Genomic DNA, 288,358 nt, shown 5'->3' on the forward strand with positions numbered 1-288,358 from the left:
AGGTCAGCTCTCGGGCCCTTTCAGCTTGAAATCATTGGGAAATACTATGATGACCCAGAGAGAAAACAGAGGAATGGACACGTCCTACCAGAACTGAAAGGTGGGTGGCTGAGAGCTAGTCCCAGGCAGAAACTACATGCCTCCTCTGGCTTAGCTTTCCCCTTGTTAAGCCAAGTAAAATCTGCACGTAAGAATCAAAGAGGACACAGGATAGGTGAGGTTTTGCATTTCAAACTAGTTTTAAAATACTGGGAATGCACCAGAGAAATGGATGATGTGAGTTATGGAAATCCTGTCAGCCAGGCTCTTTTAAATGAAGAAAAAGCTGAGGATATACACAAGAAATAAAAAGCACTCCAAAAAATCCTTGAGAGGTGATCAATCAAATTTTTTGTTGTTGTTAAAACAAAATTGATTTTTGGTATGAGGTTGGGGCACATGTGCTCCAAGGTGAGCATTTGGAGGTTAGAACACCTCGTATGAGTTGGTTCTCTACTTCCACCACGTGGGTGCTGGGGCTTGGCAGGAAACAAGTGCCTTAACCTGATGAATTGTCTTAATGGTCCTTCCATAAAGTTTTAATTTTAAATTATCCACTTATAAGATTGGGTTTTGAAAATCTTTTATGGGGGGGGGGGGCTGATGAGACGTTCAGCTGGTAAAAGCTCTAGCCGCCCAAGCCAGATGACCTGAGTTTGATTTCTGAACTCATGGCAGAAGGTAAGAACTGACTTCTGAAAGTTGTCCTTTGGAGCATTTATTGAACTGTTAATCCAAAGAGCAGGTTGTACATAGTTTATGTTTAAAAAATATAAAACAGGTGGGGTGTGGTGGCAGATGCCTATAATCACATCACTTGAGAGGTTGAGGCAAGTGGATCATAAACTGAAGGATGTCTCAAGCTGCAAGACTTGTCACAAACAAGACAATTATGATGAAACAGGCTCGTCCCCAAACACAATTTTATTTCCGCCCATATTCCCAAACTGGTTCTTTCTCCAGGGCTGCTCACATGCAATGCCAAAAATTGCCAGCAGGTGGCGCCATGAAGGCTCAAGCAGGCCAGTAAGTAGATAAGGAAGCCAAGCAAGTGGTGTTCCTGCTATTACCATGATACATACAGTAAAGACACCTACGAAAGGCAAACTACGTTCTCCTTATTTCTTTCTATTTAAATATATTTGACATTCCGTCTTTGATTAACATGTTTGTATCTGAGACATTTCTTTGTACACCGCCACACTGCCTCAGCATAGGGTATCAATCACAGGCTAAGAAGATCCTATAGACGCATTATGTATGTCTTAATTGTCTTGGGAGCTTGGCAGGATAATTGAAGAATTCAAAGGTCAAAAAAAATCTACTTTGTCTTTCTTATTTTTCGAAAAACAGGAGTCCAGCAACACAAAGATTGATAGGAATACATTTTTCTTGTCTCTTCCACATGTTGTAATACGCAGTAGAGATGTCAAGCTGACATGACTTCGTTATGTCTTCTGTCTGATGGAAAACATGCCTTAGTATGCCTACTAATAGAGATGCTAACTTATAAAGAAAAACCATGACTGGAGAAGCTATGAGAGAGACAAAAAGTCAACACTGGAGAAAGCATTTCTCCCGAATGGTAAAATCCAATCCCAAGATGCCATGCCACACTGAAATAATCATCCACCTGAGTGCCTGCAGAGGGTCGTGTGAGAGAAGACCACTGGGACACTTTCTCTAGAGGAGAAAAGTGTCTAGAAGCTGAGGTCCTAGAGCATCAATACTGTTCATCGCTGTGGATTCATTATACCTTTTTTGAATCTAACCGTAGGAACACAAGTGTAAAATCTAGAGACACAGGGACAGTTGTTTACCACTGGCAGTGGTAGGTAGCCCAGGTTGGCCAAACCTCATTCCTCTGCTTCCTGAGTGCTAGGATTACATGTGTGAATCAGTAAGCTCAGCTAGCCCAACTGTAACATAGTTCTTTTAAGACAGGGTCTCACTGTGTAGCACCCCCCCACCCACACACACACCAGAAGACATCCATGTATATTTGGAATGTATATTTGGTAAGTCAGATAAAGCCTCCGCCTTTCCTTGGAGGTATGCATCTGGGAGTACACAGGCAAGTTGTCTCCACATCTGAGTTCAGGAGGTTTCCATGCTGTTCTCCTACTTAGCTGGGTTAACTACTTCTAGGCATTGCATATGTTTGTTTTAGTAATAAAAACCACCAGGAAACTTCATTTAAGCCTGGTTTACATAGTCAGTTCCAGGCCAGGGCCACATAGTGAGACCCTGTCTTAAAAGAAAAGAAACATGTGATTGGCTTGATCAGTTTGGGAGGCAACTAGGCAGTGGGACCAGGTCCTGTGCTCATTGCGTGAGTTGGCTGTTTGAAACCTGGAGCTTATGCAGGGACGCTTGGCTCAGTCTGGGAGGAAGGGACTGGACCTGCCTGGACTGAGTCTATCAGGTTGATCGTAGTCCTCAGGGGAGGATTTGCCCTGGAGCAGGTGGGAATGGGGGGTAGGCTGGGGGTAAGGGGAGGGGGTGGGAGGGGGAGAATAGGGGAACCTGTGGCTGATATGTAGAACTGAATGGTATTGTAAAATAAAATAAAATTAAATTAAATTAAAAAAAAAGAAAAGAAACATGTTCAGCTGGGCTTGGTGCTTACACCTGTAATCCCAGCACTTGGGAGGCAGATGAAGGAGGGGACCAGTAGTTTGGCCAACCTGGGCTATATAGTGAGTTCTAGGTTAGTCTGAGTTATAACATGAAAGCTGATCTCAAAGAATTTTACTGAGGGGCTGGAGAAATGACTCAGGTTTAGAGCACTATCTGCTCTTCCAAAGGACTTGGCTTCTATTTCCAGCATCCACATGGCAGCTCACAGCCGTCTGTCACTCCAGTTCCAGGAGATCCTGACACCTTCTCTGGCCTACAGGGGCACCAGGTACTTATGTGGTACATAGACAAATACATAAAAAATTTACTGAGTGTTTGACGCATGTGTGGTAATATATTGTGTACCCTAATAAAGCTCGCCTGAGGATCAGAGGACAGAGTCAGTCATGATTCGACATAGAAGCCAGACAGTGGTGGCACACATCCTTAATCCTATCACTGGGGAGGCAGAGATCCATCTGGATCTCTGTGAGTTCAAGGTTACACTGGAAACAGAGCCAGGCAGTGGTGGCACACACCTTTAATCCCAGTACTGGGAAGCACACATGACAGCAAATGACAGCAGAGTGAAGAAAGGTACATAAGGCATGAGGAAACAGGAACTAAAGGAGTTCAGCTGAGACCCTTTTGGGTGAGGACTCAGAGGCTTTCAACCTGAGGATTTGTGGAAACAGGATAGGCTGAGGAGTTGGCGAGGTGAGGTTGACTGTGGCTTGTTCTGCTTCTCTGATCTTTCAGCGTTCACCCTGGTATCTGGTTCCAGGTTTTTTTTTTTATATATTTTAATACCAATTAGATTTTGTGCTACACATGTGCTCATTGATTTTTGCCAACTTGACACAAACTTAAACATATCTGAGAAGAGGAAATCTTAATCGAGGAAATGCTTCCATGAGACTGGACTGTAGGCAAGTCTGGAGGGCATTTTCCTGATTGATGATTTATGTAGAAGGACCCAGCTCACTGGGCGGTGCCACCCCTGGGTAGATGGTCCTTGATGGTACAAGTGATCTGAGAAAGTCCTGGTAACAATCGAGTAAACAGCATTCCTCCATGGTCTCTCCTTAGTTCCTGCTTCCAGGTTCCTGCCTTGAGTTCCTGGCTTCCCTCCGTGATGGAGCGGGTGTAACCTGAGAGTTGTAAACTGAGAACCCTTTCCTCCCCTAGTTGCTTTTGGCCATGGTGTTTTATCGCAGCCACACAAACCCTACAAAAGACAACTGTTGTGGGATAATCGTTTTGTACACTGCGAAGATGTGTCTTGGCCAAGACACCTTCTGATTGGTTTAATAAAGAGCTAAATGTGTTAGCTGATGAGTGATGCTATTCTCTATTCTGTACACTGTGACTATGTGTTGCTCTGATTGGTTGATAAATAAAGCTATTTGGCCAATGGTGAGGCAGAATAAGGCTAGGTGGGACATTTTAATGAGAGGGAGAGGGAAGGAGGGAGAGAGAGAGAGAGAGAGAGACAGACAGACAGACAGACACACACACACACACACACACACACACACACACACACACACACAGAGAGAGAGAGAGAGAGAGAGAGAGAGAGAGAGAGGAAAACAGAACAGAGGAGATGCTGCCAGCGCCGCCAAGAGAAGCAAGATGTAAAGTCCCAGTTAGCCACAAGCCACATGGCAAAGTATAGATTTACAGAAATGGGTTAATTTAAGATGTAAAAGCTGGCTAGCAAGAGGCCTACCATGGGCATAGTTTAAAAATAAGATAAGCCTTTTTGTGTTTACTTGGGTCTGAACAGCTGCAACACTGAGGGGCTGTGGACCAGGTGGGACACAGGAAAACTTTCAGCTACAGTTAGCATTCAGGTGTTTACACAGGCCTGCTGTTGGGGACCTAGCAGGACATAGCAGCAGCAGCACCCAGGACACATCATTAGCTACAGCCACTCCCAGTTTGCACGCACTACATCTCCTTATAAAAGGCAAGCCCCTCGTGTGTGTGTGTGTGTGTGTGTGTGTGTGTGTCTGTCTGTCTGTCTGTCTGTCTGTCTCTGTGTGTCTGTCTGTATCTGTCTGTTTGTTTCTCTCTCCCCACTCCTGCTGCTCTTACCCCCAGAGGCTGGTCTTTGTGCCTCTGTACCTCCCCCCAATAAACCTCCCACACGAGCTCTGCTGCGTGGTGTGACTTTCTGGTGCCTCTTGGCTCCAACCTGCCAAGGTCGCTTTCCATTGCTAAACTAAACAACAAAATGGCCAATAGCTAGACAGGAGAGAACAGGCAGGACTTCTGAGGAGAGAGAGGAGCTGGGGATGAATTTAAGCTCGTGAGAGATGCCAGCAAGACACGGAGTAAGTTGGACATACAAAATGGAAGAGAGGTAAAAAGCCACATGACAGAATATAGATTAGTAGAAACAGGTTAATTTAAGTTATAAGAGCTGTTGGGAACAAGCCTAAGCTAAAGGCCGAGTTTTCATAATTAATGATACATTTCCGTGTCATTATTTGGGGGCTTGTGGTCCCACGAGAAAGTACTACTACACACAACCATGTAGCTATAATAAGAGACTAAATGTATAAAAGGAAGATAAGCATTTTATATACAATATGAGCAAAATTAAATAAAATGATACATGTACTGGCTAGTTTTGTATGTCAACTTGACACATGCTAGAATCATCAGAGAGGAAGGAGCCTCAGTTGAGGAAATGTCTACATGAGATCTAGCAGTAAGGCATTTTCTCAATTAGTGATCAATGTGGGGAGGACCCAGCCCATTGTGGGTAGTGCCATCCCTGGGCTGGTGGTCCTGGGTTTTATAAGAAAGTAGGCTGAGCAAACCAGGGGAAGCAAGACAGTAAGCAGTTCCCCTCTATGGCCTCTGCATCAATTCCTGCCTCCAAATTCCAGCCCTGCTTGAATTCCTGTCCTGGCTTCCCCCAGTGATGGACTATGATCTGGAAGTGTAAGCCAAATAAACCATTTCCCTCCCAACTTTCTTTTTGGTCATGGTGTTCTATCACAGCAATAGAAACCATAACTAAGACAACACACATCAATAAAGGAGATGTCTAGGTCACAGGTAACTGAATTTCTGGGCAGTGGCTTCTGTGGTTTGAATGTATTCCCTCCTAAATTCAGGTGTTCAAAAGGAATGGACAATGTGGAAGGATGAAGAGGCATGCCTTAATAGAGATTAGGTCTCAAGGGCTCCTCCCTTTGTGAATGGGCCTGTCCTTCTCCTCACGAGAGGACAGAATATTCCCTCCCTCCCAGGGATGCAGCCACACAGTACCACCTGGAAGTGTGGTCCTCATCAGACCCTGAACCTATTGGTGCTTTTATCTTGGACTTTGGGCTTCCAGTGCTATAAGAAATAAATTTCTGCTCTTTATAAATTAGCCAATCAATGGTACTTGGTTACAGTAGCATAAAGGGACCAAGATAAAGGTTAGTTTTATTCTTCTTACTATTTTATATTTTCTACAATGAGCCTGCATTACCTTCAGTATCAGAAAACAATATTTTCAGTGAAAAAAATGAACTAGGACTCTTGTTATAATCAAAATGAACTCAAAGTGGATTAACGACTTAGATGTAAAAACTAAATTATAAAATTTATAGAAGAAATCTTTGCCTGTGTTAACCAAAGATTACTTAGCAGACCAAAAATACAAGTCAAGGGGGGAAACTGATAGACACACTTCATCTTCACTGCAGACTTATTCTCTCTTTGAAAGATGGTTACAAATTTGAAGAGAAGTTGGGCATGGTGGCGCATGCTATTAATCCCAGCATTCCAGAGGCAGAGGCAGAGGCAGGTGGATCTCTGAGCTTGAGGCTAGCCTGGTCTATAGAGCAAGTTTCATAACAGCCAGAGCTACACTGAGATATCCTGTCTTGAAAAAAGTGAATATGTGCATGTGTGTAAATGTGTGCACATATGCACGCACGCACACAATGAAGAGCTATTTCTGTTGTGGAATATTTAACTACTCAAAGATGTGTTCAATTTGTTTATGCTGCATTTGTTTAATTATGTAAAGATGTGTTGCTGTTTCACCTTGCCTGCCTAAGGCACCTGATTGGTCTAATAAAAAGCTGAACAGCCAATAGCTAGGCAGTACAGGGATAGGCAGGGCTGGTGGGGTGGACAGAGAGAATAAGTAGGAAAAGAAATCTAGGCTCAGGAATGAGAGAGAAGAGAGAACGAGGGAGAAAGCGAGGGAGACACCTGGGGCCAGGCAGCCAGGCAGCCACCAGGCATGCACAGAGGAAATGGGAAAGTAAGACATACAGAATGAAAGGAAGGTAAAAAGCCCCAAGGCAAAACTTACATGAAGAGAAACAGGTTAAGTTACAAGAGCTAGCAAGGGATGAGCCTCAGCTAAGGCGGAGCATTCATAACTAATAATAGGTCTCCATGTTATGATTTTGGGACTGGTGGTCTGAGAAAGCCTACTACACATGTCACCAACTGGAGAAAGCATTTTCAAAACACAAGCCTGTGTCCATCACATAAAAAGATTCTCAGAACTTGGTAGGAGAAGAAAATCCACCTAAGAATGGGCAAAGGGTTTGAACAGGTGTTACCAACAAAGGTATGTAGAAAGCAGAGCAGAGCAGAACACCCCGTGTCCTTAATTGTCACTAGGAGAATTCAAGTTAAAGCCACAGTGCGACACCAACCACTACACATCTGTTTCAATGGCCAAAATCAATTGTTTTGACAGACCAAACTGCAAGTTCCAAGTGCTGATGAGGACTGGGGCACTAGTGTCTCCCATGAGCTGCTCGTGCCATGGTGGATACAGCCTCACTTTGAAAACCAGCAGGCAGTTCCTTGTGGGTAAACCCAGGTTTCTCATGTTACCCAACATCACTTCTAAGTGGCTGCTTATCTGCTTGAGAGAAACAAAAACACGACTATGTCTAAGACTATTTGTCTTTCTCCCCCCTCCCTCCCTCCCTCTCTCCCTCCCTTCTCTCTCTCTCTCTCCCTCCTCTCTCTCTCTCTCTCTCTCTCTCTCTCTCTCTCTCTCTCTCTCTCTCTCTCTCTCTCTCCCTCCCTCCCTCTTTCCCTCCTCCTCTGCTTCATTTTTTAAAAAGACAGGGTCTCACACCATATCCCACACTGGCCTTGAATTCACTATGTAGCTCAGGCTGGCTCACACTCGAGCCAATCCTGTTCTAGCCTGCTGAGTGCTGGGATGACAGGCATGGGCTTCCATGCCTTTGGTATACCACTTTCTTATCTCCCAAAGGGAGAAACAGCCCCAGCCAGCTGGCGAGCAGATAAGGAGAGCAGGGTTCATGGCTGCAAAGGAACACTGCTTGGCAAGAAGGGGCGAACACAGACACACCCCAGCGGAGACATCCCAGATACACTGGACTGAGGAAGAGCGCACCGGGCAAGATCACTTGTAAGACTTTTCTAGAAAAGGCAACCAAAAGGCACACAGCGGACCAGAAGGGGTGAGCACTGAGGAACAGGAAGGAATAGACCGCAGCTATTGGTACATCCTAGCTGAGGTGGGTTGTGCCACTTACACTTTCACAGGACTTAGACCCAAACTTAAGCAATGCTGGGTTCCTCTTCCATTGAGTTTCACAGTGGTTGAAAAGATGAAGGGATTCTGGAGCTGGGGTGTGGATTGACTGTTCACCAATACAGCTGTTCTGGAGGCCACTGCTCTACACACTTAGAAAGGGCCGAATGATGCATTTCATGCTGTGTGTGTCCCACCTCAAGGACACAACTCCTTGACTGCTATTCTGGGATTTAGGTGTGCAGAGCAGTTGCTGGTAAAGCTGGTTTGTCTGACACACCATGTGTACCCTCCCAGCCTGACTCACTTTCTTGTCAATCATCAGGAGGCCCAGGAGGGAAACCCTGCTCCATGCCCTTGGCCTGACTCATCTCTTACTGCTTCTGCTGTTGCTGTAAAAGGAGGCACCTAGTCATCGCTGTAGAAGTTGTGTCTTCTTGTCGGAGACACTGACCTAAGGGACTGTGGACACAGTGCTGTGGTTAAATGACACAAAACAGAGATTTTTCATTAGCCAAATCTATGACACTTTGAACATAATAAACCATGAGAAGAGGAAAAGTTAGAACCCATAGAATTGAAAAAAGAAGCCGTGGTTCCATGCTGACCAAAAGCAATTACTGAAGACATGAATTAATAGGCAAGAGAAACCCCCCTCCCAGCAGCATCGTTAGCCATAAACACAGGATCATGGGCCTAGGCAGCACTGTTTGATGCTTGTTATAGTAACTCTCGATTCAGACAGGAATCACTAGTGTCAACAAAGCTCTTCAGGGTACTCTGTCAGACGCAGGACATTCATGTGGTCTCAGTGACTCTCCACAAGATGTGTTAACACACATAGAGAGTGAGAACTTCCAGGTGAGAAACAGGCCAATGTCACCTCACCTCGGCATCTAAGCCACTGTCCCTATGAATGTGCTCCTCCCCCCATTGGTGATCAATAAGGACACAGCTCAGCCTGTGGAGTCGCTACCAGCCTGAAGCTGGACCAAGCCAGATACACTGAGGAAAACCCTGCCAAGTCCTTTGTCAGTATTCTCTGAAGGAGTCGGGGATGCAAACAACAGACTGGATGGAAGATGTCTTAGCTTAAATGAGATGCAGGCAGTTGACTTTTTATTTTTGGTCTTGAACGGCTGAGCCATCTCTCCAGCCCAGGAACTGACTTTAAATGCAGCTTGTGACCTTGGACCAGAAAAGCACGTGGATTTTCCCACATTGGTATGTTGGGTTTTAGTCCGCCACTTTCATTTCTGTGAACATATCGCAGTCTGTTTCTCCCTCTTTCTCCTCTCCCCTCTTCCTTCCTGCTTTCCCTCCCTTCTTCCCTCTCCTCCCCCTCGTGTTTTTGTTCCTTCTCCTCTTCCTCCTTCCTCTTTCTCTCCCCTTCCTCCTCTTCTTTCTCCTTCTAATTTGGTTTTATACGTGCTTTTGTTTGGAAATTTTGTTGATTTTGCTCCTGTGACCGATGCTGCAAAAATAACTGGTTCGTATCTTGCTCATGTGCACAACTAACTCTCTGGGTGATAATGGTTGTATGGAGAGTCCTCATTTGATGTTACCAAGCTGCCCTCCACAATGGTTCCTCTCCAGTGTTTCCAGCACCAGGAACGCCCTCACTGGCGCTAGTTGAATGTCTCTACTCTGGCCAGTGTGAAATGTGATTAATTTTACCTCTTCTGTAGTATGGGCCTCAGCAGCTTCTCACATTGCTGCTAGCCACTGAGTTTCTTCATTTGTAATCTGTGTCTTTCTTTGCCTATTGTCCTGTTGGCGTGTGTGTGTGTGTGTGTGTGTGTGTGTGTGTGTGTGTGTGTGTGTGTTTGTTTGTTTGTTTTTGAGACAGGGTTTCTCTGTGTAGCTTTGCGCCTTTCCTGGATCTTGCTCTGTAGCCCAGGCTGGCCTCAAACTCACAAAGATCCGCCTGGCTCTGCCTCCGGAGTGCTGGGATTAAAGGCGTGCGCCACCACCGCCCGGCTATTTGTGTGTTTTTAGTGAGAGATTTGTAATGTGCGGGGCACAAATTATTTGTTGAGTGAGCTGCAAATATCTTTTCTTGGTTCGTGGCTTGTATTTTCACATTTAAAAAATATATGTATATGTGTAGGTCTTTGTGTGCCTGTGAGTACAGGTGTCCAAAGAAGCCCGAAGTGTCAGATCCCTGAGGAGCTGGAGTTACAGACAGTTGTGAGCCACCCAGCATGGGTGCTGGGGACAAAACCATGTCCCCTGTGAGAACAGCACATGTTCTTGGTTGTGAGCCATCTCTCCAGCCTCATGTTTTCACACTCTAAATGTCTACAGGGTACAGAGCAATTTCTGTGTGTGCTTGTGTAGCCATGTATGGGTACATGTGGAGGCCAGAGGACAACCTCCAGGATGTCCAGTATCATTCCTTGGGAGCGATCCACATTGTGTTTTGAGACAGGGTCTCTCCCTGAGACCTGGGACTCGCAAAGTAGGCGAGGCCAGCTGGCCAGCAAGTCCCAATACCTGTCTTCTTTCTCGTCACTGCTGGGATTACACGAACATGCCACCAAACCCAGTCTTTCTACATTAGTTCCCCACACTTGCAAGGCAAGCACTTTACTGAGTGAACTATCTCCCCAGCCCTCTCCCCACTTTTAATTTTAACCCATTAGGGTTTGTTTTGAGAGAGTATCATGTCAGGCTGACCTCAAACTCACTATGGAGCTAAGGGTATCCCTGAACTGCTGCTCTTCTCATCTTCAAGTCCAGTGTTAGTTACAGTTGTGAACCAGGATGCCTGTTTTATGCAGCCCTGAGGGTAGAACCCAGGGCTTCACTCACGTGTGTTCACGTACTCTACAAAGCACCACATCCCAGGCCAGATTCAACTTCAAATCAACTCAATCATTCCACCACTCTCTCTGCCTTTGTTCTGGCTTTATTTGTTTGTTTGTTTGTTTGTTTGTTTACTTACTTACTTACTTTTCTTGCTGGGCATGGTGGTGTGGCACATACTTTTAATTCCAGCACTTGGGAGGCAGAGGCTGGCAGATCTCTGTGACTTTGAAACTGGCCTGGTCTACATAGTGAGTTCCAGAACAGCCAGGGCTATAGAGAGACCCCATCTCAAAAAGCCAAAATAAATAAAATTTAAAAAACTTTTCCTTCCTTCCTTCTTTGAAATAGGGTCTCCCTTGTGTCACTGGTTACAAGGAATTTGCTTTGTCGATCAAGCTGGCCCCAAACTTCCAGCTACCCTTCTGTCTTAACCTCAAGTGCTGTGATTACAGGCATGTGCCGTCACACTAAGTTTTTCATATCTTGGTTTTTATTTGATATTTATTTTACATTTATTTATTTTGCATGTGATGGGGTTCACAGGCAAGGATAACTTGCAGGTATGGTTATCTTCTTCCACCATGGAGGTCCAGGACATAAAACTTAGGTCACCAGTTTCAGCGGCAAGTGCCTTCACAAGCTGAGCCATTTCTTCAACCCCCTCATCTTGATTTAGAATAACCCTTCCCTATCCACTGAACTGATATAATTCTACTAATAGGTAGCTGTTTATTTATTGATATTTCCCCCTATGTTCCAAAGATCAGCAGCATGTTACCTTTGATTAACAAAGTCTGCTCCTTGTCTAAAACGTTGTCACTGGCATCTCTTACTGTGTCTCACTTATAAAATAAACTTTATCATAGGCATTTATACCAAGGAAGAGCATAAGACATAGAAAGGTCATTGGTCTGCCATTTCATTTACCCACTGGGTGTCAGAAAATGAGGGAACTACTGGATATATTATCTTCAAAGATAGTGGATAGATCTACAATAGAGTTAAAAATTGACAAAGCAAAAACCCAGCCAGACATGGTAGTGCATGCCTGTAATCTAACAACCAAGTGGGAGAATCAGGAGTTCAAGGTCATCCTCAACTACATAGTTTGGGGCCAGCCTGAGTTACATAAGATCCTGTCTCAAAAAAAGAAAACAAGTCGGGTGGTGGTGGTGGCGGCGGCGGCGGCGCGCGCCTTCAATCCCAGCACTGGGGAGGCAGAGGCAGGTGGATCTCGTGAGTTCGAGGCCAGCCTGGTCTACAAATTGAGTTCCAGGACAGGCTCCAAAGCTACACAGAGAAACTCTGTCTCGAAAAACCAAGAAAACAACCACAAGAAACAAAATCGCGCACTGACGTAGGCCATGTGCCCTCTGAGCCTGGCTCAGTGTGCGTGCACAGCCCCACCTCTTCAGTCCCCCTGCTGTCCACAGTGCTGGCTGAGGTGTTTGTGCTCTCCCACCACCGCGCTCCAACTCCTTCTAGGCAGAGATAACTCCAGCTGCCGTTAACCATGCTGAGGAGAATGCTATAAACCGGCAGCTGGCAAGTGGGATGCAAACAAGAGTTGGCAAATGATTTTTGCACAGGGCTGTTTAGACTTCATGCCATGGGCAAATATTTATCCACAGCTCAGAAGCCAGAAGTCTGCCGTCCTTCCTTTTCTGCTGGTGGAAATCCCACTGCTGGGCTTGTACTTTAGGAAACTGACTTTGAGGTTGCAAGATGTCTCTGGCCCCAGATCTCATTTCTGGCTGCTGCTTCTCTTCCTTTGAGCCCGGTGGTGCTCTGAGGGGAGGTCACAGCCACTGGCAGTGCTCGGGCATTGCCTTCCCAACTCCAGTCTGTGAGAAGACGGACTCTCACCACAGCTGTGGAGGCGAGGGTTCTGTGAAGGGTCCTCACTGGATCCATGCCACCTTTGAAGACACTGGAGAGGTGAAGACAGGATTCTACCCGGGCTTCAGCTGCCGGAATTCTGCCCATTCTTCAATGGGCAGAATTTTGGCTCGAGACACAGCCTCCCAGCTGTCCCTGCCAGTCACAAATTGGGTGAGGAGTTAAGGAGATAGCAATTACCCCGAAGAAGGGGGTGAGCTCTCTTCACAGAGAGAATGATAACTATAGGATAGATTGAATATTTTCTTTAACTTTGCCAAATACAAGTAGACTAGATATTATAACTCTAATTCCTGCTTGATAACTGTTCTATTATAGGTAATTTTACTATGTTAAAGTCAAAACTTTCCTTTTAGATTAGACAGAAAATAGGATGTCTTTCTGTATGCTGTGAATATGTATTGTTCTGATTGATTGATAGATAAAGCTGCATTGGCCCATGGCAGGTCAGCTTACAGGCAGGTGGGAAATCTAAGCAGATATACGGAGAGAAGAAAGGAGAGGGGAGGGAGATGCCAGCCGCCACCAAAGGAGCAGCAAGATGCCAGCAGACCGGTAATTCCACGGCCATGTGGCAACTTATAGATTATAAGAATAGGTTGTAATCTTATAGAATTGGGTTAAGTTTTAAGAGCTAGCTAGCAAGAAGCCTGACATAGGCCATACAATAAGCCTCTGAATGATTATTTTATAAGTGCCTCAGGACCACAGGGCTGGGTGGGACCAGAGAAACCTTCCGGCTACAGATAACATGGTCACCACATAGAACGATACACAGTCACCACACAGGATATGGATCCTGGTCTAGATAGCTTATGGGGCCTTGGCCAAACCCTTTATCCTCTATGATGTCAATTTACTTTTAAGCTACTAGGTTACAAAAATCTCATTATTTCATAACAAATGGAGGTCATGTATTTCTTCCATTCCTAAAACCTTTGCCAGTATATTCATCTGTCCTAAACTTTGGAAGCTACCAGAACTCTACACACACTCTTTGTGCAGCTGTGTATGATTGCACCTTAGGAAATTTCAGTCACTTTCTCTAGACTTGTTGAATGACCCCTGTGAGGTCATTTAGTGATTCCGGGATTCTTGGGGGTCCTCTCTCTACTGTTGTTCTTGGTCCAAAGATCTAGGGTTTCAGGTGCTCATAGTCACCAAAGATGTAACTGGGTCAGGGCTCCAGTTCATTGTCTTACACCAATGGATATTAAAGTTGAACTCTTATGGGACTAAACAAAGTGAAATACAAGCTCTACTAAGGTATATTAAGGAACATTGAGAAATTAAGGAAAAATGAAACTCTGGAAAGTGAGAGGAATTCCCAAGAGAGAGAAAAGTCACTGAGCTTCCCTGTCTAGGGGTTTTTATAGAACCATTAGCAAGAGGTGGACTAAGGCTGAGGTAATCTTTATTCAGTTTGACTGGTTCTCTGGGCTCTCATGGGCCAAGCCAATCGAGAGCACACACCCTCTATGCATGACCTCCTGGACTAACCAGAAATGATTATCATGCTCTGTTCCGACACTACCCACACGGTTAAGGGTGGTGGAAGCACTCTTGTGCTTTGTTAGCTATTGACCTTGCTACCTAAGACCTGGAGGGTGTCTCAAGTCCTTTTTTCTTACAGCTACAAGTAGTTATAGTCATTCTTTGTCAACTTCATGTCTGTGGGATGGTCTGGTCTCTTACCTGAGTAGGTGGAGACCTCTTGTTAGCAGCCAGTCTTACTTAGAATTTAATCTGTCACAGTTAGCTGCATTAGAAACAGGGATATATAAAAGAGCAACGGTGCCTAGTTCCCTACGTGTGTGTGTGTTCCCCGAGTGTGGTGGTTTGAACGAAAACGGCCCCCAGAGGCTCATAGGGAGAGGCATTATTAGGAAATGTAGCCTTGTTGGAGGTATGTCACTGGGGGTGGGTTTTGGGGTTTCAAATGCTCAAGCAATGTCAAATGTCTCTCTCTTCCTGCTGTCTGCAGATCCAGATGTAGAAACTCTCAGCTACCTCTCCAGCACCATGTCTCCCTGCATGCTGCAATGCTTCCTGCCGTGATGATAATGGATTAAACTTCTGAACTGTAAGCCAGCCCCAACTAAATGTTTTCCTTTATGAGTTGCTGTGGTCAGGGTGTCTCTTCACAGCAATAGAACTCTAACTAAGACACTGAGAGTAAGGAGTATCTCACAGAAGCTAGCCAGCCGTTCCCTGAGCATTGGCCTTGCTCCGTAAGAGTTTTCGCCTGCCTCTCATGAGGCCCACTTGGCTATCTTATAACTATCTTCAAGCTTCTCTCCTTTTCCTGTCTAGTGCTCCTGGCCTCACCATTTTAACCCTAAGTTCCTTTTTAATCTTGATGTCTGTTCTCACTGTAATGTGTGAGCAATTTGTGGTTTTCACCATGGACTCTGTTCTCTGACTGCCTACTGACAACTGGCTCCTACCTCATCAGCATCATAAAACGCACCTAAGGAAAGCTCAGGGACGTCATGGGAAGTGACTTCATTAACAAAATTGCAGCCTAATTTTTTTCTCTTGAGACAGGTCTTAATATACCATGCCTGGCTTAATCTAACTTTTTAGTTGGAGTAATCAATGGCCAGGCTTATGTATCTAGCCAGTATCTGAGATGATCAAGTTATAGCTATTAGAAGAAGGTGCCAATTTTTGAGTGGAGCATATCGATTTTTTTTTTAATCATTAGCTTCTTTCAGTAAGAATGTTTCAAAACATGACCTTGCGGTTCACCAAGGACCCAGCTGTTTTGGTATCAGCCCAGATCTTCAGGCAGATGCAAGGCTGGGACTCCCGTGTGGAGAGAGGCAATCTTTTTTTCTTCTATGGGTGGGTCTACTGCACAGTTGCAGACCTAGGCTGTCTCAGGGTCAGAAGAGACATTTCATTTGTTTTTACACAATCCCTAACGTTAGTGTTAATGTCATTCAGTAATTTTATACTGCTTTCCACAATATGAAAAAATATCAGATCTAGCTGGGCAGTGGTGGCAGTATGTGCCTTTAATCCCTGCACTTGGGAGGCAGAGGCAGGTAGATCTGAGTTTGAGGCCAGTCTGGCCTATAGAGCAAGTTCCAGGACAGTCAGGGCTATGCAGAGAAACCTTGTTTCAAAAACAAACAAACAAACAAACAAAAAAACCCCAAAAACAAACAAACAAAACAAATCAGACCTAAGAGCAGAGGGTGAACTGATGTCATTGTCCCCAGCACCTCTATGGAACTTTGGCTCCTGGATCTCCCATGTGAGTAGCAACAGAGGAATAGTAAAGGCTTGGGCGGGGAGTAGCCAGGCTGTGCACAGTGCCCACAATATACCATATCCAGATTAATGCTCTGTTCTTTCACGCTAGAAAAAAAAATCTTACCAGAATAGTGCCAGATAACGTGTCACATGGTAAGTCATCACTGACAGAGAAACTCGTTTCTGTTTTACAAACAAATACCATTTGATTAGTGTTCTTGTCTTGGTTGTACTTTATCTCCTGTCACCTGGATGGGACTCTGGTGAGGTATGCTGTTTGTGTGCTAGAAGAACGGGAATTGGGGTCTGGAGAGGTGGTACAGTGGTTAAGAGCACTTGCTGCTTTTGCAGAGGGCCCAGGTTCCGTTCCCAGCACCCACATGGTGGCTCACAACTCTCTATGACTCCGTTCCAGGGGATTCAACATTATCTTCAGGTCATTTTGGGAACTGGACAACTGTAGTGCACAGATATACATGCAGGTAAAAAGCTTATACCCACACAATAGAAATAAATATCTCTTTTTAAAAAAGAACTAGAATTGTCATTTCTCTGTAATTAATGTACCCATTCTCATACTCTGCTTACAATTAGACGCACTGCTGTGTCAGGAGCTATGAAGCTCATGACCTTGGGCTTGTATTAGCTTTCACAGTGGACTGAATTTAGCAGGTGGTTCAGAAGTGAGTCTGTCATTTCTGTGAGGATTTCAGTTTCCATTTCTAAATGCATTATTTAACTGACATGTTTTAGGAATCATCCAATTCATATGGAGTATTTCAGTCTTATCAGTACACATTAGGATGATGTGGTTTTAATGGCTTTATAATGACTTGTTCTTAAAGTGAGAGGACAAAACCAAGCTAAGAAAAAAGCAGCATAATAAGAGAATTCATTATGATTGAAAGTAATAACTGAGAAGTAAAAAGGAAAATAGATGGTGTATTAGGTAGGGTTTTCTACAGAACCAATAAGTATGAGTGTGTGTGTGTTTGTGTGTGTGTGTGTGTGTGTGTGTGCATGTGTGTGATCCTCCTTTCCATCTCCTTACAGACATGTGCCACCATGCTCAGGTGAATGGATTTTATTAGATCAATTTACACAGTGGGCTGGGTACTCCGACAATGACTGCATTCTGGAATGCCTGAGAACCCAGTAGCTTCTTGCACAAAGATGGATTCTTCAGCAGTCTCAATCCATCTCTGAAGGCCTGGATGCTCCCTGAGAATGTCTGGCACTGAGTCTACAGTGGAAGGCTGAATGAACTGGAGCATCATGTCAGCAGCAGTGACAGGCGTGATTTTTGAGGAAGAAGCCAGACTCCTGAAATACTATAGAGACCCACAGAGGTTTCCTAGTGAGAACTTCCTCAGGGTTCAAGAATCTGAACTTGCTTTACCCAGCAGGGCTGCATAAGGGGATGATTTGACCATGGGCATGGTTACCAGGTGTTTGGAAGGGTCTACACTTGGCTGTGTGGTATGCTTTGATCTAGTAAGGGGAGGTCTTTTGCCCTGACCCTGGACATTGTCATAAAATGCCCTTTTGAATACACAGAAAAGGCCATTGGGTATTGACCCAGATCCTCCTAATCTACCCAAGTCTTCCTGAAACTACCCTATATTTCTGTCTTTTTCTTCTTTGCTATCTTTCTATCTAATATTTTCTTATCCCTCTGTCCTCCTCAAAGGAACCCTTGAAGAAGAGCGAGCTAGTTTCCCACAAAATACTACTTTTCCTCATTGTATATGCACTATCCTCTGGACAGTGTTACCCACTTTGAGGGCAGGTCTCTCTCTCTCAGTTAATACTCTCTGATCTGCCCCAAGGAATGCCTCCTAGGTAATTCCAAATCCTGTCAAGTTGTGCCAGCAAGATGGCTCAGTGGATAAAAGCCTTTGCTGCCCAAGCCTGGCAACCTCTGTTCTGTCTTCTAGAACCCACAGTGGAAGGAAAGAATTGACTCCCCTAATTGTCCTTCTTCTGGCTTCCATATTTGTCCCACCAATAATAATAAATACTACTACTACTAATACTACATTAACCATCGAGGATGAACGAACATGAGATTCTTTGCAATAACTGCCTTTGGGAGGATTGTGCATCTGGTGCCTTATATATACAAGAACACAGTTGGGGAAAGTACTTGTGAGGGTTTCTCAGGCCACTTTTAGGAACAGGGATCATATTAGGGTTTCCCACGACCCCTTGGGTTTGATAATTTCCTGGAATAACTCCTGGAACTCAAGAGAGCACTATACTTATTATTGGAGTTTAAGTACAGCAGGAAAAACAACAACAAAAAGCTAGGCTAGCCAGAGGAGAGATCTAGGAAACCACCAGCTACCTGGATACAAAGCCTCTGTGCTTTCTCTGAGGAAGCCTCATTCTCCTTCCTTGATGGATACAACCAAAGGGCTTTGTGACCACTGCACCTGCTTTGTGATCTGCTCTCTTTTATTCATCCCTGCTTTGGGCTTTGTCATCTCCTTCTGCTTTTCCATGTTAATTCAGTTGTGCTGGTTACACACAGGTATGCACAGATATCCTCCATCTATGTGGTTCTGGGGCTTTGTGCGTATTTAGGCAAGCAATCTATCTACCAACTGAATTACATCTCTAGCCCCTAATTACCATTGTTGTTGTTGTTAGTGACAGAGTCTTCCTGTGTAGCCTTAGCAGGCTTGCTGCTCATGGTCATTCTCCTGCCTCAGAGTTTCTAATGCTGGAATTATAGGCTTGTGCCACCACAACTGGCTTTGAAAGTGGGTTTCAAATAACAACTTGGTAGCAATCTTTTTATTAGAAGGCAATTTACATATGACTGTTAATAACCTGTTAATAGCTAGTTTCTATCATTTTAGTATTAATCCAGTTTCTTTCTTTTCATAGTGTTTCCCTTTCATTGAGTTCTACTTTTGGTGGCTGTCACGTTTTTGTTGTTCAATTTTCCTCCCTCCCCCACTTCGATGAGAAAAATTCGAAGTGTGTTCAGCCTAACTCTTATTTTTCTCTTGTTTATCACATTTAATTGTGCATATGAAAGAAGAGGCGAAAGTGTTTATGCTGAATTCACCTATGAGCAACATAAGGTCTTTAGTAGAATTACTCTGTCACAGCCTCCTACCTTCCACTCGCTGTTTACTTGGTACTTTATACTTAGCCGTTCCACAAATGGGACAAAAACAAAACTCCACACTAGCTGTGACCTGGTTTTGTGCAGGAATACCACGCACATTTGCTTCCCTTGGCATTCATGCTCCCGGGTCTTGTCCTGGGGCCACTTTCCTCCTTCGGAAGTACTTCCTTTGGAGCCTCTTCTTCCGGGCTTGTGGTTGGAACACTAGTTTTGTTCCTCAGAGTGTGTCTTTATTGTTCCCTCATGATTGAAGACTGCACTGGGTGTTTGCAGTTCTCATCAAGAGCTCTAAAGATCCTCCTTCTGTTCTGGTTTCTATATTTGTTACTAAAAGATCTTTTCTTAGCTTGTCTTCACTGGGTAGATGACCAGATTGTTCTTCCTAACTACTGAAAATTTGTTATACTTAAATCTGTTGAGGAACAATTCATATAGAATGAGATGTGCATTTATGTGTATGTGATCAGGGTTTCACCATGTAGCTCAGGCTAGCCTTGAAATTGAAACACTCCTGCCATAGGCTCCTAAGTGTGAGGTTACAGTCATGTGCCACTACATCTGGCTGAACATTTCCATTATAATCATGAATGGGTGAGCTTGATAGTTTTATATGTACTTGTGACTGATGACACCTCCCCCTTTATTCCTTTGCATCGACCTTCCACACTTGTAACCCTAGCAACCAGAGATCTGCTTCCTGTTTGTGATGATACTTTGTTTGCGATCTAACAAATAAAGCTTGCCTGAAGATCAGAGTGGGGAGCTAAGCCACTAATTAGCAGTGATAGCACACACTTTATTTATTTATTTATTTTTTGGTTTTTCGAGACAGGGTTTCTCTGTGTAGCTTTGCGTCTTTCCTGGAACTCACTTGGTAGCCCAGGCTGTCCTTGAACTCACAGAGATCCGCCTGCCTCTGCCTCCCAAGTGCCGGGATTAAAGGTGTGCACCACCACCACCCGGTGGTAGCACACACTTTTAATCCCGGGACTTGGGAGGCAGAGGTAGACAGATCTCTGTGAGTTCAAGACCACCCTCAGCTACACAAGATTGATCCAGTCTAAAAGAGAGAGTCAGGCAGTGGTGGTATACACCTTTAATCCCAGCACTTGGGATCTCATGCCGTTGCTCCCAGTTCTTGGGAGGTACACACTCCTTTAATCCCAGCACTAGGGAGGTTGAGATGGAAAGTGATATGGCTGGGCAGAGAAAAGGAATATAAAGCAGGAGGAGACAGGAGCTCAGACCCTTTTTCAGCTGAGGAGTTGGTGGGGTGAGAGGTGGCTGTAGCTTGTTCCTTTGTCTCTCTAATCTTTCAGCATTTACCAGATATCTGGCTCTGGGTTTTTATTAAGACCAATTATGATTCATGCTACACCTGTCACCATGGGATAACTTAAATAAATGGATGTGTGGTATGTACTCTTTTTTGATATTTGGCTGCCTCTGTTGTAACTGTGAGCTGTGCCTATGCTGTGTACATTGGTTATTTCGTCTGCTGATTGCTAAGTGATGCTCTATTATACATATAGATCACTGTTGATGCACTGGTACTGGATAGAAGCCATTGCACATGGCAGTGTTGAAATTGTCAAAAACTATTTCTTGTGCATCTTTTCATTTCTCTTGTTTAAAGAATTGGTAAATCACGAGTTTAGTCCTCTCATCACCTTACTGGAAATGTAACCTAGTGTCACATACATGCCAAGCAACTGTTTTACAACTGAGCTGTGTATCTCTAAGCAGGTCTCTTTTTACTTTAGAAAAATGCTAAACTCTTTCACAAAGTAGCCATACTACTTTAAAATCCTGCTAGCAATTCATGAGTTACAGCTGGCTACACTCAAAAAGCTTATTTTGTCTTCCTAGTGTTACACATCCTTGTGGATGCATATGTGAATTTAAATATGATATTAATTGGTCACAGTGACTAATGATGCATTTCATGTGCTTATTGGCCATAGATACCTTCTTCTGTGAGGCTCCTATATATTTTTTTTCTTTCTCTGTGTAGACCAGGCTGGCCTTAAATTTAGAGTTCCCTCTGCCTTGATTCCTGAGTGCTGGAATAAAAGGTGTCCACTATCACGCCCTGCTGTTTATCTTTTGTCCATCTGAAAAAGAGTGCATTGTTTGTGTTCTTGTAACATTCTTTCTTCTTGTAAAATATTTTAAGGCGGGCAGTGGTGGCACATGTTTTTAATCCCAGCACTTGGGAGGCAGAACCAGGCGGATCTCTGTGAGTTTGAGGCCAGCCTGGTCTACAGAGAGAGATCCAGGGCAGCCACCAAAGCTACACAGAGAAACTGTCTTGAAACCCCTCCCCCCTGAAAAAATTTAAATGTGTGTGTGTGTGTGTGTGTGTGTGTGTGTGTGTATCTCTGTGTGGGTATGTGCATGAGTACAGATGTCTGCAGAGGCCAAAAGAGGGTGTCAAATATCCTGAAACTGGAGTTACAGGCAGTTGTAGGCCACCGACGTGGGTGCTGGTAACCAAACTGGGGTCCTTTGCAAGAGTGGTCAGTCTCTGCTCAAAACTGTTTAGTTTCTCTCCAGCTCCCAGCTTCTTGTCTTCATTCCTGTGCTTTGTAGCAGGTTCTTAGTTATGTGTGTGTGTGACATATATTTCTTCCTTCGTTTGCCTTGCTTTTTCTTTAGTTCATGGTGCTCTTTTCAGAGCCGAAGTTAAAGATTTTAGGAAACCTACTTTTCAATTTTATTCTATAGTTTACTTTCTATTCCATTAAAAAAACTTTGTCAAACCAAATGCCATGAATATTTATTTTCTCCTAGAACAGTGATCCTCAACCTTCCTAATGCTGCAACCCTTTAATATAAATTCTTCATGTTTTGGTGACTCCCAACCATAAAATTATTTTTGTTGCTACTTCATAGCTGTAATTTTGCTATTATGAATCATGACATAATTATCTGTGTTTTTCTGATTGTCTTAGGCAACCCCTGTGAAAAGGCTATTTGACCTTTTAAAGGGGTCCCGACCCCCAGGCTGAGAGACTGTTCTAGAATATTATCACCTCAGTTTTCATGCACAGGTATATGATACATAGGTTGTTGATTTCTGCGTGGGGGTATAGTCAGGGTTGAGATGGGACTTTTCAGGATGGCTATGCAGTCATTTCAGATCATCTGCTAGATGAGACTAAACTATTTTTCTGTTGACAAGAGGATTGAACCCAGGTTCTTACATACTCTGATTAAGTGATCTTCTGCTGAGCTATGTCCCTGACCTTTACCCAGTTGCACAGGCTTTGAGAAGTGCACAGTCATGTATGGGATGCCACAGAGCTATATCGGATAGGCAATCATCCTCATCCCCATGTGCCAGTTCTTTATAATCTGCTCCTCATCACCTCACCACCTGACAACCACTGACTGCCATCCTAGTTCTACAGTTTTACCTTTTCCAGAACATATATGAACTATGAAGTGCTCAGCCTTCTGAACGTATAGCAAAATGTATTTAAAATCCATCCACGTTGCTGTGTGAATCAACAGCTCATTAATTATTCAGGAGTTGTAGTCTATTACATGAGCATACCAATTTATCCAGTCACCTACTGGATGATGATTATTATTTCTGATACAGATAAGCATGCTACAAGTACTCACATGCAAGTTATAAACACTCACAGGCTTTTCTGTGAACACAAGTCTTTAGTTCACTTGGGTAAATACCTAAGAGAGGCATTGCTGGATTGTATAATGAGTGTACTTCAAAATATTATGTTGTGTGTATGTCCTGGCAGTGTATGAAGGTCAGAGAATAAGCTGTGGACGTCAGTTCTTTCTTTCTTTTTACTATATGGGTTATGGGAATTAAACTCAGGTTGTCAGGTTCAGTGCATTTACCTGCTGGGCCATCTCACTGGTCAGATAAATATACTTTTATTTTTTAAAGAAACTGCTAAGCTTTCCCAAAAAGAACTTGACATATTTTGCATATTCATTAGCAACTTTAAGGACGGTTTATTTTGGATTCAGGTTTCCGGGGGTGCAGTCCAACCTAGTGGAGGGGCATCATGGCCAGAGTGGGTCAGCGGAAGCTTGCTGCATAGCTTACTCAGACCTTGGCTGATTAGAAAGTAGAGATTGTTCTGAATGAGGGTGGGCTATAACCTTCAAAGGCCTTCCCCTAGTGTCCTACTTCTGCCAGCCAGGCTTCAACTTTAAAGGTTTCACAGCCTTGAAATAGCACCTTCAAAGCAGAGGAGATCAAGTGTTCAGACACATGGAGCGATGGGGCACATTTCAGGTGCCAGGTGGTTCCCAGTTCCTCTAGTGGTGCCCTATCTGTAACATGTGCTGTGGTCCATTGGTAGTTATTTCCACTGTCCACTCTTTACCTGGGTTTTGGCTTCTCTTCCTGCTGCATTCTCGACAGAATCAGCCTCTCATGACTCCCACCTGAATCCACCAGGTACTTGGACTGGACTTTTAATTGTCTTTCTATTTTCTCGAGGCAGGGTTTAATTGTGAATTCCTGGCTGGCCTGGAACTTGCTATATAGACCAGGCTGGCCATTCACTTGAAGCAATCAGCAATCCTCCTGTCTTTGCCTCTCAAGTGCTGGTGTTCTACGTATGTGTCATCCTGCCCACATGCACAGTCTTTGAGACTTGTTTAAAAATTGTTTCTGAGCCAGGCAGCGGTGGTGCACGCCTTTAATCCCAGCACTCAGGAGGCAGAGGCAGATGGATCTCTTTGAGTTCAAGGCCAGCCTAGTCTACAGAGTGAGATCCAGGACAGACACCAAAACTATACAGAGAAAACCTGTCTCGAAAAACAAAGGAAAAAAATCGTTTCTTTCTCCTTTTTGGTGGTAGGGACGAAGCCATGGCCTTATACATTCCAGATCAGTACTTTATCACTGAGCCACACCCCCTAGCTTTTTAACACGGTAGGAGAGGGGAGAAGGGAAGTCTACTGATAATGATCAGGGCTCTATGTTAGGAGGCAGCCCCTGAATCTTGGGGTGTGGTGGGCTTTCTAGTACTCCTACTTCAGTCATTGTGCTAGACAAGCATGTGCTTCTGTTTGTCTCTTCTCTGTGTCTTCCCACAGTGGAACTGGTTTTCCTTGCTGCCCTGTGGCTTGATTTTTTTTGTTCTTGTCGCACATCTGCTTTTATTGAAAACAGCAGGTGGGAAACTTGTAGCAATGGTAAAAATTTAATTTACAAATGCAGGGACTTGGTGAAGCTGCCTGGTGGGTACCCTTGGGGACTCATATGTAGATACCAACCCAGAGCAGGAGGAAGAGGACTCTGAAGCCTGTGAAGAGTGAGGCCACAAAGGAGATGAGGAGCTCTTTCTAAGTATCATGTGTGTACTTGGTAGAGGTGACCTCGTAAACCAAGAATCAGGAGGGGAAGAACATGCCGATGGCAAGAAGTACCACAGCCAGGTGTGGGAAGACCGCCCAGTGGACTGGACTGGTGTACCTACTCATGGCCTCGAGCTCCATTTTGCTCCACACACGATAAACCACTGACCGGTCCACCACCATAAGATGTGGCTTCGCTTTTTGTTGCTCCTCTGCATGAAGATTCAGAATCTCTTCATAAGGATAAGAAGGGAGATCTGTGTGGGTGGAATTTCTTAAGTGGCCATGGTGCCCTTCTTCAGCCACCACAGTGATGGGCAGTCTCAGGATTCTCCCTACCTTTCATGAGTACATGATATAGTTCATGGAGAAACCTGCAAGGGAGGCAGTGCTTCTACTCTATGGCTAGTCCACACCTGGCATTTACAAGTTCATTAACTATTTTGGTTGACTGTTATTTCCAGTTTATATGGAGTTGGCTGCATCTGTCACAGGCAAGAGAATACCCTCAACAAAGTCTTAACCCTTTACAGGTGTCTGTCTACCTCAGACTTTCAGTTACTTGGTTGCTTTGAAAGCTTGATTTTCTTGGATCAAGGGAACTGCACTTTTTCCGAATTGTAAGCTTGGAGTGATGCTCTTCTGAGCTCTGTACATCTCTGAGATAGAACTAGGAATTTCTGATCTTTTATTCCTATCCACTAAGTACTTTATTTCAAGCATAGCTCTAGAAATTTTACTTCATATCATGTAGAAGGATTCTTAAAAGTTCTTATTAATAAAATCAAACCTGAGCCAGGTATTGGGGTGAACACTGGAAGATCAGAGAGACAGAACAAGCCACAGCTATCTCACCTCACCAGTTCCTCAGCTGGTTTTGTTTCCTCAGACTGGAAGCCTCTGAGTCCTCATCCAGAATGAATCCCAGGTGAACTGTGCTGCTTCAAAGCCTGAAAGCTTAACCAGCCTCATGCTTAACCAGCCAAATGCTTCTTGTTTCTGGTCCTCATACCTTATATACCTTTCTGCTTTCTACCATTACTCCCTAGGATTAAAGGCTTGCTTCCTGGGATTAAAGGCGTGAGTCACCATGCCTGGCTGTTTTATTTCCTTATTTGGACCTTATTTCCCTCTTATTCTTTGAAGATACTTATAATTGTTTGAAATTCTTTGTAATTCCATTGATTATCTTTCTTTTAGAATTGATCATATATGCTGCTTCTCTTTTTAATAAAGGTTCTCTTTTTTCATTTTCTTTTCTTTCTTTCTTTTTTTTTTTTGGTTTTTTCCAGACAGGGTTTCTCTTTCTCTGTGTAGCTTTGCGCCTTTCCTGGAACTCACTTGGTAGCCCAGGCTGGCCTCGAACTCACAGAGATCCACCTGGCTCTGCCTCCCGAGTGCTGGGATTAAAGGCGTGAACTTATGTGTATATGTGTGTATTGTTTTTTTAACTGTCTCTATCATTCTATTTTATTAATAACGACTCAGGAGCCAGATGCTAGAGTGAAAACCTGCTAGCTCAGAGAGGCAGAGAAAACACCCAGCTGCTTTCTCCTCTGCCACTGTTCCAGAAAGAGGTTTTTCCTATACCATCTCAATCGAAAACTCCTCCAACCAGATGTCCCACCCTTCTGCTTCCTCTGCATCTCTCTATCAATCCTCCTGACTCCCTCTTTCTCTCTATGGTTTTTTCCTGTCCACTGGTTGCTTGCTCTGCCTCTTGAGCTATGGTTGACTTTATTTAATCCTGTTTACAATATTCAAGAAGAAAGCTTTTGGATTAAAGGCGTGTGCTAGGGCTGAGCCACACCACAGCTAGAACAGGTTTCTCCAGTAAATAAGGCAATCTCGGGGTTCACAGTGTGATCAAATATCCTGCACCGTGTGTGGGACACACAAGTGTACAGGTACACTTGGGAGTCCAGGAAAGGGTGTCAGATCCCCTGGAGCTGGAGTTATAGGTGGTTGTGGGCTGCCTGACAGGGGTACTAGGAACTGAACACTGGTCCTCTGCAAATGCGGTATATGCCTTTAACCACTGAGCCGTCTCTCCAGCTCCATGTTTGGCTTCTTCACTAACCACTTTGGGTTAAATGCATGACTTTGTGAATTCTGAGTAGATACCCATCCCCACCCCTGTGTATATTATGCAAAAGCACTTCTTACATATCAATCACAACAATCAAAACCAGGAAATTAACTGTCATATTCCACCTCTCTAACCTTGAGGCCTTCCTATTTTCACGAGTTGTCCCACTAAATGCACTTCACTCTGGGAGACCCATTTCAGAGTCATGTGCTGCACTTGGTTGTCATGACTTCTTTATCCTGCGACTCCACCTCAGTTTTTCCCTGACCTTCATAAATTTGATGCTTTTGAAGATTACAAACCTGCATAGAAGAACATCTTTCAGTAGGACCTTGTCATGGTTTCTCAACAATTGACTCAGGTAGACATCTTTAATGAGATTACCACTAAAGACATACTGTTCTCCTGCTGCATTCTGTAGGTACACATCGTTTTTATTCATTCATGATTGAAGTGTTTAATCAATTCAGGTGGCTGGTCTCCTCTAGGCTCTCATTGTAGACTTCTGAAGTAGATTCACACACACACACACACACACAGAGAGAGAGAGAGAGAGAGAGAGAGAGAGAGAGAGAGAGAGAGAGAGAAAGAGAGACAGAGACAGACAGACAGACAGAGAGAGACTTACATAGCCATCTTTCACGAAAGCACGATGTCTCAAAAGTCCACTTAGGTACTCACTGAGGGTAGGAAGCCTTCTTGGCTTAGAAGCTTCTGACATATACGAGCCAGCATATCTCATAACAGCTCTGAGGGTCTATTGTTAAACCCTCACATTTAGGTAGTATCCTCAAGTAGGAGAGCATAAAGGAATGGCTTCCTGCTAGGTGTTTAAGGGTTGTTCAGTGCTCTGAAGCCAGAAGCACTGAACTACTCAGGGATCACTTTCACAAGCAATGCAGTTTGGTAGCCTAATCGACGCCGAACCTCAACAGGTTTCTAGAGAGTTGGCCGGAAGTGGTATGTGGTGATGAGGAAAAGGGAGTTTAAATCTGTACACAGTAAGTGATCAAATCTCTAAATATTGAATGCTCATATTTGAATGTTTTTCTAGTAAATGGTTGAGTAAAAAAAAGTTTAGAGCTTCCTGTCCTGGAGAATTTCAGTTTTAGGTGTTTCACAATTGAGATACATGTCCTTTTTCATATGTAATATGGCTATAAAGTATTATGAGGTAATTTTATCATTGAGAATCTTTTTAAAATGTTTTTCTCAAGATCACCACTGCAATCATCTTGAAAAAACTCTGAGTTGGGCATTCCATCTTCCACAGTGCAATTAGTGAAAGCTAACATGAGGTTCAAGCAGTTTAGATATAAATTTATTAATGTGCCAGGCTTACTTTTATTGTGCAATGACTTCATGAGTTGAAAGTGTTTTTTTTTTTTTTTTTTTTTTTTTTTTTTAAGAAATAGTTTTTTTTCTGTTTCTTTTTTTTTTTTCTTCTTTTTTTTTGTTTTTTCGAGACAGGGTTTCTCTGTGTAGCTTTGCACCTTTCCTAGAACTCGCTTTGGAGACCAGGCTGGCCTCGAACTCACAGAGATCCGCCTGCTTCTGCCTCCCGAGTGCTGGGATTAAAGGCGTGCGCCACCACCGCCTGGCTTTTTTTCTGTTTCTTAACTGAACATTATTTATTCATTACTTATACAATCAGAAATGTTTATCTTCTTCAACATTTTATGAAGAAAAACTTCAATGAAACAAAAGTTGAAGTTCATAGGGGACATTCTCTCAGCCCCCATGACTTCCCGTGAAGGTCGACTAATACTTGCCTCTCTGTCTGGAAGGCTCACTGCGGAGTGACCAGCCTCCATGCTGGCCTCTCCGGGAGCCCACCTGCGCTGCCCCTTGGCCTTCCCAGCTCACTTCTGCCCTGACACCTCCCTTCTAAGGCGTCAGGCCTGGACGCTTCTTGGGATGCTCAGGAGTGGGTCTGCGAGGCTGCGGTTCCCAGTCCCGCCTCGTCCCAGCGCCCAGGACCGCGGCCACACACACAACTCAGCTCCTCTCGCTGAGCGCCACAGGTTTACGGTCTCAGCCTGCGGGCGCTGACGCGAGCGTGCGCGTGCGCGAGCGCGGCGTTCCCGCGCGCCGTCCCTGGTCGCGCGGAAGCCCGACTGGGCCGTTACCACCGCGGGCCGCGCTCCAGCTCCTCCGCCGGCGACGGCGGGGGAGGCCGTCGTAAAGCGCAGCCGTTGCCGACTGCTGCAAGGCGACTTATGACAGCCTCCGGTGTGACTTACGGCGGGCGGCCGGCCACGTTCCTCCCGTGTGGATCCTCGGCCTTCTCGCCCGGCGGAAACCGTGTCTGGGCGCCGGTCCCCGTAGCGCGCGCCGCCGGGCCCGGTCGGGCTCCGGGGATCTCGGGCGCCCGCCTGCCGCCGGCCAGCTCTTCCGCCCGCCTTCCTCCCGGCGTGCACTGCGGCGCGGCCATGTTGCCGTAGTGTTGTTTTCGTCCTGCGGAGGCGAGAGGCCGCTGCGGACCGCGACGCGCGGGCCTCGCCTCTGCTCGCTCGCGGGCTCCGGCCCTCGCCGCTCCCCCGCCTCCCCGGCCCGCACCAGCGCCGTCGGCCGCCAGAGGCTCGGGGGACGGCTGAAGGCCGGGCCCGGGGACCACCATGGCGGCGGCTCTGGGCGCGGGCGGAGGAGCAGGCGCTGGAGGTACGTGGGCCGCGCTTGGCGCCGTGGGCCGGGCAGCCTTTGTGTCGGGCCTTCGTGTCGCCCCGCCACAGCCGGAGCCGTCCTGGGCCTGCCTGTGCCGACCAGGCCGGGAGCGCGGAGCGTTAGGCTCGTGGCGGCGGCGCCGCGAGGTGTGCGGCGAGCCCGTGACGGGGTCGGGGGTCGGGCGATTTCTAGCCTCCCTGGAAGAGTCTCCCTGGGTAGCGGCGAGCCGCCCAGTCAGAATGCAAGAGAAATTCCGCGGCTTATTAGAGTGCTCTGAATAAACCCATTGTCATCTGAGGAAAACCTGTGAGTGGCTACATGCTTGCCAGGGATGAAGACAGGGTACAAAGGTTTAGCGACGGAACCGGTTTCGTGGGTGTTTGTTTTACCATTGTCAACGGTAGGGAAAGACTAGCCAGTTTTAAATAAAACCACGTTTTGTTGAATGAGAGTGTTTTTGAAAAAGGTGAAGCAGTACTGTAAAATGACGTTTCAGGACTTGGATAAAAGGAGACCCCCGGGTAAAGTGTGGACAACAAAAGCATTTGCCACCAGCTTGCTATAGACAGTTGAACTTGGACACTGCATCTTCCAGAGGCGGTTTGTGATGCTTCCAGATGGGCGGGCATATTAAAGCAACCCCGCTTAGGGATTCTGGCCCAAATATCGAAGTATTTGTATGACAAACGCAAAAATAAAACGGCAGAGGCTACATGCCAGAATGTCGTTTCTGGAGAGGATGTGGTATGGTCTATGTCATTGCCAGCTTACATAGATGATTTATTTTTTAAACATACGAATCTGAGGCTTTCTAGTTAAATGTTTAAAATACGTTTTATCTGCCTTGAATAGAGAAGGTAAAAATTGAAGTTTTATATGTGAGTCCCGATGTTATGGAAACCCTTAGATCAAAGCTGTCTTAAGTGAAAGATGAAGATATTTTAATTTTCCATTTGTTTTTCACTAGTGTGCATTGTAGGCCTTCCAGAGTCTTGGTGGCATTTGAAGACATGACATTGATGGCTTAGGGACTGTGTGCTTGTGTGTCCTTTTAAGTTTCTCATTATGTTTTAAAATAGTAAATACTTGTAAATAGCCACATAAACAAGATTTGGAAGCTATGTATTAATTTTTAGGCCCGAAAGTTTGAGGGTTGTAGTTTTAGAGGGCTAGATAGGTTTTCTGGAAGTTTGGAATTTTTCTTTCATTTTATTTACCCTGCCAGCGTTCACATTTCTTAGACTCAACCCCAACAGTTCTGCATGAATTGGTCCCTGGTACTCACCATCCCTGCAGCCTCAGAACTGCCTGCGCTCCTCACTCCCACTTGCTCCTCACTCCCACTTGCGAGCACTCTTCCTGCCCTCTTTCTTGTAGGGCTGTCTCCTGATTCAGCAGGTTCAGCCTCCTGAGTGAGGAGGCCTCACCAGAGAAATCATTGGCTTATATGTGTTTCCCTTCTGTGCTTCCCTTTCCATCTAGTAGCACTCCTGTTTTCCCTTGAACGTTTATCTGTTAATCTTAATCTGTAATTTTCTGCCATTTTTTTTTTTTTTTTTTTTTTTGCCCTCTGAGTAACTTGTAAGACCTGTGAGAACAAGCATGTCTGCCTGCATTACCATGCACCCCAAGTTCCTGGTCCATAGCATGTGTTCAACAAATATTTGACAAATGAATTAGAGATTGAAATGTTTCCGTAGTAAATCTGGACAAAAAAAAAATACTGTGTTTTTACTTTTGTGCACTAGATGCGTATGTTTGCTGTATAACCAACAAAACCATTACATTGGGAATATTTACATTGTAGGTAATACCTTCTTTGTATCTAGGTTACTTCCTTGGTACCTCAGTTTAGAGTATTACCCAGCACAGTGGCTTTCAGACTTTATAGTTACAGCTCCCGTTCACATTGGCATCGTGATGAAGGATTTGCACAGATTTCATGTCTGGTTCTAGGGTGCTGTGTGCCAAGCTTTCAGATTTCTGTTCCAGAAGAAACATTCCAGAAGGCTGTGTTACCTGGTATGAGCTTGTAATACCAGCATTTGGGAAATCGAGGTGGAAGGGTTGTGAGTTGGGGCCACCCTGGGTTGCATAGTGAGCCCCTGTCTTTACTCCCTCCCTCACCAAAACGTGATTGTGGCCTAATCTAACTTGGTTATTGAACTAAATCCATTAAATATCCCAGAGTTGTCAGTTTAAAATCATCTCATGTATTGTAAGCAGTTCATGTTTTCAAGGGTCAGGTGGGATGGTGATGATGGTGGTATTTCAGTGTCTAGAATGGAGCCGAAACTAATAGAATCTCTAGGTGGCCAAAATAGATAATTACAGAAGTGCAGTTATGTCAGTGTGAAACTTAGGCGCTTATAGGAATGCAGCATGCCTTTAACTTTAGATGGCAGTTCTGTAAAGATATTTGCTGTTGCAAGTAAGGGTCGGAGAAGCATGAGGGTCTTGATGGTTAAGAGAATATTGGACATTGGTGAGTATCATAAATGTAGAAGAAGGCTTTTAAGGACACATTGTAGAGTAAATAATAAATTTCAAGATCTAGTGCTTGCTTTGTAATATAAAATACAAAGTCAAAATGAAAAGTTGGAACATAAATTTTAACAAAAATCCTCCAAGCTGATTTGTACATGAAGACTTAACAGTTCATAAAACAGTTCATGAGCTGGGTTAGGATGAGTGCCTTGTCTCATAATTAAACAGTATTCTTGGACTTTAAATACACTGATTTTTATAGGCGAGGAAAATAAAATGTACTTGTAAAATTTTGCTTCTTGGGTAGATCTTACTGAAGAAAAAGATTGAATCAAGAATTTCCAGATATACCTAATATAATAAGCCCAGCATCAACATTTATCCACATTTTGATGTTCCTTGAGTCACACAACTTACTTTTATTGTTTTTTGAGGCAGTGTCTCTCTGTGTAGCCCTGGCTGTCCTGGAACTCATTATGTAGAGCAAGCTGACCTTGAATTTAGAGAGAGTCTGTCTACCTCTGCCTTTAAGTGCTGGGGTTAAAGGGGTATACCACTATACACAGCCAGTTTATGACTTACATATGTCCCAGTACCAAATGCAACTCAAAAATGAATTTAATGGGTTATCAAGATGGTTCATTGGGCAAAGGCACTTGATGCCAGCTCTGACAACATGAGTTCCATCCCTGAAACTCAACTGGTGGAAGGAGAGAACTGACTCCAAGTTGTTCTGTGACCTCATGTGAGTGGTGACATGTACCCACAATAAATAAGTAAACTTAAAAAATGAATTTAAGCATTTAAACTCTGAAACAGCCTAGCTAACTGTAAATGTGCTCAGAAAGCAGTGTTGACAGTGCATGTTGTCTGAGAGGCGCTGAGCATTCATAGTTCTGATCATGCTCCCTTTGGGTAGGAAGTCTGGAATACATTGATTTCTGTGTGCCGATTGTTAGGTGGTGAGTGACAGCTTAATCCTCAACTTTTTTTTTCCTTTTTTTTTTTTTTTCCGAGACAGGGTTTCTCTGTGTAGCTTTGCGCCTTTCCTGGATCTCACTTGGTAGCCCAGGCTGGCCTTGAATTCACAGAGATCCACTTGGCTCTGCCTCCTGAGTGCTGGGATTAAAGGCGTGCACCGCCGCCCGGCTTTTTTTTTTTTTTTTTTTTTTTTGGGGGGGGGTTTCGAGACGGGGTTTCTCTATGTAGCTTTGGAGCCTGTCCTGGATCTCACTCTGTAGATCAGGCTGGACTCGAACTCACAGAGATCCGCCTACCTCTGCCTCCCAAGTACTGGGATTAAAGGCGTGCACCACCACCACTGCCTGGCTAATCCTCAACATTTTTTTAAACCTTTTTTTTTAAAGATTTTTGTTTTATGTGTATGGATGTTTTGCCTACATTGGTGAGGAGTCTAGAAGGCCCAGGATATCAGACTCCCTAGAACTGGAGTTATGGACAGATTTATGTGAGCCACCATGCAAGTCATGGGAACCGAATCAGGGTCTTCTGGAAGAGCAGCCTTTAACTGCTGAGCAATCTCTAGCTCCTCCTTTAAAATTTTAGTTTCATCAAAAAGGAATTGGGGAGTGGAAAGGACTTTAAAATAGCATATTGTGAAGCTTTGGCTAGCCTCTTGAATTCAGAGGTCTGTCTGCCTCTGTCTTCTAGTACTGGGATTAAAGGCATGTGTGTCACCATGCCTAGTTATTTTTAAGATTGATTTTTTTTAATTATGTGTGTGTGTGTGTGTGTGTGTGTATGTATATATATATATATGCGTACATGTAACTGAAGGTACCTGTGAAGGCCAGAGGCATTTGATGCCCCTGAAACAAGAGTGGTTGCAGACTGCCCAGTGTGGGTGCTGAGAATCAAACTCCAATCCTCTGCAAGAGCAATAAACTCTTAACTGCTGAAGCCATTTCTCCAGCCTCTCCAGCCTCATTAATTTTTGAAGGGTAGTTTATCAGATACAGAATTTTTGGCTTAGTCTTTCCTTTTCTTTCTGCATGTTAAGTATTTCATTTTACTGCATTCTGGCCTCTGATTAGAAATAGAATTAAGGCAGGGCGGTGGTGGCGCACGCCTTTAATCCCCAGCACTCGGGAGGCAGAGGCAGGTGGATCTCTGTGAGTTTGAGGCCAGCCTGGGCTACAGAGTGAGTTCCAGGAAAAAGGTGCAAAGTTACACAGAGAAACCCTGTCTTGAAAAACCAAAAAAAAAAAAAAAAAAAAAAAAGAAATAGAATTAAATATAACCAAGGTCCCTTTGTATGTGAGAGGTCACTTGGGGATTTCAAAACCTTCTTTGGCTTTGGTTTTGAGAGCGTTTGGTCTTATATGTCTACCATTGTTGGTCTGGATCTTTTGAGTTCGTCCTGCTGGAGTTGATGGAGTTCCTATGTAGGCTCATCTAATTTGGAAATTTGGGGCCATTTCTTCCAGTCTTGCTCGCTTTGTCTTCTCAATCACTCTTCAGTGCATGTTCTGATACTCTGGATGGTGGTGTTAGCTTCCCTAAGTCTTTGTTCATTTTTTTTTTTTTTTAATATTTTTCCTTTAGCTACTTCGAGTGTATAATGTCAGTACTTTTTAAAAAAATGACTCAGTTTGGGGACTGAAAACAGGTCATTTTGAATGTTATAGTGAAGTAATTTGGGAAATTTTATGATGTATCTACTCCCCTGGCTGCTTATTACTTGTGATTTGTCTGTTTTTTTAGAATAACTTTTCCAAACTGATTTCACAGAGACTGATCTTTTTGTGTAGTTACTTATGTCTCCACCTGTCATCTTAGTGCTCAGCTAGTGAACTGACATATTTTCTTACATTTCTGGAACCAAATAATAAAAAGCACACTCTGCTTTTGAAAATTGGCAGTAGATGAAATACTTCAGTGTTCACTAGGCCATCTGTAACTCTGCCTTACTCTACCTCCTGCTTACCAGAACCCCACCAGCAGCCAGAGACGTAAATCTTCTAAGAGTATATCTAGACCTGGACATACAGAAGGTGCTCTTCATTCCCAATTATACATCAGTGCTCTTCAAAATCTTTTCCTCACCCGCAGCCTCCTCTTTTCCAGGCTTTTTGGTAGGTGTATTGTTTCCTATGTCTACAGTTTTCCTTGGTCACAGTTGCTTTGGACCACTACTGCCTGGATTGCTACTTTAGCTCTGAGCTCCAAGAGAGTAAGATAAAGGCAGCCTCTCAGTTTACCTCAGAGATCCAAGGGCAGGTCTCAGTGCATAGTCAGGTGCTTTGAGGATGTGAACAGCACTGTTAGTCTCTGGAAGCCCTTGGAACATTGCATGCATACCCTGTTGCTGCTGGGCTGGGGAATGGGTTTGTGGTTCTGGTAAGGGAATTCACAGCACTGCATGCTGCAGTTTAGTAGCTTTTTTCTTTTTGAAGTTCCAATTTTTTTTTTTTTAAAGATTCCAGGGTTCAAGGAAAGTTGATTCTGGCAGTTGGTAGTTATTGTCAATTTAATGTTGCTTCAGTGACCAGACAGGTTCTGTTCCACTGTCTCTAGCAAGTGAAAAGAATTTGACAGTGACAGTAAGGGTGTTTGTCACTCCCCCATGTGTGTTATGTATGTGTTCATGTGAGTGTGTACACCTGTGTGCATGTGCGTGGAGGACAGTGGTTTATGTATCACTTTGCCACCTTTTTTGGGAAATGATCTCACTGAACATGGAACTCATCCATTTGATTGAGCTAGGCTGGCCGGCCAGTGAACTCGAGGGATTTACCCTTCTCTGACCCCTCCCATCCCCTAGCACTGGGGTTACAGATTCAAAACCTTCTGGTCCAATTTTGTGTGGGTGTTGGGGATCTGAACAGTCTTTATGCTTATGTGGCAGACACTTCATCAACTAAGACATCTTCCCAGTCCTTGAGTATAGTTTTTCATATGTGGAAATATCTTGTTTACATGACCACCTTGGAAGGTAATCCTTTCAATATGTAAGTTACTTTAAAGGGCACTTTCTGGATTGTGTGATTACAGATTAAGGCCCTGGCCTTATAACCGGACTGCTGTCCTGGACAGTAGTGCTTTATTCCAGTAAATGTTTGCTTACATGAATGGGCTCTTGCTAAATTTAAATAAACATATATCACTGCTACTTGTCCCATGGCCAAAGTTTGCTGACTCATAGATTGACAATTACTAGACCTCGGCCTTAAGGTAACCCCAAGGTCTGGAAGATGATTTGATGAGAAAAGTAAGTTAAAGTTGTTTGTGCTCATTGTAGGTGCCATTTATCATGTGCTAGAAACCTGCATCACCCAGCAAAAGGCCTTTAGGTTTGCTTGTTAGAATGAGCTAGCTAGTGTGGGATTTAGACTTACAGCATCGAAGCAGGGATGTCCCAGTTGTTTTATTGGGCACTCCCTGTTCTTGTAACATCTGGACTAAGGCAAATTATCTTCCCTTATTTGTGTTCTTCATGACTGGTATAAACTGGCATACAAACTGGAATTTTAAAAATAATTTATCTCTAACCTGAAGACATGGAAGATGAGTGGAGAAAATATAAGAACAGAAACAGGTTTCAGGGCACTTAGTTTGCTTCTAAAGATTTTGAGCTAGAACTATTCCACTGAATACAATGCCTTGAAGGTATCCATGTTATAGCACACGACAGAGTTGCTCCCACCCTCCAATGTGTACATGTATATGTGTGTGGAGGCTAGAGGTCGATATTGATACCTTAGTCACTCCCCACTTTATTTGTTTGTTTGTTTGGGACAGAGCCTCTCACTGAACTCGGAGCTCTTTGATTGGCTAGATTGGCTGACTGTCAAGCTCTAGGCATCTAACAGGATGGATGCTGCTGGGCCTAGCTTTTATGTTGGAAGCTGGGGATCCAAAATCAGATCCTCATGCTTGCATGGCAAGTACGTTAGCCACCGAGCCATCTCTGCAGTTGCAGACTTTCCTTCCTTTTAAACAATTACACGATCCTCTCTTGTGTGTATAAAACACGTTTTCTCTGACTGTACTTGAATGTCCACCTTTTGTTTACTAGAGAGACACTGTTGGGAGCACTGGTACACAAATAACTTCAAGCTCTGTATTGTTTGTTTCAGGTGTATAAGAATGGGTTGTCTAGCCGGGTGGTGGTGGCGCACGCCTTTAATCCCAGCACTCGGGAGGCAGAGGCAGGCGGATGAGTTCAAGGCCAGCCTGGGCTACCAAGTGAGTTCCAGGAAAGGCGCAAAGCTACACAGAGAAACCCTGTCTCGAAAAACCAAAAAAAAAAAAAAAAGAATGGGTTGTCTGGTTTTGGAGCCCACTCTAATAAAAATGATTTTATCTGAATGAATTATATTTGCAAATTCTTTGCTATTTCTAAATAAGGGCACATTCTGAGGTTCTAGTAGTCAAAATTTTTGATGGGCACTAATTGTAGTATGATGAAAGGAAGTCTTGGGCTTTTGTTTATGGTTCCTATGCACAGAGTTCTTAAAATTCTTCGAATTTATTATATTTTTATGCTAATGAAATGAGTGGAGAGGGGTTTCCATAGCTGTGGGAATGGAGGCTGGTTATTGGAAAAACCAACCATGTGTGTTTAAGGAGTCAGAACTTTCAACTTCAACTTCTAACCTCCTAGGAATGCAGGCACAGTCATGCACTTATGGTGGACACATCGGTGAGCTGAGAGGATGGCATACATACCCTGGCTCTTCACTAGCTCCTCACTCTTGTCTTTGTAAAATTCAAAGATAGTTCGACTTGTAGATTGTACTGATTTAAATAGTCACTCTGTAACATCAGTACTTCCTTTTAATTCTGACAACCCCAGAGTTAGGGCTCCATTCCACACACAGTACTGTTCCTGCTGAACATGGTGAATGAGGTCCGGGCTACCCACTGTTATGCTTGGGCATACTCAGGTTCTACAGTTTAGTGGAATAGTGCACAGGGAAAAAAAGAGCTCTGTCTGGCTTGTTTTCATTTGCTGTATTGTGCCTTTAGGGGAGTAGATGCTGTATAGGTTCTGATGGTGTCCAGCTTGTCAGATCTTCCATTGGTTTTGCTTTTGCTGTTACATGAAAGAATGTTTGCCTAGCCCAGGAATAAAGACTTTCTTTTTGTGCTTTTGTGGAGTATTGATTCAGATTCACTTTATTTCATTTTTATCATGGCCATGCAGTGTTGGTGAATTTTCCCTTCCCTTGTATTGAGGTATTTAAAGATAACTCTGTTGGGTCACTGAGTGGGTAGGGATTTCAATACACACATTAAAAAGGGATAGAATAGTCTTTGCAGAAATAAATGGTTTGGAAGTCATTTAGTGGATGACAGCCTTCATGAGTAATAGCAGCAACCATGGCCATGGGAGAGATTAATTGTTACTCTTTTGCAGTATTTAAGATACATAGTTTTAAATGAAAAAAATCAGTTTGCACAAAGAACCCAGGAAAGTATGACCTATTTCCAGGAGGAAAAGAAATAGAAACCACCCACTAGAAGGCCCAGAAACACTTTGAAGTAACTGTCTTAAACACTCAAATTGCTTTAAGAAATCCTAGGCCACAAAAGAAGAAACCAAAACAAATGAACAAGCATACACTGAAAGAATTCTGGAGAACAGCGTGCTCAGAAATGGGACAGAGCAATAAAGATAAATTACAAAGAGGAAGCAAGGGATAGTTCTAGAGCTAAAAAGTACAATCTCTGAAATAATCTCTGGGCAGTTCAGTAGGAGATTGAACAAATGTCGAGGTCTGTGAGAGTATCCATTTAATAGAGAAAGGGGAAAAAGCCTGTAGGATCTGTGGGATACCATGAAGTGTATGTACCTAACCACGTGCACATCCAGGAAGAGAGTACAGGGAATGGCAGACAAAGGATAAGCACCCCCCTGATTCAGGTGAAAGGCATAAATCTGCATATTTAAGTAGCACAAGTGAGTAGCCTGATGGAAACAGATTTACAGTGAGGAGACTGGAAGGTCCCTACTCTGGATACCATACTCTTCCAGTTCTGGTAGTACTTGTCTAGAAGCCTCACTGTTTGGCCTTACATGGTCCTTTCTCCTGTGTATGTCTTATGTCCAAATCTCCTTTTCCTCACAAGGACACCAGGCATTGATTTAGTGTCCTCTTAATGTCCAGTATTACCTCAACTTGAAATCATTTCCATCTTATTTCAAAAAACGGTAACAGGGAGTTATTTTCACATATTGTTTTGTAGTACATAATTCAATTACTGTGGATCTGCTAGCCACAGAGATTTTGTTTGTGGTTTTTTTGTGCATGTTGTTTTCATCTCTGTGAAGGATAGTTTTCCAGGATAAAAGGCACTTCGAGTTCTGTTATCCTACTGCAACCCCAGCTCCTGGTTCTGATGATGAGCCACATTGTCTGTGGTTACCTTGTAGTGATGAGGCCTCCTCTGCTTTCCAGATTTTCTCTTTGCCTTTGGGGCATTTTAATTGGTATGTGTGTTTCTTTTTATTGTGTTGTAAATTAGTTGTACTTTTCTAGATAGGAAGGCCAATTTTAAAAAATTGGGAAATTTTTAGCTATGTCTTCAGGTATTTTTCTTGCTCCTTTGTACCCTCTTTCTGTTATTTCTTTTCTTTTCTTTTTTTTTTGTTTTGGTTTTTCGAGACAGGGTTTCTCTGTGTAGCTTTGCACCTTTCCTGGGACTCACTTGGTAGCCCAGGCTGGCCTTGAACTCAGAGACCCGCCTGCGTCTGCCTCCCAAGTGCTGGGACTAAAGGCGTGCACCACCACCGCCCGGCCCCTTTCTGTTATTTCTTTTGTGTTTATATTCATGGGATAGTGATGGTCCAAATTTTCTCCAGTAGTGGTCATTTGATGTTACTTTCTATTTTACCAGCTTGAATCTGCTTTTATGACCCCTGTAAATGAATTTTGTTTGTTTGAGATAGAGTCTCACACTGTAACCCTGGCTGTCCTAGAACTTCGTATCTTTGGCTGGCCGCAAACTTTGGCAATTGACCTGCCCCTCCGCCTCTCTGTGGCTTCTGGGGATTGAACTCTGATCTTCAGGGCCAGAGACACGCACCTTTATCCCTGCTGAGCCATCTTTCCATCCTCCTGTTAGTTTTAATTTCAAGATTTATTTGGTTTTGTGCTGATTTGCTTCTTTATCTGTCCTTTGCTGTGGCATTTTTTTTTTGTTTTTTTTGTTTTTTGTTTTTTGTTTTGGTTTTTCGAGACAGGGTTTCTCTGTGCAGTTTTGCGCCTTTGCTGGAACTCACTTGGTAGCCCAGGCTGGCCTCGAACTCACAGAGATCCGCCTGGCTCTGCCTCCCGAGTGCTGGGATCAAAGGCGTGCGCCACCACCGCCCGGCTGCTGTGGCATTTTTGATTCTTCTGGTTTCATTTAGTTTTTTGAACATAAACTGTGATGGCTACTTAAATGTTTTTATGAGTTTCTCACAAGTAGTTTCTGCTGCCTGCTTCCTCCCATCCCATTTCATCCATGTATGAAGGATTATACCTTTCTGTTTCTTTGTCTGCTGTGTCATAAGACTTTTCCTGGGGAGAGGGAAAACTATCTCTCTCTCTCTCTCTCTCTCTCTCTCTCTCTCTCTCTCTCTCTCTCTCACTCTCACTCTCACTCTCACTCTCACTCACTCACTCACTCACTCACTCACAACAGACCAAAGTCCAGCTTGGCGAACCATTGAGTTCTATGGGGGTTACTTAACAGGAATATGGGTAAGAGGTTTCTTACAGGAGCAGAAATAATTCAAAGACAGCTGCATCACTAAAACCCACCCCAGCCTGGGTGACAGCCCACAAAAGCTGAGAACCTGGAGCTCACTACAGTTTGCAGGCAGCTCAATATGTTGTAAAGTGTCTTCCAAGTGACTCAGTTGATCCATATCTTTTCAGGGTAACTGGTCTGGTCTAATTTTAAGATTTGCAGTTTGACTTGTCTGAATGACTCTCAGCAGTCTTTATTGTTTACTCTTGGGGGGGGGTTAGTGAATTTGGTCAGTTTTAGGGACTTTCTGAAGCTATTTTGAGTTGTATACTTAAGAATTTTCCCCACAGGATGGACTATTTCAATCTCAAGGAAACTTCTCCCCACCCCCCTTTTCCCCTGGAAATGGGCATTTGTGATGCCAAGAATACCTTGGAGTGGCTTTGGGTGCTGGCTTGCCTACTCCTTCTCCCTGGGTTTCTCACTGTTCTTTGCTTGTTGGTTCCTTTGCTGACTGCTTGTCACCTACAAGTTGGGAAGCTTCTGTTTCCCTCTTCAGCAGGGACATCTGGGTTGAGTGTCCCACTGGTGGGTCTTGGTGTGGGAGAAGGGTTCCTTCCCCACTGATATCCCCCTATAGCTGAGCCTCAGTAGCAGGTAGGTTGGTGGTGGGATGAAAGATACCAGAGGTTCTAGCCCTCATTGAGGGAACAAGGAGCTCTGTGATTTTGGAGGAACAGGAGGACCCTTGCTGCCACAGCTTTGAACAGACATGTAGTCAATTTCTGTAATATGTGCCTTTCATTTGGCACTTGTCCTTAGAATCATCTCAGAGACTTTACATAGTCATTTTTTAAAAACAGGTTTTATTTGTTTTGGTTTTTTTGAGACAATGTCTCACTATGTAGCCTTGGCTGTCCTGGAACTCACACTATGTAGATGGGGCTGACCTCACAGAGATCCACCTGCTTCTGCCTCCCAAATGCTGGGATTAAAAGTGTGCACCACTACACTAAAAACAGTTTTTATTAGGTTCTCTCAGAAGTCTAATTTGGGTAAGGGTTGATATGATTGATGGTTTTGTTAGAACCTTAGTGGTTAATTTTCCAATCTGAGCTAGAGAGATGCCCTAGGCAATAGGAATTTGTGTCACCCAAGTGTTCTGGGCCCCTTTCTTTGCAACAACTGCTGCCTCTTTCTTTGCAATTGCCCCTCCTCCCCAGCATGTCTCACATGAAAACTTTAATTTCAGTTCTTACTGTTTCCTAACATTAAAAATAACCATCAAGTGCCTTTCCTATTATAAAAATATAGTCAAATTTAAACTTCCAGCAAATTTATGAGGTAAATAATAGATTGATTTTTTTTTAAATAAAATAAAAATAAGGGCTCTGTTTCTGATGTTCTGAGCTATCTTAGTGGCCTCTTGCCACGTTGAGATGTGAGCGGTGCTTGGAGTGTAAATGCACTTAGGACTTCATATGAAGCAAAACACTCACTGCTGCCTTCGGTTCTGATTCCGTGCCTTAGTGGTCAAACTTTGGATATACCAAGTTAATACAGTTAAAATTTTGTCCCTTAAAGTTTGACAGTTTTTACTTTTTATAAAATGTGGCCAATAAATAGAAAACTTTTACATAGCTTGCATTCTATTTCTGTTATTTAGAAAAATGTGAAAGCTGAAAAATTAATATTATAGGAGTCTCTAATTTTTAAAAAATCACTTAACCCCTTTGTGCAGAAAAAAGTTATAATTTAAAAAATGCTGTTTTTACTGAATTTTCATACCTAGTATTCAATAAATTTTTGGATTGCTTTTATTTTATTAAATAAAATATTTTACTAATGCTTCAGGATGGTTTAAGATTTCTTATTGCCATATGGGGAACTTTGTATCTGGAGGGTGAAACTGGACTCCTAAGGAAGCTGGTATCCTAGTTGATTAATTGCTTTTTGTCTGCCTTGATTTAACAAAACTGACTTGAGTGGACTCTTCTTCACAGATGATGACTTTGACCAGTTTGACAAGCCTGGTGCAGAGCGGTCCTGGAGAAGAAGAGCTGCTGATGAGGACTGGGACAGGTGTGTGCACACTTGGGCTTCCCTAGGGTGTCAGTGTGATGTCTGTGATCATCTGATGGATACAGAGATCTTTACCAAAGATAGTGTGCTGGCCCTTTGCTGCCCTGTCCTACATCAGCCTCACTGCTGGGCTGATGGGAGGTCTCTTTAGGCCTCACCAGGGCCCAGTCCAAGCTTGTGTTGTAGGTAGCTGTGCGGAGCATGAACTTGCTTTCTCTCTGTTTATAGAACACCACCACAACCATTTGGATGCCACAGTACCTTTTGCTGTGTATCCTGCCCAGTTGTTGAGATTTGAAATTTTTGTAATTTTAATATGTATTGATTTTTAACTTCGTTTCCCTAACTAGTAATGGAGGTAAACATAACTGCTTAATAGTCCACGCTTGCACACACATTGGAAAACAGTTGGTGATGGCTGATGTCAGCTCAGAGTGCCTTTGGGGGATCTCTACTTTTAGAGGAGGAGTGCTGGAGGTGTACAGGCTGTCTGTGTTAGGTGCTGAAGCAAGTGAACAAAAAATATGCTATGATTATGTACTGATTTTGTCTAAGAACAAGTGCCTATAGAAGTTTACAGAATGATTTACAGTAGAATCTTGGATGATCAACATAAGGTTGACTATCCTTTCTGACTCATTCAGTGCATCAGTCAGGATTCTAGAGAAAGGACTGTTAGGTTGTGGAAGAAATGTATCTTATTTGTGTGGGTGAATGGGAGAGGTATGTATGTATGTATTATATGGTTCTGACAGAGTTAAGTTTTTAACAGGGTATAGTTGCCTGAAATTGATTATACCAATTGATATTTAACTTATTCAGACTTTTAGGCACATGTGAATGTATGGTATAGCACATTGAACCCAATGTACTGTCACCCAACTTGAGTGATGATCAGTTTTTATCTGTATAGTCTGCAAACCCCTGAAATCAGACATTGTTTCACCTGGAAGCATTTGAGACTATTTCTTAAAATACAGTGTTTACACATACAGCCACATTCAGTCCAAGAGAAATCCCTGACTATTTATACATTTCTAGCTAGTGTTCATTTTTGTTCTTTTACCTCTTAGGTTTGCATTTGTGCCTGTGTCAGTGTGTTCTCATACATTGCAGGTACATGACTGCTTTTCTATGGTTTGAAATTATATCCAGATAAAGGTCCTTCCCGTTGGTGTTTTCTATTACTACAGTGAAGTGCTTGGACAGTCAACATAGGAAGTTGTGGTTTTTTGACTCATAGTTTTAGAGGCTCCATTTCCTTATGGAGTGGCCCATTAGCTTTGGGCCTCTGATGAGGAAGCACATCATCTTAGAGGCACATCCAAGTAAAACCACTGGTATTATGAGCCAGGATTGTTCTCATGTCCCACTATCCCCTGTGAACCTTCCTGGGACTTCTCACTAGGCCCTGTCTCCTCAGAGTCTCATTACTTTCACCACCACCACCTTGGAGACCATGTTTTTAACTGAATCCTGACATTCGGAGGCCATTTATCAAAACTGAAGCCTTGAATTCTTTTTGAGAGGAACAAAACGATATATTTTCTAGGATTTCTGCTTGACTGCTTAGTTTTAGATAATCTAACCCCTTGTGTTTTATGTAAATGAATATAGGTGTAGAGGTTGTTCACATTGAAGTCTTAGTATAGGGAGTAAAGGTATGTGGAAGTCTCTTGTGTCTGTCTTGTACTTCCACTTCTGGAGAACTTAAAGTAGTCACAGAGGTTTGTTTCCTGTAATGTGTCTATTAACTAGGAAGTTTTCCAAGGCACAGATTAGACAGGAGATTTTCATCTGCCCATTTCCAAAGTAATTATCTGCAGCAACTTCCGCTCCTGAGCATTGTTTTAGAATAATTTTAAGTCATAGACTCTTTAAGTCAGTTGTGTTTAATCTGACATAGTTATTCTCTTAGTGGTGGTCAGATTGTCCTAATAGTCCCTCAGTTGGAATTTATCTTGGTTGGCTCCCAAGTCTGTCTGATGTTAGGATTTGTAGTTTTGGGCAGCTTCCTTCCTTCCTGCTATGCTGGTGTGAGGCAGCCTGGTTTTATTACTCTCCTCAGTATGGGTAGCAGTTGTCTCTGTGAACCAGCTTCTGTTCCCACATGATCTTCAGTAAGATGTTTGCACATTCAAGTTTCAGTGTTATGCATGTTTTTCATATTGTTTAAGCATAAAATACCTTCTGCCTGCTTGCATAATGGAGAAGTTTAAAAGTTTGGAAGAGTGATTGCTATGAAAACCTGCTCTGGTGTTGTGTCAGTGGAGATTTGCAAGAGAATACCATGATGCTGGCTCAGCATCTGAAAAAATGTAAATTCAAGCAAGACAGAAGCACATTGAGAAGGTCTTAACTGAAAATCATTTAATGAATGCTTTTTTAGGGAGCAGGCTTAAATAATGAGGAGGATACCCAGAACATAGTAGTTCCTACCCAGGCCCCATGGGAAGGCAGGTCTGGGGAGCCAGGAAAGTTGTGATGGTGGTGGTGGTGGTGGTGGTGGTGGTGGTGGTGGTGGTGGTGGTGGTGCTATCCTTACACTGCCTTAGATTGGTGGTGATGGGGCGAGGGCTGATTTCTATCTTCCTCCTTGGTGACATTTCCCTAGATGCTTTTCATTAGTCTGATTGAAGCCAGAGGTGGGACAGCTCTTGTGAACCATTCCTAGAGGACATAGTCTTAAGTCCAGAATGGGTTGAAAGGGTCTAGAATGGACAGGAGCCAGGAGGGCAGGAGATTGGGCTTTCAAGCACTGGCCATGCTGTCATACATAGACCAGTGACTGACAACTAAACACACAGTCATTAAGAATTGGTTTCCTGCCGGGCGTTGGTGACGCACGCCTTTAGTCCCAGCACTCGGGAGGCAGAGCCAGACGGATCTCGGTGAGTTCGAGGCCAGCCTGGGCTACCAAGTGAGCTCCAGGAAAGACGCAAAGCTACACAGAGAAACCCTGTCTCGAAAAAAAAAAAAAAAAAAAAACCCAAAAAAAAAGAAGAATTGGTTTCCTATTTTTAAATGCTTTTGCTTATTAGCAAAAGTTGCATATTCTTTGTGGGTTTTTTGGGGGTAATTTTGAACACCTCTCTTATTACTATCCCAATTAGTGTTTCCTGGGAACATGGTATCACTTTCTATTTTCCTTTACTTAAGGCTGTGGCATGGAGGTATGCTTATTTTCAAAGAGGTATTAGCATATTTTTGGTCATGTAGAATCAGGTTCTTAAATAGGGCATTGGCTAGCAGCCTATATTCCTGTCTTCATAGGAGGAGTGTAACATAGAAAATAATCAAATGCCAGATGTTACTGGCTTTAAAATATTGGAAGGAACTGTGAAGAAGTCAGAAAGGTGGGTTTTTGTTTGTTTCTTTGTTTTTGAGACAGTGTTTCTCTGTGTGGTTCTGGCCACCCTGGAACACTTTGTAGACCAGGCTGGTCTTGAATTCACAGAGATCTACCTGCCTCTGCTTCCCGAGTGCTGGGATTAAAACTGTGTGCCACCACTGCCAGAAAGGTGGTTTTTAAAGTCTTTGCCTTGCATCTCTTTCTTTTGTGTGACCTTTGGCAGGTTATTTAAGGTCTTGTCCATATTTCTATTTGTGAAATGAGGGTATGAGATTAACTACAGGGTAATTTACAGTAACCAGAGCCTACCATGTTAACTGAATGATTTGCCAGGTTGTTTCTAGTTCTGAAAGGCCTTTTATGGGAGTGTGCTTTTCTCTTAAAACTCCATCTCTACACTCTTAGAGCTCCTAGTGTTGTGTTCAGCAACATGCTAAAATAATTAGTGCTGGTGTTAATCCCAAAACCTATAGAATTTGTTAACCAGAGCCCAATTTAGTGGTAGCCATTTTCACTTATCAAAAATATTGTTTTGATGTGTTTTCTCTGCTTTGGGGGCCAAAATGTTACACACTATTACAATATGTACTGGGGCTAAGAATGGAGAAACAACTGGTTTGGGAACAAAGGAAACAAAATGGGAATGGGGAGAAGAGGGAATACCTTATATAGATGAATGGAAATGGCCTTACCTAACCCTGAATAATAAAGACAGATTTTAAAAAAGCAGTAGAAGGTATTTCAAGCTTCTTGATGTGTTAAAGATTCCCTCTGGAGCCTGGAGAAAACCTGCTCCTAGTCACCTCAGCACAAAAGCATGCTGGGAGACCTGGCAGGTGACCACTGTGATTTCCACACCACACTCCTTAGTTACTGCATATAGTTTTATAGCATAATTTTAAATTTCGTTCTGTAAAATATTTTTTTAAAAATTTATGCGCTTGTGTGTGTGTGTGTGTGTGTGTGTGTGCGCGCGCGCGCGCGCAATGTGAGTGTAGTGCCCTTGGAGGCCAGAAGGGAGTGTTTGATATCCTAGAGCTAGAATTGAAGGTGATTATGAGTTGCCTGACATGGGTGCAGGGAACTGAACTCTGCAAAAGCAGGAAGTGCTCTTAACTGCTGAGCTACTGCTTCACTCAATTATTTTAAATTCCTTTGGTTTCTGCTAGTTTAATAAGTATCAGATGATTTCTTATGGATTTTTTCTTCTGATTAATGATATTGAGCAACTTTTCATTTACATCCTAAGTTTTTAAAGATAGGAGAAAGCTTAGGTTGTTCCTTTGTATATATTTCATATTTTGCTGATTTTTAATCAGGTGCAAAGGGATTAAAGTACTCTACTGTGTTGCTAAGTTTCAACTTAAGTCTAATAAGCCACCTTCTGTATTGAGCCTGACTTTAGCTGACAAAGACTTGCCCCAAATATCTTTATTCTTCATGTAGAGGAACGAAAATGTGGTATAGCTACCTGAAAGTTCCCACACCCTGGAACCCCCACTGGATTTCTGAGTGACTTCTCATTTTCTATTCTAATAGGAGTGACACTTTGCATTTCTCTTTCCCCAGTGAACTGGAAGATGACTTGCTTGGAGAAGATTTACTGTCTGGCAAAAAGGTAAGAAGTAGGGTCACTTAGAAGAATTATTTAATTGTACCTAAAACACTTGCACATAGGATGAAATGATAGAACGCTGAGCATAGACCAGAAGTTTGTAAATGGAGTGATTGTTAAGTTGCTCTAGCGCCTCCCAGATGCTCAGCATGTGTTTGGTCCTGTAGTTACTCCTCCAGCTCAGCAGAATGGCTCCTTACTAGTAGATGCTGTCGAAATTATTGTGGCGAGCAAGCATTTTAGTTCCTACTGTGTCCAGTGCACCCTAGCAGGTATCAGAATTGGGATAGCAGTCGTATAAAACATGTGCTTAAAGGAATGTAACATTTAGAGTTTTAATACTTTACATTGTAATTCTAGAATGCACTTCCCGGGAATATTCACTGATAACTTTAACGTAAATTTGCCAATTTATAGTATATACTACATATATATATAGTATATAGTATATATCTGCATATAAATACGGCTAGACATTCTCAAAGAAACTTTTCTGGACCTTTTTGGTTAAATACTTTGAAGCATTATCTTTAATATGTGTGAATGCCTAAAATACACATCTAATCTGTTTCATAAATCATGTGGAAAGTAGAAACGTGAAGCAAGAGATGAAAGTGAGAATTTTATTTTCCTTTTTTTGTGTGGGTGCTTGCATGTTTGGGTATGTTCGTATGTGCATGTCTGTGTGGAGATCAGAGGTTGACATTCTGCATCTCTCGCAGTCACTCTTCTCCTTAGTTATTGAAGCAAGGTCTCTTTCTGAACCTGAAGTTAGCTGATTCAGCTAGTCTAGCTAGTCAGCTTGCCCCATCTGCAAGCCCTTGGGTTACAGTTGGCCATTGTGCCCACCCAGTTTTTGCTTGGTTGCTGGGAATCTGAACTATAGCCCTTACACTTGATTGGCAAGTGCTTTATTCACCAAGGCACCTCCCCAGGTCCTCTAAAGTGAATTAACATTGTTTGGTTCACTAAATAGTTTAGAAACATTTTCTATTTTCACTTAGTATTAACATAATTATTTTAAAATGGTATTTGTGAGTGTATACAAGTGTTTGTAAGAAAGAGATTATGCATATACATGTATGTACTTCTGTATGTTCATGTGTGCATGTGGAGGCCAAAGGTTGCTGCTATTTATCTTGTTCAATTGTTTGCCACCTTGTTTTTTGAGATAGGTTTCCTCACTGAACCTGGAGCTTACCATTTTGGCTAGACTGGCTGGCTAGTCAGGGAGCCCAGGGGATCTTCTGTCTTGACCTCTCTAGTGGTAGAATTCTAGGTTCATGCTGCTGCTACTACACTACACCCAACCTTCACATGGTGCTGGGAATTAAACTCAGGTCTTTATGCCTGTGTGGAAAGCACTTTATTAAGTTTTCTCCCGAGGGCACCCAGGCAGGAGGATCGGGATCTATCCCTGGTCTACTTCTGGAATCCGGTGCCTGTGGTGTGACACCTTGCACAGCCTTGGTGCAGTGGGAAGGGGCTTGGACCTGCCTAGGCTCAGTGTGCTGGGCTTTGCTGACTCCCCATGGGAGACCTCGATGTGGGGGATGTTGGGATGTGGGGTGGCTTGGGAAAGAGGGCTGGGAGGAGGGGGGTTGGGGGGGGGTCTGTGGATAGTATGTGGAGTGAGTAGAAAATTTCTTAATAAAGAAAAAAAAGCTTTCTCTCGAGGTCCTCAACATAATTCTCTATACTTCATTTTCAAATCTTAAAATTACTAGGTCATGTATTGTCAAGAACTATACTAGAGCTCATTACTCTTGGAGTTAAGACTATTTCAGAAAGTATAGTAGACTTGGGCTGTGGGTCTATCCCCATCCTGCTCTCTGGCTATCTGTTAACTCTTAGGCCTCATCAACATTTCCTCTAGTAATTGAATGTGATTTAAGGTTCTTCCTGCTTCTATTGATCATTAGCCTGTGTCCCCCATGGTTTTGGGCTGATGCAGTCTTCCCCATTTTAACACATGAATCCTGGGGAATAGTTAAGCAGTGTCTAAATCATAGAAACTTTAAAAACACCAGCAAATGTTCTTTTAAATTTTTTTGAGATTTTTATAGATGAGTACTATATATATAGTATTTCCACTCCACCCTTTTCCCCTTCCAGCTTCTCTGGTATCTCCCTCACTGAGATCCTTTCTTTATTATTGATAAATACAAACACACATATGTACGATCTGCTGAGTCCATATAGTTTATATGTATATGTGTTTAAAGCTGACCACTTGGGATTAGATAACCTGTCAGGAGAGCTTGTCCTGTGCTTCTTTCTCTAGCAGCCATTGCACTTCTTTGTTTTTCTAGGATGGGGCCTTGTGAGAGTTCCCTCATCCACGTTGGAATGTCAGCTGGTTATCATTGTGCGGGTCTTATTTAGATGACCATATTGTTCATGGGTGCATCTCCCTGACATATATAGAAGACACTGTCTGGTTGGTAATGTCCTGGTCCTCTGGCTCTTACAGTCTTTTTACTTTTTCTTCCCAGATGTTCCCTGAGCCTTCAGTCTAGGGGGATCAATTGGGGATGGGTAATCCACCGTCAGTTGTTTTCTGAATTTTGACCAGTTGTAGGTTTTTGTATTGGTCTTTGTCAGCTGCTAAAAGAATCATTCTTAACGAGGAGTCAGAGCTACATTTACTTGTGAATATCAGGATAGGTTTTGAGAATGAAGTTGGGAATTCCACTGTGTGCTGGCTGGTCTTGTGTCAACTTGACACAAGCTAGTTATCTGAAAGGAGGGAAACCCAGTTGAGACTATGCCTCCATAAGATCCAGTTGTAAGACATTTTCTTAATTAGTGATTGATGGGGGAGGGCCCAGCTCATTGTGGGTGTATCCCTGGTGGTCCTCGGTTCTATAAGAAAGCAGACTAGCAAGCCATGGAGAGCAAACCAGTAAGCAGCTCGCCTCCATGGCCTCTGCATCTACTACTGCCTCCAGGTTCCTGCCCTGTGTGAGTTCCTGTGATTCCCTTTGATGATGGACTATGATGTGAAAATGTAAACCAAATTAAACCCTTTCCTCTCCAACTTGCTTTTTGGTCATGGTGTTTTCATTACATCAATAGAAGCCCTAACTAAGACACACTGGTTTGGGAAAGTGGAAGTAGTAGGTCCTCCTCTAGGGCTCATGACCTCACCAGGTACAGAGTAGTTGTCTAGTTGTCCAGTTTTTATGCTTGAGTTTCCTCCTATTGAGTAGGCCTTAAGTCTAATTAGGTAGTTGTTGGTTACCCTTGAGGTATAAGTGCCACTATTGTACCCTTGGTATATTTTGCCATGCTGGTCATTGTTGTAATTTGTAGGTTTTACAGCTGGGTAGAATTTTTAACTACTTTTCTCCATTGACAGTTTATATGACACCTATAGATACCGGGAGAGCTATTCCTCAGGGAGGGGGCTTCCTGGTCAGTCCTAACTTGATTCTTTCAAGTTTTCTCTTGGAAGTATGTGATGTTTTCAGCAATAGGGTCTTACCTTTAAGTCTCTTTGGATTCCACTGCCCAACAGATTGAAGGGAGGTTTCCCATGACTGACACACTGTTAGATAGTGTGTTTTTAGGTAAGCATAAAATAATGTTTCTCTTTGGCTTTTTCAGTCATCGCTCTCTTTCCTTGTCTTTAGTATCGTCCTCTTTTCCCCCTTCCTCGATAAAGTTGTCTCCCCATTCATAGCACCTGTGCTGCACTATCTATCCCTCTCTCTGGCACTCTCGCCTCACCTGACCCTGTTACTTTGCTGGTTTCTGTGATTACTCCAGGTTGTCTGCTCGTGTTAAACTCTTCAGTGGAAACTCAAGTGTATAAGGAAGAAGAGAGAATGGTATATCATTCTGATGGGGCTTTTCCCAGTGTCATCAGTGTTTAGTTAGAGGTGCTCTTGCTTCAACATTACTCTCTCACTCCTTCCTGAGTTATTTTGAAGGGTACTTCAGATATGCTGTTTTAATGCATAAATCTTAATGTGCTTTAGAGGTCTTCTTTGGAATTCAGTCAGGGAGTAGTACTGGTCTCAGGGTGTGGGCATTTCAAGATTTTTTTTTTTTAATTGCCAAATTGCTGCCTACTAGAAATGTTTGATTTGCTTTTGTTCCTAATGACAGTATGTGGCTTGGCATGTCTCACCTTCCTTTCCCACCGCTCTGATGCTGCTTTTAAAAAAGAATCTTTGTCAGTGTGACTGATCTTAATGATTGCTGGTTGTTTAATTCATAATTATTTGATTTCTAGTAAGATTAGCAAGTTTATTGCTCTTGTCTGTGACTGCACTGGGTGCCAGCACTCTGCTTTCCACGGGAACAGGTGGAAAGAGGTATGTATGCTTTTGTAGTGGCATGTAGGCCCTCATGACAGTGCAGACCATCTAGGGCTGTGTTTTAATTGTGTTGAAAAGGCAAGGCTGCAAACTGAGGAAGAGAATGGCTGAGGTGGAGTTAGGTCGCTGGTTTGTAAGTCCTTTCATTTGTTTTACTCTGGCATCACCTCATGTCTGGACAGATATTCTGATACACCAAGGAGTCTGTCTTAAGTACCAATGTCGGAAGAATGTTAGAGGACCTTTTTGTCTCCTTCTTTAAACCCCTGGTACCCTGTGGAAAGTTCTCATTCTTAGGCGTTTTGGAGGGAACTTTTTTCTGTCTTGGGAAGATGAGGCAAAGGATATCACAAGCACTCACTGCCTGCCACTCTGTATACCTTGCTTGGAACTGCAAGCTTTGTTTGAGTAGAGTTCTCCCAACCTTTCTGCTTGCCTGAAAAATAGTTCACTCCAGTTCAGTGGGATGTGCTGAAAACCATCTCTGGCTTCTCTGCTTTAGTCTAGTTTCCCTTTGAGGAGTAAAGCTTTTCCAGAGGAGTGGGTGTTGGTTCACTGCCTCCACTGCTTTTGTGTAGTAGGCTCACAATTGACAGAAAGAATCCTGAGAACTGAGATTTGACGAACACTGGGATCTACCCCAACATATATTTCATTTAATTTTTTTTGTCGTTTGTTTGATAAATTACTACTGGGATGATTTCGGAACTGGTAGTTGGGAGTTTAAACACACAAGTGCATGCATACCCACAGAATCCCCTTGAAGTTTAAATACATGTGCTCCTTCATGCACGTGCACACATGCATGTATAGAAGTGGCCCCTGAAGTTTAAACATACAGTGCACACAAGGCATGCACACACGTGTTTCACACACGGTGAAGTAGCCCTCCTTGAAGTTCATTGAATTACCAATTTTTAAGCATTTCCTGAAGTTTTATTTGCTGAATTGGAGAGTAAGCTTAGGCTTGTCCATAGCAGGCATGGCTACTGGGTAGTGTCTGCTTCACTCTCAGAACTGGCCTTTTTGGAGAGCTGGTTGTGTCACTAAAAGCAAGTTTATTTGGGGTCTGTGAATTGCTGTGCTTTGTTCTCATACAGATCCATCCTGCTGTGTTGGAAGCATGGCTTTAGGTAGCTTATTTGATTTCAGAGATAGATGAGGTCTCATGAGCAAATAAATTTTCCTAGAATTATTTTTTACTATCAGCAGTACTGTAATAAAAAATACACAGTGAAGTTTAACCTATTTTGCAAGCTGTAGATGTCAGACTGATTGTTCATTTAAGGAGTAGAAAATCAAGTCAGTTTTTCTTTCAGAGAGAGAGAGAGAGAGAGAGAGATAGATAGATTGAGAGATTGAGAGATTGACTACCCTTTGGAAGGGTATGCCCCATTTAGACTTGGAATGCCTTTAGTAGAAGAGGAACACTGAACCACTTCTCAGTCTGTACTATTGAGACATGTTTAGCCAAACCTAGAATTTAGAACTCTAGCAAATCACTCTGTTGCCTTTGTGTACTAATTAGGTGGTGACAACACTGACAGAGCTGAGCTGTTATTTGTATTTTCCTGTCATCTATATGGGGAAGCCAAAGGTATTTCCCTAATTGGTCTAATTTCCGATCCAGCGACCTTACAAACAGCTTGTACTGGATTTGTATCTCTTGCATTTTTTTTTTTTTTTTTAAACTTCAGGTTTTTGTTTCTGTCACTATTAGTCCTTTTAAGGCCGTTCTTCTTTGAGTATTTCAGTGGAGAAATTGTTCAGCAGATTCCCTTCCAAGGATGTTTTACCTAATTCTTTTATCCTAGAATTAGAATAAATTTGACCATTGTACTTGTTGCTTGATACTTACTTGCCTGTGACATTTAAAAATTTCTCAGGGGTTAGCCAGTAGGCTGTCGATGGGCTCACTGGATTCTCTGTGGCAATGCCAGACTGAACAAACTTGAATGACAAGAGGTCAAGCAACAAGAGGGTTAGAAACAGCCCTCTCAGGGTAACCTTGTGCTTGGAAACAAGTCTTTTTATGGGAGTGACATACATTAATTAGATTTCTTGTTTTAATTAGAATCAGTCGGATTTGTCAGATGAAGAACTGAATGATGATCTTCTACAGAGTGATAATGAAGATGAAAATTTCAGGTACTCAATATTAAATCATTAAAACTAGGCCATAGCCGGGTGGTGGTGGCTCACGCCTTTAATCCCAGCACTGGGAGGCAGAGCCAGGGGGGATCTCTGTGAGTTTGAGGCCAGCCTGGTCTACAAAGCGAGTTCCAGGAAAGGCGAAGAGCTACACAGACAAACCCTGTCTCGCAAAACAAAAACAAAAAAACTAGGCCATATTTAAATCAGTGGGAACTGTTTATATACTTTGTAATTATAATTAGTAATTGAATAATGTGGTATGGGATTTCTAACATACATTACATTCTGAGTGAGATATTGGTATATTCTGATCTGGAAGCCATATAGAGTGTTCCTATAAATAGATCAGTGGCTTAAACTTAGGTTTATTCAGAGCAGGCTTAGTGTTTTGTCTGTTTGGAGTTAGTGGTCTCTGACATAATGCAGGTGACTGCAGTTTGATGTTGCTCTCCTTGTTTTCCTTTCAGACAGTTTTTATTGATGCCACTCTGGAGAGGTACTTTGGAGATACTCAAAAAAATTTCCAGATTTAGGAAGAACCATGGGGAAAATACCCACATATCTCTGGGTTATAAATATGATTGCAAATACATCATATAAAGGCCATAGATTTGAAACTTGTTTTCCCACATAGTTTGTGGCTAAAAGTATAGTTTTAAATTATTTTATCAGTGAGATTCTCTTGTTTGATATAATGAATTTTATTTTGATCTTTTGAATGAAGTTGGCCTTGAAATACATCTTTGGAGTTTGGCCAGATGCTTGAAGTCTATGGTGTGCTCAGTTTTGCTGTGAGCACAGATTTACTCTGTGGTCTTTGATTTAAACTTTTTTTTTAATTAAAAAAATTTATATATATTTTGCCTGAATGCATGTCTGTGTGCCACTTGTGTGTCCTCTGAAGTCAGAAGAGGCCATCAGATCCTCTGAAACTGGAGGTACAGATGGTTGTGAGTGACATGTGGGTGCTGGGAATAGAACCTGGATCCTCTGGAAGAACAAGCCAGTATTCTTAACAGCTGAGCCATATCTCCAGCCCCTGTAGTTGAACTCTTACCTTGAAATGTTTGCCCTTTAGGACTTAGTGATATAATAGGTATAATAGGGGTTTTGTGACGTTAACGCCTTTTGCTGTCTAATGAAATTGCCAGTTTACTTGGTTTAGTTTTTGAGACGGATTGTATTGTAGTGTAGACTGTTCTGTAACTCATGCCAATACTCTTTCCTCAGCATCCTGAGTGCTGGGATTATGGACATGAGCCACCACAGCTGGTGGTGTATCAATTATTTTTTGTTAATTTATTTGTGATTAGCATACATTTATTTGAACATTGAGATGTACTTTGACACAGATTTTTGTTTTGATTTTCTTAGAGAAGAGCTTACAATTTGCATCATACATTTTATAAAAGAAACCAAATTGTTCTCAACATTCTAATTGTGGGGGCTAGAGAAATGGCTCCGCAGTTAAGAGCACTTACTGATCCCGCAGAGGACTCTTGATTTATTTATTTTCCAGCACCTATATCAGGCTACTCACAATCATCTGTAATTCCAGTTCCAGGGCATCCTATGTTCTCTTCTGGCCTGTGGGCACCAGGCTACATGTAATGCACATACTACATGCAGGCAATCAAAATTTAAATAAGTCTTAAAAAACAATCCTAACTATTATTTTCTCATTGAGTAGTACTCTTGCTTTCTGTAAACAGTCATACTATACAGGTTCCATCTGTTTCATTGTATAAAAGTAGGTGCTGGACATGGTGGCACACGCCTTTAATACCAGCACTCGAATGGCAGAGGCAGGCAGATCTCTGAGTTTGAGGCCAACCTGATCTACAGAGTGAGTTCCTGGATAGCCAGGGCTACACAAGGAAACCCTTTCTCAAAAAATAGAAAACTAAACAAACAAAATAGTAGATGAAGATTCAAAGTGTTTAGGTTCAAGTCTTGGATGTTTGACAGCTAGACCAGCTACTTCATTGGGCTGACTTCATTCTTTTGGTCAGATAACAGAGCTGACAAGTGGAGATACTGTCTGCATTGTGGGTCAGTGGCCTTGGGCCATTTGGAATCTATTGCAGCTATATTTTCATGGATTGTTAAGAGTGTACTCACCCAGTGGGATGGCTTGTATGTAACCAGTGGTTACAACTCAATTATGTAATGATGCAGCTTTGTGCTTCCTCTCAGTATATCTTTTATTTGTTTTTTCATCTAGTTCTCAGGGTGTCACCATCAGTCTGAATACCACTTCTGGCATAGTTACATCATTTGAGCTGTCTGACAATACCAACGACCAATCTGGGGAACAAGAATCTGAGTATGAACAAGGAGAAGATGAGTTAGCCTACCACAAACCCGAGGAACAAGAACTGTATACTCAAGAGTACCCAGAGGAAGGACAGTATGAAGGCCATGATGCAGAGTTGACAGAAGACCAAATAGAATATGGGGATGAGCCAGAGGAGGAGCAGCTGTACAATGATGAAGTGCTAGACATCGAAATCAATGAACCTTTAGATGAATTTACAGTGAGTCTTTTCTCTTTTGAATGGCCAAAGATAACATGGCTTCCTGTGCATAGGTTTCTAGACTGATTTGAAGTCTGTTTACCTCCCATGGGAAGGAGAGAAATTAGACCTTATTATCACTGTCTGCCAGTTTCTTTATCAGAGCTATGACAAAGTTTGTGTTGACAGCTTGTTTGGCCAGAGTTAATGCTCCTTTGTCATTCTGGAAGGCTGCAAAGAATCGTGACCTTGAGGATTGCACCCTAAGGAAGAAAACAGCTTTGTGTGGTGGAGGCATACTGTCAATGTTAGAAGTACTTAATGCAGAGCTTTTATCCAGGCTTTAGACAAGATCTGATAAAGTCCTTCTAAGGTGAAAAGATTATTGACCTGCTAAAGACATCTTTAAGGTGCTAATATTCCACAGTGATTGATGTCCTGTTTTCATTCATCCCTTTCTTACTGAGAACTGTCTAAACCTGAATAAAGAGGTTGAGGTTAGTTTAGAAAATGTCACACATAATTTGTTATCTATAATCAGCAAGCTAAGATGGTGGTGGTCTTTATTTCAGAAAGATGGCTTTGGTAGGTAGTGTTTATTTTTATTAAACACCAGGAAAGAAAGAGGTATTGGTGTAAGATTGGTTATCTATCATAATGGTAGATTATCAGAAGAGGTTTGTGTTTTATAAAAAGCACCCAATGACATTTATGCTGGAAAGACGTTGCTGCATTGTTTAATGCCTAAGGGTTTCATTTCATTGGGGTCCCATGAAAGCAAAGTGGAGGTGGGGCTGCTGAGATGGGCTGGAGGTATGTAGTAGCATCAGGACTTGTAGAACCTTGTTGGTAGGAGTAGCATTCTCACTTGTGGTGTCATCGTTAGTGTGTGCCTGCATTTGAGGGCAGCAGCCAACAGTTGATAAATCTTGGTCACTTATGTGTGAAGCAGCCTGCTTCACAAGGGGTTGGTGATAAAGAGCCTGAAAATATGTAGTTCAGTCATGACTGTGCTTTGATGTCTCAGGAGGTAGAGGCTTATTCTTCAGAAAGTATGTGTAGTTTGTGGTCAGTAGAGTCATGAAGCAGCATTATGGAGCCTGCTATCTGTGGTCCTATAATGATGTATTTTAGTAATCAGCCCTTCAGTAGATGGGCAGTGTCTTCTGATCAGGGTGTGCTTGCTTATGTGAGACACTGTAATTTAAAAAGTTTGTTGATTTAACCCAAGGTCTTTTGAGAATGTGCCTGTTTTCTTGTAGTATTTGACTGTTAGTATTCATTTGTAACATTCGCTGTTTACTTCTTGGATCCTTTACTCTTTAAATAGTCAGCACATCTTTACTAACAGATAGCCATATTAATATTGTTGAACCATAAGAAGATTGGAAAGTGTGTGCAGGGTGAGTTTCCTCAGCCACTTACTTGGTTCTTGTGGTCTTGTGAAGAGAGAACTTACAATTAGTGAGAAATTTTTCTCTTAAATATTTTGTTGTCCAATTTAGGGCCACATAAAGTCCCAGGAGTAATACAAAATCCATATAAATAATTCATCCTGTAGTCCAAGATTAAGGTACTGAAAAGAATAAAATATTTCAATTGAAACATTTATAGAACTCTTTTACATTAAAATGAATTTTTTTTCAGAATTTAAAAAAAACTCAAAAACTTTGAAATTTTATTTAGAAATTCTGAGTGTGCTAGTATTTCACAGCTGAATGTTCTGTGAACAGTGGCTGCCTACCTTACTATTTGGTGTTAGAGCCACAGCTATCATTTTCTTTCTTCATGGATACCACAGTGATAGTGTCTGAAGTGACTGCCCTGGGTGGGAAAAGATCAGAATTAAGCTGTGGAATGCTTTGCTCTTGTCCAGTAGTCAGGCCTTGTCTCAGACTACTGTCCCTGATGTGCATATTGTCATTATACTAGTAAACATATGAATAGATGGTGTCCATGTACCCTAGGGGTGTGTAGTTTGAGTGATTTAAACTGGTTCCTTGTCCTAGTCAGAATTTGTTAACCTGCTCTCTAAAGCCAGACTTAACTCTGAAATGTGAACCCACAAGCATGGGCTTTCTTTTGAGAGCCCACCTATAAAAACATACATTTGGTGCATAACTGGCCATAGAATCTTTAAGACCACAGAGTTTGTAACCAGAAGGGTTTCTGTTACCTGTGAAGAAGGGGAGATCCGAGGAAGTGTTGAGACACTGGTCAGCAGAGCTCTGGAGGTCTGTTCTATTGTGTTAAGTGAATTTTGCAAGCATCGTTGTTGATGAGCATGATTTCATTTTATATCGACTCTGGTAGCCCCAAGAACTGTATTGCTCAGTAGCCAACAGAAGAGTGTTTGTTGGTGACATTAGAGTGTATTCACTGTGAAGTTAGCACCAAATGAGATTTTTTTTTTGTAAAGCATTGTTTTGTAAAATTGAGTTCAAATTTACCATTTGTGTAGAGAATAGCAGACTATTCCATTGTGTTATTGTTATTCCATTGCCTATGTTAATTAGCATCTCTACTTCTCTTTGATGGGATGCTAATGATTTTTGTGCAAAGTGGAATGCAGTGTTAGGATCATCTTGGGAAACAGGTGGGTCAGCTCTCCCTACCTCATTACTTGTTAGTAATGCCAGCAGCAGTCTGCTTTCTTTGCCAGTGTGGTGATCTCCAGTTGCCTTGCCTGCTACCTTGTCTAAGCCCAGAAGAGACAAGCTTGCCTACTCATAAGCCCTTTCCACTTACAAAAAACTGGGAATCATCCTTTCACCCAAGAGAAAGAAAGGACTGATGAAGAATCCACTGTAGTGTAGTATCTGAAAAGCACTTTGCTGTGTTAAATTGTCCCACTCCTAGTGTCTCTGATGGCCTTAGGTTGTTGAGGGGCATGAAAGTCCAGCTTCTGCTGCTTCCAAGCTCCTCAGTGAGGACACAAGCCTGGCTTTTGAAAGGCCTTTTTCCTTTGGGTGTGGATGTAAAGGCTGCTCACCAAGGGCTTGGTTCTGAAGCTGAGCCATTGTCACTGTCCTCATTTCTGGACCACCATGTACACTTGGTTTGTATGACCATGCAGAGGAAGCTCCTATGCTGGCTGTGTGCTCAGTCAGGGCATCACCACGGTAGAATGTATATATGTATTACAATAACTCCGCATGAATCGTACATGAAAAGTGGTTGAAAACACCCAAAAGCTTTGTGAGAAAAATGTTTCTTCTCTTTAACGGCTGTTAGGATGAAGAATACTTGCAGGCTTATGGTGGGCAACAAGGGCTGCAAGTGCGGGAAGACTGTGAGGCTGAAGATGACTTAGATGAGATTACTGATTCCCAGGTTGCTTCTGAGACCCACGAGGTACTTGTTCAACTTCTACAGTTTCCTGAGTTTCTTTCCTTCCAGATTTAAAATGAGCACTTTTTTATTTTTTAAAGTATTAGTGAAAAGTTGATGAGTCTGTGAACTGCGCATTATGGTAGAAACCCAAGCCTGTGCCTAGAGAAGTGAGATGTGGTGCCTAGTGCCTGGTGCCTGTATGTGCCTTGGATCGGTAATGCTTGTTTTTTTTTAAATGTTTCTTTTTATTATTGCATGTTTATGGTGTGTGTGTGTGTGTGTATGTGTGTGTATGTGTGTGTGTGCATGTATTTGTCTACGAGTGTCTCTGCATGCCACACTCATTGTCAGTCAGGGCAGCCTGTAGTCTCTTCTCTCCTTCTACCATTTTGTGGGTTCTGAATGGTCAAACTCAATTCACCAGGCTTGTATAAGTGCTTTGCCTGCTGATCATAGCAGCTGGCCCCGAGTGGTAGTGTTGAGAGTGATTTTTAGAGCTGACTTTCAAAAAAGTGTGATTTCAGTGCCTTGAAATCAGTGCTGTAATTATCTTAATTAGTTAATATTAGCTAATTTGGACCATTATTCAAGAAACACTGCAAGGTTTTCTGTTTTAGGTTCTGTCTTAGGTGTTGGAGAAACAGTGATGACCTGGGTTTCGGCCCCCAAGGGACTTCCAGTCTAACAGAGGAGGAAGTTGCTAAAAACTACCGTTACACACAGCAGAAAGTGACAGCTCCCATGTTGGGGAGGGTCCATGTCTAAGGCTATATGGAAGAAATGAACTAGGAATTCCTCTTGAAAGAACAGTGGGCCTCTGCTAATTCTCTCACTGAGAACTTGTAGGCACTGTGGCTAGGTCTATAATAGCAATAAAATCTTCTTAGCCCTGGGAACTTTCTTAAAACTTAACATTTTTTTCCTCCAATAATTTCCTTAATGTTCTTTGCTGCATGCCAGAGAAGAGTTACACAAAAGCCAGTATTTCCTGGCTTAAGCCATTTTATTACATTGGGTGTTAATATCAGGACTTTAGAACTAGGCTACATTTTCTTTTCTCTGTGAGTAGTGGGTGTAAAACAGGAGCCTTTCCCTTAAGCTGAATTTGGACTTTTTCTTTTGTACTTTGTGTCTCACTTTCACTCTGAAAAATAAATGGAAACTTAGAGGAAAAAAAATTAGTATAAGAGACTTATTCACTCTGATTGTGCAGTTGTAGAAGAAGGTGTCTAATTCAGGGATCATGGCAAAGTTGAAGGAGACCCAGGACAGGCAGCCTGGTTGCTCATAGCTTTCAGTATCATTCTGCCAAGGACACTGCTCACCCAACTTGCTTGAGCCTGCAAGGATGCTTGAGATAGAAATCAAGAAGACCTGAAAGTAGGGAGTAGAGCAGCTGGAAGGCTACCAAGGAAGTCTTTGGGTGGTCGAAGATTGGAAAGGAAAAATTTGGTGCATATGTCACATGTCCTCATGGGATAAACAAATGAGCTATAAATAGCACATGAAAATATATTCAATAAGGTAAAGATTAAACCTATTTTAATACTGGCAAAATCTGAGCTCATTGGAAGATGTAGTCTTACTTTGTTGGGGAATATGTACTAGAAATGTTACAAAACCACTTCTGGGTTCTGCATATTTTGTGAGCACATAACTACTTGTTCTTTGTTGTAGAATTTCTGTCCAGGTGTGCTTGTGTACCCAGTAACCTTGTTGAAAGAAAGGGTCTGCTTCAGGGCAGGTCTGTTTAGATTAGAACAGAGGTCCCACAGGTAAGGATCCATCCTTAAGCACAGATCCCTCTGGACATGATCACGGCCTGGGTGAGTGGGGCCTCCGGGAAGTACCGCTGCTGGGGAGGTGACTCATGACTCAGCCCACTTCCACCAAGTCCTAGTCTTCTCACATCTTCCATGAGTCTGTGTCAGACCACTTTGCTAGCTTTCAACACCCTCACTGTCCTTTACAGGCTCAACAACCCTGAAGCACGTTATTTTTTGATCCAATACTTCTACTTTAATGAGTTTATTTAAAGGGAAACTCTAAGATGGATTCAAAGCCCTAGTGCTTGTGTGTGTTGACAGTGTAAACATTCCATTAAGTCGCCGTAGTGGCCCCATAGGAGAGAAACCCATGTCTTTCTTTTGCTGTCCAGCATGGGAAGTTATGTCTAATTAAGTGAAAAGTGCTAGGTGATATGTTTTGCTCTCAGCTCCTCTATGCTCTGTATCTAAATTGCTTGTAAATCTAAAAACAAACAATCAAAAGTCTAAAGTAGCTATAGTGATTGCTTTTAGACTGTGGGGTTGTTTAGTCATGACTAGAGTTTTATGTTAATCCCAGTATTGGAGTGTTATAGACCAGTGGATCCTGGGAGTTCACCAGCCAGATAGTCTAGCAGAAATAGTGATTTTTGGATTTGGTGAAAGACCCTGTCGAAGCCTGCACACAGTGTAATAGTTTATATTCAGTGAATCAATCATTTAGATATCAAATGATTAAATTTTTATTCATGCATAACTCAACTTACCATCTTGTCAGCAGCTGTGGGGTGCAAGCCAGAGACACAGCTATGCACAGCCACCTACAACAGCCTGAATTCTTTTCAGAGACCTCCAGTCAGGTGAAGTTGGGATTCTTGACTTTACCACAAGAAAGAATTTCAGGATAAGCCAGTATGAAGCAGAGTTGGAGATCATTGAGAGACAAGATTGCACAGTTAAAAGAAAGACTCCCAGGGAAAAGATTAAGAACCCCTCCCAGCATTAGTCACACTGTATTATATGTCTTTATAGGAGCCACATACCCTTACATTGGGGTTCTTCAGGGTTTCAAATGGTGAAGTCATAGGAATTGCTGATTGAGTTAGAATGTTTTCATTGTAAACTAAAATTAATTTTTTTAAAATGAGATTCTCGTAAAATATCTGGGAAAGGAATAGGACAAACTCAGGGCCTTCAGAGTGATTTATGTTATTTTAACATTCCTTTTTGAAAATACCTCTATATAAAAGGAATATTGTGATTCTGTTGGTAGCCTTCACAGTAAATCTTGGTAATTATGCTAGAATCCTTGATTTGCCACTAGTGAGGTATTTCTCCCAAACTCCAGAATGGGGCTCCTTTCCTGTCTCAATGTTTCCATAATTTCCCCTGCCTTCTGTCCTACCTTTACTGTCGTTGATGAGGAACAATCCCATTACCCTCCAGAAAAGTCAAATTCAGCTTAAGGGAAAGTCTCCTGTTTGACATCCAGCACTCACAGAAAAAAGATTGGAGTAGTCTTTTAAAGCCCTGGTACTAACTCCCAATTAGACACCTTCTTCTAAATTGCACCATTGAGAAGAGTCTCTTACACTGACTTATTTTCCTCTAAGTTTTTATTTATTTCATAGAGTGAGAGTGAGACACAAAGGACAAAAAGTCACATTCAGCTTAGAGGAAAGGCTCCTGCTTTACACCCAGCACTCACAACGGTAAGATTGGAGTAGTCTTTTAAAGGCCTGATATTAGCACCCAATGCAGATAAATGGCTTAAGCAAGGAAAGACCGGCTTTTCCCTTAAAGTCCTGGCTTTACAGAGACTAACACAATTGTTTCTCCCACCCTACTTGATCAGACTATACTAGAAGTTCATCTTAGTGACCAGCTGCTCTCCCTTTGTTGGTTTTTGTGGTGTTGGAGATTGAAAGTAGAATCTCAAGCGTGTTAAACAAGTTTGAGCTACTACACCCATAATCTTAGGTTCACCTATTTTTGCTTAACATAATTTTGAATTAATTCAAGTACTTACATGTAGCAAGTTATTCTGTTTATTGATATACCTTACTGTTTTTTTTCCCCTCTTGTTAAATATTGGGTTGTTTCTAGTGTTTTTTTGTTGTTGCTGTTGTGTTATGGATGAATGTTCACCATTTTGTGGATATACAGTTTTATTGTTAGACTTTGGTAGAATTACTGAACTAGAATAGCATGGTGCTGATTTATTCATTCATTCATTTATTTATTTTTTATTTTAAGGTAATTGCCAAATGTTTTTCCAGAAGTGATTACCATTTTATACCCTTCATCTAGTTGAGAGTCCTCATTGTTCCCCCTTGTTTGGTATCAGTTTTTTTCTTCAGCCCTTCAATTGCTGTATCATTGTGGGTTTTGTTTGCATTTCTTTGATGGGTATGATACTGAGTACTGTTAATATATTCTTTTGGATTTTATATAGTCCATGGGTTTCATTTTAGCTGCCTTTTCTTTAAAGTGAGTTGTCTTGTTCATATAAGCTATAGAATGTATAAGGTCTTCATTGAGATTATTGTTTATACATTTGTACTCTACATAGTATAGTTGGTGTGTATGTTCTTAGTTTCTGCAATAGAGAGAGGTTGCTGGATAAGTGTTTATATAGTCTAGATATCAAGTCCATTGGTAGATACATGGTTTGTGAAAATTTTTTCTGAACCTCTGAATTATATCTTCATTTTCTTATATTTAAGTTTTTAAAATGAGATCAGGCGTGTTCAGGGTGTAAACAAATTTAAATTTTTAATAATGTCTTTATTATATAGGAGTTTTGCCTACATAGGTGCTGGTGTACCATATGTGTACAGTGCCTTTGAAGGTCAGAAGAGAGGGCATCAGACCTCCTGGGTCTTCTGTTGAGCCGTCTTCCCAGCTCCCAAATTTAATTTTTTTAAGTAGAACATAATTTGGATGAAGACCAAGTAGTTCTGTGACCTAAGAAAATTTTGACTATCCCATGATTATAAAATTAGCTCCCTCTTTTCTTGTGGAAGCTTTGTGTCATATTAGCTCTGTGAGTTTCGAGTTAGAGGCTGCTTTGTCTAACAGTATCTGAGATATGAGAGTAATCCATTGTTTTTAAATAAGAATGATTCCCAGCTGTTCCACTGGTTTGCTGTGAAGGCTTTCCTGCCCGTCAAATCAATGTAGTTCTTGTGTTGTCAGCTGACTTTTTCTTTTACCCTCAGGCTCTTCTCCATTAATTTGTTTTTATAAAGTCTGTATGTTAGCACTACAGCAGTTGGAATAATGGAACATGAAACCAGGTAGTGTAAACCCACCAAGTTTATTCTTTTCTATGATTCTATTGCGTGATGGATTTGCTGATATCTACTAGAAGTCTGGCTAGGGTTTTAATAGAGATGACCATGTATCTCTAGATCAAAATGGACAAGTGTATTATTTTAAGTTTTAAAGGTTTTATTTTTATATTGCTTTGCTTTGCACACATGTGTGTGTTGTTATGTACACGAGTATGTGTGTTATGTACATGAGAGTGAGTGTGTGTGTTTAGTTACGTACACGAGAATGTGTGTGTTTAGTTATATGTATGTGTGTGTGTGTGTGTGTGTGTGTGTGTGTGTGTGTGTGGTTATGTACAGGAGTGCGGGTGCCCATGCATACCTGAAGAGGTATATAATCTGCCAAAGCTGGAATTTCTGGTGGTTGTAAATCACCTGATTTGAGTGCTGAAAACTCTGTTTAGATCCTTTGATAGAACAGTCTGTACTTTTAACCACTGTGTCATTTCTCCAGCACCCAGGGTAACATTTTAAAAAATTATCTGTTAATGAAAGCATTTTCTTTCTTTCTCTGTAATCAGAATCCTTTTATTTCCATTGCCTTACTGACTTCCAGTGCAAGTGCTTTGTACAGCAGAAGACTAGCTCCAGAGTAGACTTTCTTGCCTTACTTGTGCTAGGAGCAAGGCACTAAGTGCTAGCTAAAGTTTTGCTTTCAGATTGAAGATGTTCTTTTTGATTCTAGTTTGCTGGTGGTGATTTTCTAATGAATACCAAATTTTACTAACCCTTCTTTGTATCTGTTGTAGTTTTATGGTTGTTAGAACTGCTGCAGTAAAGTTTTTGCTTTGGTGGACATGATTGCTTCTCTGTGGCCATATTACTGAATGTGGTCTGTGGATCCAAGAGTTGGCTTCCCTGGGAGCTTGTGAGGAATGTGGACTCTCAGGTGCCACTCTAGACCTCCCGGGTCAGAATCTGCTTCTGAACAGGATTTCCAGTCACTGGTGTAGATGTTAACACAGAGCAGTCCGGCCTGCGCATGTAGAGATATAGTAGGGACATTGTGGCATTAGTACCTTTGAGGACTCATCATAGATACCACTCACTCTGTTTTCAGGTTTGTATACAATGATACAGAAAAGGTAATGTTACACTAACAAAAATGAAATTCTAGGGCTGCAGAATTCTCGAGCATGCTGAACCTCACAGCACTGAAAAGCCATAGTCATTAGACTGAAAGTGAACTGTTAATCTCAGTTCCATGTTCAGCATTTGGATTCCTGGAGCTGTGCTCTGTTTGTACTACTTGTTATAGATTCTGACTTACAATTAGCTTTTCACATTGAAGATGTTTAGGAAGGAAATTCACAGTGATTGTCTGTGGGTATAGCTTCTTGTGTATTTTCTAACAGTGTGTTTGTTCCTTTTAAGAATAAAGAATCGTTCATGATAATGGAGAGGCAAGCTGCATTTTTTTTATTACACTGGTAAAAAGTGTTTAGATGAACCCTATACTCAGTGCATGCCAGTCTTCATCTGCCAGTGTGCTACTGAGACTGACCTAAGATGGCCATAGGAGCTCAAAAGGAAGAATTGTATGAAAAAACGTGCTTTAGTTTGGGTTGGCACTAGAGGGAATTTTGTAAGGGACTCTGCTAAAATAAAACTTGGTTTTATTTGGTATGAAGAAGTGGCAGAAGAAATGGTTTGTCTTTTACTGGTCTCAGCACTAAGTATGTGGTAAGTTATCAGTAGACAACAAGAGTGAAGTAAATAGGAAGGGGAGGGATAGTGATGAAGAAGTGTTGTGAAGACTAGAACAGGAGCAAGCAGCCACAAATCTCAGAACTGACAGGGACAGCTGACAGAAGGTCAAAGTATGTGGTTAGGGACTGTGAACTCTTCAGCTTACATGGTTGAAGTAACCATCACAGCTTACCAGATGGATTCTGCACTGTTAACTCTAGTGTTACCTCACTGGTGTGGATTTACAGATGTTAGCTTACATTGTAGTCATATACAAGTTAAGTTGTGTGGGAACTTTGTTGTTGTGTTCTGGATTAGATGTAAGGCAGCAGGGATGTTTAGCTGATGTCTGTGTTCTAGCAAGTGTGAGTACCAGCGGTGTGGAGGTCCTCATATGTTAACTACAGGTAGGAATTTGAGGGTTTCTTATTAGTATTTGAAGTTTTCCTCCACTGGAGTTGGCTTCATATTTCCTATGGCCTTTTCTTAGGATCTAGACGTCTCCTCACATTTTAAGTGACTATAGACTGACCTCTCCCTGTTTGTCTCTGTCTGCTTGTAGGGAGGGATGGAAACCCTGGAACTCCAGAAAGACATGAAAGAAGAATCAGATGAAGAAGATGACGATGACGAAGAATCTGGAAGATTGCGTTTCAAAACTGAAAGGAAAGAAGGAACAATTATTAGGCTCTCAGATGTAACTAGAGAGAGAAGGAACATTCCAGAAACTTTGGGTAATTTTTGGTTTTGGCCTGTGGGTAATTTTTTTGGGGGGGGGGCTTGTTTCCCCAGTCTTCATTTTGTCTTCAGATCTTTCCAGATCTTACTATGATTGGCTGTTGGTGAGGGTGTGTGATACATGGGAGGCTGTGCTTAGCTGTGCTGTGCTCATCATTCTGCCAAACAGCCACTTCTGGGTTACAGGAATTTGAGTGAAGTATTGAAAAGTATTTTAGTTTCTTAGTAGTGTTCTTTGGGAGTATATGGCCTAAAGCTACTCTCCTTGATACCCTATGTTCCTGACTATACTGAGGTGGTGGCATGGGGATGCTTGGCAAGGATACTGGCTCTTCTACTAGACTGCACCTCGGGAAGCCAGTATTAAATCTAGGCCAAACTGGTTTTATTTTACACTTGTAACATCTTTGTAGTCATCCTTTTGGGTTCTCTGTTCCTAAGTGTTCAGTGACTAGCTTATAGAGATCATTAACTGGATGTCAAGAGTCTACTGTTGAAGACCTTCCTCAGACTGTTGCTGGGTGACAGCAGTGACCCTACCCCTGTCTACAGTTTATGTCCCTTTCCACTGTTTATTGGGTTTAATTGGAATGTCACAATCATCCCAGGGGCTGGGAGTATTGCTTAATGGCAGAGGCATTTGTCCAGAACAACCCTGGGGCTTTTGAAAATAATGTTGGGGCCACTCCTAGCCATTCTGAGTTATTAGACCTAGGCAGCACCCAGGAAGATTATATTTTCAGTGTGCTACTTGGACTTTAGAAGAACAGGACCACCAGGGTATGCCTTTCTAAGAAGGAAGGCAAGGCTCACATGACGTCAGGGTCTGTCTGCCTTTCTGTTTGGGTCAAGATAAAAATCAAGATCAAGGCCTCATCATTACCTTGGTGAGTGTGTGTGTGTGTGTGTGTGTGTGTGTGTGTGTGTGTGTGTGTGTGTGTGTACACGTGTGTACTCAAGTTGGCAGCCACATTCTTAGCCTCTTTATTTTTAAACAACATTATTTGTGGTTTGTATTATTTTCTATTGCTGTGCCACAATGCCATGGCCAAAACAACTTACAAAAAAGTGTTGTTGAGCTTTTAGTCTTAGAGGCTTTGAGTCCATGATGGTAAAGCAAAGATATGGTGACAGGTATAGCTGAGGGCTCAAGTCTTGATCCACAGATAGGAGTCAGAGAGAGCAACATAGACACAGTGTGAGTCATCTGAAACCTCCAATCATGCCCCCAGTGCATACTTTCCAATAAGGTCGTATCTCCTAATCCTTCCCAAACAGTTCCACTAACTTGGACCAAGCATTCAAATATATGATCCTATGTACCTTGTCATTCAAAGCTTGGGACCTGAAACCCTGGCTAGGAACAGTGAGGGAATGAAGAAAAGAGAGACATACATACAGTGGAGCTGGAATCAGGTGAGGTTCTCTAACCTTGAGCTACTTCCAGCTATTTGGAACCTCAGGTTTTTCATTATGTATAGCACAGGGGAAGGGGCTAGCTAATCGTGGTAGGAAGTCTGAATAGGGAAGCAGTCTCAGGCTATAAACATCCGGGAGGAGGAAGCTGATAGTCTTTGCCCATGTAGATCAGTTGTTCATACTTGGACTCTGACTCCAAGGAAAGCTTTGCCATTCCTCTGGAGCCTAGCCCACATGGGTCAGTGAGTCCTCAGAATGGTTGTATACATCTCAAAATACATTTCTCTCAGGACTTCACTTACTTGGGGCTTCACCACCTCTCCTCTACCCCACCCCCCACCCCTGCTCCCTAATCTATAAGGGCCATTTTCATTCAAACCACAACATGGTTGTTTTTACTATTAAACAGGAGCAAGCAGCATGCAGCATGTATATTTCAGGGGCACATACAAGTTCTCTGGGTGAACACTAAGCTGCCCTTATCCACTAACTCCCAATTCAGCTCATTATCATTGTTGTTAATAATTATTTTATCTGCCTCCGAGGATGTGAGGATGGTTGTTTTTGAATGTTCCACTTGTCTGTATTCGTACTTTCATTTTTGGTACATCCCTTTTTCAGGATCTTTGCCTTCTTCCCTTCTTTTCTGAGTCATTTATACTTTCCTTTATCCCGAAAGCTGTCAAGTCTGCTTTCTTTTCAAGGTACCTGACAGCTGAAATCAGTGTCTCCAGAGACAAAAGGAGTGTTGTTTTGTTGTAGATGAGTTGTCCCTCCAACTGGAGAAGGGAGAGGGCTTGGAACCCTTAGAAACAGTACTACAAGGGTAAACAATTTGATTATTTACTGTTCTTCTAAAAAGGACTAAGAGTGTTTTTGTAGAATATGGTAATTTGGCTAGGTAATTGGACAAAGGAAAATGTTAAAAGCTTTGTCTCCCTGAGCAGTGGTGGCTCACGCTTTTAATTCCAGCACTTCAGAGGCAGAGGCAGGTGGACCTCTGTGAGTTTGAGGCCAGCCTGGTCTACAGAGTGAGTTCCAGGACAGCCAGGGCTAACACAGTCTCAAAAAACAACCCCCCCCCCCAAGTTCCTTTGTCTCTATTTCGAGTTCTAATTTAAGGAAGTTTAATGTTTGCAAAGTTTACCAGTAACTTCAAAGTTAGGGTCATTCTCAGTATGTAAAGGATGTCACCACCCATCAGAAGACTGATTTCCTGAGAGAAGGAGCTTCCTGCTAGGGCCATACCTTCCCAGACAGAGTGGGTGTATAAAGGCTTGGTGAGGAAGAGAGGAGGGTGCCATAGCCTCTGAGAGCTGGAAATTTACATGAGTGTCACTATTAGCTTGTGTCCCCAGTCCCAAGATGGAATTTATTGGATTATAAAGCAGTTTGCATGCTTTTATACTGAGATAAAAGTGTTTCTACTAGAGTCCCTGTGGTTATTGGACAGTTTTTTTTTGTTTTGTTTTGTTTTTTGGTCATTTTGTTTACCAATAAAAACTTTTAAAAATCAGATTTATTAATTTTATTTTGTGTGTTTTCAGTGTTTGCCTGAATGTATGTATGTGTATCATGTGTATGTGTTGGTGCCTGTGGAGCTTAGAAAAGGGAACAGGATCCCTTGGAACTGGAATTAGGGGTGATTATGAGTGGCCATGTGGGTGCTGGGAATTGAACCCAGGTCCTCTTGAAAAGCAGCCAGTGCTCTTAACTCCTGAGCCATCTCTCCAGCCCACAACTAACCGCTTACTACCTTAGTGATAGATAGCCTTAATTAATGTTGAGAATCCTTTGTCCTTTAAAGAATAATCAAATGCTGCTGTGGTACTTCCCGTTCCTGACTCTGAAAGCATGTGTGTGAAGTGATGAGTTCTTTTTGAAAGCATCTGTGTATGAAGTGATGAGTTCTTTTTTGAGATCTAGAAGAGTTTGGTCGCTTTCAAACACATAATGTTGCCTTGTGTGAAGAGCACTAATTCACACACATGACCCTCTCCACTGTTAGAGAGCTAAATCTCAGTTGTTAATTGGGGCTTCATATCAGTCGGGGTTATAATTGGGGGTTATAATTTGGGGCTTTAATTTAAGTTAGTCTTACTTAATTAGTTAGCCTTTTTCTCAGTCAGGATTCTACAAGTTAGCCTTACAGAAAACTAGTTAAGTGATGGTTTTCTCTATTTCCCCAAGGATGACACACAACTGTGAATTCAGAACAAAATCATTCTGTGCAGATGATGTCACTGGTGTAGGTAGTAATGCTCTGGTAGAGCCCAGTAGAGCAAGATTGCTAGACCATGTGTGTAAAGGGTTGTTTCATTGTGTATGAAAAGGCCAGAGTGTGCTTTACACATGGACACTGACCATTTTTTTCTAGGCTGAGCCTGGAAGTGAAGAGCAGTGGCTTCTCTTGCCCTAGGAAGCAGACTTGGACTTGGGTGGTCTTTGAAAGCAGCATGGGCTATGAGGGAAAGTGCTTTTTATTTTCTGAAGCTAAGATTTTTGTTCACTCTCTGAATTTTTGTTCAGTCTCACTGGCACATGCATCATGTTAAGCTACTTTTTATTGCTTTGACTTAACTGCCCAGCAATTCTTACATCTTGTTTTGTTGAAGTAGCTACTTGCATAGAAGACCAAAGACCTATGGGAAGAACCTTTCACCTAGTGACAATGGGCAGTTGTTAATGCTTGTTGTCACATACACACTTGTTTATACTACAATCCTTGTTTTTGTTTTAAAATTTTTTAGGTTCAGTTAACCTTTTGCGGCTTGGCATTTTTATTTTTGCCAAACTGTATTCCATAAGTATGTATTTATTTCTAACTACTCTATAATTATTTGGAAGCAAATATGTTGTTACTAGTTAAGAAGGAATAGGGTAGTATAATTATAGTTGCTTTATGATATATCTCTTTACTTTAGGATCTGGACATAGTTCAGAAAACACTTATGGGGAAATTAACATTTCAGTTGAAGTTACAAATGTAATTTCTATCCTGTCATATTTTGGTGACCTTTTGTGACAGCTTGTCTCAATTGGAGGAGAGCATTTTTTCTTGCTGATTAAAGTTGTCATTTGAAACCATTTTATTACTGAGGATAGTAAAATTAATCTTGACACTCAGAACCACTAGAAAAATAATTGCTGATTCACTGCATAAAATGTGTGTGTGAAGCAATCATGTAGTCAAGATTAAAATAAAAATCTGTGCTGGTTAAAAGGAGATTATTACGTTTTCTTTCCAGTGGGTCCATATTCATTTGAAGGAGAGGGGATACCTTATCAACATTTTCAAGAAAATGAATCATAGCTTACAGATGATTAGTCTGAGGTAGCAAAGTAGACTGGTGATACTTAAAATCTAGCCCCAGTGGAGAAGAAAGGCTTCCAGTAGTGTTTAGTGATGTTTTAACAAAATACATGTTTACTAATAAAAGATGTATTACCACATTTAGACTCTACTGTAAAAGAAAGGGAACCTATTTGGATGAAGGTACTCTTTTCCCTTAGGGGCTTAAATAATGTGCCCATGTTCATTGTACCCTGAAGCATGGGAGAGATAAGTGGCTATGTGAAGTTCCTGCAGTGTTTAAAGTAGCTAACTTTTCTTTGCATGGTTTTTCCTTTCTTTTGACAAGGTGTCTGTATTTGGCTGCGTGGACACACAATGCCTTTTTATAGCATGGCATGTATACTAATGAATGTAAAAGTTTCAAGTGAAATGCAATTAATGAGTGTTCCATTTTTTAAGAATTATCCTTAATAATTTTACTTGAGAAGGAAGTCAGTAGTGGCGTTGATTTACATCAGAACACTTAGGGTTTTTTTGTTTTTTTTTTGATTCTGTGCCACTGTTAATTAGTGGCATTTTCTTTTCTCTTTTGTTGTTGTTTTTGTAGACAGAGTTTCTCCGTGTAGTCTTGGCTGTCCTGGAACTCACTCTGTAGACCAGGCTGTCCTTGAACTCATGTAGATCTGCCTGCCTCTGCCTCCCAAGTACTGAGACTAAAGAACGGTATGTGCTACTATGCCAGGGTAGTGACATTTTCTTACTGGCCTAATTGGATCCCAGCGGCAGAGGAGGAGAGTTTCCAACTCTAATGGTCTGTAATCATTGATTGCTTTTTAGATTCACTTGGCACACTCTGTGAAAGTGAAAGCATTTCAGATTGATAGATGATACTTGTATAAAGAGATTGCTACTTGGTTCTTACTGTTCTCTGTCCACAGATGTATGTAGTATGGGCTGTATTTAACACCTGTACATCTTTTTATGTAGAGCTTTCGGCAGAAGCCAAAGCTGCATTGCTTGAATTTGAAGAAAGAGAACGACAGCATAAGCAGGGACGCTATGGTTCCCGGCGGGGAGGAAGGCGAGGAGGCTCTCTGATGTGCCGTGGAATGGGAGACCAGAGACGAGAGAACAGTGAGAGGGGAAGGATGAAGGAGCACAGGCCCGCCTTGCTTCCTACACAGCCTCCTGTCGTGGTGAGTGTGGTGTTTCATTGCTGTACCTAACGGTTTGGGGAGTCACGTAGTTCACAGTTACCTTTTCTGAAATGACACTGAAGCAGTAGAAGCAATGACTGGAGTTCCTTTGGTCTGTGGTACAATTCATTTGTAGTCTGAGAATTGGGTCCTTGCATTATTGGGTGGTTAAAAAATCCACCTCAACTTCCATTGAACAAGCTGGTGGCTTGTGTGGCTACAACTGAGCCCTGCTTTTCTCTCTTACCTACATCAATGAAGCTTTCTCAAGTGCACTACTTTTGATATGCTGGTGTTAATATGGATGAAGTTTAGGCCATAGTTGATTATTTCCTATAGTATTTTTCTATAAGTTTCCCCTTCAATATCAGTTTTTCTTAATTATTATATCTTATAAAGCTGTTCATGACTTGAGACTGAATTATGTGGATAAGCCTGGGTAAGTTTCTCCGGGATGTCTTGGAAGGAAAGATAGGAGTCATGCTGTTTATTGTCCTATTGTCAGCTAGAGGTAAACCTCATGGCTTTCTCCTTTGGAAGTCAGTGTTAGGAAACATAATGCAAGATGTGTCCCTAGTGTATACCACAAACCCCTCTAAGGCTTGCAGCCTACACTTGGCCTTTGTTAATAATGTTTCAGGTAGCATCCATTGTTGAGATGGTGAAGTAGAAAGGGTGATTGTTGGTCTTGTGTATGAATCTAGTTTTAATGTACCCCAAGGAAAGAAGAAAATGATAGCATATGAAAGTTTGGTGACATCAATGAATAGCTCTTTTACACACAATTAATGGTTCTCCATCAGGGTAAACAAGTTATGCCCCAGCTTGGTTTTGCATCATCATGAGTGCCACAGAACTCCTTTATTTATTTACAGGTGAGGAAGGTGAATGGAGAGAGGGTTGGGGATACCATTAATAGCCAGTCAGAAAGCAAAGGTAACCTGCATCCTGACAGAGTAGCTATGTCTTTGGATCCTGGTGTGACTGACCACCTGGTGGATTGCATTGCCACCAAACAGCTGGTAGACTGACTGATCAGCAGCCATGCATTTAAATCAGGCTCACAGCATCCAGCAGAAACCAACTGAGGCAGTTGAGACAATTACCTGGTATTGCTGATTTAGCTTTTTCTTCATTGATAAGCTTCCTGTGGCTAAAATTCCTGTCTGTCTTTCACACTATAGGTATTTTAGGCATTTTTGTATCATGGGATAACAATAAGATCCATTAGAAATGGTTTACCTGATAGCTATTCTCAGTGACATTATACTCTTGGCCAGTTTGTTACTCTCTTCCTTCCTTGTCAGAAAGTTAGGGGGCACTCCATCCCGAGACAAACATGCTAAAGTCTGAAGTGGGGAGGGGACACCCCCCAATTTCAGTGCTAGCCTCTTTCAGTGAGCTCAGACAACACATGACAATTTCCCAATTTTGTATATTACATACTTGGGTGCATAAAGGCAATGAGCAGAAGGGCATGCCCTGGATTCTGGGAATAGGGAAGTTTAGGTTTATTGGTTCTTGAATCTTTGGGAATTCTTTTCTGAGGAAAGCCAGCCAGCCAATGCCATATACAATTTAACTTTATAATCTTCTTGTTCCTCCCAATCTCTCATTGTCCTTCATCAGACTGGATGTTTCTCGTATTTGCCTTTTGCTGTGACCTGTCTGCCAGGCCTGTGTTCATCTCTTTCATCTTCCATGATGAGCAGTCACTTTCCTAGAGAAGGCTGATATCATTGGGGGTTCCTCGCCATGTGTGCTGTATCTTTCACTTGAAATGCAGAGGCCCTCTGTAATTGGGCAGACTAATTAGAAAGCTGAGTGTTTTGACTACTAATTGGCAGTATAGCTGATTTGATTTGTGCATAAAAGCAAAACTTGTGGAATCAGATCGTCTGAATTCAACTCACTTTCTGGCATTGTCAGGAGTAGGCTTGCTGCTTCCTGTACAGCCTTCCAATGGGGACTGAGATAAGGGCTGTAGTGGGTTTCAGGGCCACTTTGGGTTGTGTTTTCATTTATTTGTTTTTGTTTATTTTTGGTCCCTGTCCTCTTACCTTCTCTTTTTATATTCTGTACCTCTCCTCCTTCTTGACCAAACAGGAAGTCCTTTCTCCTGGTTTTCTCCATTCATGGTCTGTTTTTCTCTTCTATGTGATGTATACCTTTTCTGCATTGGAGGCTTGGCCCAGATACCACTTTCTCAAAGCAACTTCTTAGAACAGCTCTCTGTAGCCCTGACCCTTTCTTAATGGCAGGCTTCTAGTGTTTTCTCCTGTCTCCTGTCTCCTCGAGGAGAGGCAGGGTTAGCTGTGCTTAGAAGCTGTGGGTAGCTTTGCTTGTTAATGGGCAGTTTTGTTTCTTGGGCTGAAGTTCATTTTTCAGAATCCATGCTTTGTGGTTTGGGCTGTCATTTTTTTCTCCTTGCCATGGACTGGTTGGGTTATGTGCCATTTTGTGAGTCTGTGGTACAGCTTATTTATCCTGTATACAAAATTTATGTACAAGTTGTGACTATAAGCTTATATCTAATAAGTTAAATGGTATAAGCTTGGTAGCACATCAACATTACTTGACTTTTCTTCTAAATGTTGATTTGTTAATTTTTCTCTTTTGGTGATTTTCAGGCTCACTCTCCAAGATTAATCCCTCCTCCACAGCCGCAGCCTCCTCCACCACCGCCACCACCTCAGCAGCAGCCAATCAGAAGTCTTTTCCAGCAGCAGCAGCTGCAGCCTCTACTCCCCTTACAGCACCCACATCACCCCTCCCCACCTCAGGGAGTGCACATGCCCCCCCAGATTGAGACTCCAAGGATGATGCTGACTCCTCCCCCAGTGACTCCTCAGCAGCCTAAGAACATCCACATCAATCCACACTTCAAGGGGACTGTGGTGACCCCTGTTCAAGGTGCGTGTTCTTACCTGGTATGTGTTTAAGGATTCTGGTGGCAGATTCACAAAGCTACCACAGTAGTAGCTAGACTCACCTTCAGTTCTGTGAGGATTCACAGAAACAATTTAGCTTGGCTTATAAGTTCCTTTCTTCAAAATATCTCTCTCTTACTTCGTGATTGAACAGAAAGTACTGTGCCATTGTCACACAGTATTTTGTCACTGTCAGTGTGAGGCACAACTGGAGGTGTTAAAATGTCTGAGTGCTTACTTTATATGTCTCATGGCAAGAATGTTGGAAGTGATGAGTATTCTTATGTGTATGTCTCTTTAATTTATGTTACCTGGCAAGGAAGGACCAGCCTATCTTTCATTGTTAACTGTGTTGCTATGGCAGAAGAGGTCCTGGAGCCGGGAGCTGCTCTGAGCAGCTTTGAAACACTTGATCATCCTGTGTTTGTCTCACTTGCCTCAGGCAGCTTTGCTCTTTTGGAGAGCAGAACAGACAAGAGTTCTGTTTGTGCTCTTGCTCCTTCATAGGCAGAGGCAGTCCATCAGCACAGAGGATTGGGAAATGGGTCTTGTGTGGCATGCTAGGTCCAGATGAAGAGTAGAGCAGAGCTCCCAAAGGGAGTGAATACTGCTGTCTGGGGGCTCACTGAGCAGGTTAGTTCTAAGGGTGTTTGTTGAGAAAGAGAAGTGGCTCATCTGGGAAGATGCTCACAAGTCTTGGAGAGAGATACAGCTAGCGGGCTGTTGATACTGAGCCCAAGTCTTGTGTTGGAAATAATTAAGAGATGACCAACACTTTGTGAGGTGACAAAAGGAGAGAAGTGACGTAGGATCCTGCTTGTCTGGGCCATTGTAAGGACTTAGTTTTTTACTGGGAGGAGTGTCTAGGTTATAGTATATTAAGATGGAGCAAAAAAGAATTGCGGTTCGCCACTGTAGAGACAATTGTAAACAACACATTTGGCTCAGAAAGCCACTAGTGACTACAAAGTATAGTGGTGATCAAGAAAGGGCAAGGCATCAGACATCAGAAGTTACAGTGACGACAGAGCAATTGTTGAAGTGCAGACTCTTAGAGCTCATGTGGCTGCTCAACAGTCATTGCTATTTGACTCAATTGGAAAGGTGAAAAGGTTCGATAGGTGGGTGCCTCATGAGCTGACTGAAAATCAAAAAAAGCATCACTGTCTCAACTCTATTCAACAACAACAAACTTTTTTGGTTTTTCGAAAGAGGGTTTCTCTGTGTAGCTTTGTGCCTTTCCTGGAACTCACTTTGTAACCCAGGCTGGCCTCAAACTTACAGAGATCTGTCCGCTTCTGCCTCCTGAGTGCTGGGATTAAAGGCATGCGCCACCACTGCCCAGCAACAAACTGTTTCTTTTCTTTTCTTTTCTTTTTTTTTTTTTTTTTTTGGTTTTTCGAGACAGGGTTTCTCTGTGTAGCTTTGCGCCTTTCCTGGAAGTTGCTTTGGAGACCAGGCTGGCCTTGAACTCACAGAGATCCGCCTGCCTCTGCCTCCCGAGTGCTGGGATTAAAGGCGTGCGCCACCACCGCCCGGCAACAAACTGTTTCTTGATTAGAGTATGATGTGGTGAAATGATAGCTCGTGAAGACCAGCTCAGTGGTTGAACCAGGAAGGCAGCAAAGGTTATAATCACTGTTGCTCTCTCTGTGGCCATCTGCTCCATTACAGTTTTGGAGCCTCAGTGAAGCCATTTCACCTGAGACATGTGCCAGCAAATGATGAGATACACAGATACAGTGTATCTCCAGTGGGAAAGGCCCAGTTCTTACCATATGATTTTATTTTATACTGCATAGCCAGTGGTTCCAAAGTTGAAAAAGTAACCTATGAAGTTTTGAGTCCTCTGCCATGTTCTCCTGACTTCACCCCAACTGAGTTGAAGCATCTCAATGACTTTTTGCAGGGAAATTTTTTTCTATAATCTGCAAGATGCAGAAAGTGTTTCTGAAAGTTTTTGAATCCTGAAGCATGGATAGAGACATGTAAAAGTGTGTTGGTTATGATAGTCCCTATTTCGATTAATTTAAGGATATGTGTGAGCCTATTTATGATTACTTAAAATTCATGGTCAAGATCTATGGGACCTTTGGTCCAATATGGTCAAGGATTATCTTGCTGCTGTGTCTGGGGGAAGGCTGTGGGACATGATGCTGGAGATGATGCAGGTGGATTGGATGAACAGAGGAGAGAGGCTGGGTGTCTGGAGCAATTGAGCAAGTTCAAATGATCTGGGCTAATGGTTCAAGTTGGGCATTGCTGGTGTATAGAGGGTCATGAACAGTGGTTCTCAACCTATGGGTCCAGACACCTTTGAGGGTGCAAACAGCCCTTTCCCAGGGGTTGCCTAAGACCAGATATTTACATTAAGATTCATAACAGTAGCAAAATTATAGTTAGGAAGTAGTAACAAAAATAATTTTATGGTTGGGGGGGGGTCACCACAGCATGAGGAGCTGTGTTATAGGATCGCATTAGGAAAGTCTAGAGCATTAGCAGAGGTATAGGTAGAGAGAGAAGACCTGGGGTACTGGAGTTGTGAATGGGCGCCAGAGAATTTGGTAGAGCTGCTAGGGGCAGATTGGGGAGCTGAGGAAGCACTGCTGGGTAGGTTGTTGATTGCCATGGGCTGAGGGAAGACCTCAGTTCTGTTAGTGGCTTGTGAAATGGAAGTGGTAGGAAGGAGCCTGACTAAATTGTGCTCAGAAGGGGTGGTCCTGATGTGTGTAGACAGGCTTTCTTTCCATAGAGTTCTCTGAAGTTAAGTTGTTGTTGTTGTTGGGGAAGGGGAAGCAGGCTTGAGAAAGGTTAAAGCAGGGAGAGTCACATCCCACACTTAGAGGGAAGAGCTAGCTGCACAGGGAGGAACATCATTGATCTAGGTGAGAGGGAACCTTATCCTGCAGAACCCTGTGTGCCAGGGGTAGGGATGGGGAACTCAGAGGCATGGGGCCAGGGACAGCAGTGTGAGTGCAGAAGGTGGCCCTGCATGTATGGGGGTAAGAAGCAGAATCTTGGATAAGTTCTTGTGATGGCCAAAATTTTCTTAGCAAGTTAGGGGTAGAATATGTGGGAAAGTGAGGAGAGAAGTCTTGAAGCCATGTTCTGGGAACAGAACAGGGATAAGACCCAAATTTGGAAGAAATGACTGGAGATGAGAGTTAGCACAATGTTGTGAATAAACTGCCTATGCTTGCTTCTTATTCTGGGTGTAGCATGGACAGCTGTGTTCAGAGTAGTGGATAAGCCAGGCCTGAAACTGATGAGTCCTGTGGAGAGAAAACACCAGAGGAGGAGATAATTATTGAAATTGGTCCTGGAGGGAGAGTGATGATGGAGTGCTGAGTGCTACATGGAAAGGAAGATGCCTTCTTGCAGAAGTGGCAATGGGATTGGGACAGCGAGTTATGAAGATGGTGGCAATGACTCGGTAACTGATTTTACAAAGTAGAGAAGGAGCTTTAGGTGGCCTGAGGTTTCGGTCTGGGTTTGGGACAATAGTAAGATTGGGAAGGAGCCTACCTGTCAGGAAGAATGGGAGGAATCCTTGTAACGTTGGGGCTCCTGAGAAAGGAACAGAGTTAGTGATTCTTTATGGTGAGCTCAGGAGGTAGAGAAAATTTACAAGTTGAGAAAGAAAGTGCAGGGTCCCTTGCCACACCTGGTCAGTTGCTAGCTTATTCTGGGCATTCCCCATCTTTGCCTTCCAGTGCTGCCATTGCAGCTGCGTTTTCATACCCATGTGACATTCTGCAGGTGCTAGGGGTCTAAACTCTAGTTCCCACACTTTAACCTCTGAGACATCCCTCCAGCCCTAATGTAAGTCGTCTCCGTTTCCCTAAATTGAATTTCTCAATAGTTGTCCTATACCAGCAACAGTTAATTAGGTATTTTATTGTAAATTTCAATGACAAACTGGCGGCTGGTAAGATACATAATTTTCTTCAGCCTAACAGAAATGAGATAGTATTGAAAAATAATAAAGCTGTAAAGAGGTCCTTTAATATTCTCTAGGCCAAATGGTGTCACTTGCTAGAAGTCATCAGACTGGGAAAGTACTAAATGCAGATCCTGCATCCAGGAGCTTGAGTGACTCAGTGAATGTTGAGTCCATTTGAAGCTCCTTAAGGTCACCATGAATCCAGGAGCTTTGCTGCTACTTGCTCCCTGCCTTTCATGCACCTGATGCTGGAGAGAAGAAAACCTTATTCTTGCTGGGCACATATGAGGTCCTGCAGTATTTGATCATTTAGTACTTTGTAAATAAGCTTAAATTGAAGCCCTATTGAGAGAGGCTGAGTGCCTGTACATGCAAAGTACAGATTAAACTAGCACTTCTGAGTCTTAACAGCTAAGTGCACTTAAAAGTCTATTTTAAAGTGTATGCCTTTAATCCCAGCACTTGGGAGGTAGAGGTAGGCAAATCTCTATGAGTTTGGGGCCAGCCTGGTCTATATAGTTTTAGGACAGCCAGAGCTACATAGTAATACCCCGTTTTAAGACAAACAATAAAAAATATTATATCCATCCATCCATCCATCCATGCAGAGTCTCAGTATGTAGCCTTGATTGGCCTGGAACTAACTATGTAGACTAGGCTAGCCTCAAATTCACAGAGATCTGCTTGCCTCTACTTTATGGGTGCTAGAATTAAAGGCATTTATCTCTATGCCTAGATAAATTTATTTTTAGTTATATATGGATCTGTGTAGGGGTGTGTGCATGTGTATGTAGGTGCCCATGGAAGCCAGAAGGTGTTGATCCCTTGAGCCAGAATTATAGGTGGTTGTGAGCTGTTCAACGTGGGGCTATGAATTTGAGTCCTCTGTAAGAGCAGAATGTACTCTTAACCACTGAATTATCTCTACATTCCCCCTGAAAATCTTCATAATTAGCATGTAAACAATTTAAAGAGTAATTGTATGAATATGTTTGCATGGTGCTGGAACTCAGAGCTAGGTTCTAGGTAAATGCTTTTCTACTGAGAGTCCCCAGCCCTTACATGTCTTTTTTAGATTAGTCTCTTTTCTTTCTGAGGGTGAAAGACTACTCCATTGTAATATAATTAAATGAGTTTGATGGAAGCTTAAGTTGTTCTCCAGATGTCCATCTTTACAATTGTAATAAATTGAAAATGTCTTCTGTTAGATAGATATACAGGATGCTAAGAGTCTGCATAAATAGTAAATACCAAATTTTCAGCTTCAAGGTTTAACTAGACTGGTGGGAACATCCAAAGTTTTAAGTTTCCTTCTGCTCCATGTGATGCATTCAAGGGGTTGGGTCTTGATCCTACTGCTCTCTGGATTGGGCTGGAACACACCTGCTCCCATGCTCTGCTCTGCCACTGTGAGCTCTGTACATCATTTATTTCTTGAAGAAAGAGGGCCGAGACTTTGTCAATGTTGCCAGTTCCTCAGAGGTCATGTTAGCAAACCCATTCATTAGAATCAGCTCTCATCATCATGGGCTGTGTTGGAATTGTTTAGTTCCTATAAATGGTTGGTTTGGTATAGGAGCTAGGTGTTTTATATTTGGTACTTGATTTAAAAATATTGTCCATCTGTTGTTAAATGTGCTATTCTTTTCTTTACCTTCATTATAATCTTCTGAGATGAGAATTACCGCCCCCCCCCCCCCCCCAGATATAGCTTGTTCTTTCCCTTTAGATGCCTGGTTGTTGTGTCTTCTTACAAGGAGTCTTATGTTGGAATAGACTCAGAGGGGCTTGGACTTCTGCTAGTTTGACATTCTGTGAGAGAAAGTTTCAGTTACATTTGCTTTCGATCAAATAGTGAGATCACACGATCAGTTAACATTGAGTCTGTAAAGTGTGATGTTAATTATACTAACCATGATACTGTTTAATGTATGGGATTCATTTTGTAACATATAGAAAATAAAAGTTTAGTTAGTCACTATTTTAAAGTGATTGGATTGTTTCTTCAGGTGCATTTTTTTTTTTTGTCTATATTTCTCATATCCCAGAGTCCTCTAAAAGTTGTGCTGTATTAAAACTTTGATTATTAGTTTGCTGAGGCTGCTGTGACAAGCACTGCTCATTTCTGGGCTCATTTCTTGGATTGCAGATGGCTTCCCCATGTTCTCACATGGTCTCTCTGTGAGCATGTGTTTGCATTTCTCCTTTTCTCCAGGATGCTGGTTAGGTTGGATTAGTGCTCACCATTGGGACATCTTTAAAGACCTCTCCAAATGCATCACATTTAAGGTGCTCCATATGGGAGTTTTCCTGGGTGCATCTAGCACCATGTTTGACTGCAAGCTCCCACAACACAACAGTGATGTGTTTTTCCAAATCCAGGTCAGTGAGATCAATATATAATGTGTGGCACATTTCAAAGGGAGCAGCACGTGCTTTAGCCCTAAGGGCTTAGCCCTCACTTCTTTGCTACCGTGAGATAGCCTCTTAAAACAAATGGACTTCTTGATATAGTAGACTGGTGAGAATTTGACCTCTTTGAAAACAAAACCAATCTGCGAGTGTCAGCACAGTAGTTTGCTTCCTTGTCATTCTCTGTAAGGCTACATGAGCATCATTCCACCCTTCCTCTTCCTGCTTCTTTTTCTCCCTCTTTTCCTCTCTCTCCCTCTTGTGATTCTGTAGGATTCACATTTCAATTTGTGTGTAATTGGGCAGGGTCAAACTATATAATCTAGACTGGTCTTAGGCTCACTGTGTAGCCTAGACTGACTTCAAACTTGCAACAGTCTTCCTTCTTCAGACTTCCTGAACGGTGGGGCTAGAAGTGTACCTTACCATGTCACATCCCACTGAAACTAGGTCTTTTTATTTCGAATGAAAATTACCTTCTTTTGTTGTAAAAATATTTTAATTCTAAATAATAATTCTCTGTTAGAACTTAAGCTTCATATTATACAGTTTTATTTTGAGGCCAAAAATACCTTCCCCTCTCCTTTTATGAGATTCTTAAAAGTACCAAGTGTGTATAGGTAAAGTCTAAACTTAATGTTGCTGTGTGCTCAGTATATGTACTGTATGCTTTGTGTGAGATCTCATGTGTTGTCTTCCTCCCAGGCGGTCTAATGCCAGTGATTGTAATGCAAGGTGTTTTCTTACAGTGCCCTTGCTGCCAGTTCCGAGCCAGCCGAGGCCTGCTGTGGGACCCCAGAGATTCCCAGTGAGTAGCAGCTGTTCTTCTTTTGGGCAGGAGGAAGCACATGTTGACTGAGAGATATTGGTACTGCACTTGCCTGGCCAGATACAGAGTGGGCATTAGTAAATGTTGACTGCAGTCTCTGTGGTGAAAAAATGTTTATTAAAACCTTTAGGTCAGTGGATATTTGAGCAAAAATAATTTTAACTATAAAATAGCTGAATCAAGACCATCAGCAGAATTTCTTTCATCTTAAAGAATATGAATTCTGATTTTGTCATGGTTGTTGTGTTGAGGTCACATCTTATAGGCATGTGATATCTGTGAGTCTGTATGTCAAATTCCAGGCAATAAGAATGAAGTGCTTGGTTATCAAAGAGCTGCGAGTATTCCTGAGTAACCCTAAAGGGGGCGGGGGGGGGGGGGCCGCGTCAAACTCTCCTTTTAAGCAGAAGTAAGGGAATTCCAGGGAGGAGGGATTAATCTGGTGCCGATTGGATGAAAGATTAGTCTGGGAGCTGATTGGTGGGAGGCTGTAGTGGTTAGGGGCCCATTGGTGGTGGTGGTGGTCTAGTGTCTAGGGGCTTGTTGATGAGAGGGTAGGGAAAGCTATCTTTAGCTAGCAGAAGTCTGGGGGCATCTGCTGAGCCAGGAAAAGGGGCTTTGGGGTGTCTGCTGAGCCAACAAGAGGCTGGGGCGGGGGGGGGGGCACCTGCTGATTGGTTGCCCCTAAATTGTGGTTTTCCTGAGAATTGCTTGCTCAGTTCCAGCCGGTTCTATTGAACCGAAGCTAAGGCCTGGTTCATGTCAGGGCTGCCAGGGGAGCCTGTTATGGCCCTGGTTTGGCCCTCCGGTCCTCTCATTTATCTGATGTTAGAAGGAAAAAAAAAAACCTAATGATGTTTTAAGGATATTATTACTAGAGGAAATGAAAGCTTAGCACCTGGAGATCAGAGGACAACTTGAAGAAAAATTGGTTCTCTCCTACCATGTGGGTTCCAGGAATGGAACTCAGTTTGCAAGGCTTGGTAAGGCCAGCGTCTTCACTCTCTACCTTAGTTACTGTTCTACTGCTGTGAAGAGACACCATGACCAAGGAAACTCTTACAAAAGAAAACATAATTTGGGGCTTGACCACAGTTTTAGAGGATAAGTTCCTGATCATCATGATGGGAAACATACAGGTATGGCACTGGAGCTGTAGCTGAGAGCTTTACATCCTGATGAGAGAGAGAGAGAGAGAGACAGACAGACAGACAGACAGACAGACAGAGACTTGGCCTGGCCTAGGGTGGGCTTCTGAAACCTCAAAGTCCACCCAAAAGACATGCTTCCACCAACAAGGCTACACCTCCTAATCCTTTTCATACAGTTCCACTCACTGGTGACTAAGCATTCAAATATATGAGCCTATGGGGTCAATTCTCATATAAACCATCACATCCTCTGAACCTTCTCCCTGGCCCCTTAATTAATTAATTAGTTAATTAAATAGTGTTAACTATTCACTCTTTTTAAATTTATTTATTTATATTTTTTATGGGCAATTTGCCTGTGTGTATGTCTGTGTGAGGGTATTGGATCCTGGAGTTAAAGACAGTTGTGAGCTGCCATGTGCTGGTAATTGAATCCAGGTCCTCTGGAAAAACAGTCCCTGAGCCATCTCTCCACCACCACAACCCCAAATTTATTCCTTAAGGTCTAAAGACTACTCTGAAGATGGCATTAATATTCCTGAACCTTCCACTGGAGAAGCTCTTTCAGGTCACAAAACTATGTTTATAGGTGGCAGCCTGTTCTGGGAAGTAGTTGGGCTAGATGTTGGCTGTGTGTATAACTGAACAAATCCTGCAGGTCTTTGTTGGCCACTGTCTAATAATGTTGCTTTATGTGACATGTCCTAGCTTCTAGATAAAAAAAGCTAAGTCATGGTGAGCTCACTGAAAATATGCAGGGCTTCATCTACTCCCATAGTCTTTCAGAGAAATCAATGTGGGGCTTGTTTTTTTAAGTACAGTAGAGATATTGGGTGTGCATTTTTTTTTTTTTAATCCTTCAGAATATGTTTGGGAGATAAACTCAAGGCTGTCTTTTGACATTTATTTAAGCTGGGACTTTAAAACAACAACCACAAAAGGCCTTTTTTTCTACTACTATTTTAAGCATGGCTGCCATGAACATAAACTTGATATTATAAATGTTTAACAAGGATCTGTATTATGGCAGTTCACAACTACTACACGGACCAAGCAGAATTAAATGATGCCCAAGTTGGATCTTTACTTAATACCTGAGTATTAAAAGCAGCAAAAACAATATTGTGGTCTAATTAAGCCTTTGACCAAAATTTATCTCTGCTGGTCATATGCACTACAGACCCTATCTCAGCCCTTCTCAACAGTTGAGAGACAGTTATTTATTACACAGACTTTTGCTTTATAAATTGACCCATAATCCCTACACAGTGGCATATACCTGTAATCCTAGCACTTGGGAGGCTGAGGCAAGAGGATCCTGAGGTAGATACCAGCCTGGGCTGGATAGCAAGACCTTGCCTCAGAAAAAGGGAGGAGTTGGGTCTGGAGATAACAGTTTAGTGGTAGAATGCTTGACAAGCATGTTCAAAGTTCTGACTTCCATCTTTAGCATCTAGTCACGCACACATGCACACAAAGACTATACACAGAAATGAAGTATTTAGTTAAGAAACCCAACTTCAGATTTTCTAGGTGTAGTGGATTCATTGTATTTCTTTGGTGCATAAAATTAGATTTGAATCTGAAAATCTTTGTACCAGTTTAAATAGAATTGGAAATTGAGCAAAGTGAAGTTTGTTTTGTTCATCTTGTGGAGCTCCTTTAAATATGCATTCTCATTGCCCTGAGCATAGATATTGACAAATTTTGGACTTCTAGTTATTGGGTCTCCTCCACTGCCAATGTAATAAGCCAGTCAAGGCAAATTAATAAATCCAGGTTTAATCTGAGCAGAGCAAAGCATCTCCCAGATGGCTCTTAGGAAGGCAGGGGAGCGCACAGCAATTATAGTGGCCAGGTCTTAAGTAGCCAGTAGGTGTGGTCTTGAGCAGCCCCAAGGAGGGGCTGACACTTGGGTGGGCTTTCAGAGGGGAGGGGCCACTGCTTGGTGGGCTTTGGGGGGGGGCAGGGTCTGAATTGGGAGGAATGAGACTGGAACATGGAACCACCAGCCACGCGCCCCCCCCCCCCCCCCCAGCTCCCTAGCATCTCAACTTTTGGGGTATATATGGACGCTGGTTGGGTTTTCACCGAAACAGATACTATTCTGGGCAGTGCTGCACAGGCAGTGCACAGCAGGTTCTCCCGTTAGTAGAAGTTGTGTGACAAAATGTTGCCTGGGGAGATGCAGTATATCCATCTATTCACCCCAAATAGGAATTCCACAACAGACGAAGGTACAGATACCACTATAAAGTCCAGCTTTGGTGAACCAATGAATTTATTGGGGTTACTTACAGAATATGGGTGAGGGGTTACTTACAGGAGCAGAAATGACTCAAAGCTGCATGACCAAAGGCTACCTCATCATGGGTGTCAGATCACAAAAATCTGGGAACTTGGAGCTCACTGCATAGCCTGCAGGCAGCTCAACAGATTGAAGAGTGCCTTTTCCAGGTGCCTCAGTTAGTCTAAACCTCTTTTAGGCAACTCTGCTGCTATATGCTTCTTCCAGGTAGCTGGTCTGGTCCAGAGTCATCTTTGAAGCTTTTCTCTTCTGAGTCTTTCTTGCAGCTGAGCTCCTTGTGAGGCGGACTCTCAGTGTTTATTGTTTACTCTGGCAGGGAGAGGCCTACTGAATCTGGTCAGTTTCAGGGACTTCCTGAAGCTATTTTGAGTTGTTTACCTTTGGCTTGAGCTTCCTACAGGATGGAATGTTTCAACTTGAGGAAGCTGTTGCACAATATTTGAGTTGAGATTACTGGTACTTGTGAAAGTGAGTAGTGTAGAGAAGAAAGAATGTTTAAATTTTTATATTTCTTGCTTTGTAAACTTCAAGGATACATTGAACTTGTATCAGAGGATTCCGATTTGCTTCCCTCACTGGGAAGCAGATGAGGCAGACATGGCTAAGGATGGCCCTAGCTCCAGGTCTGTAAAGGGCCATGGTGCATTTGCCCACTCAGCCTGAGCAGGTTTTCTGGTCCCAACCAGAGGTAACTTGAAAGTCCATTTTATTGGCTATTTTATGAAAACTTCAGAAATAATTAGTTTAGTGGTAGAATGCTTGACAAGCATGTTCAAAGTTCTGACTTCCATCGTTAGTATCAAGTCACGCACACATGCACACAAAGACTATACACAGAAATGAAGTATTTAGTTAAGAAACCCAACTTCAGATTTTCTAGGTGTAGTGGATTCATTGTATTTCTTTGGTGCATAAAATTAGATTTGAATCTGAAAGTATGTTGTAGGAGATTTGATTACACTGTGAACCCCTAGATTTCGTTATTTACTGGAAAAACCTGTTTCTAGTTGTGTGGCTCAGCTCTAACACACATTTTTAATCCAAGAGTGTTCTGCTTGAATATTTTTAAAGGGGTTAAATAAAGTCAACCACAGGTCAAGAGGCAGGGCAAGCAACCAGTTGACAGGAAGTGAACATAAAATTATTATTAAGAAAAAAATCATGGAAAGGAGGACAGATAGAGAAATACACAGGAAGTAGAAGGGGGGAACATTGGGTTTGAGGAGATTTGTTTGAGATGGTAGAAGAGAGGCTTCTGGGACAAGGGCAGAGGAGGAAAATCAGCTGGGTGCTTTCTCTTCCTCTCTAAGCTAGCAGACTTTCACCCCACAGCATCTGGCTCCAGTCCTTATTGGTAAAATTGAATGATTGAGCTTTTGGTTACAAACAACACTGGTATGTGAAAAATTCTTTTAGTAACAGTTTCCTCTAGATTTGTTGGTGTGATAAAGTTTTTGTTGTGTTTTGAATGGTGCTGGGACTTGAGCCCAGAGTCCTCCCAGCCTCGTCTCCATTACATTAATACAGAGACTGCTAGTCATCTTAACAGCAAACAGTTTGCCATGTGATGACTTAGCATTATTTTAGATATTGACTCTTAATGTATTTTAGACTGTTGGTGTAAAACTGACAGTGACTATTAGATGATTGAATATCACCTTTCAGAACAAAGACTTAAATATCAAGTTGAGAAAATGCTCTAAGAAGGGCCTGTGTTAAGTACTCTGTTTTTGAAGAAACTGCTGTAGAGGCACCTGGGTCATGGTCTTTGTGTCATGTTAGTCTTCTCACATGGATGTGGTTTCTAACCCTTTTCACCCATGTGCAGCATTCCTTAGTACTTTGTGATTTAAGATTCAGGCTAAAAATTAAGTCTGTGCACTGGATTTCCTTTAATTTAATGAAATAGCTCTTTTATATTTTCAGACCAGACTTATGAATTTCTTGCAAATATAAATTATATCTCAGTTGATACTGATCAGAGAATGACTATGTTTCCCCTTTACCTTGAGTCACTGTTAGTCTTCTGAATGGAAAGTACACCTGTTATTTAAGTAATAGATGCCCACAGGAGCTAATAGAAAAACAAGCAACATCCAAGGTCGGGGTTATAGGGTCTCCCTTCTGGCCCCTTGCCTATTAGTAACCAACACTGCACTCACTGCTTACTGTGTGGGCCAGAGCTTGCCAATGCCAGTTCACAGCACATTTATGTCTTGTTTTTATGAGAGGAAGAGCTAGTTACCTTATAGACGGGTATTGTCTGTTTCTGTTTGAATTCTTTCAACTTAAGTGTTCCTGTTTTCATGTTGAAAATCTTTTTGGTTTCATTGCACAGAGACAGTCTCTACTTTGTGTGCCATATCCATGGCTGGTTGTGAGTCTTTTTCTTCAAGTATATTTTTTAGTTGTTTGTTCAAGAAAAGACATTGCTTACTCACAGCAGTGCTAAAATATCACTTGTTGCAATAAACTTACTTTGAAGTTTTGTCAAGATAGTTTCCATTTCAGTCCCATTGATGTTTTATATATAAAATTTCGATTTAAAGTAGTTATTCTCAACCTGTGGCTCACAAGCCCTGGGGGGTGTCAAATGAGCCTTTCACAGGGGTCGCCTAAAACCATCAGAAAGCACAGATATTTACATTGTGATTCATAACAGTAACAAAACTACAGTTATGAAGTAGCAACAAGATAATTTTATGGTTGGGGGTCACCACATCATAAGAACCTATATTAAAGGGTCACAGCATTAGGAAGGTTGAGAACCACTGATTTAAAGCTTCTGACATAGGATAATAAAGCTGTTTCAGTCTTTTGATTTCACACCATTGTATTAGGCTGATGATGTTTCTGATGACCAACAGCATATGGGTAGACTGTGGAAATGTTTTTCTTTAATTTTTTTTGCATACAATATATTTAGATAGTCTTTCCCTTCCCCTAGATCCTCCCCACTTCTCTACCCACCCAACTTCATGTTCTCTCTCAGACCACACACACACACACACACACACACACACACACACACACACACACACACCAATAAAACCAGATGCCAAATAAAAACCCAGTAAGACAAAACCAAAAACCCAGTAAAACACCCACCCCCCAAGAAAAAGCACAGCTCCCCCCCCCCCCCCCCAAACCCATAGAGTCTTCCTGGGCATGAGGCCTGACCTGGAATGTGGTTGATATACCCAGTTACACTTCATTGGAGAAAATTGATTTTTCCCTTTCCCAGCAGGTATCAATTGCAAATAGCTTCTTGGTTAGGGGTGAGACTTTGTGTCTACTTTCTTTTCTCTATACTGGTATGGAATGATTTCTTGTTCTTTGTTTAAATTAAAGATGAAAATGTGTGTACTTTTAAGTTGGAATTAGTCTTTAGCAGTGGCTGTATTGTTTGGCTTGACCTGGTGAATGAGCCTGATGATGTGCAGCAGGGCTCTGGGCATGCTGTGGTTTGTGGTATCAGGTGCTGATGATTGGGGCTTGCTGGCTGGGTCCTGAGTGCTATTTCATGCAAATCATGTCTGAGGGACTGTGCAGCAAATCCCATTTCTTTTTGATTATAGCCTCACTGATGAGAATCAAGACTCTGCTCTCCAGGAAGGAAAGCCTTGCTTTTGAGTGCTTACAGTTTTTACAACATGGCTGCAATGCCTTATAATTATTACCACTTAAGATTGGGAAGAGATGATGGACATTTCCTCTTATCAGATCTTTGAGTAGTAGCAGGAGAATATGGTAGGAGATCCTTACAGCTGTCAGATATTGTCAGGCTTGCAAGCAGAGAATGCAGTTTAAAATGCAGGTGACATAATACCCAGCATCCTCCACTTGCTTCTGGGTTTCTGATTAATCATGATTACCATACATTATCATACCATCAAATTTAATCATATCAATGAATGCCCATCTGCAGCAGTAACAGGAACAGCTAAACACAGTGGAAACAGCCATTAAAGGAAGAGGTGGTTTATCAGACTCAGTAACCCATTAACTTGACTCTGCTATGTCAGTATGCCTTATGCACAGGACTGGAGGAGGGACTGGGTTAAAGGCCACACTAATAACCCGAAGTCCAGGAAATAGCCATTGAAATTGTTTTATTGATTTTTTTGTGCAGTATTCAGAATCATTGCACTATTCTGTAAAAACTACATTATAAAATAAGCTGTTTGTCTGCTTTTTGGGTAAAAGTATTAAATTGGCAACAGCATATCATCCTGAGATGTGCAGTGCCATGTACATAGATTTGTATCTTTTTTACATTGGGGTGTGTGTGTATGTATGTATGTATGTATGTATGTGTGCTCGTGCTTCTGTGTGTACATCTATGCGTACTTTGGCATTCTTACAGAGTTCAGAGGACAGCTTTTGAGAGTTGGTTCTCTCCTACCATGTGGATTGTAAGGTATTCAGGCTTGGCAGCAAGAGCCTTTACACAGGGAGCTGCTTTCCTGTCCCTAGACCTAACTCATGGGTACAATTTTCCCATCTACAATATAGTAATGCAGCCACCAGTGTTGTAGTTTATTCATGCAGCCACCCATGTTGGACAGTGATAAAGTTAAAACCATGGAATTACTCTCTACACTACAAAAATCTGCGTGTTTTGTTTTGTTTGTTTTGATTGTGATATGCTCTGTAGATAATACAACACACCAGTTATTTTCTTTTATTAGGTTTTCGAGAGAGAGCATATATACACACATACCTATGTTATTAGCGATTATTCCTCAGGATCACTTTATTTGTTTTGCAGGATTAATTACTAGGACCTGGGGTTTGTGGTTTTTCACGCTAGGATGGCTGTCCAGTGAGCCATTGGATCTATTCCTGTATTCACTTCCCCGGGACTAGGATTACACATGTGCTGCCATACCTGGTTTTTTACCTGGGTGCCCAAGATCAAGCTCTGGTCCTCATCCTTGCTTAGCAGGCACTTTCCAAGTGACCCTTCTCCCCATTTATTTTCCCAGGAGTTTTTAAGAACCTCATAAATCAGTTTCGATACATTTTTTTTAAAAGAAATTATCAGTGTGAGGGGTGGGGCACAAGTGCCACAACGTGTGTAGAGGTCAGAAGAAAAGTAGATGATTTCCTCTTATATGGGTTCTGGAGGTGGAACTTTCCCCCTTGAGCCATCCTGCCAATCCTAGATACATCTTAAAGATAAACTTTGAAAGACATCCTAGACACATTGAAATGCATTTCTTCCCAATGGTTAGACTGTCGTCCCCCCCCCCCCCCAGTTAAAATAGTATTTTTGTTATAATGGTCTGTGAGCTCTTCATCTTGGTGATAGTAAAGGACAGTGCCTGCCATCACACAGGGTCTGTGTTGTCCGTCCCTGCCAGCCCTTAATGTCGGTTTGAGGTATAAGGCACTTGAGCTTCTCTGGTGTTGTTGAATCTCTAGTAACTTGTCCTTGCTTGTTACTATGTAGTGTTCCAGTACTGCAGTTTTTTTATTCACTACAGTATTGCTGGATGCTTGTGCTCATCTTTAGGTTATCAGGGGGTCATGTGGAAAATGTGTTCACAGGTGGGAATTTACAGGCTATTTGTTTTTCCTTCATATAACTTGAACGTGGCCTTGGGGTTTGTCATTGTTGTTTGTTTTTTTGTTGTTGTCGTTTTTTGAGACAGGGTTTCTTTGTTAGCCTGGCTGCCCTGGAACAGAGTATCCTCACTACAGACTGTCCTCGCTCTGTAGACCAGGCTGGCCTTGAATTCAGAGATCTGCTTGCCTCTGTCTCCCAAGTGCTGGGATTAAAGGTATGTGATACTGCCACTTGGCTATGACTTTGCTTTTTAATTGCTTCTTTTTTCTTGAAAAAGTTTTACAGTAATGTTGTTAAAGAAAAAAAGTTTTACAGTAATGTTAAAGATCAAACGTGTACTAAAACATTACTGATGGATTACTGCATGTTAGATTTTTCTCATAGCTTATGTCCAGCAACCTTAGGAAGCAGAGGTGTTACTATTTTGTCTATTTTACAAACTGGGAAGCTGAGTCTTGGAAGAATTAATGCTTAAGCTTACAAAACTTACAAAACTGTGCAGATGTAGCATTTAAACCAAGGGTAGTTCATGTCTGGCAACCCATCTTTTCGTTTTTATCCTGTACTTGTCCTTAAATATCAACATGCACTTTAAAATTATTATTACTTGTATTCATTTAATTATGGTGCGTGTGTGTTCTTGTATGTGTATACATGCACATGTATGGAGGTCAGGGGACAACTTGTGAGACTCAGTTCTGTCTTTCTACCCTGTGGGTCCAGGGGCTCAAACTCAGGTCATTGGGCGTGGCAGCAAAAATGCCTGCACCCCCTCAGCTGTCACACCAGCTCTCACTATGCATTGTAATAAACTCTGCTTTTGAAAAAGAGAGCCTGAAACCCAAGGAGCTAAACCAGTTCTACAAGATTGTCTGCAGACTGTTGTCCTTGGTGTGCTCTTAGAGGATTTGCTAGAGGGGCCTGTTGGTGGGCGTGGCTGTGGTGGGCGTGGGTGTAGGAGTAGTGCACTGCTTCATTCAGTGCACTACAGAATGCAGGATTGTCCCCCCCCACCCCCCCACCCCAAAGGTGGTATTTTAGACAGGTTTTTAGCTTACAGTCACTATTCCCGTTACTTGAACCAAAAGTGCCTTGTATAAATTCACTCAGTGTTCCTGAATATAGAACCAATACTTCCTTCTTTGGAATAGTCAACTTGAATCTATAAATATAAAAATACCTTTTAGGAAAATCAATATATTTAGACAAGGCACAACCTTAAAGAAAAAAAAAAAAAGCTATGGAGAATGCTCAGATAAGAGGATTAACACATTGTGATAGAAGGCTGTAATTTTAATTATGTCAGAGGTCACTGGTGGTCTTTATTCTTTGCTTTTAACCTATTTAATCAGAATTAACTGAGAGGTGTTCTTAAGTGTCAATTGGTTTCTTATTCAGTTCTTTGCATTTTAAGTGAGATTAATAAATGAAAACATGTTACACTGGAAGGTTGTAATTTGTTGAAAGATTCATGAAATTTCAATGACATTGTTAAAGTATTTAATTAGTCTTATTAAAACATACCAACTGACCCTTTTAGAGAAGCTGATAAGTGGCATAATAGCGGTTGAAACCTTTTTATTCTTGCCTTTATACGATTAAGTTTTTGCTAAGCAATTTATGCAAAGTTTCCATCTATTCTTTTTGTAACTGAAGTTATCAGTTCTTTCTGAATAGGATTAATATAGATAATGTCATGTAATTAACAAGAGATGCAAAAAAAGTGAAAATACAATCTGTATAGGAATTATGAGAGGATGATAATCTCTTATCTTGGATTTTTAAAGGGATATAAAGAAAAGCAAAACAGCAGTTTGAACGGATTAGATTAGTCTTTCTTTCCAGTGGTAGAAGCACTTTAGCACTGAAAGTTCCATGACAACACAGTTGTAAAAGAATTCTGAATTTGGTTGCAGGAACTAGTAATTTGCTAACCTTTATACCCCTGCAGTGGTAGGAGTCACTGCAGGAATGACATGATGAGTCAGAACTCAGAACTGTCTTCTGTGGCTTAAGCATTGAGCTGAGATCAGTGGGAAGAATTTCAAGTGTGGGTCTTGTTCTGAGCTGCCATTCATCTATAGTAGAACTCTGACCCTGAGTTTTTTCATCCTATTAAGGAGTAGTGGCTTCTTTCCTTGGATTGTCTGTATGCTAGGTGCAATATTGTACCTGACTTGTGTGGGTCAGGATGTGAGCAAGGATCGTACAGCAGAACTCGATTAGTAATTATTTTTTCAATTAATAATTCTAAGGGGTAAGAAAGGGAGAAAAGGTTTGGGTTAATGGCAGTACTATGATGTTTTGGGGACCTATATTACTTTTCTGCTCTGAATATGTGTGCATGCTTTCTAGACTAAGGCTTGGTAGATCGTGCATACCAGGTGAAGCACCCCAGGATTAAAGGTAACAAATAGCATTGTTGCTGTGTTCTTCTGGGATCTTGGGCTGGAGTGATGGCAATGGGGCCTGAATCTGAGGGTAACAGCAACATAGCCTGGCTGGGCAGAGGGAAACAGGAAAGAAAGGCTATGAATCAAGGTTGAGTCTTGAGCCCCAACCTGTTACTTAGTTCAGGATCCTGACTCCTAGCTGTAACCAGCATGTGTGGGTAAGATTCTCCCTCTTACTGTTAGGTAGGTCTCAGAAAAGCTGTGACTGTGGTTTGGATATCTAGATGGCTTCAGAGTGCTCATCTCAGGACTACACACTGGAGTGGACTGATATCACAGGTGGAACTATAACATGTGCTTACCGTGTGGTTTGTCCAGCTCCATGTATATTGACTCTCTGCCTCTGATCCTGATGTGGCCTCTATATTTGCAGGCATCTGGGGAAAGAATGTTGATAATTCAGGGGAAGTTTAAGCTTTGCAGGTTAGATTTCACTCACTGTGTATGTTCTCTGGCCACATGGCCTTTAAGGAAGGTTTCATGCCAGAGCCTTGCTGGTTCTCAAAAGATGACAGACACACTTGGGGAACTCTAGCAGCTAGCTGTCTTTAGAGGAGTGAGACTCAGATTTGTATAAAGCAAATGGCACTGGAATGCACTGGTATTTTATTAGCACCCATGTTCTTGCATTTTTTTCTGTTAACTGCCATCTACAGACAAAAATTGTTGTCTAGCACTTGGACAAATTCAGGAAATTATTTATACAAACACTGTAATGGATGGGTAATTCTGCCATGGAGCAGACTCCTTCCTTCTATCTTCTTATTCTTTGATAAATTTCTGTCTTAGGGTATTTCTAGTTTATTGATCTGCTTTTGTGTTTGGATCTAACCCTGAAAAACACTTGTTAATACTTACATGGTGAATGATTGGGGCTGGACTTTGTATATCTTATAGGTGTTTTAAGTCTCAATTCAATCTATAACAGAACAAGGGAGGCTGGCAGGAGTCTTGGAAGTAGACACCAGACTGTTCAAATAGCTCTGACTCTTCAAAGAAAAAATGTTGCCTCTAAGACAACAACTGGGGAGACAGATTCCATGCTCATCTCAGAGAATCTTAGTGTACTATTCTTAATGGTCTTTTGTCTTTAAACCTGTGGTCACCTGCTCTTGGCAGCAGCTGGGAAGTGGCTGGGGAGAAGGGCATAGTCAAGGCAACTGCCAGTCAGCACTGGATTCTTCTACTCTATACCCTGGAACAAGTGCTGCAGTCAGTTTGATTGTGAACATCCAATCTCAGCTGGGTAGTTATAGGTTCATCTTGAAGCCAGAATACTTAAGCTTTACTCTGAGTCTTAAAAAGTTCTTATGTTCTGCTGAACCAGAGAACTATCGTGTGAAAATCTGGAGACTTTGCTGCATACCCCACACATTGTAATGCTTGTGAATATGCATTTAAACAGCATATGGGTGCCTAGAAAAGAAAACTTAACAGTGTTAACATTCCAGAGGGGCAAGATTTGAGATTCTAGTATATTTTCAGTTTAATATAAAAAGACATCTTTTGAAGTAACAAAGATTTAAAAGATTCTTCTGTGGACTCTTGATAGTGCTTAGAGATACCTGGGACCAAGAACATAGCTCAGTTGGCAAAATTCTTGTCATGCAAGGATAAAGACCTGAGTTCAATACCAAGCACACAGAACAAAGCTGGATGTGGTAGTTTATGTTTGTAATCCCAACTTTGGTGAAGCAGAGTCAAGAGGATCCCTGGGACTTGCTGAGCAACCAGCCTGACCTGCTTGGTGAGAGACTTGTCTCAGAGAATAGGTGGACACTACCTGAAGAGGGGAACAAGAGCTGGAGTTGGACTCCAGCCACCACATGCACCTTCTCACACATGCATGGTCACTGAGAAGCAATGTACCTAGTTTGTCATAGCTTGAAGTTCTGATTGGAAACAGTATGTTTGTCTCCTTGGAGTCCTGACTCTGACCACTAGTTGGGACAAGGATATGGGTTAAGGAGGCCCTGGTCTCTTCATGACAGCAGAACTCAGCATACCTTCACTCCTGGCAATGTGGGAGCCAGTCTGCTCTCCCAGTTACTTTGGTCTTACCTATAAGAAAACCTCTCCTTGGGTGACTCAAAATTAAATGTTTGGTGGAGAGGGGGGAAGGAAGAGGGGTTATGAAAAGCCCTTGCTGCCATATGACTTATCCTATTGAACCTAGACGCAGTGCATGTGTGACTGCAGATTCCACATGGAAGCAACACAATTTCTATTCTGTGAATCCAGTAACAGAAACAGACAGGAATGCTGGGCTTAATTATGCTCAGTTGTAAAGTCTGTATGAAGAAATCAGAATGAAGGGAAACTGGAGCTTGCTTGTCTTCCTGAGATCTGAACAGAAAGAGCAACTGCAGAGGGTCTTATGTCTTACACTTCCTGATACTGTAGGAGGTATGTCTAGAAAGCCAGGTGCACCCTGCAGCAAGTCACTCAGGTTTTGGAAGGAGATGGTTGAGGCTGCGTGGGGTGGGGAGAGCAGCAGTGCATTGGTGGCAGCTCCAGCATGTGATGATGAATGGTAAATTAGGCTTGCTGCACTCTTCATTGAAAGTTGTAAGTTGATAAAAGTTTTCACGCTGAGTGTTGCTGATTTCCAACTATCAGTACAAGTGTTGTGTTATTAAGTGGTAAATTCTCCCTTCGGTTCTTCCTGCGTCTGCTTTTTGTCAGCTTGTTAACATAGCTAAACATTTATGCTTTTGGTGTTTGTTGTAATTTGGTATACTGTTTGTTTTTATGAAAAATATGACTAAGTGCAGTAATAGAATGAAAACTTGGATTATCTTAAATAGGCTGCTGCTAAAAATTAGCACACATGTTGCTGATGGCTGTAGATAATACTTGGATGTGGCGAGGCTGCTCAGACTGTTGCAGACATAGGAGCAGCTGTGTTGTAAATCAGAACCAGAAGATGATCAGATGGAAAGTGACCAGGGTAGTGGGGGAAGGAGCTGACTAGGGATAGGAGAAAGACTACCAGTGATGATGGACCTGTTAAAATTAAATACACACTTGGTGATTCTAATCTGCTGTAACGAGCTTTCCTGTTGCAGTCCTCAGTAGGCTGGGAAGTGGGAATGTGGGCCATCTGTGGTCTGCACCAGGGCAAGTCTCTGAAACAAGTCAAAGAACAGAGTTAGTCAGGGACTGTCTGGATTGAGGAGGGATGGCAGAAAACTCCATTTCTACCAGAGAAGCTGTTCCCAGGGGAATTTTGTATTTTTGTCTAAAACAAAAACATGAAAGTTTCTAGAAAATTAGATGCAGTGTAGAGGTTTATATACAGTGTGGTATAGTTCCCAGAGTTCATAGTGGCCATGCAGGATACAGGCACTGACGTTCTCAGGGGAAAGTTGATTGTTGTTTGGATCTCCAATTCAGCAATCTTTGTAGGGTTTTTCATGGCTGGACTTAAACTCTGTTCTGCCTTTTCAATTTTTCCTGACTATGATGACTTGTGGGAGCTCCCACTGAGTTTTTTAAGTGAAATCTTTTGGTGTGGTTTCCTGACTATGGTATGGTTTAAAATGACCAAGACAGGGGTATGGCTTTGAATTTAAGCAATGATTTGACACCATTTTTTCCAGGCTGTGATTGATGAGGTAATATGATTGATGATGCCTTGTTTGGGCAGTAGTAATGGCACTGTCTTTGAACTAGAGCACCTTTGGCCCTCTGCAGATGATTATGAAATAGATGATAATGAAGTATGGATTCTGACTGGTTTCGTTGGATTCACATGGTAGTTATTAAAATCTTGTGAGACTCACAGTAAGGTAGTGAGTGTGATCCTTCATTCAGACCCATTTTCTCAGCTTCCCCAACCTCAAGACTAACCATATAACCAAAGACTATCAACAGTGGATTCATGTAACCTCTTGTAAGCATGCCCAGTGCCTGATGTTGGAGTTGGGGCTACACCTTATCCACACATACTGAGTTGTATCTTCTAAGCTGTTACACAAGATGGCCCACTGTTTCTGATTTTCTGTTTCAGACTGCCCCTGAGGTGGCAGTTCTACACAACTTTTGAGGACAATTGGAAGGGGTCAGGATTGATTGCTAGATGTGCTGGCTAGTTTTATGTCAGCTTGGCACAAGCTAGAATCATTTTGAAACAGTCAGCCCTAACTGAGAAAATGTTCCTACCAGATTGGCCTGTGGATAAGCCTCCAGGGCATTTTCTTCATTGATGATTGGTGTGAAAGGGCCCAGCACATTGTGGGGTGGTGCTACTCTGGTGATGATCCTGGATGGTATACGAAAGCAGGCTGAGATGAAATGAGCCCATTCCTCCCCAAAGTTTCTTTTGGTCATGTTGTTTTATCACAGCAATACAAACCCTACGACACTTCTGTTAGAAGCCACATGATCAGTTAGACTTATTCATATACCAGAGGTATGTAAATTGGTTCCCATTCATTCATTCCTTCTTCCTCCCTTCTCTTCCCCCCTTTTTCTTCTCTACCCCCTATCAGATGCTACATAAACATGATTGCTAGTTTATCATCCAGGGAGTTTTGAAGATCACTTAGAAACGTGTTTGGATATGCTTATAGATGTTGAGTCTGTCTGAAACGGTTAGGTCCAGAGTATTTCAGGTTTCAGAGTTGTCTAGTTTGGGGTATGCATACCCTGGATTTTACCCATTGAGTATCCTTAAGCCAAAATTTGAAATCTGCAGTATGAAACTTTGAGTGAGTGACTTAGAGAGTTACTGATTTTTCACACTATGGATGCTCAAGTTGTATATGCCAGAATGTGCTGACATGTGAGACCAAAGCTAGAGTGCTCATACCACGCTTTTACACATAAAGAACGTGAGGTACAGTGCACATGATATGTGTCATTGACTTCATGGCAGAATAGGCATGCCCATTAAAACTCCTCTTGCAGGTTTATTAAGTATAAGCATGGTAACCTGTTTTGATAGAAAAAGGTTTTCTGCATGTTATCAAAGTGAAGATGTTAAAGACTCCTCTCAAAGCATCAGAGTAGTGATGTCTCTAGCCAGTATCTTGCATGCTTGTTCAGTCAGGGAGAAAGCCTTTCTGAGGATAGGCAGATGTGCTACATGTTCTCAGGATCCTCCTTGTTGGCTGTGCTTTGAGGGGGAGGGATCTTACTTGACATGTTTAAAGGTAGCAAGAAGCAGTGCTCTTTAGACTTCAGTATGGTGAGGGTTGCCTCAGTATCACTTGAAGTAGCAAGAAACAGCTAAAAGAATGTAAGTTTTAGGATTTCTGTTCTTTCTGTTCAAATAAATTCGAATAAATCATAATGCTTTGTTTTTAGAAAGATGTAATATTTGCATTTCAAACCTCATTTTATTGCCATTTTTAGCTAACAGGTAAATGGGAGCATTTCTTTGGCAGTTTTGTTTTGTTTTGTTTTTTCAAGGCAGGGTTTCTCTGTGTAGCTCTGCCTGTCCTGTAACTCACACTCTAGACCAGGCTGCTTTAAATTCTCAGAGATCCACCTGCTTCTGCTTCTGCTTCTGCCTTCCAAGTGCTGGGATTAAAGGTGTGCGCCACCACTGCCCAGCTGGCAGTATTCTTATTGTGCTCCTAGGTTTGTCTGTCCGTCCCCCCCCACTCTGTCTCTCATACACACTCACTCTGTGTCTGGATGTGTTTGTGTAGGTGTGTGGGTATGTGTCTTATGTGTGGGTGAATATGTAGAGGCCAGAGATTGTTGTTGGATGTCTTCCTCAGTCAGTTTTCCACCTTATTTTCTGAGTTTGTCACTAAATCTGGAGCCATTTTAGCTAGGCTGACTGGCCAATGAGCCCTAGGAATCTTCCAGCTGCTTTTCCCCAGTGCTGGGCTACGAGGTCTGTGCTGCCACGTCCTGTGTTTATATGAATGCAGAGGATCAGAACTCAGGTCTTGTTGCTTATACAAGTACCATTGAGACATCTCTCCAGCTCTAAAGTAGACTTTTATTTGTTTATTGTTTCTGTGTGCTTGTGTGTATGGGTGCATGTGTAGAGAGAGGTCAGAGGACAGATTGCAGGAGTCAGTTTTTTTCTCCATGATGTGGGTTCTAGGAATCAAACTCAGGTCACCAGATTTGGTGTGAGGCACTTTTCATTCACTGTGTTATCTTGCTGGCCCCGGAACAGACTTAAAGGCAACAGAAAAAGTATTTCTGATGTTATAAAATGAGGTCACATTTAGGGAGAAGAGCTAAAATTAGTATTAAAACAATAAACAAGGCATTAGAGTTTCGTGTTTATGAGGAAGAAGATTCCATTTTTCTAAATTTTATTTTTAATTATATATCCCTGTGTTGGAATGTACATGGGAGTGCTGTGTTGGCATGGGTCAGATGGGGATTTTGGATCTGCTGGAGCTGGAGTTACAAGCGGTTATGAGCTGCCTTCAGTGGTGCTGTTAACCAAATTCAAGTCCTCTATGAAAACAGCAAGCATTCTTAATTGCTGTACCATCCCTCTAGCCCTAGAAGCTCCATTTTTAAGAGTTGAGAATACTGGGTCAGTTCCCATGGATGAGGGAATACTAAAAGAAAAGAATTTGGTATTTATTATTTCATCTTAGAACACTTGGTGGCCTCGTCTCTTTTGAGTAACAGTTTCTTCGATATTAGCGTAGTAGTTTAACTATCTCAGTGAGCACACTAAGGGACAATGAAATGAAGCTTTTTTCCTTGACCTTTTTCAGCTCTACTAGTAAAATATAGTTACTGAGAAATGCTTGAATGTTGCTTAGTTTGGTTTTTTTGTGGTGCTGGATATTGAACCTGGGGCCTCACATTGGTTGGCAGAGGAACACTCAACCACTAGCTGTAACCTATCTCAAATTTAAGTTGTTTTTAGTCCAAGAAAGTCAGCTGTATATTATTTCTTTTTTAGTAGTTTGATTTCTTTTTTTTTTTAAACATTTTATTTTCTTTATTTTATGAGCTTTGGTGTTTTACCTGCATGTATGTACTTGTGAGAGTATCAGGTCCCCTGAAACTGAGGTTACAGACAGCTGTGAGCTGCCATGTGGGTGCTGGGGATTGAACCCTGGTCCTCTGGAAGATGAGCCAGTGTTCCTAACCACAGAACCATCTCTATAGCTCCATAATTTGATTTCTTAAAAAGTCACATTTTTCTGTTATCTCAGAGTATGCTAATTTTTGTTAAGGTACAAATTCAAAATTTTCTTCTTTTGAAGTAAATTTGCTTCCTGGCTTTAGCCTAGGGTTATATTGAGTAAATAACAAAGAATAGCATCTTTGACAAACAATTGCAATGAATGTCCAAAATAGACGTCTAGTTTTTTGGATTCCTGGAAATGAGGGTCAACAGTTGTGCAGTTTCATAGTTTTGAGTAAGCTCGAGGCAATGCTGTGGCTCTCTGTAACATATTTTCTTCTGGGCCACCAACCAGCTCCCAAATCAAGACACAGAGACATTTTATTAGTTATGAAATGCTTGCCCTTATCTTATGTTTGTCCCACTAGTTCTTTTAACTTAACCTGTTTCTCTTCATTTATGTTTTGCCTCAGGGCTTTTTAACTTCCTTTCTCTCTGTTTCTATCTGTCTCTTTTCTACTTTGCTGCTTCTTGTATCTGGCTGGCTGGTGTCTTCTGCTCTCTCTTTCTCCCTTGCCTAGATTTCTCCTCCTACATATTCTCTCTTCCCGCCAGCCCTGCCTGTCCCTCTCCTGCCTTAGCTGTTGGCTGTTGAGCTTTTTATTATTAGATCAATCAGGTGCCTTAGGAGGGAAGGTAAAACAAATGTAACACACCTTTACACAGTTAAAGTAATATTTCACGACAGCTTTCTAGTAATGTTAAAATCCTGAATTAATTTCTTGATGTTGTATTTTGATTTTTGATTGTTTCTTGCCTGTTTTTTTTTTTTTTAAGATTTATTTATTTATTATGTAGACAGGAGAGGGTGCCAGATCTCATTAGAGATGGTTGTGAGCCACCATGTGGCTACTGGGAATTGAACTCAGGACCTCTAGAAGAGCAGTCAGTGCTCTTAACCTCTGAGCCATCTCTCCAGCCCCCTCCTGTTTTATTATGGCAAAATCAGTTTTTATGTAACGTCATTTACATTTGCACATAGGTATTTGTCTTCATTTATGTGTATATGTAGAGAGATAACAGAAAGAAGTAGGCTGACCATAAGAAATGAGTTATGATATTGTTAAGCTTGGGATTATGTGTATATTCTGAAAACTACATAGTATTTTTTTCATCTTGTTTTTCATTGTTTTTTAGGGCCCTCCAGAATTTCCACAACATACACCTGGACCCGTTCCCAACAGTTTTAACCAACCACCTCGACTTCCTCTCCAGGACCAGTGGAGAGCCCCCCCACCACCTCAGGAACGAGACCCTTTCTTCTTGGGAGGTACATGAAGGGGTGTGATGGGCACAAGAAGTGACAGAAGCTGCATTGAATGGTGGACCTGTGTGGTTACTGCTGAAACAGAATTTACCTAGGAGATGTGTCATAATAATTCTACCCATCATTTCAGTGGCTAAAATTAGACAATCATTGGATCTGAAATGACATTCTTGTACAAAGAAGGAAATGTTTATAGAAAATGACTCATAACATTATTCCAAGATAGCTAAAATTTAGGATTCTTTATAAAATACAATCCTAACATTTGAGAATAGTGAGGTGGCTCTTAAAAAGGCTTGTCTGCAAAGTGTGCGGTCTTTCTATCTTGAAGATAATGTTGTGTTACTATTCAGTTTCAGGTGAACCAAGGTTCCCCAGTCATCTTTTCTTGGAACAGCGAAGTCCTCCACCGCCTCCTCCTCCCACACTCCTGAACAGCAGCCATCCTGTTCCCACTCAGAGTCCCTTACCATTCACTCAGCCTGGACCAGCATTTAATCAGCAAGGACAGCAGCCGGTGTTCCCTAGAGAGAGGCCTGTAAGACCAGCCCTGCAGCCCCCAGGCCCAGTGGGGATCCTGCACTTTAGCCAGCCAGGGTCAGCAACTGCCAGGCCTTTCATTCCTCCTAGACAGCCGTTCCTACCCAGCCCAGGACAGCCGTTCCTGCCTTCACATGCACAGCCTAACCTTCAGGTATGCACATGAACCAGCCTTGAGGGAAACTTATCTGTGTGGTGCTGATCCTTTGAGTTTCGTGAAAGGGAAGCTTCGGCTTTTAATGGTTTCTGTTAATTATGGTTATGTGAAGGTTATGAGTAATAGTCTTAATATACTGATTGTTACAGCCAGCTTTCTTGATAGTATTGTTTATTTCCTAAATACTAGGGAATATGAAAAAAGTGGTTCTCATTTTCCTGGAGCTGAACTTTGTCACATTTGGAATTTTAAAGGGTAACTTTAACACTAGAGTACTGCACCTAACACTAAAGTAAGTCCTGATGGTGTATTTGCTCGTCTTGTGTAGTGCTATCCGCCACATCATGTTCCTGCTAGGGAGGGGAAAGGCCTTAGTGGGGAGGAACACTACAGCCTCTCACTCTGTATGTGACAGGCTTGTGCGCCCTCTGCTGGTAGGTGTGTACTGGCCAGTGCAAGCATTTGTGACATTTTTTCCTACCTGGTATATTTTCTTCGTTTTTTAACTTTACTATCAAGTGTCAAGGTATATAGCAATCCAGCAAGGTGCAGTGTCATTCCTTAATCCCAGCATTTGGGAGATGTTGTTTACCGGAAAAGGGGGAGAGAGAGAGAGTTGGTAATAGTACACTTTGACTCACCTGTTGAGATACATAGGGCATGTAAGAATGCATACCTAGGGGCTGGAGAGATGGCTCAGTCGTAAAGAGCACTTGCAATTTTTCCAGAGGATGGGATTCAATCCTCAGCACCCACTTGGTGCCTCACAACCATCTGTAACTCCAGTCCCAGGAGATCCAAAGTCTTCCTTTGGCCGTGGTAGACACCGGACATGCCCATGGTGCATAGACATTCATTCACCTGAAATAGCCATACACACAATCAATTACTAAATAGCATATCTAGGCTTGCAAACATAACTTAGCAGGTAACAGCTCTTGCTACCAAGCCTGAGTACCCTAGTTTGACCCCTGGAACTCACATGATGGAAGGTAAGAACTGACTCTAGTAAGTTGTCCTCTGACCTCCAGTGTGTATTGTGGCACATGTTTGTGTTGGTACACGTGTACTCACATATACACACAGCCAGTCCAGCAATAAGTAAATGAAATAAAAGTTTTAAGAGTATGTATTTAAGTTAAAAAGAGAAGATAACTATTTTCAGTGTTCAAAAAGGGATAAATATTTTGAATTTTTTCTAAAAATAGAAATACTTTCCTCTCTGTTGTGTAAATAAATAGAATATAGGTGAGTTTAAAGAAAGTAAATAATTCTATTACCAAGCAGCAGTTGCCATAACCATGTAGTTGTATCTTTTTTAGTAGGAAAGAGTCCTTGTCTCCATACTTTTTTCCTCAGGTAATATAGTCACCATGGTCTTTCTAGCCTAGTGGACTGTCTTCACTGTACCATCTGAGCATGCTGTAGGAGGTTACCTATTATGATGGTGCATAGTTTTAGGCATACAAAGCTAGTGCCACCAACCAATTGCTACATTTATGATTCTATTCTCCACATGAAACTGCTTCTCAATGCTGGGAATTTTTAAGGAAACAGTTGGGATGAAATCTGCCTAGCACGTCTGTTTGTAAGCTATTGTTTCTCTTTCTTTTGGAATGGAAGGGACCCTTGCATCCTCCGTTGCCGCCACCTCATCAACCACAGCCCCAGCCTCAGCAGCCCCAGCAGCAGCCCCAGCATCACCAGCACCAGCCACCCCTTCAGCCTCCCCTTCAGCCTCCACACCAGCCTCCCCCACAGCATCAGCCGCCCCCTCAGCATCAGCCACAGCAGCACCAGCATCACCACCATCTTTCCGCTCCTCCCCCTCCTCTGATGCCCATGTCTCAGCCACAGTTCAGGCCGCATGTGCAGACTGCTCAGCCTCAGCCCAACAGCAGTCGGATGCAGTGCACCCCACGTCAGGGGCTACGACATGTGAGTACCACATGTGGCTTAACTTACAATTCCCGAGGTAAATCATTTTCCAGCGGTTTTTTTTTTTTTTTTTTTTTTTTTAATTAATACGCAATATAGTTTCCAAAGTAAAACTATAATTGGTTTTTAAAGCACTTTGGAAAACATTTTAAACTATAGATATTAACTTGTCCTTTTTGAGCCTTAAAGGCTATGCTAACATTTACTTCCTTCGTGTATTTGGGTTTTCTGTAGTGATTAGACAGTACTGTTGGTTGATGGTCGTTCCACCAGCGCACGCAGCTTAGCCTTTGATCCAGGGTATCTGCCTCTGGGTTCTGAATAAGAGCTTACCTTCAGTTATGGAAGTTAACTTGCATTTGTTTGTGGTGGGCCATTTGACATACTGTCAGCAGATGTGGGTCTTGGCATGCATTGAACTGGGAGGTGATAGGTCGCTGTGAGAGTAAAATGTAGCTGCCATTGCCTTTTCCTCTATTAGAAACTGACATATTACTTTCTCTTTCAGGACAAAACATAATACTGCTAACAGTTCCTGTCTATAAGTCTTCTTTTCAGTCCTGTACTTTTATTCTCATTGTTTGAACAGGTCATTCTTAATATGCTTTGAACCTGTCTTCCTTACCCTACCTCTTTATATCTTAATATGACTTGGATGAAAGCATTAAGGGGATTTCTAGGGCTGGAGAGATGGCTCAGAGGTTAAGAGCACTGACTGATCTTCCAGAGGTCTTGAGTTCAATTCCCAGCAACAACATGGTGGCTCACAACCATCTGTAATGAGATCTGGTGCCCTCTTCTGGCGTGCAGACATATATACAAACAGAACACTGTATACATAATAATAAATAAATAAATCTTTAGAAAAAAAAAAGCATTAAGGGGATTTCTAGGTAGAGGAGAGGCATGTGTGACTAGGCTTCCTTGTTAGGGTAATGGCAGCAACTCAGTCCCTCCGGACTCAGCCACCTCTATCCCTTGATGTATGGGTTCTTTCCCAGCCACATCTAGGGAAAAGTAGCTGAGACTCTTCTTGTGATAGGTCGTGGCAGCACCGTTCTCCTCCAGAAAGCTTTTCATAAGATTGAAACATGGTATTAGGGTCTCCTGTTCCATTTTAAACTTAGATGAAGTAGAAACAGTATGCAATTGATACATTTGGGTCCTTGAGGTTTTGTTGTTGTTTTGGCCCAAAGTTCTGTTAAAAATGTTGGTCCATACACTGAAAAATCACTGGATTTGACTTTTATATGAAAGCTATGTCTTTATGGAACCAAGTTCTAAACATCAGGGCATCCAGCAACATTTGTATTTGCCAGAGTAAGGGATCTCCCTCTCAGAAGAGAAGGCAATTTTGATGACAGTGATCCTTCGTGTTTTGACTCACTAATAAACTTGTGTTTCCTTTTCTGACAGAATTCAGCATCTCAGAGTATAAACAAACGGCCCATGCAGCAGATGCAACCCACTGCTCCCAGAAACAGTAATCTGCGTGAACTCCCCATAGCACCTTCACATGTATTGGAAATGAGTGGTAATCGTTGCTCCTCCACACCTGCAGCTCAGGTGAAGCCCATTGTCAACACATCCCCACCCTGCAGGGCTGTGGTGGCTTCTAGGAGCTCACAGGGAAAAACTGATGCAAAAATCAAGCCGCTTAGCCCTGGGGCTCAACCTAAGGAAGACACAAAAGCAGAGCCAGAGGTAGGACCTCTTTCCTGGGACGTGTTTGTTCTGGAATAGGGAGTCTGACTGTCACTATGTTCTGCTTAATTCAGTCATCCAAAAACTCTGCCCACTTATTCCTCCCAAGTAGATTCTTCTTTTAGCCTAGACATATTCATAAAAGATACTCTTACTGCTGGGGGGATGTGGCTCTGTGGCAGAGCACCTTAAGCAGCTTGTATTTTCATTCCCTGGAGTATGCATGGGTACTCTGACATTCTCACTGGTTTATGATATTAAACTTTTATATTTGTACAGTTATTCCTGTATATATAGAATCCATGTATACCCAGGTTTAGCAGATATTTTCTTTAAAGGACTCCAAATTTTAAAAATGTTCCAGACCAGCATAATCACTTACCCCTGTCATTGTGGCTCAAGGCGGTTTATAAATAATAGTTCTTACAGGAACAGATGTGTTCTATACCAGTAAACCTTACTCACAAAACTAGGTGGTTCTGTGGCCTTGCTTATATTTGGTAATTTAAAATAGGTGTAGAATAATAATCATGGATCAGTATTTTAGGTGGTTTTCAATTTTGAGATCCTTGGCCTCTCACAAGTCTCAACTGTCTTACCTGTAAAATGAGGATGAAATAAGATAGGGTATATCTGGGAGCTGGGCACAGACAAGTACAGGGAGTCACGTGAGCACCAGTAAAATCCATACTGAATGTAACAAAACCCTTGACCAGTTAGCTGATTATTATAGTGTTCCGTGTAATGATAGCCTGGAGCATTTCCTTAAGTAAGAATTTAAGGAATTCATTTTTTCTTTCTAAAAACCAGTTATACTATTTTAATCTTTTAATTGGTTTTTCATCATTCAGGTTTTCTTCTGATAAATGATTGTGATGGTTTTAATTGTATCACATCAAAATTATGAAGTCAGACTGTTGGATGTCATTTAATAAACTCATTAAAAGGGTGATTGTGGGTTTCGTAATCAGTGTATGAAGGAAAACTGGAACTACAGACTGGAATGGAGTGGTTTATAAAGAGTTCTTTGTGAGCTGGGTCTTAGATTATACTCTTGTAATCTTAGCTACTCCAAGGGCTGAGGCAGGAAAGTCGCTAGTTCAAGGCCAGTCTGGGCAACTTAGATCCTTCTCAAACTTATAAAAAGACAAAAGTAATAAAAAGATATATAATTTCAGTGGTAGAGCATTTGCCCAGCATTCTCAAGGCCCTATGTTCAATCTTGGCGTTGGCGTGACACACACACACACACACACACACACACACACACACACACACACACACACACCCCAAATAATAAAAAAATGGTTCTTTGCCAAAAATTTGATAGTACCTTTGGTTTATATAGCTAGCTTAGAACTTGTATATATGTTCAGTTTGGTTCACATACAAATTTCTTACATAATAACAGTGACTAAATAACACAAGGAGAGGAACAATCAGCCGTGTTTATTCATTTCGTTTTAGACTTACCATGAATTCTCCTGTAAATTTACCACATGCAGAAAAAATTTCAAAGTAAAATAAAAAGTTGACAGGTTGCAGTGGGATAGATTGAACGTCTTAATTTGTTTTAGTTTAGTTTTTTGTATACAGTAAGTGGAACCAGGCTTATATTTTTTTCTTTTAGAGAAATACATATATTTTTCTTAGCTAAAGGTGGCTAAATGATTTGGATTCATTTAGTTGGTATTGGTTCAGAAAGGAATAAATCTCAAGTATTTTTATTTTTATCTATATCTTTGAACCGACTTTAACCCCCCCCCCCCCCCTTTTTTTTTTTTGGTTTTTCGAGACAGGGTTTCTCTGTGTAGCTTTGTACCTTTCCTGGGACTCACTTGGTAGCCCAGGCTGGCCTCGAACTCACAGAGATCCGCCTGCCTCTGCCTCCCGAGTGCTGGGATTAAAGGCGTGAGTCACCACCGCCCGGCAACCCTTTCTTGACTGGTTGGGAAACAAATGCTGACAAATTACACCTGTGTTAGGAAATGATGCATCTGGATCCTGCTACTGCATTCTTTGCTGTTGAATTGCAGGGTTTCTTACTCAGGCCTGCTGAGTAAGAGTCTCTCACTCACCTACCTTTAGTTTTTATTTGAAATGTACCCAAGACTTTGACCTTAGACAATAAGCAGGTCAGCCCATGCCAAGAAGTCCATGGGGTGGGTACCCACTCAACTCTCCAGCTCTGTGCTTGTCTTACATTTCTAATTCTTGAGATTTATGCAAGATAGGCAAGATTTGTAATTAGGTGAATTCCAGATAGATTGAATCTTATTCTTCTGTAAAGACTATGGATAGGTGATTTTAAAGAACATTATTTTTAAGTTACAAGCTTTCTTCATTGGATTCTTTAGTAAAAAATTTACTGGACTTTTGAAAGGAATTCTCTGGATAGACTTTTAGTGTAGTTTGGGTCTGGGATATTCAGGGCATCCACTGACCATTAATATTCCAATACTGCGATTGGCAGCATTTTGATTCTGAGGAGGGTGTGGGAGTTCAAGGTCAGAAAGATTGACTTGTGCTGTTCATTATAACCAATTATTCTGTGACAAATGAGTTTGAGATCAGGCTGAAAATTCTGTACGAAAAATCAATAGTTGTAATCAGGGCCTTTCAGGTCATTTACACCCCACCTTTTGTTGGTATGTCAGGGAAGAGCCAGATAAAAACCCCTCTGACAGCAGGGACTCGTGGCTGTTGCCATTCCCATTCAAAATATATTTTGATATCTTAAATGAATAGTTTAATTGGTTTCAAACTTGTAAATGAGTGGAAATTTACATTATTTCATTTTTAATATTCTGATAAGATTTTTTTCCAAATTAGGTTTAGCTGTATAATTTTCCTCCTTCCCTAGAGGAAAGAGTTATACTTCTTGTTAAGCAGATTTTCATATGCCTTCTTTCAAATACTGAATTGAAAGGTTTAGGGGAAATTGATTGTTTAAAGTGGCCACCCTGCACTGTAAAGTGAGGTGAACTGTGTTTCCATTTTAGTTCCCTGATGAAGATGAAGAGACAAGGTTATATCGACTAAAGATAGAGGAACAGAAGCGTCTGAGAGAAGAAATCCTCAAGCAGAAGGAGTTACGAAGGCAACAGCAGGCTGGTGCCAGGAAGAAGGAGTTACTGGAAAGACTTGCGCAGCAGCAGCAGCAACAGCAACAGCAGCAGCAACAGCAGCAACAGCAGCAGCAACAGCAGATCTATGGCCCACAGACCCCTGTCGAGCAAGAGGAGCTGGCAGCTACACCATCACCCACAAATGGTAACCCACTGTTGCCCTTTCCAGGGGCACAGTGCCGGCAGAATGTGAAAACCAGACTTCTTGTTAAAAACCAAGATGTTACCATTGCTAATGTTCAACCCAAGGCAGTAAACTTTGTCCCGCCTGGTGCTAACATGCAGCATCAAGGGCAGCATGTGAGACCACTGAAGCATCTGAGACAGCTGCCACACAAAGTCCTCCAGGTCAAGCCTATGGACATGGAGGAGCCCCCCAACTCCCCACAGGCAGCCAGAGTGACGTCCCTCCAGGGCCGGCCTCAGGACACCAAGCCAGGGGTGAAGAGGACTGTCATGCACAGGGCCAACAGTGGAGGTGGTGGAGATGGGCCACATGTCAGCTCCAAGGTCAGGGTGATTAAGTTGTCTGGAGGGGTAAGTTGATACATTTTATACATTCTTTGTAAATTTGTCTGCCTTAGAGGGTTTTAGTTTCCACAAAAGAATTGAACCTGGCCTCTGGTAGAGTCATATAGATTAGCTAAACCTTAAGGTTGGTAAGAGGATTGTCATTCAAAATCTGCTTCTGTCCGGACCTGTATTGTCTCAACTATCTTGAGTCTAGTGATTGACCATGGTGACATCCTGCAGCTATACTTTTCTCAGTTTTTAGCTTCTTTTGTAAATAACAGTGTAATCAATTTCTCATAATCCAACAAATGTGAACTTCAAGTTTGTTGTAGAAGTAAACTTTCCTGTACACATGATCATTGTTTATAGCTGTGGAGTCAATGAGCATGTGTGGTCAGGGGAATGGACCCACTTTCAAGCAGCATGGACTGTTGAACCTGTTCTCAAGACCCTTTTCTCTGTTGTGTTTTAAAGAGAAGTTCTACTTTGAAAGCATGTCATCTTACCATGTCATTTTACAAGTGGAGCACTCCTTTATGATGATTCTCAGTGAGACACAGGAAGTGCAGTTTACACTGTAGTCAGGATAAGTTCAGCACTCTAGAATAGCAAGTTCTTGCACCCAGTCTTCATGAAGAGGTGCTGGATACTTGCTTTCTTCTAGTTGTATGAGCTTTGTAACAGTGCATAATTCATATCTGTTGCCTTAATTACAATGAATTCTAAAGCAAATGCCATTGTCCATATGTTTGCTGTGCTTTGTGGCAGTGATACCTGTTATATGTATTTACATTGTAAATTGGGGAAATGGGAACCCTGTGAGCACGAGAATAAACCAATATAGTGATTGACTAAAGACACAAAATGTGTACACCAGAAAGGAAAAACACCTCAAACTTCACCCGTGGAGGAAAGCAGTGCCCTGAGGAATGCCATGTGGCTTGCTTGTCAGTTAGCTGAGTGCTTGGAGACAGAAAACAGAATTTCTTCCGTGTGGTAGAAGGACACTTATAGAATAATATCGAGTAAAATTACATATGTAGAATACTCAGTGAGCATCTATAATTCTATTTTATCTGATTGTTTTCCACATGTTTTTCTGATTCAGATGCTGATCAGCAGATGAGCTATCACATTTAACATACACAGCTACTGTGTTCAGTGGCACAGTAAATGCTTATGTGTTTGTACAATGGCTTCTTAGCTTTGGGCGTTATTTAATACTTGAGGTGTTAGTCTGTCTAATTGAGTTAAAAGCTCAAGAGAAGATGGCCACTGGTAGAAATAGAACTTTCCCCACTGGTGGGAAGAGCTGTGTAGACCCTCTGCATCTTGAAGGTTGGCAGTAGAGGTTAAGTATCTACCCACAAAGAGCAGCATTTAAAGTAGAAAATGTACTTCTTTTCAAAGAAAAACTGTATTTACTTAAAATTATCTGTCTGCTCAGATGTAAAACAAAAACCAAAAAAAACCCAAATCATATTTAATATGAAATTTGATATATGATCTTACTCTAATCATGCTGCCTAATTTTACAACAAATTAAAAAAAAATAGTCTTTGGAAATTTCCACTTACTAGCCACCAGCCAAGTGCTTTGGAACAGATTCTAACCTGTCTTTTTGACTCTTTTGGTTTTTCGAGGCAGGGTTTCTCTGTGTAGCTTTGTGCCTTTCTTGATCTCGTTCTGTAGACCAGGCTGGCCTCGAACTCACAAAGATCCTCCTGGCTCTGCCTCCCAAGTGCTGGGATTAAAGGCGTGCGCCACCACCGCCCAGCTTGTCTTTTTGCCTCTTAAGTACTAACAAACACCTCTAATAGTGTAGATGGGGTTTTCCTGTCCTGACTGCCGTTTCCAAATAACTGACTCAGGCTGAATATGAATTATAAATGCTTGGCTGGTTGCTCAGGCTTGTTACTAGCTAACTCTTGTGTTTGTGTTTTTTTTTTTTTCCCCCCGCCTGAGACAGGGTTTCTCTGTGTAGCTTTGGAGCCTGTCCTGGATTTCACACTGTAAACCAGGCTGTCCTTGAACTCACAGAGATCCACCTGGCTCTGCCTCCCGAGTGCTGGGATTAAAGGCTTGTGCCACTACCACCCGGCATACTAGCTGACTCTTACACTTAAATTACTCCATATTTCTTATCTATGCTTTGCCATGTGGCTTGGTATCTCAGTACAGCATGCCCATCTTGTTCTCTCTGCCTCTGCTGGGGACTCCTGACTCCGCCCTTCTTCATCCCAGCATCCTTAGTTTGGGTACCCTGCCTATACTTCCTGCCTGGCTCTCGGCCAATCAGCTTTTTATTAAATCAGTCCAAGTGACAAATATTCACACAGTGTACAGAAGGAGTATTCCACAGCACAGCAGATCTTCTAATTCTGTGTTGTCTAACCTGATGAATCTCTGATGGGGTTCGCTTTTATCTTGGGTAAATAGTGTTTTTCTAATGCCATAAGCACGTGCACGCGCGCGCGCACACACACACACACACATACACAGGCTAGGAACCATTTTTAAAAGAACACATAATTGTGAGTTAGTTGGAAAAACGTGCCTAATTAGGATAGTACAAAAAGTAAGCAGCCACGTTTCCCAGCATCAAGTGTGGTCACATTTATTTGACTTTTATCATTGTCCTTAGTTGCTACTAGGTATCAGTCACAGTTGTCTTCTTTTCTACACTGGCATTATCCTATGGCTCAGGCCTATGCTTGTGCCCTCCTGCTAAGAATCTTGTTACGAGTCTGCACAGAGCCAGGTAGTTGGGCTACCTGGGAATATGGGGAGGACAAGCTTGTGATATGGCATCTGTTGTAGTTAGGGTTTCTATTGCTGTGAAGAGACACCGTGACCATGGTAACACCTATAAAGGGAAACATTTAATTGTGGTGGCTTGCTTACTGCTCAGGTTTAGTCCATTATCCTCATGGTGGGAAGCAAGGCAGAATTCAGGAAGACTGGTGCTAGAAAAGGAGCTGAGAGTTCTTATATCTTATGACTAACAGGAAACAGGAAGTGGTCTGAAACACAGGGTGTGACAGTGACACTTCCTCCAACAAGGCCATACCTTCTCCAACAAAGCACCACTTTCTTTAGGGTCCATTTTCTTTCAAGCCACCACAGCATCTCTGTGGAATGTTGGCTGTATGTTTTAGTTTTCCAGTTCACTGTTTGAATTATGACATTTCATTGTTGGTTGAATTCCATTTTGATAGGAGCTATTGACTTCTAATAGGGTAAAAGTATAATATATAACTTAGGAGACCCTAAGTATATTCCTTTTTGATTCCTTTTTTGTTGTTGTTGTTTAAGATGGTTTCTTACTGTTGCCCAGGGTGGCCCCAAACTTGTTATTCTTTTGCCTCTGCCTCCTTCATTCTTGGATTACAGACATGCACCACATATCCTGTTGGAAAGATATATCTATATCTCTACATGCATACTATATATGTGTATGTATATTTCAGTATATATATATATATTTCATGGTTTGAGATTAATATAATTATATAATTTCCCCCTTCCATTTGCTCCTTCCAAACTCTCCCCTGTAGTACCCCCAACTTGCTGTCTTTCAAATTTATGGCCTCTTTCTTTAGTTCAGTGTTTCTCTACCTTCCTAATGCTGTGGGCCTTTAGTGCAGTTCCTAGTGTTGTGGTGACCATGCCCCCCCCAACATTATTTTGTTGCTACTTCATAACCATAATTTTATGGATCATAATGTCTCTGTGTTTTCTTTTAGTCTTAGGCAACTCCTATGAAAAGGTCTTTTGGCTCCCACCAAGGAGTCGGGACACACAGGTTGAGAACCACTGCTTTAGTTTTTGTGTATATTCTTAAATAACTGCAATCTGCTCAGCCTGTATAATGTTACTTGTATTTTTAGGGTTGACCATTGGAAAAAATTATATTATAGGGCAGAAGTGAGCACAGGCTTCCTTCAAGCTACCTCCTTTACTACTGTCTAACCCAGAATTTACATAACTAAATCTAAGGTGTCCAGTAGTCTCTTCCTTCTGGTTATTCTCTAGCCAGGATATGGGCTCCCTGAGCAGCTGGGCTGAAGAACTTGTCTCTGTGCTTGGCTATAGCCAGCTGTTCTTGTACCTCATTCCAACTGGGAATGTCTCAACTTCCTTGGGCTTCTGTGAGTGACTTATCACCTGTGAGGCTTCTGTGAATCACAGTAGGTGTCTGTTGTCTTCCATAGCTCATTTAAAAATCAAATCATTGATCTTCACATGTTTTATTTTGTCTTTTGAGACAGTCTCGTGTATCCCTGAACTTGCTATGTAGTTTGAATTCCTGATGTTCTTGCTTGGACCACCAGATGTTAGAATTAAAGGGGGATGCCACCATACCTGGCTTTCTTCTTTTTTTTTTTTTAAAAATGGATTTTGTGAAAGATGGAGAGCCCACGTCTAAGATAGTAGGTTTTAGGTTTGACTTTTCTTTAATTGTGTTACTTTTAAGGCCTGTCTTCATTCATCTTAAGATAATTTCTAGTTGTTATACATTGGTCATCTTTATTGAAACTATTTGGGTCCTCTTTATTAGAACTATTGCATTGTGGTGGCAGGAAACAGTGCTAAAGATTTCATAAGAATGATTTCTTGATACTATTTCTTGTGTAGTTTTGATGTCTGGATCACTGTTTAGTTATTTCTGGAGGAAGATGGTGCATTTTGTACAGGGCTTGTCGTTGGCAATGTATCTGGCATTGGCTGCTCTCAAACTCATTTTCATAGCACACAGAGCTTGACGCGCTCCTTCTTTGGGGTCACAGGCTAACTTTCTTGTGTGGCCATGTGACACATAAAGCTTTCCAGCTTTGGGTGCAGAAAACCCATATTTGGGTAGTTGTCCATCTTGGCTGCTTCTGAGACACTAAACAATCTTTTTCCCCCTCTGAATCTCAATTTCCTACCTATAAATGGGCTGAATCCAGTTGCTGGGAAGAGTTCTAGATGAGAACTGCTGGCAGATGGAGGTGTTCTTGAGGCCCTGAAGAGGTCTGTGCTTCCTCCTGGCATTTGCAATGGCTACTGTTTGTCCAGGGTTGAACATGTGCCACAGCTCATGAGACAGGTAGAGTTGCATTCCCATTTCACAGGGAAGCAAACTGAGTCTCAGGGATGTCATGTGACCCACCTGGTGACACACAACAAAGCAACAGGGCCAGACATCTAGCCGGGTTTAATTCTGAGTCTTGGCCTATTTAATAATAAAAGCTAAGGTAGAAGATATAAAAAGTTTATTTACTGTGAACTACTGGAGTCATCAATCATTCTCTCTGATTAACCACAGAAACAAATAATTAAAACAAGTATGTGCCTGGGAAAAAGTCCTGTAGCCTCGTCTGGCTCGTGGGAGATAGCATCCAGTTCACCTCTGAGTGACCTTGGTGACTTGGGTTGATTGAGCTCCTTTGCCAAACAGTAAAAGGAGGGCATGGTCTACTTCCGGGATCTTGGAAGAGAATGAAGTGCGTTCCTTAGGACATGGTCATTGCTCAGGAAACGTCACAACACCGTCCTTTGGTTGAAGAAAGAAAGAACAGTTTAGTGTCAAGAAGCAGGCAGATTTTATCCTGACCCAGGTTATAAGAATTTTAGAAATTTGGCAGCAAGTGAAGTAAACAGTTGTTGGTTTTGTGGGCACACAGAGGTGTGGGAGAAATGCAGGACCCCCAGCAGGAAAGCTAGCTGTTTGGCTGTGGTTCTTTTGTATTTATGTTTAAAGGATGTCAGAAACTGCTTTTGGAAGGTCCTAGTTTATCTGTGGACGCTTGCTTTGGAAAGTTGGGTGAATTTGTCCATCTCTTTCCTCAATCCTTGTTTGTCATCACTAGCCTCCTTTAGAGAGGCATTACATGGGTCCCTCTCTCTGTGGGCCATTGGATGAACTTTGTTTTGTTACATCTTCCATGAAAGAGAAGTTCTGAGGTCTTGCCCCTTTACCACATTCACCAAGTACTTATATCATACTGCATATGCTCCCGCACTCCACCCTGTCTCTCTGTCTTTTAATGTCCGTTCATCATCAATCACTTTCTCCTCCTCAGATGGTTTAGGAGAAGGTTGGAGGCCCAGTGTGTTGACTTAGGCCAGAGACACTAGAGACTGCAGCTGTGTGCTGTAGTACATCAGTCTGACCTGGGTTCTCACCCAGAGTCATGCGTTTGGTTTCTGAAGCAGTCCCTTGACCCTTGTGTTCCTTGTCCTTGACATTTAAAGAGCAAAGCCAGTGATTTTGTGGCCTGTGCTGTAATTTACATTTATCTTTTGCTTCCTCCTTATAAGCTTCAGGTTGTATTTGGCAGGCTGCCCACAGAAGGTAACCTGTCTTTGGTGTGACTGCAGAAGACTTGTGCTTTATTGCTGAGCTTAGCTTTGATGACTTGGGTGAGATAATGTTTACCAGGTCTTTCCTTCGGCTGGCCTCCCCCACTGTGTCTGTAAGTTACAGTTGGGAAGGAGCTCTGTGTGAGTGCTCCATTTCTCACACTTGCTGCTCCCCACCAGCCAGCATTGATGTGGCCAATTCCAGCAGCATTATGTGTCTCTCAGCTGTCACAGTCTCACAGTGGCTGCTTTGTCTTTACCTTCATTTACTTGTTCACTTACCTAACATTAGTTTAGGGGTGTGGCGTTTTGATTTTTCAATGAACTGTTAATGGGTAAAGATAATGCTAGCAATCCAGAGTGCTTAAAGGGCAGAGGAATTCATTAGAGAAAGAAAACTCACTATACAGAACAGAGGAATTATTTCAGGGTCCTGGAAGGCTGAGGCACAGTCCCATGCTGCTTTTTCTCTTGGTCTGTCTCCAGCATGCAAAACCATGTGGGAGCGAAGAGCACGCCATAAGTGCATCCCAAGTCTTAAGGGTCCCCAGTGGCCACACCCCAGGGGCATGTACTTCAAGGTCATAGGCAGGTGTAACGGTTACCTGCTACCTCACTAGGGGCGGTGCTTCCAGGTCATAGCTAGAACAGCTACCCACTATAAACTGTCACTACTGTTATTTACTTTGATGCTAGGTCTGGCCCTGATTCACCAGAGAGAGCCTCTTTCTGCAGACTTCTGTGTCCATTGAGAACTTTCCATTCTTTAAATGTATGCTTACTTCCTGTACTCGAGCTTGTTTGATGTGTCTTGGCCTTTTTCTGTGTGATTTTGGGGTGGGTCCTATCTTTATAGGGCTTCAGCTCCTTGGAGCACAAGTGTCAGAGGCTGCTGTGATCATCAGCTTCCGATTGCTGCGATAAGGTGAGGTAATTGGTTTGAAAGAGGAAAATGTTTACATTGTCTCACCAGGTGAGAGGTTTTTGTCCACAGTTTCTAAGCTTCACCTCTTCAAGGTTATTTGACACAGTACATCATGGCAGAAAAGGCCTGCTTGTCTCCTAGCAGCTGGACAGAGAGGCAGACAGAAAGGAGCAGAGGTCCCTAAAATCTCTTAGACTGTTGCATTGACTTTTCCTGGGGAGGCATGAAAAAATATTTGTTTCATGGATCCCAGTGGCAGACCAAAGTAGCTTTCCAACAGAGTCCAGCTTGGTGAACCAGTGAATTTACAGAGCACAGAGGAAGGATAACTTACAAGGATGTGAGTGACCCCCAAATGGTTGTATCACTGCTAAGTCCCACTATGTCATAGACAGTGACCTTATGGAATATGCATCATGGAGTCCCATTTTCAGTGAACCTTCCATGTTTTGTTCTCTAGCATCTCCCCAAATCACTTGCAACTGCAGGAGAACAGGAATGATTCATGACAAGAATCCCAGATGAGCCTCTTGTGACTCTCTCCTCCATTACCATTGTGTTGACCTAGTTACCACTGTGTTGTTTTGCTTTTAGTGGCCCTAACTACTGGGCCACAGTATTCTCTACTCCTAAGATAGCTTCATATTATACTTGGAAGGAAAAGTGCTATATAACTGGGGCACTTTCCAGTGACCTGTCACCTTACAGGAACACCACAGATTGGGAACTAAGCATTCCTTTAGCCATGGCCTTTGGAGGACATTTAAGATCGCAGTCTTCAGTGGTTAGTACATCATTGCCCTTAATACATATCTGGGCTTTCCTCTGGGAGCTGCAAAGAGAACAGTCATCAAGGCACTGCTGCACCTGCTGGGTTTTACTAAGGGTGCATATTTCTTGAAAGATTATTTGCAGGCAATATATAGCTATGCATGTTTTGGTTATTACATTTTGTTATAGTTATTTGGTAGTCAGAAGAGAAATTGAATATATTCGAGGGTTTTTGTTTATTTGGTTTTTCGAGACAGGGTTTTTGTGTGTAGCCCTGGCTGTCCTAGAACTCACTCTGTAAACCAGACTGGGCTGGAATTCAGAGATCTGCCTGGCTCTGCCTCCCAAGTGTTGGGATTAAAGGCACACACCACCATCGTCTAGCATATTTAAAGTGAGTCCCTTCTGTACCTCAGGGGGCTGGCCAAGACATGCCCTTGTGGTACTAGCCAGGACACTTGATGGGAGGGAGGCTATCTGGGGTTTGCCTTTCATGGCAAGGTCTCTGAATTTTGGTGTTCGTGTGTATTGGTGAGGCCTCTGGCTTCCCCAGTTACTCAGGGAGGACGGACATGGTATTGGTGTCAGCAGTGAGGTCTGATCAGAGTCTGCAGAGCAGCTGTAGTCTCAGTTGTCACAACAGATGTGATATGAACTAGGGCACTAGACATGAGTGGTATTTGAGCTTCCTACAGAAGCAGGCCTGCCTTTGTGGAGCTTTACTGTGGACTGAACACTCTGGACTCTGTGTATATTGTCAGGGACAGCAGAAGTGAAGTGGGATAGAACCATAGCAGGGAACCTGAAGCAATGGCTTCTGAGGGGAGAAGAAAGCAGTGTAAAGGTATGTGTGTGGGGAGGGGGCAGTTTGTGTAACAGTGGCGGTTCCCAGCTGAAGGAAGGGCCTTCACTAGGTTGAGTTTGGAGATGGGCCATGCATAGGCTCTTTGGGTCTTAATTTATAGAGCAGCGGGAGCCACTTGAAAGTTCTGGTGAGCTGATATTCTCACTTTGTTTTGCTGGCTTAAGAGGAAAAAAACCTAGAAAACTATGAAACTGGCAGTTTCATTCATTCATTCATTCATTCATTCATTCATTCATCTCTATTTATTTATTTTTTACAGATTTAGGGTTGAGTTCTGTCTTAAAGTTAATACACAGACGGACATAAGACATAATTAATCACCTGAGTGTTAGGACTGAGATGAACAGAGACATTCGTTTTATCCCTCCAATCTTCTGTCACTTTGGGAAGTACCAGTCTGACAGAAAGTTGAACACATATCCTTAGTCACAGGCTCATGTCGAATTTGCCACATCCCCTTCTTGTTCTCTGGAGGTGCCATGTCTCAACCCTCTGACTCCATTGCTCAGAACTTCTGCTGTTCTGGGACCCTGCCAATGCTTCTGCATGTGCTCTGTCCTGCCTGCTACCCAGAGCTTCCCATGCCTTGGAGCTCTAGCTCCAGCTGCTGGTCCCTCCTCCTCCTCGAGCGGCTTTCTTCATTCTGTTCCATGTTTGTCCCTAGAACCTAGGACAGTTTCAAGGGTGTCTTAGGGTTTCTGTCACTGCAACGAAACATGACCCAAAAAAAAGCACATTGGGGAGGAAGAGGTTTATTTGGTTTACACTTCAGCATTGCTGTTCATCACTGAAGGAAGTCAGGACAGGAACTCAAATAGGGCAGGATTCCAGAGGCAGGAGCTGATGCAGAGACCATGGAGGGGAGCTGCTTACTGCATTGCTTCCCATATTAGCTCAGCCCATGTTTTTATAGAACCCAGGACCAGCAGCCCAGGGATGGCACCACCCACCATGGGCTGGGCCTTCCCCTATTGATCACTAAATGAGAAAATGTCTTAAAGTTGGATCTCAAGGGGGCTTTCCTCAACTGAGACTCTTCTCTGAGGACTCTAGCTTGTGTCACGTTGACACACAAAACCAGCCAATACTGAGGGTATTAAAAATACTTAAGAAACTTAAATATGAAGCTGAAGACATCTGCATAGTTGAGTTTCTTGTTTCAAAGCAGAAGTGGAGTGGGTGTAGTATCTCTCTAGAATGTCTGAGAATGAGCAGGGCAGTTGTTCCTTAGCTTTGTTGGTAATACCAGGAAGTGAGCAAAACAGGAGCAGCCCCAGGATAACATTGATCTTTACTGTTAATCCTTTCCCCCACCTTCTGCTTTTTCCCCCAAATCCCTTTTTCATTTGGTTTGCAGAACAGGATTGTGTTGTAAGGTTTATTTGCTGCTTTTGAACTTTAAAAATGCTCACAATTATTTATTCTGGTGATAAGGTGTGCTACTGTTTATGTGTGAAGATCAGAAGACTTGTGGGAGTTGGCTCTTTCCATCTTGTGGTTCCCAGGCTTAGGATTTAGGTAGTCAGGCTTGGCATCAAACACCCTACCCACTGAACCATCTTGTCGGCCTGCTGTTTTGAACTTTGAAGTGGTAGGTCTGTCACACTTGCTAGTTTGACATTGTTATTCAGTGGACACAGCTCTGCCCTACCTGGTTCTGGCAGAAGCTACCTTTGTAGTGCATAGGTCACTCAGGTGGAGGGAGGTCCAGGTCCAGGTAGAACTCACTGAGACAGTGGTCTTTGCAGGTATAAAGGACAGGACCATGGATAGAGTTCTGGGGAGATTGTTGTTGACATGGGTGGGACAGTGGGTAACAGTTTTGTATTAGGAAGGCACCTGCAGGGACAGAGCTGCCTGGTGGAGGCCTCTGAAGCCTCACCTCTGAGTTGGAAAAGCCAGTTCACAGCTCCACTGCCTAGGAAGCTTCCGTATTGGAGAGGGCCCAGAGCCTTCTTCTGGTACATTTCCATCTTCACCTGGTAGATTTGTTCATCTGCCCTGGACCTTGTTGTTTCTCCTCAGAGGCTCAAGGCTTTGGTGGTAGTTTTTGTTTTGTTTTGTTTTGTTTTGTTTTCCTTTAAAGACAAACTAATTCTTCTCTTTAAAGATTTCTTCATACATAACTAGTCTCAGAATGGAAGACTATTACACAGGTAAGCACTTATAAATAACTGACACATTCTCATATGGTAAAGTGGAACACATTCACTCCCTCATGAAGTGGTGAAGCCCAGTAGTTAGGTCTGGCTACTCAAGTGGCTTTAGCCTTTTAGATTTGGTTTGTAGTTGCTCTCTGGACCCATATTCCAGATTTCTGTCCCCAGTCTGCTTGCTTGCTGGTGTGTAAGCATGCCTGATGACAGAAAAGAACACTGTAAATATAAGGTGTTCTCACACCCTACACAGCACCCGGTGCCAGGGTTAGGGCTGGCCTGTTTCTGGCCTGTCTGTCCTATAGCCCAGCAGTCTACAGAAAGAAAATAGAGTTCTGTACATATTTGTACTTGGCAACTTCACCTAGCTTGCATATCATTTATTGTGCTGATCCTGAGCAAGCCTCCCAGAGATTGCTGGGATAGGCTTGTATTGTTGTCCTTAATAGAAACCTGTGCAGCAAGGGCTGTGGCTGCATCATCATCTACATTGCTGGTGACAGTGAAGTGTGGCCTTATCAGAAGGAGAATTCATAAGAGGCTGCCCTGGGACACCACGCCACTGTCCTTCTGTGTGTCCTGACAATGTTATCTGTCCTTTCAGTGCCGAGTATCAAATGTCTGTCATGAGTACAGAAATTAATTTAATGTCACCTGAAGACATGCAATTAATCTTTTAGAGGTTTTCATAATACCTTTACAGAAAGAGTTGCCAGTTTGGCGGATTTGGATTTTGGGGTTTAGAAGAAGATAAGGAAAATTAATTTTTCATCAGGGTTAATACAAGCTAGCAGGGCCACAAAGGCTGAGGAAAATGATTGGGGAATTTGTCAAGTGTTGTCACTCCAGAATAATGCTGCTTAACGCCTGATAGGTATAATCAAGGGCTGAGGTTCTATGGAGAGGGATTAATCAATTTGCCTGCTAGTGAATGCAACTCAGCGATACCACTTCTTCATGGGCTTTAAAGAATGAAAATAAGATTTGATCTGTCAAATTGCAAGAAGCCCTGACAGTATCAGTGGGCATTTTTATCTGTACATTTAAACCATTTGTTATAAATAAATTTGTCCTGCTAATGTTCATGGCCACAAACCTCGGTTGTTGTTTTTTTTTTTTTTTTTTTTTTTGTAAGATTAAGCTGATAAAAAGTATTTCCTGGGCTTACTTAATTCAGATAGGTATTTTAAAAACCAAACACTAGTCTAAAGAGACATTTTTATTGTACTCCTTAAAGGGCAATCGTTTTAGAGCAATTCTACAGTATGTTTCTACATGGGGTTAAGATGGGCACAACTTCTTGCTCCTCATCTGCTTTAGAGAAACTACTGTGCCAGAAGTTACAGCATGCCCCATGCTGCTTGGGGAGACTGCTCTTCTTGCAGGCTTGCTTTTACATGGGAATGCAATCTGCTAACCACTCCAGGATACTGGTTTGCTTACATCTCACCAACAGATTTCTGAGATGCCTAATTTGAAGCAGCAATATTTTAAACCTTGTGTAACTTTGGACTAATAATTACAGGTCTGTTTTCAGTGCTAGAACTGGGTGTACAGGTCACAGCAAGCTTATGGATATAGGGCTGATTTAGTTTGGCTTGACACTCACCATGTTTATGTGCATTACTGTGGATATAAAAATGTATTCCTGGCAATGGCCTGTTAGCATGCCTAGTGGCCATTTTCTAAAGTTAATCCAGAGTAAAAAAAAAAAAAAAAAACTCCCTAGAATTAGCTTTTCATTGTAGAAATATAGTATTTGTTCTCTCAATTGGAAAAAAAGTGTTTGTTTCTTTTCAAAAGGAAATAACTCGTTTGTTTATATTTAAGCCTTGAGTGCTTAGAATGAGTTTCATAAAAAGTTAAAGCACAGCATTATGATAGCTTAATTAAAACAATCTAGTTGAGATCAAACTATGTGATCTTAGCAGTGGGAAGGCTGACACAGGAGGATCACCACAGGTTCCAGGCCAGCCTGAGCCACAAAAAGAGATGTCACAAGCAGTGAGGTGGAACTACATGAGGCTTGGTCACCTCTGGGTGGTGCTTTGGTGGTGTGCATGTGTGGCCAAAGGCTTCTGTCCTATGTGCAAAACAAAGATTTTACTATCCAGCTTATGGGAAGGGCTGAAAGAAAACTTGCCACAGACCCTGGCACGTTCCTGGTCACAGTCACAGGTTGAAGGATAGGTAGAAAGTGTGGAGTGGTGTGCAGTGCTCTTGATGGTTAAGACCCTGCCGTGCCTCAAACTTAGGTGGTACTCACAGTTGGAGAGGGCACACAAGCTTGTCCAGAATTAACCTTCCACTCAGTGGGAGCTTGTGGAAAGCTTGCAGACTCCTTATAGGACCATGATCCTCAGAAAGTCTGACTGTTGCCCTCTGCCTGTCAAGAGCCCTGAGAAGCTTTTGTCCGTAGGGTTAGGAGATGCGTCCAGGCAGGAAAGGCCTGTTCTAAGTGCTTCTATTTTTCAAAATATTTAAAAAGTGACTGGGTTATCTCCTTTTGTACATACTGAAGAATTTCCATGGTAAAATGTTTGAAATGACCTGCCTGCCCCTACTAGGGGGAAAGAGTAGACTGTTGTAAGGCCAGTGCCCCTCAGGCTGGGGTCTAGCTGTCCACAGCTAGATCATGTTATGGTACACTAGTTATTTAAGAGTTGAATTATACTTAGCCATCATGTGAGATGCCTTTTCTGCCTTGCTAGAGTGAATCAGCTAACATCTTGATGAAAGTGTTTTTGGTTTGTTTGTTTTTTATGTGTATGTTTCTGAGGGATGTTCTTTAGTTGGTGCCTTTTCTTTTTGATATTGGTGGCTTTGTGGTCAGCTTAGAGAATGAGACAGAACATGGGCCTCCCACCCTTTTACTTTAGCTCTGTGGTAAAAATCCCCTGGGAGGAGATTGGAGTCTTTCTTTGTGAGAAACGTCTCTTCGTTAATTCTGTGTCCTTGCTCCTTAGAGCTCTAGTCAGTTTGGGTTTTGTATGATGGGCCCACTTTATTGATTAATGTGGTGACATAGTATTCATACATCCCTTTCACAGCTTTGGGGGTCCATTGTTATGGTCCCTCTTTGTTTTCTAATTTGGAGCATTTGTGCTCTGCCCATTCTTCTTCTTCAGGATGGCTAAAGGATTGTGGTGTTTGTTCTTAGACTAGCCTGTGGGACTGATGGAGAAGAGGCTTCTCTGTCTCCACTCTTGAGTGTGGTCTTCATTGTCTCCTTGCTTTGTTTGGAAGTGGGGCTGGTTCCTCTTAAGATCTCAATTTGATGTTAGGTCTTTTCCCCTCCTATTTGCTTTAAATGTTTTCTCTTCTTTTTAATCATTAGTTCTTAATATGACTTTCTTAGTGCTGGACAGGTACTGCATAGCTTAGCACAGCCCTTCAGGTCATATTTCTCCCCTAGCCTGAAGGCACCTGAAAGGGCCTGGACTCTGTGGCTCTTTCAGTCTTCAGACAGGGCTACAGCCCCAGAAACTTGTGGGTCCATGGGTCGATCCAGTTCTGTACAGTGTATACATACTCAGTCCTGGCAAGCAGTATTCAGTCACCTGTTTTTTCACTGTGTGTGTGCTGATATATTGTGTACCCTATTTAACTTTGCCTGAAGTTCAGACAAAGGAACAAGCAACCTCTTACCTCTAGGACTCCTCAGCCTGAAAAGCCTCAACCAAAAAGTCTTTAGTTCCTGTCTCCTCATGCCTTATATATCTTTCTCCACCCTCACTTCCTTCTTAGTGCTGGGATTAAAGGCATGTGACTTCCCAAGCAATGGCATGAGATTTCAAGTGCTGGGATTAAAGGCATGTGACTCCCAAGTATTGGGATTAAAAGTGTGTGCCACCACTGCTCTGGCTCTGTTTATCTCCTAGAGTGAGTCAATCTAATGTAGTCCAGGATGGCTTTGAACTAACAGAGATCCATATGAATCTCTGCCTCCCGAGTGCTAGGATTAAAGGTGTGTGCCACCACTGTCTGGCCTCTATGTTTATTCTAGTGACTTATTCTTGTCCTCTGATAGTCAGGTAAATTTTATTAGGGTACACAATATATCACCACAACTGTGTTGATTGCACTGTCCCGAAATGGTTGTTTAGCAAGTCTGTAAAGGTTTGGAGAGACAGCTGCAGTGGGTCAAAGCTCTGTCTCCTTGTAACAGTTTTAAGCTTATCTTTTCTTGGGTCATAGTTACATTGGTTGCTTTTCCTTGAAGGGCCATTTGTTCCACTAAGGGGTTTTTAAAAGATAATTTAGGAGGTTTTCTAAGTCTTTTTTTCTATTGATATAACAAAATACCAGAAGCTGGATGAAAAAAAGAGGTTAATTTTGGTTCTTGATTCTCCAGGCTGGGAAATTTCAGAGTATGGTACCAGGATCCAAATTCTGATGAGGGCTTCATGGAGTAAAGTCAGACAGATGCTTGCAGAAGAGAGGGGGACATAAGAGGCCAGGTGCTTTTTGATAGCTAGTGGCCTAACTAACCCATTCTCCCAGAACCACATTAATCACTTCCTGAGGGTACAGCCCCTCTAACCAAAACACCTCTAAGGGTTTCATGGCCTTTCATACGGTTGCATTAACAGTTAAACTTCAGCATTGCTTCGGTGGGGATAAACTGCAATCCAGCTACAGCAGAGTTGGAATTGGGGAGGTGCTTATGAACACGTACCTCTTTGGAAATCATTTGCTAAGTCGTCACCCATTACTCTCAAGTTGGTGCAGCCTGTGTGGAAAAGTTACTAACCGTCACCTGATGTATGCTTCTTCAGGTCAGAAGGAGTACAAGTTTAGTGCCACTTCTCAAGGCCCTGCATTCATTTCTGCTAAGATTACATGATGTAGCAGAGCAGAGTTCTTCTTATCTGATCTTTTGGTCCCACTCCCCAGTCATTCTTTGAGACACTGTGCTGAAAACTGCAGATTGCCCATAGGCCTCACCCACAGACTGTCTTTATGCTGCTGCTTGGTAGTACAGTCGACTCAGATGCCTGCTTGACGTGGGCATGCCTCATGGGCATGCCTCATGGTCCTTGTGGTCAGGAGCAATTGAGATGGAGAACAGAAGGACCAGAAAACAGGTTATGGATGTTTCCAAAGCTCTTTGCCAAGCATATATACTCTGGCATTCACTCAGTGTGAAACCTTTCAGTGGTACATATCCTCAGATGGGGGGAAGTTGCCTGGCTCCGGTTGACTCCTAACAGACACCGGAGCCAGGCAGCTTCCCCGCTTGTGGTGGGTTTGAGCAGCAACTGCAAAGTTTTATGACTACCACTTGTGTACACTGTCAGTTCTCAACAAAAGTGTTGTTGACAATAGCAATGAAGTCGTTTACAGTTTAACCATACAAATGAAACAGTGCTTGTGTTCATTGCAGCTCTTTAAATGGATATGTTCATTCAAAGAAATTTCATGATTTAAATTTCAAAAATACTGTATTTAAAACCTTAACCACTGCACAATGAGAAGTTTCCCTACTGGCTCCAGGAAAGAGGCAGATTTGGTATTATTTATGTCTGAAAGGTTCTGCCTCGAGGTCAGCACTGGCCATGGGTGCCAGTGCTTGGCCAGAATGGTGGGCAGACACTGATCCACCTGCTCCCTTGTTGATTTCAGCAGGGAGGAGAGAGTGATGGCTTTTCTCACTCAGAGAGCCAGCCCCAGCGGCTTCCCCAGCCTCCGGACATGAGACAGCAGTCTACTCGCAAGGTGACGCTGACCAAGGGGGGCCCTCAGCAGCCCCAGCACCTGCCTGTGGGGCCCCACATGTACCCGGCTATTCCTCCAGGGATCAAAAGCATCCAAGGGATTCACCCAGCCAAGAAGGTACTGAGGTGGAAGGGCCCTGTCCCCTGTAGTTTCCTGGCCACTGATGGAGAGAAGTTGGCATTAAGTGTTTTTTCTGGTGCTTGTTAATATTCACATTAGTAAACGAGCCATTGTTTTCTTAGTCCTGGTGTAGAAAGCCTTTCCCTCTAGTCGTTTACTGGGTGGTACAACTGAAGAGTGTGGCTGTCTTGTACCTCTGAACACCACTGCACTGCACTGCACTGCACTGCACAGGTAGCACTGGCACCTGTGTTCCTTCCCACTTGACACCAGGGCTGTCCCTAATGGAGAACTAGGACTCTGTTCTTCCTGTCAGTGACTGCTCCTCAGCTCAAGGAATGGAGAGAGACAAAGCCCTGTGGAGGTGTAGAAGTGAATGAAGGTCGTCTCTCAGCCCAGCCTGCCAGGTCGGAGGGCCTGGAGCCCACAGGCTCCCTGTTGCTTCTCAAGGAAGCCAGTCTAGTCATGTTGTGGACAGAGAAGTGACAGTACTATTCCTCAGCTTCGGGGGGAAAGGCAGCCTTCTAGATGAACAGACATGTGATGTAGCATTAGCACATGACTGAAGTGTGGGTGAGGCCAGGCAGAAGGAGACTGGTGCTGGCTCTTCAGATGTGGGGTCTGCTCACGCAGTGTTCCATTTACCTTGCGGGTGCTGTCTCTCTTAATGTCTATCTCTTAATGAGATAGGAGCTAATAGATGACTGCTGCTGCAGCACCAGATGTGCACACTTTAGTGATAAATACAGCTGTAAAGTGGTTGGTCTCACAGACTGTTCCAGGCTGCATTTCCTTTCAGACCTCACCCTTGGCTGTATGAAGAACATAACTTTAGAAAAGTACATGCAGGCATGCTAGAAGAGCTTCGCCCACCCCAACCCCCTTAGCTCTCCTTCAAGAGGCCGATGGAATTTCTCACTTGTTAGAGCTATTGTGCGGCTTTTATAAGACAGTTATGGTAAAACCTAGTATCTGGCTGAAATTCGCACTCGAGTGTGTGTATTGTGACTTTCTGTAATGAAAGCGAAGACGGGTAGATTCACTTTTGACTTGTCTCTGGTGTGAATCCTGGAACTGCTGTCCCTCCACTTCTCCATAACTTGTCTCACAGCAGTAGTTAGTGGTGGCCCTTCAGAGAGGGACCTCTAGTTGTGTTCCTCTAGGCTTCCATACCTGTGGTGCCCACGCATATCCTAGGCACCACCTCTGGCTTTCTGCCTTTTCTTATGAGGTGGCAGGGTATAGTGGATTGCTCATTTTAACCAAACGCTGGGACAGAGTTAGGGTAGGACATGGGGTGAGGTCCAGCGTACCTCTAGCTGACTGCATGGCTGAGGTCCAGTGTGCTTCTCTTCCAGTGTCTCTACACTCCTAGCTAGAGAACTGCAGACTTAGGCAGTCTCTTTTTAATTGTCTTACTAGTTGAAAATGCTGGAAATGCCAACTATCGCTTCTTTTTTAAAGGCTCTTCATTGTAGTTCTGACACTTGGGTAACTTTGAAAGTGGTGTTTTGGGGGTCCTTTTACTGACAAATTGGTGTGTGATTGTATAAAAGTTCTGGAGGTGATTGTCACACATGGCTATGAAGTCCTGTTTCAGAGGCTTGAGGAGGGTGAATATAAGCCTTGCCCGCTTGAGTTGGATCTCAGAAGCTGTATGTGACTCATTGTTCATGTTGGAGATTTAGCACTATGTATACCATGTGTTTACTGGCTTATGCCATGGTGGAAGAAGTGTGTGTTTGGGGCAGTTGGAATGGGTCCTGATCCCTCCCTGTGCTAACTGCAGGCAGTGTCTGTGTCCTTGCAGTGTTTGTATCATAAATAAACTTAACACCAGAATCCTTCCTAATGATAGCTGCAGAACTCTGGGACTTCCATCTCAGCCCTGTTCCACTTGCTGATGTTCACCAGATAGCTGTTAGGTCACCCTCTAATGGTAGATTAACACACAGAAGGTTCTATGGCTCACAGCATGTCCTCATGGGCTCTGGGCACATGCTTACTTTGTACTTTATTAGCTACTACAGGAAAAATCCACTCAGGTATCAGAATGCATCTTCTTTGTCATTGCCAGGCCATCATGCATGGACGAGGCCGAGGAGTGGCAGGTCCCATGGGCCGGGGGCGCCTAATGCCAAATAAGCAGAACCTTCGAGTGGTGGAATGCAAGCCACAGCCCTGTGTGGTGTCTGTGGAAGGGCTGTCCTCATCCACCACTGATGCCCAGCTGAAGAGCCTGCTGATGTCTGTGGGGCCAATCCAGGTGAGTTACCTGACGGTGGTGACGATGCCAGTGAGTCATCTCTTGAGATAAAATTACTGTGTCATACAGCACAGTGGATATTGTGGGTTACATTGTATTAAGATGGTATTTGAGAAGAAAGGTGCTAATGCTTGCCTCAGACAGTTCAGATTCTTACTCACAAAGTTTAAGAAGTAAATACTCTAGTAGAACATATTATCCCTTGAGATCTGTCCTGAAGTTCACATGTGTACACATACCTATATGTTTTGTATCGAATCACATTTTATTTGTGATAATTTCTCAAAATTTCAAGTAGTTAGCCACCTTGTCTGATTTTGTGAAGCTGTCTCACGTATTCGCAACTCTGGTACTCATTTTCACAGTACAGATGCAGCAGTAACTTGCACTTTGCCATCATGTCCTTTAAAGTGGCAGAGTCTAATGCCTAAGGTCTGAGCCTGTTACCAGTGACATGAAGGGTGGGGACAGACATCATTCCATGGCTGCTATAAGCAAGTTTGCCCTGCATTCTGCCCTTGCAGGTGGTCTTCAGAGTCAGGCATGGCCAGTGGAAAATGCAGGTTACCCAGACAATGTTACATTTCTGAGCAGAACAAAGGGCTGCCTTTTACTTTCGTTCTTGACTGAGGTGTTTCAGATCTCCATTTACAGCTGGATGTAGTGGCTCAGACCTTTAATTCCAGCATTGGAAGGCAAATACAGAAGGACCCCTATGAGTTTGAGGCCAGCCTAGGCTACGTAGCAAGTTCTGGGCCAGCCAGGGTTATACAGCAAGAAAGATTCTGCCTCAAACAGACAAATGTCTATTTACTATTAAGAGGTCCTAAAGTGAGTAGAAGAGAAAGCCTTCTAAAACTGAGCCTAGTGTTTAGGTATTTGAGTTTAGTGATAGCCACCTTCATTATGGGATTCTTAGAGAGGCTGTAAAATTTAATTTAGTGTTTATTATTGAGAGATTAACCTCCAGACTTTGGCTCCCACTTTTGCCAGCTGTTGATAACATTCTGTCTTTAAGAATAGATAGTTTAAGCTACTGTTATGGTGCACACCTATAATCTCTGTACTAAGAAGCTCACACAGAAGGAGCACAAGTTTGAGCCCAACTGGGATACATATTGAGGCTGTCTAAAAAGGGGATCGATGCTTTCTGAGTAGTTGATTGTAGTATGGGTTATTTGTAGGAACAGAATAATAATAATAGAGGATTATAGATGCATTAACACATAGTAACCAGAGAGTCAAAATAACTAATAGTTGAAATTTTTGGGTCACATAATGGCCCAATAGGCCAGATTCCAACACCAGAGCCTGGTCTACCGTTATGTACCATGGCCTCAGGTGCCTGCTGAATGAAGGCTCTTGTTTATAATGGGGTCTTGTGAGGATTCTCACTATCTAGGATTTCTGCACTGCTGGACAGAATGAGGGCAGCTGTAGCTCTTGCCGTGTGCCCTGGCTTCAGCATAAGCAATCCCAGGTATTCTCTTGACTCCGAAGATCCCCAGCAGACATGTTGAGTGGGACTCACAGACTACCGGGAGATAATTAGTTGAGACAATGTTACCTCTGTCTTACCTGTCTCATACACTGAATTTTGTACTTTGTGATTAATACAGACCTCTTCAGTGGCTTTCCTCTCCTTTTGCTACTTTTTTGTGTTCTGAAAATAATCAGAATAATTGTGTTTTAAATAAAGTTTATTGTGGCCATCTAAAATCCCCAGCAGAAGAAATGTTGCTGTTGATAAATGGTATGTGTTGGAGAGGAAGATCTGAAAGCCAATGGAGAATTTCCTAGGTTATGCCAGTAATATGGCTATCCTTTAGATGAATTAGAAGATTCAGTGCTGTTTGTGCCACCCTGGGAGTCCCTGAGGGACTGATGGGCCAAGGCCTATTCACCTTAGAAGAGAGCAGTTGGTTCCTACTGGTCTTAGGTCAGTGAGATGGTTTTGAGTAGGATTGTGTGGATTTTTAAGCTCAGCATTTATGAAATTCCTCCATTTCTTTTTCTTTCGTTCTCTGTCTCTCTGTCTCTGTCTGTCTCTCTCTTTTGTTTGTTTGTTTGTTTTTAGGACAGGGTTTCCCTGTGTAGCCCTGGCTGTCCTAGAACTCACTCTGTAGACCAGCCTGGTCTTGAATTCAGAGATCACCTGCCTCTGCACCCTGAGTGCTGGGATTAAAGGCGTGCGCCAAACAAAACAAGGTCTGGTAGTATTTGATAGGTAAAGAAGTGACTCAGGGCTGGAGGTGATGGCTCAGCAGCTAAGAGTGTGTATTGCTCTCCAGGAGGACTAGAGTTCAATTCCCAGCACCCACATGAGGTGACTCACAGCTGTCTGTAAACATTTGACACATCTGGCCTTCTTGGCGCGCGCATGCACGCGCGCACACATACACACACACACTTCAATTTTTAATTTTTTTTTAAGTGATAGAAATGTGGTTTCAAGAGGCTTTGCTTACTTTGACTGGTTTAAATACAGATATCAAAGAAATGGTGTTTAAGTAGACGAACTAGCTCTCCAGCACTGTTGTCCTGCTTTGAGAAGAAACTGTGTTTGGGGAATTATACCTTGGTGTTTCCGAATGAAATGTAGGGTTGATGTGCTTTGGGTATGGCACCACCTAGTGCTCACTCACTTAGTACTGGTGTTGGCCAAGAGGATACCTGTTCTTTCAAGCCTTTCACTTGAGAGAGTAGGTTGGTGGTAAACCGTACTTGAGTACCTCAGACCTGAAAATTGTGTGTGGTGGGGCAGTGAGCCCATAGAAACTGCTGGTCTCAATTAGCATGCTACTGCCTAACACTCTGCAAGCTCTTCTAGACCAAAGGAGACTGGTGAAAGGTGGAGCAAGAGAGAGATGAGGTGTATGTCTCCTGGTGTCTAAGTTTCAAATGGTGAGCGCCAGCTAGTTGAGACCCTTGAGTCAGAAAGTCACTGTGCTGAGAGCAGAGCTAGGTTAAAGCTTAGAGTGGAGAAAGGAAGGTCAGTGTAACTTCAAGCCCCCTCTCTTGAACAAATCTGTTTGCTAGGCTTTGCCTGAAATTCAGTTTTTACCCCAGGAACCTCCAGTATCTGAGAACAAAAAGCCACTCCTTCCCTTGTGGCTCAGTGACTCTGACTTCAAGGCCAGTACTGGGTGTGAGCCATAATGTAGTAATAACTAGCACCTGATTCCTGCCTCCGGCCAGGTTTTCATTTTCTGTGTTAGCATACTTGTTTGTTTAGTAATTCTGTGGACTAGATTGAAATGCCACGTTGACTCTTGGAAAGGCAGCTGGCCAACGCAGTGAGATAACAGGCCATGGGGCCTGCCTTGAATTAAGATCCCTGCTTTGCCATTTCTCAGTGTGCAGCTTTTGTCAGAGTTCTCACCTGAGAACCAGGTTTGCTTCGTTTGTAGAAATGTAGAACTGAAAAAAAAAAACCCAAAGCTCTAAGGGCTCAATGTGCCATCCATGCATAGGGCCCCTCACCCAGAGTGGACACTTGGTGGATGTGTTATGTGTCCCATGCCACCCCCACCCCATCATGTCATGTGACCATAACCCATTTACCCAGTGGTAAACCAAGGATGAGTGCCATTTTTTAGATGGGTGAGGACACCATCAAAAAGCATAGGGAAAGAGTTACCATGGGTACCCGTGTTAGTCTCAGAGTGTGGGAGGCTGGTGTGGCCAGGTTGGGGAGGGCTGAGTATCATACTAGAGGGTAGACCCATTACTTCCCAGCGAATCAGCAGCATGACTTTGCCCAGGTGCCCAGGGAGGCAAAGGACATGTGGCTTGTTTTCATGTTCCAAGTGACAGCCTCGTCTACTATTCTGTATAGAAGCTTGTAACATGTAATTGCTCATATTTTATGTCACAGTAGGCATTAATTAAATGTCTTTGTTTTCTTCCCCTAGAGTTTACAGATGCTTCCCCAGCAACGGAAAGCCATAGCAAAGTTCAAGGAGCCAGCCCACGCGCTAGCATTTCAGCAGAAATTCCACAGGTAGCCTCTGTTTTCTGTAGTTGGTGACTGGGGCAAAGGGGAGGAGGGTGCTGTGCTGTGCTGTACAGAGGTGCAGAACACGGCTCCACATCTTTTCTATAATCTTTTGCTGTCAGGAGAAGGCCTCTTCTGCTTCCATACAACTTAGGTTTTGCTCATCAAGTTCTACTTCACTTCTGTGCACCTTGGTGAATTGCTATCATAAAGAGTTTGTGTTAACTGTCTGTTCAACTTTCCACAGGCACATGATTGATCTGTCCCACATAAATGTGGCCCTGATAGTGGAGTGATCTTGAATGGGAAAATCTGACCTCATGCTGCCCACACTGTGGAATTTCTTCAAGGAAGCTATAGGTCGGCGCAGGATCCCCAGAAGTGTAGGTCTCTCCGGTCTGCGGTTTGCCAACTTGTCTGCGCGCCAGCCAGCCACAGGGTGATTCCAGAAGAGAGTTAAACTGGTGGACATGGGATTGGAGTCTGGTGTTAGATTGCTTTGAATTTGTTGTCCACAAGAACTCTGTTCTCGTGTTCTTTTGTTTCCAAGTGCTTACAGTGCATGTAGACCTTGTTCTTTGTGATCCTACTATGTGATTGGTCACAGTCTTAGATTCAGGAAAGAATGTTACCAGCTCAAATTCCAAGGATTTTTCCACAGCAAAGAATATTTGATAATGGTTGCACTTATCTTCAGTACAGGCTAGAAAAGAATTCTCAACCAGGCTTAACTGGAGTGGTCTCAGAAAGCCCTCACAGGCTCTGGTAAAGCATAGGTAAAAATTCGGGTGATTATGATTGACACTCACCTGCCCTGGAAAGCCAGGGTGTGAGATGGGTGACTGGGATTGGTGCCATGGAAGTGGCGATTCTGCTTCTTGTAAACGCCTCCAAAGTGCTGCCTGTTTCAGCAGAAACTCTCAGGTGGGCACAGTGCTAGCTAAGCAAGCCCAGGGAGCTCCAGGGCCAGTGGTTCTGTCACTCCACAGGCAGCCTCTTGGCCTAGTTTCCTGGCACAGGTTGAGGCACTGCTTGAAGGGTAGTCAGACCTACTCGGGCCTCTGCTTTTTAGATGCCCTAGCTCTGTGGTGTGCACGGTCATTGCTTTGATTACCTCACTGTCCTTTAGGGCTCTGAGTTTCCTTGGGTTGCCCTTCTGTCTCACATGTGTGAGGGATGGATTTATTTCTCAGCAGGGCTGCTGCTGCTCAAGATAAGTGTATCTGTCCACGTTTTGGTCAATTCTAACAGGTGAGACTCGCTTTCTACAAAGTATCCCATGGAAGTCCATGCTGTGCAGACACTGAACACAGTGCCTTATTATGTTCCCCCCATGAGCGCTTCAGTGTTTGGGGCACACTTTAAACTGGGCAATGACACTAGGACGCACTCAGGACTTTTTAGTTGTATTTATACCTGTAATTTTATTTTACATATCTTAATAGGACTGAGAGAGATAGAAGTCTGTTGTCACTTACTGTCACTGGGTAATGAGTAGGTGCAGGATTTGAAGCAGCTGGATTCCACAGCTGATGTTTTACATTGCGTTTTCAATTAAGTTGCCAATGTTAACAACTGGAGAATGGTATTCCAGGCCCTGTGAAACTGCATGGGACCAATTCAGAGATGATATTATGTGCTGGCAAGGAGCACCGGGGCAGTATAGTGGTTGTTTGGGTTCCAGGCAATTGAGGCGAGGCATTCATAGGATATCTTAGAAGACCTTGTGGCTATGGTACCACCTCTGACCACAAAGCCTCTGCCTCGCCCCTGGCAGGTGCACTGAGAGTCAGCCTTTACCAAGCTTGGCCCTACCCCCCAAGTGCTACCAGCTGGTCGCCCCACTGTCACTCCCACTCATTTCTCTTAGACACGGGGGTGTTGACAGATAGTTCACTAAATTGGTGAGTTTGGTAATGTGTTAGCTCTAGTTGGACGAGATAGAGGCCATGTAGGAAGTTGAGGATTAGGACACAGTAAAAGGAGTTTAACAGGTGCTTCTTAAAGAGTTTTGAGTTCTGGGCCTTTAAACCCCAAATCTGCATTTTTGTCTGAAAAGTAGGCACTGGCGCATTGAAGTCACTTAAGGAAACAGCCTCATCAACACCACTGTTCACCTCAGGCCTTAGGGCCACTTTGAGTGTGATGAGGTACCCAGGAGCATGTGTGTCCCTTAACAGTCTGCACACATGAGCTAGCTTTCCCTTAATGCAGTGTCCAAAGAGACCAGCTCCAAACACTGCTTAGAACAGCCACTCGCTCTGGCCTTGGTGCGTGTCCACCTGGAGTGGACTGTCAGAGCAGGCAGGCCAGTCTTCAAGGCTTAGCTTCTGTGAAGGAAACCACAGAAAGATAAAGAAGCAGAATTAGAAAGAACGCTCCCCACTTGCAGTGCACTTCTCACAGTGACGTCACACCACCACCCGAACTCCAACCGTGGAAGATCTGCTGCAACCATTATCTCTGTTCTTTCTTTATCATGCATTTCAAATGAGAAGAAAAGCATTAGCATACTGTGTAAATATGGACCTTTTGAGATTAAAACGTTATTGGAAATGCTTTCAACTCAAACAGCAACATCTTAGCTATTTGTTAGTTCTTTTTTTTTGTTGTTGTCTTATCAAAGTTTAATGGAGACACTTTCGTAATTGTTGTTGTGTGTACATTCGATTTTCATAAAGATGGTAGTAAGTCAATACATTAACCCTCATCTGTGTATTATTTGTTCACAAGTTCCAGAAGGTTGAAGGAATGACTCTCGTATCTGTCCTGAGGTGGAGAGTAGGGGGAGGGGACAGATAACTTTCCCTCTCTTTGCCTTGTTTATTTTGTGCTGTAATGATTGTGAGTTCACTTAGCTGCTTACCTCAACATAATCTTGTGTTGCCCTTGGCTTGGCCACATTTGTTAAATCCTTATATTGATACTCTTCTTGAGGGGGAAGTCTCATCTTTTCTTTTCCAAAAGAGATTCTGAGGTAAACTCCCACCTTGGCCCCCATCCAACCCAAATAGGCAGCTTCTCATGCAGGTCCTGCGCCCATGCCTTGTGGAGGAGGAGTGTGGCTGGATGGGGTGGGAGGTGGGTTTTCCATAACCATTTTCATCTGGGTAGTTCTCATATGATGTGCAAAGGTCCGGGATGGTTGTCTGAATCAGGATGGAGCTTAGGTCCTGCACCTAGGGGTTATTTTTCCCCCAAGCAGCATTCTGCCTGAGGCAGGTAGAAGAGGGCTTTGCTACTCACAGAAGCTGGCAGGGAACCTAAAAGGCATGGGAGGGAGGACTGGATAGTGGTCCGGTGGGTGAGGAGAGAGAGAGTCTTAAGAATGGGAATGTCAGTGATATACACCTCTGATGGGTCCCCAAGGGTGGTCTTTCACTCAAGTGTAGAGCCCCACAGATGGGTACATAAGGGAATTCTTAGACATAGGCTAGGTGAAGGGTCTTTCTTGGAGGACTAGGCTTAAGGACTATACCTGTCTTCTGTCTTGGTTTTTGTTTTGTTTGTCTTCTATTTCCTTGTAGCAATATTGGGAAGGTAAGCTTGAAGTAGACCATTGGCTGATGCTAGTCAAAGATAGTGATGTAAAGGCACTAGCCCAAGAGGTCTGTGTAGTAGCTAAGTATTATTCTTGGTCATCATTGGGTGCTCTGAGGCTCTTCTCTGTGTCCTCTGACCCAAGACCAAACGAACAAATCAGGAAGCATGTCCCTGTGCCAGAGCTCTGGGCTACAAGGGGTGGCTCTGTTGCTTGCTGTTTCCCTTGCCGGGAATCAGCTTGAATTCCTGCCTCCTCCTTGTCGGCCCCAGCTTTGGCTTTGCATCCTCACTCTCACGCCCATTTGTTTTTGTTTCTCAGAGAGGGAGAAGAGGCCTGGGAGAGCTAGTGGGAAGGGTGTTGGCCATGCGAGACTACCTTGAGGTACTCTGCAAAGGAGCTGACTAATGGGCACAGGGTGGGCAAGAACAAGACCCCTCCCCACAGAGGAAGCCGTGAGAAGCTTAGCTCAGTTATGGGAGAGCCTTAGATACTGGACCATGTCTAATAATACTGCAATGGTGGCTTGGGAATTTTCAATTTTGTGAAGTGTTATTTTTACATTAAATATAAAACTTAGAAAGGCAGTTAGCCTTGACTTATTAAATCCTAAGGATTTTCTGTAAGGTTTTTTGCAACCTATTTAGTTTTTGTCATTTAAAATGCCTAACTTCTTAGGTACACAAACCCATGGCTTTGTGTACTGGAACCAGAGTAATCCACTGATTCATATTGGATCCCAGGTATACCTCCTGCTGGTATCAGGGGTCAGGAAAGGGCACTTGTTAACGTACCTCACCTGACTTTCCTAGAAACTGCTGCTCATCTAACTCTTTCTGTTAGTGTGTTGGTAAGATAAGCTGAAAGGACAGGCACTTTCACTGAGAAGCTCTCTCCTTGTCCCTTAGACCTACAGTAGGGTAGTGTTCTTCCTGGTTCAGTTTACTGATTTGAAAAGGTTTGTGGGGAAATGCAGATAATTTAGAGAGAACTTTGTGTAATTTTTGTCTCACAAGTCTCACAGGTGGGATGGGCAGGTGCATGTTACTGTGTTCTGTGTTTGGAAGTTTAATGTGCTCTAGACAGTAGACCTCTTGACCTTCTTAGATGACTCTCTGCTAAACTACTTTTCATTTTAAGGACACGTGCAGCGGAGGCTGGTTTGGGGACTAACACCTTTTGCATTCTGCACTGTTATCTTAGAACACACACTTTGTAGACAGCATGTTGCACCCAGCCTCACTGACTGGCCCTGAGGAGCAGATAACCGCTTGTTCTTTACATTTCACAGGTGTGGGATCCAGAGCTGTGTCCTCTGTGAGGATTTCCCTCCTAGGCATTAATGTCACTGTTTAATTTGCAGGTGCTGCAGCGATGATGGAGTGTGGTTTCCTTTATGAGTCTCTGATGTTCTGTTCTCTTCTCCCACTCTTGGGTCCACTCCCCAGGCCTGGCTGGGCTCTGGCCGGCTCTGGCTCCCTCCTTCCCTTCTGCTTCCTTCCCTCCTGTTCACACCTGAGCTATTGTCACTGTCCCCTCCTGGTGATTCTCCTGTGTGCATGCTCTCTGCCTCCACTTCCATGGTCTCCACACTTGCAGTGGCCACTGATACCCTTGAGTCAGGCTCCCTCTGGCAGGAGGGACATTGTGGATGTCTGCACCAGGGCCACATCTCCAGTCTCTCTAACCCTTTTGCCTTGACAGGTCTTTCCTGGATTTGCTCCTCCAGAACCTGAATTGGAGAGCCTGACCTTTTGCTTGTTATTTTGCAGTTTGACTCTGGGCCTAAAGATGCCAGTGCCTCTCAGCTGTGGTCTGCATGTCATTAACCACCCCTCTCTGTTTTTACCCCTCTGCCTTTGCAGGACCCAGGGCGTGGGTCAGTGTTAGTGGTAGCGTGCTTTCATTCGCTTGGAAGTGGTGGCCGTGTGGCCGTTATACTGCCCCTGCTGATATGGCCTCGTCGTCGTGTATGTGTGTGCGCCTCCTTGCTGTGCAGGCAGCTGGGAGTGCGACTATGTTGCTGGAAGTGCGCTGGCTGCTTAGAAACCACGAGACACCGCCTTGCTTTCTTCTGGCCTCACTGTTCTGCCGGTCTTCGTGTTTCTGCCAGTCACGTGCTCTTCCCATATGAGTGACACTTCCGTGCTTTACTCCAGTTTTCCTTGGCATTAACCACTTGGGAACTCTTGCAGGCTGTATATGTGAAAAATAGTAGTGACGTAGGAGCAAAGAAAATGTATTGTGTGTATCATTTGTGTGGTTTCATAGCAAATAATGTGTTTGAGCTGTACTGTAACTAAAAATTCTGTCAATAAAATATTAGAGGTTCTTTTGGCTCCAAGAGTTCACTTCCTCTTGCGTCTGTCCGCCCCATACAGTGCTCTGGGCAATGGCTGGTCCTGGATGGGTGGGATTGGGGAGAGCTGTCTCGCCCCCCCCCCCCACCACCCAGCACAGCCCAAAGCTTCAGCACAGGTGTTTCCTTAGTGGAACCGTGGAGTCAGGTAACTATTTCCCGCTGTCTTTGGGTTGTAGGACTTGGAAGAGACCAAACAATGACACGGGGTTGCTGGAGTCAGGGAGTTCTCTCGTTAGAACTACAAATGCATTCACAAGTAATGGTTACAACTTGCAAGAAAAGCATATTCTGCCACTGTGCTCTCAAGGGCCTAGACATGGAGGTATCAGCCATAGCACCATCTTGTCCCACCCCTCTTTGCAGCTGCTGGTTTTGTTCCAGATCTTGTATTCTCGGTCTGCTTTGGGAATGAGGCATCATACAGCTGCCCTATTTCTGGGTACTGTTTAAAGAGAGAAGCCAGACAGTGTTGTGCCCCATGAGCCAGGCTTCATCCTGGGCTGGGTCATCTCTCTTCTCCCACCCATTACCCTGTGTAGCTCTCCCCTTGCCTGGGCCAACTACTATTCTGCACAGTAGTGCTCTTACCTGCTTCCTAGCTTTCTTGAGAAGGGAGTGCATGTCACACCTGACCCAGACCTTTATCATCCAGTGTCTGAGTGAGGATAAGGCAGGTACATATGCAGCTATGCCTCGTCAGCCCTGCACCTTGTCCATCATGTCAATGCTCTGTGTTGACAGTCAATAGGAAGGGACTTGGGGAAGCTCTAGTTACTTGGGCAGGAAAGAGACACTGTCCAGCCTTGCATTCCACACAGCCCAGTTGTAAGTCATTCTTTACATTTTGGCCCTTGGCCCAGCCTAGGGCACCTAAAGGGCTGTATAGGGATAGGGAACTAGAGACCCATTCCAAATGTGTTCTTGGAGTGTGGCCATTCTAGTCCCGCGGGTGGGTCAGCTGTACAAACATGGCTCCTTTTGCCTGCAAGGTAGACCACTCAAAGGAGGTAATGAGTGGAGATCCACCCTGCTCTGGGGAGAACCTGGGTGGTCTCAGCTTCTAGTCATGGCTAGCTAAGGAGTGGGACTTCACTTTTACCACGTTTTTTCAACTCCTAGCAAGTGCAGAAACCGTTGGACTTAAGAAAATACTTTAATAAAGTAAAATTAAAATCTTGTTTTTCAAAAATCAAAATAGACCATATGCTGCTTAAGTAAAAAAAAAAAAAAAGAGGAAGCACACATGCACGACAGGAGGTTACTGATGGAGCAGTGGAGAATCTCAGGTTTGGGTGTGGTCCTGTTCTCTGAGGTATTGCTTCACACTCTGTGCAGCCCTTACATGGTGCAGAACCCTCTTCATCCTGGGCAACTTGGACTCTGTCCCCATTGAGCAACTGACTCCTAGCAGCTGCCATTCTGCTCCGTGTGGCTTTCATGACTAAGGAATCATGCAGGAGTTTGCTTTTGTGACATTTTTTTCTTCAAGGTCTTCATGCAACTCATTTCAGAAATTCCTTTGTAGTCTGCTGGTGGGCCACACTTGGCTTCTCTGTCCATGTGTTGAGCATCTGGTAACTTATACCTTGTTACTGTGAAGACGTATTCCTGCATTCGGTGATTTTGGCTGTGTATCCAGAAATGAATACTGAATCTCATCATAACTCTGTTTAGTTTTGAGGAGCCACCATCTTGGTCTTTAGAGGCTGCACCGTTTTACAGTCTCATCAGTTGAGTCCAGGGCTCCCACCTTCTGGTTCTCGCGACAGCACGGGTTATATATTTTTGTGACAACTGTCCTATCAGGTATGCAGGGATGTTGGTAGTTTTAATTTGCATTCTGATGAAGCTGAATGCCCTTTTGTTCTCATGGCCATTTGTGTTATCTTCGGAATAAAGTCACCAAAGCCAAGCTTTGAAGATCTGTGCAAATAATATGGATGATACAGACAATTTCGTTTATAAGAGACCACAGTGGGCATCTAGCTTAACCTGTTCTGTGGGAGCAACAACACAATGAACTCGTTGCAACTGAGATGCAGTCACGCTATATTTTGTGTCCACACAAAGCAACGTCATCATTACTATTCTGATTATCAGTGCAACAGATAAAGAAAAATACCTGAGATCAAATACTACACTGAGAAATACGAAATAGGGCAGGAGAGATGTCTGAGTTCGTAAAGTACTTTTTGTGCAAGCATGAGGACCTGAGTTTGGGTCCTCAGCATATACATATGAAGCTGAATGTGAAGGCGTACATCTGTAATCCCAGTGGTGGAGGAGGTAGAGATAGGTGAGTTTGTGGGGCGCTCTGGCTGGCTAGACTGAGACATTCTCAAAACAAAGTGAGAAAGACATCTGATGTTGACCTCTCGGAGGCTCCCAAATGCACCATTAACAACTGTACCTATCAGCACTACAGGAAAGAAATATGACATTCCAGGTTTATACCATAAATGCCAGGTGTTTCTATATTAGGAAGTCTATTAAATACTCACAAAATAGTTGAAAAACTGCCATCTTTCAGTATCCATTTCTTCATTGCACTCAGAGAGACAGGAGTGGAGAAACCCTTAACAGTAAAATGTGTGTCTTCAGTCCTAAAGGTCAGACGTGTCTTGTCCCTGAGTGGATGTCTGCCAAGCCAGAACAGCCAGGACAGTTGTTGCTCTGCTACTTAATAGTCCTGGATACATTAGCACAAGAAGTAACTTTCAGAACACTGAGCGTAATAAAAGCTTCTATTTGCAAGTCACATGATAATGTACCAAGATCCCCTAGAAATCAATCACAAATTTATTTTGGAAAACAATCCAAGGTAGCTACAGATCAAACTACGATGAAAAAAATAAATAAATAAAGATCTGTGGCCCATACCTGTAAAAAAAATTTCAAGTTGCTAATGGTAGCATGAAAGAGAAAATTATCACTTAAAAGACAAAAAGAAGAAAATTAGTATGAAATTTTCAGAACAGCCAAAAACTTGAAACAGGTAAGGGCAAATGAGTAGAGTAGATACTCCAGGTACCCGATTAGTGTTCTAATGACCTTGTCAGTTCTCAAGTTGGTATATGACATAAATGTGACATAATTACCCAAAAGTTGGGCTTTGATGCCAGACAGATGTATTCTCTCCTCCTCCATATCTGTGATCACAAGACTTGGAAGCAACTGTTATTCCTGGCTAGAGGTTTCCTGGGTCCCTCTGTCCTGGCAGGAGGGAGTCAAAGCTCGTTAGCACATGGCAGCCAAGTAGCAGCGAAAGGATTACAGGGAGCAACCAGGACAAGAAGAGCCTCATGGACATGCTTCCAGTGACTTGCTTCTTGCTAGGTTATTCCTCCTGCTTGTTAGCCTCTTACAGTTGTGCCATCATATCATGAGTCCAGCAGGACAGGTCAGGTCAGTGTCTGAACAAGCAAGGATCTGAAACATGGACACACTCCAGAGTGTGCTTTGCTAAAGCTGGGCAACTCTCCATCCAGTCACAAGTCCACACCCTATCAACTAGATACCCAAACACATCTTAAACTATAACCTTCCACCTCTGGCACCTTGAGAGGCCCACATCACCTAAGGCAAAATTTATGCAGTCTATCACCTTGAGTCCCCATGTTATAGCTCCAACATTGAAAGCCCAAGTTCAAAGTCTCTTGGGTCTCTTCTGAGACCCAAGGCAAAGTCAGCTGTGAACCTCTGTAAAGAAAAAAAAAAGTTACATACTCGCAACATACAAGAACAGGAAACAGAACCAGAGCAAAACTAAATGGACCCAACATTCAAGCACCAATGCTCAGTGTTGAACATGCAGGGCAGGTAGTGTCATGATAGCTGGGGCAGCCCCTGCCCCTGTGGCTTTAATACTCACAGCCTAGTTGGTCACTCAGGCCATTTCTGCTCAATGCCTGTTTTCAAAGCAGATCTTACACAGTTCTGGAATCTTCTGATATTCTGGATTGGGCACGACAGCCTCACAGTTTCATGCATTAGTCCACAAAGGAGCTTTCGGTAGGGACACTGACCTTCCACACTTTGCCTGGCCTCCAAGACCTTCCTCTGGAGACTAGTTGAAGCCTCCAACAGATAAACTGGCATGCCTGCACAAGTGACAGCGTGTGGGTGTCACCAAACTCTGCCATCTGGAGCAGTAGCCACTTCCTTGGCACCCTAGCTATAGTGACTCTGAGTGGCTACGTGGCTAAGCTCAGGAAAATCCTGTGCAGACCTCAAATGTTTTATGTCCTTGAACCATTGGTGGTGAAGCTGTTCGAGTTTCTGCTGGTTCCTGAGATATTGTCAGGATTAAATATTAAAGACTAGACTTCATGTTGAAAACAAAACTCAAGGATATGGGGGAAAATGTGATGAGGAGGTGCTAAGAGAGGACCCTAGACTCTGGTTATCAGAATTCACAGAAATGCTTGTGGGTAGGACCTTGTGTTGAGTGCAGGGAGAGGCATTTCTGCAAGAGAAAGTTGGGGCAGACCCAGCCATGTGTGGAGGCCTCCATGAATAAGGATAGCAGCTTTCAGATCCCTGGGCCCCATCACCAACCCATGTGTCAGAGTAACTAACCGTGCAGGAATCATGATAGGAAGTTCATCGCTCACACTGGGGAAACAACACATTTGGAGACCAGAGATCGGAGAACCTTGGTCCTCGTGGGCCTGTGAGTGCTGGTGATCAAACACTCAAAGAAGGTCCTTTGTAGCTCCTGAAGCCACTTAGATTACTCCTATAGTTTCTTCCTGGTGTGTGTGTGGGGTCCACTCTGAGGTCACAGAATGCCCTTGTGGTAGCAGATGGCATAACAGTTATAGCCAAAGCCCAGAGAGGGCAGTGCATGCCATGCAGGGTGGGGCATGCTAGGGAGGGGCATCGACTGCACGGGTGGTGAGGGCCAGCTGTGTTTTCCTTGTGTTGTCTTCCTCACTGCTGTGGTGCAGTAGCTGATAAGAAAAGTCACAAGGCAAGAAGAGGCTCCCAGTTAGAGAGTGTGGTCCATTAGGAGGACCATGCTGGCAAGAGCTGAGCTAGCTGGGCAATGGGAACACGAGGCCATTCACAGGCTACCTCCCTCCTGCATTCGGGAAGCCGAGAGAAAGCTTCTGCCCTTACTGTCTGGGGTTGGTGTCCAGGGACAGTGCTACCCACCTTTAGGGTGGGCCTTCTCTCCTCAGTTAAGCTTGTCTGGGGACATCTCACAGACATGACTCTAGATGTATCTCAATCCAGTCAAGTTGACAGTGCATATGAATCACCACAGCATCCTAGAGTTGTTAAAATGAAGCACAGTAGCCTGTGGCTTAACCGGAAACTAACTGTCTTCTAATCCTGAGGACTGGACATCTGAGATCAAGGTGTCAGCAGAGTTAGCTCTTAGGACTATGAGAGAGGGTGTTGAGTGACACTGTTCCAGAGAGACAAGAATAAACATCTACTCTCCCCAGATAGGTTAGCAAAAACAGAGCAAAATACTGATTACACCTGTCCTGGCTAGTGGGTATTTTGTTTTGTTTTGTTTTTTTGTTTTTGTTTTTTTAATCAACACAAGCTAGAGTTATCTGGGAAGAGGAACCTCAATCGAGAAAATGCCTGCATCAGCTTGTCTGTAGGCAAGTCTGTGGGACATTTTCTTGATTAATGGTTGATGAAGGAGAGCCCAGCCACTGGGTGGTGCTACCCCTGGGCTGGTAGTCCTGAGTTGTATAAGAAAGCAAGCTGGTAAGCAGCACTTTGCCATGGTCTCTGCTTCAATTCCTGCCCCCAGGTTCCTGCTGTGGGATGGTCTGTGTGTCAAATGTGATGCTCTGATTGGTCAATAAATAAAACACTGATTGGCCAGTGGCCAAGCAGGAAGTATAGGTGAGACTAACAGGAGAATTGAGAGAACAGGAAGTGGGAGGGAGAGATTGCCAGCCGCCACCATGACAAGCAGCATGTGAAGATGCTGGTAAGCCACGAGCTACGTGGCAAGGTATAGATTTATAAAAATGGATTAATTTAAGATGTAAAAACTAGATAGCTAGAAGCCTGAGCCATTAGGCCAAACAGTTTAAATAATATAAGCGTCTGTGTGTTTATTTTATAAGTGGACTGCCGGGGCTTGGAAGGACCCAGAGAGAAAACTCTCCAGCTACAGGTTCCTGTCCTGGCTTCCCCTGATGATGGATCTGAAAGCCAAATAAACCCTTTGCTTCTCAAGTTGCTTTGGATTGTGGCGTTTTTTTCAATGCAATAGAAAGCAAACAAGGATACTACCAAAGTCCAGCTGACAAACCAGTGAGTTTTATTGGGTTACTTACAGGAATATGGGTGGGTGAAGGTTTACACACAGGGGCAGAAATGACTCAAAGCTGCATCAGCAGAAGCCCACCCCAGCATGGGTGGGTAACAGCTCACAAAACCTGGGGACCTCGGGTTCACTGAACACCCTGCAGGTAGGTAGCTCGACAGCCTTCCAGGTGACTCAGTTGGTTTGAGCGTCTTCCAGTCAGCTCACCTGGCCTCTGCTTCTCCCAAGGGAGCTCAGCTGATCTGAGTCTCACTCTCGTTACTGCTTATATATACTTGGGGAGGGAGGGAGAAAGAGAAGATGGGGTAGCAGGGATGGGAAATACCCTTCCCAGGCGCTTCCTTAGTGACGTATTTCCTGAAAGCATTTCCCACCTCCTGCTCAGTATTCATTCATTATTGGAGTAACTCACTAAAAAAGTCAGTGCCCTTAGCTCATCTGTCTCTTCCGTTGTGACAAATACCCAGAATAAGCCATCTAAAGGAGGTGGGGTTGATTTGGGCTCATGGTCTCAGAGTTTTAGCCCATGACTGGCAGCCTGTGAGGCAGAGCATCATGGCTGAAGGCGTGGTCAGGGAAAGAGCCACCTCCCTTGTGACAGCCAGGAAGTGGCAGAGAGGAGGTCTGGAAAATATATGGCTCCAAGGACAGCACCCCGTAAACCTCTCCCTTCATCTAGGCCCCATATCCTCGTTCCTACCACTCCTCAAGAATGCTGTCAGATTAGGATAATCCATTGTGGAAGGCAGCTCTCTCCAGAGGGCAAGTACTTACCGAAGGTGTAAGGTAGCAGCCACACACTTAACATATGAGCCTTAGATGGGGGGCTTTCAAAGTCAAAGCATAGTGGCCTCAGATCTGATCTGTCAGCATCAACCCCAGCTGACCACCCAGCCTTCACTGCTTTGGGGAGATACTTTATATCCAGATCATGCCATTCTAGAGCAGTGGTTCTTAACCTTCCTAGTGCTATGACCCTTTAATACAGCTCCTCGTGTTGTGGGGACCCCCAACCCTAACATTATTTCATTGCTACTTCAGAACTGTAATTTGCTGCTGTTATAAATCATAATGTAAATATCTGATACTTGGGATATCTGATATGTGACCCCTGTGAAAGCGCCAAGAGGGATGTGACCCAAAGGTTGAGAACCACTGCCCTAGAACATTCATATCCAGGCTCCTTTCTGCCTGTGCCCACTCCTGGGTCACTCTGGCCAAGGGCTTTGGTGATTCCTTGTAGAACCAGCAGCTCGTACAAGGCCTTTTCCTAGTGATGGGGCTGAAAGGCCCAAAGGAGAAATGGCCTCTTTCCTGCTCACTGTGTGACCACCTGGGAAACATTAAGAAGCTGGAGGGGAGAGTGTGAACTACTGAAGGGCCCTTCTGGCAGAGGGGAGAGGGAATGCTCCCTGCAGCTGGTATTATGTGTTATCGATTCGCCCCCGTGACTGACTAGACTTCACACCCTCTGGGGTCCCCGTGCTGTGCAGAACAGCGACCCTCCATGGAAAGCACCACACAGAGTCACTCCCTAGTGGTAGCTTCTGCTGGCACACTCATCCCTTGCTCCACCTCTGTCTAGTATATCCTGGTGAGCTCACAGTGGCACATAGCAATACACAGAGCCACATACAAATAGCACATATTCGAAGGCACACACACACACACACACACACACGCACACTTATACACACACATCCACATGCAAGCACTCTCCCACACCAGGGGATAGGTATGCACATACTTACACAGCCCTCCCCTCTCACATCGCCCCGAGCCCATGTGCTCACCGTCTCTGTAATAGGGAGAAGGCAGCCTAGCTGAGGTCACTGCTGGAGAACCTCCAAGGGCTTGCTGGCCCTCACGAGTATAGAGGTCATAGGCCACAGGAGGTACCAAAAGACTTCCGGGGCCTCTGCCCCAGACTATAGGAGCTGTGGTTTTGACAACAGTGGCAAGCCAGTAGATACACTGTGGTAGGGACGGTCTGGCTTGCCTGCAGGTGCCAGGGGCTGGCTCTGGCAAGTCCACATAGGTGAAATCACCAGAGCCGCTCCTGACGAGTCTCCCTCGTCCCTACCTCCATCTAACATATTTGTAGACAGGGCCAAAGTATTTTAAAACTCATTTCCCTGACCTAAAAAGGGTCTTTTTTGATTGAATAGGTTGTCTTAGAAGACTGACTAGGGACCATTGTCTATAAATATCTCAGGATGGAAATGGAGAAATCCCAAGGCTGCTGCAGCCTGACGGACCAGAGTCACCACCTGCCTTGAACTTCAGAACTGGGCAAAGTGAGACAGATGGGTCTGCGTCATTAGGAACTGGCATTCTGTTGAGCAAGCCCAGAGGTGTATCCAAGACACACTTCACAGTGCAGGGACTTTCACGGAGTCTGGGGGCTTCAAAATGGAGTGTGGTCAGGACCCAGAGCTACCATGATGTGAGATGATTTGGGTGCTGAACTCTGCGGACTTTAAAGCAAGTCGTGTGTGTGTGTGTGTGTGTGTGTGTGTGTGTGTGTGTGTGTGTGTGAATGCCCATGCCATGCCATGCCTGTGGAGGTCAGAGGGCAACTTGGAGGAGCCTATTACCTCCTTCTACCATGTGGTTCCTGGTAGTTGAATTCAGACCATCTAGCTTGGTGGGAAAGCTAAGCTATCTCTCTTGCCTTGACCTTCTGAGACAACAATATTGAAATTTAACCAATTAATAACTGTGTGTTTATTAGCTTCTAATGTCCAAGTGCAAGGATGAGCTTTGCAGGTTAAATAGAAAGTTGAAATGATTGGGCTTAGCCAAGGAGGCTAAGGTCAGCCTAAAGCCAGGCCTCTTGCACTGAGTGGATCACCAAGTTCTGAGTGCCGAGGAAACCTTCTGGAAGGAAATTGAAAGTCCCACTCCATTGAGCACACTAGCGATAAGAAAGTGAAACAGCCATGTTGCCGACGTGGAGTCACATCGGAGAGATCAAACCAGCCTCAGCTTTCCCTCCGGGCCACTGCCTGACCCAGAGAGGGTTTCTGCACTCCCTTTCTAGATCATAGGGGCCGTGAAGAGGTGACACTCGGTGACATGCTTCCAGTGTAGAGTAAACCATCTCTCCTTGGATGAAGACTCTCCTGAGGACATTCATAGCTGGAGATCTCCAGCCAATGTCTGGAGAAGGAGAGATGGACACTTGTCAGGAGCCACCATGGATCTTAGGAATCATGGATCTGCTACAGCAAAAGAACAGCAAACCCCAGAGGACCACACCCACCTCTGCTTACCATGTGACTAATATGGCTCCTGCTCAGACAAAAGGTCCCCTCGGACCTTTTGTATACAGTGTTCTGCCTGCAGGCTAGAAGGGGATGCCAGATGGGACTGCCAGATCTCATTACAGAAGTCCTTCAAAAAGTTGCTGTGGCATGTTTGATATTTGTTGCAATACCACTCACAACAGCTAAACTGCAGAATAAAGTAATGTGTCCAACAACAGAGAAATGGAAATGTGTTACTGTAAGGACCAGCTAGATGGCTCTGCAGGCAAGGTGCCAATAGACAAGTCTGATGATCTGAATTTAATCCCCAGGCCCCACACGGTGGAACGAGAGAACCAACTCCCAAAAAGTCACCTCTGCTTTTCACACATGCACCCTGGCAAGCAGGTGCCCCCAAAACAAACTATATGAATAAGTAAATAAAATTTACAATATATAAAAAGAATGTCACACACACACACAGTGGATTTTTCTTTTTTCTTTTTACGAAGAAGAATGAAGGCATGGCATCTCCAGGAAAATGGACACAACTGGAGACTATCAAATTAAGTGAATTAAGTCAGCCACAGAAAGACAAATACCATGTCTCACTCCTAGATGATCTATACATCATGTATGTCTCTATGACAGGAAATAGAAGTAAACCTGTCTACGGGGACAAACGGGAGGGGTGACAGAGGAGAGGGTGGAGGAGAATGGGGGGGAATATGTTTAACCTACAATATATTCCTGAGGAAGTGTCTTCAGGTAAAACAAAATTCAAAATCGATAAATAATAAAATACCGACAATACCGTAGTTGGAGGCTCACGAGGTCATGTTTCCATGTCTGTGGCTACAGTGCAGCCCTCGGAGCAGGGAGGAATCCCCACTCTTTGGTCTGATGAAAAAGTCTATTTGTAGGGCTGTCACTGCGGTGGGCAGAGGCCCCTCTGGTAGAACTGAGCAGAGTGAGTTGACAATGGTCTGGAAAGGACCTGCCATTGTAGATGCCATTCAGAACATTTCCGATTCACAGGAAGGCCAGAGTCCGCACTAGCCGACATTTGGAAGGCAGTTACAGCCCACAGGGGAGGGGGAGGCTGCACTTACTGAAACAGCAGGTCACTGCTGTCCGGATTGCCTGTGGACAGCTGAGGAGCTGGGGTTAGGATGACCACAGGAGGGCATTTCTTCCTTTTAAAAATTTAAATCCTGCATATAGTTTACTTTTAAAAAGATTTTCTAAAAAGTATGTGTTGGGGCTGGAGAGATGGCTCAGCAGTTAGGAGTACTGACTGCTCTTCTTAGAGGTCCTGAGTTCAATTCCCAGCAACCACATGGTGGCTCACAACCATCTGTAATGAGATCTGGCATCCCCTTCTGGCCTGCAGGCAGAACACTGTATATATAATAAATTAATTAATTAATTAAAAAATTATGTGTGCCTGTTTATGTGTTCATACAGATGTGTGTGGGTGCCCACTGGGTCTCATTATGATATCATGAGATGCATCAGACTACTTGGAGCTATAGTTACAGGTGGCTCTGAGTTGCTGAACATGGGTCCTGGGCCACTCCACGTAGTTAAGGGGAAGATTTATTTAGCGGGTAACTTACAAATGAAGGGATAGGTAGGTTGCGGGGTCTGGGGAAGGTGTATCACAGTCCAGCGGTGTTCTCTGGAGTTCTGCTCGGCCAACCTCCACTGTCCACAGGCACAGAGAGTGACCTGGCCCATCCAGATCTCAGTTCTCCAGGCTCCTCCCTTGGCCCCGCCTTGTAGGTGTGACAGTTGCCAAAGCCTCAATGAGGGTTGGAACTTCCAGATCAAAGCTGGAATGGCTACAGAACTCAGGTTCTTGCAAGAGCAAGATGTAGCACTCGGGAGGCAGAGCCAGGCAGATCTCTGTGAGTTCGAGGCCAGCCTGGGCTACCAAGTGAGTTCCAGGAAAGGCGCAAAGCTACACAGAGAAACCCTGTCTCAAAAAATCAAAAAAAAAAAAAAAAGAATATGTGTCTGCATGTGGATATGTGGACATGAGTACAGGTGTCCACAGAGACCAGAGGCTTCAGATCCCCTGGAGCTGGAGTTACAGATGGCTGTAAGGTGCCTGATACGGGTGCTGGGAACTGAACTTGGGTCCCCTGGAAGAGGATAAAGTACTCTTAACCACTGAGCCATCCCTACAGGGCCTGTACTTTACTTTTGTAGTTAACTTTTCAGTTAGTATACAATAATGGGTTTCACACACTCACATCATTTGAAAGGGTAAGTCCTGTCCCACTCTCTTCTCTACCTCTGCTGGCCCTTGTCAACAAGGACGTGTCTTTCTGTGGGAGGTTAGTTGCTTTGTTTCATTTGTCAACTTGACACAAACTAGAGTCATCTGGAAGAGGGACCCTCAACTGAGGAACTGCCTCCATCAGATTGACCTGTAGGCAAGTCTGTGGAGGCATTTTCTTAATCAATGATTGGTGTGGTGGGGGGTCTAACCCACTATGGGTGGTGCCACCCTGGGCAGGTAATCTCAAGTAGTGTAAACAAGCCGGCTGAGCAAGCCTTAGAGAGCAAGCCAGGAAACAGCGCTTGCTCCTCCATGCCCTCTGCTTCAGTTCCTGCCTCCAGGTTCCTGCCCTGCATTCCTGTCCTGGCTTCCTTCAGCAATGGACTGTGATGCAGAGGTGTAAACCACATAAACCCTTTCTACCCAAGCTGCTTTTTGGTCATAACGTTTTATTAGCAACAGAAGGCAAGCTAGGACAGGGCGCAATTGCATGGATGTGTGCCTATGGAGGGCAGAGGACAACCTCAGGCATCCTTCCTCAGGGTCCTTTCATTTTTTGTTTGAGACAGGGTTTCTCAATGGCCTGGTCCTCACCCCATGCTGGGCTGGCTGGCTGGCTATTCAGGGCAGGGATCCACTTGTTTTTCCCTCATAGCTTGCCATCACTGGGGTCAAGTGCACCCCATTATGCAAGCTCATTTTTTTCATGTGTATGGATGTTTATTGGTGTTCCTGTGTGTGTGTGTGTGTGTGTGTGTGTGTGTGTGTGTGTAAGTTGACACTGGGTATCTTCCTCGAGCATTCTCCAGTTTTTATTGAGGCAGGGTCTCTGGCTGAACCTGGGGCTTGCTCATGTGGGCCAGTGTGGTTAGTGTGCCCAGCCAGGGCATCTCCTGTCTCTGCCTCCTGGGGATTATAGCAGTTGTTGCCCCTGCCTGTTTTTCTGTGAGTGCTGGGGATTTGAACTCTCACCATCAAGCTTTCAGGTTTTATCCACTCCACTGTCTCCCCAGCCCGGGCTTGGTTTTTTACATGGTTTCTGGAAATTCAGACTTGGGACTTCATACTTTTGTGGCAAGTGCCTTACCCACTTAGCCATCTCCTCAACCTCCAGGAAGGAGGTTCCTTGAGAAGGAATCCAGCCCTGTGACAAAGTGACAATAGATGAATCACGATATCATACAAATTTAGTTGAGAAGCGGCCACCAGGCTGGAGAGGATTATTCCAGCTTTGAGAGAAATGTGTCGCAAACTTCAGGGAATGTCCATGAAGGGAGGGTGGACAGGAGTGGCACAGTCTTCTGTCTTATTAAGATAAAAAGTCACCTTGAACACTGCAGCCTTTCACAGCCACCGCATTGATCAGTCAGCAGTCGTCTATGTCAGTGACATCGAGGAGTGACCTCCAGAAGCAGATACAGCTCAACAGAGGCCCAGATGGTTCCTGGCACTAAATCCCTTATTGATATATATATATATATTATGCTACAAAATCTCTCTCTCTCTCTCTCTCTCTCTCTCTCTCTCTCTCTCTCTCTCTCTCTCTCCACACATATGCACGCACACGTGCACGCACACACACACGTAAAATAAATGTGACGACCTAATGCACTACACATTTAATAGATCCTGGTGAATGGGGCCTTGCAGCACAGGCCTGTAAACCCAGCTGAAGAGGCTGAGTCAGGAAGATTGCCAAGTTCAAGGCCTACCTGGGTTACAGAGTGAATTCAAGGCCGGAGGAGGTCCCTGAAAGAAATCTTATTTCGAAACAAGAGTGTAAAGAAGGCTGTTCCCACAATCCACTGGTCGGTCCTGAAGTAGTTTGTCACCCAAGGAGAAAGCAGAATGTCAGAGCTAGGGAAGCTGCCAATGTGCAGGCTTGGTCTCTGATCACGTGTGCCAGTCTGGAAGGATGGAGCTGTGTGAGACCCAAACCCACCAAACACTCAGATGGCTGGACAGACAACAGTGGCCGTCTGTCCACTGTTACAGAGCAGGGGCAGTACAGTGCTCCTAATCTGGCCTTTTCTTTTTACATTTTTTTTTTCCGAGACAGGGTTTCTCTGTGTAGCTTTGCGCCTTTCCTGGGACTCACTTGGTAGCCCAGGCTGGCCTCGAACTCACTGAGATCCGCCTGCCTCTGCCTCCCGAGTGCTGGGATCAAAGGCGTGCGCCACCACCGCCCAGCTTACATTTTTATCTATGTGTAAGCATGTCCCGACAGTGCCTGCTCCTAGGTAACAGTTGTCTCAGATCCCAGCATCAAGCAGGCATCCATGACCTGTTATATTTCCCCCCTTCAATAAAAGTTCATTAAAAAAAGGGGGGGGGGAGAAAGGCTTGAGACCATTAAGAGCATGAACTGCTCTTCCAGAGGGCTCAAGTTCAATTCCCAGCACCCCCAAGAGGGCTCACAATTGTCTGTAATTCAAGTTCTAGGGGATCTGGCATCCTCTTCTGGTCTCTTTGGGCACTGCATGCATGTGGTGCACAGCTGTACAAGCAGGCACAACACTCATACACATAAAAACAAAGAAGGAAGGGAGGCTGGTTCTTGCTTTCAGGACACGAGAGCTGGGTTGGCATGCTGGTGTCACAGAGAGCATCTGCCACTGTGGAATGCTGACTGCCCCAGGACAGAAATTCCTACTGTCTAGGCAGCCTTATCCCGACAGTAGGTCTTTCCTGGGGTGGATCCCAGGTTGCTACCTAAGCAAGGCTGGGCCTCCTCAAGGGCCCGTCTCACGTGATAGGAGAGCATTCTGGATCCAGCAGCCCAGGCTCCCGGCTTTTCTTCATTTCTTCATCTGGACTCTCCTGACTGCTTTCTGCAGGAGCTAGAGAGATGATAGCAGTCTCTCCCTTCCTCTCTTCCTCCCACCTCTGTTGAGAGCACTTGCTACTCACACAAATGACTGTTCTCACTTGATGGGTCCTGAGTGCTCTTAGCTCAACTCCGGTGACTTGACGCTGAAGGTAGACGCTGGTTCTGATGTGGCCGGGATATTGCCAGTGGGCAGGTAGAGGTGTGGGCTTCACCCATGGTGTCTGGGCATATCTTCTCTGTGCCCTCTGGGTAACTCTGCCACTTGTATCCATCTGTTTCTCTATTGGCATAACAGCAAGGGGCAGGGGCTCACTGTCTTGGGGAGGAGCTGTAGCAACAGGCAAGGGTTGACAGATACACAGGTGGGGTAGCTTAGACCCTCCATGAATGCCTGTAAATGTTACAGTTGTGTGGACATCTTTGCCCTCCACCCTTGGTCAGCAGGCTACTTCCTGCTGTGGGATGGTCTGTATGTCAAATGCTCTGATTGGTCAATAAATAAAACACTGATCGGCCAGTGGCCAGGCAGGAAGTATAGGCGGGACTAACAGAGAGAAGAAAGGAGGGGACAGGAAGACAGAGGGAGTCACTGCCAGCCGCCACCATGACAAGCAGCATGTGAAGATGCTGGTAAGCCACGAGCCACGTGGCAAGGTATAGACTTATGGAAATGGATTAATTTAAGCTATAAGAACATTTAGCAAGAAGCCTGCCATGGCCATACAGTTTGTAAGCAATATAAGTCTCTGTGTTTACTTGGTTGGGTCTGAGCGGCTGTGGGACTGGCAGGTGACAAAGATTTGTCCTGACTGTGGGCAAGGCAGGAAAACTCTAGTTACAACTTCCATTTCTAGAGTATACCTTTTCTCCTTGCTTGTCTTCATGGCTAGCATGACCTTGTGCTTCTACATGTTCCTTCCTCAGTGGCCCAGTGGCCCTGGATGCACATGAAAGCTAGAGAAGCCTGGGCCAGTGAGCAAGCCTGGGCCAGTAAGCAAGCTAGCAAGCAGCATTCTCTATGGGTTCTGCTCCAAACTCCTGCTCTGACTTCCCTCAATAATGGACTATAACCTGTGAGCCAAAATAAACACCTTTCTCCCCTAAGTTGCTTTTGGTCAGAGCATTTTATCACAGTTACAGAATGAAACTAAGATAGTGCAAGCCCCTTCCAGACAGTCAAGGGAGGAAGGATGTGTCTTTCACCCTCCTACCTGGCCTGAAGTCATTTGCAGCCCAACACATCTCAGTCAGACCCAAACCCACCAAGCACTCAGATGGCTGGACAGACAACAGTGGCCGTCTGTCCACTGTTACAGAGCAGGGGCAGTACAGTGCTCCTAATTTGGCCTTTTCTTTTTACATTTTTATCTTTGTGTAAGCATGCCTGCTCCTAGGCCATTCGGTTGTGTCCACAAGACTTTCTCCTAACTTGGCCACCAGAGGGCGCGCGGCCTCCACGCAGGGAAGGGTGCCGACACAGCTTGGGTCTCCTTTCCCACCTAGCTACCAGACAACGCAGGACCACAGGGAATTCACAGAAAATGAAGAGCACACCCTCACCCATGCCTCACACTCCTGGGACAAATGAGAGTCAGAAAAAGGAGAGGATCTGGATATGTGTGAGTAAAAGGCCCAGGGCCGATTCTTCTGCAACTAGCATCTTTCACACTTATGTCCAGAGGAGAGCTGGGGTCGCCCAGCATCTGCTGGACCAGGACCGCAGAAAGTCAGCTTCATGAACTTACAAAGAGAAACGGAACCATCCGCATCCCTCCAGAGCTGCCTTTGGACAGCCTGTCTCTGTAGGCGCTGACGGTGCCAGTGGGGCTAATGGCAGCTGACCACGGACTCTGACCTTGCAGACTGGGGGTTCCTAGAAAGCACAGACGGAGCACCAGTAGAATGAGATCACTGAGGTTGACCTTGGCCTCCACATGCACACCCATACACAGTGAACACAAAAGCAAACATATGCATATGCCACACACAAAATACATCATCAATGAACTAAAAACCAAAATTGGTTCGGGGGCTGGAGACAGGGACCGGACTTTTACTAGAATTTACAGGGCTGCACGAAATGCTTTCCTCCCTGAGAGGGTTTTTGTTGTTGTTGTTGTTGTTTTGTTTTGTTTTTGTCCAGAGTCGTGGACAGTGATGTGTGTGTGTGTGTGTGTGTGTGTGTGTGTGTGTGTGTGTGTGTGTGCACGTGCATGGGGAGGTCACTGTCGATGCCAGGTGTCTTCCTCTGTTTATTCTTATTCTCCACCGATGCCTTCTAGGAACCTCTGAGTCTATGTCTTCTAGTGACATGACTGCTCAGGTGATTGCTGTCATTCTCTGGGTCCCATCCCCCCGCCTAGCTGCTCGATCTGACCTCTTAGCCAGAGATGGGTGGCGTCGGGACAGCTGTCAGCTGGAACCCCATGGACTCGGTAGACAGACATCAACATGGTCTGGGGACTTGAGGCTCCTCTCAAGGATGTGGGTTAGCCTTCAGGCTGTGGGGATCTAAAAGCCAGCCCTCGGACTGTGTTTAGGCCTCCTGGAGGCAGTTTTCCAGCAGGAATGAGGCTGAGTCAAGGGAAAAGGTGTTATTTCTCTGGAGAAGCTACACACCTTGCACACAAGACTCCGTTGAGAAATCGGTTTTTGGGTAGGGGCAGTTTTTTCTTTGATTTGTCTTGTATTATCATTTCTTCTGCTATGAACTCCTCGGCCTGCTAAAGTTAAACCAGCTTCCCATCAGGAGACGTGGCTGCTCTGCTAAACACCAGAGTGGATAATGGCAGTGAACTCCAAGCCAAAGACATTCCTCCTTCCAATGGGGCCAGCACTTTAAATGTGGTAAAATGTGTGTTGGTGATGCATTTTCTTGAGACTCAAGCTCTAGGCAAAACAGCCATTTTCTTCCTAATCGGGCTCCCATATTGGAGTGATTTGGGAAGTTTCTTTTGGGAGGTGATGGCTCTGGGCCTGGGCTGTTCTCTCCGACCAAGCACATCTTTGACTGGCATCCAGCTTTGCTGTTTCACCACCAGGTGGGGTGGCTGGACCCAAGCCCTCTGAGGTCCTCTCTTGCTCTCAGGGAGGAAGGCATTGTGTACAGCCTTGTGAATTCTAGTGAATGACACCCCTATTTCTGATGGTAGCAGGCCTTGGCAGCTACCTGCCCCCTACCCCTAAGCCAAAAAATTTTAAAAGTAATTTATTTAGTCTTATTTCATGTGCATTGATGTGAAGGTGTCAGATCCCCTGGACCTGGAATTATAGACAGTTATGAGCTACGGTGTAGGTGCTGGGAATTGAACTCAGGTCCTCTGGGAGAGCAGCCAGTGCTCTTAACCACTGAGCCATCTCTCCAGCCCCAATTTTGGTTTGTAATTAAGCCTGAAGCCCACTGACTGGCCTTGCCAGCTGGTGAGCCAGCCCCTGGGTTCCCCTGTCTTCACCGCCTGGTGCTGGGATCGCAGGAGAGCGCCGCTGCACCGGCCTTTTACTGGGATCACAGGGAATCTGGGGTCACTCTGGTTCCTCAAGTTTGTGTCATAAGCACTTTGCTGACCAAACCACCTCCTCAGCCCCTGGTTTGGATCCTACAAAGAGGACCAGAAACAGCCTTGTCCAGGGCTCCACAGGCCTCATGATCTCTGCTGTATACAGAAACTCTGTCACACCAGCCGGAAGGAGGCTGTGGGCAACGTGCTGTGAGCATGCCCAGTGTGCCCCAGTGACACTTTACCGATGGCCACTGAGCTGTGAGTTTCGTGTAGTTTTCAGGCGCCATGAAATACCATCCTTTAGAGCCTTGGTTTCAGACATTCAAAGGCGCTAAAAACCATTTCAGCTCGTGAACTATGAGGAAGTAGGCCTTGGACTAGATTTGTCCCAGGGCCATAGCTTGTTACCTCTGTCTTTGAATGTATTCCCAGCAGAGTGCTTGAACAAAGCTGAGACCTGAGAAGTCAGCTTGTGATTTGTTCCTATGGAGTCGTGTGCAGGCCACATCCCTGGGCACCCACAGAGAAGGCTGGCCTAGCTTTCCTGGGTAACAGGAAGCCCCAAAGGCTGAGTACAAGCCAGCTTCCTTGTGCCAGCTTGAGTCCCTGGCAGGCACTTTGGTGCTTTCTGGCCAAACCTCGCAGCCGCCTGGCATTCTTTGCACATGTGCCCGGCATTTCCCATTTGAGTGTGACGCTAACAACAGAGGGTTCCACCAGGAGAGGACCACTCTGCCATCCTATCAGCAGCTGAGTCACGTGCCTTCCTGCACAGGAGAAATTCCCACAGCTTGACTCAGTCCACCCATTGAGAGAGTGACACCCACCCTCTCAATGGGATTTTTCTTTCACACTTGCAGCTTGCTCTCGTGGAGAGACGTGAAGAATGCGTGTGACAATACGGGATAGGAATTCTGCCACTTAACCGACATTGCAGGAAGTCTGTGATTGCTCCAATTATTCAAACCAGATAGCGCAAAGATACCAGTTTTGAGAACGTCCTGATGCAGTTTTTTTGTAAGAACGGACAAGCACCTTTATCTGAAGGGGTGGCAATAAGTGCCACAATACATTTTGCACAAATTCTTGACACCATCAATCCCGAAGAGAGACATGGTGCCCTGCTAGGGCAGGACGGCCCGTACTTCCTTCACGACCTCCAGGTAAAGCCTTTCTTTCACACCAATAGAAAGCTCTTTCCAAGGACTGAGGGAGCCTGGGAGGCAGGCAGCGGGACTGTGCCACCTGGTCCTCCAGGAGCGGGCACTGGCTGAGGTTTAGTGTTCCGTGGTGCCTTTGTTTCTGGAACTCCTCTTAGGCCATGGCAAACTGTCGGGCTGGGTGGACGTCCAGCTCCTGCCTCCGATGGACGGCTGCGCGGGCAGTTGGTCAGGGTGCTCGGCACAGTCCGTTGTTGGTGTGCACAGGCATTCTGGTTTGCCTTTGATGGATTGATCAGAAAGGACAACAGAGGAGCCCCGGCCAATCCCAAGAGGCACCAGCAACACCAGCTTTGACACTGTTTACCACCTAGGAGACCAAAGAAAACTCTTTTGTGGAGAGAAACCAGGGCCTGCTGCTACCTAGAGGGTTGGCCTTGGAGAAGCAGGTAGAGGCTAGGCTCTCACGTCAAAGCTCCTCAGGGCTGTAGGCACCCACAAAGGCCTTTCCTCTGGAGTCAGACCTGCCAGGCTGTTGGAAGTTTCACTCAGTGGAGCTTCTAAAACCAGGGCCAGCCTCTGCCCGGGCTCCATCTGCCCAAAGACCCCCTCTCTCTGGTCAGAGCTTGCTCAGACGCTCCTCCTCAAGTCACAGAATAGGACTTAGTTTGGTACACTAAAGAACCAGGAGTGAGTCTAGGCCTGATCCCTGGCCAGGGTCCAGGGTCCAGTCCTCTTGAACACACTGCCGGGCATCAGTAAACTGGAAGGGATCCTCAACCAAACCTAGCTAACACTGGCACTGACTGAGCCCTGGGGGTAAACTACAGGAGTTGCCATTGTTCCAGATAGACATGGGCCAAGAGATACTAAAGTGGCCAGAGGACCCTGGCAACATCTGCCCTCTAGCAGACAACTCACCAGGCCCAGATGGACAAGTTATTCCAAGGACCATGGTAGGAGGGTTGAGAGAGCTAAGCTCCTTTGGGACCCCGTCTCAAAGGACACAGCATCTAAGCTATGGAGCCTGTTCCCTACACACCAGAGACCACAGAGAAAGGCACTGGGTTACCTTGCAAAGGGGTCTGTACACCCCGGGCCTTCCCCTCTGCCTACAAAGAAGGCTTTGCCTGTGAAGAGATGGGGCTGGGGGAAGACTGTCCCCCCAAACACCACCAACTCTGGGGAGTGTGGACAGAGCCTTGCAGAGCGAGCACAGGACTGAGGTCTCGCCAGTGAGGGGAGCAGACTGTGGATTTGTTCTGTTGACTTTGGTTTCCTAAGCCAGGGTCTGAATTCACAAGTAGAAGCATTACAATTCAACAGAATTCTGGGGCTCCAGATTTCCCAGAAAATGAAGCCCCCCCCCAAAAAAAAAAAGAAAATAAAAAGGGCCGCAACAGGAATTCTCAGGAAATATCTACTAACCACTGGGTGCGTGGCACACTTTATTTCTATAAAACTATTACAAAATATTCAAAAATACATTTTAGTAAATTTACAGCAGTTATTTCTCAGTTTATTAATGCAAAAACATCCTTTTTTTTTTCTCTGTACAAACTACAGGCTCCATCCTCGTGGGCTCACCGCTATGTGCGCTTTTCAAAAATATTATTTTCTAATAAATTCTTTGAAGTTAAAAATAACAGAGTTCTTCCAGTTTGTCAAAAAAAAAAAAAAAAAGTGTGTATGTGTGCATTAACAGTCTTGGTTTCCAAGAACATGACCAAAGTGGCAGGTTCAAAGCAAATACAAACCATGAAGGCAGTACAGAAGACAGCTGTTACATTGGAAAATAGTTAAATTAAAATAATATATTTTCATATTTTACACTATTTCAAAAAAATGAAATGTCATTCAGTTAAGTATTGATCTCTCAAAAATCTAATTTACAATTCTGTGTACAAAAATATAATTTGTGGACCCCCATGGAGCATGTTTTAGTTTACACTTGCCGAAAAGCAGGAGCATAGCAGACGAGGAACGCCGAGTTTTGCCTTCTGATGCGCAGGACGAGGGAGTGTAGAAAAATAGACTCTCAGCAGGTTGCTTGGCCTCACAAAATAATCTTTCCCCCCCTGTGAGTACAGTTCACACGATAATAAATTATCCAAGACACAAACTAGTTAAGGCTCTTGAAGGTCCGTTCATATTATTTAAAACATCTATTCATACCAAACAAATAAATAGCCAAAAGAGGAGAAAAAAATAACCCAAAATAAGACAATAACGAAAAAAATTTAAAAATATATATAAACTAAAAACAACAACAGAACTCCCCGGGGTCTTTGCTTCCTTATAGTCTACTTTGGACTGTCCTACTTATTATTATTATTATTATTAATTATTATTATTCTTATAATTAAAAGTCTCCTTCCGTGCGCTTTCCCGCGTCGGTTGCTTATTTCGCAGTCGCTCCCCGCCCCGCCCGCCCCTACACCCCCTGCCCAGTCCCCTCCGACTTCAGCTGGACTTGACCGCCATTCCCAAGGGATGCAAGGTCTCGCTGTCCAACAGCCAGGTGCCAATTTGGTAGAGCAGCTGCGAGTACCAGTGGATGCCCGAGGCCGGCCCTGAGCCCCTCGCCTCCGCTGCGGGTTGGGGTGCGGGGACGCTGCCCCCACCCCCGGCGTCCGTGCGGGCGGGCGTCAGCGCGGCCAGGAGCGCGTGCGCCAAGCGGAAGGGCGCGAAGGCCCGGTGCGCCCAGCCGTGCTCCTCGATGACGGCGTAGCACGAGGCCAGCACCCGGTTGATGAGGATGGTGCCGTGCGCCGTGAGCGGCGCGTACGCGCCCGCGGCCTCCTCACGCAGCGTCACGCTGTGCACCGCGGCTGGCAGCAGCCGGCGGTCCCCGCCGCGTTCGGCCACCACGTACACACGCTGGCCGGGGCGCACCCGGCTGGCGAAGAGCGCGCTCGGTCCGGGTGCGGGCCCCGCGGCTCCCGAGTCGTTGTGCGGCGCCACGAAGAGTAGGTGCGCAGCGGTGAGCAGCAGGCGTTCGCGCGGCTCCCGCGTCTCGATCACGTAGAAGACCTTCTTGGCGCCTTCGTCGCGGTCCAGGAAGGTGAGGAAGTCGCTGTACAGCAGCCGGCCCTGGTCGTCAGCGGCTAACACGCGGTCTCCCGGGCGCAGGTCCTTCACCAGCTTGGTGCCACCCTGCTCCAGGTGCACTGTGGCGGATCCTGGGAAGCAGCCCCCGGATTTGGCTGCCACCGAGTTCTCTGCGAGGGAGAGAGAAGAGAGAGAGGGTGTTGAGTGCCAAAGGAGACAGGTACGCCCGGTGTGTTTACGTGCGTGCGTGCGTACGTGCTTGTGTGTGTGTGTGTGTGTGTGTGTGTGTGTGGTGGTGCACGTTCGTGCCCCACTCGGCTGGACCAGGGGCGCGCGTGGTGGTGGGAAGGGGGGGCGGGGCAGGGGGTGTTGTCGAGCCAGACTGATCTAGCGCAGACCGCCCTGAGCCAGCAATCTCAGCGCCCCAGTGGCTAAATTCAGACGCAGGCGCATTCCTAAACGACCCTTCAAGATTGCACCCGCACGGAGGGAAAAGTTAGCTGGCGTCTCCAGCTGGAGGCGGGGAACACTCCCAACCGTCCTCCTGCCTCCGGTCCCATCCCCCTCTCTTGCACCCAGCCTCGCCGCGAACCCAGAAGGATATTTACTCTCCACTTGGATTCCTCAGGAAGCCTCCTTGAGCTCGCGCGGGCGCCGGGCACACCCTCCTCTCTCGCGCCCGGACAGCAGGGCGCGGCGCCTCCCAGTGCGCGGGGCGAGGAGGCTGCACCCGGGGAACCCGGGCCGCCCCCCGCCTCCCGCTTCCCCAGGGAGGGCCTTGGTGTTGGCCAGTGGATAGCCAGGGGGTGGGGAGCGAAAAAATAGCTGTAGTCGTTGTAGCAACTGGACAAACATTCCAGAGGTTTGCCCGAGGTGTGAAAGCCCAAGACTTGTGTGGATTTTCTAATTAAAATCCAATAAAGAGCCTGGTATTGTCATTGTGATTTGTGGGATAAATAGGAGACAGCCTTGGAAGAGGGGGCACTTCCATTTTTCCCTCCTCCCCATTCTCAGCTCACTCTCCAGCTCGCTGGCCGCCCCCTCCCTATTTGCTCAGGTGCAACCCCCCTCCCCTCGTGGAGTTCACACACAGGGACTCTCCAGAAGCCCGGGCCTCCAAAGGCACTATTTGCACAGCCCAGCCTCTCTTCCAAGCACTCGAGATGTGTATTTGAATTTTAAATGGCCAGGCCTGCTCAGAGCGCTGGAAGCGCGGGTTCTCAAGGCCCCTTGACTACCCGCTTTAGCCAGCCCTCTGTAGCTCTTGGAGGCTCACTGTCCGGGAGGACAATAATTGAGGATGGGGCGGAGCGCAGGGGGCCAGGGAGGAGGGGTGGGGAGGTCCCAGTCTTCTTTGCATTCCAATCTCCAGGATCATGCTTTTGGCAAATAGAGATTGCCAGAAAGAATCTTCCTGCTGGAATTACAGAAGGCTTTTAATCTTCTCATCGGTTTCTCCAGCATGAAGTGCGGGGCTGGCGGTTGGAAGCACTCCATAGCCCCCCGGAATGCGACCCGGGGCTCTAGTGAGCCGGAGTCGTCGAGTCGCACGACCCCGCTTGACACACACGGCGCGGCGTCCCAGCCCGCGTGCGCAGAATGCCAATGAGCTGCCCTCCACGGCCGGGGTCTGCACTGCCTGCGGGACCCTCGGGGACGGATTACCGCTGCTCATTTGGGAGGAGATCCCCTAGGGACTCCCGCCAGAGGGACTACGAGAACCGGGGTGACAGGGAGGCCTTGTGTGTCCAGGGCAGACTTGAGGTCCAGGGAGGAGCTTACTCAGAGCCTGGGCGACTCTGCCACCTGTATTTCTCACCCTGGCCTGAGAGGAGCGCCCGCCCCGGAGGGTGGGGGGAGGGAGAGGCGGGGGTGGGGGCTCCTGGAGCTAACATCTTCCTATAGGCCTTCCCGTCACCACTCCTGCGCATCCTAGCCAGCTGTTATTGTCAGAGGCACACTTTTCATTACTTAGTCCGTGTTTCTTGATGTTTAAATTATTTCCAACTAACACGTGTCCTTAAAATACACTTTAGGAAACTTGGGAAGCTGGGGAGCAACGGGGTTTGGGGGTCGAGGGTGGGGGTGGGGATAAAACTCTACGGAAAGTCACCGCGACCCGCCCTGCCAGAGCACACAATCCCTAGAGGCTACTGCACGTTTGCTGACTTCCTGCCTCCCTAGCTGTTCCTCCCCGCAACAGAGTGTGGCGTTGCAGGCCCAGGGAACTCCGCCTCGCACCGGCTGGGGGCAGCCGCTCCAGCGGGAATTGCCTTCCGCAGTCTAGCCAGGGGCTTTCTGCATCCCAGCTGGGCTCCTAATAAGAACGGATGCTTCTGGGCTTGCGGCCTCCCGAAGCTGGAAGTACACAGTTTATTACCTCCCACCAGGCCTTCCCCCCACAGGCTTAGCGAGTGAGTTAAGTTAGTTTTGAATCCACAGGAGCCCAGCGGGGAGGAGCCAGTACCTGGGTTTATGCCCTGGACAGACCCTTTCTGCCCGTGGGGTGTGTGTGTTTGTGTGTGTGTGTGTGTGTGTGTGTGTGTGTGTGTGTGTGTGTGTGCGCGCGCGCTCTGGCAGTAGGTTAAGCCCTGAATGAAAGGGAAGATCAAGGCGAGCTCTGGCTAAGCCAGGAATCACGGGGTTATCTCAGGACCCCCTTCCACAATGCTCACTGACACCTTGTTTTCTACTACCTGAAGCAGGAGTTCTGGAAACCACACAACCTAGGAATCTGGGCATATAGAGATGCTGGCCAGTGATCTGAAAGGTTGCAGAGGTACCTAGCTAGGGTAGGGTGGGTGGGGGTGCCATAGGATATTTTCCCACAACTGAAATCGACTCATTTCCAAGAGCATCCCCCTCTTTTCATGGCTTTCCCCCCCCCCCGTCCCCCCCAGACCTCCTGGTGGGAAGGGTTGGAGGAAGAGAGAGGCCGCAGTTGGGAGGCTTGCTTACCCGCTTTCACAGAGCAGTGGATGTGTGCTTTAGATTCATAGTAGACCCAGTCGAAGCCGGCCTCCACAGCCAGGCGAGCCAGCATGCCGTACTTGCTGCGGTCGCGGTCAGATGTGGTGATGTCCACTGCCCGGCCCTCGTAGTGTAGAGACTCCTCTGAATGATGGCCATCCTCATCCCAGCCCTCAGTCACACGCAGCTTCACTCCCGGCCACTGGTTCATCACAGAGATGGCCAAGGCATTTAGCTTGTCTTTGCACCTCTGTAGGGAGAAGGGAGAACCCGTAAGTGACAGACACCTTGGTCGGTGGTTTCTCTACCAACCACAGGCCCAGGCCCCGGGGACTGTGGGAACGAGATGTGGGTGGAGGCATGGCAGTTGCTGAAGGGGCGGGTTCTCCAGGGACCCAGCTGCCGGGCCAGTCTTCAACCCAGAAACTTAGATGCAGCTGCTATGGTCCGAGGGATAGGAGCAGTTTCTCCTTGGGTGAGATTCCAGGAGCATCTCTTGGGGGGACAGAACTTCTGATGCACTTTTAAGGATTGGCAGCCCTGCATTATCCATGGAAAGGCCGGGCCTTTCCTCTATCAGCCTGGCCTGAGGAGACCCACAGCAACGCTGAGGGGTGAGAAGCAGCCCCAGGACAAGCCGGCAGGTGAATGCTGATGTCCAGCCTAGGCAGGGCCCGAGGACAAACATTCTTGGTCCAGGCAGCCACATTCTTTCCCCCAAGGAGCTCCTCTCTGCTAGGCTTGTCTGGGGCCTGATTGTATTCGTGTTTTCTTTGACCGGTTCTCTTCCTCCCCTCTTGTTTTCTTGGCCCTGCACAGAATGGTGTCCGGCAAGTTTGAAGAGCAAACTTAAGAAGTGGGTGGGGGTGGGGTGGGAAAGGTTGGGGGATGGGGAGCCAGAAAGGCCCAAGGCTTCTGAGCCCTGCCCAAGAGGGGGTCTACTGTGAAACTCCTGTGCTCAATCTCCTCCCTTGCAGGGCAAAGTGGAACTTGGGATAGTGGGGGCATTCTTGGCCCACATTAAGAAAAAGATGTAATAAAAGTGTGTGTGTGTGTGTGTGTGTGTGTGTGTGTGTGTGTGTGTGTGTGTGGTGGGGCACTAACTCACTGCTTGGAAGTTTATGTTGCTGGTTATGTGGCATGCTGATTGGGGGGTTGTGGCTGGAGACAAAATGGTAAGGGCGCGTTACCCAGAGAACTGGACCCCAGGGGAGGCAGTAATAATTTCAGACTGACTTCTGCAGATGGTAGGGCTAATCGCCTGCCATCCCTCAGGCTGAGAGGATTTCGGGCAGGTTACAGGGACGGGAGAATGGTCCCTAGATGACAGGTTCTAACTGTAGCCAGGAGGACTCTTGCAAAGGATTGTTGCCCAGGCCTTCGAGGACAGACAAAAGGAAAAGTCATGTATATCTGGCCGCAATAAAGCCCAGGAATATGACTATAGAGTTAAACACACAACAAATAGGAAGGGTGTAGTAACAACAGGTCCGCTCTGGCAGGTTTCTGGGCCTGCCAGAGGTTTTCTTAGGAGAAAAGTCCAAAGGACAGAGTTGGAGTGAGGTCATCTTAGGGACTGAACGCGTTCTACACGAAAATCAATAAGTAAACCAGGGTCAGTTTAGAACTGAGATTCGAAGCCAGCCAGTGCGCGCAGGCGCACACCACGGTATCTTATCTCCTCCTTCATTCCAGCCTGCACTCCACCCGGCTCCCTTCTCTCAGGAGGGGGAAGTTAGCGATCTGTGGCTTGAACAAGCTTCCCATCCCGCCGCAGGGGCGAGCTGGGGTAGGTTGGAGAGGGCTACCGAACCGGATACCCTGAGCTGCGCCGCGCTAGGGCAGACACGGAGGACCCCAGGCCAAGAACTCTGGGCTGAGATAGGCCCTTGACCCGGACAGGCCAACGCCGATTGTCGCCTGAGTTGGCACCCGGTGCCCCCAGCCCTCCCCAGCACCAGGTTCAGCGCAGCTCTGCAGGCAGATGCAGGGTACTCCCCCGCCCGCGCTGGAAGAGAATGTCGCTGGCAAAGCCGGGAAGCTCAGCCCGGTTATTAATTCATTGGGTCGTGTGCCGCTAATCAAGCCCGACTCTGTGCAGCCACCGTGAAGCCCGGCAGGGTCACTGGGGCCCGGCTTTGTGTCTGCCGAGGCCAAGTTGTTCCTGGGCCTCCAGCCCACCTCCCGGATCTGCACACCGGCGCAGTCCATGAGCGCAGAGCAGGCAGGGACTGTCACCTCCAAAAGTGGGCTTCCCACATTGTGAGGGGGGGGCTCTACTCTCTAAACACATCTCACTCCATTCTTCCCCTAACTGGGGCGGGGAACACACCCCACTCTTGAAAGCAGAAAACCACTCTTCAAACCTGGGCTCCTTTTCCCGGCTAGCCCCTAAGCACGCAGGAAATCTATTCAGCCAGGTTCCTCAGGTGGTGGTCCCCACCCCCCTTCACCTTGCAGCGCCTGCAGATCAGGGCCCCTCGTGGCCGGCCTCCCACCCCAGCCCCCTGGCCGCGGGCACAACAGCCTGGCACTCTCTGGGGCCTGGCTTGCGCTCGGAGAGTGTCTGTCGGCGCTTCCCTCTCCGGAGTTAATATTAACCAGGAGCTCCTGCGATCCAGAACTGCTCTGAAAGTTCCACCGGGGACGATCCTGCCACGGTTGAGGGACTTGGGCTCAGTCACCTTAGAGAGACAGACTGGGAGGCAGGCGAGACTGAAGAGAGGGGCACCGAATCAGGTGGTTGCTTAAAGAGGGGCTGGTCCATGGATGGCAGGTTCCCAGGAGAAGGCTCACATCCTGAGCCCATGATTCTCAGGCTTCACTCCTTCACCTCTAGCCTAGGCGTTTCGCCGCCGCCTCCTTCCTTCCCGTTCCCTCTTAACTCAGCCAACCCGGAATAAGAAGCTGGCGAGGGTTGTACCAAGGGGAACTTCCAGACTGCCACCTTTACAGCCATCCTCATTTTGGGGGGGATCTTTGCGGGGTGGGTGAGAAGATCCTGGCCTGGCCTTCCCCACCCCCACTTTTGCTGTCTCTACCCCTTCTTTTTGTGTGGGGAACCAGAATAGCCACTGCCCAAGGGAAAAAAGTATTTGTTTTCGTTTCGTTCGTCTGAAGGAACTTGACAGAAGGTCAGAAGTTCAAATGCTGCTCGCGCGCATGCGGCCGCGGCCGCGGCGGCGGCGGCGAGAGTGGCCGGGTGTAGGGCTGCTGGGCCTTGAGTCCTGGGTCGGGAGGACCAGAGTGAGGGAAAGGATGTAGTTGGGGGGGGGGGTCTCCGTTTAGGGCGCTGAGGCCCAAGGGACCCAGAAGGCAGCAAGAGGGTTGCAGTGCAGGTCAGGCCCGCGGATCTCCCTGCTTTGCGACTCCTCCCAGCTCAGCCCCTGCCTGCGCGCCCAAGGGAATGAGCGCGCTCGGAGCCCTGCGCTCCGCGCGTGCAGAGGCAGGGACCAGCCGCCAGAGCCCAGCCCCGCGCGCGCTGAAACCCTAGCCGCGGGATCGATAACGCAGGAGTAAGTGGAGCTGAAAGGCGTCTGCCGCGCCGCAGGGCTCGGCGCTCTCGCCCTTCGGCAGCGCGCAGAGGCCCGGCTAGCTGGGCAAGGGAGCCGGCCTGGGACCCCCTCGCAGACCCACCCGGACTGAGGGACCTTGCGTGTCCTCGCCAGGCCTCTTTGCATGGTCTCCCTTCTCACGCGTTCCCAAGGATCTCCTCATCCCTCATGAGACGCACCCCCCCGGGGGGGGCAGGGTAACCAGGGGATAAACGCCCGGGGCTGGCGGGAGAACTCGCTCCAGCTAGCAGCACCAGCCCGGCACCCCGCGGCCCGCGCAGAGTTAACTGTGGCTCGCGCAGCTTCCCGGCTCCCGCGCGCGCGCGCCCACACTCGCGGTCCAGATTTAAGGTGGTCGGGAGCAGATGAGGGAGATGGGGGAAAGAATGGCCCTGTCCTCAGCCTCCAAGACTCCCCTTTGCTCCAGCTCTGGCCCGCCACCCTAAGGCTAGTCTCCTAGGCTCCTCAGCCAGCAGGTACCCGGTGGCGAGCCCCGCGACGCGTCGCAGGCAGCTCCACGCTCGCTCGCTCCAGCCCCCGCCCCCCTGCTCTTGCGCCCCGCCAGCCGCTTGGCGCACCTAGCCTTAAAGGTAGGACTTGAATATTTTAATAGGGCAGTAAAAAGGATGCTGACCTATATTTGCAAGGAAACCCATTTCCAGCTTCAGTCATACGTGCATGGAGTTTCAGAAAGTCTCGATTTTGCTGGGAGATTGGCAGCCCATAAATCTCAAAGGAGGTGGGATGGGAGAGAGGATCGTGTTTTGCTTTGCCCTCTGTCCATCCACCCTCGTCGCTACTAAGATTTTTTCGCTTCTAATTCTTATGCAAGCAGGTTGAAAATTAAAGCGATTGCAAAGCCAGCAAGTTCCAAGTCCCTCCCCTAAGGTACCGCGGGCTCTGGAGAACAGAGGAGCATCCTTAAAGAAATATCAATACATTCCCTCTGACCGGCACAATTGGGGACCATGGGATCGCAGTCAGGCTACGTGATACAGTGGGGACAAGACAAGCGCCTCTGGAGCGCCTGCCTTTTGTCAGAACTGCCCCCTGGCTTTCCCAGTTAGAGTTCTTTGGTGGTGGCGGGGTAAAGGGTGGGGGTGGTCTTGGGAGAAAAAAAAAAAACACAGAAAAGGGAAAGGTGGGAGTTAGAAAGCCGGAATGCTCCAGGCTATGTTCGCAATGACCTGGAGGCCCCTTGAAGTGTATAGGGGCATCTCCACTCCCTCCATTTTCTGTCCCCGCGTGGAAAGGGCAGACACCCCCAGAGTGAAGGTCTCTCCAAGTTACAAGCTAGAATAGAGACAGATGGAGGAGGCCATCCCAGGAGACTAATTAAATGAGGGACATAGCGAACCCCATCTCTGGTGCCCCCACTCCACCCAAACCCTAAACTTCCTGCTGGACCCTTCACCTCCTTTCTCCTCCCGGAAGAGGAGTGCTAGGTGGGCAGGTGGGTGGGGAAGGAGAGGGCCAAGCAGCCTTCCTACCTGCCCAAAGAGCAAACAGAGCAGGGCTGATTGCTTGGTCACACGCAACCCCCCAGGGGAAGGAGCCTGTTTCCCACCCGCAATGGGTCTCTACCTGAGTCATCAGCCGGTCTGCGCCCGTGTTTTCCTCATCCTTAAATATGATGTCGGGGTTATAATTGGGGGTGAGTTCCTTAAATCGCTCGGAGTTTCTTGTGATCTTCCCTTCGTATCTGCCGCTGGCCCCTAGGGTCTTCTCGGCTACGTTGGGGATAAACTGCTTGTAGGCTAAAGGGGTCAGCTTTTTGGGGTGCCGCCTCTTTCCAAACCCCCTGCCGGGCCCGCACGCCAGCCCGGGGCACACCAGCAGCGAGGAAGCGAGGACCACCAGAAGACATCTCGCTAGCAGCAGCATCTCGTCCGCGGAACCCGAGGACTTGCGAGCTGTCCCCGCGCGGTCTGTGCGCGAGCGGGTACGCGCGGGTGTGTGCGTGTGCGCTCCTCCTTGCGCTCGGCTCTCCCTTCCTCGCTCGGCTCGTTCGTTCCCTCTGGCGCTGCCTGGCTCTTTCTCTTCCTATATAACCTTGCCTGCCGCTGCTGCAGGGGACTTGTCTCCGATCGCCACCCAGACAGGGGCTGCGATGGCAGGCTGCCGGTCGCTGGTAACGGAACACATCGGAGTTGGGTCTCGAGACAGCAATTAAAAGACAAAAAGAGCCTGATTTTAAATGGTAGCAAGGCTGGAGAGCTTGTGAGACAGGCTGCCTTTCGCACTATATTATAGCTGGCAGGGGCGCATCTGATTGGCCAAGCCGCACAAGCTTGTCTTCTGATGTTAACCCTGAGAAAGACTACATTCCGCCCCCCCCCCCCTTGCTGCTGTGGCTTTATTTTCACCTGAAGGCTTCCAGTTTAAAAAAAAGAAAAAAGGTCTTTACTAAGGTAAAGGTGGGCGGGAGGAGGAGGCCTGTTTATTAGAATAATACCCCGCACTGCCGGCTTTGTGTGCGTGCTTGCTTCCCCCTTACTTCCTCTAGAATGGTAGATGCTTTGGTTTGAGCTAACATAAGTTTTTAAAGGACAGTCCAGATGCCCCCTCCAAGCTTCCACCATCAAACATTCTCCCAATTGTCTGAGGGCAAAGCTACCTCACTCTTACTTACCTTATTTACACCCTCACCCCCAGACGTGAGTGTACAGGCTGTATGTCACTCACTGGGTTGTGAAAAAAAAAAGCTCACTTTGAGTGTCTCCTGAATATTTAGCATCTTTGGGCAGAGGGTAATCACAAGTGTTGTTGTTTTAAGTGCCTTAGGGGAACTTGAAAATACTGCCCTCCATTGTGTTCCAATGACTGCATCCTAGGCGAACCTCTGCAGATGCATGCATCTGAGCAGAGGGGCAGGTACAGTGTGGACTGCAGGATGGGGGCAGGGTGCAGAGGCCCAGTGGGTCTGGGTGCTGCACCTCAGCCTAGGCATGGGAGGAGGCCAGGCTGGTGTGTGCTTGGTGGGTGGAGGCCATTGTGCCCCGGGGCAGCTGAGAGTGGGCAAGGCTGCATACATGCACCACCCCCCACAATCGATCCCAGCAGAGTGCAGGGCTGGGAGAAGTTGAATGTGGAAGTCAGGTTCCTCACTATGGCTGGCCTTACACTGGAGCTTGGCAATCTAGTCTTCAATGGCAGAAGCTGGCCAGGTGTAGGGGCTGCAGACTGAGGGTGTTAGGGACCTAGGGGGACAGTGTTCTGACCATAGAAGAGGACAGGCTGTCTAGAGGTCAGTATTGTTTGAGTATCCAACCCCCCCCCCGCCCCCGCCTTTTCAGAGAAAGAAAACTGTCAAGAAAAGTCTTAGTTAAAGCAGAGAAATAAAATATGGAACTCCTTGTTTTAATGGCTCATAGGCTTCTGCTCTGGCCCTTCCCCCATCCTACTCACAGGCGATGATTCCTCTAGAATGGGCAATGGGGGTGAGCTATTCATGTGGAATGGAATACCCGCCTGCCCGCTTGAGGACTGAGTCCTCCCATGTTACCCGGTGGGACCAGCCTCTCTCTCTTGATCCTGACCCAGTATGGGGCTGGGGGGTGGGGGGAGAGGTCCAAAAAGCCTGAAGCTCAGCCCTCAAACAATGGGATCCCCCAGCAGTTCCTTTTGCTTAGAAACTTGGTTACTTTGGGGTTGGTGGTGATGAAGGAGAGAGGTGCTTGCTACTGTCTACTGTGAGTCTCAGCCAGCAGCATGGGGGGGTAGGGGTTGACCCAAGCTCTCCCACCCCACCGCCGCTCTGGGCTTCCTACCCTTTGATGTGTGAAGAACAAGTACAGATTCCTGGTGGGAAGTGGTCCCAGCCTCCTGCAGGCCAAATGAAGAGCCAGGCTCTCAGCCTGTGTCCTGTGTGTGCATACTCCCAGAAAAAAGAGATACAAAGGGGAAGCCGCTGCTCTTGACCCAGGAGGCCAGGCCTGCATGTCATGTGACTGTCATATCTCTGAGAGGTGTGGGGCCCAACAAGCCCTGAGCATCTTGGAGCCTCACCTTGCTTCAGTCTTTTTTCACTCTCTGTGCATGCTGCCCAGCACTCTTTTGTTGATGTCTTTGAGGGTAGGCTGGTGAGTGGATCCTGCACCTGTAGACAGCTCTCCTCAGAATCATATGGGGTGGGTGACTGTGCTTTGGAAACAAACCCTTCAGCTGCCAGAGTTCCCTGTGGGCACAGCTGACTTTGGAGGGCCCAGCCGTGATCAGCTCCCCCTTGGCTGTGGGACAGGAGAATGACTTGGTTCTGCACTGTGGCCTATTGCCCACCTCCACTCCGTCTCTAGGGACGAGGGATGGTAGTTCCAGAGAAAGCCTGATAAGGACTGGTCTTCCTGGAGACAGGGAGGGTCTTTATAAGAAAATAAAGATTCATTATAAACTCTGTTGTTTTTTACCTTGTACCCACAGGCAGCTTGCTTTCTGCTCTGGGCTGCAGAAATGCTTGGATAAAAAGCAATCACCGTTCATATTTGTTGTCTTGAAAACAACGTTATGAGCCTAGCAATGGGGGTTGGGGGGGGGGATAAATGCGGCTGCTGTCCCCTGCCCTCTTCCTGGTGCATCCCACCCACTCCCCACTTCCCAGACACCAGACACCCGCTGCCTTCCACCTCCAGACACCAGATGGCTCCCTCTCTTTGCCTTTCCCCTCCAGACCATTGGGGCCCCTCCCTGTGTCTGCAGGAGGTTCCAAAGCCCAGCCTCTGCCTGGCGGGGCCAGCCATCCCCTTAACTCTCAGGGGCTACTTCTTATTTGTCTAGGCTCAGTTATTCTTCTTGCTGGGCATTCACATCCTTCTCACACTTCTTCCATCTTCCCACCCACCTTTCTTTTCTTCACTCTGAGGAGGACTGGAAAGCCTTTATGTCTGCCCCACCCCCCAGGAGGCGCAGTTCTGGGCATGGCCCCTTCCCTCTTCCGGCCCCTGCCGCTAGATGGCGTCCTCACTCTGCCTTCAGCCTTGGCCTGCCAGGTTTGGGAAATTCCGCAGTCTCGGGTTGGAAGGACCTGGATGCAGGGCTAGGCTCTTTGGTTCATCCTCCTCTTGACTCTGCCACCTGTCTTTCCTTCCCAACCCTTACTCCCCCCCCCCCCCCCAGTTTGAGTCAGGGATCCCAGTTCAGCCCCGGCCTGCACTTCCAGTGTTTGGCATGGCTGGCCTCTTTTTTTTCTTCTTCTTCTTGGTTTCTCTCCCAGTTGATTTCTCTTCCTTCCAACAGCTCTGCACTGTCTCGTTCCATCCAATCACCCAGTTAGTTCCATTTTTCTTCCTGAATTTTTTCAATTTTGGCAAATAGAGTTTCAGCTGCTCCCTTTTGTTCTCTGGGGTGACAGTTAGGGAAGGGGAGACCCCCACCCCCACAGTCCAAGAGATATGCTACGGCTAGGAACCAGCTTCTGGGTTAACTGTCAGAGAGTCACATGGCTGAGTGACACTGTGTCCATGCCCTCTTGGTCCTTCAGTGGTGTCTGCTGGTTCCCACACCTCAGTGTAAGCCATGGGTGTTTCCTCTTAGGTCCAAATAAGCCTCAGCTCTGTGGATCCTTATAGTCTCTGAGTGTTTTCTGATCCACTGTAGGCCCACCAACTACATTTGTGACTTGGAAAGGGGAACATACTTGGGCAGGTGGCCTCAAGACCCAGAGGACCAAGGGATGGTTTTGGATGTCTGACCCAGTTCTTTTGACCCTGGCCTGGGCATCTCTCTACCACAGCTGCTTTGGTACACCACCATGCCACTACCATTCCTCCAGTCTCAGAGCTACTGAAGCGCAGATGCCCTTGGGAAAGGTAATACATTAAGCCTGCACATTAGAATCACCTGGGGAGGTTTGAAAGAAATATGCCAGCCAACAGCCATGGGGCCTTGCTCCCAAACAATCAAATCAGAGTTTCTGCTTTGCTGACTCCCTTGATGGGAATCCCCAAGACCTGGGGCAGGGGAGGGGGAGCCACCTGGCTGCAGGTTTCAGCTGGACTGGGGATGTCCCCCAGTCCCATGAGGATGCTCCTGGGTCCTCTGGAGACCCTCTTCTATGGCTGCTCCTGGCATGGAACAACACACATGGCTTCCTAGGACAGAGAAACAGGCTGGAAGTAAGCTTAATGCATTTATTTTTTTCTAGAGAGCAGTGTTGAGGTGCAGTGAGGGGTCAGTATGTGGGTGAGGGGGTACATGGGACCAGGCGGTTTGGAGTGCTACAGAAAAAGCCAGGGGTTGGGGTGGGGGGAGAAGGCAGGAAGCTGTCCAGAGTAACCACAAGTCTAGATGCTCAAATGCTGTGGGTGGTGGTGGTGGCGGGGGATGGAGTGGGGTCCCTGTCTTTGGATGTCCTTCAACACCTCCAAATTGAGGGATGGAGAAACAGACCATTTTTACCTTCTTTCTGATTCTGGGGAGTCTCATTACCTGCTTTGACCCTCTTTGGCCAGAGCCTCTTGCCAGATGGGGCATGCAGTAGAACATTACATCATCTGGGCGCCTTTTGTCCAGAAAGAAGAGAGCAAGAGGACTGGATGCTGCTGCACCAGGTATGGGGCCAACTGTATGAGAGGGCGCTCCCAGATTCATCTAGCCTGGGAGCGGGTGTTACGGTGTGTCCACAGCCATCCATCCTGTTGAGGCTCCGGGCTGTTGAGTTCTCGCACTGGCCCCAGAATCACTGTTTGGAATCTGTGTAGTTAGAATGTAGGATTCCTAGTTTGCTGGTTGAATTCTTGTCAGCTTGACACACACCTAGATGCATCTGGGAAGAGAGATTCTCAACAGAACTGCCTCCTTCAGGTCACCCATGCACCAGAAAGGCTGTGGTATATTTTCTTGAGTGATGACCCATGTGGGAAAGCCCAGCCTATTGTGGACAGTCTCAACTCTGGGCTGGTGGTCATGGATGGTACAAGAAAACGGGCTGAGCAAGCCATGGGGAGCAAGCCAATAGGCAGCACTCCTCCATGGCCTCTGCTTCAGTTCCTGCCTTTAGGTTCCTGCCTTGACTTCCCCTCTGAGGCACTGTCGTGTGGAAGTGTAAACCAAATGAGCCCTTTCATCCTCCAAGTGGAATTTGGTCATGGCTGTTTATCACAGCAGTAGAAAGCTAGCTAGTCTTTCTGGAAAGTCTTGGAACTCTGGGTAAGGTAAGAGATTCCCTGGAGATTTCTGACATGGTGCTGTGGAGAGAGAGGACTGGATCTGTGTGTGAGAAGAAGGGGCTCCTGCTAGTCCTTTATATCCAGTCTCTTTGAAGTTCTCACTTGTAAAATGAGGGTCTGAAGCTGAGATCTCCCTACTGGTAACCCTTCCAGTGCTCAGTCCAGGAAGCCATGGTCTTAACCTCAGGAGAAGCTGCTGGCCCAGGCCACAGCCACATTTTAGAGGAGGAGATTGAGAACCAACCTCTGGACACAGAGGACCATGCGGTACCCTTCTGGCCTCCTCACAGGCTGGGTCCTGCACAGCCTGATCTCCCCACACCAGGACCAGCTGCTGTCCAGGGGTGACCGTATGCCCTGTGGCCTGGGTACGGACTGTGTTACAGTTGCAGGGTACAGCTCGAGCCCAGGGCAGAAACAGCAGCTCCAGGAGCTCAAGGGGCATTAACTTTTCTCCTGCTTGTGAAGGACAAGCTTTCTGTTTTCGCTCTCTTGAGAGAGACCCTGCCTTCCTTCTTCACAGTGAAGCTGAGAGCCAGAGGCAGCGGAGGCTGGTGGTTCAGGCCTGCTGTGGTACTGAGAGGGGCAGAAAGAGAGCGGGTAGGAGGGAACCAGGTGGGTAAGGAGGGTGAGAAGGTGAGGGGAAGGGGCTGGTTGTGTCAAGAGGTGGGAAACTGCCCCAAAAGGGAAGCCAAGGATGCTCCACAAACACTCGAGCTATCCAGTGTTAGCCAAGCTGTGAGAACCCGACTCATTCAACAGGCTTCTTGCCCCATGATGTTCCCATGCCCTAACATCTAGGGGGCTTTTGTAGCACAAATCTTAAAGAGTCTTATTAATAAAACCAAACCCAAGGCCAGTTATTGGGGTGAACGCTGGAAGATCAGAGAAGCAGAACAAGCCACAGCTTCCTCACCTTGCCAGTTCCTCAGCTGATCCTGTTTCCTCAAACTGGAAGCTTCTGAGTCCTCATCCAAATGGATCTCAGCTGAACTGTGCTGCTCAAATCCTAAAAGCTTAACCAACTAGTTCCTGGTCCTCACACCTAATATAGCTTTCTGATTCCTGCCATCACTTCCTGAGATTAAAGGCGCGAGTCACCATGCCTGGCTGTTTCCAGTGTGGCTTTGAACTCACAGAGATCTGGATGGATCTCTGCCTCCAGAAGGCTAGGATTAAAGGTGTGAATGCCACCATTTTCTGGCCTCTATGTCCGTCTAGTGGCTGTTCTGTTCTCTGACCCCAGAAAAATTTATTAGGGTGCACAATGTATTGGGGAACACAGTATCACCACAGGCTTTGGGCAACTAGAAAACCAGGTGGGCTACTCTGGCTCCCCTCTTCCCCCGAGGCAGGGGGATTCTGCAGAGGATCCTGCTGGCTGAAAGTGGTTGCCGCTTTCAGCAGAGGCTGTGTGGCCCTTCTGAGTGGTGTACCAACCCCAGGAGTCATGTCTGAGTGAGCACCAGAAGCCCAGGGCCAGGCCTGGTGGGTGGTAATGGGTGGAATGCTGCAGAAGTCAGCTTGGGCTCAGGGGCAGGAGTTTTCTCCAAGGAGAGGGGTTCTGCTCCCCTCTTTGTCTCGCACCCACAGTCCCCTCCTTCGATGGCCATGAGATTCCATTTCTTTGGGGGCTGGACTCTTTATTTTTGTCAGTCTTACCCAGGGAGGGTCTCCAGGTCTGAAGTCACATGTGGCCTAGAACTCAGGTTAGTAGAATTTTCTTGCTCAGTGTTGCACATCTCTTTCAGTTGTACTTGGATTGAATGCCAGTTTACCAGCACAAACAATCCTATCCTATCAAGGAAACGGAGGCACAGAGTTTGTATATCTAATCTGACCCCACAGGGAATCCATGGCAGGAGCATCAGCAAGCATGGTCCCCTGGCCTCACAGCCTGCCTGTAGATCTTCTGATCTGTGGGGCTTGTAGCTGCATCATCGGAGGGGAAGTAGATGGAATGAAGGCCCTGGGTACCAGGAACAGAGGAGGAAGCTTGAGTGTACACTTGGAGCGATAAGCTGCAGAGGGATGGATGAGTCTTGGGGCTCAAGCAGAAAGTGTCCCAGAGATTCTGAGGCAAGAACTAGGGGTGTGAGAGAGTGTTTCCCTCTGCTGCTCGGTCCTGTATAGGGTACACAGGATCCCTGGGAGAGATGGGACTGTCCATTCTCAGAGAAGCCTCCATCCTCACCCTTGCCCTGGAGGGGTATGCCTCTTCACAAAGGACAGGGGACCTCACCCCAAAGCACCAAGGCATGAGTGGTCTGTGTGGCCCTGACCCTCAGCTTCCTCCCTTCCCAGTCTGATGTAGGAGTGTTTCCAAGAAAAATACTGTGTGCCCAAGAGTGGGCAGACACCCAGGGTTCAGGTCTAGACATGTTCAAATTTTGTGATTCTTTAACCACGGATGGAGCCATCTTCCTGCTGTTCTCAGAGGCCATCTCATTTCCAGGGCTCTGGCTTCTCTGTCATGGCTCAGATGGGCAGTGGCTTACAAAGGGGAGGTTTTTTTTTTTTTTTTTTTTTAAATGTGGCTTCTGGTTCATTTTCCTATTGCTGGCATAAAATATTGTGACAAAAACAGCTTCAAGGAGAGCTTTTCTTGATTCAGTTTGAGGCCCTGCCCATGACGACATGGAAGTCCTGACGGCAAGAACACGAGGTGACTGGTCACTCTGCATTTTCAATCAGGAAGGAGGGAGAGATGAAAGCTGATGTAAGGCTTACTTTCTCCCTTTTATGCAGGACCCAAGCCCAGGGGATGGTCCACCTACAGTGGGCGGATCTTCTTGCCTCAGTTAACCTAGTAATCAAACTAATTCCCTATAGGCATGCCCAGAGACCCATCTTCCATGTGATTCTAGATCTCATTAAATTTGACAACTGAGATTCACCATCATAGCTTCCTGCTTCAGCTTCATGGACAGGCCCTTGTTTAGGGTTCCTCTGTGGCCTGCACACCAGGACTGTGAGTGTCAGATCCCATTGCCTTTGGTTGGTACCTCTTAGAAGGGGGCATGGCCAGGCTTCCATGTGTCAAATACCTGCTAGTATAGAGAATGGACAGTGACCACGGAGACTGTCCCTGTGGCCAAAGTGATTTTTCTTTCTCCATCATCATGTTGTAGCTTTGGCAGAGTTCAGTTCTATTTTTCAGATTATTGGTGTATGAGGTTCAGGTGACATGTATATCCAAGCAGATGTCATGACTGTTCAGGGCCGAGTCTTTGCACCATCTCCCCTTGAGGCAAGTTGCTTCTATCTGTGAGTCTGTTGGCTGGTCTCCTACATGCTGGGCACTAAGTGCTTGGCTAGCCTGGCTACGTGCTCAGTCTTGGCCTGTGTGTCTGGTTTATGTGCTACACACAGTAGGCAGCTTAAAACAAGAGTCTCATAGAGTGGAGGCTTAAAGTATGTGGCTTGGCGGTGGTGTTTGTTTTGTTTGAAGGACTAAGCTGTGACCTAGCTTTCTCTTGGTAGATCGGATGGCACTCAACCTCAAGAAATACCAGAGACCTTGGCCCCACTTGACAGTCTGCAGGGCATCTTTCCACTGGGATCTCATTGGGCCCCCAGCATCCCTAGTATAGGACAAGGTGGGAAACCATGAACATTTCATAGCTGGTGTTGAGTGATTTCCAGAAAGATTCCCAATCAGGATCAGGATCAGACCTGGAAGGCTTTTGTTTGGCTCCAGGTTGATATAGCAGAGATGCTGGGAACTTTATTCAAAGCTTTTGAGTAACTTTAAGAGGGAAGATTCTAGATGCATCCTCTTCTATCCATTCCTGACCTTTGAAGGTTTCTATAGGCACCTGCTCATGCCTATAGAACCCTCTGCCTTTGCCACAGATACCTTGGGCAGGGAGCACTTCTGGTGCGTTTTGTATGTACTTCTGCCCGCTGCCCTGAAGGTGGCCTCCAGCCCTCCCAAAGCCTGTTCATCTCTAGCTGTCATTACCTATGGTCCCCAGACTTCTAACTTATTGTGTTGTGGGAAGTTAACCAATGGCCTGTGTTGTTTCTTATATCCATATTTTATGCGGGGGGAGTCAGAACTTGCATTCCGACGTCTAGGCTGCTATCAACACATCTACTCACTTCTAGAAGAGTCTTTAGGGTATTGGTCTCATTCATCTTCGTCGGTCCCCCAGCTAAGATGATGTTCAATAAATATCGATCACTTGATGAAAGTTTCTTATCAGTGCAACACACATCGGTAGTTTCTATTTAGAAAAGAATCCAGCAAAGATGAAGCAAGGAAACCAGTATGTAATAACAACCCTAGACACCACCACTGGCATTTGGCTTCACTGGGGAAACAAACGTGTGTGAAGCCAAAGGCAACTAAACATAGGAGAAGCCAGTTGATTTTCAAGAGACCATTTCTTTAGCATGTCTAAAAAGAACATTCAACCAAGTTGAGTTACTTTAAAACAAATTCTCCCTCCTGTATTTCCTGTATTCTTTAGAGTAACAAACAGGATAAGCCATTGGGACGTTACCAGGTAGCTTAGTGGGTCTGACCCTTACAAAGAGGCTGCCCTTTGGAAAGCAGCCTCTTATTTATTTATTTATTTATTTATTTATTTATTTATTTATTTGTTTATTTATTTATTTATTTTCTGAGACAAGGACTTACTAGGTAGACCTGACTGTATACCCGGAACTATGTAGATCAGGTTGACCTCAAATTCCTCTTACTTTTTTATTTGGCATATGACTCCTTTATACATAGGAGCCCTATGATGACCGCAGAATAACTAATAGCCACTTGTTTCCAGAGGGCATTGAGTCCTCTAGGTCATACTGCCAAGTGGGCACACCTCAGCCATCATGATATTCAAGTGACAGGAAATTGAACGTGGCTGGATTCTTAGTTCAGTCTCTGCCATAGGGCCCCAATGAGATCCATAGTTCATTCCCTTTCTCTGCCTTGGAAGGCAGGACCTCAGTGAGCTCTGTTCACTAACTTTGGCTTGGACTTCCAGGACGCTCAAGTATCCAGGCGCTGTCCGGCGCTCACTCCATGCTGTTTTCTTCCCCAGTAAACTTACAACATCTGAAGGAGCTGGCTGTTTCTACCGGCAGCCTGTCCTCAGAGAGGAGAGACTCCTCACTGGCCTGTTCCCTGGAAAGTGCCACTCTTCCACAGATGGGGGGTGGTGCTGAGGAGGAGCCCGGAGAGTGTCTTGCTGGGGGAGGGCAGGATGTCAAGAGAGACCCAAAAGTATGAGAGGGAGCCAAACTCCACACTTCTCCCCTGGCCTTTTCAGTGTGAGGTGACTTGCCCCAAAGTACACAGACCCTCAGACTGAATCCAGCTCTCTGTTTGAGTAGCACCCAGACAAAGCCTGCCCTCGGGGATGCTCCCCTGCTCCCTCCCACCATGGTAACCCCGGCATTCACTGGACCATGGGAGCAGGCCAAGTATGCATGTGATTGTCTAGGATTCTCTTGTTTCTTCACATTGGCAGACCGTGTTTGAATGTTGCGTACATGTTTTTCTTTCTCATCCTGACATATTTATACCCTAGTTTTGTTTTGTTTTATTTGGCCCGGTGGAGAAGGGATGTGTGTGGGAGGTGACGGAGTGGCCAGGACACCCTTTGTATTAGATTGGTTGTGAATGCCCATCTACGGGTCTTAGAATTTGACCACGGAAGGAAGGGACTTGGAAGCAGTCTTAAAACTGCATGCCAACGTGATCGCGCGGCGTTTTGATTCAGCTATTAGTGAATCAAATGAAGCAGGTATAAAGGCTTCACATACCTCAGGCAACAGTTCCATAAAGAAGGCAGTAAAACACGTAATTAGGCAAATCAAATAAGGCACGGCAACAGCTTTCAAATATTTAGTCACATGCCATTTCCCATTAGTTTACTGTGTGCTTAAATGAGCCTGTGGTTTTATGGCCTGGTTAAAAGGAGAAGCAACTGCAGAAGCATGGCTGTTGAAGGTTGCTTCTTCACACCTCAGGGTGTTGAACAGGGCCACTTACACCTAATGGGAGGGGAGAATAGGACTTCCCAAAGACGGCCCCGGAGAATGCCAGGGTTGCATCAACATCAAGTTCATGAGGCTGCAGCCAGAGGGGTCCTTGGGGCCCCCTGCTCTATTTCCATTTCCGTGAGGTAGATGGTCTCTTGAACAATTACATTACTTTTGTCCAAATCTGCTGCAATGTGACAACCATTGGTCAACCCATCGGTCGCCTTTCTTTGTATAAATAATCAATTCTAATCAGTAATTGCATCTGGGCAACAGTTCAACTCTGCTGTCATCTTTTGGCTCCCAGCATCATGACTCCAAGGGCAGCAATACACTTTACTACTGCAGTACTCAGGGCCAGACAGCGTTTCCTCTTATGCTTACCCATCTGGTTAATATACTGTGTTAATAATATAATTCCATGTTTCAACTCCGTCTCCATCGTACAGAAAAGACAGACCTGGGAGAGTCAGAATCTTTGGGATGGTAACCATCTGAGCTCCTAGAGAGGATGGACCACCTCTCTTAGTTTTATAGCTATGGCCTGGGATTGTTGAAGAGATTTCCTGGGCAATTTTCTTTTTTCTTTTCTTTTCTTTTTTACTAAGGTGCTGGATACTGAACAGGAGGAAGGACTGAGGAGAAAAGTAGGTGTTAGGTCAAAGATAAACCAAAGCTCTTATGCAAAGAGCTTGTAAACCCAGCCTCTGTCTGCACGAGTGAGTGGCCCATGGGAAGGGAACCAGGCCAAGGCAAACAGGTGTGGATACAAGGCTAGCATCGGCAAAGACTGCGCCTCCCTCACCTGCGTCCCTGCTTCTGTACTTGACACTGCGGCACAGTGAGTCTCTTCTCTCGCTCTGGTGTGGCCTACCAATGGGCCTGGGGTATTCTAGACTTAACCGTGGCTCTGCTGTCTAATTTGGCCTTATATCTTCTCAAACCAGATGGTTAAATGTCCAATCATATGACTTATTGAGTAAGACATCCCTTAAGAACCTTAGTTAGATTGAGGCTTATACTACGCACCACTAATCCCAGCTACTGGGGAGGTTGAGGTAGAAGGATGACAAATTCAAGGCCAGCCCGAGCTACAAAGTGAGTCCAAGGCCAGTGTGGACAACTTAGTAAGATTATGTCTCAGAAAATACTAACAACAGCCGAAGCTATAGCTCAGTGGCTAGGGGAACACCCACCTAGCATGCACGTGGCCCTAGGTTCAACCCAAGTAGCAGAGAAAAGAAAAATCAACTTAATTAAAATAAAAGATGTCCGTTCTTAACTATTACCTCAGGGTTGGGTAGGGGTAGGGGTCTGCAGGGACCGATAGAGTGTTCCTGACATCAGAGCATCAGGGGGCTGGTTTAAATCAGATGTGACTATGACATGCTTTTAGGGGCATTTAAAGTGTGACAAGTTCCCCTCTTTTCGATTCTCTCTCTCTTAAGATGGAGAAGGGAAAAAAATTCCATTGTTTCATTAGAAGAAAACGTGACATTTGCTCCTGGTACAAAGGTTTGTGGGAGATGTGCTGTGAAGGAATAAGAATCCTATTAAAATATTTATAAATCGAAACAGCCCCAGAAGCCACATGCTCTATTAGGCCTCTCAGTGTTCTGTTCTGAAAGCCAGATAAATCATCATTCGGAGAGCGAAGATGAGAAGTCCAAACAGACACAAAGAACTCAGAGGGCTGCTGTAAGACGAGGCCGTCCAGGCTGGGAACTCGGCATGGCCGCAGACGGCCCAGGAAGCCCGGGCATTTCTGACTCCTCCAAAGGGAAAAGGAGAAGAAGTGTGTGTTTGGTGCTTCCGGAGAACACCAGGAGGCAACCCGTTGTCTGCCCTGGGCTGCTGATCCTTTACGGGAGAGTGAAGTTTGTCTGACCTGAGCCTGGCAGGGTGGAGGTGGGGCAGGCTAAGACCCCGCCCACCCAGACCAGAGACCCCACCCTGGCCTTGGAGAAGGACTCGTGGACCAGGGACACACTCCTGGGTGTCCAGAGCCTGTCTGCTCACCGGCACAGCTGGCATCACTTCTTCCTGCAGCCATTTCGCCCACCGCACTCCTGGTGCAGGCTGAGGCTCTGCCAGCTCCGTTCTTTGGTGTAAACTCGAGGCCCATCCTGTGCCAGGAGAAATAGCTGAGGTGATCAAGGAAAGAGGTCATGTTTGCTTCTTTATGCCAGGGAGCCATGGATTTCTCAGCTGGGCATCGTGTACCATGCAGCTGGTATAAATTTGAGAGGCCACATCCACACATCGCCAATGGGTTCTACAGTGCAGTTTCTACGGGCAGATGTGTGGTGTTTTTGTTGTTTGTTTGTTTTTTGCTTTTTTTCTGATGTGGGTGGAGTCGATCCCTTTGCTCTGCTTGGAGTCAGTACTAGGACCTTCCTGTCGCCTTCTCAGCACAGCGCCCATGTTCAGCCGAGGGCTTCATCCCCCTCCATGGCACAGGCCAGTGCCCACTGTTGCAGTCGCTACCCAGCTAAGGCCCTGTTTATGTGTCTGGCTGAAAGTTCTGTCTCCTTTTGGGGCACCTGAGGTTTGGTTTTCTTCCAGAAATACGTCAGACCTTCAGTGAATGATAAGCTACTGTCGAGTATATTTGCAGCCTGGGTGGGTGGTCCCAGCTCATGTCATGGTGATCAGATCTCTCTCTGGTCCCTTCTCTGGACACAGTGCTGATCCAAGATCCAGAGGCACTTGCTACCTGGGGGGTGATGGTGGACAACAGGCTACTACATTTCCCCGTTTCATCAGTATGGTGGGTGTTTGGACTTACTGAGAAGAATGTCATCTGGGCAGCCATGATGGAAACTTCTCAGAGACCCAAACTAAAGGTTCAGCAACCCCACTACTGTGAAATGAAGTCAGTGTGTTGAAGGGATATAGGTCCTGACAGGCTCATCCTCGCACTGTTTGTGCAGCAAAGATACAGAGAAGCAACTGGATGTTCATAAAGGGATGAATAGATAAAATCTGGTATATATACACACAGAGGGATATTACTCAACCTTTAAAAAGGAGAGAAGTTCCGCCGTTTTCAAGAACATAGCCTAGAAGAAACTATGCGAAGGGAAGGAGACCAGACACTTAAGGACACTGAGGTCCCATTTAGACATGGTGGTTTGAATGAGAATGTCCTCCAGAGGCTTGACATTTGACTACTTGGTCCCCAGTTTGTTGCACTATCTGGGGAGGCTTCGGAGGTGTGGCCTGATTGGAGGAAGTGTGTCACTGGAGGCTGGCTCTGAGAGCTTCAAGACGGGAGCCATTTCTAATTAGATCTCTCTCTGCTTCCTGCTTGGGGAGAGAGCTAATTATATATACATATGTATATATTTATAGCTAATCAGCTATTCCTGCTTCTGTGACTATTGTCTCCTGCCACAATTCCCTGCCATGATGGGCACCATGAGTCCAAATAAACCCTTTCTCATCTAAGTTGCTTTGGTCATGGTGTTTTATCACAGCAACAGAAGAGCACTGGATACAGAAGCGGAATCTAAAACCAGCTGAGTCCACAGCAAGAGAGGACAGCATGGTGGCTGCCAGGGGCTGGGTGGGGAAGGGTACAAGGGTTCCTGCAGCCCTACTACATGCCAGGGACTCTAGCGCCAGGAGTCATGTTACAGGCTTAAAATTGGCTTAGGGAGTCAATCTCAAGTGATCTCAAGACAAGAAATGCAACCAGGTGAGGGGGTACCCATGTAAATTAGTGCAGCAGCCATTTCACCTGAGTGAGCAATTCAGGAAGCTGCTTGCTGTGTATCCACGAAGACTCAAGTTTGGGTCCCCAGCACCCATGTAGATAGCCAGGCGAAATTGTACTCATTGCTGGCAGGCGAGGAGGGAGGAGGTGGGAGATCGGTGGCTCCCTGGAGCTTGCTGGCCAGTCAGTCTAGCTGATCCAGTGAGCGCCAAGGTCTTGCCTCAAAAAGTCAGGTGGAGAGCAATGGAAGATGGCTGATGCTATTCTCTGGCCTCTATGTCCATGTGCGTCCATGCACGCCCCCACATATAAATCACACAGAATGACTGAACTATATGCATCATTTTATTTGCTATTCATACTTGGAACAAGAAAGGGTGTTTGAAGGCCTGGCACCCAGGGTCCCGTAACCTCTTCTTTGAAGGCGCTTGCCTCCGCGATGCCTTGTGCCCATCCTTTCTTGAGGAGAGAGGGCATTCTTCTTTCTCTTTCGCTGTCTCACTCCTGATGCCTCTTGCTGACTGGATACCCCAGGGACAGCTGCAGGTAACTCTTTCCCAGAAGAGCTGATTGCTGGAATAGCCATCCAGCTCGGTGCTCTGCCCCCCTTGATGACCTAAGTCGAGCCACCGGGGAATGGTGCTTTAATAGAGCCTCCATGCGTGGTCAGCAGCAGCTCTTGGCACATCCTATGGGGATCCAGCACTTGGAGGGACTGTGCCACAGGAAGATGGAGAGGAACACAGTCCGCTGGTGAGTGGCCGGTGGGCAAGTGACCAGGAGCAGCCTGGATTTAGACATGGCTCCACACTTCTTTCAGAATGGCTGGCTGGATCTTGGATGAGAATGTGAGTGTTTTGTCTCCTGTGGTGTCAACAGCCCTGGAATAACTTGTTGCTGTCCGCTTAGCCCAGGACCGCTGGCTCTTATGTGTGGCAGGCAGTGTGGGTCTCTGTTGATGGTAAGGAGGAAGCCAGACCCAGTGAGGCACTGTTTGCCAAACACAAGTGGGAAGCTGTGAGCAGGACCTTGGTGTAAGAGACCTGCAGAGGGAGAGTTGGGCTGAGCAGCCGGTGTAGAGAGAGCTGGCTAGCAAGTGCAGGGAGGTGAGTCCTGGGCCGCAGAGCCTGGCCCCGAAGCTGGGTCAGGATCTTTCTTTTGCAGCCTCCATTTTGCAGGTAACAGGAGGGAATTGCTGCATGGTGGCTGGGCTGTGAGGGGCGCTGATCTCCACACTAGGTTTGGTGCCTGGCTATGACTGAGCAATTGCCAAATAGTGCTCCACTGAGGAGATGGTGTGTCTCTGAGAACCCTCTGGAACACTCCCTCTGACTCTTCCTGAGGCCCTTTCTGTCCTACTATGTGTCCTACCCCAACACCTCCCCATGTGGGGCTCCTGCTTTGGCACTCTGTGTAACTGACCATGTAACTGGGCATACCTGGCCAAGGATTAGAGCTACCAGCCACTGAATGGTAGCCCAGCTGGTAGTTTGTCTGTGACTTCCCTGTGGTTAGCATGGAGCATCTATGGACCAACAGTGCTCTGGTCTTGTGTTCACTTGTTCTTGGGGTAGAGCATCTTCCCAAATGGTAAACAAGTACCAAAAGATGTCAGATCTATGAGGCATCAATGTCCCATCCCAGGCCACTGGGTTCTTCACTTTGGTTGCACATTTAAAGCCATCTGGAATATTCCAGAAAATTGCCTCTGCCAACCTTACTTCTGGAAATGATTTGGTTTTTCTGGGGTGGGACTTATTTGTCATTTTCTAGGTGCTTCTGATGGGTCACCAGGAGGAAGACTCACTGTCCCAGCATTAAGGAGCTCAGGAGTCTGGGAAGGAAATGACCAGCGGTGGAGGGGTTGGCCAGGAGCTACTGGTGGCAGCGTCATATTCTGTCTCCATCAGTGCTCACTGCTTATAGTTAGGGCTTCTTTTGCTGTGATAAAATAAAGCAGCTCGGGGAAGAAAAGAATAATTTCAGTCTACAGCTTATAGTCCATCATCCAGGAACAGCAGGGCAGGACCTCAAGAAGGACCTTGGTGGCAGGAAAGGGTACAGAGGCTGTGGAGAGGTGTCATTTACCAGCTTGCTCCCCATGCATGGCTCAATCTGCTTTGTTATAGCATCCAAGACCACCAGCCTGGGCGTTGTACCACACACAGTGAGTTGGGCCCTCCTACATCAACCATCAATTAAGATTTTTTTTGAGGGGGGAGCCTCTGGAGTAACTTAAAGATACCTAAGCCTGTGCTAGGGAGATGACTCAGTGGTTAAGAGTGCTTGCTGTTCTTGTAGGAGACTCCAATTCAGTTCCCAGCATTCATCCATATGGTAGCTAACAGACACCTGGGGGTCCATCTTCTTCTTCTGGCCTCTCTGGGCACTGCACACATATAATGCACATCCACCCATCCAAACAAGCATTCATACACACGAAATAAAAATAGTAAAATCATTATGGGCTGGAGAGACTGTTCAGTGGTTAAGAGCACATACTGCTCTTGCAGAGGACCCAAGTTTGATTCCCAAATTCCCTATCAGGTGGCTCACAACTGCCTGTAACTCTGGTTCCAGGGACAACTGACTCCTTTGGTCTCCATGGGAACCTGCTCACACATGCACACAACATACAACTTAAAAAAAAAGCACAATAAAACAATAACAACAAAATCTTTAAAAAAATACTGAAGTTAGAATTTGCAGGTTGTTGGAGAATATCCTCGATGGAACCTCAGAGCGGCCTTTCACTCAATTTCTGTGCAAACATCCACCTCACAGTTAATAGGATTTCTCTTATTTTCATCTCCAGCTCCTTCTTGCCTCATCTCGAGTGCTGGAGTGACAGGTGGGTGCCACTGTGCCAGGTATTTGTTTAAGGTTTTGAAGAAGCGCTTGCAATCTTTGCTAATTGATCACCCCACCCCCCACCCCCAGAGTGGCTTACAGTATGTCAGTCCTGTGGTCAGTCCTGGGAGCCTGGGAGGGCATAGCAGCCCTGATTCTGTCCTTTGGAGGCCTCTTTGACTCACTGCCTGTGGACCAGAGTCCTCGTTCCCAGGGCAGAATTCCTTGGCAGTGTCCTGGGAACGTGGTGGCCTCTGGGCTGCATGGTGACAGCTGGTGAGCTGGCCCTCCTGTCACGGAACATTCTTCCTGAGACAGCCTGAGACCACAGAGAAGCAATAGTGTTTCTGACAGAGGAAGCTGGAGGTATGGCTACCTGCTTCCCTAGGAGGACCACCCAGCTTGTGTTCAGAAAGTCCCGTTTTGGCCCTGTCGTCATTGGAGAGCCCTTGTGCAGTGAGGTCCAGCTGGAGACAAGGGCCCCAGGAGTACCATCCTGATGCTGGAGAGTGCAGGTGTACTCTGGGTTCTGTACTCCGTAAGAAGGACTAGATTTCAAGGAAAGATGACCCTGTGTGTGAGGAAGGAGCACTTCCCAGGGCCAGGGGCTATCTGTTAGGGGGATCGTGGCAGGGATCCTGCTTTCCTTACCTGGATAGTGCTAACTTGGATTCTCTATGTCCAGGATAGGAGCCAGTTGCAAGTTCTGACTCCTCAAGAGAAAAAAAAAATCAGTCATTAAGATATAATTCACTAACTATATGTTTTCTTATTTAAAGTATAGAATTCAACAGTGCTTATCATCACCAGGAAAAGGGCTTACCAGAAGGACAAGGACACATGCTCCTTGGTGGTGGCTTTGGACCAGGAGGCAATATGCAGAGCTAGCCTCAGGAGAGCTAGCCTTTCAGTGTTCAGTTTCCTATGAAGGCTTGTGAGACTGTCTTGGTCCCTGCCCTCAGAAGTGATCTGCGTTCTCTCTATAATTCTCGAGATGTTCACATATAATAAAAGTTACAGTGAAAACCATGTGTGTGGACATGTGCATGGGCACTCAGTTTCCACAGTGCCCTGAAGTCCTCCCTTCTGTTCGCTGGTCTTGAGGAATGGGCACAGCCACATGGTTAAGATGCGTTTGTGAGTCATAAGAGGGAACTGGCATGTACAGGTGGAAAATACAGACCTTGGGGAGAGGAACAGGGACTCTAGCTTGGCAGCTTTCCTTGGCCTTATTTCCTTTAGACTGGGACCCCTTGCCTGGGCTCCTAGGGTACTTGCTTACATTCATGCCATTGGACCTCAGTTTCCTGATCATTGAGACAAGGTGGCATTGGCTGAGGCCACCGCTCTGAGATTGCATTTGAAATTGGAGACTCCCTGGAGATGCCTTACTGGCATCCTCACACAGCCTACTTCAATCCACGTGACTCCCACCCAGGAGCTCTGGGATGTTTTCCTCGCTTGTGGACAGGCTGGCCAGGGGTTCATTTCCAGAGCAGCCCTGGCTAAGGACAAGGACAGGTGAGTGTGGGCACAGAAGCCATTCAGCTTCCTCTCCCTTGGGGCAACTGGTCACCTCCAGCATGTCATCCTTTGTTGATGTCCTATGGTCACTTTCTCCCAGTGCTCAAGTCCTGGTCAGGGCCCTGTCCCAGAACAGAAGTTCTCTATAAACCCATTTGTACTTTTCCTTGTTTCTGGGCAGCAGATTTTGGAGTGCTTGCCCCTGAGGAATATTTGTTGTTAGCTGTCTTCTGCCTGAGCCCAGGTGTTTTCTAGCTATGGTATCTCTGAGCCAGGTAAGGGAACTCTACTAATCTGTGCATAGCACACGCCTAACGCTTGGAATTAATCATTACTGTGTGCAAACAGGCGTGAGCTGGATCATGTCAGCTGGCATCATCATACCTATTCTCAGCTGAGAGCTGCAGGAGAGAGGCCCAGGGAACTCGGTGGCTGATCATGATGAGTGTGGATGGCCAATCATCTAAGCAGAACTTCCAGCACGTGAACTTTGATGGAAATGTGTGGTCCTCCAGGGCAGGGGCCCTTGAGCTGGGTATCCCGTGTCTTGGCTGGGCCTGAGTTTCCTCCCATGAAAATGGAAGCCTTGAATTTGATCGTTTATCCGGGGTCCTAGCATGGGTCTCTGAGCTCCATGGAGCCCCCTGCCTGGCTAATAACCAGGGGCATATGGTCTTGGAGACAGAGGAAGGGATTGTGCTAGTATCTAGAGGAGAGAGGTTTGCAGAGGAACAGATGCTGGCCATTGGTAGCTGGCCACTGACTTCTTTCAATGTGGGAAGCTCTCTGTCTTCAGTCAGGTTTTGTTCCCATGTGTGGACCTGCAGACCAAGACTTCCACGGGTTGCATTGGAAAGGGGCAGTCTTCCTGAAACTTAGGCTTGGAAGGTGCCTGTGCTTTGTTCTCCCAGAGGAGGAGTTTATGTGTCATTTACATTCTAGCCCCCTTTCCTGTAGGCACAGGAAAGGTTTAAAGATGTTTGTAAAGTGCTTGGAGAGTTTGCCAGTGATGATTCCAAAGTCTCACCAATAATGGTGCAATGGAAGATAATCACCCCATTTTTCTATATGGTGTTGGCCTGAACAAGGGGCTGCTTTGCAGCTTAGACCCGAGGAACATGAATCTTTCTTCATGTTGGCTACCTGGGCCTTGGCTGGCAGAGATGGGCTGTGGGTTAGGGCATGCATGTGGCAATGCCCATTCCAACTGCGAGAAACCCAAGGCTCCCAGCTCTTCTGGGGCTTCAGAAGCTAGTTGTCCACATAGCTCCTTTATTTGGTAAAGGGAATGGAGCCAAAGGTTTTAAAGACATGCTTACTAGGACTGTCTTGTGGCTTTTGGTGACCCTCACATCCCATTTCTTTCTAGGAACACTGATCTGGAGTCAGAATAAAGACTGACCTGCTTTCCCTGGTCTCTGGAACCTAGGCAGCCATTCTTAACTCCTGTTCTTGTCCTCAGCAACAAGTGGGAGCAGGCAGGAGGCTTTGTACCCCACATTTACTTTGTAGCCCCACATGGTGGTGGGAATATGTGAGTTAATAAAGATAAATAAGTCTTGTGTGTTGGTGCACGCCTTTAATCTCATCACTCTGGAGGCAGAGGCAGAGGCAGAGGCAGGTGAGTCTCTGTGAGTTTGAGGCCAGCCTGGTTCACATAGTGAGTTCCCAGACAGCCAGGGCTATATAGTGAGACCCTGTCTTGAAAAAGCAAACAGACAATTAAATGAGCACATTAAAGCTTTGACAAAGGAAGAGAATCAGACAGAACTGACAGCCTAGTCACTCTTCTGATTGTATTTACATATCCCCGCCTCTTACAGACACTGGCTCACACTCCCACAGCAGTATGACCTTCTGTCTGAAGATGTGGCAGAGCAGATGTCACTGCTGTGCCCAGTACTTCCTGTGGCAGGAGGTGGAACTGCAAGGATGTCACGGAACACTGTGGTTCAGTGAGCTGATCCAAGGGACCCTAGACTTGAAAATAAAGTAACTTTGGTTGATTTCTGGACTGCTCATTATCATAAAGACTTGAAGCTAGATGACCTGAATTAGAGAAAAGTGGGTTAACCAAATACATTGCTCTCCATGCTAGGCTCTGACCTGTGAACTTATATTACCCTGTGGCAGCCCTTGGCAAATGCTGGGAAAATAAAGAAATAGATGACAGGAAGAGGGGTGGCTCAGCAGTTAGGAGGGCTTGTTGCTCTTTTTTTTTTTGTTGTTGTTTTTTTGAGATAGGATTTCTCTGTGTAACAGTCTTAGCTGTCCTGCAACTCACTCTGTAGAGCAGGCTGGCCTCAAATTCACAGAGATCCGCCTGCCTCTGCCTCCCAGGTGTTGGGATTAAAGGTGTGTGCCACCACCGCCCTGCTGAACTTGTTGCTCTTTCAGAAGATCTGGGTTCCATTCCAAGCACCCATTTGGCAGCTCAGAGCTGTCTTTAACTCCAGTTCCACAGGATATGTCGCCCCCTTCTGGCCTCTTGGGGCACTGCACACATACAGTGCATGTACATACCTGCGGGCAAACCTACATAGAATAATAAAATAAAACAAAAGTCTTTAAAAAAATAAGTAGGTGATAGTGAAATTTAAAAATAACCTATAGCATAAGCACCAAGTAAGAATATTTCCAAGAATACTGATTTGGTTCCTGGACTTCTTTCCATAGTGTTTCTGTAAGCTTCTAGAGTCAGTCCTTTAGCAAGTGAGCCTTCTGATTCTCAAGATTGCATTTGATAGATGTTTGCCAAGATTGGTCCAGTAAACTGCTGTATCCATAGAGAAAGTCCTGAGACCAAGGTCTTTTGGGTTGAGAGCACCAAACTGGGAGGACTTGGCTTTGAACCCCAATGTCACCATGAAGCCAAGTAAATCTACCTTTTATCCCGTGGCTTAGGATTTGGAGTCCAGCATAGGGACTCGTCACTCTGTAACACTGGATTCTATTCTCAGAGATGCCCTGGTTGGTCCATCCGTTCCAGCTACAGCACAGGCACAATAAAGTGCTGTGTGCTTAGCCTTCTTCGAAGGCAGCGGGTCTTGCTTCCTGTCTCCAGATAACAGATGTCTGCACAAAGCTCAGAAAACAGGTTCAGCAGGTTGTGTGTTCCGAACAGTGAGGCTCTGGCAGTCTCAGGTCCCCCAGTGCTGACCTCACTGGTGGGAGAAAGGGGCTCTGGCTGCCAAGGGGTCCTGCTACTCTAGGGAGGTTGGACCTTGTTCAGGTGTGGTTCTAGCATCAGATTTTCTCTTTAGGGACACTCTCCCTCTAGAGCAGCCTGTTGATGTGGCTGTATCTGCCCTGCTGTCAAAGAGGAAATCTTACCTCTGCTCATGACTAAATATACAAAGGGCAGGAACTCCACTTGGCAAACGGCCCTGTTTACTTGGGGCTGCCTACCCTGAACTCAGGCAAAGTTCATGTGCAGTTGCTTGCAGATATGGGGGGCTTTGAGTCCCCAGAGCACTTCACAGCCTGTGGGCTCAGCTTGGATGTGGACCTGCAGGGCTTCCCAGACACCAGCAACTCAGTTGAAAACTGGAGGGCTTCTGGTAGAGGTTCCTTCCTCCCAGGAGCAAGCCCCATGTCGACCCTGAGGCCCTGCAGCTTCTCTCGCCTCTGTCCCTTTTCTTATCAAACAAATAGAGTTTACGGGAGGTTGTGAGCAGCTATCCATGGGGAGATCTTGGACTTTATCTTACCTGCAAGTGTGTTTCAACCAGGTTCAGGCAGGTCCAAACAGGGATGACACATGGCATGGCGATATGACAAAGAGCTTCTATCTGGAGGAGTATTTGTTCCTGAAAATGGTTGGTTATGGAGTACCTGGGTTAGTCAGCTTTCTATCCTTGTGCCAAAACGCTGAGGGAGATGCTTTAAAGGTGGGAAACTTGGCTCTGGCTCATGTTTCAGGTGTCTCAGTTCGTGGAGCCTGTGGCAGCATAGTGCCAGTGTACATGGCAGAGAGAGAGAGAGAGAGAGAGAGAGAGAGAGAGAGCGCACTAGTGCAGCCAGGCTCCCAATGATTTAACTTCTTTTCACTAGGTCCTATTTCCTGAAGATCCCACCACTTGGGAGCCCTGTTATTTGAGGATCCAGCTTACATTACATGGCCTTTGAGGATATTTCAGATTTGAATCCAAACAACACTTGTACTATTTTATTCATTTATTATTGGCATATATTAGCTAATGATGTTCACACTTCATAACTCATAGCATGCATTATGACATTTTCATGTCATATAATGTACTTTGCACATACTTACCCCTATTATCATCTCCTGACCTCCCACCACCACCCAATACTTCCCTTCCTCTTCCCAAGTAGATCTTTTTGAACTTGCATGTCTTAATATGTATATATGTATATATATGTCATCTATCTGTCTAATTATTTACATAATAGTGAAACTGTAAAGTCTAATGGGAAGCTTCGCAGCTTCAGAATGGCTATTCTAACTATAAGAAGTTCATTGAGATGTATAGACTTTGGGAATGGTTAATTTCACTGCATGATGTTTTTATTGACAAGTTCTTTATAATAAAGTTTCAGTAAATTTGAAAAATATGCAATATGACATAATTTCAATCTTTATGTCTGAACAATTTCACTGCATGATGTTTTTATTGACAAGTTCTTTATAATAAAGTTTCAATAAATTTGAAAAATATGCAGTATGACATAATTTCAGTCTTTATGTCTGAACATTGTGTGTGTATATCCCCCCCCTATATATATCACATTTTCTTTATCATTTGTCTATTGCTGGGCACCTAGGCTGATTTTGCGCTAGCCTACTGTCACTAGTGCCACAATCAATAGGGAAAAGGGGTCTCTGTGGTATGCTCACCTGGAGTCCTTAAGGGTTATGCCCAGGCACGGTATAGCTGGGTCACGTGCTAGTTCTTTGTTTGGTGTTTTGAAGATCCTCTGCGCTGCTTTCCATAGAGACTGCATTGGTTTACATTCCCACTAGCAGTGAATAGGCTTCCTCTTTTCCCACATCCTCACATTCGTTGTTTGTCTTCTCCATGATAGCCAATCTGCCTGGGGTCAGATGGAATCGCAGTGTGATTCTGGTTTGCATTTCCTTGATGGCGGAGGATGTCGAACACTTCCTCATGGGTTTACTGCTCATTTGTGCTTCTGTTGAGAGCTGTCTGTGCAGTTCCTTTGTGCACTTGCTAACTGGATGTTTGGTCTTTAGGTTTTTTTTTTTTTTTTTTTTTTTTTTTGAGTTCTTTGTAGATTCCACAGCAGTAGCTCAGGCAGTAGTATCCCCTAGGCATTCATGGGTGGATCTGTTTGGAAACATGCTATGCTGTACACCGAAACTCTTAGCAAGAGAAAAGGCAACTTTCTGTTCTTGGCACACTACTGCACCCATCTGGACCCTGGGATATCAAGCTCCCATCGTACTTGGATGCAGCTAGACACCCTTCCTCTTTCTGGAGTTGGTGGCTGTCATTCTTGGTTGTTTGAACATACAAAGTTCACCATTGCAGACTAATGTTTCAGATAGATCAGAGGGCTTCTGGGTGCTTGATTCAGGGTGTAGATTGATAGAAGGGTGACCTCATCTGTAGGAACACACTCATCGTGGGTACACTTGTTGAATTCTATACCTCTTAGCTCTGGGAATATATTCCACTTGGGACCCCAGTGAGGTAAGGCACTGGACCTGGTCACTGAGGGCCAAGCGTCAGTCTTACAGCCTGCCCTCTAGAGGCATCATTCTGCTCCTTCCCACCAGCTTTGCTTTTAGAAATGCCTTGCTTGTTCCTTTCTTACTGATCTAGCATGCTGGCATTGACTTCGGAGTTTTGCCTGCCTGGTCTTGCTTCATTTGGGACCAGTTCCCGACTTTGTAGACTTGGCTCTTTTTCACTTGTAAGATTAGTGACATCCTCTCTCCTCCCTGTCCCCTGCCTTGTCAAAGGGAATGAGGGAACCACTAGGTCACAGATGTCTTAGAGCAGCAGTCCTTAACCTGTAGGCCACAACCCCTTTGGGAGTCGAACGACCCTTTCATAAGGGTTGCCTAAGACCATCGGAAAACACAGATATTTATATTGTGATCCATAATAGTATCAAAATTACAGTCATGAGGTAGCAACAAAAATAATTTTATGGTTGGGAGTCTCCACAATGTGAGGAAACTATATTAAAGGAGGGTTGCAGCGTTAGGAAGGTTTCGAACCACTGTCTTAGAGCTGGCATGAACCAACATCTGCCCCTCATGACTGTACCAATGCTGAGCTGTTTATGCCAAAATGATGGTTGCGTGTGCTTATATGTACCTGGACACCTCTTTGTAAGGGTTTAGGTTGTCATCCAGTGGCACTGGTTTTGTTGGACAAGGCATCCAGCTGTGCTGATGGTTTCTCTGTTGCCCTGTGTGGCTCAGCACTGTCCCAGGAACATCAACTGCCTGCCTGAGGACGAGGAGGAAGCTGAGTATCCCCCTATCACCTGCTTAAGGAGACAGAGGTGAACAGAAATGCCCCCTCGGATGCGTCCTCCCCGTGCCTTCCCGACTCCCTTCAGTTTTGACATGCATTGTTTATTTTTATTCTCTGGATGCTTCGCCTTGACAGTGGCTCAGTGAGCTCTGACTGCAGCTCACAGATCCCAGCCGCCTTATCCTCACCATGCTCTATCTAGGGAGTGATTATGGCAGGGCCAGAAATAACCCCACCCCATTCCATCCCCCACCTTGGTACTTGAATCATTTGCAACAAAGAATGGCCATAATGGTACCTGGGGCCTTTCTTGGGTCCTTTATCTGTGTGAACATGAACTCCTCAGAGCAGCACCCTTGCTCCGCTTTCTGACAAGGCATATGAGGAAACCACACAGAACCATTACCTTCTACAGAGATACACATGTGAGGAACAGGTGTTTCTGTCTGTGCCGTGGTGGAGCGGGGCAGGTGTGGGGCGGCTATATAAAAGCCCACAATAGTTCCTTCATTTTGGTCCCAGGAATCTCATCTGTGTGGGATAGAATACACTCAGTGCTGCCCTGTGTATCCCCACAGTCTTTTGGGAAATAGAAGAGGTGTCCTGAGGTAGCCCAGAAAGGAACTTCCCTTGAAGACTGGCCAACCCTGAGATGGAAGAGGCTAATGTGTGAAGTTGCTGGAAGAGCGGGCACAAGAAGGAAGCTGAGAACTCTGGACTTGGGTTCTCTCTTATGTTCAGTAAGCCAAGCAAAGTCCAGACCACTAACCAGGGAAGGCTGAGGACTATAGGCCAGGGCTACCTTCTCCCTTCACCAAGACTGGAGGTCCCTCTGCCCATGGGATTTCCTTGGTTGTAGAAACATTTCAGTACATCTGAAAGCCAAGAAGTGCCCCTCCTTCCAGTTGCATCTGAGGGCTGCTCAGACGGCTGGGCAATGCAGGATGGGGCTGGAACCCTGAGCCTTCAGAAGTCCATGACTCTTGCGTGATGTTTTGTTTGATTTTTGCATGCGGGCTTCGCTTTATGCACACGTAAGAATGGGAGTCTACCTGGCCTCCACTCAAGGGCAAAGTCAAGTGTGCCTCATTCAAGGCTAGTCCTGATTTGGTCCTTGGTAACGCTGTGCAGACTGAGTGCTTGTGTTTATTTCCTGGGTACATGAGGAGGCGGCAGGAGGAGCCCTACTTCCTTCACCATGGTCATTGTAGGCAGAGGCTCCACGGCGTCTGGTGTCTGGGATGGGGAGATACCTGTCAGGACTGACTGCAGTCAGGATAGGGCTCAGCTGTGCTGGGCAGCATGGCCACTGGAGAAAGCACCAGTCAGGAGACTGTCCCAGGCTGCTGCATGCACGCTCCTCTGCTTCACTGTTACCCCTGCTGGGCTCAGGGAGCAAAGACAGTGTATAGGCCTGGCTGTTCCCTGGAGAAGCTTTTCTGCAGTGGCCGCTGGGGCTGGGGCTCCCCCTTGCTACTTCCTTAAAAGCTCTGGGCCCGCAGGGCTGTGGCTCTCCTTGGGCCCAGAAGCTGTTAATGATTAACTTGTGAGCCTCTGGTGCTTGGTGTCCCCTCTCTGCTTGCACATCAGCAGCTCTTGCTCTTGAACTGGAGCCAAGGGGTGTTGGGGAAAGGCAGAAGTCTGAGAGCAGGAGGAGGGTGGAACCCCAGGCCATCCCTATAACTATAGAAAGAGGCCAGACTGGATTTTCCTTAACACAACTCCATCTCTGAATTTGGCACCCCAGTAGCACCCTGGAAACCAAGAGACGTTGCCAGCCTTCAAAAGAGTCCATGCAGAGGACTCTGGGACCCTAGTTCTGAACTATGTGAGGGTGCAGGTGTCTCAGTGGCTTCCCCGTGGGACCACCTCCTGTCCCCTCTGCTCACCCCCAGGGAGTGGAACACTTAGGTGCTTGGAGCCCATTGAGCCTGACAGAACACTCTGGTTTGGGGGGCCCTCCATACCAGGAACCCTCTCCAGCTGAAATCAGGCTTCTCCTTGGGTGGAAGCCTTTCCTTCTTCCCCTGTCCCCTGAAGGGTTTCCTCGAGGCTAGCCAGGCCTGGAAGCCCTTGATGTTGTCTCCACTTTCATTGACTGAGGTCACTTGCTGTGTGGCCTGAAAGATCAGGGATCCAGCAAGAGTCGTTTCTGCATCTCCCACAGCTGCCTCCGCCTACCCGTCAGGTCCTTTGGTGACAGGCTCCTATGGGACTACTGCCCTGGCTCCATGGGGGGGGGGTTGACAAGCTTGCTCATCAGGCTGCACTTCCTCCCTCCTTAGCTCCCTATCCAGCTCCTCACTGCTCACTCAGTGGGCATATGAGGTGTGGGTGAGGACTGCTAGTATGATAAAGGTGTAACTAAAGGGGAGTAAGTTACATCAACAAGTTACCATGGGGTGCTTTGGGGCTTAGCTGGGCCCTGACCAAGTTCCTTTACAGGGCATAAAGCTCAGGCTTCACTCTCATTGATTGTAAACAATGGTTCTCTTCTTATGGGGACTCACATAGCCCTCCACCCACTGCTCCTGCCTCTCAGGTTAGATGGATTTTCCTGGTGGTCTCCAGCAAAGCCAGTGCCACGAGTGTACAGAGGTTTCCCAGTGGGTTTATATGAGACTCTCCATCTCTGTGTGGTCCTGGCAGTCACCAAGAGCAGATCCAGACATGATGGGTACCTGGGTGCCCTTTACCCCTTCTTTTGAAGACAACCTCACAGAGGGATTAAGCTCCAGCTGCAGATGGAGAAGACACTCATGGGGAAGCCATAGAGGAGTGAGGGTTCTGACGTCACATCTTTACATCTAGCAGCTCCCTTCCAGATGCTTGTCTGACCCTTCTGAGCACCATGGCTAAGCTGAGGTTGAGATGCGTCATTAATGCCCTGTAGAAGTCGTGTGCTCATGTGAGCCTGAGACCAGCTGTTGACAGCTCAGGAGCCTCTCTCAGTGTTGCTCAGCTGTCCTCTTCAGCCATCCCCTGCCGGTTGTCCAGTCAACCACGGTGACACCAACCGTCACAGGTTCCTCTAGCCTCCGTCCCCTCCACCCCAGCCTCCACTCTCTGGCTTGTAACCCCAAAGGACTTCGCTCTTGCTCCCAGGATGGGCAGAACGTGAGTCGCTTTTCCTACCAGGCACGGTTCTTTGGCTGCCATTTTAGCGCTGTGGATGCTTGCACAAAGCAGAAGCAAGCTTCAGGCACGTTCTAGTAACTTCCAGGGAACAGACCAGATATTCTGATGTGAGCCCTGATAACACATAACACAGGGAGATGTTGGGGGGCATTTCAGGGTCAAGAGAACCCAGAGTTGTAGTGACACATGTTGGAATCAAACGTCAAAGGACAGAGGCTGCCCCAGCTCTGGTGTGCTTTACTTCAAAGTAAAATCACAAAGTTCTACCAATTTACTGTGAATACAGGTGGGGCCCTCATTATTAAAATCTTCCCTGTGGACCATCCTGTTAGGAAGTTAAAATCCATTCTTTAGGTTTTATTTATTTAGTCTATTATTACTGTGTGTTTGTGGGCACGAGTACCGTGGTCCCCATGTGGAGTTGGCCCCCTCTCTTCACTTTGACTGGGGTTCTGGGTATTGAACTCATGTTGTCAGGCTTGCATGACAAGTGGCCTTGTTTGCTGGGCCATCTTGATGGCCCTAAAACCATCTTTGGGGGGGGGGCATCATAAAGATGGGGGACTGGCAGTTCCCAATATTTCTTCGCTCCATAACAAACAAACATCATATGCTAACAAAATGGTGGCAGACAATCTGTGAATGGCCCAGGAATCTCAGAGACTTCCAGAGAAAACAGAAACTGAGTTTTGCTGCAGAGAAAAGGGTGAAAGGGGTCTTTGCAGACTCTATTTCATCCCTAGTTGGCAGCAGCTTGGATATAGAAAGAGTGCTTTCAGAGGGTCTCCTCCTACAGGAGCGCCTTTATTACAGATTCCCCCAGTCATCATCACTGATACGGGGCTTACTAACAGAGCTACTCAGGGGACATGTCTCGGTGCTCCCTCAGAGAATGAGCTCCTGCTCTAACCCACACTTGGGCCCCTGCTGCTGCTGTATCCACTGTCCCTGAGGATTATGACTGCTATCTCCCACTATGCGGATGATGATAATTTTAGCAACCTCACCCCTACTCTGCTGTATCATCTACAGCCATGTTGCCTTATGGCTGTGCTAACCCCAGGGGCAAGTCACAGCTATTCAGTGCCATCCATGGGTCCTTACTCTCACTACCTCTTATTCCCTGGCCCTGGGATGCTGCAGACCTAACTATGGAAAGAACTAGAGACACCTTTGTGGGGTGTCCTTATCCCCTGCCCCAGTCACTGCTGTACCCTGTCATCTCTGGGGCCTTGTTTCAAGGCACAATGACATATCTTTCTGTGACATGAAGGCTCTTGTCCTGTGCATCCAAGGCCTGCACCTCAACACTGATGTTACACTGTAGGGGCCTGAGATAATATTCTGCTGTTTCCTACCTTTAGACTCTGAGTGACAATTGTGTACCAGCACTCTCAGGACCCATGTTTCCATGGAGACTCATGTTTCATAGTGGCATCTTAATTGTGGGAAGGATCATTCCATGGGCAAGGGGTCCTGGATTGTATGAAATGGAGAAAATGTGATGAGTATTATTATGCACTCATCTCTCTCAGCATCTTCACTGAAGATGCACGGTGACCAGCTTCTTCAAGCTACTGACACTGTGACTTCCTATAGTGACAGACTTGGGACTGGGAACCAGCATAGACCCTTCCTCCCTTAAGTTGCTTTTGTCAGGGGTTTTATCACAGCAACAGGGAAAGAAACTAAGACAATAGCTGTAGCTCCAGTATTTTCTTTGAAGGACATACTGTATTGATTCATTTTCTATTACTAAGATGAAACACCACGGCCAAGGCAACTTGTAGAAGAAAGTGTTTATTTAGATGTGTGGCTCTAGAGGGTTAGATCCTTGATGACAGAGCAGAGGCAGCTGGAACAGAAGCTCAGGACTCATAACCTGAACTGCAAACACAAAGCAGAGGGAGAAAATTTGAAATTATGCATGACTTTGAAAGCTCAAAGCTTGCCCCAAGTGACAAACTGCACTCAACAAAGTCATACCTCTTAAACCTACCTAACAGCACCAACTGGGAGCCAACTATTCAAACATTTGAGCCTAAGGGGAACGTTCTCATTCAAACCACATCTGCATATACATATAAAATTTTAAACTTTGAAAATTGTGACCTCAGAAGAATTAAGTGTTTGGGACAAACAAAAGTATAATTTTTGTATGTGATTGAGAATAAGTTCATTAGTTAGAAATAAATTGGTTTAGTTTTAAAATGTTTTTTTAATAGTTCTCACAATAACCATGAAAGATTAAAAAGTAGCCAGAAAAGAAACATAAGACAAAGACTTCAAATATATTACTATACAACATTTGTCAAGTATCAAAGAAAGACACACACACACATACACACACACATACACACACACACACACACACACACACACACACACACACACACAGAGAGAGAGAGAGAGAGAGAGAGAGAGAGAGAGAGAGGAACAAAGGAAAACAAACTACAAAACAGCCAGAGAACAACATGATTTCATTAGTTAGCTCTTAGTTAAGAGTCAAGTCATTAGACTTTCAACCTAAATGCATTAAGTTGTCCTGCAATAGTAGCTGTATGGGTAAGAATGCATATCCATCTATATGCTGACTACAAGAAACTCACCCAGCTTAAAAACAGAGGTAGGCTGGAAGTGAAAGGATGGAAAATATATTCCTTACAAATAGTAACTAAAAGAGAAATGAAAAACTATTTAATAAAAAGAGAAAATTCATGAAAATATAAGAATAATAAATATTTATATACTTAACTTCCGAGTACCTAAATATTAAAGTCAATATTGGCATAATTGAAAGGAAGAAATAAATGTAATAATAATAATTTTAATATTCTACTTTCAACATGATATCTCCTATTGAATCATCAAGATAGAACTGATTTCAATAACAGCATAGACCAAATGGCCCAAACAGACGTGTACAGAAGACACTGTCAAAGAGCAGCAAGAACACACATTCTTCTCAGACCTATACAGAATAGTCACCAGGGCAGATTATAGCATGCTTATGAAATATATCTCAACACAAAGTACCATAAAATGCTATCATATACAGTTATGTGCTCATGAGTTGAATAACATAGAATAAATGGCCAGATTCCTAGACACATACCATTCACAAAAACTAAATCAGAAAGAAATATACTACAAGTAATTAGAGAGGGTTAATCAGAAATCAAACACCTCCCAACAAGAAAATCGAGGGAGTTGATAAGTTTGCGGGTGAATTTGACTAAGCACTCTGAGGAGAATGACTATTAATCCTTCATTAAACTCTTTAAAAAATGGAAGAAGGAATACTAAATTCATTTTACAAGGCCAGCATTACCCCAGTACCAAAGCTAGACAAGGACACCACATGAAAGACAGCTACAAGTGAATATGATACAAAATTATTCAATAAAATAGCAAGTTGAGGAGTTATAAAGGATTATACAGTATGATAAACTGGGATTTATCCTTGGAATGAAAGAATGGTTCAACATTCACTAATAAACCATATGATAAACTCAATAGAGCTAGAAAAAGCATTCGACAAAATTCAACATCCTTTTATGGTGAAAACTGAGGTATAACAGAAATACACCTCAACACAAGAAAGGCTGTGCATGGCAAGCTCACAGCTGGGCAGATGAAAACATCCCATTTACTGGTTAAAGTGAAAAGGTTTTCTCTTAAGATCAGGAATGAGACAAGGATACTTACTCTCCTCGCTTCTACTTGACATTGTACTAGCAGTCTTAGTCAGACAAAATTGGCAAAACAAAACAATTGAAATTATTCAGATTGTAAACAAAGTTATGTCTGTTCTTGAATGTTGTCTGTTATGCTCTTATGTACAGAAAACTCCAAAGACTAGGACAAAATCTGTTGTAAATTAATTCAGTAAAGTTGCAAGATACAAAATATAGTTGCACTTCTATATGTTAAAAAGGAGCCACCTGAAAATAAAGTTAACAGTGACATTACATAGCATCAAAATAATAAAATAGTAGAAATCAATTCACAGAGATCTGCCTCTCGAGTCCTGGGATCTAAGGTGTGCAACACCATTGGCTGGCTAGATAAAAGAACTTTTAAGAGGCAAATAAATGGGAAGATATTCCATGTGTCAGGACTTTAAGGTTTAATGTCTTTAAAAGCCCTCTCCTTAGTCTCACCCCTTTCCTCTCCTCAAATAATCCCTTTAATTCTCACATGTGCCTTAAAAAAATCTTGATTCTGGCCGGGCGGTGGTGGCGCATGCCTTTAATCCCAGCACTCGGGAGGCAGAGGCAGGCGGATCTCCGTGAGTTCGAGGCCAGCCTGGGCTACCAAGTGAGCTCCAGGAAAGGCGCAAAGCTACACAGAGAAACCCTGTCTCGAAAAACCAAAAAAAAAAAAAAAAAAAAAATCTTGATTCTGAAAAGGTGATACTTATGTTTAGGGCTTATTTCATTTAACATCATGACCTTCAGTTCCACCCATTTTCTTGCATATGACATAATTTGCTCTTATCTCTTTATTTTTTACTTTAATTCCTCTTATTATTGTTATTATTATGAGTGTACATGCACATGCCCTATGGTATGCACATGGAGGTGAGAGGAAAACATTAGGGAACTGGTTCTCTTTTTTTCATATAGGTCATAGAAGTCAAGCTCATCAGGCTTGGCAGCAAGTATCTTTATCAACAAGTCATCTTGCTAGCCCAGTTTTGCTTTTCTTCGTGGGCAAATAAAACTCCATTGAGCTCGTACATGTGAGCACACATACATAACATATATATGTACATACCTCACATTTTCTTTTTCCATTCATCCACTGATGGGCACCTAGGCCAATTCTACAACTTCACTATTGTGAATGCTGCATCAGTGAACATGTGGGTGTGCAGGCATCCCTTTTGTGTTCTGATTTGTTTACTCAGGGTGTATAACCAGGAGTGCTATAGCAAGAGCACCATCAGGTCACTCTAGTTTAAGGAATTCTGAAGAATCTCCATGTTCATTTCCATGGCCGTTGGACTAATTTTCATTCCTGCCAACGGTACACAATGCTTCCTCCCCACATCCGGCTATCCTTGCCAGCATTTACTGTTTGCTTTCTTGAGGATAGTCATTTTGGCTGTGCTGAGGTGGGAATCTCAAAGATTTGATTGCCATTTCTTCAATGCCTGAAGATGGTGCATAGTTTTTGTGTGTGTTTATTGGCCATTTGTATTTCTGAGAACCGTTTGTTCAGTTCATTTGCCAAAAGCATGCAAGTGTGGAAGTGCCATGAAACCAATTATTTTGCATAATTAATATACATTAATAAAAAGCTTATTAATTAACAAGGTTATTATTACTTAGAGTAATTTGCAGATTCAACACAATCTCTCTTAAAATACCACTAAGAGTTTCCAGAGAAATGGAAGGAAAGATCTTAAAATTCATAAGGAACCACAAGAGACCTACAAGAAGTAAGGCTGTTGTGAGCAGGAAACTCGTAGCTGGAGTCATTGCACATTCTGATTTCAAAGTATGTCACAAGGCTATAGTAACCAGAGCGGCATGGTGCCATCACAAGGACTGAGGTGCTTATTTTTCTGTCTCAGAACCGAGAGTTCAGGATACACCCATGCCTAGGTGACTAGTGCTAAGAACACACAAGGAGAGGGTAGATCCAGTAAACAGGGATCGGGAAAGTTGGTACCCACTTGCAAAAGAATGAATTTAAATTCCTATCTTACACTATATACAAAAGTCAACTCACTCTAGGCCTGGTGGTGTGGGCTTATAATTCCTGCTACTTGAGAGGCAGGAGGATCATGAGTTTAAGGCCTGACTGGGATATAGCTCAGTGAAAGAGTGCTTGCCCAGCACATACAAGGCTCTTGGTTCAAGTCCCAGCACCACACAACAAAACCAACTCAAAATGGATGGAAGATGACACATAACAACCCAAACCCACAAAACAAGAAGAGAACAAGGGTCAAGTTTCCCTAACACTGGTCCTGGGGGCTTTATGAATACTACTCCTTAAACACAGGTAACAAAAAACGAAAATACATCAGATTAACAAGCAACTGCATAGAAAGGGGACCCTTACAACCCAATGGCAAGGTGGCTCCCAACTAAGAGGGCAAAGGACCTAACAGATGCATAGTTTTCCTAGAGAAGACATGGCCAACAGCCTATGAAAAAAATGCACAACAGCACATGTTATCATAGAATCTCATAGGAAGACCACAGCGAGATGGCCAAGTGATGGAAGTGGTAAGGAGGCGAGGGACAGGAGACTCTTGCTCCCTGTTGGATGTACTGGAAGCTGGTGTAGTTGTTACAGGAAACAGCATAGGCATTCCTCAAGAACTAAAAAGAGGAATACAGTATCCCACAATGTTTTGAAGGAATTGGACTCGATATTCAGAAGAGAAATCCAACAAGTCTCATTCACTGTAGCCAGGGGAGGTAAACAGCCTGAGGGTGTGGATGGATGGATGGAAAGGAGAAGAGATGTCTAATCATATTTATTTACCTATCAAAAGGACATTCTGCCATTTTGAACAAGGGAAATACAGCAGACTGGGAAATCAATGGCTGCATGATTCCATGTGTACTGAACCTAACGGAGTGGAATTCACAGCAGCAGAATGAATAGCATGCTGCCAGGGACTGGGGATTGGTGGAAGGATAAACTTCAGTCCAGAGGAAGTTATGGCATAGTGATAATCAATCAGGTTAAATTTTTTTGAATGCTACAGTAAATTCAGTTGTTTTCTTAATTTATTTCTGGACAGTTTCATGGCAGTGAAACTGCTATGTGCATGTTGATTTTGTATCTTGCAACTTTCTGTTTTTTCTTATTAGTTCTAGCAGTTGTTTTATAGAGCCTTTGGGTTTATTATATATGTATAAGTTATATATATATATATATATATATATATATATATATATATGTTTTTAAATAGGGACAGTGTCTCATCTTTTCCAGTATATGCCTCTTTAAAAAATTTGAGCCAAGGTCTTTCTGTGTTAGCCCAGGCTACCCTTGAATTTGTGATCCCTTTGATTCAGTTTTCCAAATGCTGGGAATACTAAACTCTGAGTGCATCTTTTTTTTTCTTGTCTAATTGTTTTGGGTAAGACTTCTAGTGCCATGCCTAACAGAAGAGGAAAGGGTAGGCATCCTGTACTGTTCCTGATCCTTGAGGAAAGGCCTTTAACTTTTTGGCACAACATGATGTTAGCTTCTGGCATGTCATGGGTGTGTCACCACACACAGAGTGGTAATTATATATATTATAATTGATGGTCATCTTAATTGTGGTATCACTTCAGTGTGTGCATGCATTATCAAAATACCTTATTGAGCATCACATGCCCCTTAACTATGTAGTTTTTAATTTGTCAATTATACCTCAATAAAACTGAAAAAAAAATAAAAATCACTCCTAAATGTATACTCTACATAAATTCTAGTTGCAACATGGGATACATTTAAATTTATATATTAGCTACATTGCCTGTGAAAATGACCCTCCTGGGCATGTCTTGGGTAAGAACACAATTTGCATTCATTTTGTTGGCTCTCATGGATCTCCCTTCCCCTGCTTCTGGTTCTCTGTGACTCATTTGGCCATCTTGCATGTGAAGATACACTGAATCCCACCCAGATGCCCAACACCCAGGGCAGCTGACCAAGGCCTGCCCTTCTCATAGCCCTCAGCACGACCGGCACAGTGTGGGCTGAGGACAGGCATGCCTTGGGCTCATGCCAAGGACTGTGCCACACTAGCAACCATGGACTCCCCGGAGCCAGCACTGGAGTGACAAAGGGAAGTGAGTGATCCCTGCTTCTGGTAGTCTCTGCCTGCTGCCCTCTGCGGGGCAGAGGTCCCTCATTTGTGTTTACAGAGCCCCCTCAATGCACCCCTCCTCCCCACTCCCACCTGGGTCCCCACTGACCACTCTGAGCTAGCTCTCACTCGCCTGTGTTCCAATAGAAGCCCCACATGAACACATTAAAGCATCAAGCCCACAATGCCTCAGAAATGCGTAACACTACTTTATGCCTTCAGGGGGGCAGTTCACTTTGGTCTGAAATGTTTCTACTACAGGAGGAGTGTGTGTGCATGATGCTCAACTGTGGATTCCTCTCTTGATCAGGTTTTCCACAATCCCAGGGCTAACATCTTGAGGAAAAGGAAGGAGAAGACGATCAGCTGGGAGAAGCTGTGGAAACCTCAATGGTTCACACCAGGTCCCTGAACTGCCCAATATGTCTGTCTCAATAATCACAGCAGGGATGAGCATTCCTGCCTCAGTGGCCGTCAGTGGAGACTTGCTCACCTGCACTGTGCAACTTGAGGAAGCTTTGCAGCCTTTTGGGGCCTCCACCATCTGCCCAACAAGGACAAGAATCTCTCCTTGCTGTAGTGTTTGTGATGGGCTTTGTACACTTAGCCGTGATGCATCATACCATGTCCACTGACAGTGTGTTAACTTAAAACATGTGGATTTGGGATCCAGTACCCTCAAGTGTACCAACATGTCTGTTCTTTGATCAGAATCAAACCCACAAATATTCTGGAGCTTGCTCCTCACAATGTCACCCAAAGTCTGACAATATTCCAGCAATTTGTCTGGAATGTTGGCTCTTGGCACACCCTGGCTCTGCTGCCTTAGAGTGTGTACTGAGCACCATGGGGTGGGAGTGAACCATAGGAGGACCCAGGGGAGAACTTTCTTTTTAGTCTGTCATTGATTTGACTTCCATCTTGGATGTCCCCACTGCTGAGGTCTTGGTCCAAAGCTGCATGTGGGTTGAAAGGCAGGACAGCAGCTCCAGTCTATGGGAGAAGAGGCATTCACTCCACGGCTGTGTGTAACAGGGCCAGTAGTACATGTGAACATGGAGGGCAGACTGGGGCAAATGATGGGAAGCAAGCTGCCTCCCAAATGCACTGTGACTTCTGCCATTTGTGAGTCTGAATCTGTGTTAGTGTATGCAGATGTGAGCATACATATATGAGTGTGTCCATGAATATGCATTTATATAAATATGCACATATGTGTCTAGGCATGTGTGAGTGCACACATGACTGTGTGAACATATTAGTGTGCATATTTGAGTATGCTAGAATATGTGCATGCATGTGTGATTATAAGCACTTATGAGTGTAAGATGTGAGTGGACATTCATGTCTACAACATGTATATGGCCATGGTAGTTTCATAGTCTCTCTCTTATCCATAAGTAGTCTGTCTATCTGTCTATCTGTCTATCTATCTATCTATCTATCTATCTATCTATCTATCTATCTATCTATCATCTATCCTACTTATTATCTACTTACTTACCTGTCTACCTATCTCATCTGTCTGTCCGTATATTAGTCATCTCGGTCTGCCTGTTTGTGATCTCCACGTCCATCGTGCTGCCCACATCTGTCTGCATTCCAACTTCTTTCTAGTATAAGCAGCAGGATCCCCTGCCCACTTGCCCTCTCTTCCTGAAGCTTTGTCCTCCTGGATGCTCCCTAGTGTCACATCTTTGCTGTTGACTCTGTGTAGGCCCCTTCTTCTCCTGACGAAGCTTCCTCAGGGGGCGAATCTGGGGCTGCTCCCAGGGTCTGCTCCCTGGGTTACCAATGGCTCTGGTGAGTACCCCATGAATCACTGTCAGATGAGCAACATGGGTTGAGCCCTGGTCAGGACAGTAGCAGGGCTGCAGGTGGCTCCTGGCAGCCTCTGTGTGTCAGGAAAGTGTCTGGCTCTAGGATGCACTGCTGCTTTGTAACTACTATTTTTAGACAGCCCATGGCTGCGAGGTCTCAAATGGCCAGCTCTTGTAGAGGGCAGCAGAGGGTCCCAGCGACTGAGGTCCCAAGGCTCCCTGGGCACTGCGGTGTGCATGGAGATGTCACACAGGTGCGCCCCGGATTCAGGGCTGCCCACTCCAAATGAATGAAAAGACTCCAGCAAGGGGAGCGCATGCTTTGAATGACCTCATCCTGCTGCTGCGGAGAGAAAGCTGACGTCTGCTCTTACTTGCAGTCATTTTTCCTCCTTCCTGCAGAACGGCCCCTGATGCCGGGAGAGCACTTGGCAGGCAGCCCCACCGTGGGCTTGCCAAGGCAGCGTTCCATCACTGAGCGCTGCTCAGAGCCCTCTGAGGGACAGCCAGGGAGGGGTCTCCCAAGGGTGAGTCTGGTGGACACCAGGTACCTCTTGAAGTGCCTGGCCCAGCTGTAACTCTGAATAAGGAGGCAGTGTGTCAGGTCAGGACAGGAGGGGCTGCTTCCCGGCTGCCTTGGAGAGTCACTGGTGAGTTGGCCCTTGGCCAGCCTAGGAAGGGGCTCTCAGGCATCACCACCAGGCTGGGCTCTATAGATGAACCTGAATCATGGTCTTGGACATTTGGCCAATGCACCTCAGCACAGAACTTAGGTGTAGGTGGAACAGAGATGGAAGGAGGCGCCCAAGGCCAGCCCAGGTGCCAGAGCTCTAGAGTTCAGGTGCAGGACAGGGATGGCCCTTCTGACTAGGAGGGGCAGACAGGAGCCACCGAAAGTGGGGACCTTGACTAGAGTCCTGGAGTCTTTTGGAGGCCATGAGGAGAATTGCAAGTGGCAGTTCTCTGGGGAACTGCCTCAGGTTCTCCTGTTGGTCAGTAGCCTACCCTGGCCTGCTGCATGCCCTTGCAGTCCCTTAACTGCCATTCGGCCGCTCCTGTGCATAGCACAAAGCATGAGGGAAAGAGACCTCAACCACCTACCTTCCAGACTCCACCGTCACCATACAGAAATGACATTGGTGGCTATCTTTCTCCAAGGTACTGAGGTGCTGTTCTTCTGAGTCCAGGGGAAGGGTTCATCCTTGACTTTCCTCCCTGTTTCACTTAAAAATAAGTGTGCATGGGCCACCAAGTTTTAGTCTACACACTTAAGTTAATGGGTTTTTAAGGACAGATGATTATCAACTAACCAATGTAGTTCTTGACTGTTAGGTCAGGATATACTTAAGATGTGGGGCTAACCAGTGAGGTACATTATTCCCACATGCTTGCAACCGTACATTTCATCTTCATCCACAACCCCCCTCTCTCTCTCTTTTAAAGTACTGCTATTCTAAAAGTAAGAAAGCATACAGAACATTCTTATCTGGCCACCTGTCATAAGGCTGGGAGAACACACTCCACCCTGCCGCGGCTGCTCAATTTCAGCAGTATTGATTTTATTACTCATACTTTATAAATGAGATGCTATTCTTAAAGAATGCAAACATTTGCTTGGTCGCGCTGTTGTCTCGGCCCAGCACAGACCTTTCCTTGATGCATGCTCATTGATGATTAGTCTCGTCACTCTTCCACGGCAGGCTGCATTTTAATGATCGTTGCCTGCTGGAACTACATACAGACTTTCTGTTTGCCGTTGGAAAATTCAGTGCCGACTTGAACTTGAAAAAGACTTGTGATAACATGTAAAGGAGGCTGCAAGTCTCTGGAGACCTGGGGCTTCCCCAGGCTATGGCTTGCTGGAGGCTCTGCCTATCCTGAGGACCATCTCTGACCCCGAGACCCTAGCCGTATCTAATAGAGGATTCGCCACCCTCGATGTCTGAACCTCCATCTGCAGAGCCAGCGAGCTGCAGAGATGTAAGGACATGGTGCTTACCAGTTCATATCCTAGGGATGCATTGTGTTGTGATTGTTCACCCCCCAGCAGGACTTTCCATATCTTTGCCCTTAGAAAATACAGGAGGATCCAGAGGGAAATGAGTTGTGACCAAAAATAACCTGCTAGTTTCTAGCCCGGACAGTATCTTCCTGAGCTATGCAGTGGGTGTCCAGCCTTGCCTTGAAGGTCACCCTAGTGCTCATGTGGACCACATAGGGGAGACTAGAGCCTTGCCAGGGTCGTCACTGTGGCCTGTGCTTGGTTTGGCAGTCCTGCTGCCTGTTCACACCCATGACACTTCTCTCCACTGCTGTGCCCAGGGCCTCCCTCGTCCACTCAGTAGGGAATCCACTCCTTAGTTGAGAAGCTACAGAGTTCATAAACGTCCAGCAGGCCGGTGGGGCCTGGTTCCCCACATCCAGTGCTCCCCTGTCATCCCGTGGTTTAAGCTCTGACCACACCCAGGGAGGATTAAGAACGTTCTGAGAGCTGTTCTGTTGCTGATCTCCCCGACTTCTCCAGATCGAAAGCCAGGTTTATGTTCTCTGGAGCCAGGATGGCTATCCCTGTCCACATCCCCGCCCATCTCACATTCCCCTTGTGCCTAGGCCTATTTTGCTTACTATCTGGGAGGGAGCTTGGGCCTCTGAGCTGACGACCTCAGAGGTGGTCTGTCTGCTTCTCTCCCTGAGGGGTCTGTTCTAAGAAGGCAGATCTTCTGCGCTGCGAGCCCCAGACCCCCCAGACCACTTCCTTCCTTTCTTCCTTTGTTGCCCTGTTCCAAGGTGGAATTTCCCTGTGAAAATCCTGGACCTGGGCATGGCCTCATCTATACCACCTCTGTCTCCTGTTCTAATTCTAGCCTGAGCCAGCTACTCAGAAGTCCTGTTGAGAATGACCCTCACCCATCTGGTCTTCTATGTGCTCAGGGGAATGCTGATGCTGTGTGGAAGCTTCCAGCTGTGCTTCTCCAGTTAGAGCCAAAGCCATTCTCTTACCGCCAACACTTCAAAGGCTCTGCTCCATGAGGTCGTGAAAGGCACCAGGATCATCACCATGCAGCTGTTCTATGATGCCCAAGGTCCACCTGTGGCCATTTCCCAGCTATGGAAAGGGGTCGGAGGAGGAGAGAACAGTGGTCACTACTCAGCACTGCCGATGGCATGGTGTTGCTTCTTTAGTCCCCATGGCATTGGCCACAATGCTCAGACCCAGCTTCCAAGGAGGCTGATGGATGCCCTCCCTGGTTTGAGGCTCATTAGCCTGCTTTCCATCACTGTGACATGTTACCAAAGCTGGGCAACTCTGTCGGGAAAAGGGGCTCCTTAGCTCTCAGTTATACGGGCTCAAGGACCACATGACCTTCTTGCTGGAAGAGTCCTGAGGTGGTGCAGGGTGTTGGATGTTGGGTGACAGGCACTGTATGATTGAGTGTTCGGCTCTGTCCCTCTTATAAAGCCACTAGGATTCAACTGTGAGGCTCTATTCTGATCACTGTAGCTAATCCCACCTACTCTTAAACACCACAGTGGAGTAAGATTCCCCCTTTACTATTCACAGAGGGATTCAACTCCAACACCGGAAGCCCCAGAGGCCCAGAGCCTCTGCCAAGCACTCTGCTGATGCTGTGGGGTGAGTGGGTCTTGCTGGCAAACAGAAAGGAGGTGGGCATTGAGGAACACATAGTCAAGCTGTAAAAACTCAGGTCCCTGTTCCCATGCCCGCCACTTCCCATTTGATGCTCAGCTTGCCAGGCTCTTTCCCCCTCCTTTGGGCTACAATTCTTTGAGAATGGGATCTGATCTGATCTCAGAAGTCCACATCTGGTCAGTCAGTTAGTGCCAACCGACTGAGCAGTTGTGGCCTTCTATGTCCTGGGAACCTGGGTGGGAAGGCCTACCCACACCTTGCTCTTAGACTAATATGACTCATTGGCTGCTGATCTCACTTAGATCACAAGGACTCTGAACTGGGTGCAGCTTGGGTCTCAACAGACCCTCCTCCAGAGGTCTTCTCACGGGCCATCATGTACCCTTTCCACTTCTCCGAGAGTATATCCTAGGCCCCCCTAACAAATTTCCTGGACACCTCTGGCTTAGACCTCCTCACTAAAACCAGCATCTTTGGCTGCTTGACTTCTGCTCCCATCCTCCAAACATGCTAGCACTTTCAGTATCCAAACTCAGTTCCTTGGAGAACATGCTACATAGAGAATATGCTGCACACAGAATGTGCTCCACGGAGTGCATGTCAAGACTCACTGAAAGCAGAGCCTGGGACAAGACTTTGGAGAAAATCCTTCACCTGGGAGGTAATCCCAGAAGTCAGGACAGAGAGAGGAGGAACAGAGAGATGATGATGGAAATTCTTTCCATAGGGGTTCCTGAGGGCTCACTGAAGGGATGGGGTGCTCTCAGAACAATAGGCTATTTCTAGAATTGCCTCCATCAGGAAGGAGGGTTGGCGAGCTGCCTTCCCTTTTAGGTAGAGGTTGCTTGTGGGAAGGGATCTGCTTCCCTGCAGAGGGTTGCTTCAGGGAGTCCGGGAGGAGCTCTCCAGCCTGCCCATGGGTCAGAGACAAACAGACTTGCAAGTCCACACTGGGAAGGGATATCTGTCAGGTTCAGTTCTCTATAATTTACGTCATGGGGAGGGGTTCACATTCATTTTCTATATGAAATATAACTTCATACAATTCTAGTGTAGTAACTGTTACTCACTTAATAGAAGAAGCTGATATCTGAAAGTGGTCAGATTGTGTTCGTGTTTTCCCTTTCTCCAGCATCAGATACTGCTGAGAGAATGGTCACGAAGGGACTAGAAAGCATAAAGGGATGAACTGCAGGGGGGCCATCCAGAGCAGTATTAGACAGAACTCCCCTGGATGGACAGCCTGGGGATCTGAACTCATGGACTTTACCTCTGTAAAAGCCAGGTATGGCGGCACACATCTATAACACCAGTGGCAGGGGTTGGTTGAACCAGGCAGATTCCTGGAGCTAATTGCTAACCAGCTTGGCCAGCTGAGACCTAGTCTAAAATGACAGTGAAGACACCTGACATCGACCTCTGACCTCCATATCCATACTCACATGTATGCATGCACACGTGTAGCTGTGAAGATGTACCCCCATGCCTAAAGTTATATCTTGAGAGGAAATTGATTAAGAAGTAATATATGAAAATTGAAAGATGAGACACAAATTTCCAAGTAACAGACTCAGTGAGTGTTCAGCAAGACACATGGAAACAGTTCTAGACATGTTCTGAAACTTCAGAATACTAAGGATAAAACAGCTTGGAATTTGCCAAATTGGGCCACCTCAGATGGGTAGAATTCAGATCAGTATTGACATTGACATGAGCACTCATACCAAGGTCAAAGACAGTGGGCACAGGGAGAAGGCAGACAGTCTGCTTTCTATGGGCCTGCTCTGAGAATGTTATGTGAGGATGTATTTCAGAAAGCTAATAAATAAGAGAAACAAGACAGAGACTAAGCTGGAAAGAAGCAGCTCAGTGAAAACAAGAAGCCAGAGGACTTTGAGAAGATCTTTTTTTTTCTTTTCATGTTTCTTTATTAAGAAATTTTCTATTTGCTCTACATATCACCCACAGATGCCCCCTCCTCCCTCCTCTCACCCTCCAGCCTTCCCTCCTAAGCCTCCCCACATCCCCACATCTTCCAAATCAAGGTCTCCCATGGGGAGTTAGCAGAGTCCTGCACACTGAGCCTAGGCAGGTCCAAGCCCCTCCCCACTGCACTAAGGCTGCACAAGGCATCACACCACAGGCACTGGGTTCCCAAAAGCCTGCTCATGCACCAGGGATGGATCCTAATATCCCTGCCTGGGTGCCCCCCAAATAGTTCGAGCCAAACAACCATCTTCCATATCCAGAGGGCCTAGTCCAGTCCCATGGGGGCTCCATGGCCACTAGTCTACAGTTCATGGGCTTCTGCTAGTGTGGCCGGTCATCTCTGCACGTCTTCCCATCATGATCTTGACGTTCCCCGCCTGCAGAATCCCTCCTCTTTATCATCGATTGGATGACTTTGAGAAGATCTTACACATCAAAGCTGGATTTTGGCACAGACTCAAAGTAGAAAGCAATGGCGCAGAGGAGACATGCCCTTTTCTCTAATAAAAAGTCTGCTAGTAGGAGAACTTGAAAGTCACAGTTACTTGGTCCCAAAGTGTACTTGTTGTCCACTTAGTAGGAACCAGGGCCACTTGTGTGTTGACTTAGAAGCCCAGGACATCGCTGTGTGCTCTCTCTACTTCCACACCTCTGTACTGTCACTCTCAGCCTCAAGGCCTTTGGGTTGCCAACCTGTCATCTCAAGACTGTTCCAGGTATAATGTGGTTTGATCAGAATAGGTGGAAGGTCTCTCCATTTGTCCTGAGGAAGATACATTCCCATAACGTACCTCTTACTACAAGACAGACAGTGAGAAGGCGTGTCAGGCAGGAGATGGAATGGGAGGGGTCAACCTGCTTTTCCCAGCTTAAAACCTTAGCAGAAATGGATGCCAAGATCACAACCAAGGGTTCACATCCTGTTGGCAGGGGGTGGTGGCTGGGTATCTGTGGCGTCAGAAAATTTCATGGTTGATTCTACTTACTGAATTTGAGATCCTCTGACCAGGACTCATGGCTTATCTTCTGAGGCTAGGCATAGTGTCACCTGTCCCAAGTCACCGTCCTGTTTAGCCAGAAAGAAAGGGCATGGCAAGAACACCCTGGAAGAGCAGACAGCCGTGTGGCAGTGGGGAGGACAGACAGAACACTGGGGGGGGGGCGTGAGAAGAGAAGGTCCACTTAACATCGGTGCTGGCAGTGTCCTCCCAGGAAGACAGAAGACTTCAGCATGGGGCCGATGGCGGGTGGAATGACATCACACTGCTGGGCCCTGATCAGGGACCTCTTTATATACCCACCATCACGTAAATGTATTCGTTATTTAAGAACAGTACTTTTCTTTTAAAAATCAGCCAGCCTAGGAGAAAAGCCTAGAATACTTGATTATGGCTCCAAGATAGAAATGCCAAAGCTGTTATTCCTGACAATGTAGATTCAAATGCTAATTGATGAAAGTGAGGGGTAAGGGAGAGCAGAGGAAGGGGAGGAAAGGCGGATCTGCTGCTGCCCTGAGCTGCATCGCTGGAAGTCAAGGGCCCCCTTCAAAGTGTAGGAAACAGTTCGCGAGGCTGGGCATCAGAAGAACAGAACACAATAGCCCCTTGTCACTCATTGTTCATATTTACCAACTGAGCTATGCCCTAGGCCTTGGCCACTTGTGTTTACATGGCCATTGACTTTGGAATTGTTTTTACAGTTTTTTTAAATCAAAGGGAGAATGACATTCCAGGACACATGAAAATTATGTGTAATCTAAGTTTCTACAACCATAAACAAGCTTTATTGGAGCCCAGCTGTATTCATTGGCAGCTGGGACAGTGGCCAGAAGCCCTGAGAGCCTAGTTTCTCGCTCACCCTCACAGCACAGGTTTGCTGTCCAGTTGTCCACCATGATTCATTAAAAATTTCCTTAAATGAATTAATTTGTGTCATGTGTGAGTGTTTTGTCTGCATGCATGTCTGTGTACCACATGTGTACACTGCCGTAAGAGGCAGGAAGAGGACATTGGAACAAGATGGTGGTGAGCCATCTTGTGGGTGCTGGGAATCAAACTCGGATCCCCTGGAGGAGCTGCCAGTGCTCTTAACCTTTGGGCCCTCTCTCCAGCTCCCAAGATGCATTTCGCTAGTTATAATCTGCTTCCTGGTCCCCACTCACACTGGTTTCACATCTTGTTCACGTGTCTAACTAGCATCTTCCGGGTGAGGGAGCTCTCCTGGGCTGCTGAGGAGGCCCAGAAAAGATGGGTGTGTCTTCCATGCTTTCTACAGCGCCCCAGTCTGCCAGGTGGAAGACAAAAAGATGAGAGGCTGTCCTTACCTACAGAGTAAGTGTGGTTGGATGTGAGACTTCTCTTGGTTCACAGGAAAACATGAGGGCTGGGGGCTGGGTGAGGTTCTCCCAGGGTCCAGGCTCTGCTGGGTGGGTCTCTTTTACACTCACTCACGGGGCTGGGTGAGCAGTGCAAGGCCCCAGGCCCCGCCTCCCTTTAAGGCTTCGCACTACCCCGGGGTTATAAATATTACATGGGACTGCTCATGCACAACTGGGGAGAACGACCCCGTTGTGGGCCGTGCAGGCCTCGCATTCATTAACTTGGAGTTTCACGGGGAGCAGGCCTGGGTCCTGGCACGGCCACCCGAGGGCTGTGATCTTATCGGGACAGGCTGAGCTCATGGCCTGGTAGCAGGACAGAGGGGTGGGACCAGTTATCAGCTGGTTGTGGCAGCAGGTTCTCTGAGGTCCACCAGGGCCAGGATACACCTTGGGGAGGGATCTTAGGGACTCATTGCCCATGCTGCAAGTGGTCCCTTTTCTAGAAGGGTTGGGTCATGGGGCAGGGACATCTGCCTTCCCAGTATAGAATGCCCCCCAGTCCTCTCCTTTCCTTGCAAGAACGTTGAGGACCCATATTCTTCCCTGACTCTCTCTCTCTCTGTGTGTATACATACGTGTGTGTGTGTGTGTGTGTGTGTGTGTGTGTGTGTGTGTGTGTGTGTGTGTACAGTGCATGTGGAGGTCAGAGGACAACCTTGGGTACTGTCCTCCTTTTTTTTTTTTTTTGAGACAGAGTCTCCCATAGGCCTGGGGTTTGCCAAACAAACTGGGCTAGCCAGCTGGTGAGTCCTAGAGACCCACTTGTCTCTGTCTGCCTAGTGCTGGAGTTACATGAGCTCACCATCATATCTGGCTTTTTACATGAATCCTGGGGCTAGAACTCAGGTTCTCCCCAGCCCAACATTTGTAATCATTATATATAAAGGTTACATGACACAAGGTATGGCGTGTTCTTCATGGCCGGTGTCTCAGGGCAATCATGGCTTTCTCTGCTACTCTGCTGTTTTTGTCAACGTGACACAAACTGGAGTCACCTGGGAAGATGGAGCTTCAACTGAGGAGTTGCTTCTATTAGTTTGGCCTGCGGGCATGTGCATGGAGCATTTTTCTCGTTTAATCATATGGGAGGGCATAGCCCACTGTGGGTGGTGCATCCCCTGGACAGGTAGTCCTGGGTTGTATAAGAAAACAGATTGAACGAGCCACAGAGAGCAAGCTAGTTAGCAGCACTCCTCCATGGTCTCTGCTTCAGTTCCTGTTTCTCGGTTCCTGTTTTGAATTCCTGCCCTGACTTCCCTTCATGACGCACTGAGAGCTACAGGACATTTTCTTGATTAATGACTAGTGTGGGAGGGCTCTGCTCACTGTGGGCAGTACTACTCCTGAGCTGGTGGTCCTGGGTGCTATAAGAAGGTAAACTGAACAAGCCATGAGGAGAAAGCCAGTAAGTAGCATTCTTCTATGGCCTCTGCATCAGTTCCTGCCTTACTTGAGTTTCTGCCCTGACTTTCTTTAGTGATGGACTGTTGCCTGGAAGTGTAATACAAAATAAGCCCTTTACTCCCCAAGTTAATTTTTGATATGGTATTATTTTATCACAGCATTAGAGACCCTAACTAGGTAAAACACCATGTCATGGGGCATTGTCTTGATTGGTGATTGATGTGGGAGGGCCCAGCCCACTGTGGGTGGCATCATCCCCAGGCTGGTGGTCCTGGTCTGTATGAAAAAGCAGCTGAGAGTAAGATGGAGCTAGCCAATAAGTAATATTTCTCTATGGTTTTTGCCCCAGGTTGCTACACTGAGTTCCTGCCCTGACTTCCCTTCGTGGTAGACTGTGACCTGGAAAGGTAAGAGGAAATAAACCCCCCCTTAAGTTGGTTTTGGTTGTAGTGTTGATCACAACATCAGAATTAAACTAGAAAACCTCACGTCCTCTCAGGTCACTGTCCCTTTGTGTGCTCATGTCCTGATGTCATCTTATGAGGAAGCAGTTGGATTGGATTAGGTTCACTTTGATGATTTTATTTTTGCTTAATTAATTCCTGAAAGACTGTGTGTCCCAGTACAGCTACATTCTGAGGTTCTGTTGGCTGGGAATTCAATGTAGGCACCGGAGGGTCACAATACAGTGTCACACCCCCCCCAAATAATTAGTATTGGGGGTTGGGGAGGTGGCTTGGTTGGTGGGTTGCATTCTGCAGGCACACAAGAGTCTGAGTTCAATGTCCAGTACCTAGTCAAAGAAGCCACAGTGATGGTGAATGATGGAGACAGAAGGAATCCTGGGACTCAGCTGGTCTGGCCAAACAGGTGAGCTCCAGGTTCAGTGAGGGACCCTGCCTCAAAAAAGAAGGTGGATAGTGACTGAGGAAGACACCCAGTGTTGACTTCTGGCTTCCACACCAACATTTGCATACATGCGCGTCCACGAGTGTGTGCACATGAGGACACACACACACACACACACACACACACACACACACACACACGTAAATAAAATAGAAACCATTGCTTAAAGAAACCTTTTTTTTTTAAAGGACCAGATGGGTTGTGGCCTGAAGGTCTCCACAGCCACCAATGCAGCAGGACCTCTCTCTGCCACAGGAAGGAGGCAGGCTCAGAGAAGGAAGCTCTTACCTCAGAGTATGGGTAATAGTCTGTGAGCTGGGCCTGGAGCAGGGCTCACCCCTGTCCTCATTCCGTCCCAACCACTTCAGCTGCTGACAGCCGCACTGATGGCTTTGAGAATCATGTTTTTCCTAGTATTGAAGAGTTCCAAGGTCTGGCTGTGCTGCCTCTGGCTTCCCCTCGGCTGTTGTCACCCTGCTGTGCTGGCAGGGTGTCCTCGTGGGCTGTTTGCCACTCCTCAGAGCCACGTGCACCTTTAGACCACACGTCCATGGTACCCCACCTTCAGCAGCTCTAGACAGTGAGCCCAGGAGTCTCGGATGGTCCATGACCCCAGCCCCATCCTTTTCTTTCTAGATAAGCTGAGTCCTGAGGAGCCAGGCATTTTGCAGGGTCACAGCAGATATACCTTGCTCCTAACTAGCAACTGCATACATTTTATTTACAGATTTCCATTTCCTAAGTTGAGCGGATAATGTTATTTTTGTCCTGAAAACTTCAGCCTTCCTATTAATAACAAATGCAGACCCACGGCCATGTCCTGCCTCTGTTCCGTGCATGGATCGATGGCAGGATATAGCTTGTGCTATATGTGGGTTTTCTTTACTGATAACACATTCCATTTAGGTGAGTTTAACGCTGTTTGGTTCTAATTGTTCAGAGTATCTGAGAAATGACTTGGTGTCTTTGAATCCCCCTGGTTCCATCATGTGAAAAATGACTTGCAGTAATTTTAGCTCAATTTTGGCTAAATAAGTCTCTCTGCCTCTCCCTCTCTCCCTGCCTCCCTCCCTGCCTCTTTCTCTCTTGCTCTGTCTCCCGTGTGTGTGTGTGTGTGTGTGTGTGTGTGTGTGTGTGTGTGTGCGCGCGCGCGCGCGCGCGCGCACCCACACCTATGCAGTTGCACAGAGACCAGAGGTGTGCGTCAGGGGTCCTGTTCTGTCACCCATCACCCTCTGCTGTGTTCCCCTGAGACAGGGTCTCTCACTGAAGCTGGAACTTGCTGTTTTCAGCCAGGCTGGCAGACAGCAAGCTCCAGAGGTTGCCTTGTCTCGGCTTCCCACAGCACTGGGTGTGGATGTCTATCCCCAGCTTTTCTTGTAGCTGCTGGGACTTCAAACTCAAGTTCTCTGCTACTGAGCCTTTTCTCTTCCTCCCAAAGAATGAGATTTTAGAAGTTAAAAACATTAAGGCCATCTGCTCCCAAGGCTTCATGGTGGAAGAGGACAAGAACGGGGTGTGGGAGGGATAAATGAGCTCAGCAAAGTCAGCACCCGAACTCAGGCACTTTGCTTAACCAGGGGTCTCTTCTTGGAAACCCAGCTTTGCAGAGTGCACTCTGTCTTACAGGGGAATCTGTCTGGGGGCTCCTGGTCCGCCGTCAGTTCAGTGATTTAGTCACAGCCTGGAGCGAGATCCTTTGGGTGACCTGGATTTCCTGCATGAGGCTGTCCCAGCGGTTCCTTCATAGTCCTGTTGGTTAACACAGAGTAACCTCTGCTGGCACTTACCCAGCTGTCCATGCTGTGATCTGCACTGGCATCTCCTCTGTGCACGGGGCTGGAACAGATCGACTCTGCTGTTGGATCAAGAGAAAAAAGAAAACCACACTTGAGGAATCTAATTAGACATTTAAGGAAACAGCAGCCCCTGCATACCGTCCCCCAGGTCTGCCTTTGTGCAGCCTCAATAGGAAAGGACCTGGAGCAATCTGAAAATCTGCACAGCCAAGTGCTGTCACCAGGCAGTGGTATATTGATCCTGCATGGCTTCTATCGATTTTGAGTCACCTCTGTGATTTAGTCATGTTTTCTTTCCTAACTGTTCGCAGTCTTTCCTGCTATCATATGCCACGAGCCAGATGCAGCCTTGTGGCCTCTGAGCTGGCCAAACCAACCATGTTTCCCAGTGGCATTGTTTTAAAGAAATTATTAGGCTGCCAGTGTGGGGCATGGGTGGACAGCATCACATGGATTGTCTATTATCATGTGAGAGTGTAGGGTATCAGCCCCCAGCATTAGTTAAGAGTGGCATGGGCCAGCAAGGGCTCTTAGGGGGCACGTGCTTCTGTTGTGATGCTTTTGGTCTCGTGCTTCTCATTCTTCCTCCCACAGATGCATGTGACAATTCTCAGGTCGGAATGGTCAGAGGAAGAAGTAGTATGCTGAGGTCAGTCATATTGTGTTCGTGAGGGGATCAAAACGGTGCTTACTGTTTCATGTCATTGGAACCATGTGACAGGAAACAGTGAGTGGTCTTACAGGACCACTCAAGACAGTCATGAAAAATCAGGGCTGGACTGGTAGGCAGGGAGGGAACTGTGGGGCTCGAACAGAAGTTCCAAAGAGGACACCAAAGAGGCCAGTTAGATGGTGCAGCGGGTAAAGGCACTTGCTACCAACCCTGACAGTCTAAGTTGGATTTCTGGGACCCACATGATGGAAGGAGAGAACTGACTTCACCAAGCTGTCCTCTGACCTCAACATGTGCACCATGGCACATGTGAACAGGAGCACACGCACGCTTGCACACACATGCCCCCCCCACTATTTTTTTTTTAAAGGACATCAAGGTGCACTTCACTTAGATACAGGACTAAGTTTCTAGGAAGATATATAGTAGTGACATGTCAGCTGTGGATGATGGCAAGCACTTAGCAGGTCCTGGCAGATCTGAGGACAATGGCTATTGGTGGCTAAGCCGTTGGGCTTCTGGTGGCAACTAGAAGATGGTGGCCATGTCCTAACATGGATCTGCCTGTGCAGTTGGTGATAAGACCAGAGTCTGGGAATGGACAATTTAAGAGGACTGCATTTAGAGTCTAAAACTGAGCCTTCTTGAGAAGGAAGTTCTGGTTTTGTTTGATTTTAGTTTGTCAAAATAAAGATAGGTCGAAGGTAATGAAGAGGAGAGAGAGGTGGAGGAGAAAGAAGGAGGGGAAGAGGAAGGAAAGGAGGGATGGAGAGAGGAGAGAGAGAGAGAGAGAGAGAGAGAGAGAGAGAGAGAGAGAGAGAGAGAGAGAGAGAGAGAGCACTGGCCATCGCCCTCTGTGAGTGTCAGGAAGGACTGGCCTTCGAGTCAAGACCTCCCACAGTTAACTTGCCGCCCTATCCTGCTGAGGTCTCAGACACAGCAGTGCAGTGTATCCCTAACTGCTCATCTCTGTTTTTTTCTCTTTGGTTCCCTCTATTTCTCCTTCAGCTTGGTCAGACATTAGAATCTGGCTCCAATGCTGCACCCACCTTGACTAGGGCCTTTGGCCTCTATTCCAAGCATCTTGGAAATGAGAATCATGGAACAAGGAAGTTGTGTTTACCAGGGAATCAAAGCATCTTTTATTTATTTATTTTTATGCCACTGGGACACCAGCTCTTACGGGAGTGGTCATGACGGAGTCATGAAAGTCATAGTGTTAAGACTCCTCATCACTCTACTGGGAATACTTAAAAGGTTAAGAGGGGAGTTGACTGGAGAGATAGCCCAGAGGTTAACAGCATGTGTTGCTCTTGCCAAGGATCTGGGTTCTATTCTCAGCACTCACATGGCAGTTTACAACCATCTGTCACTCCAATTACAGAGCTCTGACATCCTCTCTGTCCTCTGTGGGCTCTTGTGTAGACATGGTGTACACATACATACTCAAGCACACATACAAACACATAAGACACATACAAAGTGAGACAACATCTGACAGTAAAACATGATGTGCAGAAATCAGTATGTTGGAAACCAGAAGAATGTCCAGATGCACCCACATATTGCTTGGAAAAAATAAAAATACCCCAAAAGTTTAATAATGAAGAGGAAATAGAAATGGTAAAGAAGATTTAAGGGCAGAGACCAAGTAAGTAAAGTACATGAGGAGAGTGAATACGATCATAATAGGCTTTGATAAGATTTGGCTAGTCCTTGGGAAAACGAAGACTGGGAAAACCACATTGTACACACATGTATTGAAATGTCACACTGTACTCCATAGACATGTATAATCACAATGTTAATTTAAAACACATTATTTGGGGCTGGAGAGATGGCTCAGCATTAAGAGAGCTGGCTGCTTTAGCAGATGACTAGAGTTTGATTCCCAGCACCTACACTGGATGGCTCTCAACTGTTTGTGACTCCAGCTTCAGGGGACCAAACAACCCCTTCTGGATTCTGGGGACCCCTTGCACTCAGCTGCACAAACCTATACCTACACACACAATTAAAATAAAAATTTCAATTTATTAATTAAAAAGAAAGAATATACAAAACTGGCTCAGGAAGGTTTCTAAAGTGTGGCTAGATAAACGTCATTGGACAAAGGTGCAACACTGTCAACAGCTATCTCTAAAACAAGAAAACATGGGTCTAGGACACAGGTAATTTTGATGACTCAACCTCTTACAATCCCAGAACAATCTTTATATTATTTAAATACTCAAATACAACATAAAACTCTTTCCAGTTAAATTTTTCAAAGCTATCATAATTCTTCCATGAATCAAAAGCAAGCAGGATGAAAACAGCAGCCTCGGATGCACATACAGGTGCTTTAAGCTGGAAACACAATGCCAGATAATCAAATCCAGCAGGACAAAGAACACCGTGCCTCAGTGGCAGCCAGCATTTCTGTCCCATGTGAGAAGCTGCTTTAGAACAGACATGTCATATGATGTATCTCAGCTGTAAGGATAATGGCCCCACTGTTCATTTTGACAAATTTCCTTTTTCAAAAAATTGTCATTGTGTATATTAATTGTTCTCAGCACTGTGCTGCCCGATCCCTGATTCATGAATATATATTGGTGTATGTTGCATATTGAGCCTGTTCTCTCATGTTCCCTCTGCTTGCCTCACCTCCTCTTAGTTCCTTTCATTTTGGTTCAGTGCCACCTTTATCTTCATTTATATAAACACATGTGATTGTATGGATCTATATAAAATCTAGGAACCACAAATGAGACAGAAATATGTTTATCATTCTGAGATCAGCTTACTCTGCCTAATACTATAACCTCCAGCGGCATCAATTTTCCTGCAAACAACATTTCTTCTCGAAGGCTGAAAAATTCCATTGTCTACGTAAACCCCATTTTCTTCATCTGTTCCTCTGCTGTTGGTTCCAAAACTTCGCCCTTGTGACCACCACTGCTGCGATCAACACGCATGTGCAGGAATCTCTGTTACTGCTGTAATCACCGTGGGTGTGCAGGTAAACCCATGACATATTGACGTGAGTCCTTTGGTGAGTACTCGGGAGTGGTACAGATGGGCCACATTTAGGATCCATTTTTAGATTTTTGAAAAAATACTAGAAATTTAAAGTAATCATTCTTTGACAAGTTTGTACTTGTATACAATGCATTTTGATCATATACTTCCCATCACCCTCTCTTTTTTTCTACTCTCTGTCCTTCGGAACCCCTTCATCCACCTCTTCCTTCATGTCTTCTGTGATCTACTGAGTGGCTAGAATTAGGGTTGCTTGCATGAACACAGGTGGGTAGACTTTAGATTTCCTGGAGGCTAGACTAGCTTATATTCCCACCAGCACTGTATAAGGATTCCCTTTTTGTCCACGTCCTCTCCAGCATTTGTTGTTCCTTGTTTTTCTTAATGAATGCAGTTGTGGCTGGGGCAAGACGGACGCTCAATGCAGTTTTGATCTGTATTTCTGAGATGGTTGGTTAGCTTGGACATTTTCCACTTGTTTATTGGCCATTTGCGATTCATTTTTTGAGAGCTGTTCATCTCATTAGCTTGTTCATTAAATTTGTTACAGGGTCTCACTGTGTAGGCCTGGCTGGCTGGGACTCACTATACAGGATGCATGATCTGGAATTGTTTTTAGGTTTTTGGTTCTTTGTATATTCTAGGTATTAATCCTCTGTCAGACGTAAAGATTTTCTCCATTCTATAGGCTACATTTTGACCAATTTTGAACAACCAACCTAAGCATCATTATGAAGTAAGAAAAACAATGATATTAAGATAACATGTACAGAAGAATGTCCAGATGGATCATTAATCCATAGATCCATTGTTTGGAAAAAAAAATTGAAGACATTTGTCTTAGTTCAGGGTACTGTTGCTGTGTTGAAACACCATGACCAAAAGCAACTCGGGGACGGAGGGGTTCATGTGGTTTATGCTTCCATATCACTGTTCATCATCAAAGGAAGTCAGGACAGAAACTCACACAGGGCAGGAACCTGGAGGCAGGAGCTGATGCAGAGGCTGTGGAGGGTGCTGCTTACTGGCTTGCTCAGCCTGCTTTCTCATAGCACCCGGGACCACCAGCCTGGGGTGGCACTGCCCACAATTGTCTTGGCCCTTCCATATCAATCACTAATTAAGAAAATTCCTTACAGGTCTGACTGCAGCTGTTTCTTAGGGAAGCTTTTTCTCAGTTGAGACCCTCTCCTCTCTAGTGACTTTAGCCTGCGTCAAGCTGACATAAAACTAGCCAGCATAGTCAGTGATTTAAAAAAGTTTTAGCAAATTAGGAATGAGTTTTGATTCAACTCGATAAATATCCACCTTAAACCAAAACTTTTCATCAAACATTAAGGTAAAAGAGTTCAGAGATCTCTCAATGACTTCTGTTTTAGGGTCTTATTGCTGTGAAGAGACACCATGACCAAGGCAACTCTCATAAAGGAAAACATTTAATTGGTGCTCGCTTACCAATTAAATTAACTTCAGGGGTTTAATCCATTATCATCATGGTGTGACATGGCAGCATGCAGGCAGGCAGACATGGTGCTGGAGAAGGACCTGAGAGTTCTATATCTTGATCCACAGGCAGCAGGAAAAGAACTGTGTGCCGTTGAGCCTGGACTTGAGCTTTTGAAATCTCAAAGCCTGTCCCCACAGTGACACACTTGCTCCAACAAGAGCATACCTATTCCAACAAGGCCACACCTCTTAATAGTGCCACTCCCTATGGGTCAAGCAATCAAACACATGAATCTATGGGGGCATTCCTATTCAGACCACCACAATTGGGCAGGAAAGGCCTTCTCTAACCTGAAACACTGCTATCTATTTTAGAAAGTGCAATATGACAAGAAAAATACAACAAAAGTATATAATGAAAAAGACATATTTGTCGATGTTTTAGTTTGGTACTGAAAAGAACTCAAGAGAATAGGTTGAGAATACTTCTAATTACATTATAGGAGTTTGTATTAAACTGATAAGTCACAGCCTAGAAACACTAACCAGTAAATATTTTGTATATCGGCATTTACTGACTTGGAAACAAAGGGGAGTTGAGTGTGGTGTCTCACACCTCTAATCCCAACACTCAGGGGTATTACCATGCTATTGAGGTCAGTAAGGACTACATAGTGAATTTCAAACCTGCTTGGGCAACAGAGTGAGAAATTGTTCCAAAAAACCATGGGACTAACCAACCAACCAACCAATCAACCAACCAATCAACCAACCAACCAACCAACCAACCAACCAACCAACCAACAAACAAACAAAGCCAAGGGGAGGAAAGATGGTATTCACTGCAGTTGTACAAAATATTTTGGACTAAATTGAAGAAATATGCAAAGCTGGTCTCACATTTTTAACTAAATGGGAAGATAGACCAGGTTTTCAAAGGGAAAGATTTTATGTCATAAAGGTATACTTTTTCTGTAATTAGTTAAAAACATAATTTAGTGCCAACCAAAATAATATCTAGATATATTTCAAGCTCAACCAAGTGGTTTTAAATTAGAGAAATATTTTAAAAGGGTGTTAATAACATTTTTAAAAAAGAAAATTCATGATTTGCTCTATTGGATTAAAATCAAGGAAATATTAGTTCAAACCACACATACACATACACACACATACACGCACGCACGCACACACACATGTGTATGTGTATGTGTATGTGTGTATGTGTGTGGTTTATTAAACATATGTATGAAATGAAATGAAAATTGAAGAACAGACTCACCGCTTCATAATAACAATGTTTGACAGAAGGAACCCTTGTATGAGAAGGAAAAGAGTGGGTTGTTCTTGAGATGGAGCCTGGACACCAAGTTACTGTTTGGAGAGATGTTAGACCTCTTGTTAGGACATCACAGCAAAATTAATCTCATGTTGATTAAATAATTCCACAGGGGAAAAAATCAAAGGGGAAAAACTCAAACTTGCTTATCTGATCTCAGTCTTGAAAGGCTGTTTTTTTTTTCCTCTTCCAGCAAAGAGAACCAGAGAGGCAAACTTGGTAAACCTATTTTAAAATGAAAATACTTGAAAAATAAAACAGTATTTTAAGTTAAGATGGAAATATAATGTATTGGACAAATATTCACAAATGACAGACAAAAATTAAAAATTCTTAAGAGCTCTCACAAGCCAGTAAGAAAACGGCTATCCAAGAAGAAAAAGGAACCCTGCTGTCAGACATTTACCAGAAATCAAACAAGTGGGTAATAAAACAAAATGTTCACCCTTCAATCATAAAAAGACATTTTTTTTTCCAGCAATCAAACTGGCAGACATCAGACAATGAGATCACACTAGTGTGTCTGGCAGAAGCAGAGAGAAGTGGACATTCCCATCTAACTATGAGCAAACTGTGCCACTTTCTGGAAATAATTTTATTACTTTTCATCAAGATTCTTAATGTTTAAATTATTTGACCTGGCAATAAGCTTGTCATAGAAGCTTATCCTAAGGAAATAATTAAACGTTACATACTGGACTTTTCTTCAATGTCATTTATAACTTGGCAGATTGGAGAAAACCCAAACAGTTAAGTAGGGACCATTGAAGTGTACCCTGTCCATGCTGTGGGCAAACACAACCACAACACTGAAGAACGCTGAATGAACTGTGAAACTCGCATAATGTGACTGTAAGTGACAGAGATGTCACCACTTGTCCTTGTTGGCTTTAATTGTCAACTTAACAGCCTAGAGTCATTGGAGAAGAGAAGCTTCAATTGAGGGTCTGTGAGCATGCCTGTGGGGGGATTGGACTGATTGTTAATAGATGCAAAAGAGCCCAGCCCACTCTGGGCAGTGCCATTCCCTGGGAAGGTGGTCCTGGGCTGATCAAGAAGCTGGCTAAACATGTGAGAGAGAGAGAGAGAGAGAGAGAGAGAGAGAGAGAGAGAGAGAGAGAGAGAGAGAGAGAGAGAGAGAAAGCACTATTTCTCCGTGGTCCCTTCTGTACCTCCTTGGCTGTGAGTGAGATCCCTGGTCAAGGTAAGGCTGCATGTAACAGCAAACTGGCCGGCTTTCAGATTCCTGCTTTGACCTCCCTTAGTGATGGGCGGTGATCTGGAGGTCTAAGCTAAGAGAAACCTTTTCCTCACCAAGCTGCTTTTGGTTAGAATGCCCTTATCATAGTAAAGAAAAGCAAACTAGAACACTGCTTAAAAGCAGTCTTAAGACCCCAGTGTTCCAAAATGAGCATTTTCTGTGGAGTAAGAACATAAAATTGTCACTGTTTATCAAGAATGACGGTCTTGAGGACAACCAAAAGCTGCTTCTTTGTAGCTTCCAACTTGTGCAAATTGTGATTATTTTTACAAATGAGGTGAATGAGGTGAACGAGTTATTGAAGATAAAATGTGGCATGTTCTGAAATGGACTACAAAGCCCACAGCCCAGGCCACTTGCTGTGCCAATTAATTAATGGGGTTTTATTTTTTTTTCTGTTTCTTCTACACATTCTTTGTGGCACTAGCTGAGCCTCAGAGTTGATCTTCAAAGTGTGTGGGTCTGGACCCCTAGTGCGGAATTTGGTTTGACCAGTTACAGTTTAACTATCATTTACAACTTATTATTTGTTTTCCATCTTTTCATGTTGATAAAGTATCAAGGAGTGAGGCTCTGAGGATACATACCAGTGACCCCAGAGGTCTCCCACATGGGAAATAAGGCTCCTTCCAAAGCTTAGTTCTATCCCAGGGCTCTGCAGTCCGTGGTTCCCTGGAGCACCACCAGACAGATTTCACTACATGGTGGTCCTCTGTATGGACGAGGAAAGGGTTCTAGCTAAGTCCAAGGCAGGGAGCTTGGTGGCCTCAGACATAAGGACCTCCCGAACGGAGGTCTCCCCAGGGACTCACAACACTTCCTCACTCGTCGCCAGTCTGGACATTCTACTGGCTTTGTCTACTTGCTTGCTATTCTGGAGGCATCTCTTTCCTCCTAGCGCTCTCCACACGTCTCTGATGGCTCCTGGAGGTGAAGTCCAGTCCAACCACGGAGTGTATCAAGATCATGTTTCCCTGACCCGTCACACTAGCAGCCCTGTGTACCCTGTGATGGCTGTACCCTCTAAGCCATGCCTAGGGCATGACTGTCAGGTGCTGAGGTTGGACTCTGGGGCTGTTCACTAAACCAGCCCAGCAATTCAGTGGTCACCTCTCATGGGCACTTGAATCTGGCCCTCAGCAAAAGCTGTATACTAGGACAATTTTTAGAGTGGCCTAGAAATAATGATTATGTTTTAAGTACCCCATAAAAAAATAGTGCCCAGAACCCATCCCCTATCGCTGAGATTTTTCAGACGCTCAGTCGTCACCTCCAGGGCAGAGCAGCTAGAGGACAAATTCATGACCTTTTTGGAGCCAGGTCCCCTGAGGTTTCAGTTCTCTTTGTGCTGGCCACTACCCCTCACCCTCTGCTTCTCAAGTTGCCCAGCAGGGAACATGGTCCCAGTGAGGTCACAGGCAAGTAGCAGGTGGGATGTCAGTGAGTTCCAGGGAGTGAGGCAGCCAACCCCAAGTAGGCACAAGGTGAGCATCTTACTGGCTCTGCCCTCCCGCTACAGGGTAGAACTGACCTTTACCCATCTGAGCCGTGAGGTCAGGTGGGAAGGGGTCCCCGTGCTTTGCCTGAGGAGACTGTCTGTGGACTGCAGGGTCTTTTGGGTCCCAAGGGACCCTCAGTTCAGCTGAACTTTGCACATGGGTGCCACCACAGAGCACATCAACTAGTTCCTCCCAAGAGTGTGCGGCCCAAGACCACCTACCCAGGGAATAGCACTGCCCATAGTGGCCTGGGCTCTCTTGCATCTATTAACAATCAACCCAGTCCCCCACAGACATGATCACAGACCCTCACATTCACCACAGTGTCCTCAGCTCTAAAGCAAGGAGGGGCTTTACAGAAAGGGACCCTCTACTGTTATGTGACTCCTGGCTCCCTGGAGCACTGCTCACAGAGGCTCCTGCTTGTCTGCGCAGCTGCATGCATAGCGGAAGCAAGCAACCATTGCTCTCAAACCCCACAGAGCCTGTGTGAAGTAGCACAACTTTGTGAACTCTTTGCTTTGGCAAGCCGCACTCTCCCATCTCTAAGAAGGCATCAGTGTGGTGACCGCAGATTTGTTTAAAGTCAGATCACATTTCTTGAAAGAATCAGCATATCACGGTCACGATGTCTTCCCCAGTGCTCTGGAGCAAGGCCAAATCCTCCTCCTGTGCCATGTCACTGATGTTGGTTTGGACATCGAGGGCAAGCGAAGCTTTTTGAGCCCTTCCTGAGTTGTGGACACGTCCCCATATATGGTGGTAGTGTCCCTTCCTGATTCAGTTGGGAGGATGAGAAAGGTGACAGATAACAGCCCTGAGCCATGAGTGTCAGTGTCAGGTGATAGGGGGGAGGGGCCAGAGCTGGAGGGCTCAACTGAGGGAAGCTGGTGTCAGCAGGGGTCCTTGGGAGTCAGGTGGCCTGCACGTGTCCCAGCCATGGGTGTGGGTGGGAGGTAGGGAACGCACTCAGGGGATTCTGAATTATGAAGCAAGATTGCCTCCAATGACTGCCCCTCTCAAGCTTTCCTGTCTGTTCCCAGGTGGGGGTGGGGTGGGGGTGGGATGGAGGTGGGGGTGGGGCGGAGGTGGAGGTGGGGCGGGACGGACAATGCAGCAAGGACAAGGGAGAAAAGAGAATCTACTCAGCCAAACTGACTCCCTGCTCTTGGTCTGGTTGATGTCTAGATGGGCACCTCTGTCCTGCCCCACATGCACCATGTGGCAGCCTTCAGAGTGAGCTGGTACTGAGAGCCTTGAGTGAAGCATCTACCTCTCTAAGGGGTGGGGCCCTGGGATCCTTTCTAGGCCTGCTCAGTAAGGATCTGCTTGTTCAAGGAGGGTTTCCAAATGGGGGTTGTATTTGCCAGGGTTCTCTGGAGAACAGAACTATTAGGCAGTTTCTACGGTAGGGGATACACAGGCAGTCTGACAGTGGCTGTCTGTACACTGGAGAGGCTGAGAATTTGATAGCTGCCCAGTCTACAAAGCAGGATGCCTGGGCAGCCCTAATCTGATGCTGAAGGGTCTAGAGCTACCTGGAGAATCAGGGAAGCCTGAGTCTGATGAGAGGCAGGTAGTCCTTGCTGCTTCTCCCGAGGTCTCTTTGTGTCTGGGCGGCTGTTGGGAGACACTGCCCCATTCAGGGTAGGTTTTCCCTCTTCCATTAGTCCTCCCTGGAAACAACCTCATAGACACTCCCAAAAGTGTGTGTCTTAGGTGATTCTAAATCCAGTCCCGTTAACAACCAAGAGTGACTATTGCAGGGTTACAATCCAATCAGAAAGGCCTCCCACTTATTAGCAAAAGGATGCAAAGATTTGGTCTCATTCATGAAACCTGCATAGGTCAGGCTGGCTGCTTGGCCTGGAAGCTGGCATAGTGCAGGAGACACTCTCCCAGGCAGAAATCTGCTCTGGACTGTGTGGCCTCAGAAGCTTCTGGACATTTGCTTCATCAGGGCCACTGGACTATAAGGGATGGCAGGGACTTTGCTGGGTGGACTTGGAAGTACAGCACTGATGGTAGAGGGTGGGGCCTCACAGATGTCTGGGTCTCAGACCATCATCTGGAAAGCGGCTAGATATTTCTCTCCTTCGTGTTTGTGGGGGATAGTGTCTTAGGACAGGTGCAGAGGGAAGAGCAGGCTGACCTAACATGAAGCTGGCCAATGATGGAGGGCAGTGTCCTAGAGAGGTTCCCAGCAGCCCCTAGGCCAGAATGGAAGGCAGGACTGGAGAGTGGAATTGGGCAGGACATGGAGCCTATGAACCTCCTGGAAGGTGGTGGGTTGAAGGTGCTTCTCAACTCCAAACGCCTTCCCCTTAGAAGGTTTGGCAGATGGTCACGTGGCCTCCTGCCCTTGCATGGATCTGAGTCTCCCTCCCCCTTTGTCTGTATCCCACTGTGAGCATGTGCTGTAATGACCCCACACTTCTGCCTGCTCCCCAGCCCACATTTGAGGATTTTCCCTTCTGTTCTGAGTGCACTGTTCCCAGCTCAGCCCTCTGCTTGGTAGCTGCTCCACAGAACCGCTTTGTTCTGTCTTGAGCCACACATTGACCTACCGTTACAGACAAATAACAAAGAACTTGGTTGGCCTGACTCACTGCTGACCACCCTGCCCTTCCGAGGCTGTGAGCTCACCCAGCTTCCTCTCAATGACGCTGCTCAGAGCGTGGTGAGGTTTGTGTTTGCTTTCTGGTTCCCTCCTCCGCCTCTTCCTCTTCCTCCTCCTCTCTTTGGTAGAAGGGAGATGATTTACTGGAGTTAGAAATCTTTTCTAAGTGAGCACTCTTTTTTTTTTTTTTTTGGTTTTTCGAGACAGGGTTTCTCTGTGTAGCTTTGCACCTTTCCTGGATCTTGCTCTGTAGACCAGGCTGGCCTTGAACTCACAGAGATCCACCTGGCTCTGCCTCCCGAGTGCTGGGATTAAAGGCGTGCGCCACCACCGCCCGGCGAAGTGAGCACTCTTGAAAGCATGCCTTTGCCTCTATAGCAGAGAGAGAACATGCCAGATGCCCCTGTGAGAAAGAGATGGGTATTTTAGGAGACAGTGCCCGTTTCTGAACCTAGCTTAGCCACATACCTCCCCACACCTGGATCTGTGGGAAGTAGGAGGCAACTAACCAGTTAGTGTGGAACCTGGAAGGCAGTGGGATTTTCTTTATTCAGTTACTCCTAACCTTCATTTCTGACCTGGGATGTGAGAGTCATGGTGAAGTTCTCTGGGGGAAAAGTGACATGGGTTCCTCATTTCCACTAATCCCTCCATCTACTACCCACCCATTCATCTACCCTCCCTCCACCCAACATATCATCTACTCACCTACTTACCCACCCATTCATCCATCCTCCATCCACCCAACATATCCATTACTCACTCACCCACCCATCCATCCATCTACTCACCTGTCCATCCATTTGTCCACCTGTCCATCCACTGACTCTCCTACCCATCAACTCATCTATCCACCTGTCTATCTACCTACCCATTCATCCATCCACCCATCCACCCATCCATCCACCCATCCATCCTTCTATCTACATATCCACTCATCCATCCAGTGACCAATCAATTCATCTACCCACACACATATCTCTCCATGTATTCATGCATCCATTCACCCATTCACCTTCTAACCCACATCTCCACTCATAAGCCACCCTCTTATCTATTCACATATCCACTCATCCATCTACCCCCACATTTATCCACCCACCTATCCATCTACCTTCTACCCACCTATCCATCCCTCCACCCACCAACCTACATATCCATCCATATTCTCATCAACCATTCATCCATCAGTCTACCCATGCACCCATCTACCCATTCCTACATCTACCTGCCCACTCACTTATCCGTCCATTGATGTGGTCAGGGTGTACTGAGAAAGCATGACCTAAGGGATCTGATAGTCACAGCATGAGAAAATAGCTATGCCAGATAGCCTAGAGCTCCAAGCCTGTAGGGAAACAGACACTAAAGAAACATGTAAATATCAACAGATGGTAGAAAGAGCTGTGCAGGAAGCTAACTTGGTCTTTACAGCCAGGTAACTAGAAGAACCTTCCAGACTGAAGGTTATACTCTGACTTGAAATTGCTTTGGCCCTTATAGATTTATCTTAATGAATGAATTAATGAGTTAATTAATATTCACGTGTGTGTGTGCATCTGTGTATGCAGGCACACATGCTTGTTTGTGTGTGTATGTGGAGTGTCAGTCTCAAGTTGTCCCAGGTGTCATCCACCTTGCTTGGTGAAGCAGGGTCTCTCATGGGCCTGGAGCTTACCAATTAGGCTAGGGTGACTGTCCATTGGGCCCTGGGGATCTTCCTGTCTGCTTCTCCAGCGCTGGGATTACAAGTGTGTGCCACCACACCTGGCTCTTCTACGTGGCTTCTGGGGTCAAACCCAAGTCTTTGAGCTTGCAGAGCGGACACTTTACTGACTGAGCCGTTCCCCTCAACACCTGATTTATTAAGTTTTTTTCAATGGAGATACAGTTCATGTACCATTTTCCAGGATGTGATTTGGGTGGCTTTTTGTGTTATCTCCAGAAGGATGAGCCATCATTACCACCCATTTGTACATGTTTCCATCACCTCTAAAGAAACCCCACAGCCACTATTCACTCTTCTTCATGAGGGGTGGGTGTAGCGTCAGCTCCAACAGCAACCTCACTCTTCTCCATGAGGGGTGGGTGTAGCATCAGCTACAGTGAATGATGTCCCTACTCATTGGGGAAGTTCTTGCTTAGTGAGGAGAGACACTCACAAATGCTTGCCCCACCGCCTGTGCGCCCTGTGGGAGGTGGCTCTCTCCTTCCTTGAGCCTAGATGAGATCATCTCTTCCCTACAGGACAAAATAGAATTTTGGAAGCTTAAATGCCATGGCAAGTGGAGTAGCCCCCTCCCCTCAGTTTTCCTGGACTTCTGGCTTTCAGCAGGAAGGTCTTGAATCCTGGGATGTCTTACAGTCCTGTGCTCTTGGACTCAAGCTCCTAAATGACAGGTTGGGATTTGAAACCAAGCTCTTGACTCTTTTCACTAGAAAGACTTTGGCCATGTTGAAGATTTCTTGGGAGCCCCTTCCAGGGCTAAGAGCTTCATATATATGTACATATTTGTAGTCTCATTTTAGGTCTTCTGATGTTCCTGTTCCCATCTCTGCTGCAGGCTCAGAAGCAAAGTAGTCAGCAGGGGTGAGAGCTGGACCCAACTCTGTTTCCAAAGCCCCTGTTGTCTGTTTACTGCCTACTGCCCAGGGTGCCTGGGTGGGAGGTGGCTCCCAGGAGGGTGGCACCATAGACTCTCTCCTCCCTTGAGCCAGTACTGGCCAGAGAAAAAGCGATCGCCCCCACCCGCTGTTCTGAGGAATGCGGCACCTGCCTGCCTGCCCGGGCCTTGCCTTGCCTTCCTCTGTGGAGATAAGAAGGAAGTAAATCCCCCTGTAAAATTCTCAAAGCTGCACATTCATGAGTGGTTTACTTTGGGGGGCTGAGAAACATTTTTTCCCCAGTCTTTAATACAACCTTAGACCTCTATAAAGGGGCCTTCCTGGGGCCAGCTGTGATATACAAAGAGCCCCATGCAGGATGGGGAAGTCCTGCGGTAGCTGGGACCCCACTGCCTTATCTCTGCTTCTCACTGAGTGGCTGGGAGCCTGGAAGGTCTCTGGCCCCTGAAGGTCTTTAGTGCAGAGTTTGCTCACCCGGAGTTGTTTGGGTGGCTAAGCCTCTGCTCTTTGCCCCTGGAGCTGTGCTAACACAGGAGGATGTGTTATCAGCGAGGCTGTGCCTACCTTCCCCTGGAGAGGTGGGGGAGGGCGGGGGAAGTTGACCTTCTGGGAACCCTTAAGACAAAGCCAAGAGGGGAGGGAGGGAGGGAGGCCTTGGAGTTAGGCAAACATGGAAGTGCATGGGGCGAAGCCTGAGGAATGTACAAGGCTGTTAGGGGGGGCTGGCCCAAGGACACCCTGCAGAAATAGGCTGCAGCATGGAGTTGTCCCCATGTGGCACACACTGGGTTCTCAGAAAAAGCTGCTGGGCTTGTGAGGCCTGAGTGTTTTCCAGTGGCGTGGCCCATGGTCCTTCCAGATGGTTCCTGGAATGGAGATGTGCTTGATCTAGACCCTTCCCCACTATGTGGAAACGTCCTACAGCCTCCATGTGGGCACGATGGCTATCTAACTCATTCTCTACCCAAGAACACTTTCCAGAAGGGCAAGAGACACCCACATTTAGGCCACATTCAGGGTTCCCTGGAAGAGGCACTGCCCGTAGGAAGGTGGTGGTGGAGGGGGAGGAGGTGAAGGTGGTGGTAGAGATGGAGGTGGTGTTCCCAGTATTGAGGAGGTCATGGAGATAATGGTGGAGATGAATGTGCTAGTTGTGGGGGTAGCAATGAGGGTGGCTTGCTTCTATTATTTTTATTTCATTATTTTGTAACAATTATATGTACTTAAATGGTAAATGTGATGTTTTGGTGTGTGAATACATTTGAGAAATGAAATCAAGATAATAAGCATTTCCATAACCTTTAGTAGTTGCCTCTCCACCCTCCGTTCTGCCTGTTCTGCAGTGTTCTACACACTGTTATCAACGGCAGTCATGCCTGTGCACGGATGCACAGCAGATCTTACTCTTCTCATCTCAATAAACCTGGTCCTCATTGGTTGAGTTCTCCCTCTCTCCTTTCTGTCTTAGACTCTGGTAAGCACATTCTACTTTCAGCTTCATGAGACCCGCTTTCATAGTGTCCACCCATCACATGAACACGGAAGGTGCATTCCTGAGCTTTGCATGTTGCATTTAGCATCGGGTTCCTCACTTCCACCAGTGTTGCTGCAAATGACAGGATTTCACTCATTAACTGGTGAGTGATCTATGGTGTGTAAGTTCCACATTTTTATTTTTCCACCCCTCTGTCAACAGACACTTGTTTCTATTTCTTGGAATGAGTGAATAATGCCGCAGTGAGCGCAGGTGGACAGCTGTCTCCTAAACATGCCAAGGAGAGGGACTGAAGGATTCCAGCATGCACTTCTGTACTCTTCCGCACTGGTTGAGTTGGTTTCACCCCCGCCAATAGCAGGAGAGCTTCGTCTTTGTCACATCCTTGCCAACACCTGTCACCATCCATCTTTGGTAGAGCTATTGTAATGGTATGGTGGCATCTGCTGCGGTTTTGATTTTGATTTCTACGATGGCCTTCTCTATTTTTGCTGTAGAATCTCTGCTTCATGGCCAAGTTGTTTCCAGGGAGTTCAAAGGGAGAGTCACTGGTATGTAACAATGAAGCACAAACCTTCTGCTCTCCTCAACAGCATTTTCTAGTGTGTCACCCTACCTAGAGGGCTAGAAGAGGCTAAGGAGTTTCCTCTGTCTGGCTTCCCTTGACCTGTGCCATCTAGAGATGGACCAGTCTAGTCTCTCAGAGTCTAGGGACCCAGCACAGGTGGCTTGTGGCTGAGCTGGGTCCCCAGCCTCTCACTGCTTTGCTGTCTGTGCCTAGCCAGCCCCATCCTGTGCTTGGCCACACTGTCTCCCTGACTGACAAATGTCTGCTGAGCTGTTTCATGGGGGAAATGGAGAAGTGTAGTTGGAAAGGGAGAGTCCTGTCTTGTACTGAGCAGGGATACTGTTGTTTACCAAAGGCAGAAACCCCGAGGTGGTGCAGATTGGGTTTTGTGATGGCAGTGGGGGTTCTGGCTACTAGTAGTCATCCCACCAACCTTACCATCGGCCATTTACATGTTCACTTGGCACTGAGAAAGCTTATGCTTCAGAGGCCATTTTCTACTCAGTGTGGGAGTCAAGCACCGTGTTCTTCCTGAAAGGTTGCCTCTCTTTACACAGTGGTTTGGATGTGGTATACCTCTGTTGGAACTCTACGTTTCTAGCTGGGTGTTGGCCTTAATGTGGGGCTTAGCTGGAGGACCCGAGCCACTGAGGTTGGGCATTGTCCTGGCTCCACTTCCGCCTCTCACTCTGATTCCTGGCTGTGGATGCCTTGTGACCGGCTGCCTCAGGCTCTTGCCTGTATGTCTTCCCTGCCATGGTGGACCCCATGCCTTTCAACTGTGAGCCAAAATAAATGCTTCCTCCCTGGAACTGCTTCTGCCAGGTGTTTAGTCACAGCGACGAGACAAGCGACCAACCCGCAGAGCATGCAGAAGGCGAGTCAGTTGGAAGACATTTCTTGCAGAATTGTTTGTTTTCCCACACATGACTGTTAGCATCTGAGAGTTAGCAGAGGCAGTCTGTTTGTGAGGTGTTGTGTGTGAGGGAGATCCAAATGCCTTCCCAGAACCCAAATGTCACAGTAACCGAGACATTGGCTGCGTGCTGCTCCAGTCTAGACTTTTCTCCATGGGACTTGGCTGACTTACCTGCAGGTTTCACAGTACCAGGAGCCTTTCCTGTCTGAATTCTGGATTGTCTCTGCCTTCAGAGCAGAAGTTTGTCAATGCATCCACATTCGTAGAGACGGGGCATGCCTTCTCAGCCTGCCAGGCAGACGGGGAACACCAAGATGTGGCTCCTCTGTTCAGTAGGTTTGACTGAACACCTGCTCAGCCTGTGGTATGGTTTGATTCAAGTTTCCATCCATCTCAGTGAGCAAGGCTCCTCATCTAAAACAGTGGGCCTTTGCCAGGCCAAGGCCACACAGATCAGCAGAAGTCTTGGTTCTAGGTGATATAAGCTAAAAAAAGGCAATTTGTTTGCATGGGTAACTGCCCCATCCAAAGTAGTATTTTTTCCCAGTATTGCTGACTCAGGTTTGTAGACAAAAGTCTGCCCCGTGCCCCCCAACTCTCCCCAAACACGTGGGCAGGACCACACCACCTGCTTTTGTGTTGCTACACCCCATGATTCCAGAGGGGCAGAAGGGCTCTTCCTCTGCATTTGGAATATCATGAAGGACTCATATGACCAAGCAGAGCCACACTTTCATCCCGAGGCCAGGGAGTCAAGGTCCTAGGCGAATGCACCTACTTGCGCAAATATATTTTCAGTTCATAAACCAGTCCTTGGGGTACCTTTGAAGTCATTTTCAGGTGCAGAGTGCTGGAAAATCCCAGTCACAGATATATGTGTTCCTGGCTGTGGTGGGACAAAATAACAGATCCCTGACTCCTTGTCTTTACTCACACTGTAGACATACTGGTTGAGGTCTGTGTAGTGCCGTTATTAATGCATTCTGCCCTTTATTCAATGATTTTGCTCTTGGTGGCCCTGACAGAGTAGAAGTATCTGTAAGCACAAGAAGGCCATGATGTGTCACAGACAAAATGTGAATTAGATTTGCCTCGTTTGGGCTAGGTGACTGGGCTGCAACAATATGCATCCAATAAGGTGTTTGTAAACAGATGTTTCTGTCTCTGTCTCTCTGTCTCTCTCTGTCTTTCTGTCTCTGTCTCTCTGCCTTTCTGTCTCTGTCTATCTGTTTCTGTCTCTGTGTCTCTCTCTCACATATGTGTGTGTGTGCGTGTGCGTGCGTGTGAGCACACACACACAGAACAAGGCTATGCACTGATTGGCGGAGGGACATGCAGTGATCAGTCTTCTGGAACATGGCCTACAGGTGCTTGTTTGTCAAGTCAGTGTGCACAGCTGCAGTAGAACACTCGTGTCTTGCACAAGGAGACTTGCTACATCTTACCCACCATAGAGAAGCTGAGGAGGGTCAGTAGCCCTGCAAAGTTAGGGCCTGGTTCTCTGCTGGGGCCCTAACTTCTCCTTCCAGGCCAGCTTGGTTGGTGGCCTTTCAAACAAGCACCTCTTTATTGTAGGCCATTGTGATCGCAATGGCATTTGTCTGTGATCGGATGCTGCCTTTGCTCAATGCTGCATTCTTGGTGGATGCCGGCCATGCTGACTTAGGTCCCTGATGCTGTCACCTTTGTGGGGGCGGATACTTTGCTTGTCTAGGCAATCTCAAATGGCAGCGTGTGACCTTCCAGGCTGGACAACAAAGGGATTTTCATTTCCCGGAGACTTGTAGCTCACCCATGCTTGCCTTGGCTTAGTCACACTGCTGGGTGACCTTCAGACTGAGGACTGCTTGGAAGGTCCGAGCATGGAAGCCTACTTTTCCCCAAGACAATGCGAGTCCCATGTGCCAGCTTTTCTCAATACCCGGCTTTGCTGTCTGTCCCATTCAGAGCCTGTAGGAGTCTGAAATACAATGCGCGATGGGCAGGCCTCTAAACTGCTGTTGGGAATGTGCGCCGGATGAGCCAGCACATAGCACAGTGGATGGCTTCTGTCCATTGGCTGATCCTAGGCTGTGCGAGCTGACTGGCGCCCACACTGTGGACCCTGCACCACCACCACCTGCTTCCTTCCTCAGATGCATCAGGAGTAGAGAGGGTAAGGGTGGGGGGACTGAGTGAGGTGCTAGCCATTCACCCCACTCTTGTGTCTGGCAGTGGGTGGCAGTTTCCCCATGGAAGTCCTCCTCCAACCGGCCTTTCCTAGTGCAGCTCCCGAGGCTGTTTGTGGAAGTCCCCGAGGAGGCGGCAGAAGAGTGAGTAAAGTCACGCCCCCCATGCAACATGGTAGCGTGACTGCCCTGCAGGAATGTCAGAAGGTAAGGGAGACTGTGGTGGACTCCTACACACAGACAGGGGCATTGCAGCCGAGACAGGAAGCACAGCCTTCAGGGGAACAGCCAGACTGGAGGGGCGATAACCAAGGACTCTTTTCCCTTAAAAGAAATGATGAATTTTTCTGCCTCTGTTATCTGAGAGTACATTTCTCCGCCGTCACCCTAGTAACCATCAGGAAGGTGATGGATGTGGAGAGTGGCCTTCCTTCACAAGTTACCTAGGTAACTGCTGCCCTCTCAGGAGCTCGGGGACACAGCAGCACAGGGACACTTAGATGGGAGCTCCATTTCTCTTGTGGTTTCGTCTCCGATCCTAACCACACAGGCTCATGGAGGCAGTGTGAACCAATTTCCTACACTTGGGCAGTCTCCTTCATTTTCCCCACATCTTTGTCTCTGGGTTTGTGCTTGGATGACATTCAAAATTTGTTGGGAGGAGTGGGCTCAGAGAGCAAGCCAGTAATGCCTGGACCACACCGATCCTGTTTGCCACCCCCTCTCTGCCCAGAGTGGCAGTTACCATTTTCATGAGTTGCAAGGGTGGAAACCCGCTACGGTGGACCTTATCTTGGGCTCCTGCTGTTGGCTGTCCTGAACAGGCTCTAAGGAGGCAGAAGACAGAGCTCTGGGAGCGGGTGGCCTTGGGGGTGTCAGAGTAGCAGAATGTGGCATTATAGCTGGAAGAGGCTGATGAAAGGGCCAGCTGGACAAGCATGTGGCTTGTGCTGTTTTCAGGGAAGCAGCATGGTCTATGTGGTACTAGTTGTGAAGGTATGGGAGATGTAAGGATGAGGAAGTCATGGAGTCCTACACCAAGATTCTAGACTGCCACTGAGGCCATGTTACATTCCAGTGGAGGAGGCTGAGGTTGAGCCTGGTTTTCTATGTTAGACTGTCTGACAAAGAGGAGTTAGGGCTACTCACCAGGTAATCCTTTGCAGGCAGGGTGGGCTGGGGTGGGAGAGGGGGCGTCCTGGTAATGAGCATGGACTGAAAGCCAAATGTCTCTCAGAAGAAAAGAGAAAACAAAACAAAAGAAAAACAAAAAACAGGGTGAGCATCAGAGGGATTTCACTGGTTTGAAGGCAGAAGAGATTAGAAAATGTAAAGAGCAGCCAGCAGGTGACTTTGAGGTGGGGAGAAAAGATGTCCTCTTGCAGCCTGTAGGAGGGAACAGCCCTTGACCTTGGTCCATGGAGGACTTAATGACTGTGGAGCTGCATGACACTATTTGTATTCTAAGCTTGTGTGTTCCTACTGGCATCTTACAGAAGCAATAATAAATGAATGTACGAGCCAATCCAGGAGTAGTTACACTGACTCCTCACTCCACAGGGTCTTCCTGTAGTGGTGCTTTGAGATCTGCTGGGGGATTGGTCCCAGGATCCCCATGAACACCAGAGTCTGCAGATCACATCAAATAGCCCATCGTCTGCTTACAATCTACCAATCTACACACACTCTCATCATATACTAAAATCATCTTTAACTTTCCTGTGACACTTGGTATACTCTAAGCATTGCATAAATTAAGTTGAACTGGTTGTTTAGGGAACAATGACAAGATAAACAGCCTATTTGTGATCAGCACAGAGCTTTTCCCAGTGTCTTCAAGTCTGGTCAAATCTGTGGATGTGGATTCTGGGATATGCAGGACTCCACACCCCTCAGCCAAAAAGAGGTGTCCTTGGCTGTTCTTTGGGTCTATTCTTGGAGTGCTCTTGGTTCTTCCTGAGTCTACCCTTTGGGGTGCCTTGGCTCCTCTTGATTCTTTGGTTCTTAGGGTTTGACCTTTAGGGGTGGCTTAAAAATGGAACACTTTCCCTGACTGATGTGCGCGTCCCTCATCCTTCTTTTCTCTCCATGGGGCACATCACCACTAACAGGCCTCATCTTTCTGTGCCTGCTTCTTCATTGCTTATTTTCCTCACTTCTGAGACAAAACGCCTGGCAAATGAAACTTTTTAAGTTTCCTTTTTTAAAGGAAAGGCTCCCTTTGCAGAAGACTAACCCCAGCTTCTTTTGCTCATCATGGGTTACCGTGAATATAACATGGTGCCAGATATGTAGCAAGGCTCCTCATCTGACTGGTGGGTGGCCAAGGAAGACTGGGCCTATGAAGTGTGATAGCCCATTGCCAAGTGTAGGGGATTGAACCGTGTTCAGGGGAAGGACAAAAACAAACAACAACTCTTATGAAGGTGTGCATTTTGGAAGCACGTGGCTATTAGCATTGACCCAGGGTTTTCTCAGGATGTGCAGGGCTCTGGGATGGCATGACAGGCTGGATCAGGCAGATGGAGGAAGGGCCTTCTGGAGTCAGGATAAGAAACAGGAACCAGAGAGGGAAGAGAGCATGGCACATGGGCTGTATAAATTGTAAACAGAGTTTGTGAGTGATGCAGCTGGTGCTCTGGTTAGCCCCAAGTGCCACGTTGCTCTGGAACTGGCAGAGGTTGACACAATATAGATTTATTTTGGAGACCACGTGTGCAGTAGATGGAGGAGACCATGGCTGGGACTGATGTCTGCAGCAGGTGGGTAAATGTGCAGTGCCTGGGAACCCTGGCAGGAGTCAGAAGCTGGGCCACCTGGCCCACCTGGATTTCTGAGACAGACAGAGGTATGGCAGGGGCTCCAAGGGGAGGCAATAAGGCATATACTCAAGTAGAAGGCTGCTGGAGACCAGGGAAAGCAGCTGCAGCCCAGGGATTTGAGTTAGCACCGGCCAGGTGTCCCAGGCAAGGTGTTCTATATATTCGGAGCCCAAGTCCACATGGTGTCACTTCAGATGCAAATTCATGGATCCCAGGATAGGGGGTCACAGCTTTGGAGTGACGGGATGCCTTGTGCTAGTGAATGGGTGGATGTAAGTGCATGGTCTCAGATGTGGCAGAGCTGGGGCAGGCTGTCATCCTACCTAGAGACCCAAGGTACTACTGATGATAATAACATCACTCCTCACAAGATCCACTGAGAGCTTGGCCAGGAAGGTGCATTTAAGTCTGACCCACAGAGTAGGAAACTGAGGCTCAAGGGAGCATAATGAGGCATCATAGGAAGAGTCAAGAACGGAGCATGGCTGGGAGCTCGGTTCATCCAAGGATTCTGGGCTCTCCTGCACATGCCTGTGCCTTTCAATGGGAGTCTGTGGCTCTCCTTGGGGATCATGCAGCCCTTTTCCCCATTAGCTCCACATTGTTCTGCCTGTGTTTGGTGGATTCCCATGTGCGCACACTGGGCTCTGCTAGCAAGACCCTGCTTCTGCAGCGCTGCAGCCGGGGGGTTGCACTCACTGCGCCTGGGTCTGGAGATGAGGGCAGGAATCGCAGCTCCAGCACCTCAGGATTTGGTCAGTTATAAAAATATCCGGCATCAGCCGGGAGCGGATTCAGGAACCCAAACTTCTTCTTGTTCTGTTCTTCTGGTATTGGATTGTACAATTATAGTGCCTCAGAAGTTTCCTAATGCGCCACAAGATGTCAAGCTGCGGCATCAAGATTAATTCCTTCTTTAATGACCAACCCTGACTTTGACCTTGGAGGGTGTGTTGTGTTTCCAGAGCACGCTGCTCTCTCATCAGCCTTGCTTCTGGGCTTTGAAAATTAACTCTTTGTTCTCAATCAGACAGTTTTCCAAAGGCATTTTTTGAAATCTCTTTACCTTCAGGTGGTATATTTTAGAGAGCAATAGAAACAGGGATGAGTGGGGGAGGGGGCAGGGAAGAGGCCGGAGCAACTGGTGAGGACTGGTATTCACTGAATGTCTATCTGCTTCACTGGACCTTCTCATGGCATCTCTGTTGCTGTCTGTGGGTAGGTGTCTGGGCTCTGGATTCTTGCGGGGAGGGCGGGCAGGGTTGGGGAGGGATGGATGGGTAAGGCATCTGGCTCACTTGTGCCAGTGTGGCTCACATTGCTTTAGGACAGCAGTTCTTAACCTGTGGGTCTTGACCACTGAGAGCAAATGACCCCTTTACAGGGGTCACCTAAGACCATTGGAAAACACAGATATTTGCATCATGATTCATAACAGCAGCAAAATTGCAGCTATGAAGTAACAGTGAAAATAATTTTGTGTGGGGGCATCACCACAACATGAGGAACTGTATTAAAGGGTGGCAGCATTAGGAAGGTTGAGAACCACTGCTTTAGGATAACATCCAGTGTCCATCAGGAAGTGAACAGTTCCCAGGGTTCTGGAAGCTTTAAAGAAAAGAGCATCTCCCTGGAGGACAGGGAGTGGCCTCAGAGCGGGGCCTTGGAGGATGGGAATAAAGCAGAAGAATGGAGAGGACAGGGGTGAACAGAACAGGTTGGGGGTGCAGTGGGGAAAGTGGGTCCATTAAGGAATGTGAGCGTCTCTCAGTGTGCTTTGCATGGCTTATCGATGAAGCTGTATCACTTGCAAAATGGTTTCTCTCCTTTGAGTTACCTAAGTCTTTACTCCTCCACTGACTCCCTGCTGAGGCTGTTCAGAGTGCAGCTCATCCCTGTCGCTCATGGATTCCAGCTTGGTGGATTTGCCTATAACAATTGTTGCTGTGCCCTTTTGTGGTCACCACAGACACACACAGTGGTGTGGCCTATGACCCCTCTCCTGTGCTAATTCCTTCTTTCATGGCCACAGCAGGACCTCTGATGTGATCAGTGTAAGAGGAGGATAGACTTAGCTCGCTCATGGTTTCAGAGGATCACATCATGATGGGCAGGAAGCAGAGGGAGCTTGACAGGAAGTCAAGAGGGCAAGATCTGCCTCCAAGGATATGTCTTGAGATCTAACTGGTCTGGAAACACCCTCACAGACACACCCTGGGATGTGCACTTCTCAGGCTCAATGTGGATAGCCAAGGCTGACCTTCATCCCTGGCTGTTTCCCCTGAGGGAAACAAGGCCCTGCTCTCTCTTGGATCCCCATGACATGGCAAGTCAAGGGCTTTTGTGTGGCCTAATTAGTGGTACTGCCATTTACATTCATGCGCTCTTTGTAGTGATTGATGTTACTGTTTAAAATGGCCCCACGAGCATGGGGCCATGAGCTCTGGAAGGCCCCATGTGTCCTGTGGAGAATCTGTGAACATGTGTCACAGTGCTCTGTCAGTGAGAACTGACAGTCCCTTTTCACCAACTTTTTGTTCCTCTCCACACTCCAGAATTCTGACAATGGAATTGTTTATTCTTATCTCTCTGCTAGCTGGTGAATTCTTGAGTTTAGGCACCGTGAATAAGAGTGAGTAGAGACTAGAAACATCTGAGACTCCACCATAGTCCAGTAGTTCCTACATGGCATGCTGAGCCTAGAGAGAAAGGATTAGGACTCAGACAGACTGTGAGGGACTGACTGATGTCATCTTCAGAGACACTGTCCAATTTCCTTGAAACAGGAATCTCACTGGCCTAGAGACCACGAATTAGGCCCTAGGGATCCATCCTCCTCTCTCTGTCTCCATGTCCCAAGCATTGGGATTTACAAGTGCATGCTACCAAACCTGATGTTTTCACCTGGGTTCAGGGAATCAAACTCAGGTCCTTGTTTGCAAGACAAGTACCGATAGCCATCTTCCCAGACCTTTGTCTTCAGGTCTCTTGTGTACAGATGGGGACACCCAAGAGCACCAGCCTTCATGACTGCTTCACCATGTAAAACACTGGAAACTTGCTATGGAAAGAGCTAGCCAAGGTCAGCTATTGCTCTATGGATGGTGTCATATGAGGAAATGGAGAGCTGTGTCCCCAGCCAGAGGATGGGAGGACACAGGGATGCGAAACACCTCATCCCCTGCTCAGGACGTTTTCGACTTTTATCAACCAGAATTCCTCTCTGTGTCATTTAGGCTGAGGTGTCATTTCTGGACATTCTGCGATAGCACATTGGTATATTTTCTTACAGAGAGATACATGTATGCACTTTCCATCTTGGATGGGCTTAGGAGCCGGGAAGGGTCTCCTTTGGAGACAAGGCAGAATAAAGCAGTCTATTTCCAGGGCCACACACACATCTGAGGGTTTGGAGGTGACTCCATGGTAAATGGTAGGAGGCAGGCAGAACTCACATGGGGGACTCAGACCCTTTCAGACTATCATAGAGGTCTTCCCTGTTTGCAGCCTAGAGAGAGAAGCTTCAGACAAGCTGCTACCTAGCTCATCCCAGTACACTGCCCCGTGGGTTTCTTCCCCATGTGCTCTGCTGTTGGGAAACCAAGACTGAGAGAGGCAGCCCTGACTTAGTTATGCAGGTTAGGGCCTGGGCTCCATCTACGTATTCGCTGTATTACATCTGTCCTGAGCCATGGGGAGGCTCTGCAAACCCTTTCTCTCTGGACACTCCATATGAAGTCGGGAGAGTGGCACACAGGGCCACATATGCAGAGGCAAGAGCTAGTCACTCAGAGGGGCTCCCACAGGAGGTTGCACTGTGTTGTTCAGCCCTATCACAAACCGGCAGTCACTGGGAATGGACTCTGGATTGGGGCTTCTCCACCCTGCCTCCCTCCCTCCACTGGATATGTGTTCACAAGCACAAGAGGGTGGAAGAGGCCAATGATGGAGTTCTGGGGGCCCAGGTTCCCTCATCCCCTGGGAAGCCCAGGGTCCTCGAACTTCTACCTGAGTGAGAAACAGCATGTATTGCTGGTGACCAGTTAAGCCCTAGGGTCTGTTTGCTACTGAATCTGACCTGCATGAATTGATGGACTAATTGATGGTTAGTTATTTGTCAATTTGACACAATGTAGGGTCATCTGAGAAGCAGAAACCTCATTTAAGAAAATGCCTCCATGGGATTAGCCTATAGGCAAGTCTGTAGGGCTTTTCCTCGATTAGTGACTGATGTGGGAGCACCCAGCTTCCTATGTGCTGTGCCACCCCTGGGCAGATGGTCCTGGGGTGTATAAGAAAGCAGGCTGAGCAAACTGAGCAACAAGCCAGTAAGCAGTCTTCCTCCATAGTCTCTGTTTCCGTTCTCACCTCCGGGTTTTTGCCTTGAGCTCCTGTCCTGGTCTCCTTAAGAGGTGGGATGACCTGTAAGCTGAAAGGGGCCCTCTCCTCCCCATGTGGCTTTTGGTCATGGAATTTACCACAGAAACAGAAAGCTAACTAGGACAAATTCACTGAAAGTGACTGAACCCTCTGGGTCCACAGACATAGATGCTCAGCTTTAGGAATCTTCCCACTGGGGCTCTGGAGTAGGTTGTGCTGGAGAATCTGTCCTTCTCAGTCTGTCAGGTGGCAGACTTCCAGAAGCTTCCTGAGCATTTCTTAATCCACTGTTCTGCATCCTGGGGCTTCCAGATAGCACTCCTCAGGGTCAGTTAACTAATGAATTAATGACCATGGTAATTACCACCATTAGCATATCCATTAACACTGTAGGTCTAATGGCCCGCATTGCTGGGCTAGGCTGTCTCAGGAGTGTTAGAAGCAGAAGCCCCAGGTTCCAGTGGACACTAGAGCCCTGCTATGTTCAGGAACAGAAAGACAGAGAGAGCGGTGGCGGTGGCGGTGGCGAGGAGGAGTTCTCATTCTTAGGCTTGGCATTCTGGAGCATGCTAGCCAGTTATCATTGGCACACACCTGGAATGTGCACCTGTGTGGAGACCCAGAGTTACACAAGGCTGCAGCTTCCGGGGAGCTCCGCATTCTACTCCAGGCTGTTCTTAGTGTCATGTCCTGTCTTCTGTGCCAGTGCTGCTGAGCCAGAAAGGTCACGACCTGCATTTGGGTACCCAACCTCAGCCCTGAGCCAGCCATAATAGCACCTACCAGAAGTGACACACTGAGACGATGTGCCAGCTTTTAGTCCCACCTTCTGCTGCGGGGCTTCCAGGGAGCCCTTCCCTCAGGGAGCTGGGTGAGTAGGAAGGCGTGGTTCACACCACACAGCTCCCAAGGGACAGCACTGCTCCTTCATTCTTCACTTGGCAAGCATGTGCTGAGGCCCCTGATCAACTGGCCCTATGCACCAGCCACTCAACAGTGACACAGCCCCTCCCCCTTCCAAGGGGAAAATTGACAAGGGAATGAACAGACAGCTGTAGCTGCTAGAGAGAGAGAGATCGAAGAGATGGGGGAGGGGCGACAAGCACCAGAGCCTGGAGGTAAGTGGGCAGCCCAGAGGATGTTCAGGGACATTTCAGCAGATGAGGTGGACAGTGCAGGGTCTCTGCTGTGGACAGAGAACACTGAGTGGTTTCTAGTGGGTAGAGAGGAGGCGAGGGTCTGGTGGTTCCTGTGTCCATCTGTTAGCATCTCCTCACAGCCCAAGTTTGAAGTGTATATCAGGCTGAATCCTCCTTGGACTGTAGGCAGCGTGTTTCCTGAGTTCTCCTATAATCTGCACCCTGTGTCGGCGTGCGAACCTCTTCCCAGAAGGCCACCTGCTGTATTGGAGAAGGTCCACTCAGATGCCCTTGTTCTGACTTAGTTGTGTCTGTGAAGAGCCTGTTTCTTCACACAGTGATGTGCGGTGCTTAACGACAGGGGATAGTTCCGGTGACCACTCACGAGCGTGTTCTTCTCTTTGTGTGTAGTGACAGTGAGAATGTGCCTTAGGGGCTGGAGAGATGGCTCAGAGGTTAAGAGCACCGACTGCTCTTCCAGAGGTCCTGAGTTCAATTCCCAGCACCCACATGGTGGCTCACAACCATCTGTAATGAGAATGTGCCTTAGGAGGCCATCTTGTGCTGGAGATGAGGTCCGGTGCACTCACTGGCTAGGAGGGAGCTTCTCTCCCAGCTCTTTTTTTCCTGCCCAAACACCCGTTTTCCAAATTTGAGCCACACCCCTTCAGAATACAACAGTTTACTCTTAAAAACCAGAATTCAGAGAATGAGTAACTGTCATTTATATCACACCCCTCTGCTATGGTTCAGGGAATATTTCAGAAAGGGTAAAAGGTGAGAATGGGGAGGGCTACAGTGAAACATGACAAAGGCCATTGCACTCATGAACTCACAGTGGCCGTGGCTGCCTGCACCAGACCAGCACAAGATCAAGCCAGTTAATGTTCTAACATGGTTAGGGGAGGGACTTAGAAGTCCCACCCCTAATGTAGGAGCTTTGGCAATTGATGGAAGAGGGAGTCAGCTGTCTTTAGGGTAGTGGGAGGTTGTCCATACTCCAGTGGATGATCCCAACTCCATGCACATAAGGACAGCAGTGACTGGACCCAGTGGGCTATGGAAGGAAAATATAAAGTTGGGAGTGGAATGTAACAGAGGCAGTCTGGGAGGAGTTAGAGAGGGAATGAGGAGTTGATATGATCAAAACACATTGCATACCAATAGCCAACATCAAATTAAATGGAGAGAAACTCAAAGCGATTCCAGTAAAATCGGGAACAAGACAAGGCTGTCTGTTCTCCTCATATTTATTCAATATAGCACTCCAGGTTCTAGCTAGAGCAATAAGACAACAAAAGGAGATCAAAGGGATAGAAATTGAAAAAGAAGAAGTCAAACTTTCACTATTTGCAGACGATATAATAGTGTACATAAGTGACCCAAAAAATTCTACCAGGGAACTCTTACAGCTGATAAACTCCTTCAGTAATGTGGCAGGATACAAGATTAACTCAAAAAAAATCAGTAGCCCTCCTATACACAAATGATAAAAGAGCTGAGAAAGAAATCAGAGAAACACCACCCTTTAAAATAGCCACAAATATTATAAAATACCTTGGGGTAACTCTAAGAAAGTGAAGGACCTGTATGATAAGAACTTTAAGTCTCTGAAGAAATAAATTGAAGAAGATATCAGAAAATGGAAAGATCTTCCATGCTCATGGTTAAGTAGGATTAACATAGTAAAAATGGCAATCTTACCAAAAACAATCTACAGATTTAATGCAATCTCCATCAAAATCCCAACACAATTCTTCACAGACTTGGAAAGCACAATACTCAACTTCATATGGAAAAAAAAAAACCAGGATAACTAAAACAATCCTGTATAATAAAACAACCTCTGGAGACATCACAATGCCTGACCTCAAGCTCTACTATAGAGCTATAGTAATAAAAACAGTACTGGCATAAAAACTGACATGTGGACCAATGGAATCGAATGGAAGATCCTGACATTAATCCACACACCTATGAACACCTGATTTTTGACAAAGAAGCCAAAACTGTACAATGGAAAAAAGAAAGCATTTTCAACAAATGGTGCTGGCATAACTGGATGTCAACGTGTAGAAGACTGCAAATAGATCCATATCTGTCAACATGCACAAAACTCAAGTCCAAGTGGATCAAAGACCTCAACATAAATCTAGTTACACTGAACCTGATAAAAGAGAAGTAGTCTTGAATGCATTGGAACCGGAGATCACTTCCTAAATATAACACCAGTAGCACAGGCACTGACAGCAACAATTAATAAATGGGACCTCTTAAAACTGAGAAGCTTTTGTAGGGCAAAGGACACGGCCAATAAGACAAAATGACAGCCTACGGAATGGGAAAAGCTCTTCATCAACTCCACATCTGACAGAGGGCTGATCTCCAAAATACATAAAGAATTCAAGAAACTAGACATCAAAACACCTAACAATCCAATTAAAAATGGGCTACAGAGCTAAACAGAGGATTCTCAACAGAAGAATCTCAAATGGCCAAAAGACATTTAAGGGATTGCTTAACATCTGTAGTCATCAGGGAAATGCAAATCAAAATGACTCTGAGATACCATCTTACACCCGTCAGAATGGCTAAGATCAAAAACACTGAAGACAGCTTATGTTGGAGAGGATGTAGAGCAAGGGGAGCACTCCTCCACTGTTGGTGGGAGTGCAAACTTGTACAACCACTTTGGAAATCAGTGTGGAGGTTTTTCATAAAATTGGTAATCAATCTTCCTCAAGACCCAGCTATACTACTCTTGGGCATATACCCAAGGAATGCTCAATCATGTTCATAGCAGCATTATTTGCAATAACCAGAATGTGGAAACAACTTAGATGCCCCTCAACTGAAGAATGGATAAAGAAAATGTGGTACATACACACAATGGAGTGCTACTCAGCGGAGAAAAACAACGACATCATGAAATTTGCAGGCAAATGGATGAAACTAGAAAATATCATCCTGAGTGAGGTAAGCCAGACTCAGAAGGACAAACATGGTATGTACTCACTCATAAGTGGATACTAGATGTAAAACAAAGGATAACTATACTGCAACCCACAGCTCCAGGGAGGCTAGCTGGCAGGGAGGACACTATGAAAGATTCATAGATCACCCAGCGAAGGAGAAATAGATGAGATCTACATGAGCAAACTGGGGATGAGGGGGGTAATGAAGGGCAAGGGACAGGGAACATAGTGGAATGGGAGGTTTGAGCTGGAACAGAGACAGAGTGGGAGAGCAAGGAAAGAGATACCATGATACATGAAGACATCATGGAAATAGGGAGAAACAGAGTACTAGGGAAGTTCCCAGGAATCCACAAGGATGACCCCATCTTAGACTATTGGCAGTAGTTGTGAGGGTGCCTGAACTGGCCTACTCCAGTGATCAGATGGCTGAATACCCTAACTGTCATCATAGAGCCCTCATCCAGTGACTGATGGAAGTAGATGCAGAGATCCACTGCCGGGTGCCAGACTGAGCTCCAGGAGTCCAATTGATGAGAGAGAGGAAGGATTCTATGAGCAAGGGACAGTGAGATCATGATGGGAAAATGTACAGAGATGACCAGCTAAAGTAGTGGAAATGCATGAACTGTGGACCAATAGCTGAGGAGCCCCCAGGGTACTGGACTAGGCCCTCTGGATAAGTGAGACAGTTGTTTAGCTTGAACTGTTTAAGGGGCCCCCAGTGGGATCGGACCTGTCCCTGGTGCATGAGCCGGCTGTTTGGAGCCTAGTGCCCATGGAGGGACACTTTGCGCAGCCTTGGTGCAGGGAGGGGGGCCTGGACCTGCCTCAACTGAATGTACCAGGCTCTGCTGACTCCCCATGGGAGACCTTGCCTTGGAGGAGGTGGGGATGAGGGGGAGTTGGGGGGGAAGGCTGGGGGTGAGAGGAGAGAGGAGAAGGGAATCTGTGGTTCGTATGTAAAATGAATAGAAAATCTCTTAATAAAAGAAATGAAAAAAAAATTCTCAAAGAATAAATAACACAATATATTTGAAAAAACTTTACTTGTAGATAATGGTGGTCCTGGGGGGAGGTGCTGGTGGATTTGAGCTGTGTGGTGGGAGCATTTTCAGCCAGAGTAGTCTCTGCTTTATGTTTCCAGTTCTCAGAGCCAACCTAATCAGTGAGGGCGTGGCGCTGCTGCCACTTGCACTATGCATACTAGAGACAACGGAGTTAGAAGATGTGCAGTGGCGGTTTCCTGTTACCTGGGTCTTTCCTGGGTCTCACTTTGGGACCTAAGGTCTGTTGGAGGAGTTGGAGCCAGGAGCCCACCAGGCTTCCTGGTCTCCAGGTTAGCCACTGTCTGCTGTGACTCAGACCAAGTAGCCATAGAGCTGGTCCAGAAGCGGCCAAACCGGTTCCCCTCTCAGAGCATGCGTTAACTTTCTGAGTTCCCTTGCTGTTGTGGGGCTGCCCTCCCTGTACAGACCGCTCTGGGTCGGGGGCTCCTCCCTTCCCTCACTGTGTGAGCTCACTGTTTCAGGAACATGTGGAAGGTCCTCCTTCCCCCAGCCCTTGCCAAAATTGCCAGTCGTGCTGGTTTTGCCGAGCTGCCCCTGAGCGACTCAGAGGGAGTCACCGCGCACACAGTTCAGCACGTAATTGCGTGCCATCTCCTGCAGTCCTTATCTCTCCAGTGTGGGTCAGAGCTGCTAAGATGGGGGGACACGCCTCCCTCATTGCTGATGGCCTAGCAGGTGCTTGTTGGGAGTGGGCGGGGAGGGCTGGGTGAGCAGATAGGATACTGCTTTCTTCACAGACCTGTGTGACTTATTACCTCACCAGTGCACTGGTTGGGAAGCATCTGAAGCACAAAACAAGAAGCTTTGCTTTTTAATGGGACATGATTAAATGTTAATGACCAGTGACCTCACAGAGGGACTGCCATGCTTGCCGCCTACTCATCTACGCCTGTGCGCACCTTCCGGGCATCAGAAAATTACATAATTAAGTACAGATCACCACAGGCACGTCACCACACATTGTTATTCCCGGGAGACTTAATTGGCATGTTTTGTGTTCATGGGGGCTTCTCTCATCAGAGCACCTCAGGTCGCTTTATGAATCACATCTCCTTAAGCCTTTGCGACAGCCCTACCCGCAGCCTGATTTGATGGATTCGAAACCGGAACCTGAAGCCATGCTGTGCCAAGATGAGCACTCCCTCCTCCCTGTGCCACGAAGGCCAGAGACAGGTGTCCTCCACTGTCCCCCCTGGAAGTGCTTCAGGAGCTCATTTTCAAAGTTCATGGGGAAGTGAGCAGAGGCAGGTGGAGTAGCTATGGCTGCTGACACATAGGTTCTCAACCCAGCCACTCCGGCGGTGGTGACTGAGTTCTAAGAGACTGCGTCAACTGCATCAACAGTGGCTCCTGGAAAGAAACAGCTGATGCTGTGCTGTTGGTCTTTTAATTTTTGTGCAGGAATGGGATGTGGCATTGACTGGGATGCTGTGAGGGATGCGTGCACCAGGATGCCGGGTGTTGATGCTCAGTGTGGCCTTCTCTGATGTCGAGGTCAGTGGCAGGTGAGGCTGTGGATTGACCTGTACCAGGGTCCAGAGTCAATGTCTGAAGGCCTTTGAAAGGTGCATTCGGCTAGGGTATTTGGGCATCATTTCTGGCTTCCATGTTTCATGTTTGTGACCATTATTCTTTATAACACTCCTATAGGATGCCTAGCGTCACCTAGTCTTATAAAATGGACACCAGGCTGGAGACATGAGGTGGATTCTAGACATCACAGGACCTATAGATATCAGGATGGTGAATATCAGGATAGATTCTGAAGATGCCAGGTTCAACCCAGCTCCCGAAGAGCATCTAGCATCCAAATTTAAAAACACCACAGCAAGAGACTGCAGCTACTCCTTCTGAAGAAACGGTCGCCTCTTCGAGTTTAATAAGAGGAAGTGTGACTCAGAATTACAATCCCCAAGGTTTAAATAAGCATGGTAATACCCACACCCTGTCCTAGCCTTGCAGTTCTATCCACCTTAAAATGGTCCTTGCAGGGTACTCACATCATAGAGGGTCAGAAGGGTGATGGGCTGCTGGCAACCAATGAGAACATTTCCACAGCCATCTTCCTCTCTGTCCCCTCTTCTGTAAACCCAGCACTGAGGATGATGGCAATGAAGAAATCACAGTACCTGCTGGTCAGTGGTGCCCCACAAAGCAGATTTATAGTTCCTGTTTATTTTTCTCAGCTTCCTCATCAGCAGAGTGGGCGGGAGTCAAGCCTGTGACCTTGCACAGTTATCATGCATTTGCCTTGTCAGCTGGATGCCACCGGAAGACATTAAATGCATCACATGTTTATCTAATGGGTAACTCATGGTGGGGGCTCTTGAAGAAACAAATTACCTAATTAACTGGGGAAATTTGACTTTGTGGGTTTAAGAAATTAGAGTAGTTACCCACAGTAGAACTTCCATAGACTCTTCTAGAATGGAAGGTGTGGCCTCAGCCAGGGCCATCTGTGTTTGAAGAGGTGCTTGGATTCATGCTTTGGGCACCAGACAGTTTTGGTAAGACTGTTGTCCTGGTCTTTCAGGTCTTAGGAGGACCTGTGTGATGCTGTGGGGGTGGGAGAGAGCTGGGAGGGGCTCAGGCTTGGAGATGATGGAGATTGGGAGGACCTGCCTGCACTGTGCGTGCATGTCTCTCTCTCTCTCTCTCTCTCTCTCTCTCTCTCTCTCTCTCTCTCTCTCTCTCTCTCTCTCTCTCTCTCTCTCTCTCTCTTCCAGTACCCGGTTTCCTCATCCACACTCCCAGTGACTGGTCCTGTTGGTGGTTCCCAGGCTTGGGTTATAGACTGGAACATTTAGCACACCAAGGAAATATGTCTGTTAGCCAAGGCTACCTTCTGTGTCTCTGCATCTTTTTCTATTCAGAGTTTGGCAGAATTAAAGAGACCTATTATTTACTAGAAGTATCATGTTGTAAATGGCAAAATGGTCCAAAACCAAAAGGGCAAACTTACCACAGCAGGCAGTTCTTAAAATATGATAAATTGGGCTTTATAGAAAGGTCATCTTGGGGCACTTTCTGCTCTTACAAAGGACCTGGATTCTGTTCCCAGCACCCACATAGCAGCCCGCAACCATCCACAACTCTCGTTCTAGGGGATCTGATGCCCTTTCCTGAAGTCCACAGACACCAGGCATGCATGTGATGCACGTACATGTGCGCATGCATAAGGCACCCCCCCAAACACTCATAAAATACATCTAAAATAAGAAAAGTCATCTTGTTTTTCCTGCTTAAGACAGTGTCTCACTTGGTATCCCAGGCTGATCTGGAGCTCACTATGAAGCTCAGGATGCCCTTGAACTCATGGCAACCTCAGACTCCCAAGTGCTGGTGTTACGAGTGCGAGTCACCATGCCTAGTTTTAAAAATTCACTTATGCCATGCTTCCTGCTCCTTTTATATCTGTGAAGTCTTGCTAGGATCCAAGGATGAATGTTTGGGGATCTGGGGACCTCTGGTTTGCACCCTTTTGCTGGGACCCCAGCTCCCTACCTCAGAAGGCTCTGGTTTTCTAGAGGTCAGTCATGGGCAGCCCTAGCCTACAAGGGTCCATGTTTGTACCTGGAGGTCCCTCCCTCTACCATGTATGGGCAAGATATCACCACTATGGGAGCAAGAGTGTAGGTACAGGTTCAGAGCCATCAGTGGCACCTTCCTGTCCTCTCATTGCTGAGTAACTTCCTGTGGCTTTTCTCATGACCTATCCCTTAGCCCTGGTGGCATGCTGCTTGGGCTTTGTGGAGGAACTCGTCCTCCCTAGCTACTGTGTGGGCAATGAGTCAGCCCTGTTGGTAGTGGGCGTGGGGTTGGGGGTGTGTAGACTCCTCCTGTAGTGTCTTTGGATGCTCCTGTAGCTAGGTCCTGGGTCTCTTCCTGTCTTGTCCTTCCAGGGTACGTCTGTTGGTATTTTCCTATGAAATCCTCCTCTTTTTGTTTCCACCAAGAAAAGATGATCCAGGTGCTTGCAACTGTAGAGTGGCCCTGCTTACCCTGGCTCCCTGTCTTGCCACGGGATAGCACTGCTGCCCTTGCCTCCCCTTATGATCTGTGCTCTGCCTCATGAATGGTTTGTGGAAACCACTGTTGGCACTCAGGCCACGGCACTTACTTGCACCTTGAGGAAAAAAAAGAATCGTCTCTTCAGCTCTGCCCTATTTCAGGCGATGACTCTCTGCTCAGCCTGGACACCTTGGCTCTTCCTGACCTCTCTGATTGACATATGGGACCTTCAGAAGATGAATGTTTCAAACCAGGGATAGTTAGGCTTGCTTGTTACTACAACTTTCCATGCACGTTTCTGACTACACAGAGCTCAGCATGCATGCTTCTTATTTTCTTTATGTGCTCATAGAGTCTAGGCTGGCATAAAACTTATTATGTAGCCCAGGATGGTCCTTTTGCTTCTATTTCCTGGGTGCTAAGATTGTAGGTGTGTACCACCGTGTCTAGTTATATTTGGTGCTGGAGATTGAACCTAGCTAGGGCTTCATGTATCCTGGAAAAGTGCTATACTGAAACTGAGATACATCTCTTACGCTAATGAGTTTATTTTTATTTTTATTACTTTATCATATATTCATATTAGACTACTTTTATTAATTATTTGAGAAGTTCATGCAAAGTATTTTGACCATATCCGCCCATCTCCCAACTCCTCCCAGATTAATCCCCATCTCCCTACCTGTCCATTCCTCTCCCAAGGCCTCCTTGATTAATCCCTACTTCCCTACCAACCTAAGTTTATGTTCTTTCTCTCTTTCCAACCTATTGAGTCCAATTGTGCTGCCCAAATACTCCTCAGCCTAGGACCTGCTCTGGCCCAAAGCTGACCTACCAGGGGCCACACTCTTAAAGAAAACTGACTTCTCCAATGGCAGCTATCAATCATCAATATCTCCTCAGCTGTGGCACACAGTGCCTGCCTCCCTACCTCTATGCTAGGATTTTTGTCTGGCTTGAGCTCACACAGGTCTTGTGCATGCCATCACAACTTCTGTATGTGTAGGTGCACAACTGCCCTGGTGTATCTGAAAACAGTTTCCTTCTAGTCACCCACTGCCTGCGACCCTTACAGTCTTTCCTCTTCTTTTGCAATGACCCCTGAGAATTAAGAGGAAGGTTGTGATATAGACATCCCATTTAGAGTCTGTCGCTTCGTAGTCTCTTATTCTCTGTGTGAGTTGTGGGTCTCCATGTTAATTGTCATCTACTGCAACAAGAAGCTTCTCTGATGAGGGCTGAGAGACACACTAATCTATGGATAGAATGGTAAGTTATTTGGAGTTGGTTTAATACTATAGCCATTCATCAGAACAATAGCAGTAGGTCTTCCCTTAGAGTCGATGACATGTCTAACCATGGGTTCTTGGCCTCAGTAACGGTGCCAGGTGTGGATTCTGTCTCAGGAAGTGGGCTTTAAATCCAATCAGAAAGTGCTTGGTTACTGTCATACCATTCATGCCACTCTTGGACCTGTGAGATAGCGTGCCAGGACACTTGAACCTTGTGAGCTACAGTAATGACTGTCCTTGTGTGATATTACTTTAAAATTTGTATTGAGATGGTGTATATGCTTATGACATGCTAGGTGGTTAACATAGGTATGCACTGTGGAATGGTTTTATTAGTCCAACTAATATATCCATCAGCTCACACTCTTATTAGTTTTTGTTATAAGAGCATTAGAAATCTCATTTCTTTGTGATTGTCAGTCATACAGTAATACGTGACAGCTGTGTCTCAGGCTGCAGAGTGTGCCTCTAGTACCTATTTCTCTTTGACTAGCACCTTGTGTGGCTTGTCACACGCCCTTCTTAACTCCCATAGCAAATCCACTGGTCAACCCACAGCATCTTCTCTCAAACCTTGTTCTCATGATGTAGAAGGCAGACAGAGATAGCTCCTCACTTACCATGGTTGTGAGGTTTGAGGAACTAGGCATCAGCACAACTCTTTGTAAGGACTGGGTATATCTTCCTGGTCACTCTTACAGATGTGTCTTTAATGTGACCTGAAAGCTTGTCCCCAAGTCATCAATAGCCACATTCCCACAGTTCCTCACACCAGCCCATTGGTTCCTGAGGGCTCCTTCTTCATTCTGATCTCCTTCCCCTGTTGTGCAGTTTTACTCTTTTGGAGACAGAATCTCATGTAGCTCAGGCTAGCCTCAAACTCACTATATAGTAGAGGATGCCCTTGTACTCAGTCTTCCTGCTTCTACCTCCCAATTGCTAGGATTACAGGTGTGTAACACAGGGCATGCTAGTCAAACACTTTGCCAACTGAGCTATATCCCAGCCCCTGTGATCATTTTTTCTTTTCATTTTCTTCTGACAATTATGTCCTCCACTCTACCAACAGAGCTATATTTCCAGTCCCTTCTAGACTCTTCTAATCTGCCAACAAATTAGATCCCAGGCAACATTCTGCTCAGTGACTATTTTTTTCTCATAACAATGTAGTGTTCTCGAAGATGTCTTTTCCTACATTATAGTAGGGTGGTTGTGGAGCTCTGTAGACTGTCTTGTAGTGAGTTAATTATTTATGCTTCTTCACAGCTGCAGGGCATCATTAGGATGGACACTGGAAGAAGTCTTTGCACATATTTGTCATGGCTTTCCTAGGTTCCATAATTCAGAGTGGATATACTGTGTGCTGTGCTGAGGATTGACACATGGTGTGTGACTCTCCTCCAGAAGCTGGTCAGCTCATTTATCCTGCAGGCTTGAAGCCTTGAGCATCAGGGCTTTGTATTGGCAGTAGTTTCCATCAAATCTCTTGTGCCTCACTTCCAGTTTCTTATGGTGCGTCTCCACCATGACATGTGAGTCCATTTCCATCAAAGATATACAGCTAAATCAGAACCTCAGATATACAACTGTTTTTTTTTTTTTCAGTATAAAAGTGACCTAAATATTGCACTGGTCATGCTCATGTATTGTATTCTCTGAAATAGCCTGACATCCAGAATTTGATCTGGCATCCCTAATAAGAGGGAAGACCTATTTCCAAACAAAAATGTGAAGTATGTTTTAATCAATTGCCTGGACTGTCCCTGGGGCACTCTTTGCCCATTGGTGACACTCTAGCCTCTGGAGTGACAGTTGATGCTGCTGAGCTTGTACCTCATGGCAGGTGCTGTCCCAGGATCTCTGTGTGGCACTGGCCTCATTACTTCTCCCAAGAGCTCTGTCACCATGGTCCTGTCTGGCAGCTGTGAGGGATCATGCGAAGACTCACCTGCTCATGCCATTGCTCTAGTGCTCTGCATGTCTTTGTCTGCTTGGAGACCCTCGTCCTCTATCTGATGTTCACACTACTCAGGATTCTTTCAATGTACTGTCCTATTTCTTTGCCATACTACCAGGAAGTTTATGGCTCATCTCTCCAATGAGACTATCTGTATCTAGTTCATTGTCCATTCCAAGACTGGACAAATAGTTGGGCTATACTAAGGCCATTCTCAGTGGGATTAAAGTGCATCAGTGTGGGAGTTTGCCCTCAAGGAGCACCATCTAGCCGTGAACAGCTGTGTGGACATTCTAGATGCATTATTCACTTTGCTCACCATAAAACCCCTGGGATGCAGATGAGGCTCAGTGGCACCAGCTTTGCAGATACGTCCACAGAGAGCTGCCTTTCTTTTCCCATCTTCTGACCTAGGCCTGTCATTGGTACCTGGGAGATTTTGGCTGGACACATTGCAGCTAAAATGTTTCTTGGAAGTCTGACCCATCTGTCAGCCTTGGAGGTTGGCCACGAGTCCTGTGCCAGCTCTCACTTTTCTCTCTGGGTGTGAAAAGGCTGGAGCAAGATGTGCTGGGCCCTGCATATGTCCTGTTTCCTAGGGAACAGATGATCTGGGAAATGACCTGGTGCTGTGCACTCTGGTAGCAACTAATGGGGTACAGGATGCTGGTGTCACCTCAGAAAGGATCAGGGTGGGCAGGAAGGGTGATGGGTTAGGCACTGAGGCGCTGGAACTGAGCCATTTTTCCAGTCTTGCTGCAAGAAAAATGTCCACTGAAAAGGCAGCACCGTTTGGTTCAGCTGCCCCAGAGCCTGGCAAATACCAAGTATCTTAATAGAGTTTTTCCTCAGTGTGAAAGCCTTCTGTATGTCTGGGAAGACTTCAGGTTTGTAGGTTGTGTCTCTGGACCCTTTCCTGTGCTTCCACATGGGAGTCTCTCACTTGTTTTCAGGGCATGCTCTCATTCAAAACCCCACTCCTTAGAGGCTAGGGGGGCTCAGCCACAAAAATATTTTATTTAATATTTTTATTTTATAATTAATTTAATTTCACATATCAGCCACGGGTTCCCCAGTCCTCCCTCCTCCCACCCCTCAGTACTTCCCCCAACCCACCACTCATTCCCACCTCCTCTGAGGCAAGGTCTCCCCTGGGGACTCAGCCCAGCCTGGTAGACTAAGCCGAGGCAGGTCCAGTCTCCTCCTCCCTACACCAAAGCTGAGCAAAGTGTCCCAGCATAGGCCCCAGGCTCCAAAAAGCCAGCCAATGCACCAAGGACAGGTCCCAGCTCCACTGCCTAGGGGCCTCCCAAACAGTTCAAGCTAATCAACTGTCTCACTTATCCAGAGGGCCTGCTCCAGTTCCATGGGGGCTCCTCAGCCATTGGTTCACAGTTCATGTGTTTCTACTAGTTTGGCTAATTGTCCCTGTGTTTTTTCCAATCATGGTCTCAATATCTCTCATTCATGCAGTCCCTCCTCTGTCTTGCTGATTGGACTCCCGGAGCTCCACCTGGGGCTCGGCTGTGGATCTCTGCATCTGCTTTCATCAGACACTGGATGAGAGTTCTGTCATGACAGCCAAGGTGTTTGGCCATCCGATCACCAGAGCAGGTCAGCTCAGGCACTCTCTCAACCATTCCCAGTAGTCTACAGTGGAGGTATCTTTGTGGATTTCTGGGGACCTCTGTAGCACTCTGCTTCTTCCTATTCCCATGAGGTCTACATTCATCATGGTATCTCCCTCCCTGTTCTCCCACTCTGCTCTTGATCCAGCTGGGACCTCCCTCTCCCCTAAGCTCTCATTCCCCTGACCCTTGTCCTCCATTACCCCCCCACCCCACCCCCAGTTTGCTCATGTAGATCTCATCCATTTCTCTGTTGTTGGGTGATCCCTGTGTCTTTCTTAGGGTCCTCTTTACTAGGTAGCCTCCCTGGAATTGTGAGTTGCAGTCTGGTTATCCTTTACTTTACATCTAGTATCAGAAGAAACTCAAATGGCTGAAAGACATTTAAGGAATTGCTCAACATCCTTAGTCATCAGGGAAATGCAAATGAAAATGACTCTGAGATACTATCTTACACCTGTCAGAATGGCTAAGATCAAAAACACTGAAGACAGCTTATGTTGGAGAGGATGTAGAGCAAGGGGAACACTCCTCCATTATTGGTGGGAATGCAAGCTCGTACAACCACTTTGGAAATCAATATGGCTCTTTCTTAGAACATTGAGAATCAACCTCCCTCAAGACCCAGCTATACCACTCTTGGGCATATACCCAAGGAATGCTCAATCATACCACCAGGACACATGCTCAACTATGTTTATAGCAGCATTATTTGTAATAGCCAAACCTGGAAACAACCTAGATGCCCTTCAACTGAAGAATGGATAAAGAAAATGTGGCACATATACACAATGGACTATTACTCAGCAGAGAAAAACAGTGACATCATGAGGTTTGCAGGCAAATGGATGGAACTAGAAAAAAATCCTGAGTGAGGTAACCCAGACTCAGAAAAAAAAAAAAAAACCATGGTATGTACTCACAAAAATCTTAAAAAGACAGAATAAGTACATGCACATGTATGTGTGTATGTGTATACATGTACATGCACACGTGTGCATAGGTATGGGTACCTGCATATGTGTTTGCATGCATATGTGAGTGCATGTGTCTGTATGTGGGCAGTGTTCTCAGTCTGTATTTTAGTTCTGCTTCTGCAGAGTGTGATTGAAGGCACTATTCTTCCCCTGACATTGCAGTTCATAGTGACTGCATCTTTTTCTGATTCCCTGAGGTAAATTTACCATTTGAATTGGGAGGCAGAGACAGGTAAATTTCTGAGTTTGAAGCCAGTGTGGTCTACAGAGTGAGTTCCAGGACAGCCAGGACTACACAGAGAAACCCTGTCTTCAAAAACCAAACAAGTAAACAAACAAACAAATTTCTGTTTGAAATTTCCCATAACACAGAAAGGGATTTGCTATGGGAGAGGAGAAAGAGAAGGGTAGGATTTCCATAAAGGGGATTTTTTATTCATATAGATTTCAAGATCATTTGGATTTGATCTTTCTAGTTTGATTTCTATTGCTGTGACGAACACCATGGCCAAAGGTAACTTAGGGGAGTGTCTTAGTCAGGGTTTCTATTGCTGCGAAGAAACACCATGACCACAGCAACTCTTATAAAGGAAAACATTTAACTGAAGTGGCAGCTTACAGTTTCAGAGGTTTCAGTCCATTATCATCACAACGGGGAGCATGGGAGTGGTATGCAGGCAGATATGGTGATGACTGTATCTTTATCAGAAGGTAATAGGAAATGGACTGTGTCACTGGGCAGTATCGTGAGCACAGGAAACCTCAAACCCACCCCCACAGTGACACACTTCCTCCAACAAGGCCATGCCTAATCCAAGGTAGTCACACCTCCTAATAGTGCCACTCCCTTTGAGCTTATGGGGGCCAGTTACATTCAAATGAGCACAGGGAAGAAAGAGTTTATTTAGCTTATACTTCCAGGTCACAGTCCCTCACTGGGGGATGTCAGGGCAGGAACTGAAGCAGAAACCATGGAGGATGTTGCATACTGGTTCACTCACTGGCTTATGCTCAGCTTGCTTACTTATGCAGCTTACGACCATTTGCCTAGGGATGGTACTGCCCACAGTTGGCTGGGCCCTTCAACATCAATTAGCAATCAAGACAATGCCCACAGATGCCCACAGGCCAGTCTGAGCAAGAAATTCTTCAGCTGAGGTTCTTTCTTCCTAGGTGACTTTGGGTTGTATCAAGTTGTCAATAAAAACTAACCAGAACAATCGTCATTTGTTTTGCTTTTTGAACAATTTATTGGTGATGAAGCCAAGGGACTGACCCAGGATGGAATCTATCCAAGGCCTCAGAATTATTGCCTTTAACATTTTCAGCCTATTAAAAAGGCAACAAGCCAAGAACAGATAGTTTCCTTTCATCAAAGTGCCCTAACAGCTCTTTTCTATGATTGATGGGGAAAACTTTGGATGAGAAGCTAAAAGGTTTGAGTAAAGCACTCAGCTTGCATAGTGGTCACCATGGTCCTTCTTCTCCTCCTCTTTCCTCACCACCATCATCATCATTGGGCAAAACTCGACATTATCATTGTCATTATCATTATTACCATTGGGTAGAACTGGCCATTGTTTTCATCGTATAATCATGATCATGATCATTGGGTAGAGCTTATCATATCATTATCATTTTCACCTTTACATCATCATCCTCATCACCATCATTATTGGTAGAGCTTGTCATCGCATGGGTCACTATCGTCACTATCATCCATGTCTTGGGGTAGAGCTGGCCATTGTTTTCATCATATAATCATGATCATGATCATTGTGTAGAGCTTATCATATCATTATCATCATTTTCATCTTTACATCATCATCCTCATCACCATCATTATTGGTAGAGCTTGTCATCGCATGGGTCACTATCGTCACTATCATCCATGTCTTGGGGTAGAGCTGGTCATTGTTTTCATCATATAATCATGATCATGATCATTGGGTAGAGCTTATCATATCATTATCATCATTTTCATCTTTGCATCATCATCCTCATCACCATCATTATTGGTAGAGCTTGTCATCGCATTGGGTCACTATCATCATTATCATCCATGTCACTGGGTAGAGCTGGCCATTATCATTGTTGTCATCATCTTAATCATCATTGTGATTATCATTTCCATCATTGTCATCATGCAAGCGCTGTGAACACAAGGGGCCAAGGTGCTATTCTAAACACTTGGCATCATTGACTTGTTTAATCTTCACTGTAACTCAGACACAAAGGACTGTATTTTCTCCACTTTCAAGGTGAGGAATGAACCCTCAGAAATGAATGAACTTGTGAAGCCCTCTCTCTTGGAGTTCTGGAGCTAAGATTGGTGACCATTAGACTACATGGCTGGAGCAACTAAAGGAAAATAGGCTTATTTTGCATCATGGTTTCATAAGAATTTCAGTCCAGCATAACAAGGAGACATAATGGACTATGTAACAGTGACTTCTCGAATCTTGGTGGGTCAGAAGCAAAGACCATAGCTGGGACTAGGAGTGGCCACACAAAGACTTGTCCAGCAGCAAGCAAGTGTTACTAATGGCTCATATGTGCCAGCCCACCAGGGACTGGTTTATCTTACCTCAGGTTGTGCGGCTTTTGTTTTAAGGGGGATTGCATTATTGTATTATTGTTGTATTATTCAGTTTCTTCATTTTTGCAGCATGAAGACTGATCCCATCTACCCCCTTATTCCATAGCCTCATAAGTCAGGCTTCAAGAGGCTCTTTCATTGCTTAAAAGTCTTTTCTGTGGCTTAACGATTGAGCATACTTGCTGCCCTTGCAGAATACCTGGGTTTAACTTTCAGCACCCACATGGCATCTCATAAGCTCCTGTAGCTCTAGCTTCAAGGGATCTGATGCCTTCTTCTCGTCTCCATGGGTATCTCATGCACATGGTACACATACATACACGCAGGCAAACACTCATACACAGAAAATATAAATAAATATTAAAAGTCCTTCCCAATTCAGCCAGTTGAAATGCTGAATATTCTCTGATTATTATAATTTATTGACTAGTCATTATTAAGATCCCGCCTGCATGCTGAATCCTAGATCTCCCCTCCCCTCTCTTAAAGCTCAGGCCTGAAGGATATCTTCTATTGTTTTGTTGTGATTATTACTAGAAGGGCTCTTTAGTTCAGTTTTAACTTTTGCTTTATTTGAATACAACCAGTTATAAGAAACAGTCCACCAACATCCCATCTCCTTCTTCCCCACCCTCCCTGCCAAATCAGAGGATGATGCAGAGGACAGCACCTCTGGGAGTATCCCCACACTTATGTGATATACTGCATTCATCATGGAGGCAAGGCACCCCAATCAAGCACAAGATGGCAGCAGCCCTTGTGGTCTCCCACAAAGATGCTCCAACCAAATGGCTTGGTCTTTGTTGGATGGCCTGCTACCCATCACAGGAAACAGGAAAGCACCACTGCAGCAGGAAGGCACACCTTCCCATACAACACAGGGAAAGGTAGCCATACCAGAATCACCCTTGTGGATGCCCCACCTTCATATGGACCAGCCTCAGCCACATGTCAGCACACATTGCTGGGATCACACAGTCATTCCTTCCCAACCCATATTTGGTTCTCTTGGTTCTATTTTCAGGTACCAAGTATAGTCTGTGACTTTTCCTGGAGAAATACAAGCAAATATCTCCTTATTGTTCCAGATATGACACTGATAACTGAGCAAAGAATCAGTTCCACCTGAGTAACTTAGTGAGCCAGTGAGTTTATTGGGGTCACTGATAGGAATGTGGGTAAAATTTACTTGCAAGAGCGTGGGTGACCCAGAGACAGCTGCCTCACTGAAAAGTCCATCTCTGCATGGGCAGTGGCTTATAGAACTGCTTCCCTGGAGTTCTCTGTAGGACCTTCAGGCAGCATGGCTGCCAATCTCCTCTCCACAGCAAGTGTTACTGTTTACATAAACTTGGACAGAATCCTTGTGAAATTCTTAAGTTTCAGGAGCTTCCTTGGGTATACCATGTGAGCATGGGATGCTGGTGAAACTGAATATGGACTTGTAAGTTTCACTTCCTTCCCAACTCATATGAGCCTTTCTCCTCCATTTGGGAGGTGATATTGCAATCCGTAACAAATAACCACACAATACAACACATGCACACATGCACTCAGCTGTACTCACACACCTAGATGCTCTCTTGTATTCTCACATACACGCTCACACATCATCTATGCTCACTCTCACATGCATACATACACACTCTCTTGTACTCTGTCATATAGGCACTATACTCAAAAGCACACACACGTCTACTCTCTTGCACACAATTCACTTGTACTCTCACATCCATGCACACACTCTTATGCTCTCTCATGTATACATGCATAGTTACTTGTACTCTCCCATACACACCACACTCTGACTTGTTTTCACACACACTCACATGTACCATCACTTACTCTTTTGCACACATTCACACTCTCTTGTATTCCTACATGTACACATTTACACTTGGAACCTTTTACACATAGACACACTGCTGCTCTCACACACAGGTGACCGTTTGTGTAGAATCACACATTTACTGCATGCACCAATGAAAGACTCACATGCTCCAAACACCATGGTGATTCAGCAGATGTGCCTGCAAATGGTCCTCATTTCATTCCTGTGTTTATTGTCCTGGGATAAAAAAAACATTCTCTCAGGTGTGAGGTGTGTCATGGGTAAGCTGTCTCCCCAACTAAATCTTAGATATCTTCTTTAACCACACAGGAGGAAAGATGCTGCGGCGTCCACAAATTATTGAAAAAAAAAATGGCAGAAGAGGACTTCTTTGCTAAGGAGCTGTAGGGAGAGCCTGGCAGATATTCATCTTTATCACCAGCCTCAGTAGCTCTTGTCCAGGCCATGGGAACAGATAGTCAAGGGACTCGGTCATCTCCTTACCATCATTTAAAACTAGTCAGAGGAGCTGGATGGATGGGATGTGGTAAGGGTGACAGGGAAGCTGAATCCGAGAAGGGAGGGTGAGCTCAGGTTATCTCGGCTCTATCCTCATCACCACCATGTTGGACTCTAGTCTCACAACTATCCGTGGAGCCTCTCAGAGTGATGCTGATTATCTACGCAATTTTGATGAGGACACAGGATAATTCATAATTTGTATTAAAACATACTTGGCATTTGAATTAGCAAGTAACAAAAGGAACAATATAATAAGCTAGTGGAAATGTAAGGAAAATCAACCTTGTAAGTGAACAAGCAGAAGCAGTAATGATGGCTCCGGGATCGGCCAAGTACAGGTCACCTACCTAGCCCGTGTAAGACGTGGGGCCCATCCTTAGCACAACCATATAGGCAACAGATAAACACACAGAACCCAGTAGTAACTTAATATTTTCTCATTAACTGCTACCACGTTGTTTAGTGAGGCCGTGTGGGTGGAAGAGGGTGCACATCCACTTAACTCTTTTGGGAACACTTTGTATATTTGATTTAAAATGTGAATTTTGTTTGTTTGTATTTCAAGACAGGGTTTCTCTGTGTAAAGTCCTGACTGTCCTGGAACTCACTCTGTAGACCAGGCTGGTCTCAAACTCACAGAGGTCTGCCTGCCTCTGCCTCCCAAGTGTTGGGATTAAGGGCGTGCGCCACCACTGCTCAGCAAAATGTGAACATTTTTATTTAAGAAATACAAGCAAATTCTAACATTTAAGTGATTTAAACTACCTATGAAAACATTGGCCTGCTCAGCCTTTGCCACCCTTGGACTCAGGGGACCATTCTAGGGTCCTTCTAAGCTTGCTTCCTTCCACCTACAGAATACTAGGGTCACCCCATAGTCAGCCTCTTGCAGGACCATGTGACTCAGAGGCAAGCAACTGGGAGGCTGGGTTTTCTGGTTTCAGGGGATGAGGCAGGTGCTTCCTTTATCTTGGGCTCTTGGCTGAGCACTGCCACAGCCCAGCTCCTGTTCCGAGAAGAAAGCTGAGGTGCCAGGGTCTGCCTGGTTCTGAGGCAGAGTGCAGCTGAGTCTGTGTTAGAGTGTGCCTCGCTATCCCATCTCAGAGGGGCACCACGGGGGGGACAAGCAGCTACAGGAAGTGGTTTCTGATACCAGTATTCTGCATTATCTATAAGTGTGAATATTACCTTTTTGTCAGTTGCATTGGAAAAGAATAAGTTATCACTAGTCAATCTCCTATAATCGTGGGAGGGAGGCACGGCTTAATTGCTTTGGTTAAGTGGCCAGTGACTTTGCCAGCACTCATAAATGCCATTAGGCTTCAGGCCACTGAGATGGACCTGTTGATTTATTAAACGATGACAGGCAGGGAGCTGGTGCAATTTTCTTTTATGGGTTAACACACAGAGCTGAAACACCTAAATGGTTAAGTCTGATATTCTGCGTGGCCTCTTCCAGATCAAAGGAAAGGGGTGACAGGGGGTTCTCACTGTGATGACGGGGAATTAGCATTCAATGGGTTTGTTTCTCATCCCGTAAAGCACACGCAGTAATTATCAACTGTTCAGGACGTGTTGATAACCTTTAGCTGTTCCTCTCCTTCCCTGCCTCCCCTTCCCTTGGTTAAACAGATATGTTTGAGATGGCTCTCCCTTTTATGACCATGAACCATAGTCACGGTATTCTCTGCTGGCTCAATGATTTGCAAAACTGACAATACACATCCATTCAAGGCAACCTTGGTGTGCTGGGCAGTCAGTCTGCTGAACCCTGAGTCCTGTCAGCTGGAACAATCCCTTTCCTCAGAGAACTTAACTGTTACTGGGCGAGGAAGCAGCAGCTTTGTCACGGAGGCGGCAGCTGTCCTTTCTTCCTATGAGCACGCTTTCTTCCCAGCCTGTAGCTTTGTCCTGTTGACCTGCTAGGCGGGCGGGCGGGAGATGCGCTTAGGGGTTCATCATGTTGTTTAGCTCCCAACGCATCTCAGACACAGCTAGTGCTTCATGACTGTGTGGTATTGGAGACGGGGCAAGAGCCCCAGATATGGTTTAGTGGTAGTTTTTGCCTGGCATGCTTGGGGTCTCGGTGACCAAAGTTCTGGGAAGGACTTAGATTTAGAAATTAAGGCCACTTAGAGTAGAAATCAAGCAAAGGGGTTTTCCAATGCTTCATTTCCCCCTTCATGCTAAACTGACTTAGCACTTGTCTCTCCACGCCTCCAGCCTCCAGGTAAGCTGGAGAACCAGAGAGGATGCACATCACGGGGGTTGTGCTGTGTCGATGGATCCGGCTATAGGGCAGGTGCTGCGGGTGCCCCTAGTGAGCCTGAAGGCCGCGTGCTGTGAGCATTCGTTTGGGGATACAGACCTGCTCCCTAGAAAGGCCATCAGCAGTTGTTCTTGTGAAGGAAAGAGGCTGCCAACAGCACCAGCGGCCGATGTGAGCTTGCTGTGCACCAGGTGTGCCTTAGAGGAGACTGTGACCTTGAAGTCTGCGGCCTCTGAAGCTTCTGAAGTCTGAAGCTTCCCAGCTTCTCAGAGGCATCGATTCCTCAGAAGACTACATCCTCAGCCACAGTCAGCAGGACAGCAGCGACAAGCGCCAGTGTCCGCAGACCTCCGCAGGGTGCCCTGCTTCTTCTCACACTTGTTCCCTTTAGGGACAGTAGGATTGTCCAGGTCTCTGCTGGAGTTTCCCCGTATATCTCAGCAGCACTGACCCACTCTGTGCTGCTGTGCTGGGCACTACAGCAAAACATCAACCACAGTCGCTTGATGAAATCCTCCAGCAACCGTTCTGCTAAACCCTCTCAGCCCCGGGAGGGAGGTTTTTATTAGTCTCATCCAAAGCTTGAGTTCTTTGGAGGACTAAGGCATTTGTCTAAGATCCCTGCTTGCCATTCTGTCAACAAATCCAGGACCCAGAAAGATTTTCCTAAATTCCCATCTCTCCCTGCTACACCAGGATACTATGGCCAGGCATCCCTCTGCTTCCAGCATCCATAGATGCAACATGAGTGCATAGACATACATGTACTTCCAGATGTGGCTGTGGTAGATGTTGTCAAAGACTGCTGACTTTGATGGTCCCGAAAAGCTGACCCACATTATTATATTAGTTTCCCACCAGGTCTTGGATTGGCACAACCATTGCATTTGAGTTAGAAGCATATCTTGGTACTTTTGGAAGGATGGTACATAGGAGCAAGAAGTCTCATGCTTGCTGGGGAGATACTATCCATGCTGGGGAGCCCCCATGGGAATGTGAGACCCTGGTGGGTTCTCCTCCACAAGGACCAGGCTTCTCTGAGGGTAGAAAGGTATTTCTGCCTTGTTACTACCACAACATCGGCCAGTGCACACGTGACAAGGAAGCACATACCCCCACTGGAGCACACGATATTCCCTCATGGTCACCTCTCCTGTTTATGAGCCTGGGTCACACGCAAAGACATTTCCTAAGATTTCAAAGGAGGGTTCAGGAATTCCCAAAGCTGAGAAAGACGGGATTTTCCACACCTCTCGGGGTTTAGCTTCTCAAAGCCCTCTGAAGAAGTGCAGCAGTAGTGTTTTTGGAAACATGGTGTCAGGGAGGACACACGGGAAACTGCAGCCATGGCCGATGTGGCCTATGCCTTTGCAATGGTTTACCTTACGGTTTTGCTGTTTCAAGCATGTGGGTGCCAGGCACAGCTCTGACTCGACTCACCATTTCTTGATGTTTGACGTCCTGTCCTTTGACTATGAACTCAAAGGTATGCGAGGCTGGTGGGATGGGGAGGAGTGTTGTCTGCAGAAAGCACCCAATGAGGGACAGGGAGATGCTTAGTGGCGGATTGCATGTGAACAGCAGGTGTGGGATGACAATGCCAAACGTGTCACACACTCCAACTCCAGACCTAAGCTCAGGTGCTTCCTCTCCAACCAAAGCCTTTGCTTCACGGCCTCAACTACCAAGCCACAAAGTTTCAGGTCCCAAGGAGCGGTCCTCAATCTTTTTGGAAAAATAGAGACTTATGCGGTGGCGGGAAGGGGAACATTCCTGCATCTTCTCCCCTTCCGTCTCCAGGAGGGCTCTGAATACTTAGTGAGATTTGCTGTACTGTGGAGGGAAGGTCCCACTGCTGCAGGGTCACAGTGTCTTCCTTTGGTCTAGTGAGGAAGGATGCAAGTGCTCCCCTCCCCCACTTGCTTTCTAAGTTTATGTGGGAGAAGAGCTTCAACTTCATGGCCTCGACCTTCTTATAACAGTCTTAACACAATGCAGTCACACTGTGCGTCTTGGCTGCTGTCACGGGGAGGATGAGTCCTTCTTGCCAGAACTGCACTCCAGGGAGGAGTCAGGCCCTTGTGACGGCCAGGGACCTGCCTGCTTGGGGCAGCACAGTCTCATCCATGATGGCAGGGACCTGCACAGCTCAGTCTCTGAGACAATGCCTTCTGTCCCACAGGTGGTTCGCAGTGGCTCCGCAGAAGGTTGAATGGTGGCATGAGTCTCTGGGTGGGCTTCTTTCTCACAAGCCTCCTGCACACCAGCTTAGTGAGCCACCCGTGGACCCGGGGATACTGCAGGAGACTCGAGGGAGTTGCCTCACAGGCCTGAATGGCCTCAGGAAGGCAGGTCTGACCATAGTGGAGTGTTCTGGGATCCTTGTTGGAATGAAGTACACACAGTGCTGGACTGGAGCCAGAGGGTAGGGTAAGGGGGGATGCACTGGAAAAGGGTGTCCCTTCCACAGGGGTCTCCTGGAAGGGCCAGCCGGTCCCCAAGGTGTGTGTCCATTTCCAGCTCTCCACTCAGGGGTAGCTCAGTGGGTAGCCCATTCCCATCAGCACCCCCGGCTTGCTTTCTGTTGCTGCTCATGTTTATTCAGAAAGAAACTATTTACAGCCTATTATTTGCCACCCGTCCGTCCGTCCGTCCATCCATCCATCCATCCATCCACCCACCCACCCACCAACCCACCCACCCACCCACCCACCCATCCATCCATCCATCCATCCATCCATCCATCCATCCATCCATCCATCCATCCATCCATCTTTCCTTCCTTTCAGCCACTTACATATACACAATGTGGAATGTTTCCTCTTTTCCAGTAATTGCATTGGGGACTGGAGTGCCTATAAGGAGGTAAGATTTCCCTGAGTTTCTGTCTAGAAGCAGGAATCAGGTAGACAGAGAACACACCGGTGTAGGGGCAGCAGGCAGGTAGAGCAGGTTGCTGATTGGCTCAGCCCTTCTGTATCCAGTACTGCCTGCTTCTTTCGGGTATATGCTAAGGTTGGACTCCTGTAGAAGGTACATCCTTATAACTAGATGGATACACTTGATATCAGTGTTTTAGAAAATTAAGAATTAGTACATAGTATTATAGTTTTATTTTTGGAGACAGGGTTTCATGAATGCCAGGCTGACCTCAAACTCCCTAAGTAACTGAGAATGGCCTTGAACTTCTGATCATCTTGCTTCTGGCTCCTGAATGCTGGGATTAAAAGTATGCACCACCACACCTGATTTATGTGGTGCTGGTGGTCAAAGCCAGGACCTTATGCTTGTGAGACAAGCACTCTACCAACTGAGCTATAGCCCAAGTCCAATGTCATAGCTTTACAAGAACTTGTTAGAGTTAAATACTGTGCCAGTCACCTGTAATCCAAACCCTCAGGAGACTGAGGCGGAAGGATGAAGTATTCTGTGCCAACCTGAGCTACATGGTAAGACCTTGTCTCAATGAACAAATCAACCAACCAACCAACCGACCAACCAACCAAACAAACAAACAAAACCAACCAATGTCAACAATTATAAAATAATACATGATTATTATAGAATATCTTGAAAATACAATAATACTTAAAATGAGTAAAAGCGCCAATAATCCTGGTATGGGAAACTCTGATCCACTAATGGGCTCCTTCGAGGCTTCTCTGTGTACATTTGTTGAAGGCTGTGATTACAGCTTATTAGAATTTCATATTCTCCCCCTCCAAGCTTGAGATCATGTGACTTTCCCATATTCTTAAAGATTCTTCGGAAGTAGGATTTTCTTCGTACGGGATGATGTTCCATGACTCGGATCACTTTTGGGGTCTGGCATTTTTGTCCTTGCTGTGTCGACTTGCCAAAGGCATGTTGTGGGGCTGTTCTTATTCTTGTTGTCTGGTTCTCTCTTTGTATGGATGTGAGTCTAGGGCCTTGCTCTCTTTGTATGGATGTGAGTCTAGGGCCTTGCTTGTGTTCCACCACTGAGCTTCGTGCCCAGTCCTCTCTCTTTCTTTCCTTTAATTCTGAGAATGGTTTTGACTAAGTTGTCCAGGTCGATCTAGAACTTTCCATCCTTCTCCCTAGACCTCTTCAGGGGACCCACTATGTGTTTTATTTATTGGAGCCGAGGGTAGGGCTATGTGGATGTTTTCAAAGGCCTGGGACAGGCTCTATCACAATATCAAAGTCTCCGATGCACGACTCACCAGCCCACAGTCTGCTCACACAGGTACCCTTGGCAGACACGCTGCATCCCTGTGGTCACAATGTATATTCTAACATGGTTAACTTTTTATTGGACATTAGTTTTCCTTTTCTGCCAATTCAGTCTCTTTACCTCTTTTTCCATCTGTGTCTTCCGTGTGTGTGTGTGTGTGTGTGTGTGTGTGTGTGTGTGTGTGTGTGTGTTTCATGTGGTGTAGGTAAGTGAGCACATACATGTGGAGGTCAGAGGGCAATCTCAGGTGTTGTTCCTCAGGCATTGTCCTCCTTTATTTTGCAACAGGGTTTCCTAGCGGCCAAGAACTCATCAACTAGGCCAGGCTAGTAGGCCCGGGAGCCACAGAGCTCCACCTGTCTCTGCCTTCCAGTTCTGGGATTTTATGCATGCACCACTGTGCCTGACTTTTTATAAAAATGGGTTCTGGGGATTGAACTTAGGTCTTTGTGCTATCAAGCTGAGCACTTTATCAGTTGAGCGATCTCCCTAGTCCCTTGGTAATTATCTCTATAAGTGTCTCGCCTGGATTCTGGACCCTATTGTGACAAGCCATGCTGATCTGGTCCTCTGCATTAAGTTCTGTTACTTACACTCCTATCTGGGCTGTTCGTGGGATCGGGGTTGGCTGTATTATTAGACAAAACAAAAGATTCCCAATTGCCAAGTGTGGGGTGGGGTTTATGACAAGAAGAGGGAGTGTTCTGGAAGTTTGGCGACTCTTTCTCCAAATAACAAGATCATGAATCACGGACTCTGGAAGGCCTGGTGGTGACTCAAAGTCAAGTTCCAGTGAGCCCGGTCCTCTGTGTGCAGGACCCAACTTGACCAGGAATCCGGAGAATTGCTCTGGCAATGCTAAGCCGGGGCTTTATTTGTTTTGTGTTTAGGGGCAGGGCCCAGCCTTGCAGAACACCATTTGAACGCAGGTGCCACATGTTGGAGGATGTGTTCATCCCAGATAGGGGAAAATCCCTGCCTCACATTGCCCCTCCGCTGAAGGTCGTTAGGCTTCCTGCCAAAAGCAAGATGCCCTGTGAACTCTGTGCCCCTGGCTGCCCATTGTTCATTTCCAGTGACAAAGCACCGGAACCCGGGAGTGACTCATGGGAGGGTAGAGTATCAGGGCCAAAAGGTGACTCGTGGGCTTCCAGTTCAACCGACTTCCTTGCAAGAAGAAGAATCAGTGGTCCCAACAGGCCACAAGACCTGTCTAGACTCACAGCCGCTGATGGCGGATCCAGGACCCGAAAGAGTCTCCTGGTTTCTAGGCTAGAGTTTTGTTCATGATGTGGGCACTAGATTCTGGAGACAAACTTCTGAGCTTCAGTCCAGTCAAGCCCTTATGTGTCACAGAAGTCCTCCTTTCCACCACTGAGAGTCCTCCTCCTCTCCACCACTGGGAGTCCTCCTCCTCTCCACCACTGGGAGTCCTCCTCCTCCTCTCCACCACTGGGAGTCCTCCTCCTCCTCTCCATCACTGGGAGTCCTCCTCCTCTCCACCACTGGGAGTCCTCCTCCTCCTCTCCATCACTGAGAGTCCTCCTCCTCCTCTCCATCACTGGGAGTCCTCCTCCTCTCCACCACTGAGAGTCCTCCTCCTCTCCATCACTGGGAGTCCTCCTCCTCTCCACCACTGAGAGTCCTCCTCCTCCTCTCCATCACTGAGAATCCTCCTCCTCCTCTCCATCACTGAGAGCCCTCCTCCTCTCCACCACTGAGAGTCCTCCTCCTCTCCATCACTGGGAGTCCTCCTCCTCTCCACCACTGAGAGTCCTCCTCTTCTCCACCACTGGGAGTCCTCCTCCTCTCCATCACTGGGAGTCCTCCTCCTCTCCACCACTGAGAGTCCTCCTCCTCTCCACCACTGAGAGTCCTCCTCTTCTCCATCACTGGGAGTCCTCCTCCTCTCCATCACCGGGAGTCCTCCTCTTCTCCATCACTGGGAGTCCTCCTCCTCTCCATCACTGGGAGTCCTCCTCCTCTCCACCACTGGGAGTCCTCCTCCTCTCCACCACTGGGAGTCCTGTGGTTAGCCTGCGGTCCCTATCATGGGCTTTACTACCATCTCTCTAAGCTCCCACAATCCACCTCTCCTGAGGGCCTGGAACAGTTCCCAGTAGTTGTGACCCTCCACTTAGGGGCCTTCTCTTCCTCCCTCTACAGGAACATTGTGGGGTTTCTCTCTTAGACATCATTGAGGGCAGCCATGCATACAGCCCACCAATTAATTTACATGTTCAGATGGCTCCAGAAGGGACTATCAGGATTCAAAGCCTGGTCCCATACACTAGGAATGACTGTAGCCATCGTGTTAACTCTGCAGGACAGTATTGACATCAGTAACACAAGGAATCCACTCAGCTGAGCTCAGTGACCCTGGGTGGGCCAATGCACAGAGCACCCTGCATGTGCCCGATACAGAGCACAGTCCAGGGCTGGGGATGGCAGATGCTGAGTGTGTGCACAGTGAGAGCTTGGATGGCTGGAAACAGTCTTAGAAGGACCTGTTAGATGGCACCATTTGTGAGGCCTTGGTTACCCTCCAGACATTCCAGATGTTTAAGTCAGCCACCCAGGACCATTGACTAAGCTGTGAGCTTTGCTGACTGGGGGTAGAAGGTTTAGGGCGTCTGCCCCATGTTCAGGTGGAGAGATGAAAGCAGAGGCCAGTGGGCTCTTTGGGAATCTGGGAGATAGGAATCAGAGGGAGAGGTCCAGAGCAGAGGGACCTAGGGTAGAGTCCATGGCAGATCAGGACGGACATGCCAGCTGCTTCAAGGCCCTGACTTTACTAGAGGGAACCTGAAAGCCATACAGGGTGTTAGGAGATAGGTGAGCTGATATGACTGGGGTTGTTAGAGCACCTGACTATGAAATGAATGTCACCTGGGTGAGGGCACAGGCCAAGAGTGAATGCAAGAGAGTGTCTGAGAACTCAGTGTGGTCCGTGTGAGTGTAAAGCTTGAGCTGGACTCAATAGTAGATGGGAGGCAGGTATGTTTTGGGGATAGTGGAGCACAGTTTGGATGTGAGGTAGTGCCAGAAGGAGGTGAGAAGAGGACCCTCAGTTCCTGCCATGGACCCTAGGTGATGGAGAGATCTTGGACTGGCATAAGAATCAGGGAAGGAAGAGTCCGTGGATGTGTATGCGGTCTAGGCTCCATCTTGGATGTGGGTACTGGATTTGGTATGACCTGGAGACAATGGACTCCAGAAGAGACTGGGGTTGGAGATTAAACCCTATAAGGGGTGTATGAGTGTACGTGTGCATAGGCGCAGCCTGGTGGTTGGTAGTTGATGGCAACTCCCAGGGAGATATGGAGGGCTAGGAGAGAGGAGAGGTGAGCTGAAGGAAGCCAGGGTTCACAGTTCACTGAGGCACCCACTAGTGAGCACTGAGGAAGAGAGAGAGAGAGGGAGAGAGAGAGAGAGAGAGAGAGAGAGAGAGAGAGAGAGAGAGAGAGAGAGAGACAGAGAGAGACAGAGAGAGACAGAGAGAGACAGAGAGAGAGAGACAGAGAGAGACAGAGAAACCACTAAAAATCCGGGGGGGCTTCCCGGGTCTGCTCAGGATGGAGGTGGGTGCAGAGCCTGAGCAGCAGTCAGGGGTGCTCCGCAGGCCTCCCTGCTGTGCCTCCTTGCTGACCACTCCCAGGGTCCAGCTGTTGTGCTCCCAATGCCTGCATTTCCTCCTTTGCTGGGTTGACTGCAGCGGTGACTCTAGCTGAGGCCATGGGGGGAAGGAGCACAGAGCGTGGCAGGCAGGTGAATGGGAGCCAGTGCACAGACAGGCCCAGGGCAACAGGTGAAATTGAACTTGCACTTATCTGCAGTGTCACACTAATCTTATCTGCACTCCAGGCTCACTAAGAGTGTAGCTGAGATAAATATTTGCTCCCAGGTCAGTTTCACAGCCCTCTGTCCCTGGCACGTATCTGCCCCTCCCTGCGTGCCAGCTGTGGCTCCTGACGGCTGCCTGCTATTGTCATCATTCAGCAAAGACCATAGACTTACATATGACCCTTGGCGGGGCATCTTTGCATCCTGAGCCCCATCACCCCACTTGGATAAGGACTGAGACCACCAGCTTATGGTGCTTTTACAGGCTACCCTGGTAGTAGGAAGCGGAACTCAGGAGATCCTAGGTTTGGGTGGGTCTCTGTCCTGTTAGGAACCCATGGCCATGTTCCCTGGACATTGCAAGCTCTGGGCACTCCAGCTGTCCTATAACCTTTGTCTCTGTCCCTCTTTTCTTCTGTGCATGTGTGTACATGTGTATATGTGTTCATTTGTGTGTGTGTGTGCAAGAGCATGTGAACGTGTGTCCATGCATGTGGAGGTCAGGGATCAACATCAGGTCTTTTCCTCAATTGTTCTCTACCTTATTTTTTGAGGTAGGGCCTGCTATTGAACCCAGGGCTCACCAGTTTGGCTTAATTAGCTGTCCAGCAAGCTGCAGGGATCTTCCTGTTTCCACCTCTCCAGCACCCAGCTTTTGTATGCAAGGGTTGGGATTGAACTCGGGTCCTCATTTTTTTTTTTAATTAAGGAGTTTTTTAATTCATTTTTCATACCAACCACAGATCCCCCTCTCTTTCCTCCTCCCACCCCTCCAGTCTTCCCTTCCCAATCCCCCCCCCCATTCCCTCTTCCAACAAGGTAAGGCCTCCCATGGGAAGCCAGCAGGGCCTGGTACATTCAGTTGAGGCAGGTCCAAGCTCCTCCCCCTGCATCAAGGCTGTGTGAGGTGTCCCACCATAAGTAGCAGGCTCCAAAAAGCCAGCTCATGCACCAGGGACGGATCTGATCCTACTGCCGGTGGCGGGGGCTGGGGGAGCTGTCTTAAGAAGATCAAGCTACACAACTGTCTCACTTATGTAGAGGGCCTAGTCCAGTCCTGTGGAGGCCCCACAGCTGTTGGTCTAAAGTTCATGAGTTCCCACAACTGTGTAGTGTGGTGATATTGTGTTCCCCAAAATATTGTGCACGCTAATAAACTTATCTGGGCTCAGAGAATGGAACAGCCACAATATTAAACATAGAGGATAGGCAGTGGTAGCACACACCTTTAATCCCAGCATTCCAGAGGCAGAAATCCCTCTGGATCTCTGTGAGTTCAAGGCCACATTGGAAACAGCCAGGCATGGTGACACACCGCCTTTAATCCCAAGAAGTGAGTCTTCAATCCCAGGGAGTGATGGCAGAAAACAGAAAGATATATAAGGCGTGAAGACCAGAAACTAGAAGCTTTTGGCTGGTTAAGCTTTTAGGCTTTGAGCAGCACAATTCAGCTGAGAGGCATCCAGTCTGAGGAAACAGGATCACCTGAGGAATTGGCGAGGTGAGGAAGCTGTGGCTTGTTTTGCTTCTCTGATCTTCCAGCATTCACCCCAATACCTGGCCCCAGGTTTGATTTTATTAATAAGTACCTTTAAGATTCTTGCTACACTGTAGGAACTTCTCTGTAGATTTCACTATCATGATCTTGATGCCCCTTGCTCATAGAATTCCTTATCCCTCTCTTCAGCTGGACTCCTGGAGCTTGGCCTGGTGCTTGACTGTGGATCTCTGCATCTGCTTCCATCAGTTACTTGATGAAGACTCTATAATGACAGTTACGGTATTCACTGATCTGATTACTGGGGTAAGCCAGCTCAGGCACTCTCTCGACTATTGCTAGTAGTAGTCTAAGCTGGGGTCATTCTTGGGGATTCCTGGGAACTTCCCTAGCACCAGGTTTCTCCCTATTCCCATGATGTCTCCCTCTATCATGGTATCTCTTTCATTGCTGTCCCACTCCGTCCCTGTTCCAACTCAACCATCCCATTCCCTTATGTTCTCATCCACCATCTCTTACCCTCCATTACCCACCTCTCATCCCCAGTTTATTCATGGAGATCTCATCTATTTCCCCTTCCCAGGGTGATCCATGTGTCCCTCTTAGGGTCCTCCTTGTTAGCTAGTTTCTCTGGAGCTGTGGGCTGTAGTATGGTCATCCTTTGCTTTATATCTAGTATCCACTTAAGAGTGAGTACATACCATGTTTGTCCTTCTGAGTCTGGCTTACCTCACTCAGGATATTTTCTAGTTCCATCCATCTGCCTGCAAATTTCATGATATCTTGTTTTTTTACTGCAGAGTAGTACTCCATTGTGTATATGTAGCACATTTTATTTATCCATTCTTCAGTTGAAGGGCATCTAGGTTGTTTCCACGTTCTGGCTATTATGAATAATGCTGCTATGAACATAGCTGAGCATGTGTCCTTATGGTATGATTGAATATTCCTTGGGTATATGCCCAAGAGTGGTATAGCTGGGTCTTGAGGAAGATTGATTACCAATTTTATGAGAAACCACCACACTGATTTCCAAAGTGGCTGTACAAGCTTGCACTCCCACCAACAGTGGAGGAGTGTTCCCCTTGCTCTGCATCCTTTCCAATATAAGCTGTTATCAGTGTTTTTGATCTTAGCCGTTTTGACAGGCATAAGATGACATCTCAGAGTAATTTTGACTTGCATTTCCCTGATGACTAAGGGTGTTGAGCAATTCCATAAATGTCTTTTGGCCATTTGATGTCTAGTTTCTTGAATTTTTTAAAATATATTTTGGAGATAAGCCCTCTGTCAGATGTGGGGTTTGTGAAGATCTTTTCCTATTCTGTAGGCTGTCATTTTGTCTTATTTACTGTGTCCTTTGCCTTACAGAAGCTTCTCAGTTTCAAGAGGTCCCATTTATTAATTGTTGTTCTCAGTGTCTGTGCTACTGGTATTACATTTAGGAAGTGGTCTCCTGTGCCAATGTGTTCAAGCCTATTTCCTACTTTCTCTTCTATCAGGTTCAGTGTAACTGGATTTATATTGAGGTCTTTGATCCACTTGGACTTGAGTTTTGTGCATGGTGATAGAAAGGGATCTATTTGCAATCTTCTACATGTTGACATCCAGTTATGCCAGCACCATTTGTTGAAGATAGTTTCTTTTTTCCATTGTACACTTTTGGCTTCTTTATAAAAAATCAGGTGTTCCTAGGTGTGTGGATTAATGTCAGGGTCTTCAATTCAATTACTTTGGTCCACATGTCAGTTTTTATGTCAATACCAAGCTGTTTTTATTGCTATAGCTCTATAGTAGAACTTGAGGCTAGGGGTGGTGATGCCTCCAGATGTTGTTTTATTGTACAGGATTCTTTTGGCTATCCTGGGCTTTTTGTTTTTCCATATGAAGTTGAGTATTTTCCAGGTCTGTGAAGAATTGTGTTGTGATTTTGATGGAGATTGCATTGAATCTGTAAATTGCTTTTGGTAAGGTTGCCATTTTTTCTATGTTAATCCTGCCTATCCATGAGCATGGAAGGTCTTTCCATTTTCTGATATCTTCTTCAATTTCTTTTTTCAGAGACTTAAAGTTCTTGTCTTTCCCTTGCTTAGTTAGAGTTACCCCAAGGTATTTTACATTATTTGTGGCTATTGTAAAAGGTGATGTTTCACTGATTTCTTTCTCGGCCCATTTATCATTTGTACATAGGAGAGCTAATGATTTTTTTTGAGTTAATCTTGTATCCTGCCACACTACTGAAGGTATTTATCAGCTGTAGGAATTCCCTGGTAGAATTTTTGGGGTCACTTATGTATACTATCATATCATCTGCAAATATTGAAAGTTTCACTTCTTCCTTTCCAATTTGTATCCCCTCGATCTCCTTTTGTTGTCTTATTGCTCTAGCTAGGACATTGAGCACTATATTGAATAGATAGGGGGAGAGTTGGTAGCTTTGTCTTGTTCCTGATTTTAATGAAATCACTTTGCGTTTCTCTCCTTTTAATTTGATGTTGGGTGTAAATTGCCTTTATTATGTTTGGGTGTTCCTTACATTCCTGATCTCTCCAAGACCTTTATCATGAAGGGGTGTTGGATTTTGTTAAATGCTTTTTGAGCATCTAATGAGATGATCATGTGGATTTTTTCTTTCAGTTTGTTTATATGGTATATTACATTGACAGATTTTTCATACATTGAACCATCCTTGCATCTCTGGGATGAAGCCTACTTGATCATGGTGGATGATATTTTTAATGTGTTTTTGGAGTCAGTTTGCCAGTATTTTATTGAGTACTTTTGCATCAATGTTCATGAGGGAGCTTGGTCTGTAATTCTCTCTTTGTTGCATCTTTGTGTGGTTTGGGTATCAGGGTAACTGTAGCCTCATAAAAAGAGTTTGGTAATGTTCCTTCTGTTTCTATCGTGTGGAACAATTGGAAGAGTATTGATATTAGCTTTTCTTTGAAATTCTGGTAGACTTCTGCACTGAAACCATCTGGTCCTGAACTTTTTTTTTGGTTGGGAGACTTTTAATGACTGTTTTTATTTCCTTAGATGTTATAGGTCTATTTAAATTGTTTATCTGGTCTTGATTTAATTTTGGTATATTGTACTTATCTAGAAAATTATCCATTTCTTTTAGATTTTTCAATTTTGTGGAGTACAGATTTTTGAAGTTTGACCTGATGATTTTCTGCATTTCCTCATTGTCTGTTGTTATGTCTCCCTTTTAATTTCTGATTTTGTTGATTTGGATGTTCTCTCTCTGCCTTTTGGTTAGTTTCGATAAGGGCTTGTGTATCTTGTTAATTTTCTCAAAGAACCAATGCTTTGTTTTATTGACTGTTTGTATTATTCTCTTTGTTTCTATTTTATTGACTTCAGCCCTCAATTTGATTATTTCCTGGCATGTATTCCTCTTGGGTGAGTTTGCATTTTTTTTTTTTTGTTCTAGAGCTTTTAGGTGTGCTGTTAAGTTGCTAGTGTGAGATTTCTCCAACTTCTTTATGTGGGCATTTAGGGCTATGGATTTTCCTCTTAGCAATGCTTCCATAGTGTCCCATAAGTTTGGGTATGTTGTACATTCATTTTCATTGAATTCTCAGAAGTCTTTAATTTCTTGCTTTATTTCTTCCTTGACTCATTGGTGATTCAGTTGAGCATTATTTAGTTTCCATGAGATTATAGGCTTTATGTAATTTTTGTTGTTGAAATATAACTTTAAGCCATGGTGATACAATAAAATAAGGAGGTTATTTCACTTTTTTTGGTATCTGTTGAGATTTGCTTTGTGACCAAATATGTGGTCAATTTTAGCGAAGATTCCATGGGGTGCTGAGAAGAAGTTATATTCTTTTGTGTTAGGGTGGAATGATATTATTAAGTCTGTTTGAGTCATAACATCTGTTAGATCCCTTTTTTCTCTGTTAAGATTCTGTCTGGTAGATCTGTCCATTGGTGAGAGTTGAGTGTTGATGTCTCCCACTACTAGTGTGTGGTGTTTGTTGTGTGATTTAAGCTTTAGTAATGTTTCTTTTACATATGTGATTGCCCTTGTATTTGGGATATGAATGTTCAGAGTTGAGACTTCATCTTGGTGTGTTTTTCCTGTAATGTAATGTCCTTCTCGATCTCTGTTGATTGATTTTAGTTTGAAGTCTATTTTGTTAGGTATTAGGATAGCTATACCAGCTTGCTTCTTAAGTCCATTTGATTGGAAAGTCTTTTCCAGCCCTGTACTCTGAGGTAGTGTCTGTCTTTGAGGTTGAGGTGTGTTTCCTGTATGCAGCAGAAGAATATATCCTGTTTTTGTATCCATTCTGTTAGCCTGTGTCTTTTTATAGGCGAATCGAGTCCACTGATATTAAGGGATATTAATGACCAGTGATTGTTAATTCCTGTTATGTTTTGGTGGTGTTGTGTGTATATTTCCCTTCTTTGGGATTTGCTGTTGTGGGGTTATCTATTGCCTGTGTTTTTGTAGGTACATCTAACTTCCTTAGGTTGGAGTTTTCCTTCTGGTGCTTTTTGTAGGACTGGATTTGTGGATAGGTATTGTTTAAATCTGGTTTTGTCTTGGAATGTCTTGTTCTCTCTGTCTATGGTGATTGAAAGTTTTGCTGGGCACAGTGATCTGGGCTGGCATCCATGGTCTCTTAGTGTCTGCATTACATCTGTCCAGTACCTTCTGGCTTTCAGAGTCTCTCCTGAGATATCAGGTGTTATTCTGATGGGTCTGCCTTTATAAATCACTTGGCCTTTTTCCTTTGCTGCTCTTAATATTCTTTCTTTATTCTGTATGTTTAGTTGTTTAATTATTATATGGCAAGGGGACTTTGTTGGAGGTCTAGTCTATTTGGTGTTCTATAAGCTTCTTGTATCTTCATAGGTATTTACTTCCTTAAATTGGGAAAGTTTTCTTCTATGATTTTGTTGAATATATTTTTTGTGCCTTTGAGTTGGTATTCTTCTTCTATCCATATTATTCTTAATTTTGGCCTTTTTATGGTGTCCCAGATTTCCTGGATGTTTTGTGTTATGACTTTTTTTTTGCTTTAGTGTTTTCTTTGACTGATGAATCTATTTCCTCTATTATATCCTCTACACCAGAGATTCTCTCTTCCATCTTTTGTATTCTGTTGGTTATGCTTTCATCTGTAGTTCCTGTTCATTTACTCAGATTTTCTATTCCCATCATTCCCTCAGTTTTTGTCTTCTTCATTGCTTCTATTTCAATTTTCAGGCCTTGAACTGTTTCCTTCACCTGTTTAATTGTTTTTTTTTTCCCTCAGTTTTCTTGGCTTTCTTTAATGGATTTACTGATTTCTTCCAATTTTTTTGTTTGTCTTTTTCTCAATTTCTTTAAGCAAATTTTTCATTTTCTCTTTAAAGGCCTCTATCATCTTTATAAAGTTATTTTTAAGGTCACTTTCTTCTGCTTATTCTATGTTGTGATGTTCAGGTCTTGCTGTTCTAGAGCCACTAGGTTCTGGTGGTGCCATATTGCTCTTTATGTTGTTGTATGTATTTTTGCACTGGCATCTACTTGTCTCTTCCTCCAATTGGTGCAAGAGGTGCCTGTGTCTGAGCGAGCTGCTCTTGGTTCAATCTGTGCTTGCTGTGTCTGTGTCTCACGGGGCCACACTGGATCCAATCTTAGCTCTTGGTCTAATTGGAGCTGGCAGATTCTGTGTCTCAGGAAGCTGCTCTTGGTCCAATCTGAGCTGATGGATTCTGTATCTCAGGGAGATGTTCTTGGTCCAATCAGAGCTAGTGGATTCTGTGTCTCAGGAAGCTGCTGAGGTCCAAGGGGGATAGGTGGATTTGGGGTAGGGCATGGGTCTTGTAGATTGCAGGGTCCTATGGAGGGTGTTGGTGGGGAAGCCTGCCTGAAGGAGTCTTTCCTGCTGGCCAGCACCTGGGGCAGCCAGGTCCTCATTCCTGTGCAGCCGTCACTTTACCAATGGAGCCGTCTCCCCAGCTCCTCCCAGGTGCCTTTTACGTATGGATTCTTGGAGTTCTAGCCAGATACTATGATCAGGTCTGAGGTAGGTCGGGGTGGGGGTGGGAGTGGGAGAGGATGCATTCGACAAGGATTCCCCCCAAGTGATAGTGACATGGCACTTCTGGTTCCCATTCATTTTTGTACCTACAGACCACACCTCAGAGAGAAGATTGGGTGCCAGAAAACCTCTGTGTGTTTGCAGCAGAAAGAAATTAATCTGGTGTATTGTCACATGGAGAGGGATAAGATGAGAATGGGGGTGGGTGGCATGGGCTACATAGAAACCAGCAAGTGCTAGAAGCTGGGGCCAGAGGCAGGCCTGTGGGGTTCCAGTGTGACAGTCTGGATGGGAAGAGTGTCTGTGCAGTGGTGGTCCTGATGCCCTCCCTGCCCACCTGACTTTCTGCACAGGTGCTCTGCTGGACTCTCTTAGCATTAGCTCAGTGTGTCCCTGTGATGGCAGTTTCCCCTTGGGCAGGTGGGAGACTGATTGCCCAGGTCCCTCTAAGAACGTGGTGGGCAGAGATGTGAAATAAACATTATTACACCTGAGCCTACCCTCATAGCCACAACCTGGCCCTGTGCCCCTCATCTTCCTAAGTTCTTCTCTGGCCTTCAAGGTGCCCATTCTCCTTGCTGTGGATGATGCATGTGACAGGTCAGGATGAGTGGAGAGGCCTCAGAGAACAGTCTACTCTCTTAACAACCTATGGTGGATGCTTCTACAAGGGGAGAAGTGCTTTATGTCCTTGTAACAACCAAATGCCCAGAAGCAAGGGGGGTTCCAATGCCACAGCTGGTGCTTGGCAGGGATGCTCTGCCTTGGGCAGTGTTGGGAAGGGCTGCAGACAGATGTTCCACTGCTCTACAAGATGACTGGTGGCTCTTCTCCATGCTCTCAGCCTGCCACATCCAGTCACAGTGTTGATGACATCTGCTCATCAAGGTCTCCAGTGAACTTTGCCTCGGTCTGCACTGACCAGGAGTTACATGAGCTGTTTTATGCTTTGCTTCTTAGGATAGATGTCTCTGTGGTAGAGAAAAGAGTAAAGACTGGCTGACACAGATAGCCTCCACCAACGTGGACATATTACTATCATCTTCTGCTTCCTTCCTGCCCCAGGTGACCAAGGACTCTCTGCCTCATTCTTTCAGAAATGCTCACACACCCGTGGTCCAGTGGTGACTCGGTGGGGAGACAACAGCTTCTAGAAGAATTCTTGCCTGCTAGAGCTTAAATTGTGTCCCCCTAAAACTATGTTGATGCCCCAATTCCTGGTACCTGTGTGTGCATAGGGTCTATGTGGAAAGAGTCTTTGCAGGAAAAACTCAGATTAAAATAAGATTAGGGCAGGCTCTTGAAGTCACATGACTGGTGTCCCTGTGAGAAAGGAGAAGACAGATGGCAAAATGACTCAGCAGTTGAGGAAGGGCGATTGATGTCAAGGCTGGCTGCCTGAGTTCGATTCCTGAGAGCCACATGATAAAAGGAGAGAACTGACCACTGAAAATTTTCAGTTGTCTCTTGATCTCCACTTCAGTGCTGTCACACACACACACACACACACACACACACACACACACACACATCATTGTCTTTAGTCAATGTTCTGTGAAGAGACACATGACCACAGCAACTCCTATAAATGAAAAACTTTAATTGGAGCTGGCTTACAGGTTCAGAGGTTTAGTCCATTTAGAGTTCCTGCCAGCATCGTGGTAGGAAGCACA

General features: G+C 45.5%; 2 protein-coding genes and 1 pseudogene across 6 annotated transcripts; 1 reads left to right on the forward strand and 2 right to left on the reverse strand.

The window, feature by feature from the left end:
* Positions 1 to 24,551: 24,551 nt before the first annotated feature.
* On the reverse strand, positions 24,552 to 25,400 carry LOC114689805 (annotated as a pseudogene).
* A 3,529-nt stretch (positions 25,401 to 28,929) lies between these two features.
* Rbm33 (RNA binding motif protein 33) lies at positions 28,930 to 140,406 on the forward strand. Of its 5 annotated transcripts, none has more exons than XM_028864195.2 (19): positions 28,930 to 29,400; positions 42,594 to 42,672; positions 47,594 to 47,642; positions 54,039 to 54,112; positions 56,343 to 56,655; positions 59,869 to 59,988; positions 67,320 to 67,491; positions 73,197 to 73,405; positions 76,036 to 76,318; positions 83,440 to 83,498; positions 103,258 to 103,390; positions 103,741 to 104,081; positions 105,708 to 106,022; positions 107,439 to 107,726; positions 110,729 to 111,391; positions 128,058 to 128,267; positions 130,348 to 130,536; positions 134,451 to 134,539; positions 134,781 to 140,406. In XM_028864195.2, exons 1-19 carry the CDS (start codon positions 29,358 to 29,360, stop codon positions 134,827 to 134,829), a joined length of 3,678 nt encoding a protein of 1,225 aa, XP_028720028.1. In that variant the 5' UTR covers positions 28,930 to 29,357; the 3' UTR covers positions 134,830 to 140,406. The 5 variants fall into 5 exon arrangements, with proteins under 5 accessions (XP_028720028.1, XP_028720029.1, XP_028720030.1 ...); XM_028864196.2 differs by having other exon boundaries at positions 128,061 to 128,267; XM_028864197.2 differs by lacking the exon at positions 59,869 to 59,988.
* Positions 140,407 to 161,193: 20,787 nt separating this feature from the next.
* On the reverse strand, positions 161,194 to 171,787 carry Shh (sonic hedgehog signaling molecule). Its single transcript, XM_028864194.2, has 3 exons — positions 170,919 to 171,787; positions 165,769 to 166,030; positions 161,194 to 162,980 (listed from the first exon to the last, which is right to left on the reverse strand). The coding sequence occupies exons 1-3, from the start codon at positions 171,216 to 171,218 to the stop codon at positions 162,223 to 162,225; spliced, it is 1,320 nt and encodes a 439-aa protein (XP_028720027.1). The 5' UTR covers positions 171,219 to 171,787; the 3' UTR covers positions 161,194 to 162,222.
* Positions 171,788 to 288,358: the final 116,571 nt, after the last annotated feature.

The sequence above is a fragment of the Peromyscus leucopus genome, chromosome 3 (genome assembly GCF_004664715.2).
Source record: "Peromyscus leucopus breed LL Stock chromosome 3, UCI_PerLeu_2.1, whole genome shotgun sequence".
In the NCBI taxonomy this organism is placed as follows: Eukaryota; Metazoa; Chordata; class Mammalia; order Rodentia; family Cricetidae; genus Peromyscus; species Peromyscus leucopus.

Excerpts from the sequence above, each read along its gene's own strand:
- Rbm33 (XM_028864195.2), top strand. The coding sequence starts at position 29,358 with ATGGCGGCGGCTCTGGGCGCGGGCGGAGGAGCAGGCGCTGGAG. Across the intron at positions 29,401-42,593 it reads CGGAGGAGCAGGCGCTGGAG|ATGATGACTTTGACCAGTTT; the intron begins GTACGTGGGCCG and ends TCTTCTTCACAG. Across the intron at positions 54,113-56,342 it reads AATGAAGATGAAAATTTCAG|TTCTCAGGGTGTCACCATCA; the intron begins GTACTCAATATT and ends TTTTTCATCTAG.
- Shh (XM_028864194.2), bottom strand. The coding sequence starts at position 171,218 with ATGCTGCTGCTAGCGAGATGTCTTCTGGTGGTCCTCGCTTCCTCGCTG. Across the intron at positions 166,031-170,918 it reads CAGACCGGCTGATGACTCAG|AGGTGCAAAGACAAGCTAAA; the intron begins GTAGAGACCCAT and ends TTCTCCCTACAG. Across the intron at positions 162,981-165,768 it reads CCACTGCTCTGTGAAAGCGG|AGAACTCGGTGGCAGCCAAA; the intron begins GTAAGCAAGCCT and ends TCTCCCTCGCAG.